General features: G+C 39.6%; 3 protein-coding genes, 2 long non-coding RNA genes, 1 other non-coding gene and 1 pseudogene across 20 annotated transcripts in view; 2 read left to right on the forward strand and 5 right to left on the reverse strand.

Annotated features, from left to right (window-relative positions):
- Positions 1 to 11164: 11164 nt before the first annotated feature.
- Positions 11165 to 13280, reverse strand: LOC139038018 (uncharacterized). The gene is made up of 2 exons (XR_011490916.1): positions 12482 to 13280; positions 11165 to 11639 (listed from the first exon to the last, which is right to left on the reverse strand). It is a non-coding gene; the product is annotated as an uncharacterized lncRNA (long non-coding RNA).
- Positions 13281 to 16949: 3669 nt separating this feature from the next.
- Positions 16950 to 20943, reverse strand: LOC139038020 (uncharacterized). The gene is made up of 2 exons (XR_011490919.1): positions 20859 to 20943; positions 16950 to 20157 (listed from the first exon to the last, which is right to left on the reverse strand). It is a non-coding gene; the product is annotated as an uncharacterized lncRNA (long non-coding RNA).
- Positions 20944 to 21021: 78 nt separating this feature from the next.
- Positions 21022 to 142299, forward strand: HIBCH (3-hydroxyisobutyryl-CoA hydrolase). 9 transcript variants are annotated; one of them, XM_070475865.1, is made up of 15 exons: positions 21022 to 21108; positions 28987 to 29079; positions 30335 to 30377; positions 47526 to 47666; positions 49444 to 49528; positions 53341 to 53421; positions 64590 to 64642; positions 94934 to 95012; positions 104202 to 104347; positions 107722 to 107808; positions 112235 to 112293; positions 112999 to 113080; positions 122890 to 123009; positions 127374 to 127403; positions 127696 to 128157. In XM_070475865.1, exons 4-15 carry the CDS (start codon positions 47529 to 47531, stop codon positions 127882 to 127884), a joined length of 1149 nt encoding a protein of 382 aa, XP_070331966.1. In that variant the 5' UTR covers positions 21022 to 21108; positions 28987 to 29079; positions 30335 to 30377; positions 47526 to 47528; the 3' UTR covers positions 127885 to 128157. The 9 variants fall into 9 exon arrangements, with proteins under 9 accessions (XP_070331966.1, XP_070331970.1, XP_070331969.1 ...); XM_070475869.1 differs by lacking the exons at positions 28987 to 29079; positions 127696 to 128157 and adding an exon at positions 140240 to 142299 and having other exon boundaries at positions 21027 to 21108; positions 127370 to 127403; XM_070475868.1 differs by lacking the exons at positions 28987 to 29079; positions 127696 to 128157 and adding an exon at positions 140240 to 142299 and having other exon boundaries at positions 21027 to 21108.
- On the reverse strand, positions 132951 to 201819 carry C13H2orf88 (chromosome 13 C2orf88 homolog). 7 transcript variants are annotated; one of them, XR_011490918.1, is made up of 3 exons: positions 195635 to 195749; positions 136648 to 136720; positions 132951 to 133707 (listed from the first exon to the last, which is right to left on the reverse strand). XR_011490918.1 is itself a non-coding variant. In XM_070475871.1 (2 exons), the coding sequence occupies exon 2, from the start codon at positions 136548 to 136550 to the stop codon at positions 136263 to 136265; it is 288 nt and encodes a 95-aa protein (XP_070331972.1). In that variant the 5' UTR covers positions 136551 to 136720; positions 201789 to 201819; the 3' UTR covers positions 132951 to 136262. The 7 variants fall into 7 exon arrangements, 6 of the variants coding, with proteins under 6 accessions (XP_070331972.1, XP_020756188.2, XP_070331975.1 ...); XM_070475871.1 differs by lacking the exon at positions 195635 to 195749 and adding an exon at positions 201789 to 201819 and having other exon boundaries at positions 132951 to 136720; XM_020900529.2 differs by having other exon boundaries at positions 132951 to 136720.
- Positions 182581 to 182687, reverse strand: LOC139038134 (U6 spliceosomal RNA). Its single transcript, XR_011491077.1, has one exon. It is a non-coding gene; the product is annotated as a U6 spliceosomal RNA (small nuclear RNA).
- Positions 201820 to 272976: 71157 nt separating the features above from the next.
- LOC110141584 (large ribosomal subunit protein uL24-like) lies at positions 272977 to 273442 on the reverse strand (annotated as a pseudogene).
- Positions 273443 to 283766: 10324 nt separating this feature from the next.
- MSTN (myostatin) overlaps positions 283767 to 288358 on the forward strand; it is a 6529-nt gene continuing 1937 nt past the window's right edge. Inside the window, exons 1-2 of the mRNA XM_020900528.2 lie at positions 283767 to 284289; positions 286131 to 286504. Coding sequence (XP_020756187.1) covers positions 283917 to 284289; positions 286131 to 286504 — 747 coding nt within the window. The 5' untranslated portion in view covers positions 283767 to 283916. The remainder of the gene's footprint in view (positions 284290 to 286130; positions 286505 to 288358) is intronic.

Raw genomic sequence — 288358 nt, forward strand, 5'->3', positions numbered from 1 at the left:
CTGTCTATATACTCATTCCCTGGCATGAAATTACAGTGCTCTGTTTAGTGTTCTAGCAACCAGGTTTTCTGATCTCCATTTCCCCAAACCTCCTGAGTTGTCAAGACCTGGTCCTCAGAGCAGTGGGGAACCACCAAGACAGGGGCCCGGAGTAATGCTGAACTTGTCATAGTCCAGGAAATGATGCTTAAAAGGTTAGTCTCCCAGACAACACATCTTTCTGCTCCCAGCCTGCTTCTGTGATGTCTGACTGAGACAACTTCTCCTCCTTCCCACCCCTTTTCACCCCTACTCCGTCACTGGGCTTTCACTCACTAGCAAGTCCAGCTGATTCATTCTTGTCTCTCCAGATTCATTTTTTAGATCCATCCCCCTAGGGCTCGTTAGGTCCATTTCCTTTGTTATTGTTATTTATCATTATCGTTATCTAGTCCCATTTCTATCTATGATGGAAAAAAGTCAAATAGTTTGAACATGATATTTGGAAGTAAAGAAGCGAATACCAGAATAGTGAGAGCAAAGAATTTGCCCTGAGGGAAGAGGAACTGGGGGAGTGAAGGGTGGAGCAGGATGTTTTTGTGACAAAGCTGTGTTCATCTACAACTGAATCTATTCCACTTGCCACTTTGCTACCACAGAGCTCACAGAGCTTATCCCACGTCCCAGTGGGTTGCTTGCTTAAAAGCCTTCATTGGCTCCTACTTCCTCAGTTGGTTGTATGGAGAGCAAGCTTCTAGGCAAAGCTTCTCTACCCCTCCAATCTGTCAACCCTGCCCCCCTCACACTTGACACCCCGTTTTACCACACCACATCTAGTTTCCTAAATGCATAAATTTGTTTCATTCCTTTGTGCCTTTATACATGTTACTAATTTTGCCTGGAGTATTCTCTGCTGCTGTGATAATAGCTAATGGCTCGAGCTAAGTGCTTTTGTCTTTTATAGCTATTCATTCCTATATCAATCCTATGGTAGGATTACTGTTAATCTCAATTTAATAAACAACGAAACTGTGACTTAGAGAAGTTAAGCAATTTACTCAACTATGTAGCATGCATGTGCGGTAAATTGCTTCAGGCATGTCCAACTCTTTGGGACCCTATGGACTGTCTGTCCATGGGATTCACCAGGCAAGAATACTGGAGGGGGTTGCCATGCCGTCTTCCATGGGATCTTCTCAATCCAGGGACTGAACCCAAGTCTCATGTCTCCTGCCTTGGCAAGCAGGTTCTTTACCACTAGACCTACCTGGGAAGTCCAGAGTGGTGAGACCACATTTGAACTCAGCAGTATGACTCCAGGACTCACATTATTTTACCTGTTCATACTTTTAAAAAATTCTGACACTACGTTTGAGCAGGATTAAAGTTTTTTAAAAAATCTTTAAAGTGAAAAGAAAAAAATCTTAAAAGGTGCGAAGAGAAAGTATAAGTGAATTGCTTTTCACCTCAAAGTAAGTGTGAAAGGATAAAATTACAAAGGAAAGTGACAGATCTGACTATGGAATTTTTAACTTCTTTCATCAAAGAAACCCATAAGTTAAAAGTAAAAATCACTCCAAAATATACAATATAGGGACTTCCCCAGTGGTCCAGTGGTTGAGTCTTCACCTTCCATGCAGAGGCTGTGGGTTCCATCCCTGGTTGAGGAGCTAAGATCCCACATACCTTGTGGCCAAAAACCCAAAACATAAAACAGAAGCAGCAAGCAGGACTTCCCGTAGTCCAGTACTCCACGTACTCCACGCTTCCACTGCAGCAGGCATAGGTTCAATCCCTGGTCAGAGAATTTCACATGCCATGTGGTGTGGCCCCCAAAAAAAAAAAAAATCCAGGAGCAATATTGCAACAAATTCAATAAAAACTTAAAAAATGGTCTACATTAAAAAATATTTTTAAAATGTGCATTATATGTGAAAGATGAAAGTAACATCATTTAATAAGATCTTTAAAAAAATCTTTAAAATATAAATATCTTGTTTTTAAAAATGGGCAAAATATAAATTAGTTAAATCATGAAAGTCAAATGCAAATGGCCAAAGTATTTTTAAGAGAAGTGAAAATGTAGAATTATAACGAACCTTCAAGAGAATAAGGGAATAGAGCTAATGATCCGGGCCACCGACCCTTGAGACAGGATGTGTAGCAAATAAACAAGCTCACTGCTGAGAAAAGCATAACTTACCTCAGTGTTTCTGGAGGGCAGTTTTGCAGAATGCAGTAAAAGCCTCAAAAATGTTCACACCCTTGGACTCAAATATTATATTTCTGGGAATTCATAATGCAGGGATTGACAAATATTTTCTATAAAAATCCAGGCAGTAAATACTTTAGGCTTCGCAGGCCACATACGTTCTCTCCAGCTTTTCTTCTTTGTCTGTGTGCTTTTTTTTTTTTAACGCTGCAAAAATATGAAAGCCATTAGCTTGAATGTTGTAGAAAAACTGGTTGTGGCCTGAAATTGGCCCGAGGTCAGTAATGCGTGCAGAGTTGACTGCAAGAAAGTTCATCATGGTGAATTTGGTAGTAGTCAAAAAGAGAAAGCAACTAAATGCCTGAGGATAGAAATTCATTCCAACCAAGTGTGAAACAAGTTTTTTAAAAGTTTTTAAATGTTTAAAAAATTTTCAGAATGATATTTGTTGCATGATATAGTATTCATGGTTTGTTAAATGGAAAAGTACAGTTTACCAAAGATTATCTATATTATCCAAAATACAACATAATTATATGTATGGTGGTGGTGGTTTAGTTGCTAAATCGTGTCCAACTTTTGCAACCCCATAGAAGCCCACTAGGTTCCTCTGTCCATGGGATTTTCCAGGCAAGAATATGGGAGTGGATTGCTATTTCCTTCTCCAGAGGATCTTCCTGATCCACGGATGGAACCTGGGTCTCCTGCACTGCAGGCAGATTCTTTTCTGACTGAGCTACCAGGGAAGCCCAATTATGTGTATATATGCATAGAAAAAGAACTGGAAAAATATAAGATGTCGATATTATAAGATGTTGATAGTGGTCTTGGGGTGGGGGTGAGATTGTAGATAGCTGGGGCTTTTTGTTGTATGTATATGCTTCCAATAGTGAATATGTAATTGGTTTTGAAATAAGTAAAAATAGAAACTTTGCTTGGGTAGCAATAAGGCCTTTAGTTGTCAGTTTGAGAAAATCTTCCCTAAATTCACTTTCCGTCTCTCTGTGTACTCCCTGAATACACAATGATCTTTTGAGTACCATTATTTATTTGACTGGAGAATGGTCAGTACCTACCTTTATTTAGCTATGCAGTCCACTGTTATTGGACATGTGTGTTCCCAGTAACATACTATTGTAAGTATGCTGGTTATTTCCTACTTGCTGTCTGCCAGATCCGGTTTCCTTCCTTCTCTGCCGGACTCTGTCCTCAAAAGGCAGAACTTTCAGAGATTATTTTCTTTGGGCTCTCTTGCCAGCTGGCTTCCTCTGAGAATTGGCCAGTGGGTGAACCAACAGTAGATTGAAAGCGAAAGTGAAAGTTGTTCAGTCATGTCCAACTCTTTGCGACCCCATGGACTACACAGTCCATGGAATTCTCCAGGCCAGAATACTGGAGTGGGTAGCCTTTCCCTTCTCCAGGGGATCTTCCCAACCCAGGGATAGCAACCAGGTCTCCCTCATACAGGCGGATTCTCTACCAGCTGAGCCACAAGGGAAGCCCAAGAATACTGAAGTGGGTAGCCTATCCCTTCTCCAGTGGATCTTCCCAACCCATGAATCAAACCGGGGTCTCCTATATTGCAGGCAGATTCTTTACCAACTGAGCAATCAGGGAAGCCCAACAGTAGATTGGAGAGTAGCAAAAGGAAAAAGGAGGAAGGTTGGGGGATTTCTTCCCCCACCTTTTTTTGTGTGTGTGATGTTTTGGGCCTCTAAGTTTCCTGCAAAGCAACCCCTCAGTTCAATTCAGTTCAGTCACTCAGTCGTGTCCAACTCTTTTCGACCTCATGAATTGCAGCATGCCAGGCCTCCCTGTCCATCACCAATCCCAGAGTTTACTCAAACTCATGCCCATCGAGTCGGTGATGCCATCCAGCAATCTCATCCTCTGTCGTCCCCTTCTCCTCCTGCCCCCAATCCCTCCCAGCATCAGGGTCTTCTCCAATGAGTCAACTCTTCACATGAGGTGGCCAAAGTACTGGAGTTTCAGCTTCAGCATCAGTCCTTTTAATGAACTCCCAGGACTGATCTTCTTTAGGATGGACTGGTGGATCTCCTTGCAGTCCAAGTGACTCTCAAGAGTCTTCTCCAACACCATAGTTCAAAAACATCAATTTTTCGATGCTCAGCTTTCTTCACAGTCCAACTCTCACATCCATACATGACCACTGGAAAAACCATAGCCTTGACTAGATGGACCTTTGTTGGCAAAGTAATATCTCTGCTTTTTAATATGCTGTCTAGGTTGGTCATAACTTTCCTTCCAAGGAGTAAGCGTCTTTTAATTTCATGGCTGCAGTCACCATTTGCAGTGATTTTGGAGCCCAAAAAAATAAAGTCTGACACTGCTTCCACTGTTTCCCCATCTATTTCCCATGAAGTGATGGGACCAGATGCCATGATCTTAGTTTTCTGAAAGTTGATCAAGAGACTTTTTAGTTCCTCTTCTCTTTCTGCCATAAGGGTGGTGTCATCTGCATATCTGAGGTTATTGATATTTCTCCCGGCAATCTTGATTCCAGCTTGCGCTTCTTCCAGCCCAGCGTTTCTCATGATGTACTCTGCATATAAGTTAAATGAGCAGGGTGACGATATACAGCCTTAATGTATTCCTTTTCCTATTTGGAACCAGTCTGTTGTTCCATGTCCAGTTCTAACTGTTGTTTCCTGACCTGCATACAAATTACTCAAGAGGCAGGTCAGGTGGTCTGGTATTCCCATCTCTTTCAGAATTTTCCACAGTTGATTGTGATCCACACAGTCAAAGGCTTTGGCATAGTCAATAAAGAAGAAATAGATGTTTTTCTGGAACTCTCTTGCTTTTTCGATGATCTGGCGGATGTTGGCAATTTGAACTCTGGTTCCTCTGTCTTTTCTAAAACCAGCTTGAACATCTGGAAGTTCAAGGTTCACGTACTGTTGAAACCTGGCTTGGAGAATTTTGAGCATTACTTTACTAGCGTGTGACATGAGTGCAATTGTGCAGTAGTTTGAGCATTCTTTGGGATTGCCTTTCTTTGGGATTGGGTTGAAAACTGACCTTTTCCAGCCCTGTGGCCACTGCTGAGTTTTCCAGATTTGCTGGCATATTGAGTGCAGCACTTTCATAGCGTCATCTTTCAGGATTTGAAATAGCTCAACTGGAATTCCATCACCTCCACTAGCTTTGTTTGTAGTGATGCTTTCTAACACCCACCTGACTTCACATTCCAGGATGTCTGGCTCTAGGTGAGTGATCACACCATCGTGATTATCTGGGTCATAAAGATCTTTTTTTGTACAGTTCTTCTGTGTATTCTTGCCACCTCTTCTTAATATCTTCTGCTTCTGTTAGGTCCATACCATTTCTGTCCTTTATTGAGCCCATCTTTGTGGGAAATGTTCCCTTGGTATCTCTAATTTTCTTGAAGAGATCTCTAGTCTTTCCCATTCTGTTGTTTTCCTCTATTTCTTTGCACTGATCACTGAGGAAGCCTTTCTTATCTCTCCTTGTTATTCTTTTGAACTCTGCATTCAAATGGGAATATCTTTCCTTTTCTCCTTTGCTTTTCACTTCTCTTCTTTTCACAGCTATTTGTAAGGCCTCCTCAGACAACCATTTTGCCTTTTTGCATTTCTTTTCCTACCACTGTGCTAATTTGATCTCCTCCCCTTATCCCTTGGGGCTTCCCAGATGGCACAGTGGTAAACGAATCTGCTTGCCAGTGCAGGAGATGCAATAGACATGGGTTCAGTCCCTCAGTTGGGAAGATCCCCTTGAGTAGGAAATGGCAACCCACTCCAGTATTCTTGCCTGGAAAATGCCATGGATGGAAGAGCCTGGGTACAGTCCATGGGTTTGCAAAGAGTTGGGCACAACTTAGCGCACACACACACTTATCCCTCATCACACACTTATCCCCACTTAACCTCTTGGGCTTCCCTCATGTCTCAGTGGTAAAGAATCTGCCTGCCAATGCTAGAGATCTGGGCTCAATCCCTGGGTCGAGAAGACCCCCCTGGAGAAGTGGCAACTCACTCCAGTATTCTTGCCTGAGAAATCTCAGGTACAGAGGAGCCTGTCAGCTTACAGTCCATGGAGTCACAAAAGAGTCAGACATGACTTAGCAACTAAAAACAACCTTATCCCTTCAGTCCTAGCAGTGCTAACATCTTCTTACTGTTGCAGGATTTGAGTACCTTCACATTGAGTTGTTTCCCTTCACCCAACCCTGAACCTAACCCTCAGTTTATGTAAGTAGTCAGCTCAATAAAATCTCTTCTGTTGAAGCATCTAAGTGGAAGTTGGTTCCCGTTAAGACAGACTGATGGATTAAAGAACATTGGTGAACACCGTGAAACACAAATCTTTTGTTTTGTATGCATGATATTTTACATCTGAGCTTTCAGGTGTTATCAAGGTAATTGTAGAATGATTTACAAGTTTCCTGAAGCAGGAAGTTGAATTACTGTGAGGCCAGTGTTTGGGAATGTAACACTTTGACTATTGTTCCCCACTTCTCCAGACGTTTTTTTGAAGAAACACTCCGTTGCATTTTATTGAAGACATCATACACTACAGTATGGTGGTGTTAAAATTTGATGTTTTCAGTGGAATCTGTAAGAAAATGTTCTTAAATACCAAGTATACCATTTAAATGAGACAGAAGTCATATATAGATTTGGGGGAAGCTTCTTCCCATCTTTGAACCAGACCATAGGACATCCCTGCAGAATCCCAGGGCTCCTTGGAACACAGTTTAAAAACACAGACTTGGAGAGTCCAAGAGTCTGGAAGATATATCCTTCATAAATATCAAGTGTCTAGTATATTTCTCTAGATTAGATTCCTAGAATCACATGGTCAACCATATGATTTTGCAAATTGCCCTTTAAAACCCTCCTCGCGGTGAATGAGCTTGCTTTTCTCATTACTGCATCTATTATGAAATACAAAATAACCCCCACATTTCCTAGTTTCTCATCATAGTTTTAATTGCATTTTTATTAGTGAATTTTTTTCCCTTGTCTGTTTGCCATTTGTATTTCCTTTTATCCTCTTCCTTCCCACCTGTTTTTAGCTGCATTTTCATGTTTGACCATTTTTAATTTATTCAATACATATTTTTTCTTTAGTTATTATTTATAAGGAGGATAATTGCTTTGCAATGCACTGGTTTCTGTTGTACAACAATGTGAATGAGTCATAAGTGAAAGTGTTAGTTGATGTTTTGCGACCCCATGGACTCTAGCTTGCCAGACATCTATGTTCATGTATTTCTCTAGGCAACAATACTCGAGTGGGTTGCCATTCCCTTCTCCAGGGGATCTTCCTGACCCAGGGATCAAACCTGGGTCTCCTGCATTGCAGGCAGATTCTTTACTGTCTGAGCCAGCAGGGAAGCCCACATATATGTATATATCCCCTCATTTTTGAGACCCCCTCTCCCCTCCCATCCACTGTGTTACATAGCAGCTTCCACATATAATTCCTTGTATCTAGGTATTATGCTAATAAATATAAATGATAAACAATACAATTATGCATCTGCCCTAATGGAGCTTACAAACTAGTAATATTGTAGCCTTACTATTTATCCTGTTTAATTCAATTAACGATATAGTGCATATGGCAACTCTTTGTCACATTTGTTGTGAGTAATTTGTTATGATGGATTTTTATTATTACAAATTTAAAAATTTATTTTGTGTAGTCAAATCTATGGGTCTTCGTGTTTATGCCTAGAAAATCCTTTTACAACCAAAGATCAGATCAATATTCACTTTTATTTCTCCTGCTATTTTTCACTATTTGATATTTTAGATTTAAGTCTTTAATAATCTGTAAGTTTTTTAAGTCTTTATTAAATTTGTTTCAATATTGCTCCTGTTTTGTCTTGTCTTTTTTTGGCCGGGAGACATGTGGCTCTTAGCTCTCTGACCAGGGATCAAACCTGCACACCCTGCATTGGAAGAAGTCTTAACCACTGAACTACCAGGGAAGTCCCTAGAGGTTACTTTGAGAAGCTCTAAATTGACTTCCCCTGGCTCAAAAATCTAGCTAATTTTCCTGACATCAGTATTGAACAGACATCCTTTTCCTACTAATCTTTGATGACAAATAGATCATGTATTAAATTCTCCTGTGCACTAGGCTATATTTCTGGATCCTCTCTTTGTTTTTGTTCATCTTCATCCACCTCTGGATTGCTGTGCCAAAGTCATAGCTTTTTATTTATTGTACTTATTTGGCTGCATCACATCTTAGTTGCAGCACTCAGACTAAGTAATTGCAGTATGTGGGTTTAGTCGTTCCGAGTCATGTGGGGTCTTAGTTCCCAGACCAGAAATTGAACCCATGACCCTTGCATTGCAAGGCAGATTCTTAACCACTGAACCACCAGGGAAGTCCCTGGCATAGATTTTTAATAGCAAACTGGGTAACTCTTCATCAAAATTCACTTCTTCCAAATATTCAAAATATTTGTGTTTTCAGATGAAATTTATTAACTACTTTTCTGGTTATAAAAATAATGCATTATGAAGACAAGTTGTGGAATCTTTGAGAAAATATAGAAAATGTAAAGAATGAAACAAAACCCATCCCAAATTCTGTGACTGTTAACATTTTGGAGTATAACTTTCCATCTTTTTTCTGTGTGTGTGTGTATATATATATATATATATATATATATATATATTATTTCCATAGATATTACCAAACATACTGTTTTGTAAACTGCTCTTTGATCATTTATGAGCATTTCACCATATCATTAAATATTCCTTTGAAATATGATTTTTAATGACATGTTAGCCAAGGCCTCTAGCATAAGGGTCAATAGAGTAGTGTCAGCAGGGAGTGCTCACAACCTCCTAGACTCAGTCATATCCTTCACTCAGTCCTATCAAGCTAGCACTGAGGTCACCAGTTGTCACATGCATCAGTGTTGCATGCCTGCCACTGTCACACTTCAGAGCTTGAAATCAGCTGTTGCAAACTTGAAATCGGTGTTGACTGTAATCTGCTGGATTGTAATGGGTTTTGGAGCATTTGCCACCTATATGGCATCTGTTAGGCATCTGTAAAAATGACTCAACCATAGGATGTTTGGTAGCTAACAAACAGGCAAAAATGTAGATTATTCACACAAGAACTACTTAATTTAGTTAAGAGATTTTTAGCATCATATTACACAATCTTATTTTTGTTTTCCTTTAAAAATCATTAACCGATAGGACTTTCCTGGCGGTGGGGTGGATAAGAATCCACTTGCCGATGCTGAGGACAGGGGTCAATCCCTGCTCTGTGAAGATTCCGCTAGGGTAGAAAACGAAGCCGGTGTGCCTCACCTACTGAACCTGCACTCTGGAGCCCTTGAGCCACAACTCAGGAGCCAGCATGCTGTGATGAAGACTCAGTGCAAAACAAAATCATTAATTAATATAAATCGTTTATACTTGCTTTAGAAAAGACTGAACAACTCTCATGAAAATAAAGCATATCCATGGTTTACAGAAGAATTTAGGGGAAGAAGAATCCTTAACATGTTTGATAGAATATTTAAAACTCCTTGAATTTTTCTTAAATTACAGTGAGATTAACTAAACTATATAAACTAGGGGGCTTTGAGTGTGGTATTGAGGGCTACACGTAGCTGAAATCCCCCAAAAGCAAAGAGTTAATTTCTAGAACAAGTCATGCAGATATATTTATAGGCACTTCCCAGTCTATAGGAACACAGGCTTATCTCTATCAGAGTTTCACCAGGCCTGAGTGTTTATCTTTACTCTCTCACATTCTACACACACAACCCCCCCCTCCACCCCACATATATATGCATTAAATTTCATAAAATGGGAATTATCTTTTTTTCACTTACCTTTCCAGAGAAGGGCTGCTTACTGAATTCCAAGGTGTGAAACATAATAAATGTCAAAGCCTTGAAGTATTATATATGGATACTTAGGATCTGAGCTCTCCTCTGTCTCAAGGAAATTAAAAGCTGGAAACTGAGAGCAAAATGCTCAGAGTAGGGACACTGGATTGCCTGGATTGTTTCATCTGAACACTTTTTAAATTCACTGCCCAGCCCAGTCCCTGCTGATTAGGTGTAGAATTCTCTGTTGTTCAAGGACAAAGGTTAACCTCTGGAGCAAGCATAGCATATTATCAATGAGTCATTTCCTCCAATTGTTAAACATTCCTCAACATTTTCTTGTTTACTTTAGCTATCCATGGAAAGTCCTAAAATCAACTTTTGTTGGAGACCCCTTGACACTCTTTGGCTTATATTTCGAATATTTATATCCTCATTGCTTTTTCCTTTTTTGATTTTTGCTTTGAAATACATTTGCCCAGCATTTTTTTTTAGAACTGTTAATTTTATAATCCATCTTTTGGATATTACATGGCAAGCATGAGTATGATACTAATTTCATACGGAAAGGTGCATTAAAATTCTTTAAACTTATTAGGCATTCAAAAATAGAACTTTAAGAAGCTTGATTAAGATGTCTAATATGCAGAATCCAATTCTTTCCCCAAACCACACACTCCATACCTCATGTTACCTAATTATTCTGGTAAAACCTTAAGCCAAGAGACTGGAAAGGCCTGTGGAGACAAGTGGATCTTTCATATGCAAATTATACGGTGTTTCTCTTTTGTTAAGTAACTTCCTTCTATGACCCATAAAGTTCATCATTACTTAGGTAATATTAGGAAACAAGTATATTTGGCTACATGAGACTGTACTATTAATCCTAACACTTTACAACTTAAAAATAATTTTAGCTTTCATAATGTCTTTACCATTACTGAACTTTTGATCCTAAGTGCTTTTCATGAAAAGAAAAGTGTTTTCTCCTACAGGATATGCTGACACTGAAATGTTTGCTTACTGTAATTAATTTCAGATTTCTACAAATGAAGTGTCATAAATGGAAAGAACACATTGGAATATTAGAAAGAACATATACTTAGCTCCTGTTTTGGCTGTTATTGTTCACGCAGCTTTATTTTTTAATATTTGCTTGTTTCTTTCTTTGACTGCACTTGGTCTTAGTTGAGATACTCTGGATCTTGGGTCTTTGTTGCAACATGCGAACTTAGTTGTGGCATGTGGGATCTAGTTCCCTGACCAGGGATCAAATCCAGGCTCCCTGCATTGGGAGCACAGAATCTTAGTCACTGGACCACCAGGGAAGTCCCCACATAGTTCTTTTCTTCACACACATTTTTCCTCTTTTTTTCCCCCCCTCACAAGTTAAATGTATTACCTGAATATACAGTTAAATTTTATCTTGGAAACAGCAACAAATGTGGTTCAGCAGATGCCTCTGTGAGCACCAATGAGTTAATGAAAGTTGCAGACTATTGCTTGACACCAATATGAGAAAAGGACGCTAATTCCCAGTCACCATCTATGTCTCCACTGCCGTTTCTGGTCTCTTGCTCATCTTCCCTTTAAAAAAAATAAAATAAAATAAATTATTTATTTTTTGCTGTGTTGGGTCTTCACTGCTGTGCAGGCTTTTCTTGAGTTGTTCGTGCCGAGACTACCCTTTAACTGCACTGCACCGGCTTCTCATTGCAGAGGCTTCTCTTGCCGTGGAGCACAGACTCTGGGGCACATGGTTTCAGTAGCTGCGGCCCCCAGGGTCTAGAGTGCAGGTTCAGTAGCTGTGGCACATGAGCTTAGTTGCTCCGTTGCATCTTCCCCCACATAAGTGATTCAACTGTAACGGGAAACACACTGATTGGAACCGCCCACCCTGGCCAGGCACCGCAGTAACCATTTGCATGAGTTGTTTTATGACAGGGGATCCTGATAAGGAATACAGAACTAAGAAGACACCACCAACCGGAAGAGTTCGGGAAAGGTCAAAAGGAGACACCGAGTGTCCGTCCACGTCCCAGAATCCCTCTCGCTAGCATCCATCTTGGCTGAGCGATGCGTGCGCCACCAGGAAAGACTCTTGAATTAGAATGATTGGCCGAAGGCCACCCGGAAACTAATCCCATCACCATAAAACCCGAGACTGAGCCAGGCAGCAGAGCAGCTCTCCTGGGTTCCCTCACCCTCCTGCTCTCCACCCGGGTGCCCTTCCCAATAAAATCTCTTGCTTTGTCAGCACATGTGTCTCCTCGGACAATTCACTTCTGAGTGTTAGACAAGGGCCCAGTCTCGGGCCCTGGAAGGGGTCCCCGTTCCTGCAACAGAACCAGTGGCTCCTGAATTGGCGGGTGAATTCTTTACCACTGAGCAACCCGGGAAGCCCCTGTCTTCGCTTTAGATAGTCCTACCTTCTGGGTGATTATGGAGGTTTTGTCTTCAACATATTCCAGGATCTAGGAGGAGATGGGAGTATAGCTGCAGCTGTCTCTAATTTGTTGTTGTTGAAGTCATAACTTAAAACTTTGGGGAAAAAAAAAGAAATCTTTGATGTTACCATTTATCATAAATTTTTCATCAGCTGCATATTATTTCCTACCTCATCCACTCTGAATCTTTTTTTTTTTAAATTTCATTTACTTATTTAGGCTGTGCTGGGTCTTCATTGCAGGTCGAGGAAAGGACATTGGTTTAATAGTTGTGGCACACAGGTCTTGTTGCCCTGTGGCATGTGGAATCTTCCCAGACAAAGTATCAACCTGTGTCCCCTACCTACATTGGCAGGCAGATTCTTAACCATTGGATCACCAGTGAAGTCCCCACTCTGAATCTTAAAAACACACCAAACAAATACTGTAATCTTGCCTTCCACTATCTTTTAAGTGACTATTTTGCTCCTAAATACAGGCAGAAATTTTACAAATTTTGATTGATCTTACCACTAATAACATGGGATGAATTATCTTGGTTTTTTAATTTAAGATTTGGAGGCAGGGCTCTCAAAGGAGGGTTTCTGAGCATTGAAGCTGCACTGTATACTGATATTCACAAGTTTCTCTTTTGTTACCTCTGTATCTTTGGGAAAGTGAATGTAGCATTAAAAATAGTCGCAAATCTCACCAACGAAACACCAGAACAGTAAAAATGTGACTTTGAAAAGGACTCAAAGTCTTCTCATATAGGTGGAAAAGCATATGATTTTGACAGTCATTTGATTTTATTTCTCCTCCCCCAAAGAAATAACAAATATTAAGAAATCCAAAGTTCATAAGAGCGAAGTATATGCATACTTCAAGATAAATTTTAGTCTTCTTACATATTATTATTACTATGTATGTGTGCGTGTGTAGTTGCTTCAGTTGTGTCTGACTCTTTGCGACCCTATGGACTGCAGCCCACCAGGCTTCATGCCTGAAGAATTCTCTAGGCAAGAGTACTCGGGTGGGTTGCCACGCCCTCCTGCAGGGGATCTTCCTGACCCTGGGATGGAACTACCATCTGCTGTGGCTCCTGCATTGCAGGTGGGTTCTTTACCGCTGAGCCACCAGGGCAGCCCATTACAATGTATAGATGCATACAATTCTAGGGAATTGTAGGGAAACCACGAGGAGTTTAAAGGCTATAATTGATTACATAGTTTCCGGTTGACCTTGCTAACATCACAGTATTTGTAACTCTACTTACCAAACTTGGTAGGACAGGTCAATTTACACATTTACTCATTTGGGGATGTTTTAGTGGTAATATAAAATATTTATTGCTAAACTGAAATCCTCAAGATGGTATATAATATGCATATTTCAAAATAATGAAGCTAATTTGACATTACATATTAGAAATATGCCCATTATTAGAAATATGCAAATAGACATTTGTACTATTATCATGTGCCAAGGCTTATGTTTTTTGAAAATACAGTGCTTCATAATGTCAGTGTTATATCTTGGGTTGTATATATAAGAGTTAGGCATGAATTTTTATTTTAATTATTAAGGACACAATTGTGCATGCAATATATCAAAATCAAGCAATAAATGAAAGCTCTTACGTAAGAAATCTGATTTGGAGTCACTACCTTAAGAAAAAAAAAAAACATGTCTTTCAATCTTTAATGTGATATAATCACCACCTGGTGGTAACTTACTAGAAACCCAGTGCATGTCGAAAGTTCATCTGGAAAGTATTTGGGGAATTACCTACAAAGAAAATGTGGTAGGTTTTGTGTAATGTTTTTTATGTCCTTAAAAATCACTTTTTGTTGCAAAAGAATTATTTACTCTCAAGAGAAACAATAAAAAATATAAGTTGTAACAGAGAAGTAGAGAGTCACACCCATTTCTACTACCACCCAAGGATAACTGCTGCTAACATTTTGGGTATATATTCTTCTAGAGTGTTTCTGTGCATATATACACAGATTTTTTTTTTCTAACAGAAACCATCTTTGTTTTTGAAATTTCCTATTTTATTCATGCTCCTAACTTTATCAGCTGCTGTTTGAATCAATACATTGAGCATGGATACTGGCTGATGATCTGAGAAAATAACCCATCAATGCCTACCAAATTCACATAATCCTGGAACTCATGAACATCCCCAGTATCCAAATAGATTGTTAAATCTCATGATCTCTGGATCTAAAGTGACCAATTTATAGCTCAAAAAAGTTAAATCAGGGACTTCCTTGGTGGTCCAGCGGTTAAGAATCTGCCTTTCAGTGCAGGGGAGGTGGGTTTGATCCCTGATTGGGGAGCTAAGATCCCACATGCCAAGAAGCAATTAAGCCTGTGCCACAACTACTGAGCCTGTGAACCACAATTAGAGAGTCCGTGGGCCACAGTGAAAGACCTCACATGATGTAATGAGGATTCCATGTGATGCAACTGAGATCCAAAGCAGCCAAATGAATAAAAAGCAAAACAACCTGAGTTCTTCTGAGTAGCCTTTTCTGACTCCTAGACTTTGACAAGTGGTCCCACCCTGTGCTCCCACTGCACCATGTACACTCCAAGGCTGCAGGGCCCAACACCTAACTCAGCATCTGGATCATTAGAGGCCCTCAGTGACTAGACAAAGCACCAAGAGACAGGCAGATATACCGCAAGTGTGTGTGAAATTCCATGTGACCACAGAGAGAGGAAGTTGAAAAGAAAGGGCACTCAAAAATGTGCCTCAAAGGTAAGCAATGTTAAAAATTTTTTTAGTTGCTGGTTCAATTGTTAAATTTAAATTAAAAATAATTCATTCCCTCAGTTGCACCAGATACATTTCAAGTGCTCGGTATCACTTGCGTCTGGTGTTGAACAACATGTGTGTGTGTTAAGTCGCTTCAGCCATGTCCAACTCTGTGGGACCCCATGGACTGTAGCCTGCTAGGCTCCTCTGTCCATGGAATTCTCCAGGCAAGAACACTGGAGTGGATTGCCATGCCCTGCACCAGGGGATCTTCCCAACCCAGGGATCGAACCCTCCGGTCTTACGTCTCCTGCATTGGCAGGCAGGTTCTTTACCACCAGCACCACCTGGGAAGCTTGAACAACATAGTAATAGACAACTGTGAGATTTTTTAGCAACTAAATAATAAATCAAAAGGGTATCCTAAGAAGACTTGTTATCAGTAAAATCAGTAAAGGATGTGATGGTTGAGAGAAAAGAGAGAAGTTACATCTGGAATGAACGTACATGAATATGGGTACTAGAATGGTAGCAGTGAGGTGTTAAGAGGAGTGGGCAAATCTGAGATAGGTTGCAAAGAAATCACTGGTATGCCTTGATGACTGATTGGCAACGAGAGAAGAAAAAACTATTCAAGAGTGGTAGCCAGCCTCCAAACAGCCCTCAATGACCCCTGCCTCCCAGTAATCACACCCTGGTGAAGTCCCCTCCCACATTGTACCAGGGGTGGTCTGTGTGACCCATAGAATAAGAAAATAGTGATGATACCTCATTCCCAAGGTTATGTTATAAGAGATATGGTGGCTTCTGTCTGGTGGCTCTCTTTTGGATCACTTGGTCTGGAAGAAGCTAGCTGCTACTTTGCAAGAAACCCTAAAGACAGAACCTTGAGGCTAGAATTGAAGGCTGCCAACAGGCACGTGAGGGAGTTTGGGAGTGGGCTCTTCTGCCCCACGAGAGCTCTCAAATGACCACTACCCCAGCTAACGAACTGGCTGCAATCTCATGGGATTCTGAGCCAGAACAACCCACCTAAGGCTCTCTTGGATTCCTGAACCTCAGAATCAGAGACATAATAAATGTTTGTTGTTTTAAGTTGCTAAACTTTGGGGTAATTTGTATCAGCAACTGATAATTATTACATCAAGCACTAATAAAAAGATAATCTAATTTAAAAATGAGCAAGAGAGTTAAAACTGCTACTTTACAGGAAGATTAAAAAGTATATGAAAAAGTGCTCAATATCATTAGCTACAGGGGAAATGTAACCGAAAACCACAATGAGATAATACTATACACACACCAGGAGACTAAAATTAAAAAGACTGACAGCACAAAATATTGATAAGGATGTGGAGCAAACATAATTCTTTTTTTTTTAGGTTGAGATATAATTCATGTATAATACAGATTTACCAATTTAAATTATGTAATTCAATGGTTTTTAGTATAGTGCAACCATCACAATGGGCTTCCACGGTAACTCAGTGGTAAAAAATCCACCTGCCAACGCAGGAGATGCAGGAGACTCGGGTTTGATCTCTGGGTTGGGAAGATCCCCTGGAGAAGGAAATGGCAGCCCACTCCAGTATTCTTGCCTGGAAAATCCCATGGACAGAGGAGGCTGGCAGGTTACAGTCCATGGGTTCAAACAAAGAGTCAGACATGACTTAGCAACTAAACAACAACAAAAAAATCACAACATATTTTAGAATATTTTTATTACACCAAAAAGAAACCCATATGACTTAGCCATCACCTCCAGTTGTCCCACCACTCCTCCCAAGCCCTGCTGTTAAGTCACTTCAGCTGTGTCCGACTCTGTGCGACCCCACAGACGGCAGCCCACCAGGCTCCTCCGTCCCTGGGATTCTCCAGGCAAGAATACTCCTAAGCCCTACGCAGCCACTAGTCTACTTTCTATCTCTATATATTTGCTTGTTCTAGGCCCTCATGTCAATGGAATCATAAAAAATGTGATCTATTGTGACTGGCTTCTTCACTTTGCAGTGTTTTCAAGGTTCATTCCTGTGGTATAGCATATATCAACAGTACATTTGTTTTTATTGTTAAATAATATTTTATTGTGGGCATATATCACTTACAAAAGCACCAGTTAGGCCAACTTTTTGTTGATTATAAATAATGCTTTCAAAAAGATTTGTGTGCACTATGTTTTCATTTCTCTTGGGTGTATATCCAGAAGTGGAATTGCTAGGTCTCGTAGTAACTCTGTGTTTAACCATTTAAGGGACTGTCAGACTTCTTTTCTGAAATGGCCACGGCATTTTACATTGCCACCAGTATTTAGGATTCCAATTCCAACACCAACACCTGTTATTATCTGTCTTTTTGATTATAGCCATCCTACTAGGTGTGAAGTCACATCTGATCATGGTTTTGATTTCATTTCCCTGATGGCCAATAATATCGAGCACCTTGTCATATGATTATTGATCATTTGTACATCTTCTTTGGTCTTCCCTTGTGGCTTAAACAGTAAAGAATCTATCTGCAATGCAAGAGACCTGGGTTCAATCCCTGAATCAGGAAAATCCCCTGGAGAAGGAAATGGCAATCCACTCCAGTATTCTTGTCTGGGAAATCCCATGGACAGAGGAGCTTGGTGGGCTACAATCCATTGGGTGGCAAAGAATTGGACATGACTTAGTGACTAAGCAGCAACAATATCTTCTTTGGAGAACTGTCTTTTCAATCTGCTGTCCATCTAAAAAATTAGGCTATTTGTCATTTTTTACTATTGAGTTGTTACGGTTCTTTACATATTGTAGATACCACTTCCTTACCATATATATCATTTGCAAATTTGTTTCCCATTCTGTGGATTGTCAGCAACTAGAATTCTTCATCTAAAATTATACAAAAACTGAAAAAGGTTTTAGGTTACATAATTTGCCCAAGGTCATTAAACTCTCAGTGTGCTAGATGCAGGTCAGGACTGAAAACATAATTTGTGGAGCTTAGTGCAAAATGAAAATGCAGATTCCTTTGTTCAAAAATTATTAAAAGAATAGCATTAAAGCAAAGGCACAGTCCTTCTAAGCATGGGGCCCTGTGAGCCACAGATTATAAACACATAATGCTGGGGCATAGGGAAGATTTGAATTTTGGACTTATCATGGGAAACCCCATGCTTTTCAAAGTAAACCATGCTGATGATTGTTCATTTTTTATGCACACTAACTGATGGTGATGTCAGAGTTCAGTTCAGTCACTCAGTTGTGTCTGACTCTTTGCAACTCCATGGACTGCAGCAAGAAAGTCTTCCCTGTCCATCATCAACTCCCGGAGTTTACTCAAACTCATGTCCATTGAGATGGTGATGCCATCCAATCATCTCATCCTCTGTCGTCCCCTTCTCCTCCTGCCCTCAATCTTTCCCAGCATCAGGGTCTTTTCAAATTAGTCAGCTCTGAGCATCAGGTGGTCAAAGTATTGGAGTTTCAGCTTCAGCATCAGTCTTTACAATTAATATTCAGGACTTATTTCCTTTAGGATGGACTGGATGGATCTCCTTGCAGTACAAGGGACTCTCAAGAGTCTTCTCCAACACCACAGTTCATAAGCATCAATTCTTCAGTGCTCAGCTTTTTTTATAGCCCAACTCTCACATCCATACTACTGGAAAAACCATAGCTTTGACTAGTTGGACTTTTGTTGGCAAAGTAATGTCTTTGCTTTTTAATATGCTGTCTAGGTTGGTCATAGCTCTTCTTCCAAGGAGCAAGTGTCTTTCAGTTTCTACAGCCACCATCTGCAGTTGATTTTGGAGCCCAGAAAAATAAAGTCAGCCACTGTGTCCACTGTTTCCCCATCTATTTGCCATGAAGTGATGGGACCAGATGCCATGATCTTAGTTTTCTGAATGTTGAACTTTGTCAACTTTTTCACTCTTTCACTTTCATCAAGAGGCTCTTTAGTTCTTCACTTTCTGCCATAAGGGTGGTGTCATCTGCATATCTGAGGTTATTGATATTTCTCCCGGTAATCTTGATTCCAGCTTGTGCTTCCTCCAGCCCAGCGTTTCTCATGATGTACTCTGCATATAAGTTAAATAAGCAGGGTGACAATACACAGCCCTGACACACTCCCTTTCCTATTTGGAACCCGTCTGTTGTTCCATGTGCAGTTCTAACTTGCTTCCTGACCTGCATACAGATTTCTCAAGAGGCAGGTCAGGTGGAATGGTATTCCCATCTCTTTCAGAATTTTCCACAGTTGATTGTGATCCACACAGTCAAAGGCTTTGGCATAGTCAATAAAGCAGAAATAGATGTTTAGCATAGTCAATACAGCAGAAGTACGTATTTTTCTGGAACTGTCTTGCTTTTTCGATGATCCAGTGGATGTTGGCAATTTGATCTCTGGTTCTTCTGCCTTTTCTAAATCCAGCCTGAACATTTGGAAGTTCGTAGTTCAAGTACTGTCGAAACCTGGCTTTGAGAATTTTGAGCATTATTTTGCCAGCATGTGAGATGAGTGCAACTGTGCCATAGTTCGAGAATTCTTTGGTGTTGCCTTTCTTTGGAATTGGCTCTCTTCAGTCCCAAAGAAGGTGATATCAGAGGGTGACGGCAAATAGCAATTTCCCACAACTGATTAAAAACTGAATTGGAAGTCAGGAGTTCTTTCTGTTGTCCTGTTTGACCTCTGTTCGATGAGTATTTGGTAATTATATTTGAGGTAAGCAGAAAGGTAATTTTGGACCAAAGCCTTGACAGTATATCCACAGATGTCAACTTGCTGAGACTAACTCCTTCAAATTCCCTCTCTCTGAAATTCTTCCTTGAGTATCTCCTTCTTAATAAATGTATCAGTGCTTCAGTGGTGATGAAATGTTTGCTGGGGGACTTCTGGGTGTATCAGGTCGCAGAGGACCAATCTTCTGTATCTATGTAATAGTGGATACCAGTGGATGAGTTAAATTTTTGGTTTCATTCAAGAGTAGGCTACTTTCTAAGTGCAATTATGCTTTCACTGATAACAGTAACTTAGTTCAGTTGAAGACATATCTATCACCTCTTAAGGAGACAATTCTTGTCTGTTAATTAAGAAAGAGTGGGGAATTTATAACTTTTCCAAAAAACTGGAAATATTAATATTTCAATACTAATATGAAAGTTCTGCTGTTAGGCTAGCAAAAAATTACATAAATGTCCTCTTTTTATCACATATATTTCATCCATTTGATTCTCAGAATAGGAAGTAAGTTTATATTTTTTAAAATTAAAAACAAAATTTTTTTGACCCCACCGGCAGGCATGCGCGATCTCAGTTCCCAAACCAGGGATAAAATTTACGTCCTCTGAAGTGGCTCGCTGCGCAGTTTTAACCACTGAACCGCTAACGAAGTCCTAAGCTTACCATTTTTAATTAAAAAAAAAAAACATTAAAGCTCCAGCAAAGTCTCTCCTGTCACTCTTCGATAGTCAAACTAAGCGGCTTTTTCCAACAGAGCCCCTAGCGAGCAATCTCCTCCCACGCTTCGTATCAGCCCGCCTCTGCTCTCTGACCGCGTCTTCAGCCCCCAGTCGACCTCCGCCTCCAACTGGGCCCCGGCCCGGCCCCGCCCCCGGCCCCGCCCCGGCCCACCTGCTGTGTCTCTCGGCCCATTTCCTCAGCAGTTGCTCTCGCCCTGCCCCTCAGTGCGGCGCAGCGGAAAGGGCCTGCTCTGGGCCTCTCTAGCCCTCTGGAGGACTTGCCATCTGTTTCCGGAGGCGTCTGGCGGCAGTAGGTGGGTCTGACGTGAGGAGCCACGCAGAGTGGTGTGCTCAGTCAGTGCTGCTTTAGGCTCCGGTGTTTTGGCAATGGGGCAGCAGGGGTTGTGCAGACTCATGTTGAGGTGAGTATGCGAGCGGCTAAGGACAGCCTCGTCACTTGCGGTTGCCCGGTTGCCCGGATGAAAAAGGTCGGGAGTGGGGACTGTCTGGCCTTGAAGTTTCGCGTCGCCTTTGGAGACGCAGCGCTCAGACCCGACTCCCCCGGATGGGACTGGTTTTTTGATTTAAGGATAGTCACGGCTTTAGAGGGGGCTTCCTAGGTGGCTCTAGTGGTCAGAAAGCCACCTGTCTTTCCAGGAGACATAAGAGACCACGGGTTCGATCCCTGGATGGGGAAGAACTCCTGGAGGAGGAAATGGCAGCCCACTACAATATTCTTGCCTGGAGAATCCCATGGACAGAGGAGCCTGGCTGGCTACAGTCCATAGGGTCCGAAGAGTCGGACACGACTAAAGAGACTTAGCACGCACAGCTTTAGAGCAATGTGTCTTGTTTTGACACGGTATCCATGGGCCTGGGGGGCTTCCTGTGTGCCGCTAGTGGTAAAGAACCCTCCTGCCAGTGCAGGAAGACATAAGAGATGTGGGTTTGATCCCTGGGTCTGGAAGATCCCCTGCAGGTGGGCATGGCAATCTGCTTCAGTATTCTTGCCTGGAGAATCTCATGGGCAGAGGAGCCTGGTGGGCTTATGGGCCACAGGGTGGCAAAAAGTCCGACACGACTGAAAGGACAGCATGAATGCACGAGGCGGACCTGTTGTTCAGTATTTGAAAAAAAAAAATAGAAGAGTTGCTTTCCTTCCCGCCGTGTGTTTTTTTAAAAAAATTATTTACTTGTTTATTTTTGTACCTTGGAATTAGTTGTCCCTGTGACTCTAACTAGCTCACAAAGAGACTTGGCAGATATAAAGAAAATCAGTATATGTAATCAGTGCTGCTGCTTTTTTGAAGCTTTGAACAAATATCAAATTGTTTGAGAAACAAATTGGGAGGGCATATTTGTTAACAAAATTAAATGACTTGGGAAAGACTTTATCATTTCCAGAGTTCAGGTTGGTTTTGTACCTCCCCGAATTGCAAGGTGCACTGATTAGGCAAGTCCCGGACCCATTTGGGGGCTTTTATCAGAGATGCGTTTTCCAGGGCTAGGCCTGGTATGGGTATTACCCTAGCAAAGCAGAGAACAGAGGCGAGTTTCATCCAGTCTATAACAATGTAGTCTACAAATGTATTAAGTTATAGAGTGCCAAAGTTTTCTGAGAGAAAGTAGGGACTCTGTGCTGTGGTTGACACTGTTGTCCAGTCCTTAAAGTCGGGCTTCGCTTGGCTTTTCGGCCAGCATCTTGCTTTCCTACTACCATTCTTCACTACTTATCTTGCCCTGGTGCCAATACAGCCCTTGGAATTTGTTGTCATCGTTGTTCCCCAATAGAGTACCTCACTCTGAAGATAACTCTCAAGTTTGTATGACTAACCCCAATTTATCCTGAGCTCTAGTACTATTCACAACCACCTGAATGTCTTCTTTGCACTGCAGATGTACATTTGTACATAATTGCAACCCTTGTTCCACCTTTGCACTTTCAACTTCTTAGTACTATCCATCCTTTTAGATTCCTGAAGTTATCTAAGTTCTCCCACACTCCTAATCCTTATCTCTTCCTGCTGATTTGAATTTGAACACTCTTCTCATGATCTTATTATGCGTTCATTTTGTGGAAACTTGATTTATCTCTTGTTCAGTCACCAAGTCATGTCTGACTCTTTTCGACCCTCTGGACTGCAGCTCACCAGACTTCCCTGTCCTTCACCATCTTCCCGAGTTTACTCAAACTCATGTCCACTGAGTCAATGCTTCCATCCAGTCAGCTCATGCTCTGTTGTCCCCTTCTCCTTCTGCCTTCAATCTTTCCCAGCATCAGGGTCTTTTCCAGTGAGTCAGCTCTTCAAATCAGGTTGCCAGAGGATTGGAGCTTCAGCTTCAGCATCAGTCTTCCAATGAATATTCAGGGTTGATTTCCTTTAGGATTGACTGGCTTGATCTCCTTGCTGTCCAAGGGTCTCTCAAAAGTCTTCTCCAGCACTACAGATTAAAAGCATCAATTCTTTGGTGCTCAGTCTTCTTTATGATCCAACTCTCCCATCCGTACATGACTGCTGATTTATCTCTCATCTGTTTGCAATTTGAATAGATTCTGCACATGTTCAGTTCAGTTCAGTCGCTCAGTCGTGTCTGACTCTTTGCGACCCCATGAACTGCAGCATGCTAGGCCTCCCTGTCCAACACCAATTCTCGGAGTCCACTCAAACCCATGTCCATCGAATCGGTGATGTCATCCAATCATCTCATCCTCTGTTGTCCCCTTCTCCTCCTGACCTCAATCTTTCCCAGCATCAGGGTCTTTTTAAATGAGTCAGCTCTTCGCATCAGGTGGCCAAATACTGGAGTTTCAGCTTCAGCATCAGTCCTTCCAATGAACACCCAGGACTGATCTCCTTTAGGATGGACTGGTTGGATCTCCTTGCAGTCCAAGGGACTCTCAAGGGTCTTCTCCAACACCACAGTTCAAAAGCATCAATTCTTCGGAGCTCAGCCTTCTTTATAGTCCAACTCTCACGTCCATACATGACCACTGGAAAAACCATAGCCTTGACTAGACAGACCTTTGTTGGCAAAGTAACGTCTCTGCTTTTTAATATGTTGTCTAGGTTGGTCATAACTTTCCTTCCAAGGAGCAAGCGTCTTTTAATTTCATGGCTGCAGTCACCATCTGCAGTGATTTTGGAGCCCAGAAAAGTCAACCACTGTGTCCACTGTTTCCCCATCTATTTGCCATGAAGTGATGGGACTGATGCCATGATCTTAGTTTTCTTAATATTGAGCTTTCAGTCTCCTCTTTCACTTTCATCAGAGGCTCTTTAGTTCTTCCTCACTTTCTGCCATAAGGGTGGTGTCATCTGCATATCTGAGGTTATTGATATTTCTCCTGGCAATCTTGATTCCAGCTTGTGCTTCCTCGAGCCCAGTGTTTCTCATGATGTACTGTGCATATAAGTTAAATAAGCAGGGTGACAATATACAGCCTTGACGTACTCCTTTTCCTGTTGGGAACCAGTCTGTTGTTCCATGTCCAGTTCTAACTCTTGCTTCCTGCATATAGGTTTCTCAAAGGCAGGTCAGATGGTCTGATATTCCCATCTCTTTCAGAATTTTCCACAGTTTGTTGTGATCCACACAGTCAAAGGCTTTGGCATAGTCAATAAAGCAGAAATAGATGGTTTTCTCGAACTCTCTTGCTTTTTCAGTAATCCAGTGGATGTTGGAAATTTGATCTCTGGTTCCTCTGCCTTTTCTAAAACCAGCTTGAACATCTGGAAGTTCATGGTTCACGTATTGCTGAAGTCTGGCTTGGAGAATTTTAAGCATTACTTTACTAGTGTGTGAGATGAGTGCGATTTTTGTGCGGTAGTTTGAGCATTCTTTGGCATTGCCTTTCTTTGGGATTGGGTTGAAAACTGACCTTTTCCAGTCCTGTGGCCACTGCTGAGTTTTCCAGATTTGCTGGCATATTGAGTGCAGCACTTTCACAGCATCATCTTTCAGGAGTTGAAATAGCTCAACTGGAATTCCATCACCTCTACTAGCTTTGTTCGTAGTGATGCTTCCTAAGGCCCACTTGACTTCCCATCCAGGATGTCTGGCTCTAGGTGAGTGATCACACCATCGTGATTATCTGGGTCATGAAGATTTTTTTGTACAGTTCTTCTGTGTATTCTTGCCACCTCTTCTTAATATCTTCTGCTTCTGTTAGGTTCCACCATTTCTGTCCTCTATTGAGCCCATCTTTGCATGAAATGTTCCCTTGGTATCTCTAATTTTCTTGAGGAGATCTCTAGTCTTTCCCATTCTATTGTTTTCCTCTATTTCTTTGTATTGATCACTGAGGAAGGCTTTCTTATCTCTCCTTGCTATTCTTTTGAACTCTACATTCAAATGGGAATATCTTTCCTTTTCTCCTTTGCTTTTCACTTCTCTTCTTTTCACAGCTATATGTAAGGCCTCCTCAGACAACCATTTTGCTTTTTTGCATTTCTTTTTCTTGGGGATGGTCTTAATTTCTGTCTCCTGTACAATGTCACAAACCTCCATCCATAATTCATCAGGTACTCTGTCTGTCAGGTCTAGTCCCTTAAATCTATTTCTTACTTCCCCTGTATAGTCATAAGGGATTTGATTTAGGTCATACCTGAATGGTCTAGTGGTTTTCTCCACTTTCTTCAGTTTCAGTCTGAATTTGGCAATAAGGAGTTCATTATCTGAGCCACGGTCAGCTCCTGGTCTTGTTTTTGCTGACTGTATAGAGCTTCTCCATCTTTGGCTGCAAAGAATATAGTCTGATTTCAGTGTTGACCATCTGGTGATGTTCATGTGTAGAGTCTTCTCTTGTGTTGTTGGAAGAGGGTGTTTGCTATGACCAGTGTGTTCTCTTGGCAGAACTCTATTAGCCTTTGCCCTGCTTCATTCTGTACTCCAAGGCCAAATTTGCCTGAACTTCAGATGTTTCTTGATTTCCTACTTTTGCATTCCAGTCCCCTATAATGAAAAGGACATCTTTTTTTGGGTGTTAGTTCTAGAAGGTCTTGTAGGTCTTCATAAAACTGTTCAGCTTCTTCAGCATTACTGGTCGGGGCATAGACTTGGATTACCGTGTGCCGGGATCAGCTGGCAATGAGAACAAGTCCCGACTGCAGCAGCACGGAAGCCTGAGAAAAAAGAGCTGAAAGTAAAGGATGGGGTCGAGAGGGCTGAATGCTCTTTAGGCAAGTCAGCGATTTTATTGAGTAAAGCAGCTACCTTTATACTAGTACAAGCAGAAAAACATAGTTCATAAAAAATGCCATCTGGTGTTTGTCACATCAATACAATTCTTTGTCTTAAGTGATTGCAGAAGCTTACATCTTGTTTTGGCATTCCAAGATAAACTACTAAGTGAAGGTCACTACTATGTTTTTCTCAAGGAAGAACAAAGGAGACCCAGCAAATGTTTTACTACTTTATCATGGGGTGGCGGGACAGGGAATGGCCTCTTTCAAGGCTTTCCCAGGGCCTTTTTGGGCCTTGAGCAGGCCAGCTCACCACAACCGTGGTATTGAATACTTTGCCTTGGAAACGAACAGAGATCATTCTGTCATTTTTGAAATTGCATCCAAGTACTGCATTTCGGACTCTTTTGTTGACTATGATGGCTCCTCCATTTCTTCTAAGGGTTTCCTGCCTACAGTAGTAGTAGTAGTCATCTGAGTTAAATTCCCCCATTCCAGTCCATCTTAGTTCCCTGATTCCTAGAATTTTGATGTTCACTCTTGTCATCTCCTGTTTGACCACTTCTAATTTGCCTTGATTCATGGACCTAACATTCCAGGTTCCTATGCAATATTGCTCTTTACAGCATCAAACCCTGCTTCCATCACCAGTCCCATTCACAACTGGTTGTTGTTTTTGCTTTGGCTCCATCCCTTCATTCTTTCTGGAGTTATTTCTCCACTGATCTCCAGTAGCATATTGGGCACCTACCGACCTGGGGAGTTCCTCTTTCAGTATCCTATCATTTGCCTTTTCATACTGTTCATGGGGTTCTCAAGGCAAGAATACTGAAGTGGTTTGCCATTCCCTTCTCCAGTGGACCACATTCTGTCAGAGCTCTCCACCGTGACCTGGCCGTCTTGGGTGGTACCACACGGCATGGCTTAGTCTCATTGAGTTAGACAAGACTGTGGTCCATGTGATCAGATTGGCTAGTTGTCTGTGATTGTGGTTTCAGTCTGTCTGCCCTCTGATCCCCTCTCTCCTTGCCTACTGTCTTAGTTGGTACATGGCTGCCATATTAATCTTGCTAATGTTTACTTCAGTGCCATCATTTCTCTGCTCAGAAGCTTTCAGAGGTTGTCCTCTTATCTCTGGAATTAAAGCTTCCCAGCGTGGGTTTCAAAGATTTGGCTACAGTTTACTTCCTGAATTCAGCGGTACTTACTGTTCTGTTAACAGCTCCCGGGAGATAGTATCCTAGGCACTTCTGTTATCCAGTGGCCGAACTAGCCTACTTGTTCTTATTGTTTCTTACTTCAGGTCCTTGAAGCCCAAGGAGATCAGATGAGAAACAGATATTTAAACAAAAGTAATAGTTATCAACTCTGGGGATCAGTGTCTTAGAGGAAAAGACCAGGTTTAGAAGGCAGTGGGTGATCAGGGAGCCTCCTCGAAGAGCCTGACCCCTGAAGTTGTTAGTAATGCTCATTCCCTCCAGCTTCTCCTCTGTGGTTTGCTGAACTGGATTCTTTCGGTTTGCTTCTTGGTCTACCTCTCTTTACTTCTATGTAGTTGTTTCTGAAGACTCAATACTTGATTCAGTTATGTTTTTTTCTATGCTGAAAGTGAAAGTGTTAGTCGCTCAGTTGTGTCCGACTCCCAGAGTGGACTCACACTCATGTCCATCCAGTCGGTGATGTCATCCAACCATCTCATCCTCTGTTGGCCTCGTCTCCTTCTGCCTTCAATCTTTGCTGGCATCAGGGTCTTTTCCAGTGAGTTAACTCTTTAAATCAGGTGGCCAGAGTATTGGAGCTTCAGCTTCTGCATCAGTCCTTCATTGAAGGAAGGACCCCCTCGACTGTAGCCCCTTCCTGTGCTGAGTCACCAGCTCAAATGCAGGTGCTCAGATGGGAGCGGTGAGTGGTGCTGGCTGGGAGCAGCAGTGGGGCTGAGTGGGGAACTAGTGAGCGGTGGGGGGGCCTCCCTGGCAGCTCAGCAGGGAGGAATCTGCCTGCCCCCGTGCAGGAGACGTGGGTTCGATCCTGGGTTGGGAAGATCCCCTGGAGAAGGAAATGGCAATCCACTCCAGTATTCTTGCCTGGGAAATCTCACAGACAGAGGAGCCTGGTGGGCTGCAGTCCATGGGGCCGCAAAGAGTCAGATGTTACTTAGTGGCTAGACAACAAGTGAGCAATAGGAGACAAGCTGTCTCAAGGAGACAGCTTTTCAGCCCAGGGTACTGTTGCCATTGTGAAACCTAGGCCCAGGGTTTCCATAACAGTCAATATTTCTGGAAAGGCTGGAAAACTGCATTTTAAAGTAAAATCTCTTGATTTTAAAAATCTTTGTCATTTTAAAATCCTGGTAACCATACAACACATTTGTAGGCACAGGCAGTCATCAGGCCACAGGTTTCAGCTGCAACTTTCTAATTTATTCCCCATAGAGAACTGAGAGGTTTGTATGCCTCACTAATTGTCTATGCATGTAACTTGTTGATTTGGCTTTAGCTAACCTTTCTTTCAAACTCTGGTCTCTTCTCCACTCACTGTTGAATATTTTTACTTATACCATTATAAACTCAAGAAATTAAAAATGGAATTCATATTTCATCCTACAAACCAGCTAGTTTCCTTTCCAACCTTTTCAGTACCTATTTCTCCTGATTCTCCTGGCTTGAAATCTTGGGGTCATTGTTGGCATAATTCTTTTTCTTTTCCATTGAGTTTTTACTTCATAATAACTCCGTAAATCATGCTTTTGTTTCCACAGTTGCTCTTCATAAGTTTATGTCTGAATTACTTGGCCTTGTACTTCATCTTCTATTCTTTTCACATTTTACTTTGCCTACTTCTGTTGTAATAATCTTCATTAAGCACTATTTTTATTATATGGTCATCTTAAACAGGTTCACTTAAAGTTAATTTTGTAAGCCCATGTGTGCTTTTCTTCTTGATAATCAAAAATCTAAATGATAACCTTCTCATTCTTCTTCGTTGTTTTTAACCTTAGCATGTATCAGGATCACCTGGAGGGTTTGTTAAACATAGATTTCTGAGCCTTTCTGCACAGTGTCTGATTCAGTAGGTGTGGGATGGGGTCAAGTATTTGCATTTCTACCATGTTCTCAGGTAAACTGATGATGTAGGCCCAGGAACCACCTTTGGAACAGTTGCTGCTAGCAGCAGAGTTGATAATCATGTGAAGGAAGCAACCCTTATCAAGTGAGTAAGTAAATTAGCAGTAGCTGGGATGCGCATGCCTCTTCCCTTCCACCAGATGGCACTCTGGTAGCCAATAGGAAGGAATCTGAAGATCATAAATTCAAAATTACTTGGAGACTGAAGATGTAGGTAGACTTTTGAGTTATAAACGTTAATACCAGATTTTAAATAATAGTTGAGTATAAATTGGAACATATAGAAGTAATATGATTATATAGAATCTGGCAGGGAACTTAGTTGTACTTGGGTTCGTTTTCTATTTTGCTTTATAGTAATTGGTCCAGAGATTTTTTTTGACCTGTAAATGTGATATACAGTGCTTTGAACTGACGTTTTATAGGTTTATATTAACTTTCTTCAAATGAAATAAATTTTTTTTGAGCTTCATTGATTTATTCACCTTTTCCCCTTTAGTGTGGACTTGAATTTTCACTACTGGAATGGTGGAACAAATTTGGGTTAGTTTCCTTTAAAAAAGGTTTTTTTTTTTAAATTGAAATGTAGTTGCTTTACAATGTTATGTTAGTTTCTGCTGTACAGCAAAGTGCATCATTTATACGTATACATGTATCTACTCTTTTATAGATTTCCTTCCCATTTAGGTCACCGCAGATCACTTTGGAATCATTGAGGAGGAGCTTCAAACAAAATATGTGTCCTATTTTGTTGTGTTAGGACATACAATGTCTGTATCCTACCGTAGTTTTCAGAATGTCCTGTGCTTGGGATCACAATATATAGCCTTTTCAGATTGACTGCTTTTGCTTAGCAGTGTATATTTAAGGTTCCTCTCTATTTTTTTTTTTTATGGAGTAGTGTTGTTTCTTTTTATTGCTGAATAGTATTTCACTGTGTATATATACCACCGTTTGTTTATCCATTCAGCTATTGAAGGACCTCTTTGTTACATCCACATTTTGGCTAGTATGAATAAAGCCATCATCAACATTCACATGTAGGTGGACGTAAGTTTTCAGCTCATTTGGGTAAATAACAAGGAGTGCAGTAGCTGGGTCATATGATAAGGATATGCTTAGTTTTTTACGAAACCACCAAACTTTCTTTGAAAGTGGCTGTATTGTTTTGCGTTCATACCACAATGACTGAGAATTAAACTTTTTGTTTAAATTTTTTGTTCTTTTTGTTTAAACTTTTGTTCAAAGAAGCTAAAGCAAGCAAAAAGGAATGTAGTATTTATACATTGAAACATGACTACCCACATTACTGTGTTCATTGTATTCTACATTTGTTTCAGGTTTAATTTGTACAAAAGGACTAATATCATACTGCAGCATTTGGTAAGTTTGGACTTTGTTTTGCTGACATTATTAGATTATGATGGGTAATTTAAAATGTCATTGTTAAGGAAGTAGAGAAGTACTGGCAGATGTTGTTGACCATGATACACTGTGGTTTCCAATTTTATAGTGTCAAATTTGACACATATAACTTGTAGGAGGTGGCATAAGGTTATAGGTAAGAGGATGAATCTTCAGGTCAGAATGCTTAGGTTTAAATAATGGGTGTACTACTTAATCTTGGGCAGATTACTTGATCTCTCTCCGCCTCCTTTATCGATATTTTAAAAAGAGGGATATTAGTATTCACCTTAGAGTGCTTATGAATAATAAATAATTCATTAAAAAATTTAACACTGCTTGGCATATGATAATCATTTAATACATGTCACCTACTATTGTACTAATAGTAGCCTTCCAGAGCTTAGATGGTCTTAGTTTATCATGTTGTAAGGAAGAAATGATTTTTATTCATTTTTCTATATCTCCACTATAGACTAAATCTGTCCCCCCCAATTCATATGTTGAAATCTAATTGCCAATGTGTTGATATTTGGAGATGGGGCCTTTAAGAGGTGGTTAGGTCAGGAAGGCCGAGCTCTCATGAGAGAATCAGTACCTTTATAAAGGAAACACCAGAGAGCTCCTTCTGCCCTTCTGCCCTCCGAGGAGGGATGCAGCGAGAACTGGGAGGTGAGACCTCACCAGATGCTGAATCTGCAGGCGTCTGGATCTTGACTTCCCAGCCTCCAGAGTTGTGAGAATCAAATGCAGTATAAGCTATGCAGTCTATGGTATTTTTGTTATAGCAGCCTGAATGGTCTAAGGCACCCTCATACAACCCCACAAGCACCTTGCACATAAAAATGACAGGTCACTCTGATGTAGCACTTATGGTATGCCAGGTGCTATTCAAAGTACTGATACTTATTGTTAATAGTTCAGTTGATTCTCATAGTCTTATGGGATAAATAACTATAGATCTGTCATCTCTAGTTCTGAAACCTTAAAATCAGATGTTTGTGGATATTTGTGGTAAATGCATTTGGTGGCTGTCTTGCTGTTCACGCTGTCCGCAGTGACCGCGGAACCCAGGGTATGCAAGTCACAAGCTAAGAGACTGGAAAGAGACTCAAGGAGCCACAGGAACTGCAGACACATTTATTCTCTCCCGGCTGGCACGGCAGCCATAACACAGCCTCTCTTCTGGCTGATGCAGCAGCCATAGCAGCAGCCGTGATATGACCAGAAGTCACCTGTGACACAGCCATAGCATATGACATAACCGTGACATCGCTCCAGTATAGCCCCGATGCAGCAGCAGCAGCTGGGGCTTTCATGGGGAAGCTCGTGCAGGTGCACTGCACACACTAGCCTGTGGCCGAGCGAGTGCCTCGTGGTGCGCATGCGCAGTACCGTAAGCAACCTCAGCTGTTACACACCGGGCAAAGTCATTGTCCACGGGACATGGGGTGAGAGGGCCTGACTCGTGCCATCTTGTTAATTTCTGCACATTCCACCCCTTCAGGCTATAGTCTATGGGGTCACAAGAGTTGGACATGACTTGGCGACTAAACCACATTCACCCCTTCAGGGTCTCTCACCTCACCATCTATGCACAGTCCATCTTCCGCGATATTCCGTTGGCAAGTAATGCTGATCTTTGAAGTTACATCTCCCAACAGTAGTAGCTATAACAGCAGTTAATCCTCCAAACAGGAAATCTAGTGCCAGGTATCACCTGGAACTCATTGTTGCAGTCCTTGCCCTCATGGGGCTAAAAAAGCCACCCACTGCTTGCGGAGTGCCTTTTTCTTCCATGGCCAAGTCCATTCCACCATCTGTCCTGGTGAGATTTCAGGAAAGCCTCCAGGAGCAACTCCACCCCTGCTGGTTTTTTTTTATTAAGGATCCACAAACCTCCCCCGCAGGCGCCAGGCCCACCTCTTCTAGGAGGGGATTTTTTTGTGTGGTATTCATGGATCACCCACATGATTCCAGATACTTTCACACTGTTCTAAATCTTCAAGAGAATCAGAGGTTAGTAGCACATCACAGACACAGCCTTTGCAGTACACTGTCCTACTAAACCTATATCACAGAACCCAGCCTTTACTGTATACTCATCACAGACATAGCCTTTGCAGCACAATCCACATCACAGACACAGCCTTTGCAGTACACTGTTCTAAATCTACATCACAGACGCAGCCTTTACAGTATACTCATCACAGACGCAGCCTTTACAGTATACTCATCACAGGACACAGCCTTTGCAGCACAATCCGCATCACAGACACAGCCTTTGCAGCACACTGTTCTAAACCTACATCATTTGGCCACCACAGCCATCAGTGTAGGCACTAGGAATGGGAAACTGCTCTGGCTTGCCATAAACAAGGTTGCACTCAGCACCAGTGTCACCCAGGGCCATTACTCTTTGTACACCAGCTAGTGACCAGTGAATTGCAAGTTCTCCATGGGGCCTCCAGTCCCTGTTTGGGCTTGGGAGGGTGCCTTGATCTGAGCCCTATTCAAAGTGATAAAGGGCAACATCTAAAGGAACATCCTGGGTGCCATGTAATCTTCTAACCAAACCACCTATTTCTCTTGCTGTGGGTGCTTCCCAAACTTGGTAAACTTCTCCTTCAGTCTCAGTTGCCTCCATAGCTCCCTAGGAGCAGAACTTTGGGCCGTCTGTCAGTTTTATTTTTGTCAACTCCTGCTGCCAGCAAATCAGCCCACATTTGCATTCTCATCCCCTGGGTGGGGCTGTTACTAGCTTGGGCCCCCTTCAGGGTCTTCACACTTCTGATCCCCCATGCCTGTGGCCATCCCTATTTCTCCCAAGCTAGCCACCATCGAGGTCATCGCATAGATGGGATGGCTCACATAGGGCACAAGAATAGCAGTCCGGGATCCAAAGTGGTAGATGGGGCATTGTTCAAAATGGCATCTCAAATGCTGCCAGTAAAATGCTCATCATCTAGGCCTCGGCATTTGGGTTAGATATCTACTGCTTCATGCCCAGTTCTCTCGCCACTTGGGTCAACTTGGGATCGGTATGCCTCTTAGAGTATCCGGGAGCTCTCCCGTGTTCGACCACGTGGTACAGATGGCAGCATTAATCCCATTCCATCAGGGTGTGTGTTTTGTTAGGTGCACCCTGCATGAGCCACCTAGCATACTGTAACCTTTGTCTCAACGAGGGGTGAGTGGTTATAGATGCCCGTCTTTCTACCTTGTACCCGGAACACAAGATACTGTCTACCCTGGTATCCCAGAGTTGCAAAAGCCATACTGCCAAGGGTTCCCTGTGCATTTGCTGAAACTGCTTACCCAAGTCAACCAACTTCACCTGAGTACATGGTGGACACCTCATTAACTCAGTCATGTTGGGGCCCACTTGAGGATGTCCCCCCGCCCCTAGGTCACAGGCTGCTCATGCTTCAACTTCTGCTGCACAGCGGGCCTCGCTGCCGAGTGGGGACCTGCAGTCTCCTGGCCTTCGTCATCACTGTCCCTTACCACCTCACTGTCAGAGATGCTGGGTTACCCAGGGCCATGGGGTTCTTGCTCCGACACCAATACACGGTACTCCAGTTCGTTCAAGCATCTCTGCACATTGCACAATGCGTGTGGCATCACGGAGAGCACCATCCGTATTTGCCTTCAAGGCAGCCAGGGAGATCCACCGTTCGGTGCCAGTGGCAGTCCGTGCTGCCTTGTCCAGCAGATGGGAGCTCACCGCCTGTTGCACCTTTTCAGTGCTATCCAGTGAACGTCCACCACTTCGCGGTCTTCCATGGGAGCCCACGCCAGGAGGATCGCAGCCACACAGTACCACGTGCTGTGGGGTGGCCACTGGCTTCCTCCATCCAGTGGAGCCTCAGGCTCTTCTCCCTTCTGGGTATCCTGCTGCCTCTTCTGTGGAGCCTCAGGCTCCTCTTCCTGCTGGGTATCCTGCCAGTTACACCAGTTGCGTTGCTGTTCATCCTGTTCCTGACACCAGTTGTCTTGCTGTTCACACTGTCCCCACTGTCCGCTGAACCCAGGGTAGGCAAGGCATGAGCTGAGAGGCTGGAGGGAGACTCGAGGACCTTAGGAACTGTAGACATGTTTATTCTTTCCTGGCCGGCACGGCAGCCGTTACACAGCCTCTCTCCTGGCTGATGCAGCCGCTGTAGCAGCCACAACATAACCATGATGTAACCGTAGCAGACTCATAACATAATCACGACGTTGCTCCAATGTAGCCCCGGTGCAGCAGCGGCCAGGGCTTTGATGGTGAAGCTCATACAGGTGTACCGCACATGCTAGCCTGCAACCAAGCGAGTACCTTGTGAGGTGCATGCAGAGTGCTGGAAGTGATCTCAGCCGTTACACAGCCACGCAGTCATTGTCTGCAGAACACGGGCGAGCGGGTGTGAGAGCAGGGGGTGAGAGAGCTGGGCTGGTGCCATCGTGTTAGTTTCCCCACAGTGGCAAAATACGACTGGAACATACTTCTGAAACTCTTTTTGCCTTTATCCTAACTAGTGTAAATATTCATTTGGTTTGGTGCAGAAGTACTAAAGCATTTGGTTACAGTGTACTGACCCAGACTCTTTAAGTGATATGTACTTTTACTTTTCCAAAGTCTAGAAAATTTTCTGAATTTTGAAATGCATCTGGACCCAAGAGTTTTGATAAACAGACTATGGTCTTATCTCTATTTACTGGATCAGAATCAGGGGGACAGAGAGGCTAAGTAGTGTGCCCAATATCCACATCTCATAAGTAGGAGATGGGATTTGAATCCAGGCTGTCTGGCTCCATGGACTGCCTACTGCACTCTACAGCCTGTGGCAGACTGGGTACAGAGTAACCACTGCAGCGTGTTTCTCCATCCAGCCTAAGTGGAGACGGGCATGTGAAAACTGGAAAGTCTTACCCTTGCTTATTTAAGTCAGCTGACCTACACAGAGGCTGAGGAGTTCCCTGGAAAAACAATTTAGGACAATGTTATTTTTCATATTTAGATTCTTATTTAGATACGCACACAAGTGGAATACCCACTTCCTGTATTCTTGCCTGGAGAATTCCATGGACAGAGGAGCCTGGTGGGCTACGGTCCAGGGGGATGCAAGAGTCAGACACGACTTAGTGACTAAACCACCACCACAAGTGGAATAGAAAGACATGGCAATCCAAATGTCTTGGTGCCGGGACCAGCTGGCAATGTGAACAGGTCCCGACCGCAGCAGCACGGAAGCCTGAGAAAAAGAAGCTGAAAGTAAAGGATGGGGTCGAGAGGGCTGAATGCTCTTTAGGCAAGTCAGCGATTTTATTGAGTAAAGCAGCTACCTTTATACTAGTACAAGCAGAAAAACATAGTTCATAAAAAATGCCATCTGGTGTTTGTCACATCAATACAGTTCTTTGTCTTCAGTGATTGCAGAAGCTTACATCTTGTTTTTGGCATTCCAAGATAAACTACTAAGTGAAGGTCACTACTATGTTTTTCTCAAGGAAGAACAAAGGAGACCCAGCAAATGTTTTACTACTTTATCATGGGGTGGCGGGACAGGAAATGGCCTCTTTCAAGGCTTTCCCAGGGCCTTTTTGGGCCTTGAGCAGGCCGGCTCCCCGCATCTTGGGATTGTGTGACCTAGGGTATAAACCACTCTGAGCAAAGGAATGTAAACTGGACTCTCATCAAGGCCTGAGGGCTGAATGGTTCTAGGTACCAGTGATGGTTTTTACATGTCCTCAGATCTGGGGAGAGAGGAGCTTCCCAGGTGGCACAGTGGTAAAGAATCTGCCTGCCAGAGACATGAGTTTGATCCCTGGGTCGGGAAGATCCCCTGGAGAAGGAAATGGCACCACTCTTGCCTGGAAAATCACGTGGACAGAGGAGTCTCGTAGGCTGTTGCCCATGGAGTCGCACAGTTCACGTGACTGAGCACATACGCACACAGAAATAGGGAAGCTGTATCCCAGGAAGTCCTTCTGTGACCCTTCTCATGACCTCGGCTGAGCACCCTTTTGACTTCATAGTGGAATGATGGAAATATATCATTGATGGCAGAACTTTAGGCAGAGTTATGAGAAATGGATAGAACTGACTCGTGTTAATAGTGTGACATTCCTTTTGACCCTTCAGAAATATTATATGGACCTTACCTGCCTCCTGAGAAATCTGTACGCAGTTCAAGAAGCAACAGTTAGAACTGGACATGGAACAACAGACTGGTTCCAAATTGGGAAAGGAGTACATCAAGGCTGTATATTGTCACCCTGCTTATTTAAATATGCAGAGTACATCATGCGGAATGCTGGGCTGGATGGAGCACAAACGAATCAAGATTGCCAGAAGAAATGTTAATAACTTGAGATGAAGATGACACTACACTTACAGCAGAAAGTGAAGAAGAACTAAAGAGCCTCTTTAGTGAAAGTGAAAGAGGAGAGTGAAAAAGCTGGCTTAAAACTCAACACTCAAAAAACAAAGACCATGGCATCCGGTCCCATCACTTCCTGGCAAATAGATGGGGAAACAATGGAAACAGTCACAGACTTTATTTTCTTAGGCTCCAGAATCACTGCAGATGGTGACTGCAGCCATGAAATTAAAAGACGCTTGCTCCTTGGAAGAAAAGCTATGACCAACCTAGACAGCAAAGCAGAGACATTACTTTGCTGACAGAGGTCCGTCTAGTCAAAGCTATGGTTTTTCCAGTAGCCATGTATGGGTGTGAGAGTTGGACCATAAAGAAAGCTGAGCACTGAAGAATTGATTCTTTTGAACTGTGGTGTTGGAGGAGACTCTTCTGCAAGATCAAACCAGTCAATCCTAAAGGAAATCAGTCCTGAATATACATTGGAAGGACTGATGCTGAAACTCCAATACTTTGGCCACCTGATGCGAAGAATTAACTCATTTGAAAAGACCATGATGCTGGGAAAGATTGAAGGCAGGAGGAGCAGGGGATGACAGAGGATGAGATGATTGGATGGCATCACTGGCTCGATGGACATGAGTTTGAGCAAGCCCCAGGAGTTGCTGATGGACAGGGAAGTCTGACATGCTGCAGTCCATGGGGTCGCAAAGAGTCAGACACGACTGAGCAACTGAACTGAATGGAAAGGAGGTCAAGGTTCTGCATCTCTGCAGATGGAGTTTGTTGAGCTCATGCAAGCTCGTGGGACCTATTAATGAGGTCTTATTTATATTCATAGGCTGAATGAATGTTCATAATGTTATATTTAAAACTCATATACAGGATTTAATTTAAAATGCAGAAGCTCATTTTTTTTCCACATAAGTTTGACCTGGACATGGAAAAAACTTTTTCTTTCAGAAAGTAATTCTTTTTAGTATGAAGTCATGCTGGTTGGACTGCGTGAATTGATACTGCATATATCACTTTCATGACAGCAATCATTTTTGTATTCTGTATGTCCAGATGATCTAGAATCAGTATCAACCAATTTATAATCTATGCCTTTTGAAAAGACATACATTAAATGTTTGCTTTGTAAGCAGTTAAGAACGTTATTATGAAAGAGACAATTCCTGACTTTGGAAATGAATAATCTATTGAAAGAGGTATAAATATGTACTAATAATGTATTGTAAAAAACCATTTATTTTGATCTGAGCCTTGAAGCGTGGTTAGGGTTTCAAGAGGGTAGAGATGGGAAGTGGTGGGAGTTTACATAGTAACACTAAGGGATGATTCTCTTCTCTATCTTAAGGTGATTTCTATTACAAACGCAGAAATTGAGGTTCTGAGATGAACTTGTCTGAGGGTGTATATTTGTGAGTGGCAAAACTAATGTTTGAGGTCATCTGACTCCAAAATCTGTTTTCTTTCTGTTACACAATATATTTATTCCTGTGCAAAGAACTGTGAGATAGGAGAGTGGAGATTACACTCAGGGCTTTCTCTGTATCCTTGGTAAGGAGTGCTGTGGGTCTAGAGAATTTACCCGGAGTCAAATGTGGAAAGACTTGATTACAGAGAACGAGAGTCAGAAACGAAATTCCCCACCCCGAGATCTGGGTTGTATGTGAATTTCATTTCTGACTCTCGTTCTCTGTAATCTTTTCTAGTATGAGAAATTTCTCTTCATAGGAAACCTTTTCTAGGTTTTAACTAAAAGTTAATGATATTTTTGGAAAAGAGCTTTTTTTTCTGCAGAATTAACATATACATAAAAGACACTAATACTGAGGACTTCATCTTTTCCCCTTCCTCCTTTTTGCATGAATGTTTTTGATTAATGCACCAATAGTTGTTTTCAGGTTTTAAGAAGGCCATGAACTTTTCAGATAGTAAAAAGGATCCTTTATTAATTTTAACATTCTAGTGGCTTTTAACAGAAGATTTTGTAATATTCTTTGTTTGAAGTTTGACCCTGTGTAAATGTCCTGCAGAAATACTTCACCTAAGTGCTGGAAAGTCCATGCTTAAAGATATTCCTACATCACTGTAATAGCAACAGTAAAAAATTAGGCACAGTGCTGATCAGTAGGGGACTGACTAAATCAATATCAAGAATGAACAACTGGAAGGAACATACCTCAACATAATAAAAGCTATATATGACAAACCCACAGCAAGCATCACCCTCAATGGTGAAAAATTGAAAGCATTTCCCCTGAAATCAGGAACAAGACAAGGGTGCCCACTCTCACCACTACTATTCAACATAGTTTTGGAAGTGTTGGCCACAGCAATCAGGGCAGAAAAAGAAGTAAAAGGAATACAGATAGGAAAAGAAGAAGTGAAACTCTCTCTGTTTGCAGATGACATGATCCTCTACATAGAAAACCCTAAAGACTCTACCAGAAAATTACTTGAGCTAATCAATGAATACAGTAAAGTTGCAGGATATAAAATTAACACACAGAAATCTCTTGCATTCCTATACACTAACAATGAGAAAACAGAAAGAGAAATTAAGGAAACGATACCATTCACCATTGCAACAAAAAGAATAAAATACTTAGGAGTATATCTACCTAAAGAAACAAAAGACCTATACATAGAAAACTATAAAACACTGATGAAAGAAATCAAAGAGGACACAAACAGATGGAGAAATATACCGTGTTCATGGATTGGAAGAATCAATATAGTCAAAATGGCTATACTACCCAAAGCAATCTATAGATTCAATGCAATCCCTATCAAACTACCAACGGTATTTTTCACAGAACTAGAAGAAATAATTTCACAATTTGTATGGAAATACAAAAAACCTCGAATAGCCAAAGTAACCTTGAGAAAGAAGAATGGAACTGGAGGAATCAACCTGCCTGACTTCAGACTATACTACAAAGCCACAGTCATCAAGACAGTATGGTACTGGCACAAAGACAGAAATATAGATCAATGGAACAGAATAGAAAGCCCAGAGATAAATCCACGAACCTATGGTCACCTTATCTTCAACAAAGGAGGCAAGGATATACAGTGGAAAAAAGACAACCTCTTTAACAAGTGGTGCTGGGAAAACTGGTCAACCACCTGTAAAAGAATGAAACTAGAACACTTTCTAACACCATACACAAAAATAAACTCAAAATGGATTAAAGATCTAAATGTAAGACCAGAAACTATAAAACTCCTAGAGGAGAACATAGGCAAAACACTCTCTGACATAAATCACAGCAGGATCCTCTATGACCCACATCCCAGAATTTTAGAAACAAAAGCAAAAATATACAAATGGGACCTAATGAAACTTAAAAGCTTTTGCACAACAAAGGAAACTATAAGCAAGGTGAAAAGACAGCCCTCAGATTGGGAGAAAATAATAGCAAATGAAGCAACAGACAAAGGATTAATCTCAAAAATATACAAGCAACTCCTGCAGCTCAATTCCAGAAAAACAAATGACCCAATCAAAAAATGGGCCAAAGAACTAAACAGACATTTCTCCAAGGAAGACATACGGATGGCAAAAAAACACATGAAAAGATGCTCAACATCACTCATTATCAGAGAAATGCAAATCAAAACCACAATGAGGTACCATTACACACCAGTCAGGATGGCTGCTATCCAAAAGTCTACAAGCAATAAATGCTGGAGAGGGTGTGGAGAAAAGGAAACCCTCTTACACTGTTGGTGGGAATGCAAATTAGTACAGCCACTATGGAAAACAGTGTGGAGATTCCTTAAAAAGCTGGAAATAGATCTGCCATATGACCCAGCAATACCACTTCTAGGCATACACACTGAGGAAACCAGATCTGAAAGAGACACGTGCACCCCAATGTTCATCCCAGACTGTTTATAATAGCCAGGACATGGAAGCAACCTAGATGCCCATCAGCAGACGAATGGATGAGGAAGCTGTGGTACATATACACCATGGAATATTACTCAGCCATTAAAAAGAATTCATTTGAATCAGTTCTAATGAGATGGGTGAAACTGGAGCCCATTATACAGAGCGAAGTAAGCCAGAAAGATAAAGACCATTACAGTATACTAACACATATATATGGAATTTAGAAAGATGGTAACCATAACCCTATATGCAAAAAAAGAAAAAGAGACTCAGATGTATAGAACAGACTTGTGGACTCTGTGGGAGAAGGTGAGGGTGGGATGTTTCAAGAGAATAGCATCGAAACATGTATATCTAGGGTGAAACAGATCACCAGCCCAGGTTGGATGCATGAGACAAGTGCTCGGGCCTGGTGCACTGGGAAGACCCAGAGGGATGGGGTGGAGAGGGAGGTGGGAGGGGGGACCGGGATGGGGAATACATGTAAACCCATGGCTAATTCATTTCAATGTATGACAAAAACCACTGCAATGTTGTAAAGTAATTAGCCTCCAAGTAATAAAAATAAATGGAAAAAAAAAAAAAGAATGAACAACTGTTAAAAATAAGTGGGTAGCATGAGTGTGCAATTGGCAAAATGCATACTAAGAAATATTATAGGTTAAATGCTCTTCTCCCTCCCCTGCAACAAACTGTAGAGAAAACAAAGGAATGGAGGCTGAACCTGAGATTTTAAGACTCAAAAGATACACCCACTTTTAAAAAATGAACAGATGACGTTTATGGATGTATATTTTGTGTTTATCATAAAAACCAAGGCAGTTACTTTTGAAGGGAAAGAGGAGTCTTTGATCGGGCTGGGGCAAGCAAAGCTGGCTAGATAACAGAGTTTGGGATAGGTTATAGTCTGGTAACTAGTAGTTAGCCTGTTAGCGTTCCATGGATGCTGGGAAAAGATATGAAACTCTTGAGTTAGAGATAGAGAACATCATTATTAGTAACCAAACGAGCAGCATTGAGCATCAGGTTAGTTATGGTTCCCCTTGCTCCCCAAGCCCCACGGGGTGGGAAAAAGCCCAAATGAATGAGTTCATATGCAGTGAGTTGCATTACAAGGTGGTGGTACTGAATTTGGGGGAACCTGCCAGTCTGTAGCATCCTGTAAGCAAGCTACTGTCTGTCCCAGAGGGACACTTTACCTTTTCTTCAAAGTTTCTCACAGCAAATACAAATCTGAAAAATGACCCAGGAGCAGAGCAGTCAGGCCCTTGTATATATGACATACACAGCAGTAACGTGCAGGGAAACCTCAGAACCTGCGGTGGGTGGCTTCTCTAAACAGCCAGTCAGGTCACTGCAGATGCAATTAGTTAACATGAGGTCACACCGGAGGGGAAGTACTGCAGTAAAGCAGGATCACTTGTCCTCACGTTGTCCTCGTTGTTGTTCCATTGCTAAGTCATGTCCGACTCTGCGACCCCATGGACTGCAGCACCCCAGGCTCCTCTGTCCTCCACTTCTCCGTATAGAAAGGGAAAATTTGGAGATACACGGAGGAGAGTGCTGTGTGAATGTTGAGTTATGCTGTGACAAGCCGGGGAATTATCAGAAGCTAGGAGAGAGGCCTAGAACAGGTCCTTCCCTAGTGACTTCAGAGGAGGTTTGGTCCTGCTGACCCCTTGATCTCAGCCTTCCAGTCTCCACACAATACATTTCCCTAGACTTGGTCTGTGGGGTTTTGTTACAACAGCCCTAGCAAAGGAATATAGTTACCGTGTTACCCTTGTCAAAATTAAGAACATTGCAATATGAGTATTAGTATTAATTTTGGACTTTGTTTAGATGTCACAAGTTTTTCCGTTAATTTTCTTTTCCAGAATCCAGTCCAGGATATCACCTGGCTTTTCTTTGTCGTGTTTTCTTAGTCTTCCAGTTTGTGTACTTTATGTCTTTCCTTATTTTTCATGACCACGGCAGCTAGGAGGAGCACTGTCAGGTCGCCTGTAGAATAGTCTCTAATCTCGGCTTGCATCTGTTGTTTCTGTTTGTTTTTTAGTAATTAGACTGCAGTTAAAAGTTTTTGGAAAGAATGTTACAAGGAAAACCCCTTTCTCATCACATATCAGGGACTATGTGAGGGTTTTGACATATGCCTCAGGGAGTACAGGACATCCTCATGACAGCTGGTGATGCTGACCGTTATCATGTAGTTAAGGTGGGGATTTGTCAGTAGCTCAGCTGGTAAAGAATCCGCCTGCAATGTGGAAGACCTGGGTTTGATCCCTGGGTTGGGAAGATCCTCTGGAGAAGGGAAAGGCTACCCCCTCCAGTTCTAGCCTGGAGAATTCCATGGACTGTATAGTCCATGGGATCACAAAGAGTCGGACACAACTGAGCGACTTTCACTGCTCTCTGAAGTTACCATTTTTTTCCCTTTTCTACTCTGTGTTTTGGAAGCATGTCAGTAAGTTCAGGGTGAGGGGAACTACACTTCACCTTCTGGAAGAGGGATTTCCATAAATTATTTAAATTCTTCTGTGGGTGAGATCATCTCATCTCTCCCACTGATTTTTTAAAAAAATATTTATTCCATTTTTATTTGGCTGCATGGGGTCTTAGTTGTGGTACACAGGATCTTTGATGTTCATTGTGGCATGCCAGATTTTTAGTTGCAGCTTGTGAACTCTTAGTTGCAGCATTTAGTATCTAGTTCCCTAACCAGCTTTGCAAGAAATATTCCCTTGGTATCTCTAATTTTCTTGAAGAGATCTCTAGTCTTTCCCAGGAATGGTATGGACCTAATAGAAGCAGAAAATATTACAAAGAGGTGGCAAGAATACACAGAAGAACTATACAAAAAAGATCTTAATGACTCAGACAACCATGATGGTGTGATCACTCACCTAGAGCCAGACATCCTGGAATGCGAAGTCAAGTGGGCCTTAGAAAGCATCACTACAAACAAAGCTCGTGGAGGTATGGAATTCCAGTTAGTGCTTTCAAATCCTAAAAGATGATGCTGTGAAAGTGCTGCACTCAATATGCCAGCAAATTTGGAAAACCCAGCAGGGGCCACAGGACTGGAAAAGGTCAGTTTTCATTCCAGTCCCAAAGAAAGGCAATGCCAAAGAATGTTCAAACTACCACACAGTTGTACTCATTTCACATGCTAGTAAAGTAATGCTCAAAATTCTCCAAGGTAGTCTTCAGCAGTATGTTAACCATGAACTTCCAGATATTCAAGCTAGATTTAGAAAAGGCAGAGGAACCAGCGGTCAAATTGCCAACATCCGCTGGATAATTGAAAATGCAAGAGAATTCCAGAAAAACATCTCCTTTGCTTTATTGACTATGCCAAAGCCTTTGACTGTGTGGATCATAACAAACTGTGGAAAATTCTGAAAGAGATGGGAATACCAGACCACCTGACCTGCCTCCTGAGAAACCTGTATGCAAGTCAAGAAGCAACAGTTAGAACTGGACATGGGGTTCCAGTCCCCATGGAACAGACTGGTTCCAAATTGGGAAAGGAGTACATCAAGACTGTATATTGTCACCCTGCTTATTTAACTTATATACAGGGTAAATCATGGAAAATTCTGGGCTGGATGAAGCACAAGCTGGAATCAAGATTGCTAGGAGAAATATCAACAATCTCAGAGATGCAGATGACACCACCCTTATGGCAGAAAGTGAAGAGGAACTAAAGAGCCTCTTGATGAAAGTGAAGAGGAGAGTGAAAAAGCTGGCTTAAAACTCAACATTCAAAAAACTAAGACCATGGCATCTTGTCCCATCACTTCATGGCAAATAGATGGGGAAAAAGTGGAAACAGTGACAGACTAGTTTTCTGGGCTTCAAAATCAGTGCAGATAATGATTGCATCCATGAAATTAAAAGACACTCGCTCCTTGGAAGAAAAGCTATGACCAACCTAGCAGCATATTAAAGCAGAGACATTACTTTGCCAACAAAGGTCCATCTAGTCAAAGGTATGGTTTTTCCAGAAGTCATGTATGGATGTGAGAGTTGGACTATAAAGAAAGCTGAGCACCGAAGAATTGATGCTTTTGAACTGTGAAGTTGGAGAAGACTCTTTAGAGTCCCTTGGACAGCAAGGAGGTCCAGCCAGTCCATCTTAAAGGAAGTCAGTCCTGAATATTCATTGGAAGGACTGATGCTGAAGCTGAAACTCCAGTACTTTGTGAAGTATCTTTTTATCAGTATATTCTTTTGTGCATCACGCTTTTAATGTTGTAGCCCATTAATCCTTAATGTTTGGAAGGCACTGTGAGTCACAGACCAAGGGTGTGGTCCTTATAAGTGCTCCTGTCCCTTTTCTGGGGATGGGTTGCCTTTCCCCCATTTTTCCTTTGACTCCTGTTCCTTTTCTCCAACTCTGGGTGGTAAACACTAAGATCAGTAGGCTGTGGTTTTGCAACGCTTCTCCCTTGGGATTAAGGTTCTTATATTGTAAACCTCTATCCTATTTCCCCACTGTGGAAGCGCTCCCCTAGAACCTGGTTTTGAAGCCTTCCTCTCTCCCCTGCAGAGTTAGCCTTTTGCTCTGTTTGGAAGATGAGGGGAAAGGATTTCGCTGTGCCTGATGTTTCCCTCCCCTAGCCACCCCCACACGGGGGAGCTTTCTCCAGTCTTCCCTGGGAGAACCTGATTGGTTTCCAGGAGGAAGAGCCAGCAAGAGTAGGAGCTCCCCCATGAATGTGACCACTCCCCCCCGCCAACCCCCCAGGAACTTCATACTATCAATTTGCCCACACTTGACCTCTCAGTTCAGTTCAATTGCTCAGTCGTATCCAACTCTTTGCAACCCCATGGACTGCAGCATTCCAGGGTTCCCTGTCCATCACCAGCTCCTGGAGCTTGCTCAAACTCATGTCCCTTGAGTTGGTGACTTGACCTCTAGCATGTCATTAAATATTCTAGTTAATCTTCCTTAGGGCTTCTGCCTGAGGTAAGCAAATATACTGGTCCTACACCTCCTTGACGGAGAAGGCAGTGGCACCCCACTCCAGTACTCTTGCCTGGAAACTCCCATGGACCTAGGAGCCTGGTGGGCTGCAGTTCATGGGGTTGCGAATAGTCAGACACGACTGAGCGACTTCACTTTCACTTCTCACTTCCATGCATTGGAGAAGGAAATGGCAACCCACTCCAGTGTTCTTGCCTGGAAACTCCCATGAACCGAGGAGCCTGGTGGGCTGCAGTTCATGGGGTTGCGAAGAGTCACACATGACTGAGTGACTTCACTTTCACTTCTCACTTCCATGCATTGGAGAAGGAAATGGCAACCCACTCCAGTGTTCTTGCCTGGAGAATCCCAGGAACGGCGGAGCCTGGTGGGCTGCCGTCTGTGGGGTTGCACAGAGTCGGCCACGACTGGAGCAACTTGGCAGCAGCACACCTCCCTGAAGACACCTCTCTCTCCAGACTTTATTATGGGACTGTTTGCCCTCTGACCTCCTGTATCTGATTGAGTTCATCAAAAGCCATTAATTTGCAGTCTCTTTCCCCCTTTTTTCTTGTTAGAAGGTCAGAAAGTGCATCTTTTCAGTCTCAGCATCTCTGAGCTAAAACCAAATAGTAGTCTTAAGATTGTCTCTGATATTAGGTGGTAATTTATGTTGTTGTTCAGTGAAACTTTTCTTTTTTGGACTGACAAGTCTGACTTGGTTTAAGTAAAAAAGAAATTTAGTGTGGAGAGATGAAAATTTATTAATACTTGTATGTAGCATGTTGTAAAATAGGAAAACTTTTATCTGTATTACTTTAAAATTTAGAATGACGTAGGTATCTGAAAACTGCAACTCTTTTGGTCTGTCATCTGTTTTTTTGTCCAAGTAAGGGTTTAATCAAGGAAGCAGAACCAGTGAGTATTGAAGGGGAGCAAAATGCGCCACCCCAGAATGTACCACTTGCCTCACTCAGCGTGGTGTGTGAGGCCCTTCTTGTTTAGTCGCTCGGTCGTGCCTGACTCTTTATGACCCCATGGACTATATATAGCCCACCAGGCCCCTCTGTCCATGGGATCTCCCAGGCAAGAATACTGGAGTGGGTTGCCATTTCCTCCTCCAGGGGATTGTCCCAATCCAGGGATCGAACCCGAATCTCCTGTGTTGGCAGATGGATTCTTTACCACTGAACTGCCTGGGAAGCCTGGGTGAGGCCCTCCGACCTTCTGTATAGGCATGTTTTTTACTGCTTCTGTATATGATCTTGTAATCTCATTTTATTATCTGGCCTTAAAGCACTTTTTCTGCCTACTTTCCTGTCATTTTTTCAGTCAGCCTTTATTCCACCCCTGTTTAACAACTTAATATTTCCAGATAATCATTGTTCATGTGTTAGCATGTGCTACTCTCCAGGATTTTCACCTCTTTTTTTTCTTAGGGTACATCAAGGTCCAGCTCAAATATCATTGTTTTTTCTTTTTTCCAAGTTGTTGTTAGCTACTATAGTCAGAATTACTTGCCCTCTATATTCATCTTTGATTTCCAAGTACCTAACATATTGCTTGGTATACAGTAAAAAGGGTTAAGAGTATTTCATAGTCTAAGAAATTGTAGGACTGGGTTCTAATCAATTCACTAAGTTTACTCAAATAAAAATTAAGAGATTTAAGAGGTATATGTCGTTTGCTTTGGAACTGCTTATCTACACTGTGTAAATAATTTTAGGACACTTTGTCAGATGTACCAAGTTGTCCGTTTGATTAGCTGCTCTTAACGTTGTGTAAAAGATTTGCATTTAAAAAAAAGATTTGCATTTAATGTGTGTTTTGATGTTGACGTGTGACACAAGCTTAATAAATTTTATCCTAAAGTTCTTCTTTTGTTTACACAGAAAATGTCTCAGCGCACAGATGCAGCAGCAGAAGTCCTGTTGGAAAGAAAAGGCTGTGCAGGAGTGATAACACTAAACAGACCAAGGTTTCTGAATACACTGACTCTTAATATGGTTCAGCAGGTTTACGCACAGCTAAAGGTTTGTCATTTTCTTCAAGCAGTCATATGGATCCTTTTGAAAGTGTGTCTTTATAGAACTTTCCTAGTGTTTTCTTGCACCGAATCACTTGTGTGTCTGGGCGCAGTGCCCAAGCCGCAGTGTTTCTGGAGTCCTCCGTTCTTGCCTTAGTGATTGTTCTGGCACACCCCTAGTGACGAGAGTTCATTGCTGCACAAGACATTCTCTTCCACTTACATGGCTCCAATTCTGGTGGCTCAGACAGTGAAGAATCTGCCTGCAGTGTGGGAGACCTGGGTTTTATCCCTGGGCTGGGAAGATTCCCTGGAGGAGGGCATGGCAACCCACTCCAGTATTCTTGCCTGGAGCATCCCCATGGACAGAGGAGCCTGGTGGGCTACAGTCCATGGGGTCACAAAGAGAGATGACTGAGTGACTAAGCACACACAAGTTTCTTCTTACATTCTGCCGCTCTTCATTTTTCCAACCTTTTGACCAGTAATATTGGTTCTGCCTCTTGGGTCATGAGTATACACATATAGTCTGCTTCTACATGACAGCTTTTTTGGTGGGAAGATGACAGTTTTTGAAGTGCTTGTCCAGCCTTTTCTTGGAGAAGGCCTTAAGCTTTCCTATTCTAAGAAAACTGCATGGTGTAGTGGAAAAACATGACTTAGTCACACTACCTGGGTTTGAAATTTTGAATTTATATTTATTAACTGTATAGATTGGGAATATTATTCTCTCTGTGTTCCATTTTCCTCAGCTGTGAAACAGGGATGGTAAGTCATAGAATTATTGTAAAGATGAAGTGAAATAGTATACCTGATACACTTGGCCACATAGGGATTAAAGATGAGTTCTCCCCTGCTCACCAGTTCGTTAATTCTTCATTTGATGAGTCTCTTCCATTCTTCTTTATCTGTTTGGGCCACCTTATAATATGTACTAAACTGTGATATAGAGGAACAAATCAGGTGTTCCAGGTTAAAGTGGAAGAAAAGTAGAAACTTCCATGTTAGAATATCATATTTCTATTAATGTGATCCAGTATTGCATTAACCTGTTGGACAACCACCTCTTCCCAGGTACGTCTCTTCTTTATCTTGTATATTTTCATTCTCTAATGTAGAATTCATGGAACCCTGGTTAATTCTTCTGACTCTGGTAAACTAATTTTTTATTTAGTCCATTGTTCTAGCCTTTTCAGTATTCATTGGCTCTTGATTCTTTCATCCTGCTTATTTATTAGCTGTCCTTACCAACCCCAAAACACTTCCAGATTTGATCAGGAGAAGTGTTTCCACTCTGTTATTTACAAATTTGTCTGTAGGACAGAGCCTTTATCACCACAGTAGAAAGATTACTGCTGTTTATCTGCAATCTCTGGGCTGATTTGTTTATCAGATTTATAAGCTTATGTAACATATTATTAGGCCCATATTTTTTTTCACCTTGGTATCAAAATTGTCATTATCAAATATGGATCACAAAATGTACTCATTTAGCAACTTTGGAATAGCCTCTAATTTATGTCAGAAAAAAAAAATGAAATTAGAATCCATTATTCTGGATATGCTTTATAAAGCTTATGCTTTGTATATATTCATATATGTCTATATATACACATGTGTTTATGTGTATATGGATATATATCATTCATTTAAAAAATTTTTTTTTATTGAAGGATAATTGCTTTACAGAATTTTTTGTTTTCTGTCAAACCTCAACGTGAATCAGCCACAGGTCATGAGTTTGTGTTTATAATATGCTTATACCATCTTTTACATTTGACTAGAAGTGGGAACAAGATCCAGAAACTTTCCTGATCATCATAAAGGGAGCTGGTGAAAAGGCTTTCTGTGCTGGAGGTGATATCAGAGGTAAAAACATTTCTCCCTTTCACCTAAATACTTTATTTCCCCTGAATCATCTTGAACAAAATGTCTAATTTTTGGTCTCTGAATTCACTGTTTATTTTTGAATGGCTCTGATTAAGCAGCTCAGTTTATCATAGGCATGCATGCATGCGTGCTCCGTTGCTCAGTCGTGTTTGACTCTTTGTGATCCGTGGACTGTAGCTCACCAGGCTCCTCTGTCCATGGGATTCTCCAGGCAAGAACACTGGATTGGATCGCTGTGCCCTCCTCCAGGGGATCTTCCCAACCCAGGGACTGAACCCACATCTCCTGCATTGAAAGGCAGATTCTTTACCACTGAGCCACCTGGGAAGCCCTTTCTTGAGGCAGTTTACCAGAAATGCTTCCTGGTTGTAACTCAGCTTCCTCTCCCTAAACACTCATAGGCCTGACAATCTGGCTATGTTGAGTACTTGCCATTCTCCAGATATAACATACTCTTATATATATCTATGACTCTGTGCTTTCCCACTGTTCATGATCCCAAAGCAAGGATGCGCTTAATTATAATATTTATTCTATTTATATTATCAATGTTTTTATGTTTAAATACACATGTTGAGGTAGACAAAAAGGTTAATTTTCTTTATCTTGCTAATTATTTAGGTCAATCTGTACACATTTAACAATTAAAGACAAGAGAGAAGAAATGTTGATTCTGTAGGCTCCTGGGATTGTTTTTTTTTTTTTTTTAGTGTTTTGTTTTTTATATTTGATTTTTTTTTTTTTTTGTATTGTGTTAAGATGATGTTAGGGTTATTCTGTTTACCAAATTTATTATTTTATGTAAACCATTACATTTGGAATAGAAAGAAACAAGCTCGATTCAGGACATAATTTCAAATATCTATTAAAGGAACTAAATCTTAAAACCTCACTTTAAAATTTTCAGCTGCTTAGTCTGTTTTAAAAAAATTCAGCTTTGGCTGTGCTGGGTCTTTGTTGCTGTGGGCTTTCTCTAGTTGCCGTGAGCAGGGGCTGCTCCAGTTGTGGTGCTGGGGCTGCTTCTGGCGGTGGCTTCTCTTGCTGCAGAGCGTGAGCGCTAGGGCATGCGGGCTTCAGTAGTTGCTGCACATGGGCTCAGAAACTGTGGTTCTTGCGCTCTGGAGCACCGCCTCAGTAGTTACGGCGCACTGGCTTAGTTGTCCCACCGCATATGGGATCATCCCAGACCAGAGATCAAACTGATGTCCTTTGCATAGTGAAAGTGTGAGTTGCTCAGTCATGTCTGACTCTTTGTGATCCTATGGACTGTAGCCCACCAGGCTCCTCTGTCTGTAGAATTCTCCAGGCAAGAATACTGGAGTGGGTAGCCATTTCCTTCTCCAGGGGATCTTCCTGACTCTGGGAGAGAACCCAGGTCTCTCCTACATGGTAAGCAGATTCTTTACTGTCTCAGCTATCAGAGAAGTCCTAGACTGACTTGTTAACTGAATTGGTTTTGAATTTATTGTTTTGCCTACAACTGAAGTATTTTTAAAACACTGTTTTTCAGCCTTGAATTAACTTCTGCTCTAGAGTTGGGCCTTTGATCCTGTCAGTTTACAAATGAGCAGAGTGTTGATTTTAGCATGTTCTATTTTTGCCCCTGAGTTTTAACTTTATATTGCTGTTTGGAATACATTTACAAATTCTAGAATTATTCTCATTTACATGTATTAAGTAACAGATTTCAATGCCAAGAAATGTAGTTTCTTTAAACATTATAGTCCAAGACAGTAAGTGAGCACTCTGAAAAAAAATTTTAAATGATATTACTAAAATGTCATTTAATTTATATGGAACTGTTAATAATTGATTAGGATAAGATTAGAAGGCAGCCTCAGAGGATTTCTGAGATAAAAGAGATTTATTTCACCAGCAATACAATTTGCACTCCTTTTCTTTTAGAATTGGTGAGAAATGAAAAAAGATAATAGGTAAGAGTTTTAGGGATTTTATCAGTGAAAGCGTCAGAATGAGGCTCAATATCAAACCTTTTAAAAAATTTTTATCTTTTTAATTTCACTTTTAATGATTAAGTAAGTAATTAATTTGGCTGCACTGCATGGCCTGTGGGTAGTTCTCTGACCAGGGGTTGTACCTGGGCCATGACAGTGAACTCTGACTCCTAATCACTGAACCACCAGGGAGTTCCCAATCATTTAAAAAAACAAAACAAAACAAAAAAACAGGAAAAGAAGTCACTATTTGGTTGGAACATTTTGAAGGAAGCTGTATCAGTTCTGAAGTTTGTCTAAAAATCTAATAGTCACCAATTTTTATGTAGCTGTTTCCCATAAAGGAAGAAACATGTATATATATTTAGTTTATATTTTAGTAGGTAATTTTCATGGAGAAGAAAATGGCAACCCACTCCAGTATTCTTGCCTAGAGAATCCTGTGGACAGAAGAGCCTGGTGGGCTGCTGTCCATAGGGTCACAGAGAGTCAGACATGACTGAAGCGACTTAGCATGCATGCATGCATTGGAGAAGGAAATGGCAACCCACTCCAGTGTTCTTGCCTGGAGGGTCCCAGGAACAGAGGAGCCTGGTGGGCTGCCATCTATGGGGTCACACAGAGTCAGACATGACTGAAGCAACTTAGCAGCAGCAGCAGGTAATTTTCATAGGACTTAAAGACAGGAAAAGCATATGCACTTGGTAGTATGTGGAAGAGAGTTTTGATGGCAGTTTTGACATTGACTCTAGTGAGAGTGTAGTGGATGTGAACACTGGATAATAGAAAATTGCAACAGAAATGAAACCATTTGATTTTAGCATCCTTATTTATTAATATCCATGAAAATATAATAAGAATATTACTATCTCATTTACCTCTCGAGCCTCACCTTTTACCATTCTCCTTTAGTCTTTTAAAACTACTTCTTTTTCTTTACTTATTTCTTGATTTTATTCTTTCTTGCCTGTGTGCCTTTGTAGGTACTCCTTTGTCTACTCAGAGCCCCCAAGTTCCCACTGCCATCATTTTCTAGGAAACCCTTACCTATTGTTTGCATTTGGCTCAGATGTCTTTCTTCTGGAAACCCTTCTTTTAATCATATCTCTTCTGCTTCCATTCCTATCGCATCCCAACCTTAGAGTGGGCATAGCAAAGGGAGTATATTTCAATTGTCTGTTTTACTAGTCTGAACTCCAGGCAGCTGTCTTATAATAGCACTGAAAATAGCACATGGCACCTAGTAGATGCTCAACAAATGTTCCATGAAATGAATATGGAGGAAGTATTTAACTAGTTAGAATATACAGAACTCTATGTGTGCATTTATTTCTTTGTGTGTACACGTATAATGTACTCTTTTTTTTTGGCCGTGTTTCATAGCTTGTGGGATCTCAGTTCCACCACCAGGCTCTGTGCCCCTTGCAGTGCAAGTGTGGGGTCCTAACCACTGGACTTCCAGGGAATTCCCTGTATAATGTATTTGTGTTGAGATATGTTGCCAAAGAAAACATGTATCCAGCAAATGTTTATTCAGGTGCCATAGAAAATAGTCAAAATTTTATGCATTTGGTACCAATATATAACTTATAATTTATAACACCTTGTAAGTTGTTCTAAATAAGAATTTTTGCCTTGAAGTTCTGACATTGGACTATGGATTTGGAGCTGACTATAATACGTCTGTGGCATGGATGACTTCAGAAGCTTAAGAAACCATTCTAGACTTTCCCCTTGGTATTTTCTATCACAGTATTTTAAATTTATCTGACTGTATTGACTGGAAAACACTTTTTTATATTTGTAATCCTTTTTTTTTCTTTTCTCATATTTTAGCAGTCTCAGAAGCTAGAAATACAAACCAGGAAATGCTTCGTGTTTTTTTCCGAGACGAATATATTCTGAACAACGCCATTGGTATGTGTGCTCTGCTGAGAGCTTTGAAAATGGAATAAAGACAAAAGCTGCATAGAATGAGTTATTAAAATGTGGTCAACACTCTTTATTTAGTCTTTGTATACTTTGTGACAGAAATGAACTCAGTTAGTCTGACTGCTCAGTTCAGCCGCTCAGTCGTGTCCGATTCTTTGTGACCGTGAAGACTGCATCACGCCAGGCTTCCCTGTCCATCACCAACTCCTGGAACTTGCTCAAACTCATGTCCATTGAGTCGGTGATGCCATCTAACCCTGTCATCCTATGTCATCCCATTCTCCTCCTGCTTTCAATCTTTCCCAGCGTCAAGGTCTTTTCCATGGAGCCAGTTCTTTGCATCAGGTGGTCAGAGTATTGGTGGCTCAGCTTCAGTATCAGTCCCTCCAGTGAATATTCAGGGTTGATTTCTTTTAGGATTGACTGGTTGGATCTCCTTGCAGTCCAAGGGACTCTCAAGAGTCTTCTGCAACTTCACAGTTCAAAAGCATCAATTCTTTGGCACTCAGCTTTCTTTATGATCCAACTCTCATATCTGTACATGATAACTGGAAAAACCATAACTTTGACTAGATGGGCCTTTCTTAGCAAAGTAATCATGAACAAAGCTAGTGGAGGTGATGGAATTCCAGATGAGTTATTTCAGATCCTAAAAGATGATGCTGTTAAAGTGCTGCACTCAATATGCCAGCAAATTTGGAAAACTCAGCAGTGGCCACACGACTGGAAAAGGTCAGTTTTCATTCCAGTCTCAAAGACAGGCAATGCCAAAGAATGCTTAAACTGCTGCACAAATGTACTCATCTCACACACTAGTAAAGTAATGCTCAAAATTCTCCAAGGTAGGCTTCAACAGTATGTGAACTGTAAACTTCTAGATGTTCAAGCTGGATTTAGAAAAGGCGGAGGAACCAAAGATCAAATTGCCAACATCTGTTGGATTATTGAAAAAGCAAAAGAATTACATAAAAGCCTCTACTTCTGCTTTAAAGATTACATCAGAGCCTTTGACTGTGTAGATCACAACAAACTGTGGAAAATTCTGAAAGAGATGGGAATACCAGACCACCTGACCTGCCTTCTGAGAAATCTGTATGCAGGTCAGGAAGGAACAGTTAGAACCGGACATGTAACGACAGACTGGTTCCAAATTGGGAAAGGAGTACATCAAGGCTGTATATTGTCACCCTGCTTATTTAACTTATATGCAGAGAAACTCATGCGAAATGCTGGGCTGGATGAAGCACAAGCTAGAATCAAGATTGCCGGGAGAAATATCAATAACCTCAGATATGCAGATGACACCACCCTTATGGTAGAAAGGAAAAAGGAACTAAAGGGCTTCTTGATGAAAGTGAAAGAGCAGAGTGACAAAGCTGGCTTAAAACTCAACATTCAAAAAACTAAGATCTTGGCATCAGGTCCCATCACTTCGTGGCAAATAGATGAGTAAACAATGGAAACAGTGACAGACTTTATTTTTTGGGGTTCCAAAATCACTGTAGATAATGACTCTAGCCATGAAATGTCTTTTAATGCTTGCTCCTTGGAAGCAAGCATTGCTCCTTGGAAGAAAAGCTATGACCAACCTAGACAGCATATTAAAAAGCAGAGACAGCACTTTGCTGACAAAGTCTGACTGCTCATTCCAGACAATTCACACTTTATTATTAAATGGGCTACCCTGACGGCTCAGATGGTGAAGAATCTGCCTGCCGTGAAGGAGACCCAGGTTCTGTCCCTAGTTTGGGAAGATCCCCTGGAGAAGGGACTGTCTACCCACTTCAGTATTCTTGCCTGGAGAATTCCATGGACAGAGCAGCCTGTTTTGGACTACAGTCAGGTTTAACTACTGTTTGCCCTACAATCAACATGGAATCATGGAATCTGATCGCATGGTTGGGTTTCTTGGAAAACAAAAAAGTAGGGTCCCAGTTTTCTCTATAAAATGAAGTATCATTTCCTAATTCCTGAGAAACTCTGGGATGAAATTTCTTTACAGTCATCATTCCAGATTTCATTGTAAGTGAAGTAGTAGTTACTTTTATCTAGCATGTGTTTCAAATGTTAAATTACAGTGGATACAGTGAATACTTGTATACCCACCAGCTCAGAATGAATAGACCTCTATATTTTATTTTTGTTTGATGTTTTGAAACTTATTTAAATAGAAGACTATGAACTTTTAAAATTACTGTCCAATCTGCTTCGTTGCTCGCTTCAGTGCCATTTCTTTCTCCAGAAGCAGCCTGATCCCTCCTCAGAAGGAACCATTGCCATTAATTTTTAGCACATCTGATTAGGCTATACTTTATATTTTTGCTACATATTTATGAACAAAAGTAGTATTACTTTGTGTTTTTGAAATTTTCATAAGTACTTTCTTACTACATATGCCAAAAGTTGTTTTTTTAACAGCATGGAATGTAACTGTTCTATATTATTCAGCTACTCAGTATTACTTACCTATTTACATTAATGGATATTTTAGATTGTTTAAAATTTTTATTAATACAGATTGTTACATCCTTATATGTAAATCCTTGGTGCCCAGGTGCAAAAGTTTCTAGAAATAACAGAAGCCAAATGGATGGATCATAGTTTATACCTCTTCAATATGTTTCCATATTCCTCTCCAAAATACAAGACTTTTTTTCTGCATGTCATTGCTATCATTTGTTTGTTTTTAAACTTTGCATGCTTGATATCTTATTGTGGTTTTAATTTGTGTATCATAGTAAGTGCATGAGGCAGAAGGTGTTTTATGTTAATTGTCTAGATTTTCAGTTTCATCCTTTGTTTTTCTTTCTTATGGATTGTCTTTTTCTTAATTGATTTTATAGGTCTTTATGTATTTTGAATTCTCTGCTTTGGTAGATTTTGTGTGTTATAAACACACTTCTCTCAGTCTGCTACTTCCTCTTTTCATGTATACAAGTTTTTGTTTGAGATGAAGTGTATGCATTCTTTTCCTTTATGATTTGTGTTCTTTTGCACTAAAAAAAAAAAAAAGCAATAATATGGGACTGTTTAAGATGTTCTTTTATATCTTCTTTTAATTGTTTTTTATAGTGTAAGTCCTTAATGTACTTGGAATTTTTTTGCATGTGACATAATCTTTTATTTTCTTTTTAGAAAATTAGATGTGTAATGTCTTTGACTAAATAGGCCTTGTCTTTCTCACTGGTTTTAATGATACTTCTATCATATATCAAGTTCTTCTTTGTGATCAGAACTGTTTCCAGAAAACTTTATTCACTGGTTTGTTTGTACTTATGGTGAAACTATAGTGTCAAAATTATTATAGCTTAAAGATGCGTCTCTGTGTGGTACTACAAGTTACCCTTGTTTTCTTTTAGGGTTGTCTTGGCTACTCTTGGACTTGATTTTCCACATGGATCTTAAAATTATTTTGATGTTTAGTAAATTTATGCAGACATCACCATAAACCAGTTTTAGCACATTTTCCTCAGATTGACTTTCATGTCCTTTCACATTTTGTAATTTTCTCTATAAAGATGTTGCTGATAAAAATATTTTTTAAAGTGTTACTCTTAAATAGTTTATGTTTTGTTACTTGTTACATTTCCTAATGGACTATTTTGAGCATATAGAAATACTTTTGATTTTAGTATTTTGTTTTTATAACCAGCAACCCTGCTGAAATTTATTGTTAGTTCTATAGATGTTTCTGTAGATTATCTTGGCTTTTCTGTATAGGCAATTCTACCCTCTGCACATGACTTTTCCCCATCTCTTTCCAGTCCTTATATTTATGACTTTTCTTGTTATATTTGGTTAGAACCTCTGTTATAATACTGAATGATTGTAGTGTTGTCTTATTTCTGATGTACATGGGAAAGCTTTTAAAATTTTATTCTTTAGTATAATCTTTTTGTAGACACTCTTTCACCAAGTTACAGACATTATTTCTATTCCAAAGTTGTTTGGGGTACTTTCTTTTGTTTGTTCAGTTGCAATGGTCCAGTACTTGAGCATCCACTTTTTCTGACTTTTTTCTCTTCTCTCCTGGGCAGGAACTTACTGACTCCCAGTATCAGCAGATAGAGTTTTCCTAGCTATGTTTTACAAACCACATGGCTCTTATTACTGTAAGGCTTTATGTAGGCAGCTCATTGCATGTTCTGTGTGGCCTAGAATTTGTTCCTGACTCAGAACAGATGCACATACCTTTGCTTATAATCTTTGGCTGAAGCTTCCACATGGCTATTAACTTTGAGTTTCTTGTATGTTTCTGGCACTTGGGGATTTCCCTTGTTTGGCTTTGAACTTGGATGTACATTGAAAAAAAATTTTTTTCTAGAATTTCAATGTCTTTGAAGTAGCAAAGGGGGCTATTTCCCAATTTAACTAAATGAGCCACTTTTAGTGGAGAACTCTCATTTCTTTAATAATCTGTAAAATTGTATAGATCAGACTCGCTTAGAATGTTTTATTCCTTCTAAAAATTCCTGCCAGTGCTGTCCAACAGTATTTCCTGCAATGATGAAAATATTCTGCTTCTGTGCTGTGTAATATGGCCACTGCTAGTCAGTCACACGTGACTAACAAGCACTTGGAATGGGGCTACTTGTGATCAATAAGCCTAATTTTACCTTTGTTTAATTGTAATTAATCTAACTACATTTGGCTGTTGGCTGGTATATTAGTGCAGTTCTATACTAAATAAAAGAGGGGAGAAAACCTCTAGTTTGAAGAGTTTGGTAAAATATTAATATACAAGAGAAAGCCTTCCAGACATAATTTCTGTCCATTATGATGACCTATCTTAATCATTAAGGAATTTGACAAATTTTGGCCTTGTGTCTTGCATCAGTTAGCTTTTAATACTTTATAACTAAAATATATGCATCTGTAGCTGAAATGGTATATTTGTATGTATCTTCACCCCAATCAATAGAGACATTAGTTTCCATTGTTTCTAGGGAATTATAGTTAAAAATTGAGGGCTGTAGACATGCTTGTGTATGTGAAGTCAGAATTGTACTTTGGTGGCTCATTTAGTAGGTTGGGAATATTTACAGAATTGCTAGATGGATCAAAACTGAAGTTTAATATTGGTCTTTGGTAAGGAAGTTAGATTGGCAACAAGCTGCAGTAGAAGTACAGTGATGGATGTGTTTATGTTGTGGGTAACTCCCTTTCTCAAAGGAAGGAAAAACAAAAAAGGGAAAGGAGCGGAGTAACAGTTTGCAGAATTTTTGAGCTGAAAGGGATTTCTGAGGCAAGTCTCATTTAACAGATGAGAAAACATATTTAAGTATCATATACATGATATACACATGTATGATAGGCATATATACATATGGCTTATATGTATATATGTATACAAATGTGTACACATATAGAAATGCCAGTATATAAGTTTAAGTAGAGACATCACGTTGCCAACAAAGGCCAACATAGTCAAAGCTATGGGTTTTCCAGTAGTCATGTATGGATATGAGAGCTGGATCATAAAGAAGGCTGAGAGCTAAAGAATTGATGCTTTCGAACTATGGTGCTGGAAGACTCATGAGAGTCCCTTGGACAGGAGGAGATCAAACCAGTCCATCCTAAAGGAAGTGAACCCTGAATGTTCATTGGAAGGACTGATGCTGAAGCTGAAGCTCCAATACTTAGGCCACCTGATGTGAAGAGCCAACTCACTGGAAAAGACCCTGATTCTGGGAAAGATTGAGAGAAGGAGAAGAGGGTGCAGAGGATGAGATGGTTCAGTTCAGTCACTCAGTCGTGTCTGACTCTTTGTGACCCCATGGACTGAAATTTGCCAGGCTTCCCTGTCCATTACCAACTCCCAGAGTTTGCTCAAACTCATGTCCGTTGAGTAGGTGATGCCATCCAACCATCACATCCTCTGTCGTCCCCTTCTCCTGCCTTCCATTTTACCCAGTGTCAGGGGCTTTTCCAAAGAGTTGGTTCTTTGCATCAGGTGGCCAAAATATTGGAGCTTCAGCATCAGTCCTTCCAATGAATATTCAGGACTGATTTCCTTTAGGATGGACTGGTTGGATCTCTTTGCAGTCCAAGGGACTCTCAGTAGTCTTCTCTAACACCACAGTTCAAAAGCATCAGTTCTTCAGTGCTCAGCTTTCTTTGGGGTCCAACTCTCACATCCATACATGACCACTGGAAAACTGTAGCTTTGACTAGACGGACCTTTGTTGACAAAGTAACTTCTCTGCTTTTTAGTATGCTGTCTAGGTTGGTCATAGCTTTTCTTCCAAGAACCAAGCATCTTTTAATTTCATGGATGTAGTCACCATCTGCAGTGATTTTGGAGCCCCCAAAATAAAGTCTGTCACTGTTTCCATTGTTTCCCCATCTATTTGCCATGAAGTGATAGGACTGGATGCTGTGATTTTCATTTTTTCGGATGTTGAGTTTTAAGCCAGCTTTGTCACTCTCCTCTTTCACTTTCATCAAAAGGCTCTTTAGTTCCTTTTTGCTTTCTGCCATAAGGGTGGTGTCATCTGCATATCTGAGGTTATTGATATTTCTCCTGGCATCTTGATTCCAGCTTGTGCTTCATCCAGCCCAGCATTTCATAGATGTTCTCTGCATATAAGTTAAATAAACAGGGTGACAATATACAGACTTAACATATTCCTTTCCTGATTTGGAACCAGTCTGTTGTTCCATGTCCAGTGCTAACTGTTGCTTCTTGACCTGCATACAGATTTCTCAGGAGGCAGGTCAGGTGGTCTGGTACTCCCATCTTTTGAAGAATTTTCCAGTTTGTTGTGATCCACACAGTCAAAGGCTCTAGCTTAAGTCAATGAGGCAGAAGTAGATGTTTTTCTGGAACTCTCTTGCTTTTTCAATGATCCAGCAGATGTTGGCAATTTGATCTCTGGTTCCTCTGCCTTTTCTATCAAGCTTGAACATCTGGAAGTTCTTGGTTCACATACTGTCCAAGCTTAGCTTGGAGAATTTTGAGCATTATTTTGCTCGCGTATGAGATGAGTGCAACTGAGTGCTAGTTTGAGCATTCTTTGGCGTTGCCTTTCTTAGGGATTGGAATGAAAACTGACCTTTTCCCATCCTGTGGCCACTGCTGAGTTTTCCAAGTTTTCTGGCATATTGAGTGTAGCACTTTAACAGCATTATCTTTCAGGAGTTGAAATAGCTCAACTGGAATTCCATCACCTCCACTAACTTTGTTCATAGTGATGCTTCCTAAGGCCCACTTGACCTCGCACTCCAGGATGTCTGGCTCTAGGTGATACCATCATGGTTATCTGGGTCATGAAGATCTTTTTTGTATAGTTCTTCTGTGTATTCTTGCCATCTCTTCTTAATATCTTCTGCTTCTGTTTGGTCCATACCGTTTCTGTCTTTTACTATGCCCGTCTTTGTGTGAAATGTTCCCTTGGCATCTGTAATTTTCTTGAAGAGATCTCTAGTCTTTACCATTCTATTGTTTTCTTCTATTTCTGTGCATTGATCGAGGAGAGCTTTCTTATCTCTCCTTGCTATTCTTTGAAACTCTGCATTCAAATGGCTATATCTTTCATTTTCTCCTTTGCCTTTTGCTTCTCTTCTTTTCTTAGCTATTTGTAAGGCCTCCTCAGACAACCATTTTGCCTTTTTGCATTTCTTTTTCTTGGGGATGGTTTTGACCACAGCCTCCTGTACAATGTCATGAACCTCTCTCCATAGTTCTTCAGGCATTCTGTCTATCCGATCTAATCCCTTGAGTCTATTTGTCGCTTCCACTGTAAAATCATAAGGGATTTGATTTAGGTCATACCTGAATGGCCTAGTGGTTTTTCCTACTTTCTTCAATTTAAATCTGAATGTTGCAATAAGGAGGTTATGATCTGAGCCACAGTCAGCTCCCAGTCTTGTTTTTGCTGACTGTGTAGAGCTTCTCCATCTTGGCTGCAAAGAATATAATCAATCTGATTTCGGTATTGACCGTCTGGTGATGTCCACATGTAGAGCTGTCTGTTGTGTATGGAAGAGGCTGTTTGCTATGATCAGTGCGTTCTCTTGGCAAAACTCTGTTAACCTTTGCCCTGCTTCATTTTGTACTCCAAGGCCAAACTTGCCTGTTGCTCCAGGTATCTCTTGACTGCCTGCTTTTGCATTCCAGTTCCCTATGATGAATAGGACATCTATTTTTTGGTGTTAGTTCTTGAAAGTCTTGTAGGTCTTCATATAACTGTTCAGCTTCAGCTTCTTCAGCATTAGTGATTGGGGCATAGATTTGGATTACTGTGATATTGAATGGTTTGGCTTGGAAACAAGAGATCATTCTGTCATTTTTGAGATTGCACCCAAGCACTAAATTTTGGTCTCTTTTGTTGACTGTGAGGGCTACTCCATATCTTTTAAGGGATTCTTGTCCATAGTTCATCTTCCAGTGTCATATATTTTTGCCTTTTCATACTGTTTTGGGGGTTCTCAAGGCAAGAAGACTGAAGTGGTTTGCCATTCCCTTCTTCAGTGGACCACATTTTGTCACTGGAGAGATGGTTAGGTAACAGCATGAAATGTACATGAGTTTGAGCAAACTGGGAGAGAGTGAAGGACAGGGAAGTCTGGTATGCTGCAGTTCATGGGGTTGCTAGAGTTGGACACGACTTAGCGACTGAACAACAACAACAACAGTAAGTATTTAATACCAACATATATATTGAATATTGTTGAACTGCCAGTTAATGACAAAGCAGAGGCTAAAATCTGGGTCTTCTCACTCTCAGTCCTGCTTTTTCTCAGTCCATGCTTCTCTTTATATCCAGATGCTTCTTTAGGCGCATAAAAAACAAATTATGTTCTTTAAAATACAGCTGTGTTAGATAACACATGACTTATGACAGTACAGTGGAAGTGAGAAATAGTTTTAAGGGACTAGATCTGATAGACAGAGTGGCTGATGAACTATGGACGGAGGTTCGTGACATTGTACAGGAGACAGGGATCATGACCATCCCTATGGAAAAGAAATGCAAAAAGGCAAAATGGTTGTCTGAGGAGGCCTTACAAATAGCTGTGAAAAGAAGAGAAGTGAAAAGCAAAGGAGAGATATTCCCATCTGAATGCAAAGTTCCAAAGAATAGCAAGGAGAGATAAGAAAGCCTTCCTTAGCGATCAATGCAAAGAAATAGAGGAAAACAACAGAATGGGAAAGACTAGAGATCTCTTCAAGAAAATTAGAGATACCAAGGGAACATTTCATGCAAAAATGTGCTCAATAAAGGACAGAAATTGTATGGACCTAACAGAAGCAGAAGATATTAAGAAGAGGTGGCAAGAATACACAGAAGAACTATAGGAAAAAGACCTTCATGACCCAGATAATTACAGTGGTGTGGTCACTCACCTAGAGCCAGACATCCTGGAATGTGAAGTCAGGTGGACCTTAGAAAGCATCACTATGAACAAAGCTAGTGGAGGTGATGAAATTCCAGTTAAGCTATTTTAAATCCTGAAACATGATGCTGTGAAGGTGCTGCACTCAATATGCCAGCGAATTTAGAAAACTCAGCAGTGGCCACAGGATGGGAAAAGGTCAGTTTTCATTCTAATCCCAAGGAAAGGCAATTCCAAAGATGCTCAAACTACCACACAATTGCACTCATCTCACACGCTAGTAAAGTAATGCTTAAAATTCTCCAAGCCAGGCTTCAGCAATACGTGAACTGTAAACTTCCAGATGTTCAAGCTGGTTTTAGAAAAGGCAGAGGAACCAGAGATCAAATTGCCAACATTCGCTGGATCACTGAAAAAAGCAAGAGAGTTCCAGAAAAACATCTATTTCTACTTTATTGACTATGCCAAAGCCTTTGACTGTGTGAATCACAACAAACTGTGGGAAATTCTGAAAGAGATGGGAATACCAGACCACCTGACCTGCCTCTTGAGAAATCTGTATGCAGGTCAGGAAGCAACAGTTAGAACTGGACACAGAACAACAGACTGGTTCCAAATAGGAAAAGGAGTACATCAAGGCTGTATATTGTCACCCTGCTTATTTAACTTATATGCAGAGTACATCATGAGAAACGCTGGGCTGGAAGAAACAAGCTGGAGTCAAGATTGCTGGGAGAAATATCAATAACCTCAGATATGCAGATGACACCACCCTTATGGCAGAAAGTGAAGAGGAACTAAAAAGCCTCTTGATGAAAGTGAAAGAGGAGAGTGAAAAAGTTGGCGTAAAACTCAACATTCAGAAAACTAAAATCATGGCATCTGGTCCCATCAGTTCATGGGAAATAGATGGGGAAACATTGGAAACAGTGTCAGACTTAATTTATTTGGGCTTCAAAATCAGTGAAAATGGTGATTGCAGCCATGAAATTAAAAGATGCTTACTCCTTGAAAGAAAAGTTATGACCAACCTAGACAGCATATTAAAAAGCAGAGACATTACTTTGCCAACAAAGGTCCATCTAGGCAAGGCTATGGTTTTCCCAGTGGTCATGTATGGATGTGAGAGTTGGACTGTGAGGAAAGCTGAGCGCTGAAAAATTGATGCTTTTGAACTGAGGTGTTGGAGAAGATTCTTGACAGTCCCTTGGACTTGCAAGGAAATCCAACCAGTCCATCCTAAAGGAGATCAGTCCTGGGTGTTCATTGGAAGGACTGATGCTGAAGCTGAAACTCCAATACTTTGGCCACTTCATGCGAAGAGTTGACTCATTGGAAAAGACCCTGATGCTGGGAGGGATTGGGGCCAGGAGGAGAAGGGGACGACAGAGGATGAGATGGCTGGATGGCATCACCGACTCAATGGACATGAGTTTGAGTAAACTCCGGGAGTTAGTGATGGACAGGGAGTCTTGGCGTGCTGCGATTCATGGGTCTCAAAGAGTCAGACAGGACTGAGCAACTGAACTGAACTGTGTTAGATAAACATTCATGACTTATAAGGGAAACATTGTTTTTCTCAATAGCTGAATTATATGGGCTTTCATTTGTTTCAAATTGAGGTATTGAGTTATTTAATAACAATGAATAGCTGACTAGGATCATATATGAATTGATGTTTTAAAAAATATGTTTGTATTATAAGCTTTATATTTAGTATACTTGATATTTCACAGTTCATGTAACATGTGATTTTTGGAAAAAGCAAATGTATTTTAAACATTGTAACTAATTACAACTCCCATTTCTTTTAGATTCTTGCCAGAAACCATATATTGCACTTATTCATGGAATTACAATGGGTGGGGTAAGTAGCCTGCTCACTCTCATCATTTTTATGTGAGTGGTATTCAAAAAAAGTTGATTGTTAAACAAAAGTGAGATGATGAATGTAATACAATAGAACTTGTTGAAACAACATCATATTTGGAGCCTTGCAGGTTTGGGATATAATATTTGCTTCATTCAGAAGACTGTGTTATATGCTATTTCTGCTTCTTAAATTAGTACATTTTTTTAGTTGACAAATGGGCTTCCCTGATAGCTCATTTGGTAAAGAATCTACCTGCAGTTCTGGAGACCCCAGTTTGATTCCTGGGTCAGGAAGATCCAGTGGAGAAGGGATAGGCTACCCTCTCCAGTATTCTTAAGCTTCGCTTGTGACTCAGCTGGTAAAGAATTCATCTGCAACGCGGGAGACCTGGGTTCGATCCCTGGTTTGGGAAGACCCCTTGGGGAAGGGAAAGGCTACCCACTCCAGAATCTGGCCTAGAGAATTCCATGGACTATATAGTCCATGGGGTCGCAAAGAGTGGGACACGACTGAGTAACTTTTACTTCGCTTTAGCTGACTAAAATGATTGAGTCTTTTTTCTTATGTAGAGCCCTTTTTCTGTTTACAAGTGAACTGATTGCTTTCAACAGTTTCATGAAAGAAACTGGAATATTGAGGTTTTTTTAGACTTTATAGGATGTAGTTACCTAAATTATATCTACTGCACAAAATCTCACTGAAAGCGTTTGGATACTTTATAGTGAAATGAAGTAACTCATTCGTGTCCAACTTTTTGCGACCCCATGGACTGTAGCCCACCAGTCTTCTCTGTCCATCTGATTTTCCGGGCAAGAGTACTGGAGTGGGTTGCCATTTCCTTCTCCAGGGGATCTTCCTGACCCAGGGATTGAACCTGGGTCTCCCGCATTGCAGGCAGACGCTTTAAGGTCTGAGCCACCAGAGAAGAAAGTACATTTCTATCAATTGACACACCTTTTAATAACACAGATGCAAAATAAATAAGTCTTAGATGTCACTGGCCTTGAATAACTTTATAAGAAGTTGGAGAAGACATGAAATAATTACAGAAGAACTGTTCAAATGTATGACACTGACAAAGACGAACTTTTAAAGTGAGACATCACACTGGGTCTTTACGGCAGGAAAAGACGGTTTAAGAAGGTAGGAAGCTGGAGGGTGAAATTTCAGTGTTTGAACTTGTTAAGTGTTTCAAAGGTTTTGTCATTGGGAAAAGTCTCCCTTCTTCTAGGAAAACCACACACTAGATGAGGTCTCTTAGGCATTTGGTATTGCTTAGATTTTTAAAAAAATTTATTTTATTGAAGTATAGTTGGTTTATACTGTGTTGATTTCTGCTGTACAACAGAGTGATTTAGTTATACACATATGTACATTCTTTTTCATATTCTTTTCCATTATGGTTTATCACAGGATATTGAGTATAGTTCCTGTACTATACAGTGGAATCTTTTTGTGTATCCATTCTGTATGTAATAGTTTGCATCTGCTATTCACAAACTCCCTGTACTGGAATTGCTTAGATTCTGTACGTGATTTTGGAAAAGGGCTTCCATTAGCGCATGTGGCTAGAAACAGGATTGTCAAGGAATGTTTGACGGGAGGATTCCTACATGCTGTCTCCCATGAGTCCTTTGTCCCTCTTCAAGCAGAACTGCACGCTGCTCCCAGGGACGGAGGTCACTGTGTGGGGCAGACTTGGGTCTCCTTTAGTAAACATTCTCTTTAGGACAAAACTGCTTAGTCTTGTTCCCCTTTCTTGAGATATGGATTGCCTCCTGACCTTGTGACTAACATTACCCCTTGTTCCCTTGGTAACGGGTGCTGTACGTTTGGTTTTCTGATCTCTATCATTCCCGAAAGAAGTTACTTGTACCACAGCCTATATATACTCATAGCAAAATCATTAAAGCACCTTTGCTCCATCAGAGCTTAGGTCCCGGGTCTTTTTTGTCTCCCTCTCTCTTTCTCTCTTTTACTTTCTTATCGTCGACTCCGTACCACCAGGTTCCGGTCCATTAAAGGACCCCAACACAGGATCAAGGGCAATCTGCGTCTTTGTTAGTGGCAGGTAATAAGCCTGAGTTTATTGTGCCTTTTTTTTGCCAATGAAATGTTACCATGGGAAAAATGAGAAGTCTCTGAAAAAATTCTGCAGAACAAGGGGAAGGAGCATAATTGGAAGCACTGAAGAAAGAGCCCCCTGTTAATGTGAAATGAACTAGGAAAAAATGAAAATAAACAAAAAACCATTAGGCATACTTAATAACGTGTAAAATGATGTGGCTCCAATAAAATAGGAAAGATAGTCTGTAAGGAGGCAACAAGCTCAGATGAAAGGGTAGCAGGTTACACAGGGGAACAGGTCAAATAAGGAAGGCTGACTGGAAACTAAAACACAATAGCAGAACCTGCCATTCCACTTTGAAGGCCATAGATTAGGAGTCAGATTTAATATTACAGATATAAGGTTGTGTCTGTGGAGGACAAACTTGACAAGCTCTCACCAAGAAAGGACAAGGATAAGAATGATGAGACCAAATGTTTTGAGGTAATGAATATGAAAGAAAGATACTAGGAACCCAACAAAGAAATAACTATTCAGTGGGAAGTAAATCAAACAAATGGTCATACATAATTAAAGATTACTTTCTTTTATTTAATTAAAAACAACAACAAAACCCTCTCAAACCTAAGATATGTACAATCAAAGGAAAATCAGCTTTTCAGGTAAAAAAAAAAACCTGTGAAAAGAGCTCCACACCTAGATAAAAACTCAGGTAAGGTTTTTTGAATTGTACACTTTAGGAAACAATGCAAGTGTTCAGGCCAAGTGCCGCTGCTAATGTGTGGGTGGTTAGTGGATATAGGTTATGTATTGGGTTGGCCAAAAAGTTTGTTCAGTTTTTCCCATATGATGTTATGGAAAAGCCCAAATGAAAATTTTGGCTGATCCTATACAAAGGAGCATAAATCATTCTGGTTTTAGACTTTCTTGCACCGAGTGCCAGAAGTCAGTAGACAGAAAGTTGTGAAATAAAGTCATTGAGACCCAACCAAATTATCATTTAGTATAAAAGAAAAATTCTCAGAAATGAAAGGAAAATGTATTGCTAACATACCACTGTTGAAAATATTATCAGTAAATATGTGGTCTAGGTGACTGAGAGACTGCTCAAATTGAATAACACAAGGCTAGTTTTGATAAGAAAGGATTGGTGAACTGCCCTTTTTCTGCTATCAGTGGACAGAACTACTTCTTTTCATAGGAACCTGAGAAAAATTATTGTCTTGGCATACCACATGTAAATGAATTTGCCATGCCTTTTGGCCTCTGTGACATGTATAGATTGCTATAGTGTTTGCACACATTCCTAGGTAACAGCTGAGAATACTCCCATTTATTTGCAAAAAGAAGACTGCAGTAAAACAGACCAAAATTATGTTGTCTTGAATAGAGGGAGTAAGTGGGATGGTGCTTCTTCCTACAGGTCTTTGTTTTCTGTATTTACTTTGAGAAGTATGAATGCCTTTCAAAATGAAAATATACTTTATATCGGCTATTCTTAACCAGAAAATCACCATATAATTAAATTTTACTGCCCTGAGGCAAGAGTTTTCAAGGCCTTAACCCTGTACCAACAGTATCAGTAGCATAAAATTTCTTAAAATTCGAATTCTTTTTTTTTTCTTCTGTGTAGCATAAGGGATCTTAACTCCTCAACCAGGATCGAACCTGTACCTCCTGCATTGGAAGCACGGAATGTTAACCACTGGACAACAGGGAAGCCCCAGAATACAAATTCTTGAGGTCTACCCCCCTAGTCAAACTCCAAGGGTGGAGCCCAGCAGTATGTGTCTTGATAAACCATCTAAGTGATTCTGAGTCATGTTAAGTGAGAACTAGTAAGCTATCTATTGTATGTAGTGACTTAACTTCCCTCCTTCTGGCTTCCCAGGTGGTGCTAGTGGTAAAGAATCTGCCTGCCAGTGCAGGAGACACAAGAGATGTGGGTTTGATCCCTGGGTCAGGAAGATTCCCTGCAGTAGGAAATGGCAACCCTCTCCAGTTGCCTGGAAAATTCCATGGACAGAGGAGCCTGGCAGGCTATGGTCCATGGGGCCACAAAGAGTCAGTCATGACTGAGCGACTTAGCACACACAACTGCATTCCTATTTCTGCCTTATAATTCTAGAATGGTACCAGTTTTACACTGTCCTTGGGAAAATTGAGAAAATAGGTCACTTGTAGTGATCTGTGGTTCAGATGAGGAACCCCTCAAAGGGACTGAGAATCCCCAGGGAATCTGACTTTGAAGTACAGTAGGATTTGATGACAGAACTTCCACAGGACTAGGGAAAACAGAGGCTCTTTGAAGCCATAAACAAAATCTTGTTCCCACCAGGACCCAGGGGAAAGGAGCAGTGATTCCACAAGGGACTGAGCCAGACCTGCCTGTCAGTGTTGAGGGCCTACTTCAGAGGCATGGGTTGGAAGTGGCCTGCTGCAGGGACAGGGGCACTGGCAGCCACAGTCCTGGGAGGCATGTGTTGGCCCAAGTCCTTTTTGAGGTCACCAGTAGCCCTACCATAGAGCCTGTAGACTCCAAGACTGGATTGCTCAGGCCAAACAGCTAACTGGGAGGAAGCACAGTCCAATTCCTCAGCAGGCGATTGGATTAAAGATTTACTGAGCACGGCCCTGCCCACCAGAGCAAGACCCAGTTTTCCCCACAGCCAGTTCATCCCAACAGGAAGCTGGCACAAGCCTTTTTTTTTTTTTTCCATTTATTTTTACTAGTTGCAGGCTAATCACTTTACAATATTGTAGTGGTTTTTGTCATACATTGACATGAATCAGCCATGGATTTACAAGTATTCCCCATCCCGATCCCCCCTCCCACCTCTCTCTCTACCCAATCCCTCTGAGTCTTCCCAGTGCACCAGGCCCGAGCACTTGTCTCATGCATCCAGCCTGGGCTGGTGATCTGTTTCACCCTAGATAATATACATGTTTTGATGCTGTTCTCTCGAAACATCCCACCCTCGCCTTCTCCCACAGAGTCCACAAGTCTGTTCTGTACGTCTGTGTCTCTTTTTCTGTTTTGCATATAGGGTTATCGTTACCATCTTTCTAAATTCCATATATATGTGTTAGTATACTGTATTGGTCTTTATCTTTCTGGCTTACTTCACTCTGTATAATGGACTCCAGTTTCATCCATCTCATTAGAACTGATTCAAATGAATTCTTTTTAATGGCTGAGTAATATTCCATGGTGTGTATCCACAGCTTCCTTATCCATTGTCTGCTGTTGGGCATCTAGGTTGCTTCCATGTCCTGGCTATTATAAATAGTGCTGTGATGAGCATTGGGGTGCACATGTCTCTTTCAGATCTGGTTTCCTCGGCGTGTATGCCCAGAAGTGGGATTGCTGGGTCATATGGCAGTTCTAATTCCAGTTTTTTAAGAAATCTCCACACTGTTCTCCATAGCAGCTGTACTAGTTTGCATTCCCATCAACAGTGTAAGAGGGTTCCCTTTTCTCCACACCCTCTCCAGCATTTATTGCTTGTAGACTTTTGGATAGCAGCCATCCTGACTGGCGTGTAATGGTACCTCATTGTGGTTTTGATTTGCATTTCTCTGATTATGAGTGATGTTGAGCATTTTTTCATATGTTTGTTAGCCATCTGTATGTCTTCTTTGGAGAAATATCTGTTTAGTTCTTTGGCCCATTTTTTGATTGGGTCATTTATTTTTCTGGAATTGAGCTGCAGGAGTTGCTTGTATATTTTTGAGATTAATCCTTTGTCTGTTGCTTCATTTGCTATTATTTTCTCCCAGTCTGAGGGCTGTCTTTTCACCTTGCTTATCGTTTCCTTTGTTGTGGCACAAGCCTCTTATTCTCATCCATCAGAGGGCAGGACAGAAGAAGCAAGAGCTGTAATCCCATAGTCTCAAGAATAAAAACCACAATCACAGAAAACTAACCAAAATGATTAGATGCATCACAACCGTGTGTAACTCAGTGAAGCTATGAGCCATGCTATGTACTCAAGACGGATGGGTCATGGTGAAGAGTTCTGACAAAATGTGGTCCACTGAAGAAGTGACTGGCAAACTGCTTTAGTATTCTTGAGAACCCAATGAGCAGTATGAAGAGACAAAAAGATACGACACTGAAAGATGAACCTCCCCAGGTCAGTAGGTGTCAATATGCTGCTGGGGAGGAGCACAGAAATAGCTGCAGAAAGAATGAAGAGGCTGAGCCAAAGCCGGTACAGTGCCCAGTTGTGGATGTGTCTAGTGGTGAAAGTAAAGTCTGACCCTCTAAAGAACAATATTGCATAGGAACCTGGAATGTTAGGTCCATGAATCAAGGTAAATTGGATGTGGTCAAGCAGGAGATGGCAAGAGTGAACATCGACATCCAATCATGGGGGATCAGAGTGCAAAAGTAGAAAGTCAGAAGATATCTGGAGTAACAGGTGAGGTTGGCCTTGGAGTACAAAATGAAGCAGGGCAAAGGCTAACAGAGTTTTGCTAAGAGATTGCACTGGTCATAGCAAACATCCTCTTACAAAAACACAAGAGACAACTCTACACATAGATGTCAGCAGGTTGTCAATACAGAAATCAGATTTATTATATTTTTTGCAGCCAAGATGGAGAAGCTCTATACAGTCAGCGAAAACAAGACTGGAAGCTGATTGTGGCTCAGCTCATGAGCTTTTTATCACAAAATTCAAGCTTAAATTGAAGATGGTAGGGAAAACCACTAGACCATTCAGGTATGACCTAAATAAAATCCATTATAATTATACAGTGGAGGGGACAGATAGATTCAGGGGATTAAATCTGGTAGACAGAGTGCCTGAAGAACTACGGATGGAGGTTTGTAGCATTGTACAAGAAGTGGTGATCAAAACCATCCCCAGGAAAAAAGAAATGCAGGAAGGCAAAGTGGTTGTCTGAGGAGGACTTACAAATAGCTGAGAAGAGAAGTGAGACAAGGGAGAAAGGGAAAGATACACCCAACTGAATGCAGAGTTCCAGAGAATAACAAGAAGAGGTAAGAAAGGAACAATGAGAAGAAATAGAGGAAAACAATAGAATGAAAAAGACTAGAGATCTCTTCAACAAAATTGGAGATACCAAGGGAATGTTTCATGCAAAGATGAGCATGATGAAGGACTGAAATGGCAAGGAAATGGCAAGGACCTAACAGAAGCAGAAGAGACTAAGAAGAGGTGGCAAAAATACACAGAAGAACTGTACGAAAGGGTCTTAATGACCTGGATAACCACAGTGATGTGGTCACTCACTTAAAGCCAGATATCCTGGAGTGTGAAATCAAGTGGGCCTTAGGAAGCGTTACTACAAACAAAGCTAGTGGAGATGATGGAATTCCAACTGAGCTCTTTGAAAGCCTAAACGATGATGCTGTTAAAGTGCTGTACCCAATATTCCAGCAAATTTGGAAAACTGAGCAGGGGCCACAGGACTGGAAAAGGTCAGTTTTCAGTCCAGTCCCAAAGAATGTTCAAACTACTGTACAACTGGACTCACTTCACATGCTAGCAAGGAGATGCTCAAAATCCTTCAAGCTCGGCTTCAGTAGCATATGAACCGAGAACATCCACATGTACAAACTGGATTTAGAAAAGGCAGAGGAACTAGAGATGAAATTGTCAACATCTACTGGATTATGGAAAAAGCAAGGGAATTCAAAAAAAACATCTGCTTCATTGACTAAGCTAAAGCCTTTGACTGTGTGCTGCTAAGTCACTTCAGTCGTGTCTGATGCTGTGCGACCCTGTAGACTGCAGCCCACCAGGCTCCCCCGTCCCTGGGATTCTCCAGGCAAGAACACTGGAGTGGGTTGCCATTTCCTTCTCCAGTGTGTGAACTTGAAAAGTGAAAGTGAAGTCGCTCAGTCATGTCCAACTCTTAGTGACCCCATGGACTGCAGCCTACCAGGCTCCTCCATCCATGGGATTTTCCGGGCAAGAGTACTAGAGTGGGGTGCCATTGCCTTCTCCGTTTTACTGTGTAGATCACAACAAATTGTGGAAAATTCTTCAAGAGATGGGAATACCAGACCACGTTACCTGTCTCTGAGAAATCTGTATGCAGGTCAAGAAGCAACAGAACCAGACGTGGAATAACAGACTGGTTCAAAAGTGGGAAAGGAGAAGGTCAAGGCTGTATATTGTCACCCTGCTTATTTAACTTATATGCAGAGTGCATCATGTGAAATGCTGGGCAGGATGAGTCACAAGCTGGAATCAAGATTGTGGGGAGAAATATCAATAACCTCAGATATGCAGATGACACCACCGTAATGGCAGAAAGTGAAGAGGAGCTAAAGAGCCTCCTGATGAAGGTGAAAAATGAGAGTGAAAAAACTTGCTTAAAACTCAACATTCAAAAAACGAAGATCATGGCAACCAGTCCTATTACTTCATGGCAAATAGATGGGGGAAAAGTGGAAAGAAACAGTGACAGTTTTTATTTTCTTGGGCTCCCAAATCACTGCAGACCGTGACTGCAGCCATAAAATTAAAAAATGCTTGCTCCTTGGAAGAGAAGGTATGACAAGCCTAGACAGCCTATTAAAAAGCAGAGATATCACTTTGTCAACAAAGGTCTATATAGTCAAAGTTATGGTTTTTCCAGTAGTCATATGTAGAGGTGAGAGGTGGACCATAAAGAAGGCCAAGTGTCCAAGAACTGATGCTTTCAAACTGGTGCTGGAGAAGTTTCTTGAAAATTCCTTGGATAGCAAGGAGATCAAACTAGTCAATCTAAAGGAAATCAACTCTGAATATTCATTGGAAGGACTGATGCTGAAGCTCCAATGCTTAGGCTACCTGATGTGAAGAGCCCACTCACAGGAAAAGACCCTGATGCTGGGAAAGACTGAAGACAGGAGGATAAGGGGACGACAGAGGATGAGACGGCTGGATGGCATTACCAACTCAGTGGAGACGAGTTTTGAGCAAACTCTGGGAGATGGTGAAGGACAAGGAAGGAAGCCTGGCATGCTGCTATCCTTGGGTTCACAAAGAGTTCGCAGCTGAACAACAGCAACATATTGTCAGCCCTGCCCCTTTAAAACAAACTTACAAAAACATGTCTTTTCTTCCATTTGGTCTGCCAACTATAGTGCCCCATATGTACTCTACATATAATTCATCCTTGAAGACTGAAGTTCTACCCTATCTTTTTAAAGTCTTAAATACCACTATGGTTTGATGTGATTTCTTTCTTCATTGACTTGATGCATTCAAACTTTACTGCAAATATGGCATTTATTCTTGTTGTCAGTTATTATGAAATGTGCTTAAGTATGTTAGATGGTTTATAAAGGCAACAACTACTTTTTAACATTTCCATAGCAACTAGTGCATACACAGTAAATATTTAACAAATTATTTATTGAAAATTCTACTTTAGATAGTAAACATCTTGTAGCCTTTGAAAGAGTAAAATCTACAGACTGGACACAAAGCAGTTCTTTTTAAAATGGGATTTTGTATGTATCTTGGTTTTGAAAGCTAACTGTTATATTTTTTCACATTTCAAATAATGTCAAATTATTTAATCTTTGACCTTGGTTGAAAATAATAATACACACAGAGCTAAAATCATGCCAAGGAAATAAACTAGATATGAAAAGTTGCATTGAAAGGGCATTACGTTATTCTTAACATGGCAGTGTTCTCAAAATAAAATCACATAAGAAGACCTCCAGCCAGGTCACACTTTGGACCTTACCTGTAACTCTGACTCGTGGGGGTCTTTACTCTGGTACTACATGGCTTACTAACATTAGACATCATGTTTGTATACCCTGAGAAATATGAAACTGAAATCCTTGCTCTGTGGTTCGCTTTTCCATCAGAGTTAGTGATAAAAAGGTCATTGGCACCGTGCTGCCTGACTTGAATTGAGAACAAAACTCGTGTGCAGTGTTCTCAATCTGTTGTCCTAGTCTCTGCATCTTTCTGAGGCTCTTTCTGGCTAGCTAACTCATGAGATGGAATCTGAAACCTTGCTGAGGACTCTTGTTTTTCTGTTGTTCCTTCTGGCTATGCTTTTTCTTGAAAGCTAACTTTTCATGTCTCATTTACAAACATTGCTTAACCTAAGACTCAGTGAACTTTAACTTTTGAAAATGTAACCCCCTAGATCTGTGGCTCTCAACTTTGGCTGCTTTTTAGAATCACCTGAGAGACTTTCAGAAATCCCAGTGTCCTGGCTTTACTTACCTCCCAGAATCATTAATCAGATATTGGAGCAGGTCTGAGGCATTTTTAAAGCTCTCTCGTAATTCCAACGTGAAACATAAGGTAATGAACTGCTGATCTACTAGTGATTTCTAACTAGTAGTTCAGTGTTAGCTGTGGACTTTTTTCAAAATTCCCCGAAGACAGTGGTTCTTACAAGTTTCCGCTGTTGCTGTTTAGTTTCCCAGTGGTGTCTAACTCTTTTGCAACCCCATGGACTGTAGCCCATTGGGCTCCTCTGTCCATAGGAATTTCCGGGCAAGAATACTGGAGTGGATTGCCATTTCCTTCTCTAGGGGATCTTCTCGACCCATGGTTCCAACCCGTGTCTCTTGCATTGGCAGGCAGATTCTTCTTTTTTTTTAATATTTGTTTGTTTTTGACTGGAGGATAATTGCTTTACAATATTCTTTTGGTTTCTGCCATATATCAACATGAATCAGTCCTGGATATATATATATCCTCCTTCTTGAACCTCTCTCACATGTTCTGCCCCATCCGCCCCCCCCCCGCCCCCCCCCCCCCCCCAGGTTATCACAGAGCACTAGATTTGAGCTCCCTGCGTCATATAGCAGTTTCCACTGACTATCTAATTTTACATATGGCAGTGTGTATGTTGCAGTGCTACTCTTTCAGATCATCCCACCCCCTCCTTCCCCTTCCGTGTCCACAGGTTTGTTCTCTATGTCTGTGTCTCTATTTCTGCCCTGCACACAGGTTCATCAATACCATCTTTCTAGATTTGCATTCCCACCAACAATACAAGAGTGTTCCTCTTCCTCCTCACCCTCTCCAGCGTTTATTGTTGGTTTTTTGACGATGGTTATTCTGACTGTGTGAGATGATACCTTATTGTAGTTTGATTTGCATTTCTCTAATGAGCGTCTTTTCATGAGTTTATTAGCCATCTGTATGTCTTCTTTGGAGAAATGTCTGTTTAGGTCTTCGGGCAGGTGGATTCTTTACCACTTGAATCAAAATCCAAGGATCTGTTAAAAGGTAGATTTCCTATTTCGAATTCCAGTTTAGTCAGTTTGAAGGGTGGCCTAAGAATTTGCATTTCTAGAAGTCCTGGCTGCGCTGCTGCTGGCAGCGGTGAACACGCCTCACTTTTGGAACTGCTGCCTTAAAGTGTTGAGAGCACATAGTTTTTATGCAAAAGGCCTTTTTATTTTCAGAATTTTTGGTAGAATTTTAGTATTATATGTAGTTGTTTTATGGATATGTTTTAAATCCTAATACAAAAGTATGAGAAAAAGATAGGGCAAATGTAGCTTAGAAAAAAGGTAGCCAAATAGTTTTGTCTCTGTCTTTATCTTGATTCTGATCAATAAATTGTTTCCTCTTAAGAACGAATTATAAGAAAACTTGAACAGTCCAAGAGATGGCGCCATAGAGCTTGATTTTTATTTTTTTCTTTTTACTATAGAAAAAAAAATTTATTTCAATAAGGAAAATGACAGTTTGTAATTACAGTCTCTTAATGTTTACCATGAAGAGTAGAGGGGATGCATTATGTAGAGTGGATGACTAATTTCTATTACGTTTCAGCTTTCAGAAATACAAATTTTTATTTGATATTTTGATATGCTGTAAAATAAAATGTTTCTGAGTGGTTTTCCATTTGGTTAATCAAAACTATGTAAGATTATCTTTACAATGTTTCTGAAATATACCAAATTATTCTGATAAAAATTCGAAAGAATAATTTATTCTGTTTCCAGGAAGAAAGAATTTTAGGTTCCTTTACCTTTTATTTTAAACATCTAAAGTCATATTTTCTTAAGTTAATATATAACAGGAAGGCAAACTTGCTTTAAAATTAAAATTAATTTTAAGTATATATAGAAGAGAAAAAACCCGTTTTTATTTTGTATATGTAGTACTAGCCCCATTTCCTTCCCAGCTGAGTTGAATTTAAAGAACTTTTGATTCTTTCCTTTCTTTGTCCCTCCCTCTCTCCCTTCCTCCCTTTTCTCTTTCCACCAATGCATTTTACCCTGGAAACAAAATTAGTTCCCCTAACTCAAAATATGTATACAATATGGTATTGCTTTTGTGTTTCTCAAAGTGTCCTGAAGATGCTGCCAGCAAAAGGGTTTATGATCAATATAAATGGAAAATTAAAGTTTCAAGGCATACTTTAGAAGGGGTATATTCTAATGAATAGAGAAGAAGTAGGAACTGGATTGAAAGCGCTGAGCATGTACAATCTCCGAAAGACTTTTTGGGCCACAGATCAGATACACGGAAAACTGACTAGTGCTCAGTTAGATGGGACCTGCTGAATCAGATTAAGTTTAGCCACTGATTAATGTCACTGAGACATGTTCTTGTGAAAAGAATTAATAGTCTCACAGATTGAATTAGCTTGATGTACTGCAAAGGTCTGTAAGACGTAAGACATCTTTGTTCTGTTTTATTTTTCTTGCATTGCTTTTAAAAAAAAATAAATTTATTTATTTTAATTGGAGGTTAATTATTTTACAATATTGTAGTGGTTTTTGCCATACATTGACATGAGTCAACCATGGGTGTACATGCGTTCCCCATCCTGAACCCCCCTCCCACCTCCCTCCCCATCCCATCCCTCAGGGTCATCCCAGTGCACCAGGCCTGAGCACCCTGTCTCATGCATCGAACCTGGACTGGCGGTCCATTTCACATATGATAATGTACATGTTTCAATGCCATTCTCCCAAATCATCCCACCCTCGCCCTCTCCCACAGAGTCCAAAAGACTGGTTTTAAAGGATACTTTGTTTTGCTGCTGTTAGTGACGATTTGTATAGATGACATTTCAAGAAACCATTTTTTATTATAATGAAATGCTAGATTTTTCATACAACGGCATTTTTAGTTACTTAATAGAATCTGAGCAGTTATGAAGGAAGAGATGGAATCGTTTCATTAACTGTGTTTTTTGTTTCTTATCTATTTTTGGTTGCCCTGGGTCTTCGTTGGCTTTGTGAGGCTTCTCTGGTTGTGCTCTTCTTTGCAGCACAGGGCCTCCCGCTGTGGTGGCTTCCCTTGTTGAGCACGGTTCTAGGCGCGCGGGCTTCAGGAGCTGTGGCACACGGGCTCGGTGGCGGTGGTCGCAGAGCTCCTTCTAGAGTGCTGGCTCAGTCGTTGTGGCGCTCAGGCTTAGCTGTCTGTGACGCGTGAAGTCTTCCTAGACCAGGCACTGAACCTGTGTCCCCTGCATTGGTAGGTAGGCAGATTCTTACCCACTGTGCCACCAGGAAAGTCTGTTTTTTTGTTTTTCATGTTTTTTCAGTTGGAGGCTAATTACTTTACAATATTGTGGTGGTTTTTGCCATACATTGACATGAATCAGCCACAGGTGTACATGTGTCCCCGTCCCCAACCCCCCTCCCCCTCCCTCGCCCTCCCTCCCCCTCCCATCCCTCTGGGTTGTCCCAGTGCACCAGTTTTGAGTGCTGTTTCATGCATCAAACCTGGACTGGCGATCTATTTCACATATGATAATATACATGTTTCAGTGCTATTCTGTCAAATCATCCCACCCTCGCCCTCTCCAACAGAATCCAAAAGTCTGTTCTTTTTATCTGTGTCTCTTTTGCTGCCTCATGTATAGGGTCATTGTTATCTTTCTAAATTCCATATATATGCATTAATACACTGTATTGTGTTTTTCCTTCTGACTTACTTCACTCTGTATAATAGGCTCCAGTTTCATCCACCTCATTAGAACTGATTCAAATGCATTCTTTTTAATAGCTGAGTAATATTCCATTGTGTATACGTACCACAGCTTTCTTATCCATTCGTCTGTCAGTGGATATCTAGGTTTCTTCCATGTCCTGGCTATTGTGAACAGTGGTGCGATGAACATTGGGGTGCACGTGTCTCTTTCTTTCTTTCTTTTTTTTTTTTTTTACCTGTCTCTTTCAATTCTGGTTTTCCTCAGTGTGTATGCCCAGCAGTGGGATTGCTGGGTCATACGGCAGTTCTATTTCCAGTTTTTTAAGGAATCTCCGCACTGTTCTCCATAGTGGCTGTACTAGTTTGCATTCCCACCAACAGTGTAAGAGGGTTCCTTTTTCTCTATACTTTCTCCAGCATTTATTGTTTGAGAACTTTTTGATAGCAGCCATTTTGACTGGTGTGAGATATTACCTCACTGTGGTTTTGATTTGCATTTCTCTGATAATAAGTGATGTTGAGCATCTTTTCATGCGTTTGTTAGCCATCTGTATGTCTTCTTTATTAACTATGTTAAAGAAGATTTTTAAAGAAGCTTTTAACTTTGGTACACCTCTCCCCCCATGCCATTTAACTCTCTTAATTAAAAAACATTATTATAATACTCTTTAATGTGTGTACGTTGCAGTATGATGAGAACAGTGAGACTTTCATGGGCCATGCCATTTTTAAATGAGAAACCAGCCAAGAAGCTTTCTTTTTTTTTTTTTTTTGTTGCCAAGAGGCTTTCAAAAGATCAGATATTATTAAGTCATTAATAATGACAGCCTGGAAAACATTCTAAATTTACATTTTAGCCATTTCAGTTGCTCATGTTTGAGACTTTCATTGTGAAGGCTGTCATCCACCAACCAAAGAGTGTTCTTTTTCATGCAATAAAGATAGAAAGGGCTATGCATAGAAAATCGATCATGTATTTGCTCTTGCACACCATTCATTAGTGATGTTTTGTTTGAAGACTAATTGAGAGGCCTAGCCGTATTACAAAAAAAGAGTTTAGAATGACGAGCTTTCCTCCAGTGAAATAAAAATCATAATAATTCTTACAACTAGAATGAGGTGTAATTGATAGGTAAATTACAACTAAAGTATGTAACTTGATGATATATAAATACATTGTGAAAGGAGTATATTATGAAAGGATCCTCTGATCTTATTCATCTTATAACTTTTGTCTTTTTTGGTTGTATCTTTTAAACAATGTCTTCATATGTTCCCCACCGCCGAGTCCTGGCAACCTCAATTCAAGGCTCTGAGTATATGAATCATACTTTTTGTTGTGGTTGTCCCACGAAATAAGTGATATTATCAAGCATTTGTCTTTTTCCTCTGGCTTATTTCACTTATCATAACACCCTCCAGGTTCATCTGTATTATTGCAAATGGCAGGATTTCCTTTTTTAAGATTGAATGATATTCCATATTTTATATATATATGTAATTTATACTACATGTATATTACATAATTACTATATGTAATATGCTATATATTCATATTATATATATATGTGAATACACACACACACACACCATATTTTCTTTATCCATTTATCCATGGACAGGCACATAGGTTGTTTCACGTCTTGACTATAGCAAATAATGCTGCAGTGAACCTGGGAGTACAGATAACTCTTCAAGACAATGACTTCATTTTCTTTAGATATATACCCAGAAGTGGAATTTCTAGATAATATGGTTCAGTTCAGTCCAGTTCAGTCGCTCAGTCGTGTCCAACTCTTTGCGACCCCATGAACCACAGCATGCCAGGCCTCCCTGTCCATCACCAACTTCCGGAGTCCACCCTGCTTTTAATTTCTTTTTTTTTTTCATTGTTTTATGATTTTATTTTTTTTCCATTTATTTTTATTAGTTGGAGGCTAATTACTTTACATCATTACAGTAGTTTTTGTCATACATTGAAATGAATTAGCCATGGATTTACATGTATTCCCCATCCCAGTCCCCCCTCCCACCTCCCTCTCCACCCGATCCCTCTGGGTCTTCCCAGTGCACCAAGCCCCGATCACTTGTCTCATGCACCCAACCTGGGCTGGTGATCTGTTTCACCCTAGATAATATACATGTTTCAATGCTGTTCTCTTGAAACATCCCACCCTCGCCTTCTCCCAGAGTCCACAAGTCTGTTCTATACATCTGAGTCTCTTTTTCTGTTTTGCATATAGGGTTATCGTTACCATCTTTCTAAATTTCATATATATGTGTTAGTATACTATAATGGTCTTTATCTTTCTGGCTTACTTCGCTCTGTATAATGGGCTCCAGCTTCATCCATCTCATTAGAACTGATTCAAATGAATTCTTTTTAATGGCTGAGTAATATTCCATAGTGTATATGTACCACAGCTTCCTCATCCATTCGTCTGCTGATGGGCATCTAAAGAACCTCCATACTAGGAGGCTGTACCATTTTTCATTCCCACCAACATAGGGGCTGTACCATTTTTCATTCCCACCAACAGTACAAGGGTTCCCTTTTCTCCACATACTTGCTAGCATTTATCGTTTGTCTCTTTGATGAGACATCCTAACAAATGTGAGGTGATACCTCATTGTAGTATTGACTTGCATTTCCTTGATATGTATTAACAGATGTTGAATACCTTTTCATGTACCTGTTGGCTATTTTATATACCTTCTTTGGAGTAATGTTCAGGTCTTGTGCCTACTTTTCAATTGAATCATTTTTTTGCTATTGAGTTGTGTGAATTTTTTGTATACAGTTGCCCCTTTGTATCCACAGGGGATTGCTTCCAAGACAATGCCCCCTCCCCTCTGCTATGGATACTAAAATCTATGGATGCTCGCTGATAGGTGGTTCAGTGGTAGAATTCTCGCTTGGCACATGGGAGGCCTGGGTTTGATTCCCAGCCCATGCAGCCTCAGTCCCCTTCAGGTTCCCTGGTGGCTCAGATGGTAATGAATCTGTGTAATGAATCTTCAGTGTAGGAGACCCAGTTTTGATCCCTGGGTTGGGAAGATCCCCTAGAGAAGGGAATGGAAACCCACTTCAGTATTCTTGTCTGGAGAATTCCATGGACAGAGGAGCCTGGTGGGCTACAGTCTGTGGGATCACACAGAGTCACAACTGAGTGGCTAGTCCCTCACATAAATGGCACAGTATTTGCATATAACCATATCTTCTCATAAACTTTAAATTATCTCTAGGTTACTTATACCTAATATGATGTAAACGCTGTGTAAATACAATGTAAATAGTTGCTGTTGCACAGCAAAATTCAAATTTTGCTTTTTGAAATTTTTTCTTCCAAATATTTTCAGTTCAGCTGGTTGGATCTGCAGGTTTGGAGAGTTAAGTGTATTCTGGATATTAACCTCTTATCAGTTATATGATATTTCTCCCATTTCAGATGGTAGATGATTTCAGGTCTCCATTCTAGTCTTTAATCCATTTTGAGCTGATTTTTGTGTATGGTGTGAGGGATTTAATTTCATTTTTTCCCATGTGGATAGTTTCATTTTTTCCCATCCCAGTTTTCACAACACCATGTATTGAAGAAATTGTCCTTTCCCCATTGTAGGTTTTTGACTTTTTTGTTGAAAATTAGTCAACCATATTGTGTGGCTTTATTAATATTTGTAGGCTCCCTTTCCTTTTTTTTTTTTGTTTTGAGTGGGATTCCATTGATACCTGCATCTGTTTTTATGCCAATACCATAGTGTTTGGATGACTGTAGCTTTGTAATATGATTTGAAGTCAGAAAGTGTCATCCTTCCAGCTTTTGTTTTTCTTTCTCAAGATTGCTTTGGCTGTTTGGGGTCTTTTTTGGTTTCATACAATTTTTAAGATTATTCTATTTCTGTGAAAAATGCCAATGGAATTTTAAGAGATTATGTTGAATCTGTAGCTGCTTTGGGTATATGGACATCTAAACAATGTTAATTCTTTCAATTCATGAGCACGGAATATCTTTCCATAATATGTGTCTTCTTCAATTTCCTTCATCAGTGTCTTATATAGCATATAAGCTGTATATATATGTGTATATATATATGCTTATGCATATACAGCTCTTTCACCTCCTTGGTTAAATTTATTCTTAGGTATTTTTTTGTTGATGCAGTTGTAAATGGGATTGTTTTTTAGTTTCTTTTTCTGAAAGTTATTTGTGTACAGAAACACAACTGACTTTTGTGTATTGATTTTGTATTCTGCAACTTTATTGAATCTATTTACTAGTTTAAACAATTTTTTGGTGGCATCTTTAGGATTTCCTATATATAAGATCATGTCATCTTCAGAGATAGTTTTACTTCCTTTCTGCTTTAGATCCTTTTATTTCTTTTTCTTGACTAATTGCTTGGACTAGACTTTCTATGGTGAATAAAAGTGGTGAGAGTGGGCATCCTTATTTTATTCCTGATCATTAGAGGAAAAGCTTTCAGCTTTTCACCATTGAGTATGATATTAGCTGTGGGCTTGTCATATATGGTCTTCATTATGTTGAGGTACGTTTCATCTATATTTTAACTTGTTGAGGGTTTTTATCATAAAAGAGTGTTGAATTTTGTCAAATGCTTTTTCTGCTTCTATTGAGATGATCATGTGATTTTTATCCTTCATTTTGTTAATATTGTGTGTCATGTTGATTGCATATGTTGAACCATTCTTGCATCTCAGGAATAAATCCCACTTGATCATGATATATGGTTCTTTTATTGTTGAATTTGGTTTCCTGATATTTTGTTTTTCACATGTGTGTTCATCAGGAATATTGTTCTGTAATTTTCTTATAGTGTTTTTGTCTAATAAGAATGATAGACATTTTTATTGCTAAGCCTGTTTGTGCAGATCAAGGTTACCTGATTTCAGACACATGAATCTGAGACAAGTATGCATTGAACTCTGATTGTCCTTTATGGGTTTAGGGTGGAAGCAGTCAGTTGCAAGTATGATGGAACTAGACTTGAATGTGCAAGGATAAAGGATGATCAGTCAGAGGCTAAAGGAAGGTATTGCAGTGAAGTTGCCCTGGGAAGTTAAAAGAACTGTATTGATAGGCAAAGTTGTCTTATGGAGAAAACAGTAAAGTATATTAAGAGAGGAAGAATAATCAGATAAGAAAGGATATGGGGAATTCCCTTGTGGTCCATCGGTTAAGACTAGGTGCTTTCACTGCCAGGACCCGAGCTTGATCCCTGCTCAGGGAACTAAGATCCCACAAGCTGCGTGGCATGGCCAAAAAAAGAGAAAAAGAGCCTCTTTAAAGAATGATGATTGGTAACATGGCAGGATCTATGAAAGGAAAAATAGGAAATTTTCCTTGGATTTATAAGTCTTTAGAATAAATTGTACATTCATTTTCATTTGTGTTCACTAATGAAATTTCTTCAAAGAGGTGGAGATCTTTTTCTTGATAGAGATTGTTAGGTTCCTACCCTTCGCCCATAGGATTCTCTCTACTTATATTTTGTTCTGCTTTTTTAGGAAAAAGTAAAGGTTGCTTTTAGTTGCACAATTTCTCATAATAGATTTTTAGGGTTATCTCATTTCTCAGCAAGCCTTTTTCATAGGTAAGCATGGGGTTCTGTTTTTCAAGACATGATGGATTACCCTCTAACAAATATATCTCCATCATTTAACCCAATGTCACCCATTGTCTGTCTTATTAGATAGGGCCTTTTAGTCTGTCCTTTCCTCTACTCTTTTCACCCTGGCTTTTAGCCCAGACATATCTAGTACAGAATTGGGGAGTGCTTCCATTTACTAACCAGGAACTTCTCTTTACTGCTTGCCCTCTGCTCAATCTCTATCCTCATTTTTAGGTATTGATTTCTGGGAAGTAGGACTTGTTAACTTCCCAAGAGTGTGGGTATTTTTGGCAACTTTCATAAACTTGCAGATTCTCAGATATACAGAGAATTCTTTTCCTTTTTCCTTGGCCATTTCCTATGGTGCTAATGGTCATGATTTTGGTTCATTTCCTTTTTAACTGTGAAAGTGTTAGTCGCTCAATTGTGTCCGACTTTTTGCGACACCATGGACTGTAGCCTGCCAGGATCCTCTGTCCGTGGGATTCTCCAGGCAAGAATACTGGAGTGAGTTGCTATTCCCTTTGTCCAGGGGATCTTCCTTACCCAGGGATCGAACCCTGTTCTCCCGCATTGAGGGCAGACTCTTTACCGTCTCAGCCACCAGGGAAGCATGCTAGGTTCTTGGTCAAGTGGCAGGCATCTTTCCTTTGTGCCATTCTCATCCTGCCTCTATTTTACCCCCACTGTGCTGAGTGGGACGATTTGTGGTCTAGAGGGCTTTGTGCCTTATTGATGCATCAGATTATTTCCCAGAGAAGAAAGGGGCAGGGGAGCTCCACTTGCCCGTAAAATGAGCTCATTCTTCTAAGATATATGGACACAGGAGGTTTAAGACTAACTAGAGGTGCATTATGACTTTAGCTATAATATGGGGTTTCTCTCAGTTGTTTTCAACAACTAGAAAAAGTTACTGGATGTACTGGTTAGCCTCTGGGGATAAGATAGTGAGCAGGATAAATCTGTTTTCTTTCCTTATGTAGCTATGTGTCTTGTGAGGTGGGTATAAGGTGGTCTGGAAATATATGAGTACCAGCCTTAACGGTGTATGTATGAGCAGGCACTTTAGTGATGGGGATGGTGTAGGGAGAGAATACTGGAGAAAGCTTTATTTAAGCTGAGACTTAAAAGAAAAATCAACCAGGAACAAACAAGTTGGGATAGTGGAGAAATGTGATATAATTGATGCAGGTGCGTTAAGAGGTTGATGGAGTACAGAAGATAGTGTGTGAGAAGACAACATTAATGGTATATATGAAGCTGAGAAAATTCATGTTTGAGAAAAGTTAAATGTGCCTAGATTTGAGATTGTGAAGGAGAAAGTGGTTCAGTTCTTTGGTTAGAGAGGAAAGCAAGAAGCCAGGTCAGTCTTCTTGTATAAAATGTATTAAGTTGTTTATCCTGATAATAAAAGGGAGAGCCATTTTTAAGTGCTTTTAGCCAGGGAAACGGCTTGAATGGTGAATTTAGACAGAACAGGTGTAGGGGGCATGGGTAGGATCGGATGTGAAGAGATTATTCAGGTAGCTATTGCAGGGATCCAGGTGAGTGATTGTGGTGTTCCGCTAAGGCAGAGATAATGAAGGGGGAGAAAATTAGGTTTAAGGGAGGTACTTAGGAGGAGACTTGTGGGATTCAGTGATGTGTTGGGTGTGAGAGATAACGGGAAGAAAGAGGCAAGAATTAATCCCAGATTTTTAGACTGGGCAGTGAGATGAACAATAGACTGTTTAAGATTTGGAAGAAAGTATGGCTAGGGAGTGGGTTGGAGAGAGAGTGAAGGGAGATGAATTTAATTTGGGCCTTGTTAGGTGTGAAATGCCTGTAAGCTTATCAATGTGGGAGGGTGTTGTCTGAACGAGTGTTTCCTCAGTTCTGCAGGTCTGGAGCTCGGGGTGCTGCCTAGGTAGGAAGTGTAACTTGAGGACTCAGGCACATTATGCTTCATGATGTAGGCTTCTGTAGCGTGAATTAAGTCGTAAGTGATTGGTAATGGGAAAATGATATTAGGATAATGCAAAAATTACATTGGTTCAAGTGCAATTTTCTTTTTTTTTCTATGCAAGGAGAGATAGGATAAGCAGTAGATATATAATCATCTAGTGGAGCTTCTCTGGTGGTTTAGATGGTAAAGAACCTGTCTGCAATGCAGGAGACCTGAGTTCAATCCCTGGGTCAGGGAAGATCCTCTGGAGAAGGAAGTGGCAACCCATTGCAATATTCTTGCCTGGAGAATTCCAGGGACAGAGGAGCCTGGTGGGCTACAGTCCATAGGGTCTCAAAGAGTCAGACACAACTTAGCAACCAACACTTCACTTCAGACAGGAAAAGAGCACTTAAGTAGCTCAGTTGTTGTACTGTGAATAGGAATTTTCTTGTCTGTATTTTAAGGAAAAAAAAAAAAAACCCACAGAAACAAATGCCTGTAGTTGGGGGGGACCTCCTCCATCAGGCGAACCCCCGCCTCCTGGCGCTTGGTGTTTAATGGCAGGCCCCCTGGCTCATAGCTACACTTCTACCACTTTGTCACAGTTATCTGTTAGTTCTGCTCTGATTAAAGTTTTGTCATTCTTTCCACTTTATTTTTGTGCGTTTTAAATATTGCTGTGGCTTTCTGTATTCATATTGAGCAGGCGGTCCTAATCAAGTCCCTGGGACCATTTATACTTTATATTAGCACTCAGATTACAAAGCTGCATAGGCTTTGAGCAGACTGCTGAAACTATTTTTCTTATAAGATCTGTCCAGTTTTGTAGAACCTGAGGATTTTTTCAGTAACTCATGTTAGCAAAGATACTTGGATTGCAAATTTGTCAGTAGAAAAGATTGTGCAAGGAAATGTGACGAAATAGAGTGAGAGCCAAAATAAGTCCAGAATGGGATACACAAGTTTATTGGCCCGAGGCAGAACAAGGAGCCTATAAAAGACATTGAGAAAAGGGAGCCCAGAAGATTGCGGGGAGACTGGAAGAATGGACTTGTCCTGGGAACCTTCCTGTTGGTTTCTGTACCCCCAGAAACCTTTGATGGTTTACTCTGTGGTGAAGAACCATGTTCCAGGTTCATCTGGTAAATTTCATTCACCAGACTTAGAAATCAGCGGTTTTTCCAAGGATGGTTAGCAATAATACTCTTCGCCGTTGGTGTTGAGTCACCAAGTCGTGTCCAACTCTTTTGCAACCCCATGGACTGTAGCCCGCCAGGCTCCTGTGCCCTGGGAGTTTACAGGCAAGAGTATTGGAGTGGGTTGCCATTTCCTTCTCCAGCAAGATGCCCTGCATTGCAGGCAGATTCTTCACCATGGAGCACCAGGGAGGCCCCGGTAATAGCCTGGGCACTAGTTAAGTTTGTAATTGTAGGCTTTTTTGAAGAGAACTTAGAATGTGTTTTGTTTTTAAGAGAAAATAGATCCTAAATTGAATACTTCCTATTCAAATTTAGATTCTTACTCCTTTGATATTTGTATCTTTCTTCCCATATATGTTGAATATCTTGTTTTTTAAAAACTAACATTTATATGGTTGAGTCTCTTTGCTGTGTGCCTGAAACTGTCACAACATTGTTAATCAGCTATACTCCCAGTAGAAAAGAAAAAGTTAAAAAATAACATTGTGACAAATTTGCTTTGTCCTAATGTGTGTAATAGTTTCAGAATAACAATATGAACATTATTATGAAGAATAGTCACTTGAGATAATTGCTATCTTTGCCCTATACCGATTTATTTTAGTAACTTAGCTTTTTCACATTTTCCCAGAGTATTTGATTCTCATGAAACAATTCTTTATTTATGACTGTTATTTGGTAACTCTGAACTCAAAAGATCAGAGAGGTGAAAGTCACTCAGTCGTGTCCAGCTCTTTGCGACCCCATGGATTATACCGTCCATGGAATTCTCCAGGCCAGAATACTGGAGTTACTTTTCCCTTCTTCTCCAAGGAATCTTCCCAACCCAGGGATCGAACACAGGTCTCCCGCATTGTGGGTGGATTCTTTACTAGCTGAGCCACAAGGGAAGCCCAAGAATACTGGAGTGAGTAGCCTATCCCTTCTCTAGGGGATCTTCCCAACCCAGGAATTGAACTGGGGTCTCCTGCATTGCATGCAGATTCTTTACTGACTGAGCTATCAGGGAAGCCCTGTATCAGGCATATCAGAGAGTAGCTTTCAGGATGCTAGCTAATATGGATATTAGTTAATGTTTTATGGAGTTAATAGAAATCTTTGATAAATCTGAGGTCTATTAAGAGTTCCTCTATTATAATAATCCTTTTTGTTTGAATATATGATATGAGGCAGTGCTTTCTTAGAGCCTCTCTTTTTAAGCATCTATTAAATATATAGGGGCTTCTCTGGTGGCTCAGACGATGAAGAATCTCCCTGGAATGCAGGAGACCTGAGGTTGATCCCCGGGTGGAAAAGATCCTCTGGAGGAGGAAATGGCAACCCATTCCAGTATTCTTGCCTGGAGAATCCCATGGACAGAGGAGCCTTGCAGGCTACAGTCCATGCGGTCACAAATACAGACATTTAAATATAATATGTGATAATGTTGTATTGGGAAGATGTGGTTATTGAAGTAAAAACCTTGAGTATGAATTTAGGAGGTGTATAATAAGAGTTATTTCTAATTTATGTTTTAAAGTATGATGTACCAAAATTCATATTTCTACTCACTGGCTTTTTTTGTGTGTCATAATTAATGTATAATTTGTTTTAGGTGTACAACATAATAATGTGATTTATGTATATGTTGTAAAACAGTGTTAATACTCATCACTACACTTACTTGAAAAAAATGTTTTTTCTTATGATGAGGACTTTTAAGATTTATCCTCTTAGCAACTTTCACATCTCTCTTTTCATTTAAAGCCGAACTGTACCTCCAAGGATGTTAGATTGTTGATTCATAAATAAGTTAAATATTTCTACCTCAGTTATTTCTGTTGAATATGTTTTATCTAAAAATAGCATGAATTATGTGCATCCAAAGCAGAATAAAAAATGTGTTTGGTGCTAATCTCTGTAGTCTATCAGTATACATTAATGTTATATAATCAATATGTTACTACTACTAATATGCAGTATTAGCCTGTTAATATTAATGTGAGAAGTGTAATAAAAAGTCTTTGCTTTTACTGTGTAGGCTGCTAATTTAAAGCATGTAGTCTGGAAGATACATTATGAAACTTCACGATATTTACAATATTAACTTTCATACCATAGTGAGATAATGTGGGATGAAAAATCTGTTTGAATTTCTAACAAAAATATCTAATTTCCAAGCACCATTTATAATCATGAATGATGGTGATAGAAGACTCCCTCACATATTGTCTGATACTGTGGTGCAGTGTTCATTCTGGACAGGCGCTTACTGATTCTCTCTGATTATAATTTAAATTCATGACTCTTTGTGTGAGCATTAGTCACATCACCCCATTGTATGCCTTCCTGACTTTGTTGTTTTCTTTACTGCAGTTGTTGGTACTGGTTACTCTGAAACATTTATTTTTATTTTCATTTTGGTTAAAAAGACTGTTTTATTGTGAAATAATTTTCAAACTTACAGAAAAGTTGCAAACATAGTACAGAGAACTCCAATGTATCTTTAATCCACATTCCCTGTTATTTCCACATATGTTTTATCTTCTCTCTTCTCCGACATGTGTCCAATTGTTGGACCATTTGAGTGAATGTTGAAGACATGATAATTCTCTATTTGTAAATTATTCAGTATGTATTGCCTTGGAATAAGGATACCAAAATCAGGAAATTTAACACTGAAATACCTGGAACATTTCTTTTTCAGGCACCAAACTAAATTGTTCTACATGTGGTTTGTTTGTTTGCTTGTGTTGGGGGATTAGTCTTGTCTTTAGTAGAAATCATGGAACAGTTGGCTCTATTAAATTAACTTTAAATATCTGTATAATTATCAGTTTTTAAAAATTAATGTTGCTTTTTTTGTCTAGAATAGCAATATTGAAATACAGAAGTGATGCTTATTTCTAGTTGCCGATAAACAGATTTGCATTTTGAAGGCTTTAATTTGGGGCTTCCTTGGTGGCGCAGTGGTAAAGAATTCACCTGCCAATGTGAGAGATGCGGGTTTGATCCCTGAATTGAGAAGATCGCCTGGAGAAGGAAATGGCAATCCAGTATTCCTGCCTGGGAAATCACAGGACACAGGAGCCTGGCGGGCTGTAGTCCATGGGGTTGCAAAAGAGTTGGACACGACTTAGTGATTAAACAACAACAAAATTGTGCTTTTCTAATTTATGATGAGATCTTTAAAAGTCTTAAAGCTATACCAGCCTTTCCCCTCTATTAAACAGTCTGCAAACTCATCTAGCTATGTCTCTTATTTAAAAAAAAAGTTTTAGATTGCCTAAATTTTGCCTTTAAAAATGCAAAACTTAAAGTAGGTTACAAGTTTGCCTACATTCATATATTTGGTTATTCATGCTTACCCACATTAGTATTCTTTATATGAGATTATAAATATGGATCAGACTCATTTCACTTTATCTGCAGTGTTCCTACAGTACTGCAATTAAGATTATTTAATGATAATCCAACTGAAAAACAAAGAATGTCAGAATGCTTGCAATATCATAAATACAAGACCCAGAAAGATTAAATGTAAAATATTAGAAAAATATACCATACCAATACAAAATAAAGCTGATAGTTATTTTTATATCAAATAAGGTAGCCGTCTGCATGCATGCTAAGTTGCTTCAGTTGTGTCTGACTCTTTGCCATGCCATGGACTGTAGCCCGCCAGGCTCCCCAATTCATGGAATTTTCCAGGCAAGAATACTGAAGTGGGTTGCCCTGCCTTCCTCCCAGGGATCTTCCTGACCCAGGGATCGAACCCACATCTCTTTCGTGTCCTGTATTGGCAAGTGGGTTCTTTACCACTAGTGCCACCTGGGAAGGCCCAGATAAGGTACATTTTATGGCAAAAACTTGTACTTGGTATAGAAGGACATTTCACAGTTATAAAAATAGTTAGGTATAACAAATCTAAATTTGTATGTCCTGTAAGTCTATTGTGTATTTTTTCTCTTAGGCTTTAGTCATGTGGTCGTATGTCAGATTATTTCTAATCAAGTGCTGGTTATTTCTGATTGAGTTATTTCTACTTCAGTATTATTTGAGCCCTAAGATACAATCTTCTGACCTTTGTTTCTAGTAGTATCTAGGCTAAAGGCACTAGCATCCCAGATCATCTCAATTCAGTCAGGAATAAGAGGCTTTTAAGCTGATCTTCACTTCATGTGAAGGATTATTTGAATCCAGGCCACTGTAACTCATAACATGTAACATTTGGGGGCTCAATTCAGCAAGCCCTACATTTCAGTTCTTGTTCTCTCAGCAGGTAGGACTTAGTTCAGTTTATTAAAAATTGTTCAGCCTTTCTTCTTAAGATCAGTGAGATAAGATTCTGAAAGTAATCTTATGGATTATAATCAACTATAGAAAGATATTTTATAAATACTTGTCTAAAACTGTTTATAACAATGAAGCAGAACAGACTTAATGAGTTTCATAACATATGACACTGAGGAACAGCGGGAACAAACCTCTCCCTCTTTGAGATAACTCTGCTGGTGTGATATTTTCAAGCATTTAAAAACGTGTGGTCTTTCAAAAAACTGGAGAGTCCTTAAAGGAGAAATAGACAAAACCACAACCCTAGGAGAAGTTTTGAACATACTAATTTCAATAACAGATGAAACACATATAAACAGTATATAAACATATATACACATTCATTTTACATGCATGCACCTGATTTGAAAATTGTTCAGTAAACTTGATCCAGTTTATATGTATTCAATAACTTTCATGTTCATTTCATGTGTGCATGGAGCATTTACCAAAATTGCCCACAGGATTAGTCTTAACATATTTCAAAGGATTAATCTTACAGGCTGTTCTCTGGTCCCAATGGAATTAAGCTAGTTTTCAATAGCAAGTGAAAGTGTTAGTCTCTCAGTTATGTAAGACTTTGGAACCCCTTGGACTATAGTTCACCAAGCTCCTCTGTCCATGGAGTTCTCCAGGAAAGAACAGGCCCTAAGGGGACCTTAGGAAGCATCACTATGAACAAAGCTAATGGAGGTGGTAAAATTCCAGCTGAGCTACTTCAAATTCTAAAAGATGATGCTGTGAAATGCTGCACTCAATATGCCAGCAAATTTAGAAAACTCAGCAGTGGCCACAGGACTGGAAAAGGTCTGTTTTCATTCTAATCCCAAAGAAAGGCAATGCCAAAAAATGCTCAAACTACCACACAATTGCACTCATCTCACACTAGCCAAGTAATGCTCAAAATTCTCCAAGCTTGGCTTCAACAGTACATGAACTGAGAACTTCCAAGTGTTCAAGCTGGATTTAGAAAAGGCAGATGAACCAGAGGTCAAATTGCCAACATTTGTTGGATCGTAGAAAAAGCAAGAGAATTCCAGAAAAACATCTCCTTTGCTTTATTGACTTTGCTAAAGCCTTTGATTATGTGGATCACAACAAACTGTGGAAAATTCTGAAAGAGATGGGAATACCAGACCACCTGACCTGCCTCCTGAGAAATCTGTGTGCAGGTCAGGAAGCAACAGTTAGAACTGGACATGAAGCAACGAACTGGTTCCAAATAGAAAAAGGAGTACGTCAAGGCTGTGTATTGTCAACCTGCTTATTCAACTTACATGCAGAGTACATCATACGAAAAGCTGGGCTGGATGACTCACAAGCAGGAGTCAGGATTGTGGGGAGAAATATCAATAACCTCAGATATGCAGATGATGCCGCCCTTATGACAGAAAGTGAAGAGGAACTACAGAGCCTCTTGATGAAAGTGAAAGAGGAGTGTGAAAAAGCTGGCTTAAAATTCAGCATTCAAAAAACTAAGATCATGGCATCTGGTCCCATCATTTCATGGCAAATAGATGGGGAAACGGTGGAAATAGTGACAGACTTTACTTTTGAGGGCTCCAAAATCACTGCAGATGGTGACTGCAGCCATGAAATTAAAAGACACTTGCTCCTTAGAGGAAAAGCTATGGCAAACCTAGATAGCGCATTGAAAAGCAGAGACGTCACTTTGTCGACAAAGGTCCATATAGTCAAAGCTGTGTGTTTTCCAGTAGTCATGTATAGATGTGAGAGTTGGACCGTAATGAAAGCTGAGCACCAAAGAATTGATGCTTTTGAACTGAGGTGTTGGAGAAGATTCTTGACAGTCCCTTGGACTGCAAGGAGATCAAACCAGTCAATCCTAAAGGAAATCAACCCTAAATACTCATTGGGAGGACTGATGCTGAGCTGAAGCTTCAACACTTTGGTCACCTGATGCGAAGAGCCGATTCATTCGGAAAGACCTTGTTGCTAGGAAGGATTGAGGGCAGGAGGAGAAGGGGGTGACAAATAGATGAAATGGTTGGATGGCATCATCGACTTAGTGAACATGAGTTTGAGCAAACTCTGGGAGATAGTGAAGGACAGGGAAGCCTGGCGTGCTGCAGTGCATGGGATTACAAAGGGTCGGACACAACTGAGCAACAGCAAAAACATTGTGATGAACAAAAGTGGAGAGTAGAATGCGAGGCAAGGTTTCTTACAATAATACAAAAAATTATTAATAAAACTAGTGCATGCATGTGTGCCAACTCACTTCACTCGTGTCTAACTCTTTGTGACCTTATGAACTGTAGCCTGCCAGGCTCCTCTCTCCGTGGAGTTCTCCCATCCAGCATACTGGAGTGGGTAGCTCTTTTCTAGGGCATCTTCCCAATCCAGGGTTCAAACCCAGGTCTCCCGCAATTCAGGCAGATACTCTACCGTCTGAGACACCAGGGAAGCCAAAGATAGAATACACTGGTTCAAAAGGATTAAGAATGAGTAGATGTTTTGAATATTGTGAAAAGAACATAACATAGGAAATGTATGTCAAAATGTGAGCATTGACACAAACTTGGATTCTTTGTTATCACATGTATACCTCTTATTTTATTCGAATGTCTGTTTATTCAGAGACGTCTCTTAAGTTTGCCCTTTTCAGTGATATTTATCAAATCAGAAATAGACTTTCAGCCAAATCTTTTTATTTTGTAAAATTTTTGCTTACCAATTTTAAGAGTTAAACAGATACTAACTCTGTGTCTGAGAAAAATGTTGCTAATTTTATTTGATGAAATAATGTGAATAAATGTGTGAATATTCTATTTAAGGCCACTGAAATTTGCTAGAATAGTCTGGTTATGCTTTTTTGATGATTGGTTCCACTGCGAACAGTGGTTCTGGGAATAGTCAGTACGCTGCAATGCTCCATCTAGTTTGAAATGAGAAGGAATTGGGGGAGAGGACGTGAAGCATAACACAGGACCCTGATGGAAAGTGACTTAGCTAAAACACATCTGTTCCAGGTATCGGGGACACCCATGTATCTTTTTGCTTAGTAAGTTCTGAAATTGTGTGGTTTAGGTTTTCCCTCTCATCTGTCTCCTGAAATTCCTTTATAGATGTGCTTTATGAGGAGTTGTATATAATACATATTACGTATATCTTTATATATAGTATATAGGGATAATTTACTTGGCTTTTGATGTTTATAAATGTGAGAGTTTTATTTATTTATTTTTTGCCCCCACTTTATTTTAAAATGATTTTCTGCCTTTTTCCTAGGGAGCTGGTGTCTCAGTTCATGGGCATTTCCGAGTGGCTACTGAAAAGTCTGTTTTTGCAATGCCTGAAACAGCAATAGGTAAATTAAAACAAAAAAACACCAAAATTTTCATAATTACTTTTAGAGTTATCATCTTTTGATATATTTCAGATTATATTATTATTGAAGGAATTGATGGAATTTTGTGTGAGCTACAGCAATGAAAGAACTTTTAAAACAAAATTGTAATCGGAAGATACCTTTAAGTTTATATTGGCTCATAGTTTTATCTGAAAATGCAAAAGCAAGCATATTTAACTGGAAAAACTAGCACACTATAGTTGATTTTATTTATTCATTCTTATTGAAGTATAGTTGATTTACAATCAACTGGCTAAGTTGTGCTGTACATATATTTAATTTTAGATAAAAAATTATTAGAGGAGATATTCTTGCATTCAGATCTATTCTCTGTTTTGAATTAACTTTATCAGGTGTGAGGTGTGGGTCAAAGGTATAAATCAAAGTTTAGGTCAAAGGTATAGGTCAAAGTTTATTATTTGCTTAGGGAGATTAAATCATTCCCACATCATTTTTTGGGAAAAGCTACTGTTTCTCCGCTGATTGCCTTTGTGCCTTTCTAAGTGCTGATCGTGGTGCCAGTGCCCTGCTGTTTTGATTACTGTTGCTTTACAGTAAGTCTTGATAATGATAATCCTCTAATTTTGTTCTTTGTGTTTTTTCCTCCCAAATTGTTTTGGCTATACAGATCATTTGTATTTCTATATGAATTTTAGAGTGATTTTGTAAGTTTCAGCAAGAAAGCCTATTAGAATTTTTATTTGGCTTGTCTAGGATCTATCAATTTAGGGAGAATTGACATCTTAACAATATTGAGTCTTCAAACTTGTGAGCAAGGTGTTTCTTTGCATTTATTTAGATCTTCTTTAATTTCTCAAAGCCAAATTTTGTAGTTTTCAATTTCTTATACATCCTTTGTCAGATTTTTCCTTAAGAATTTAATATTGTTCAATGATATTATAAATGATATTTTAAAAATCTAGTTCTAATTGTTAGTTATGAATATATAGAAATTGACTTTTGTACTTTGTATCCTGCAAACTTGATAAATTCACTTATTAGTTCTAATAGATTTTTTGTAGATTGAGTTGGATTTTCCAAATACAGATAGTTATGTTCTTTACAAATAAATTCTGTTTTACTTTTTTCTTTCCCATCTGGATAGTTTTTATTTTTTCTTGTCTAATTCTGCTGGGTAGAACCTCCAATACAGTGTTGAACAGATATGTTGAAAGTGGACCTTCAAACATTCAGTCTTCACCAATTAAGTATAATGTTAGGTATAGGTTTTTCATAGATGCCCTTTATCAGGATGAGGAACTTTCCTTCTGTTGCTTGGGAACTGATTTTAGATTTTGTCTTTTTTTTTCTGCATCTGTTCAGATGACCACTGGTTTTTCTTTTTTAGTTTTTAGTTTTTCTTTTTTAGTTTCTTGTTAATGGTGAGTTACTTGATTGTTTTTTCGACATTAAACTAACTCTTCATTTCTGGGATAAATCTCACTCTAGTATGACATGTTCTGCTTTTTATATGTTGTTGGGTTTGGTTCACTGAGGTTTTGCTTGGAATTTCTGCATCTGTGTTCATGAGGGATACTGTCTGTAGTTTTCTGGAAACATGCTTGCTTCATTTTGATACAGGGTAATGCTGGCTTCATTTCTTGAAAAGTTTGTGTAGAATTGGTTCTTTTTATTTTTCTCCCTCTCTGGTTGGTAGAATTCACCAGTGAAGCTATCTAGGCTTGGAGTTTCCTTTTCTAGGCCTTGGAAGGTTTTTTAGCTACAAATTCAAAATCTTTAATAGATGTAGACTTTGCAAGTTGTCTATTTCTTCTTGCACAAGATTTGGTAATTTGAGTCTTCTAAAGAGTTTGTCCATTTATTAGCATAAAGTTAATTTCCTTATTATCTTTTCAGTATCTGTAGAACCTATAGTAGTATCTGGGTCTCTCATTCTTGATATTATAATTTATGTCTTCTTTTTTTTCTGATCAATCTAATTAGAGGTTTGTTAATTTTATTGATCTCAAAAATTTTGGGGGGTTTTATTTATTCTCTCTTTTATTGATTTCTGCTCTGATATTTATTACTTCCTTCTACTTTAAGTTTTACCTCTTTCTCTAGTCTGCTAAGGTTAAACCTGAGCTCAGGTATAGAATTCTGTTCTGACATTTAATGTGTTCTTCCCCTTATCGTGGTTCCTCTGTCTTTTTTTTTTTTTTTTCTTTTTTACTTTCTCTGGCTGCTCTTAAAATTTTCTATTGATCATTTGATTTTGATGTACTTTTGTGTAGCTTTCTTCTTGTTTCTTATGTTTGTGTGTGTGTTTTTTAGTGCTTGTGTTTATTTGTCTTGTTAGGTTTATAGTTTTTGTCAGATTTGCAAAGTTTGGCATTATTTCTTCAAATATTTTTGTGTCCCACTGTTTCCTTTTCAGGAACTCCATTTAAAAATTTTTTGGAAGACTCAAAAAAAAATTTTTTTTAGGCTCACGCATGCTTTGTTCATTTTTTAAAATTTTCTTTTTTTCACCTTGTTGATGTTCAGTTGCCAAGATACTAGCTATGCCTGTATCTTGAAGTTCACTAATCCTTTCTTTTGCAAAGTTAAAATTGCCCTTAATCCCATTTAGGTAATTTTTTTTAGCTTATACATTCATCTTAGTTTTCATCTGTAGTACCATCATGTGGGTGGTTTTTTAAAATATCTTTTTTGTTTTTGCTGAACTTTTTTAATATATGGTATATGTTTATTATAACTGTTGATCTCCTTGTTTGCTAATTTTCATGTGTATATCAGTTCTGAGTCAATTTTGATTGTTTTATCATGTCATTGTGGGTAACATCTTCCTGGTTTTAGATACCTGGTATTTCTTGATTGGATTCTAGACATTGTAAGCTTTACTTTGTTGGGTGCTGTCTACCTCTTCATAGATGATTCCTAACTTATGATGGTCTGACTTATGACTTTACAATGGTACAAAAGCAATATACATGTAGTAGAAACTGTTCTTTGAATTTTTACCTTTTCCTTGGCTGGCCATATCTGGTACCATACTCTTGTGATGCTGGGCAGTAGCAGTGAGCCATACCTCTTAGGCAGTCATCTAATCACTAAGATATATATCTGGTACTTAGAATCATTTTGTTTTTCACTTTCAGTATAATATTCAATAAATTATATGGGATATTCAATATTTTATTATAAAATAAGCCTTGTGTTAGATGATTTTGCCCAACTGTAGGCTAATGTAAGTGTTCTGAGCACATTTAAGGCAGGCTAGGCTAAGCTATGATTTTTTGATAGATTAAGTGTATTAGATGCATTTTTGACTTACGGTATTTTCAATTTATGATGGATATATCAGAATGTAACCCACACATACAACCCCACTGTAAGTTGAGGAAAATCTGTTTTCTTGTAGATGTTCTTTACCTTGCTTCTGGGATGAGGTTAAGTTACTTGGAAATAGTTTGTTCTCCTTTTAGGTCTTTTGTTTCTTTGTTTGTTTTTAATGTAGGATTGGAGCAGTGCTCAGACTAGGGCTGATTATTTCCTACTACTGAAGAGACCCTTTTTGCATTCTGCTCTGTGCCTCCATGAATCCTGAGCTTTCCTGGTCTGGTTGGTGGGAACAGGTACTATTCTCAGCCCTGTGTGGGTTCCCAGTACTGTTCTCTGTAATCCTTCCCTGTGGTTCTTTCCTTAACCTCACAGTCTCTTCATTGAACACATGTAGTTATCAGTACCAAGCTGGGGACTTAAGGGAAATACTGCAGATCTCCAGTGTTTTCTCTCTGTGCAGTTCTTTCCTCTCTGGTACTCTGTTCTGGGAATTCTTTCTGCCTCTGTCTCCCTGAATTTTTAGCTTAATTCCCCTCAAATCTAGGACTGTTTTGGGCCTGGACATTCTCTCCAGGCATGAAGATGGAGCTTTGTAGGGCTTGTTGTTGTTTAGTCTCTTTGTCATGTCCAACTCTCTGAGACCCCATGGACTATATAGCCCGCCAGGTTGCTCTGTCTGTGGATTTCCCAGGCAGGAATACTGGAGTGGGTTACCATTGCCTTCTTTACGGATCTTCCAGACCCAGGGTCAAACCCATGTCTCCTGCATTAACAGGTGGGTTCTTTACTACTGAGCCACCAAGGAAGCTTTTAAGTAGGGTTTACCTCATTTGTTTTCAGATATTCAGACATCACTTTCCTTTACTGCTTGGTGGTCCAGTATGTTGAAAACTTATTTCATATACTGCAGTTGTTTTTCTATACTTATTTCAGGTAGAAGAGTAAATTTGGTCCCTCTTACAGCACCTTACTCAAAGTGTAATTCTCCTGGATGGCTATTTTGGCGTCATTTCAGTTCAGTTCAGTCACTGAATTCTGTCTGACCCTTTGCAGCGTGCCATAGATGGCAGCACGCCAGTCTTCCCTGTCCATCACCAGCTTCCAGATCTTACTCAAACTCCTGTCCATCGAGTGCGTGATGCCATCCAACCATCTCATCCTCTGTCCTCCCCTTCTCCTCCTGCCCTCAATCTTTCCCAGCATCAGGGTCTTTTTAAATGAGTCAGTTCTTCACATCAGGTGGCCAAAGTATTGGAGTTTCAGCTTCAACTTCAGTCCTCCCAATGAATATTGAGGACTGATCTTTAGGATGGACTGGTTGGATCTCCTTGCAATCCAAGTTACTCTCAAGACCTTCTCCAACACCACAGTTCAAAAGCATCAATTCTTTGGTGTTCAGCTTTCTTCACAGTCCAACTCTCACATCCATACATGACTACTGGAAAAACCATAGCTTTGACTAGATGGACCTTTGTTGGCAAAGTAATATCTCTGCTTTTTAATATGCTGTCTAGGTTGGTCATAACATATCTTCCAAGGAACAAGCGTCTTTTAATTTCATGGCTGCAGTCACCATCTGCAGTGATCTTGGAGCCCAAGAAAATAAAGTCTCTCACTGTTTCCATTGTTTCCCATCTGTTTGCCATGAAGTGATGGGACTGGATGCTATGACCTTAGTTTTCTGAATGTTGAATTTTAAGCCAACTTTTTCCCTCTCCTCTTTCACTTTGATCAAGAGGCTCTTTAGTTCTTCTTCACTTTCTGCCATAAGGGTGGTGTCATCTGCATATCTGAGGTTATTGATATTTCTCCTGGTAATCTTGATTCCAGCTTGTGCTTCATCCAGCCCACCATTTCTCATGATGTACTCTGCATATAAGTTAAATAAGCAGGGTCACAATATACAGACTTGACTCCTTTTCCTATTTGGAACCAGTCTGTTGTTCCATGATCAGTTCTAACTGTTCCTTCCTGACCTGCATACAGATTTCTCAGGCGGCAGATCAGGTGGTGTGGTATTCCCATCGCTTTCAGAATTTTCCAGTTTGTTGTGATCTGTAGTCAAAGGCTTTGGCAAAGTCAATAAATCAGAAGTAGATGTTTTTCTGGAACTCTCTTGCTTTTTCAATCATCCAATGGATGTTGTCAATTTGATCTCTGGTTCCCCTGCTTTTTCTAAATCCAGCTTGAACATCTGAAAGTTTACAGCGCATGTACTGTTGAAGTCTGACTTGGAGATTTTTGAGCATTACTTTGCTAGTGTGTTGTAGAGTGCAGTTATGTGGTAATTTGAGCATTTTTTTTGGCATTGCCTTTCTTTGGGATTGGAATGAAAACAGACCTTTTCCAGTCCTGTGGCCACTGCCGAGTTTTCCAAATTTGCTGGTATATTGAGTGCAGCACTTTCACTGCATCATATTTTAGGATTTGAAATAGCTCATTTGGAATTCCATCACCTCCACTAGCTTTGTTCGTAGTGATGCTTCGTAAGGCCCACTTGACTTCACATCCCAGGATGTCTGGCTCTAGATGAGTGATCCTGGTTATGTGGGTCGTGAAGATCTTTATATAGTTCTTCTGTGTATTCTTGCTACCTCTTCTATTCTGCTTCTGTTAGGTCCATACCATTTCTGTCCTTTATTGTGCCCATCTTTGCATGAAATGTTCCCTTGGTATCTCTAATTTTCTTGAAGAAATCTCTAGTCTTTCCCATTGTATTTTTTCCCTTTATTTCTTTGCATTGATCACTGAGGAAGACTTTCTTATCTCTCCTTGATATTCTTTGAAACTCTGCCTTCAGATGGATATATCTTTCCTTTTCTTCTTTGCCTTTTGCGTCTTTTCTTTTCTCAGCTTTTTGTAAGGCCTCCTCAGACAACCCTTTTGCCTTTTTGCATTTCTTTTTCTTGGAGATGATCTTGATCACTGCCTCCTGTACAAGGTCACAAACCTCCATCCATAGTTCTTTAGACACTCTATCAGATCTAATCCCTTGAATCTATTTGTTACTTCCACTGTATAATCGTAAGGGATTTGTTTTAGGTCTTAACTGAATGGTCTCTTTTAGCTTAGATGATTAAAGAAGTTGTCCACAGAGGTGTCTTTAAACTGAGATTTGAATAAAAGGAAGCAAGCATTTATGTTAATATCTTTTAGGACAGAACACTGTGCATTAAGAAAAGTTAGTCTAAAGCAAGAATGGAGCCTCACTTTATTTGTTCAAAGAACCAAATAGAGTCTACTGTCTGAATCGGGGGCAGAGTGATATACTATGCTCTTCCAGAGATACACAGGGAACTCAGGTAAAGAGTTTGGATTTAAACCTAAATATTATGGGAAACTGTGGGAGAATTTAAAGCAGAGAGTGACGTGGTCTGGTATACATTCTGATACCATTCTGACTGCTTTAAGGAAAATGGATTGTAGGGGTACAAGAGTAATGGCAGAGAGGCTTGTTAGAAGGTTATCACATTAATCTCTGGTATATAATACTGTAGCCGCTGATCACATACGACTATTTAATTTAAATAAATTCAGTTCCTCAGTTGCACCAGCCACATTGCAAGTGTTTAATACCCATATCTGTTTAGTGGCAGCATAGATTAGAGAACATTTTTATCATCAGAGAAAATTCTGTTGAGCAGCACAAGTCTAGAGAGAGATAATTTTAGGCTTGGAGTGATAAGAAGCTGTAAAGTTGGAATAGAGAGGATATATTTGGAAAATGTTTTGGAGTTAACTTGTGATGTAGTGAATCAGGAATAATTCCAAGGTGTTTACTAGTGCTGCTAGATGGCTGTAAGGCCACTAGAGAAGGAGCAGTGTGGCTGGAGGGATGTGACTCAAGGCTTGTGTTTGCCATGTTATATCTGGGATGCTTATTATCTGTGTGGTTAAATGCAGATATGAGAGTTCATATCCAGGGGGAAAAATCATAAATAGATAGATAGATTTGGGTCTGTATTGGGCTGCCATAGCAAAATACTAAGACTGGGTAGCTTAAACAACGTTTATTTCTCCCACTTATTCCTCGCACTAGAGGCAGGAAGTCCAACATCATAGTGTTGGCAGATTTGGTTTCACCCAAGGCCTCTCTCCTAGACTTGCAGAGAGCTGCCTTCTCTCTGTGTCCCTTTCTCTTGGAGTCTTTCCTCTTCTTAAAAGACACCAGTCCTATTAGATAAGGCCCCACCCTTCAAACCTCATTTAATCTTAGTTACTTCTTTAGAATCCCCTTCTCCAAATTGTCACATTGTGGGGCTAGGACATCAGCTTAAGATTTTGGGACACAATTTGGGATACAGTTCAGTCCATCACATCGATGTTATCTAAAGCTGTCAGAGCTAAGGAAACATGTGTAGTGGGGAGCGGATAGTCTATGATGAGGCCAAGGTACAGCAGCGTGTGCAGGCCCAAGGGAAGTGAAGCCAAGAGGGGACTGGAAGGAGGCAGCCACTGACGCAAGGGGCGAGGGAGAACGTGGGGCTCTGGAACAGATGAGAGCGCTTCAGGATAGAGGTGGTTTTGCTTGGGCAGAGTGCTCCTGAGGTTCAGGGGTAAGTGGGGATGAACACTGAGGAACAGAAAGATGACCAAAGTGCTGGGGGTATAGTGAGTGAATGGTAAGAGATGTGATTGAGAAAGTGGTAAGGGGTCTTGAAGACTGATAAAGGTTTTAGTTTTAATCTAAAAGAAATGGGCAGTCATGGAAGACTTTTAAGCAGTGGAATGCAAGACTCATCAAAATTTGTGTTATTAAGATAATTTTAAAAATTCAGTCAGACAAGAACATTAAAAAAAGGTTTATGTTATTAAAAAGATCACTGGCTGTTGTGTAGAGAACTGTCTAGAGGAGGAAGCAACAGATGATAGTTGTTGATGGAGGGTTAAGGGGTGGTACAGGAGGAGGTTTGAGTCTGGATAGTTGTACCCTTTATTGGGCTGGGTGAACGGGATGAGGGTGTTGGGGGGTGGGCAGGGGTTATGAATTCAACTTTAGACCTATGTTGTTTGAGATGTTGAGAGATATTTCTATTTACAGTAACATGCCACTGATGCTTTCAAGTCTAGGAACTTGGCAAGTAGACCTGGAAAGAATTTGAATGCTTATATTTTTATCTCAGCTTACTTAATTGAAGTGATTTTGAAATAGATAGCTTTTAAACCTAGAGGGTCAAGCTTGTTTAAGAAGCTCTTAAACACCAAAAAGTAGTATATTGACAAGTATTTGCATATCTGCTGTTTTTAGTTGTTGCCAGTAGAGAGAATAAGGGAATTTTTTTTAAGGGACTTTTTTTAATCCTCATGATTAAGGAAAGAATAGGTGCAAATTCTGTTGATTAGGTATAAACTTGTTCATGTATTAGAACTAATGGTTATCACATCACTGTAAGTATCTTGAATATTAGATATTTGACTGTATAGAAATGGATTAAATGCTAGTAATAATTCACCACATAATAGCCACAGATTATATTTTTCTCTGTGCTAATCATTTGGACAGAAAATATTTGTTTTCAAATATTTCAAATCCTTGGAGATTCTTTAAAAGTAGTAGTAAAGATAAGAAATTTAGGTAAATATTTATCAAGTAGTTACATGGAAAACATTGTGTCATCAAATCCTTTATTGTCTTCTATAGAAATGAAACATGAAAAATTTGAAAAATATCCCAATTAAGTTAGCACAGTTTATAGCAAGTCTTGTGATATTGTGTTGTGTGTGTTGTGTTAGAGTACCATGGTATAGTAATAATGTTTTAATATAGATTCAGACCCCAGAGAAAAATGGCTCTTTGATATAAAGAGAGCTGCAGTTATCTCTTCCATTTGAGTCATTATCTCTGTTTGTTTTTAATTACAGGGCTATTTCCTGATGTGGGTGGAGGTTATTTCTTGCCACGACTTCAAGGAAAACTTGGGTACTTCCTTGCATTAACAGGATTCAGGCTGAAAGGAAGAGATGTGTACACAGCAGGAATTGCTACACACTTTGTAGATTTTGAAAAGGTAATTACTTGGATGGCTGCACTTTGTGTTGTTGGAATAACTCATATTGCATGGGGAGGTGGTATACGTGTTTGGGATAACAGTTTAACAGTATAACAGTATAAGTGTTTGGCAAACATGGGTCTGAATCCTGCATCTGCCCTTAAAGCTGTGTGACCTTGGGGAAGGTGCTTAAGCTCTTCAATCCTCAGTTTTGTATGCAAAATGGAGATAATTATATCTAGATCCAGGGCTGTTTTGCCTGGTACCTCCAGTGAGTATCTTTTAATGAATAATTATAGTCTGTGTAAAAAAAAAAAGTAATATTTTAAGAAAGTCTAATGTATAAAAATCTGAATTTATAAAAGAAGAAGGCTGAATGCTGAAGAATTGATGCTTTTGAACTGTGGTACTGGAGAAGACTCTTGAGAGTTCCTTGGATAGCAAGGAGATCAAACACGTCAGTCCTAAAGGAAATCAACCCTGAATATTCATTGGAAGGACTGATGCTAAAGCTGAAGCTCCAGTACTTTGGCCACCTGATATGAAGAGCCAACTCACTGGAAAAGATCCTAATTCTGGGAAAGATTGAAGGCAGGGGGAAAGGGGGTGACAGAGGAGGAGATGGTTGGATGGCATCACCAACTCAATGGTCATGAGTTTGAACCAGTTCTGATAGATAGTGAAGAACAGAGAAGTTTGGTGAGCTGCAGTCCATGGGGTTGCAAAGAGTTGGACATGACTTAGTGATTGAACGACAGCAGTGGCTTTTATAAAGATATTTTTGAAAGGTTCTCCTGTTAGTTTCCCCAGTGCATTTAAAAGTTTGTAAAATATGATCTTAAAAACTCTTCTAAAAGGGTATTTGTTGTAAGGAACCCATATTACTTACCTTGGTCTTAAAAAATTTTTTTAAGCCACATGGTCAGTTTTCTTAGCACAGGATAGCGTAGTGGCAAAGGATGTGCAGATGGACAGTCTGGTTTTATATCCTAGCTTGAATTTAGCCTCTTTAGCTTGTTTTCCCATCTCCAAAGTGAGGACAGTAGTCTTATCCTAGCAGTTGAAACTCATTGTGTTAAATGTAACAGAAACCACAGTTCAAGTTGGTTTTGCCTCAGAATTCTCAGCAAGAGATTTGAGATTTATTCTTCAACTAGTTTAGCTCAGTCTGATTCAGCTGGCTTGTATAATGCCTGAATCATGTGGGTGGGTGGAATACACTGACTAATCTCTCCCAGCCCCTGGAACTGTGGGGGTAAAGTCAGCTTCCCAGGAAACTCAGGGATTTCTGATCTTGCAGGAGGAGTGTTAGGAGATAGCAGAGGGAATGTTATTAAAATGTATGAATGTATACAAAGTTGAAGGTTGTCCCTGTAACGCTGACATGAGGGCCTTTCATCACATTTGCCTGAGTTTTCAGATCTTTATGGGCATCTTCGGTCGCATTGAGTAGGTGGCTGTCTTATTCTTCCCCGAGCTATAACAGGGCGCAAACAGGGGCACTCCGTTATCTACTCTGGAGGGACACTCTTGATTATAGTGGAATTTGGTTAAGGCTGGTGGGGAGAACTGAACCACAACCCTTCCTTTTTTTTGTCAGTCTGCCCAGTAGTATCTGCAGTGCATCGGCTGCCATTTACAGGGCCTGCAGCAGATAACAGAAATGAGTAACACACATTGGGAATGAAGCTAGGGGTAAAAAAGATAAAAAACCACCTGGATCACCTGACAGAGTAGAGTATGATAAGTCTGCAAACAGAACACAAAGAAAGGATTCAATGGACTGAAAGGAGGAAGAGCTTACTTATAATAAAGGACTGAAAGTTTTCTCATAGAGGTTGCAGTTCAACTTGAATCTTAACAGGCCAACTGGGCCTTAAGTCAGGAGAGGGTTTTCTGGATAGAGGAAGCTTTAATGAGCAAGCCCATAGCGGTAGGAAAGCATTAGCTTTGTTTTAGAAACAGTAAAAAGTCCATTTGGCTGATCTTAGGAATAGGTATGTGAGGGATATAGATGGAGAGCTGTTGGAAGATGGAGGGAACAAAAAGTACCCACCAAACTGTGATACTGACAGTATCTTGAGACCAAAACACTGAGGCAAGTGTCTCTGTATAATCATTGGGTCAGTTTATCATAGGATAACGTACTCTCAGGGTGGGATCGGGTGGACGGGGATCTTGCAGCATTCACAGCTGAGGGGCCAGTGGGACGGTTTTATAGTTGACCTTTGGATATGGGGGTGTGTGCTTGGAAACAGGACATGGATTCCTAAATCAGGATTTATGAATGGTTAATTCATTTCTGGGCTTCCCTGGTGGCTTAGATGATAAAGAATCTGCCTGCCATGCAGGAGAAACAGGTTCTATCCTTGGGTTAGAAAGATCCCTTGAAGGAAATGGCTACCCACTCTAGTATTCTTGCCTGGGGAATTCCATGGTGGGCTTCCCAGGTGGTGCTAGTGGTAAAGAACCTGCCTGCCATTGAAGGGGATTTAAGACGTGGGTTTGATCGCTGGCTTGGGAAGATCCCTTGGAGGAGGGCATGGCAACCCACTCCAGTATTCTTGCGTGGAGAATTCTATGGACAGAAGAGCCTGGCGGGCTACAGTCCATAGGGTCGCAAAGAGTCAGACACGACTAGAGCAACTTAGCACACACATGAGTTCCATGGCATCTCTTGGGCACTGGGAGTATGTTATCGAGAGTCTTCATCATCGTCTGGGGACTTAACAGACCTTGAAGACCACCTGGCCTTAATGATTATTAAGACATCATTTAATGATGTCTGTTAACTACAGAGCACTTGATAGAGAAGGGGTTACTGACCACCTGGCCTTAATGATTATTAAGACATCATTTAATGATGTCTGTTAACTACAGAGCACTTGATAGAGAAGGGGTTACTGCCCAGCACAGCCCTGGTAGGGTCGGTGGGAGAACAGAAGAAAGTGTATGGGCGCAAGATGGCATCAGTTATGTTAACAGCTGTTCAAGAGTTAAGTGTGGCTGTATTATAGAGCTGTGCCTTGACTCCAGTAACCATTAGTCACATGTGGCAGTTTTTAATTAAAATCGATTAAAGTAAAATTTATAGTGAGATCTTTGGTTGCAGTAGCACATTTCGAGTGCTCAATAGCCAGAGGGAAACAAAGATGAATGTCTCTATTTCTCCTCTTCAGTTTTTTTCATCTTCATCCATTCCTTGCAAGGCAGCATTTGCTTTGTGGGAATGTGTGTGCCTTCAACCTAAGTGAAAATTGCCTTCATTGACTCAGCTGAAAAGAGAGTGTCATAATTTTAAGACAAGGATTTTTATTAAAAAATAAGATTTCTTTTAAAAAAAATTGTGTTTCTATGGGTTTTTAAATGTTTTCCTTTCTTTCCACCTGTAGTTGGGCATGTTAGAAGAAGATTTGTTAGCCCTGAAATCTCCTTCAAAAGAAAATATTGCAGATGTCTTAGAAACTTACCATGCAAAGGTAATCTTGTCAGTATTCTAACCTCAGATTTTAACTCATGGGAAAGGGGGAGTGACTGAAAAATTAGAAGTTGATGAATATTATAGTTTGTGAATATAAATAAACACACTGGGATTCATTTATGTTAAAACCTGATAGGAGTGTCAGTGTTTCACAATTGTTAGGACAGCCGTCTGAGAAGATGACTTTTTACCTGCAGCTACATGGCTTGTTTTCTCATTGCTGGTGAATTTCAGGGCACAGCCTCGTGATTGGCCCTTGCAAGGGCTTTTTACAACACACTGTGACTTTTCTCTAATGTAGGTTCAATGTAGATGCTACTTGTGGAGCTGCTAAAGTGAAACTCTGGTATATGTCTGAATATAATAATGAAGTACATTGCAGTGTTTTCTTTTAATTGCTTATGTAGCCTACCTTATGTTTTCTTTTGAGCACTGAGAATCTATAAAGATGCTACATGACTTCTAGTTAAAAATGATATCAATAGATTGAATATATGCTCCCTCCTGAACCCCACTAAAATTATAATAAAGGAATAGAAAAGGCAGGAATCCACAAAGAGAAGCAGAACAGAAGAGGAGACAGTGGCAGGTATGAGATGTCACTATTTTGGAAGCTTGAAAGTGGAAGGATGAGGGCAGCTACTTATCCTTCAATGGGGGAAGCCAATAAGCAAACCAATTCTTGCTGTGGACTCTTTGTAGGTACCAAGGCTCTGACAGGGCCTCGCTGGCTAAGGGCAGGGCAGATGTTCTACTGAAAAGGTGCAGAACATATTAAATGGGAAGAATGCTGGCCTCTTTTCCTGGTTGGCTCCTAGAATTCTTACATACCATCTATCTAGTTTGGGCACCCATAACAAAAATGCTGTAGACCTGTGGCTTAAACAACAGAAGTTTCTCATGGTTTTGGAGGTTGGCAAGTCCATGATCAAGGTGCCAGCTGATTAGGTTCCTGGTGAAGGCCCTCTTCCTGTTCTGCAGATGAATGCCTTCCTGCTATATCCTCACACAGCAGAGAAAGGAAGCTCTCTCAGGGCTCTGCGTATAAGGGCACTAATCCCATCCTGAGGGCTCCATCCTCTTGACTTAGTTACCTCCCATAGGCCTCACCCCCCACATACCATCACATCGGAGTTAGGGTTTCAATGTGAATTTTGTGGGGACACAAACATTTAGTCCATAGCGCCATTCCACTCCCAAGCAGTTCATTAGAAGGAAAAGAAAATGTGTAGCTATTGACACTCGAGGACCCCGCTAATGAAAGAAACATTCGGGCCTTTGTGTGATCACCTCATAATGTATACATAGTTGACAGTTCTGTAATTGCAATTGACATTACAAAGCTTCTAAATTTTAGTACTTCACACAGAAAAACAAGGACTGTCAGGCATTAAAAACCAGAGATTGGCCAAAAAAGGTACTTGAAGGGAGTAGACAGTGCAAGGAAAAGGAAACTAAACAATTACAGATTTGGCTGTGTTTTTTTTTTTAATCTTCAGATAGGAGGAAAATATTTTATCTGTGAAATAACAGCTGTTACTAAGACAAATAGTTAAAGAATAAAAAAGATATTTAAAATATGACAGTGAAAGGGAGAAGAAAAACCCACAATAGATTAGACTAAAATTGGTGGATGAGGAAAACTCTAAGAGGATAATAAGATGAAAAATGAAGAGAAAGGAAAATTATTCCAGGAGGTCCAATATCTTAACTGTCAGGAATTTGTAATAGAGGATAGGAAATATTTAGAGAAATAGTTCCCCCTCACCCTAACATTACCTAGAACTGAAAAACATGTGTAGAGATTCATGGGCCTTGAATACTTAGTGCTGTGAATATGAATGCAAGCCTGTGAGGGTTTCATCAGAGTTTGTCAAAGCATTTGACAGTCTCTTATGTTGCCAAGTTGGATAAATGTGGGATGGATTATAGTGTGTGGAGGTTGAAGGGCCTTATCAGAGAGTTCTGATAAGTGTGTGGCTGTTGGTCTGTAAGTAAAGTCATTTTGGCCTTATTCAGTGTTTTTTTTTTTTTTCAGTTATTTGGATAAGAATGTTGATGGCATTTTGATCAGATTGATTTGAAACTAAGAAAATAAGTTGGGTAAACATGTGGGCAAAAAAAAAAAACACTTAAAGTTCAGAGTAACATGTTTAATGTAAAAATATGAAATTTGATCGATATATGGGGAAACATTCCATGTGTTTCCTTTATTCTCTCACTACTACCATGTTCACAACATGTCTGACGCCAGACATGTTTGTTTTCCACATATTAGGCAGTTCTCCACAACACCAGCTGGGTGTCTTGTGACTCATTTCAGTGCTAACACTGCCTACCTGAGGTTACCATCAGATCACACAGCTCACGGGTCCGGTCCCACAAGATGGACCGTCCTTTAGACTCCAGGTTGTCACCTGTACTTCTCACTGACTGGCAGTAAACCGGGGTTCTCATGATCCCCTCCTTGGCTTTGCTAATTTGCTAGAATGACTCATAGAACTCAGGGACACACATAGCATTTATTGGTTTATTATAAAGGATACGATGAAGGATATGAATGCACCGCTCAATGAACAGATACACTGGGTGAGGTCCAGAAGGGCCCAAGCCCAGGAGCTCCGTCTCCATGAAGTTGGGGTGAACCACTCTCCCTGCATGTTTATCACCTTGGAAGCTTTCCAGACCCCATCCTTTGGAGTTTTTACAGAGGCTTCATTACATAGAGACAGTTGATTAAATCATTGCCCATTGGTGATCAAACTCAATTTCCAGCCCCTTTCCCTTCACTGGAGGTGGAGGAGGGGGAGGTGTGGGAGAGTGTGGACAGTGAGGGATGAGACTCAAAAGTTCCCTTGGTTGGTTCCCCCGGGACCTGGGGGCTTTCCTCAGGAACATAAACAAAGGTATGATTGAAAAGGGCTTGTTGTGAATAACAGAAGACACCCGTTTCATGAGGACAAAAGACCAAATATTATAACAAAAGATGCTCCACTTATGGATTTCCATGGGTTTTTGGGAACTGTGAGCCTGGAATAAATGGCCAAATATATGGGTGAAGACCAGCTACATATTTTTTATTTTAAATCACAATGTCACAATAGAGTTAATTGAATTTCAGTCCAGGGTACCCAATTCATAAGTACAGGATGGGAGAAATGTAGCCTAAAATGGCACCAGTTTAAAAAAAGTCTTAACTGTTCAGTTGAAACCAGAAGCGTAATAAGACTGCGCCCAAACTAAGCCAGAGCTGTTGCAGGAAGGGGGACCCCTTCCAGGGCCTGACAGTGGGCTTTTGTCTAACACTCAGAAATGCATTACTGAGGAGACACACGGGCTGACAAAGCAAGAGATTTTTCTGGCAAGGGGTGCCCTGATGGAGAGCAGGAGGGTAAAAGAGCCCAGAACTGCCCTGCCCCGTGGCTTGCAGTCTCGGGGTTTATGGTTTGGGACTAGTTTCTGGGTTGTCTTTGGTCAGTCAGTCTGATTCAGAGTCCTTCCTGGTGGTCTACACATTGCTCAGCCAAGGTGGATGCCAGTGAGAAGGGTTCTGGGAGATGGTAGGACACGTGGCATCTCCTTTTGATCTTTTCTGATGCTTCTGGTTGGTAGTAAACTATTAGTTCTGTGTTCCTTACTAGGACCTCCTGTCCTGAAACATCTCACGCAGATGGTGCCTGGCCAGGGTGGGTAGTTTCAGTTAGTGTGCTTCCCCCAACAGTTAGTCCTGTTGTAAAGAGCATTGTTTCCAAAACAAGCCGGGGTCTGCAGATCCTTGTGCTGTGCTATGATTCAGCCACGCCTGCAGCTAAGGTACTGTACCACACTCCTGGAGAATGAACTTCATAAACCCCTTAGTACGTAAGGTGGCTCCGGATTGTAAGGGGACTCAAAACTGCACTGTGCAAGAAGAGATTAACTCAGGGGGATTAACTAGAACTATAAACAGGAGAGGGTGGGTTTTTGGTCCAGAATTTTTTTTTTAATCCTAATTATAGTTTTTCACGCACTCATGAGTTCTTTTCTGAGGTAGTGTTTTTCCCCTGGAGGTCAATGCTGTGGGAACATCAGAGATGTGGTGGGAATTTCTGTATCAGAAATTGGGGCAGGATGACTTCTCAGGTCCCTTGCAATCCTTAAATTCACTGACACACTTTGATGATGACATCATCATGTACAATGCCTACAAATAAAAATACAAAAACAGTTTTTTTTTGCTGTTGATACTTTTATCAAGTGCTAGTCTGGAATAATACATAGTCTGACTTTTGAACATACAGTGGTAGTTATTTATGAGATTGGATGTAATTTTAACTGAAAGTTATAATTTCCCTCAAAATATATCATTAAATATGGTGAAAATTTTAAAGGTTTACAAAAATTTGTATTACTTCAAATTAATTAAAGGTTTTCTTTTCAAACAGTCAAAGATTGGTCAAGACAAGCCTTTTGTACTTGAGGAACACATGGACAAAATAAACAGGTACTTAAAGAGAGATCTCAATTATATCTGTTCCTTTGGAAAGACTATATTAAGTTGAATTTACTGACACTGTAATTGTGCTGTTTGACAGTGCACTGAATTCTGAGATAAGATAACAATAGTGTTTGAAAGTGGCTTCCTGCCCACTCTTTCAGGGGAAAATAAATTAATTATATTTAAGTAATCTATCATGCTGTTTCATTTTATCACAAAACATCTTTCTTTTTCTTTAATGGGGAAGAGAGGCTGGAAAATAACAATTAACTTGTCTTTTATCTTTGTGAAGTCATCTTCTCTGAAGGGCATATCAAGCTGGTCAGCAAAAAGTTTTGTGCAGTGTTTGAGAGACTGACAGATTGACTGAAACATAGGGGGAGGGAAAAAACCACTGGGATGTAAGGCAACCAGCTTTATACTTTAGAAGCATCAGTTTTTTTTTAATAGTTCAGATGTCATTTATGTATATATAGTAGATTCAAGAAAGCAGAAGAGAAAATTTAGGCTTTATTCATATTAGTGAAGGTAGATTGCAAACACATACCCAGAGAGGCAGTATTTTATTTCATCATCCTATAGTATAGGTTGGAAATTTTTTTCATTTTTGAAATAAAGTTTAAGGGAAATCTATGTTTAGATTCATTGCTATCATGGAAAGAAGAAATAGCTTGCATATTATTGAAGTCATATGTTTCCTTTTTTTAATAGTTGGTTCTCAGCTAATACTGTGGAACAGATTGTTGACAATTTACAGCAAGACGGTTCATCTTTTGCCCTGGAGCAACTGAAGGTAATAAATAGATTGTTTCTGCCTGGAGTGTGGTGAATTCTTGTGGTAGAGCAGCCTCTGAGAGGTGTCAGAGCTCTGTGGTGTGGACATAGCCCACTGCGCAGTGTTTTTTCTGGACTCCCTTGAGCATCACAAAGTGGTTCCACAAAACCTTTACCCAAACTCAAGGGCCTTGTCTACCCACTGGATATTGACAGCAAAGCTAAGCTGTTTTTAGGTTCTTTGAATGGAACAGAGAAGGACTTCATAAGCATGCTTCATCTCCAGTAGTCCTTTTTGTCTTGAGGGAGAAATGTTCAGGGACATTTTTATTAGAAGGGTTGGATTGATGGACAGCAGTCACCTTATAATTTATTGCAATTGTGACATTAAAATGTGAGTTATATTAAACTTGCAACATGTCAGGATATGGTCTTTTTAGCAGAAAGTTTAATAAGAAAGTGATCCCTTTTAAACTAGCAAGAGGCTCCATCTTCAGCCACAGCTGAGTGCTTAGTGGTGTTCCCCAGTGTTAGCACCCTTTGGTCTTTCTTCAACATGACTCATCTTGTGACAGCAGAAGAAAGCTGTTTCTGTGTAAATGAGTGCACACTGGACACTGACATTTGTGGAGCCATCATGTGACTGTTAAACTTATTTTAGACTTCTAGACAAAGTGAAGAAAAAGTATGTTTCCTTATCCTGAAAAGACAAGGTGGCTTCTCATTATCTGATAGTATTTTTCAATTTATAGGTATAGCATTTCAGTTGTCAGATAACTTACTGACAGAAGTTTAAGTTAAATCTTACCTGTAAAGATGAAAACGTTTCCTCATTCTTGAGGGAATGTTAATTTGTCTCTTAGGATCTTATTTAGTATGGGGATTTTATTAACTTTTAAAGTGAAAGTGAAGTTGCTCAGTCATGTGAGACTCTTTGTGACCCCATGGACTATAGTCCAGCAGGCTCCTCCATCCATGGGATTCTCCAGGCCAGAATACTGGAGTGGGTTGCCTTTCCCTTCTCCAGGGGATCTTCCCAACCCAGGGGTTGAACCCAGGTCTCCCACATTACAGGTGGATATTTTACCAGCTGAACCACAAGGGAAGCCCCAAATAGCCATAGATTTCCCTAATTCACAAAAGTAATGTTACCATTAACAACTCTCAGGAATGTTTGCATAAATGTTGGTAATCATTTTCTATTTCAAGGATTCTGACCTGGAAGTTGATTCTCTTGATTTCAGAGCAACACTGAAACCAGCATTCCTGGCCCCGCCTCCCCCCCTCCCACCCCCAATAGTGTTAAGTATGCACTCGGCAGTTTCATTTGAAAGTAGTCATGGGGCAGCATATTATCTCATAGGCTATATAGTACCACTTTAAGGCAGTACAGAAAAGCAACTAGCCGTATTGTTTTAAAACCACTGGCCTACCCCAAAACTGAGGGGTGGAACTTTGATCAGTTTTCCTCCCATTCCTCTGGCAGCATGTTTATTCTGCATTCAGAGGAGGCTACTTGGCAAATCACCTATCACAGCTAGGATCAGCACTGAGCACTCTCACAGGAAGGACCGATGTTCATTTTTATTCAGTTGACCTGCTCTGGTGAATGAATGTGGCTCCACATATTAGTATCTGGTGGGTATAACATGATATGGGGATCAAAATTTCCCGCTGAGGCTTCCCTGACAGAGTTTAGATATAGGGCTCCTTTTAATTATGTCAGCCAGAACACACACCAGAAAACAACCCCGAAGGAGGAGATAGTTGTTAGTGCTTCAGTGACAGGGTTGCCGATCATGTGTTTGAACAAATTTTAAAGAAGATTCTAACTCTGTCAGTAAACCTCAAGGATTGCTCCTAACCCTGTGGGCTTTTCAGGGATTCCTGTCTGTCTTCTGCAAGCCCTAGTGATCTAGGCTGTGCTGATGCTGGAAGGTGCAAACATCTGCTCTGTCTTAGGGGTTCTTTTCTCTCCTGGATTGTCCATGAGGAAGGACAGAATTCTTTTCAACATTCTTGTTTATCATTAAGTAACATAAGGTTTTTCTTTAATCCTTTCTTTAGATTTTTAGCTACTAATCACTGTTGGGCTTCCCTGTGGCTCAGCTGGTAAAGAATCCACCTGCAACGCGGGAGACCTGGGTTCACTCCCTGGTTTGGGAAGATCCTCTGGAGAAGGGAAAGGCTACCCACTCCAGTATTCTGGCCTGGAGAATTCCATGGACTGTATAGTCCATGGGGTTGCAAAGAGTCAGACACGACTGAGCAACTTTCACTTTCACTATAGGATAACATATGGGCTTAAAAAATGATTTAGGGAAGTGGTAAATTCTTTACAACTGATGGAATTTTCATTGTACCTTATTTTATGGCTTCTAATGTGCTTTCTTAGATTTTCCTCTTAAGTTCCAGTATACCATTTTTCATTATTTAAATAATGCTTAAGGTTGGAATTCATCAAACCTCCTGTCCTTATGGAGTACGTTATTCATGGTGCCAAGAATTTATTTGGCTGTGTCGGGTCTTAGTTGTGACACGTGGGATCCTTACTGCATCATATGAGGTTTTTGTTGTGGCCTCTCTGGGTGTGCTTCACGGGCTCTAGAGTTCACGGGCTCAGTAGTTGCAGCATAAGGACCTAGTTACTCCACAGTATATGGGATTCTAGTTCCCCCACCAGGGGTTGAACTGGTGACCCCTGCATTGCATGGCAGATTCCCTGGATTGCCAGGGAAGTCCCTTCTGAACCACTTTTAAGTGTACAGTTTAGCATTGTTAAGTATATTCACGTTGTTGTGCTGCCAATCTCCGGAATATTTTCAGCTTGCAAAACTGAAACATTATACCCATTAAACCATAACTCCTCATGTCCCTCTCCTCCCAGTCCCTGGCAACAACTATTCTACTTTCCTTTTCTGTGAATTTGACTACACTGGACACCTTGCATAAGTGGAATCATACAGCATTTTTTCCTATTGTGACTAGTTTACTTCACTTACCATGATGAGATACCAAGGTTCATCCATGTTGTAGCTGGTACCAGAATTTCATTCCTTTTTAAGGCTTAATAATATTCTATTGTATGTTTATGCCACATTTTGTTTATCCATCCATCTGGAAGCATTTGGGTTGCTTCTGCCTTTTAGCTTTTGTGAATAAAGCTGCTGTGAACATGGGTGTACAAATATCTGCTTTTAATTCTTTGAGTACACACCCAGGAGTAGAATTGCTGCATCACATGGTAGTTCTATTTTCAATGTGTTGAGGACCTCTGTACTCCTCCCCATAGCAGGTGCACCACAGACAACAGTACACAGAGGTTTCCATTCTTCTGCATCCTTGCCAACGCTTGTTATTTTGTCTTTCTTTTTTTTTCTCATAACCGTACTAATGACTGGGCGGTGATACATCATTGTGGTTTTTATTTGCATTTCCCTAGTGGTTGGTGATATGGAACATCTTTTCCTATGCATATTGACCATTTGTATTTTCTTTGGAGAAATGTTTAAGTTCTTTGGTCATTTTTAAATTAGCTGTTGGTTTTCTTGGTGTTCAGTTGTAGGTTGTGCTCTCCTGTTTCAGTCTCCCTTTTCTGTTAATGAGACATGCAGGCTTGCCAAAGTAAAGAAGGTTCTTGGGGGCCAATCAGAGAAGTATTTCTTTTCCAGGATTACAAGTGATGTCAGTAATCAAAGGAATCATAAGTAGGAGAGGTTGAGACTACCTGCCTCACCTCAATTCTCAGCAAGAACACTAAGCCTTAGGAGCACTGAGGAATGAGGTTCACGGCTAAGAGAGGCAGAGAAGCAAGAGCAGGGAGCAGTGAGTCAGATTAGAGCCCAGAAAGGTGGTCTGAGCAAATGACCAGGGAATCCAGTGTTGCTTTGGACTTGTCCTCTAGGTGTTTTCTTGTTACTGATGTAGGACAGCCTGCTGTGTTAAAGGCTTAGAGAGAGGGCATGTACGTTCCTTTGCCAGTACTAGAAAATTTATTAGAGTCTTAGGTATTTCTTCTCTCTAATCACCAATGTGAGATTTATGTGTGTTTTTATTTTACAATGCTCATTTCACGAAGAATAAAATGAAACTGTTTTTACTTGAAGAAGTTAACATACACCAGTATGACAAGCCTCTTTAAAGAATTCGTGCCCTGAAAAATTGGAGGAAAAATAGGAAAACTGAGAACATTAACCAGGGCATAGATTTTAAGAAAGAGTAGTAGCACAGTATTAAAAAGAGAAACTTAAAAGATTACTAGTCTTTCTGTAAGCTTTGAGAATTACCTGTATACTGTACTATTTAAGAATAAAGTGACCTGTATTCAGAAAATTTGCTACAGGAATTGTTCTTCTGCTGTAAACAACTAGAGAACTGGACAAAATGTATAAAATAAGTATTTTGGACAAAGCAGGCAGCACGTGTGATTCCTGAGAGAAGGGAAACAAACAAGAGAGCCCTAAGACTGACTCAGCTTTCTTCTTGGAGGAATTTCCAGGATATTGATCTGTAAATGTTATGGGTAAAACTCCACAAGACCAGGGAAAGAGTCACAGGAAAACAATAGTTTGAATAGTTAGCAAGGCTCACACAGGTCTGGGAAGTGTTCACATTGCCATGAGCCAGAAGGTTTACACTTGAGCAGTGGGGATAAATTAATACTAGAGTGAAACTTGCTCTGAACTCCCAGGATAATTTAGTGGGGAGAAGAAAGCCTTTTCAACAGATGGCTCTGAAACAAGTGGCTATCCATATGCAAGACAAAAAATGGTTATTGGCTCTTATTTTGCCCTTGTAGGGAGGAAAAATTTCTCCATCCTCTTAGGTTCTCTGGCTGGTCTAGGAATCTCACTGACATAAGACAGATCAATGGGAAAAGATTTTATTAAATTTTTACATGTACATGGATGTATGTACAAGAGAATGAAGACCTGAGGGATGACCAGAGCAGGAAGCTTTCATACCTTTTAGATAAAAAAGACAATACATTTGTGAAGAATTGACAAGACAAAGAACTTTTTGTTAGGAGTAGTACATGGTGAAGAAGTAAGCAAGGCTTATTTGTTCAGATTTATTGGCCCCAATGGAGAAGGAAATGGCAACCCACTCCAGTATTCATGCCTGGAGAATCCCATGGACAGAAGTGCCTGATGGGCTACAGTCCATGGGGTCTCAGAGTCAGATATGACTGAAGCGAATTAGCACGCACCCATTGGCCCCAAATTCCCTGTTTCTGGTGATCAGGATGTCTTCCTTCCTCCTGGCACAGGGAGGGTACCTTTCACATGGGGGTTGCATCTCCTGCTTTCAGGAAGAAAAGGAGGGTCAAAGTGCCCTTCTTATACCTATTGGTTCCCAAATGCCTTTAACTCAATAATCAGTATGCCACGGTGGCATATCTTGAGGTAACATGCTTTGAGGTCCTTCACACCCAGATGCAGTTCAAAATGGATTACAAACCTAAATGTAAGCACTAAAACTGTACCACTCTAAAGGAAAGCATAGGAGAAAATCTTGGTGACTTTGGGTTAGATAAGATTATCTTTTAATGTGAAAAGCTGGAACTGCAAAAGAAAAAAAAGTTGATAAATCTTTATTTAAAGTCAAACACTTTTCCTCTTTGAAAGACACTATCAGGAAAATGAAGCAACACTTTGGGAGGAAATATTCGTAAGACATGTATCTGATAACAAGACCTAAATCCACCATATGTGAAGAACTCTTATGACATAAGAATGTAAACACAACTAAAAATGGGAAATGTGGACATTTCACCAAAGAAGATATGCAAATGGCTAGGAAGCACATGAAAAAATGCTCGGCATCTTTATTATTATTATTGTTATTAAAAAAATATATCTGTGCCAGGTTTTAGTTTTGGCTTGATGGATTTTTAGTTCCCTGACCAGGGATTGAACCCAGGCCCCCTGCAATGGGAGCATGGAACCTTAGCCACTGAAGACGAGGGTAGTCCCTCAAGATCTTTAATCTTTAGGAATATGCAGATTAAAGCCATGATGAGATGCTGCTGAGCATCTACTAGAATGGCTAAGATTTAAAAGGTTGATAGCACCAACACTTGGTGTTGGTAAAGATGTGGAGCACTTATATCTCATATTTCTGGCAGGAAAGCAGTTTGGCAGTTTCTTATGGAGTTAAATGTACACTTACTGGAAAAATCCAACAATCCTGCTTCTAAGGATTTACCAAAGAAAAATATAAACATATGTCTACACAGGTGCTTGTACTTACATGTTCATAGTAACTTTGTAGTTGCCCCAAACTGGAAACAATCCAATCCCTGGCAGTGTTGAATGAGTAAACAGATTGTGATAAATTCATACAGTGGAATATTATACTCAACTATAAGAAGGGATGAGTTGGTACATTAAAAGCTTGGATGAATTTCAGAAGCATTATGCCAAGTGAAAGAAGGCAAACACAGAGGATTACTTAATGTATGATTGTATTTTTATGAAATTCTAGAAAAGTCAGAACTGTAGGCACAGAAAACTGTTGTTCTGTGATAGAATTGAGGGAAGTAGAACTCTTTGGGGTGATGGAAATGTTCTATATCTTTATTGTGGAGGTAGTTGTACAACTGTATACCTCAAAATTTGTAGACCTAAATTCACTTAAAATGAGTGAATTTTATCATATGTAAATTATACTTCAGTAAAACTAATTATTTAAAAAATAAAATGATATGCCAAATTGTGTTTTAAAGTTTGTGCTATAGAAGTAGGCATTAAATTTGCTGCAGTTTGCTTTTTCTAGGACATTTGAGGTTATTTGTAGTCTTTACTGTTAGAAATAATGCTGCTGTGAACAATTTGGTCTGTGTCTTCTGGTAACAAAGATATGCATTTCTGTATACACCTAGGAGTAGTTCTGCAAAATCACATGTGTTGTTAAAAGATACACTGAGGGATATTAAAAATTTTAAGAGTTTATTTGAGCAAAAATTGATCCAAATGGGCAAAGTCTTTTATGGAAAGGAGGTGGAAGCAAAGCTTATTTGATTGGCTGTAGCTTAAGCAGTAGCTTTATTTGGGAAAGCCTAAATTGGTTGTTTATGATTGGTTGTCCTTAAATTTAGATTTTTTTTTTAAAGTTTAGATTTTTAAACTTGAGGCATTACAGCCTTAGATTTTGGTTTGCTTACAGGCTACTAAAGCATTAAGAGCACTTCAGTTGGATGGCCTCTGTTTAATTTAACAGTATGTACATTTATGTTGGTTACTGTCAAGAAGTTTTCTAATATGGTTGTACCAATTTACCTTGCATAGTAAGTTGCTCCACATTCTCACCAATACTTGAGATTACTTGTCTTTTTCATTTAGTCACTTTGATATATGTAAAATAGCATTGCATAGTGGTTTTAATTTGCATTTCCCATGATGACTAATAAGGTTGAGTATCAATTCATACCTTTATTGATTGTGTGGTATCCTTTCTTGTGAAGTGTCTATTCAATCTTTTATTATTACTGTTAATCTGTAGGAGTTATTTCTATGGATGTGGATGTTTCTATCCATATTAAGTCCTTTATCCAGTACATAAGCTACATATATCTTCCTCCTATCTGTTACTTGCCTTTTTTCTCTCTTAATGGTGGCATTTATTTCTATTCAAAATGTGTGAAGAAGGTATCCTGAAGATTTGGGGCAGACCCATAAATGGGAGATTTCATTAAAGACTCTTTACATTAATTGACCATAATGTAGGACAGGAGTTTGTTATTTGGGGGTTTTGATATCTGTTGTTTTAACTATGTTATTATTCTTACTAACTTCTTAAAAAGTGATTGGATATATTATTTTAGATTTTTCTTTAAAAAATTAAAAATCCAACTGTATACAGTGTCTCTAATTAGTATTCCTTACTTTTTATTTTCTAAGTGTCATTTCCCCTTGTAGAAAACATTACTTCTACTCAAAATGGTTTCTATATTTTTTCAAATAATTTGTTTTGACCTGTTTAGCACTGATTTATTTCTCTTGTGCCTTGCAAGTATTTTAAAATATCTGCTATTCAAATTAAATGATTAACTAATTTCTATTGTATGAACAAATGATATATTCTTCTTCTCTGACCTCTGTAATTTGAAAACTACATTGAATACTTCTTAAGTGAATACTGCCTGTGACTTCGAGAAGGCAATGGCAACCCACTCCAATACTCTTGCCTGGAAAATCCCATGGAAGGAGGAGCCTGGTAGGCTGCAGTCCATGGGATCGCACAGAGTCGGACACGACTGAAGCGACTTAGCAGCAGCAGCAGCAGCAACCTGTGACTTACTGAAGCTTTTCTCCATGGCATTTTTAACAGTTCAAAGAAAGTTTTTATTTTTTTATACTTTTTAAATTAATTAATTTATTTTAAGCTATTTTTTCTTTTGTATAGTTATTGACTCATTGGAAAATACCCTGATGCTGGGAGGGGTTGGGGGCAGGAGGAGAAGGGGACGACAGAGGATGAGATGGCTGGATGGCATCACCGACTCGATGGGCATGAGTTTGAGTGAACTCTGGGAGTTGGTGATGGACAGGGAGGCCTGGCGTGCTGCGATTCATGGGGTCGCAAAGAGTCGGACATGACTGAGCGACTGAACTGAACTGAACTGAAGCAATTTTTTTCTTTTGTATAATTATTTATTTATTATTTATTATTTTTGGCCGTGCTGGGTCTTCGTTGCCATGGGGCTTTGCTCTGGTCGCGGCAAACAGGGACTGCTCTTCGTTGTGGTGCATGGGCTTCTCACTGCGGTGCCTGCTCTTGTTGGAGAACGTGGGCTCCGGGTGCACGGGCTTCCTTAGTTGCTGCTCATGGGCTCAGTAGTTGTGGCTTCCGGCGTCTAGAGCAGATGCTCAGCTTTTGTGGCAAACAGACTTAGTTGCTCCGCCGCCATGGGAGCTTCCCGGATCAGGGATCAACCCTGTGTCTCCTGCATTGGCAGGCAGATTCTTTTCTTTTTTTTCATTTATTTTTATTAGGAGGCTAATTACTTTACAACATTGTAGTGGTTTTTGTCATACATTGACATGAATCAGCCATGGATTTACAAGTATTCCCCATCCCAATCCCCCCTCCCACCTCCCTCTTCACCTGATTCCTCTGGGTCTTCCCAGTGCACCAGGCCCGCGCACTTGGCTCATGCATCCAGCCTGGGCTGGGGCAGGCAGATTCTTTAGCGCTGAGCCGCTAGGGAGGCCCCAAAGACTTTAAAATAGTGACTTTGGTTTTTTAATGGAAGGATTAGAGAGTTCATCTCATAGTATGCTAATAGATTGGGAATATTCTGTAGTCTTTCATCAGAAGAGAGCAGGATTATATGCATTTATATTTTTTCCTATACCTTTATATATTCTTTTGAGTTAGGTGAAGAATAAGCCAATTTGTTGCCTTTAATTAGCTTCTTAAGCTCTCAGTTCCTGTTCATTGTCTTTACCCTCTATTTAATGTCAGTATCAGCTCTACTTTTAATGCATTTTTAAAGAGTAAAATGATCTAAATTTACTTGAATTTCTGTTAGTGTTCCTTCTTTTGAGATTAAATCTGACAGAATTTAGAGAACGTTTTATGTATTTTTTTTTTAATAAAGAAAAAATGATCTTTGTGGTACTGGACTAAAAACTTTTGTTCGGTGCTTTGCCAGGATTAGGCTAAGGCATAATCTTACTTTTGTGAGATTTTGTTGTATGAAGGTATTGTTAAGGAGCAAATTTTAATGTGATTTGTATCAAAACTTGGCTAGTTTATTATTAAAAAGTAAAGGGAGTATTGGGCTAAAGCTAGTAAAAAAAAATTCTTTTTTTTCTTTAATAGGTAATTAATAAAATGTCTCCAACTTCGCTAAAGATCACACTAAGGCAACTCATGGAGGGGTCTTCAAAGACCTTGCCGGAAGTATTAACTATGGAATATCGGCTGAGTCAAGCTTGTATGGTAAGAATTTTTCTTTATTTTCATTTTCTAGTTGTGAAAGTCATATATGTTCATTATAGAACATGATAAATATAGAAAATTTATAAACAAGAAAATTGAAACTGTCTGTAAACCTACTCTGTGAAAATACAGTGGGCCAGTTAGCTTAAGGTGTGTGGAAATACTAGATTGTTAAGCCTTTATGAAATAGCAGTTACATTTGCATGTAATTGTAAGAAGGACTCTGACCTCTTGAAATTCAAATAGAAATTATAACCATTTTCAGAAATTATATGCCATTTTCAGGCACAGGCAAGAAGCATAAATTCTCTAAATCTAAATATATATAAAATGGACAAAGGGAAGTTATTAGTCAGTTACATGTTTCAGTTAATAGACTAGCATTAAAATACCATTATGGATACACTTTAAATAGGCAATAATCACATAGAATATTATTGATTTCATGAAATATTTCAGTCATAGTGATTTCTTCTTCCAGATAAATTCTTTTAAAGCAAAATTATCTCTTTTGTGTTATGTGTAGAGAAGCTTTGCATTAATAAACTCATTGCCTAAAGGAAATATTATGTTTAATATTTAGAAAGCAGATATACCTAATGGACTTCCATGTCCTGGAATATTATTGTGAAGATACTCAAAATAGTTCATACAATCATAAATTAAGCTCTATTAGTCATATCTTGAGGTTACTCCATAGGATGTAAATTGCACTGAGGTCTTTTATTATGAGTCAGTACTATGCTTGGTACTTTATATGCATTCTTTCCATTAAATATTACACTGTCTCTAGAAAGCAGGTATGATTATTGTTTCCACTTTGCAGCTGAGGAAACAGTGGCGTAGAAAAGTACCCTGCTTAAGGTGATGCAGCTGTTCAGTGGCACAGACATGGCAGGTGAAGCCAGGTGGGCAGAGTCTTGACGACCACCCGGGACACCTCGCCCAGTCCCTGTTTTTCACGTTTAGTGCACTGACTGGATGGGTTGACTCCTTCCTTCCTTCATTCTCCCAGCAAATACATTAGCCAAATGCCAGGCACTGTGCTGCGTATTATGCTGTTGTATGTCCTTGTTCTCATGTAATTTATAGCTTCCTGAGACTATAAAGAACAAATAAAATAAGTAAAATAATTACCAATTGTGGTAAGTGCTCTAAAGGAGACATACAAGGTTGGTGATAGAGTGATGTGGGGAAAAGAGGGAATAAGTAGAGATAAGTAGGTCCAGGAAAACATCTTGAGATTGTTAGCTCACCTGTGACCTGAAGGGTGAGACATGAGCATGTTGAAAAGCCTTGTGGGTTTCAGCAGGGAGTGGTTTGGTTTGATTTGTTTCAAGAAGGTAATTATTCCTGCTGAGCGATGATGGGGCTGGAGGGGTTTCAGAGTGGGGGTGAAGATCAGATACGAGTTTACTGCAGTAATCCAGGTGCAGAATAGTAGTGGCTTAGACTCAAGTGGTGGCAGTGGTGAGGAATAAGTGGATTTGAGATAGATGTAGGGGATAGGTTTGGTGATGGACAGGGAGGCCTGGTGTGCTGCGATTCATGGGGTCGCAAAGAGTCGGACATGACTGAGCGACTGAACTGAACTGAAGGAGATAGATAGGCCTTGATGGAAAGGACAGAATGCATTTAGGAGCTGGAGTTTACAGGTGTGGATTAGAAATTTAAGTCTGAAAGACAGCACCAGTTTAAAAACAAACAAGACTTTGGAGATTTACTTATTTACTTAACAAATAAGAGTGCTTATTGCCATGTGCTCGGCATGAATACATAGGTGAACAAAACAGACATATCCCTCCTCTCATGGAACTTACTTTACAGTGGGGCGGATAAACTATAAGTAGATAAATTTGTTAAATATGTAGTATATTATTATAAATACTAAGGAGAAAAAGTAAATTGGGAAGAAGGGTATGGAATAAGGAGGATATAAGTAGAACTTGTAGATAGAATGACCAGAGAAGACCTCACTGAGATGATGTTCTTTGCGTGAAAACCTGAAAGAAGTGTGGTAGTGAGTCATGCACATATCTGGAGGGCACCTAAGCACAGAGCTCTGAGGGGAGTGGGGGTGGCCTTCCTGTTCTAGGAAATGCAGGTAGGCCTTGTGGATTGAGAGGAGCAGGGTGGGCGGTGGGTGCGAGAGGAAGGTCGGAGCTGACAGGGTAGGGAACGGCTGTGCAGAGCATATATGGCCTTGGAGGTCTTTCTAAGACTTTATAAGATTGCTGCAGGGGTGCCCTAATTCTCATGGCCTGCAACCAGAAAGGCAGGAACGTGGAGTACGATTGCTATAATGGCTTTTATGGGATCATGTCCATACAGCACTGAGGGCAGAAGAATGAGTTCCTGCGAAGCTGAAGTTAAATTCATAGAAGACTTAATCGATTCTCCTTTTCACTTCACTTCAACATGTGGCTTAGGTGGGGTAGTAATCTTCCCTGAACATGTCCTGTGCAGTAGTCATCTGTTTTAGCTCTGGCAACTGCTTGCTTTTGTTCTGAGTAAAATGGGAAGGCACCGGATGTGCCTTTGAGCAGTGGAGGGCCAGAATCTTATATTTTAACAGAATTGATTACTTAGGCACTGCTGTGTTGAGTTTAGAGTGGATAAGATCATATCCTGATTCTGGGAAAGACTGAAGGTCAAAGGAGAAGGGAGAAGCAGAGGATGAGATGGTTAAATGGCATCATTGACTCGATGGACATGAATTTGAGCCAACTCCAGGAGAGGGTGGAGGACAGAGGAGCCTGGAGTGCTGCAGTCCATGGGGTCACAGAGTCGGACATGACTTAGCGACTGAATGAGCACAGCAAGATCATATAGACCGAAAGTGAGCAGTGGAAGAGGAGGAGGACAGAGGTGGGAGGACCAGGAGAGTGTGGTGTCGTGAAAGCCGGAGAGGAGCGCTCCAAGGAGGAGGAGTGCTGCGAAGCCTCTAGTAGACAAGAATAAAGACATACTGTGCAATGGGAACACTGAAGTGACAGGTGATTTTGGCAAGCCATTTCAGGGGTGTGTTGAGGCAAAAGTTACGGTGTAGTAAGTTGGAGAGGGGAGGGGAAATGAGTAAATGGGATGTGAAGAAGCTAAGACTGTGTTCATAACCTTTTCTTCTTGAAAGAGAAACAGGGTAGAAGCTGAGACTGTGAAATCAAGTGAGATTCCTTTTTGATTTTGTAAGGTGGAAGTTACTAAAACATGTTTGTTAATGATTGGGAATGATCCAACAGGGGAAAAGGATTATGTTGATGCTACTAATAATAGTAAACATTTACTGAGCACTTACTGTCTGTCAGATGTTGTGTTGGGATATTGATTAAAATAATTTTAGGATGGAGGTATTGATATTATCATTTCATATAAGGAAACTGGGAAGTAGAGAAATTACTGGCCCAGGGTCATGTAGCTACCAGGAGATGAGCCCAGATATTTGAAGTGCATGCATTTAACCACTGAGTTATACTGTGTACACTGACCATGCCAGGAAAAGAGAGAGAAAGACCTCCTCAGGCATAGCCCTCGAGAGGAGGGCAGATGAATGGGAAGGCAGGGAGGACTGGCCTTTGGCAGGGGAGAGTCCCTTCTTGCCTTGGTTGGGAATCGGAAGGCATGGTGCAGATGGCTGTAGTTGGACTGTAGGTGTTTTGATAGTGGGAATAAGAGAATGTTCATGTCTTAGGGCTTCTCTCTCTTTTTAAAAAATAAAGGTTAAGTCATTAGCTGAGAATCTAGTGTAGGAGGTTAAATCATTAGTTGAGAATCTAGTGTAGAGAGTAGAACTTGCCTAGGGGTAGAGGTTGAGAGGATGAAGACAGTGGAAGTCATATCCAGCAGTGGGAAAGAGAGCATGGATTGTGATGCAGTTTTCTGTGCCTTTTGAGATGTGTGATCATGAATTTTATGAAGCCAGTCACAGCTGTATGGTTCTTCTGCAGTGAGATTTAGCTGTGTGAACACAGGCAGAGATAAATGGTAGGGTTTAGCTGGTGCTGAGATTTTGGCAGGATAGAATAAATGGGAGAAAAAGGCTTGAGGGAGATGAGTGCATTTTCAAGAAAATAATGACCGCATTAAATAACTGGGGAAACCGGGCTGGATGAAGAGCAAAGTGAAGCCATAACAAATGGTGAGAAAATCGTAGGTCACGGGAGCTCAGTAAGATTGGCGGTTTGAAGCAGTGGAGATACTTGGCAAATAAGAATAGGAGGAGGTGATCAGAGGTGGTCCAGTCTCTGAAAGTTGTGGCTCAGGGTGTGGCCACGAGACTGGGGACTAAAGGGGGTGGAAGAGCAGGGCTCATCAGGAAGGAGGATGCCCAGAAATTCCTCACTGAATCTTGATTTTCTTTCAGAAAGGCCATGACTTTGGTGAAGGCGTTAGGGCAGGTAAGTGACACTTGTTTCCTTCCTGGCTATTATGAAAATAGGATTTTGGGGCATATATTGTTTTAAAAAGACAGTTGTTTTATTAGTCAAAATCAAACTTTTATACAGATTGAAAAAATTTTTTAATATTACCAATGTGAGGGAAGATCAATCTTTGAAACCAAAATTGTTTTAAAAATTCCAGTAGCCTTATCACTAACTCCCTAATTTCTATGAGAAGTAATCCTGCTCCCAGCAGTCTCACGGACTACCTCTGCTGAGAGCAGTGTGGGTTTATCAACTCTTTCTGCAGCTGCAGCCTCTGAAAGGTGCCTTTGTTCTCTTGCAAAAAGCCCGGAAGCCCCTGTTCTTTTGTACCGCCTGGGGAAACCCCAGCCATGTTGAGCCCTGCCATCTACCACTTTGCCTGTACCTAGCAGCTCAACATTGCCTTGAGAAAAAACTGCATGACGTAATTAGCAGCATCTGCAAATGGCATTAATTCCTATTTTTGCTTGTCATCTTTAGTCAGAATATTAAAAAAAGCAAGCAATTGATTTTTGTTCTAGCAAATTTGAAATCATTTTTTTATGTATGAGCTCATATCCCTATAAATAATAGCTGTCATTATGTTATGTCATTTATGTTGTATAAAATGAGTTCTTTCCCTCTGCATGTATTTTACATATCTACGTTTCTTGTGTTTTTATTTATCACTTTAATATAGTACAGACTCTGGATATACTCTATCTGAATAAAAGGTTATATTCTCTGAGTGGTAAGCTTCAGTAAACACTGGTCACTATGGTAGAATTCTCTTCATTTCTGGCATGATAGAGTATAAGAAATAAAAAGTCCTTTTAGGGAACACATAGAGCTGAGTCTGCAGAGATGGTTGTATGTTTTATAGAAAACATACTTTCCTCCCATTGGTTCCCTGCAGACTCTTGCTGCGTGTGGATCAGAGCTTAGACCTCTGTCGTGAGGAGGACCTGTGTGCTACTTGGTTATGCTGCTATAGTATTCAGTGTGTGTTAATAGAAGCCCTTCTTCACTTAAAAAAGAAAGGTATTTTTAGATATACCATTAGATATTTTAAGGAAAAAGGACTGAAACCAAGGGACATCAAAGTTCTAATTCACAGGGCAGGGGCTTATCAAGCTACTTTTTAATGAAGGCTAAGTATGCAGCCTCATTTTTCAGCATAACCTCTTTATTCAGAAAGCAGTATCTATTCTGAGTAAAACTGTTAAAATGTTCTTGCATAACCAAATGTTTGCTATAATTTGCTAATTATAAAGTATGTTAGCAAATGAATTAAGCTACCAAATTAGAGGAATGGTTGTCAGAAATGCTCTTAACATCTAGAATAAACTTCTTCCTTTAGAACTTACAGAAAAGAATTTTAAAAGGATTAACTCAGATTTGCTGGAGAGTTACCAGCTGGAGTTTTGAGTGGGTACCTCATGAAACCTTCTGAAAAACCTGAGTTTCCTACATGGCACGAATGTTTTACCTGTGCTGGATTAAAAATGTTGTTAGTTTGAAATTAAGTAACCTTGAAGATTTGATTAATATTCTCTTTCCTTTTGTCCTTCAGTAGACTGACTGTTCAGAAGGTATATAGCATTGACTTGAGTGCTTAAAAGAGATTCTTGTAGAATGTTCCAGGATTGTTTTTATTTACTCTGTCCAGGGAATGTAAAATTTTCAAATTGGCTGGGATCATAGCATCAGTGTTCAGTATCACCACTGATCAGATACTGGAATCCTGTAGTCAGGCGGCCAAACCTTGGAACCCTCCAGTATCCACATTTAATTATGCATAAATCCCCCTTCCCTCTATCTCCTGAGGCAACTTGCTGCCTTTGATTCCCAGATTGCTTCTTTAATTATTTAGCCTTTTAGTGATAAACTCATTTTTTAATGCGTTGGCCGGTTGGCCTTGTATGTTTAAATATTTTCATTCCTCACAAAAATTATGCACATTCAAAGTATGGTTGAAATTCCCTACCACAGCCATACTAAGTATAGCCTCATTCTCTTTCTTGAATTTTTTTGAGATAATTGTAGATTTACATGTAGTTGTGAGAAACATGGAGAGGTCCCCCATACCCTCCACCCAGTCTCCCAAATGGTAACATTTGTGTAACTGTAGTATGTGATCACAACCAGGAAACTGACATTTTCCTCCCTTTTAGGAGGAGGTTATGGACTGCTTCATGCCTAAAATCCTGTGGGGATACTGTGTGGCTATGCTAAGTGATGATTACACTTGAAATAAGAGAAGTAGAGCTTCTCGTGATAACCTGAGGTGGTCTGGTGTTTTAATTCAGTGTGAGCTAGATGATTCAGCAAAACAGTAGGGATGCATATTAATTATGTATAAAGTCTCTTTCCCTGTACCTTAAGTAATTTTCCTCAGTTCAGTGTAGAGGTTAGAAGACATATCTGGGCCCTCCACCCTCCCCTGCCTTCCATTCAAACCACACCAACTCTAGCTTTATACAGCAGAGATTTCATTTATGATTTTATTAGAAAAAGTTTGAAGGCTTAAATCACTGGATTAGTTCAGTAGGCTGTGTTCAAGTTAGAAGCATTAGGCTTAGCATGTTAGGTCATCATCCAGATTCTGTGGGGACTTAATTTAAGGGGGGTAGGGGAAGGAACATATACAAAAATTTCAACTTTGCAGAAAAAGATGTGCTATAGAAAAATATGCCTAGTCCAAGGTAGTTTGTGTCAGTTCAGTAATTAATATCTGGTAATACCAGAAAAAAAAAATTAACATTTCTTATGTCTCTACTTGACAGTTTTAATAGATAAAGACCAGAGTCCAAAGTGGAAACCAGCTGACCTAAAAGAAGTTACTGATGAAGATTTGAATGATTACTTCAAATCTCTGGGAAGTAATGATTTGATATTTTGAAATGATTGGATTTTTAAAATATTATTTTGGAGCAGAGGTTGCCAAACCATAGCACATGGGCCAAAGCCAAGCTGCTGCCGGTTTTCTTATGTATTGCTCAGCTAAAAATGGTTTTTGCCGTTTTAAATTTGGGAGAAAAGGAATCAAAGACAAGTATGGCATGTCATGTGAAAATTACATGAAATTCAAATATCATTATGTATAAATAAAACTTCATTGGAACATGGTTTTACTCATCTGTTTGTTTATCTGTGGCTGCTTCGAGTAGTTGCGGTAGAGATTGTAAGGCCTGCAAAGCCTAAAATATTTACTTATCTGGTCCTTTTCACAAGAAGTTTGCCAACCTCTATTTTAAAAGATGGAAAAATTTGAAGGTCTTTAGCGATTCCTGAGTTAGTATATCTAACTGAAATGGGAATTTTATGTTTTGGCTCTGGAAATTGGTTTTTAATGTTCAGTTCAGTCATCCAGTTGTGTCTGACTCTTTGCAAGCCCATGGACTGCAGCACGCTAGGCCTCCCTGTCCATCACCAACTCCTGGAGTTTACCCAAATTCGTGTCCATTGAGTCGGTGATGCCGTCCAACCATCTCATCCTCTATCGTCCCCTTCTCCTCCTGCCCCCAATTCCGCCCAGCATCAGAGTCTTTTCCAATGAGTCAACTCTTCGCATCAGGTGGCCAAAGTATTGGAGTTTCAGCTTCAGCATCAGTCCTTCCAATGAACACCCAGGACTGATCTCCTTTAGGATGGACTGGTTGGATCTCCTTGCTGTCCAAGGGACTCTCAAGAGTCTTCTCCAACACCACAGTTCAAAAGCATGAATTCTCCAGCGCTCAGCTTTCTTTATAGTCCAACTCTCACATCCATACATGACTACTGGAAAAACCATAGCCTTGACTAGACAGACCTTTGTTGGCAAAGTAATGTCTCTGCTTTTTAATATGCTATGTTGGTCATAACTTTCCTTCCAAGGAGTAAGCTTTTAATGTTAAGTTTAATGTTAAGTAAACTTATATGTAGGTTATAAAATGTTTTTTGGATACTTTGTTAACACTTCATAGAATTTCATAGTATAAAAATCTATTTTATTTTTCCATTTATTTTTATTAGTTAAAAATCTATTTTAAAGAATTCTGAGTTTAGCTGAAGTGTTCCTTTTATAACATTAGAAATCTCAAGCAGAGAGGAAAAGGTTATTATGAGATTGTCTCTTCATTATTAACTCAGCCTTGGCCTTCCCTGAAGTTAATCAGAATCCCTTCCTATGGTGATAAAAGCATTATTTCTTGTTCCTTGCAATATTTGCTAATCTGGCAGAATGAGACATTAGAAAATTCTTATCTCTTAAGATAGATACTCTGCAATTTACATCAGACTTTGGTGTGATAACAGTAATCTGTCCTTCCAGTAGTTCAAATCAGGAGAAAAAACTTGAAAACCCTCTGGTTTTCTGGTTTCAAGAAAATACTTGAAACCCGTTTGTTCTATGAAATACCTTCAGTAATTGCTACTGTTGACAAAATAAGTTTAAGGTACACAACTGTCAAAGCTAAGGTTTTTCCAGTAGTCATGTATGGATGTGAGAGTTGGACCATAAAGAAGGCTGAGCACCGAACTGATGCTTTCGATCTGTGGTGCTGGAAAAAGACTCTTGAGAGTCCCTTGGACAGTAAGGAAATCAAAACAGTCAATCTAAAGGAAATCAACCCTGAATATTCATTGGAAGGACTGATGCTGAAGCTAAAGCTGCAGTACTTTGGCCACCTGTTGTGAAGAGCCAGCTTATATGAAAAGACCCTGATGCTCGGAAAGACTGACCACAGGAGGAGAAGGGGCGATGGAGGGTGCGATGGTCAGATGGCATCACTGACTCAGTCGTCTTGAGTTTGAGAAAACTCCCAGTGGTGAAGGACAGGGAAGCCTGGCATGCTGCAGTCCACGGGGTCACAAATAATTGGACATGACTGAGTGAACAACAACACAGTTGTGAATGTCCCAGACTTGGAACATTAATGTCCAGGTAAGAATCATTTTTAAAGATCAGCTTATAATTTATTGTATAATTTGATTCAGTTTTTCCTTCATTCCAAACCCCTCAGAACTAGAGAACTTTACTTTTGAAAACTGAAAAGCAGGCAGAACTGAAAGTGACAAAGATTATATCTAGCACTCTTTTCATAGATGAGGAAATTGCAGTCCAGAAGGATTTGCTTTACATTTTCTGTTCTCAATATATTTAACATGAATCATCCCTCCCCTCCCCCCAAATGAGGAGCATATTTGGAAAAAAGATGCCATAGTAATGAATGAACATGTTTACATTTACATTCTTTGTTTGTTTTGGCTGCCCTCCACTGCATGAGGGCTTCCCTGACCAGGGATCAAACCCATGCCCTCTGCAGATGAAGCATGGATTCTTAGCCACTGGACCGCAAGGGAAGTCCTACGTTTATATTTTTAAAGCTCCTAAATGTGGATGCAAATGATCTAAGAAAATATTTTGTATAAATGGATTTTTATTTTCTTTGTATTTGCTAGAAATGCAGAAAATGTTAAGTCCTTTATGTTAAAAAATTTGAAATCACACAATGGGAAAAAGCAGTTGCTTGCATCAATTAAATAAGAACTCATAACTAGTTAATTGCAACTGGACTTTTATTGTACAGTTAGGGAAAGTGTTTTCACAAAAATACTTGGAAAAAATATACCATTTCATAGGTAAGTCTTACAGCGAAGAGAATTTGCTAACAAATATCATTTCAAGATGTAGGGAGTACGTCTGAGCTTGTGCCCACTGCTCCAGGGAAGACATGTCCAGTTTGGTCACAAAGATACAGGATGAGGGCATTATGATTAATCAAGCCATTTATTTGTTAGAGCTTTGTTTTTAAATTACTGTTCCTTGATATTATAATTTGTCTCTTAACCTCTTGATTTCTAAAACTATATAATTACAAAAGTATAGTTCCCCTATCTCATAAAATGCCAACGATACCGAGTGGGCTATGCGCGTGTCATGTTACTTGATTCACTCAGCATGTCTCTCTTTGATACTAATAAGGCAGTCTGACACAAACGATTCCTTTGGGACTAAGATCACTTTTATCCCCTTCAAACTTGTGCTTTAAGTGCTAATAACCACAGGTAGTTTGCAAAGAACTGATAAGGCAACAGAAAGTGGAGAGGTCTCGGATCAAAGGCCTGTGAAGGAAAGGTGATAACTAGCGCTGAACAGACACTGCCTTGGGAAGGCGGCGGTGGGAGCACATCTGCGGGGGGTGTGGGTTTTAAGTGAGGAGCTGGCACCTCTTCTCGGCTCATCTGCTGCTTCCACAGCTGCCCCTGCAGGTACTCCGTCACCGGCTGGCACTCATCGCCCCCTCCGCTGGATGTTCTTGAGGTAAAAGAATGAATGGTTTCGCACGTGTCATGTGGTAACCAATGGAGTGTGGGGGGGGTCTTGCCCTCACATGGCAACACTGGAAGCTTGTTTTTAGAGCCTGATGGGAATGTTGTTTCTTGGTCCCTCTTTTCCCCACTATCCTTTCCCTTATATTCTGGTCACTATTCTTATTTCCTCGTGTTCGTGATCTAAGTTGGAACAAATGTTTTCAATTCCAGTAGCTAATAATTCTTTCAGTCTTGCTTTATTAATGTATGTCTCCTTCTAAAACAGCCTTTCTAACTTTGCTCATGAAAGACCTTCAAATGGAGGAAATCTGATCTTTAAATATGAAGGCAGGTTAGAAGTTGAATTATCCTGTCAAAGATGTTCTCATTTATGTTGCCATCACACCAAACTATAACTTGATAACAGTCATATGCAGTACATTTGATCCAGCTGTTTCCTGCCTGCCCCCAACATGGTTTATCCACTAACTCACTGATTATACAAGCTTTAAGTCTCTGTGTCACAAGCTACTATAACTCTGTTAAAATGAGTTGGGAGCAAGGGGGTGGTGCTCAGTGACAAAGCCATAGTATCAGAGAGGGTGGCAACAGAGATTAGGCTTTTAGCTAGATTACATCCTGGCAGACATCCTTGTATTACTCCCCTAGGAAGTAAAGGTCTAGGGCAAAGGGGGAACCTGAGGTTTAAATATTTAGGTGTAATCTAAGCCTACTAGTCTATATCCCTATGTATGCTGAAAAATCTAGTGTAATGCACTTTCATATGGCTTTGTGTTCTCACCATAATATGTATTATCTTATATACTTATATCTTTTAAACAGCAGTGACCTTGTAGTGAAAGTATATGATGTGAGATATAAAATGAATGAAAAATGACAACATCTAGGCTTTTGTCTGAGTCATTAGTATAAACACTCATAAAACTAAATTTTTCTTCATGAGCTAGAAATATGTTTTGCACATTTGGGAAACTTTCTATTCTTAGCCTTGTGACTTCAGATCTTTGTATGAACGGGGTGGTGGTTTTTGTAAAGTTGCTAGATTATAAGTACAGCAATACAGTACAAACCCTGGGAGTAGGTGAAGGTTAAATGACCAGCTGTACAAATGCAGCTGAAAGATGACAGACCTGTCACTTCGAAGAATTTTCTTTGCCCATTTACCATGGAGAATTTAGTCTGTTTGACTGTGGGCTTCAGAGTATAATGCTAAAATTAGAGGTCATAACGTCATATACATTTATGTCATTAGAGGTCACAAGCTTTTTTCTGCCTTTCTTCACTTTTGATTATAAGGGTCTACCATATCTTAGTAAAAGTATCTTATAATGTATCAGTTTTCTTGCAAGCTAATGTCTTCTCAGTATCTTCTTTCTGCTTTCCTGAGTTTTCCGTCACTATCTTAAACTAATTATCTTTTCAGAAAACTTCCCCAAAAAGCCAAATTTATGAAAATATTATCACATATGGCTGTAAATGCCCCCATGGGCTTTTTTACCAGTAAAAATATATATGTGAGTATTCCCTTTAGAGGAGTATTTGATCTTTTGTAATAACTGCACATCTCATGCATAATCCAGATAGTAATCTGAAGGGTGCCTATCCATGTACCAGTCCCTTGTGTCTGTGAGACAGTAACACTTAATACACGTGTGGCGCTGAGATCAGGCTCTTCTTCCCACCTTGTCAGCTAGGGCTTCTGTTACTTTATAGTTCTCTGGATTGCTGTTTATAAAAGCTAGGCATGCTGGTTTTCTTGTATAGTAATATCACTGGGCTACCTAATTCAATGTAGTAAACATTGTCATGACTTCTATAAATTGTATCTTGTTAAGATGCTTATATGCAGTCTGAATCATCCAATAACAGCTGTGATTAGTTACGGCCCTGACTAACTATCCAGGTGATAGGTATGCTTTTCATCTACATAAGTAATGATTTAATTAAGGACAAGGTTCATGGTAGACCTCTTCCACATGGGTTGCTTTCTTATGTTTGACCATTTGTGTTAAGGAGGGATCCAAACCTTGACCCAAAAGGTTTTGACAAACAAAACCCATCGTTAACCACTCTGACTTGAGTGCCATTCCCTTACCCAGGCATTTCAAGAAAAATCTTTTCGTACCATGTGGTTTTTGTTTAAACTGACAGTTATTTTAAAGAAATGTCTTTAAAATAACCAGTTGTAAACCCAAGATGCTTTTAAAATTCTTATTTCTTTGGTGATGGCATTACTGCCTCTGGAAGGAAGTGGTGTGACATACAGCTAATTGATTCCTGTGGCTCCAGAGGACTTACATTTAAACCTTTAGTGACTAAAATCCAAGACCACGCAGAGAGAAACTGCTGTTAATGTAGAACTGCTTAAAATACTTCATTTTAGGTATTAGACTCTTGAAGCTATTGTAATATTTTTCTTTACACCCAGATGGAGTTATTTGTATTTATTCACACCAGTTTCTGCTATTGTTTTATGTATTTAAACTAGCACCAACTTGATCCACAGTTCAAGAAAGTGTTGTCATCTTATACATAGAATCAAGGCCCTTCACTCTCAATATATGGGATGTCATAGTACTTGAGGTTGTTGCCTGCCCACTGCTGCAAGGCATCACTCAAGATTTCCTGGGACAGGTGCTGTGCAAATTCGAAGACCACAATTTGAGGCCCTGGGGTTTCCTTCACTTCCTCTTTGACACTAACTAGAGAAGGTCTCCTGGGTAGAAATTTCTCTTCAGGCATAAAGTTTTCTTCACTCACATGCCTCTTCTCACTCTCAAGTGTGGTGGGAAATGGGAAAGTTTGCTTTGATTTCATGCAGCCCATGTTATGAAGAGCTCTGACTGAGTGAAGGAAAGCAGTAGCAAAGACTACTTCAATAGCATCTTTGGAAAACACCAAGCATTGTCCACTTGATACTGACCAGTGTTTTTCCTCTCCAGGACACTTCAGAAATCAATATTCCCTTTCACCAATCTTCACATGTAGTGTTTTATCTGTCAAGAGAAGGTAAAGTTCATTTTGAAGTCATATAATGCAAATACTGCCCAATTCGGTAGCAAGTAGAAACAAATCTTTACCACTTTACTAAGGTATCAACAGCTTTATCTTGCCAATAGAAAAGATAATCATTCAAAACTGGCAATTAAGAAATAGGAAAACATTTTTTCAAGATCATGAAAATTTTATAAAACTGAAAACAGTCAAACTGTTGTTACCTTAGATTTTTTTTATGTACACCAGGGTTCAGCAAATGATATATAGCCTTTGGTTGTAGTACACTGCAGGGACAAAAACACTGGTGGCTATAGTACTGGGGAAAACTCACTGGTATGAGCTCCTTTGGCCAGGTAAGATGCTGAGAAAGATTGAAGGCAGGAGGAGAAGGGGACAACAGAGGATGAGATGTTTGGATGGCATCACCGACTCAATGGCCATGAGTTTCAGCAAACTCCAGAAGATAGTGAAGGACAGGGAAGCCTGGAATGCTGCAGTCCATGGGGTGGCAAAGAGTTGGGACACGACTGAGTGACTGAAGAACAACAGTGAGCTCTTCTGGAGGTGGCCATAGAGAGAAGTGAAGTCACTCAGTCATGCCTGACTCTTTGCAACCCGATGAACTGTAGCCTGCCAGGCTCCTCTGTCCATGGGATTTTCCAGGCAAGAATACTGGAGTGGGTTGCCATCTCCTTCTCCAGGGGATTGTCCCAACCCAGGGATCGAACCTAGGTCTCCTGCAGACAGACTCCTTACTGGCTGAGCCACGAGGGAAGTTTAGAGGTGGCCATTTTCTCCCCCAAACCTGGCCCCACCCATGACCCTATAGGCTCCAGTACTGGGAACCCTCAAGGCAAACAACCAACAGGGTGGGAACACAGACCCACCCATCAGCAGACAGGCTGCCTAAAGTCTTCATGAACCCATAACTGCCAGCTAAACACACCCCTTGAAATAGCCCTGCCCACCAATGGACAGGAACTAGTCCCTCCCACCAGGAAGCCTGCACAAGCTCTTACACCGGCCTCATGCACCAGGAGGCAGACAGCAGGAGCAAGAGGAACTACAGCCCTGCAGCTTGTGAAATGGAAAGGGCAGTCACAGAAAGTCAGACACAGTGAAGATGGCAGAGGAATACGTCCCAGACAATGAACAAGATAAAAGCCCTAAACAACCACCAAGGGAAGTGAAGCTAGGTAGTCTACCCCCAAATAAGGAATTCAGAGTAATGACAGTAAAGATGACCCAAAGGCTCCGGAAAAGAATGGAGGCACAGTACAAAAAGATAAATACATGTTTAGTAAAGAGCTAGAAGATCTAAAGAGATGAACAATGACAATAACTGAAAATACATGAGAATAAATCATCAGAATAAATGGGCAGAAAAATGGATATAAGTGTGAGTTGGAAGACAGAATGGTGGGCATCAAAGACATAAAATACTAAAACAAGGGAAAAGCAACAAATAATATACAAGGCAATTCCCATAAAGTTTTTCAGCAGAAACTCTGCAAGCCAGAAGGGTATGATAGATTTACAGTGATGAAAGGGAAGAACCTTCAACCAAGAATATTCTACCCAGAAAGTCTCTCCATTCAGATTTGACAGAGAAATCAAAAGTTTTACAGATAAACAAAGCAAAAAGAATTCGACACTATCAAACCAGCTTTGTAACACACTAAAGGAACTTCTTTAAGCAGGAAAGTAAAAAAGACCACAAGTAGAAACAAGAAAACTATGAATGGAAAAGCTCACTAGTAAAGGCAAACATACAGTAAAGGTAGGAAATCATCTGACACAAATACAGTATCACAGCCAGCGATTGTGAGCAGGGTACAAATGCAGGATACTGGAAATGTATTAGAAATTAAAAGACCAGTAACTTAAGACAATCTTGTTTATATATAGAATGCTATATCAAAACCTCATGATAACCGCAAACCAAACATCTACAATAAATTCACTCACACACACAAAAAGGAATCCAAATACAGTACTAAAAGTCACAAGAGAAAAGAACAAGAGGAAGGGGAGAAAAAAAAACCTACAAAAAAAAATCCACCACAATTAACAAAATGGCCATAAGAACCATATATATTGATAATTACCTGAAATGTAAATGAATTAAACATTCCAACCAAAAGAAATATATTGGCCGAATGGATTAAAAAAAACAGGACCTTTATATATGCTGTCTACAGGAAACTCATTTCAGATTTAGGGACATATACAGTCTGTAAATGAGGGGATGGGAAAAGATATTCCATGCAAATAGAAATCAAAAGAAAGCTGGAGGAGCAATACTCGTCAGATAAAATAGACTAGAAAGACTGTTACAAGAGACAAAGGACACTACATAATGACAAAGGGATCAATCCAAGGAGATATAACAAGTATAAACGTATATGCACCCAAAATAGTATTTGCCTTATATATTCAGGTGCTCCTAACAGCTATAAAAGTAGAAATTGCCAGTAACAATAATAGTGGGAGATTTTAATAGCCCACTTTCATCAATAGACCAGACAGAAAAAGGGAAACACAGGCCTTAAATGACATATCAGACTAGATGGAGATAATTGATATTTATAGAGCAATCTATTCAAAAGCAGAATACACACTCTTTTTAAGTGCACATGGAGCATTCTCCAGGATTGATCACATTCTGGGGCACAAAGCAAATCTTGTTTAAATTTAGGAAAATGGAAATCATATTAAGCAGCATTTCTGAGCCCAACATTAGAGATTACAAATCTACTACAAGAAAAAGCTTGTAAAAAACACAAACACATGGAGGTTAAACAGTATGCTACTAAAAAAATCAATAGATCACTGAAGAAATCAGAGAAAATGAAAGCCACAATGATCCAAAACCTATGGGATGCAGGAAAAGTAGTTCTAAGAGGAAGTTTATAGCCATACAATTTTACATCAGGAAACAAACCTAACCTTACAGCTAGAGCAACTAGAGAAAGAACAAACAAAACCCAGTTAGTAGAAATCATAAAAACCAGAGATAAGTGAGACAAAGAAAACAATAGAAGTATCAGTGGGAAAAAAAGCTGGCTTTCTTATAAAATTGATAAACTTTCAGCCAGATTCACCAAGAAAAAAAGGGATCATCTTGAAATTCTGCCTGGGGCATCTTCCAGCATTAACACTAGAAGGTTGAGTCCAAGCAGAGTGGCAACTCTGCTGTGTTACAGAGGCAGAGACTGAATTACTGAAGCAGATAAAATTACAGGAGAATTCAAGAGAAAGGGGAGTTGGGAGGGAGGCAGAAATTTTCATGAGGTCTCACTAAAACCAAGCAGGACCCTGCAGGGCCTTCCTCGGGAGAGACTCGTGGGTCCTCTGCCTTTTCCAAGGCCTTCTCTGAGTTCCAAAGAACAAATGCAAAAATAAAGGAAAACAGTCAAGCAAGCCAAAATAATAATAGCCATGAAACAAAGTCAAGGATCTTTAATTCCTCTTCAAGTGCTATAGATAATACCTTGAGCCATATTCTTGCTTTGCAGATACTAAAACCATCAGGTGAAGGAAGTTAACTGTCTGCTGACCACCAGCATGCAGACCCCAGACTGACTGGAACTAGAAGGCTGATGATATTAACTCCAAAGTGCCACCTAGTTACCTCACCACTAAGCAATCAGAAGGATGTCCATGAGGTGATCACACATCCCGAGACCTTCTCCCTCACCCTGCCTTTAAAAAAAAACACTTGAAAAATATATACCTGTGTATGTCTAGCTGAATCACTTTGCTGCACACCTGAAACTAACATATTGTTAATTAACTTTACTACAATGTAAAATAAAAACTTAAAGACAAAATGTCCAATGATAAAAAATAAATTTGACACTTCTATTTAACGACTATGTTTTAAACAGTGTTTCTGTATGTTTGTCGCTACAGTAGCCTTAATTAATCTGAACACGGGCAATAAAGCTTCTTAAAAACCCCTTCACCAAAAGCCATCAAGGAGTTCAGGATTTTGACCACGATCTGTTTATTCTTGCTTGGCCCCACACTAGGCATCTTGCAATAAACACTGCTTTCCCTCACCACGACCTGGTGTCAGTTGCTTAGCTTTTCTGTGCATCAGAAAAGCAGACCTAAATCTGGTTTGGTTGAGGGCTGGGGTGTGTATATACAGAAAACATTTGCAAGACTTAGCAAATGAATACCTGCTCTGGGACTTAGAATTGAACAGTGATGCTATAAGTTCAATAGTGCTAGGGAATTCGTGAAGTTCCACACCAGCCAAAGTAAAGAAACCTCACTGAACACATGAGGCATTTAGCTACTACTCTGTGTGACACTTTAGGAGTGAACCCTAGAGCCGAGTTTAATAAAACTTTTCACTAAAGGGCTAGATAATATAGTTAGTTCCCTACATAGCAACAGATTCCATTCTGAGAGCATGTTTGTAAGTCCAGTTTGTTCCTAAGTCCAACAAAGTTAGCCTAGGTACCCAGTTAACAGTATCAGCTATGTAGTACTTTATGTAATAGGTTTATAATACTTTTCACACAAATAATACATAAAAAATAAAACATTTTTTTTAAATGGCAGAGAAGGACATGTACTCATCTCCTCTTGTGAGAGCACCAAAATTACAAATAACTGTTGAACAACCATTGATAGGAGGACGCTGAAACCCATCACAAAAAGATACCCCACGTCCAAAGACAAGAAGCTGTAGCAAGTTGGTAGGAGGGATGCAATCACAATAAAATTAAATCTCATACCTGCTGGGTGGGTGACCCACAGACTGGAGAACAGTAATACCAAAGAAGGCCTTGCACTGTTGTGAAGGCTCTGAACCCCAAGTCAGGCTCCCCAGCCTGGGCATCCAACAAAGGGACTGAGATTCCTCAGGGAATCTGGCCTTCAGGGCCAGTGGGATTTGATTATAGGCCTTCCAGAGGACTGAGGGAAACAGACACTCCAGTCTTGGAGGCACAAACAAAATTTTGCATGCACCAATACCCACAGGAGAGGAGCAGTGACTACACAGGAGACTGAACCAAAACTACCTGTTAGTGTTGGAGGGCCTCCTGTGGAGGTGTGGGTCGGCAGGGGCTCACCACAGGGATGGGGGCACTGGAAGGTCCCCCTTGGTGTAAACCCTCTTGGAGTTCACCATTAACCCTACCATAGAACCTGTAGACCCCGGGGCTGGGTCTCCTCAGGCCAAACTACTAACAGAGAGGAAGTGCAACACCCGCCACCCACATGAGCAGACAATTGGATTAAAGCTTTACTGAGCAAGGCCCTGCCCTGTGAGCAAGTTTTTCCCATGCAAGTCCTTCCAATCAAGAAGCTTACACAAGCCTCTTAGCCTCATCCATCAGAGGACAGACAGAAAAAGCAAGAAGAACAGTCTCACAGCTGCTGAAACAAAAACCATATTACAGAAAGTTAATCACGATGAAAAAGCAGAAAGCTATGTTCTAGATGAAGGGACAAGATAAAATCCCAGAAAAACAACTAAGTGAAGTGGAGATAGGCAACCTTCCAGAAAAAGAATTCAGAATAATGATAGTAGAGATGATACAGGATCTCAGGAAAAGAATGGAGGGAAAGATTGAGAAGATGCAAGAAATGTTTACCAAAGATCTAGAAGAACTAAAGAACAAGCAAACAGATGAATAATACACTAGAAGGTATCAATAGCAGAATAACTGAGGCAGAAGAACAGATAAATGACTGGGAGGACAGAATGGTGAGAATCACTGCCACAGGACAGAATATAAAAAAAAGAATGAAAAGAAATGAATATAGCCTAGGAGACTTCTGGGACAACATTAAACACATCAACATCCACATTATAAGGGTCCCAAAAGGAGAAGAAAGAAAGGACCTGAGAAAATATTTGAAGAGATAATAGCTGAAGACTTCCCTAACGTGGGAGAGGAAATAGTCAACCAAGTCCAGGATGCACAGAGAGTCCCAGGAAGGATAAAGCCAAGGAGGAACACGTAGTAATCAAACTGACAGACAAAAGACAGAGAGAAAATATTAAAAGCAACAAGGGAGCTCCTATCAAGCTACCAGCTGATTTCTCAACAGAAATGATACAAACCAGAAGGGAATGGCATGCCATATTTAAAGTGATGAATCTAGAACCAAGAATACCCTACCCAGCAAGACTCCTTCAGATTTCATGGAGAAATCAAAAGCTTTCCAGACAAGCAAAAGTTAAGAGAATTCAGCACCACCAAACCAGCTTTACAACAAACGCTAAAGGAACTTCTCTAGGCAAGAAACCCAAGAGAATGAAAAGACCTATGAAAATAAACCCAAAACAATTAAGAAAATGGTAATAGGATCATACATATTGATAATTACCTAAATATAAATGGGTTAAATACACCAACCAAAAGACTTAGACTGACTATTGGATGAAAAAATGTGGATGTATGCACTTCAACTTACCACATCACTCAGCTTGACACCCCCTCCAATTGTATGTGGTTATTTTATATTGTTAACTTAATCATGTTCCCATTATGACTTACAGTTATAATTATCTTCTATTTTTTGTCTGACTATTGATTGTGAAAACTGATAAACATCTTTAACTATTGTGATTATGTAACTATTACTCACTTAATACCACTGTATCATGATTGGTCAACAGAAAAATAATAGAACTTTATATCACCAAAACTAGGATTTAATAGAAAAACCTGTAATCAGTTTTTAAAATCCAGATGCATATCATAATTATCTTGAAATTTTTTGAAAAATACAAATGCTGGGTATTGCTTTTTTCTTCAGAGCTCCAGATATTATGTTTCTAAAGAGCAGTCATGTTTAAAAACAACTGGACTATATGCTGATCTTTTGTTTTCATATAGTTTATTTTACTTTTTCTATTTCATATTCAGCATTCCCATTTCATTTAGTTTATGTTCTCCAATTTCTCCTTCTCTTTTTATTTGATGTTCTTTCTCAAGCCTTTAACAAGTGTAGAAGAAAAGCTTTTGTATACATATATATATACACAAATGTGTATAATATATATATTAGAAAACATGAATTTTGGCCTAGTTATGACATTTTGATTCTGTTTGATTTAGTATGAATATAATTTTGATTTCTAATTAAAAATAGATATACAAGCAACAAAGGTTTACTGTAGAACATAAGGAACTATATCAATATCTTGTAATAACTTATGATGGAAAATAATTTCAAAATAATACATGTGTATTTGTATAACTGAATCTCCTTGCTGTGCACCTGAAACATTGTGAGTCAACTATACTTCAATAAAATATATATATATATTTTTAAGTAAAACATTTTTACTTGAAAAGTACAATAGTACAGTAACAATAGCTGGTGCTTCTTAACCATACCAGCTATATCACTGCTGCTTTTATGCTTGCTTCTGGACATCCTAAACTTGAAATAAAGATACTGTACTACAACTGTATACAGTACTGTGCATTAACATATGCAAAAGAAGAACCACTTGCAGAGGATTACACAGGTAGGCCAGACGTGGGAACTAACAAGTGACAAGACACGTTTGTATCTTTGAAAGTTCGCAACTTGAAGTTTCGCATATAGGGGACTTACTGTGTATAATTTAGTTTTGTGAGCCATATGGCCTATGTTACACTACTCAGTCCTGCTATTGTAGTGCAGAGGAAGCCATAGATCATTTGTAAACAGACGGGCAAGGAGTAAGTTCCAATAAAACTTAATTTTTAAAAAACAGGCAGCCAGTCCAATGGGCCATGTTGGACTAAGTTCACACAAACAGTTCCATCTGAACAAAGGATAAAATTCAATACTATTTAAATGAAGATGGTATAATTCAAATTCCTACAAATTATACACAATGTCTGCCACATAATAAAGTATTACCAATAATGCAAAGAAACAGGAAAATGTGCCTATTCAAGAAATAAAAGTTACTAGAAACAGATCCACAGATGACCGAGCACTTGGTAATTAACAGAACTTAATAGAACTTTAAACAGCAATGTAAATAATTTCAAGGCTTCTGCCTGCAATGCAGAAGACCCAGGTTCAATCCCTGGGGTGGGAAGATACCCTGGAGAAGGGAATGGCAACTCACTCCAGTATCACTGCCTGGAGAATTCCATGGGCAGAGGGGCCTGGTGGGCTACAGGCCATGGGGTCACAAATAGTCAGACACGACTGAGCAACTAACACACACGTACACAAGGACATAAAGGAAAAATGATCACTGAGTGAGCAAATACAGTATCTCAGCAGAGAAATAGAAATTGTAACAAAACACACAGGAAGTAAATTCAAGAACAAATGAAAAACTCATTATATGGGCTATTGGGCATTAGAGAAGAAAGATTAGTGAACTTGAATATAAATCCATAGATACAACCAATCTGAAAAAGAGGGGGAAAGATTTTAAAAAACTGAACAGAGAAACCACTAAAAAGATACTGTTAATATGACTTAAAAACAATGAGACATTAGATATATTTAACCTAGAAGAAGGCAGGAAAGGATGAACATAGGAGGAAAAAAATAATGGGATAATTAGAAAACAGCAGAGTCGCTGACCATAGATATCAAAAATTACTTAATGAACTAAAAATTTCAATTAAAAGGCAGACTAGGTAAATAAGATCCACATGTAGTCAACTAATCTTTGACAAAGGAGCAAAGATAATAGAGCAAAGACAGTCTTTTCAGTATGTACTGAAACAACTGGACATTCATTATAAAAAAAAAAGTTTAGACAGACCTAACACCTTTCACAAAAGTTAACTCAAAGTGAATCTAAATATAAAGCAAACTGTAAAACTTAAAAGACAAAATCCAGGAGTTACATCTAGAGAAATCTAAATGACCTTGGGTTTGGCAATGACCTTTCAGATACAACATCAGAGGTATGATTCATGAAAGAAAGGATTGATAAATTGGATTTTGTCAAAAGTAAAGATTTCTGTGTAACACACTTCCCAGAAATAAGAAGACAAGCCACAATATTGTACTTAGGTGGTGTTTAAAAAAGGTAACCTACTTAAATTTAAACTTTAAATTAGGAGGTTTACATCAAAAACACCATTTCACAAATGCACTTTTTAAGGCACAATAAGGGTCACTATTCTAGGCAGTGAGAATAGTTAGTTTCTTGGCACCTATGATGCAAGTAATTATTAACCCAGAGATGTGGCCCTTACTGCTACATAGAAATCACATTTAAATTTGAGGGCATTTATGTAAAGCAAAACTACCAACCTGTTAATTTTGGCATGTTATCTTTAATATTTTTCTAGAAAACTGGTGATGTTTGTATCCATGATTTTAAAAGTTTTATACAAAATTTACTGCCTCAGTCTAGTCCCATCAAGAAAGTTAGTTTTTACTGTACTAGTAACTCAAAACAAATTAGTGTCACTCAGAAAACTTTTTGATTTAACACTCCATCAGTTTTTACTGAGGACTGTTTTTATAAAACTTGGTTCTAACTTAGAATTTTGCTTAAAAGGAAGAGAATATGCTTACATTAATTGCCCCTACTGTGTGCCAAAAGGAAGTATTAAGAAAGGCAAGTAGGCATCTTCATAATTATAAGGTTGCCGAGGTGTAGTGTTCAGAGATCTACAGGGTTAAAGTGTTGCAGAGAGTTACTAAATGCAGTGTGTAACCTGAATCCATCCAAGATGGCTGTACCCAATTTTGACATCATTTTATGGTTATAGAGGCATTAGAAAATGAACCAAAGAACCACAGTGTATCTTATACTTTGGTAAACCATGTTTTATGAATAACTTTACAGTTTTCCCAAAATACTGATAAATTTCAATATTTTGAATACATCAGTGTTAATTTTGAGTTGCCAGAGGTAACCTAACCAACTCCCATTATGTTTTGGTACTAAGGGATATACCTTTCAATAAAGTTACTGAAATGGAAAAAAAAAAAAAGAAGACAAGCCACAGACTGGGAGAAAGTATTTGCAAAAGCATATCTGATAAAGGATTGTTTATCCAAAATATACAAGAACTCTTTAAAACTTAGTAAGAAGACAGGTTGATTAAAAAATGGACACTAGATCTGAACAAACATACTTACCAGAGAAGACAAATGGGAAATAAGCATGTGAAGGAATATTTAACATTATATATCATTAGGGAGTTGCATTTTAAAACAACATTGTGATATCAGTACAATCTATACGAATGGCAAAAATCCAAAACAGTGACAGCACAAAATGCTGTTGAAGATGTGGAGAAACAGAACTCTCATTCATTGCTAGGGGAAATGCAAAACTGCACAGCCTCTGCAGAAAACAGCTTAGCAGTTTCTTACGAAATTAAATGTACTCTTTCCATATGCTCCATCAGTTACATTCTTTGGAATTTACCCAAATGAGCTGAAAAATTACGTCTACACAAAAACTCATATGTGGATGTTTATTTATAATTGCAAAAACTGGAAGCAACCAAGATGTCCTTCAGTAGTAGGTGAATGGGTGAACAGTGGAATAATCAGACAATGGAATATTATTCAGTGTTAAAAAGAAATATGTTATCAAGTCATGAAAAGAAACTGAAAAACCTTAAATGCATATTACTAAGCTCTAAAGAAGACAATCTTTCCAACTGTATGACAGTCTGAAGAAGTGAAAATTATGGAGAGAGTACAAAGCCCAGGGGTTGCTAGCAAGTAGAGAGGAGGGAAGATTGACTAGGTGGAGCACAGAGAAGTTTTAGGGTAGTGAAATTCTCTGTATGCTACTATAATGATGGATAATGTGCCAGCTGTCAAACCCACAGAATGTATAGCACCAAGAATGAACCCTAACGTCTAGTAAAGACTTAGAGGGGTCATATGTCAATGTAGATTCACTGACTGTAACACTCAGATTGGAATGTTGACAGTGGGTGAGGCTGTGTGTGTTGGAGGGTGTGAGGGGAGTGGGAAGAAGGTTACTGTATTTCCTGCTCAGCTTTGCTGTGAACCTATTTTAGAGCAGTCTTATGCTCTAAAAAAGGAAGTCTATTTAAAAAATCCAACTGTATGCTAATTATAAGAGATATACCTTACATACAAATATACCAGTTGCAATGAGAAGATGAGAAAGGATATACAATGCAAACAAGAAATATAAAAAGCTGCTGTGGCTATATGAATATCAGACAAATCAAACCTCAAAGAACCAGTAGTATTACAGAAATTAACAGGGATATTTTATGTGTCAGTGAGGAGAAGACATGATAATCATAAGTGTATAGGTAACTAATAACAAAGCTTCAAAACACATTAAGAAAAACTGATAAAGGCAGAAACAGTATTCTCTCAGCAACTGATAAGAATACCCAAAGGAAAAAAGTAAGGAATTCAATTTTTTAACAACACTATAATTCCACTGGACTTAACTGACATTTATAGAAGATTATACCCAAAAACTGTAGGATACACTTTTATAAAATGAATATAGAACAGTCACCAAGATAGACTACATGATAGTCTCTACAGATTTCAAAAGCTTGGAATCTTAGAGTATATTTTCCAACCATCACAGAATTAATAAATAATAAAATATCCAGGAAAGTCCCAGATACTTGGAAACTAAATAACAAATTTCTAAATAACCCATAGGGAAAAGAAGAAGTCATAAGGAAATTAACATATTTTCAACCAAGTAATAGAAGCCACAACATATCAAAAATTTTTAAATGCACTGTTGAAAGTTTAAAGGGAAACTGATAAGACTTAAATCCTTGTAACAGAAAAGAAGAAAGCATTAAGTCAGTGATCTAAGCTTTCACCTTTAAAAGGTAGAAAAAGAAAAGTAAATTAAACCCAAAGTAAACAGAAGGAAGGAAGTAGTATAGATGAGAGCAGAAAAAAAAAAAAAAAAAAAAGGAAAAGGCAAATAAGGGAGAAACATCAATGGAACCAATAGTGGTTCTTTAAAAAAAAATCTCATAAAATAGCTAAGTCTGTCTAGTCTAATCAAGAAAATGAGAGGACACCCATAACCAAGAAGTGATGGGGGAAAGGACATTACTATATATTCCTTACGCATTAAAAGACTAAGAAGGGAATATTATAAGCAACTTTGTACACACCAAGTTACCAGAACTGGCACAAGAGAAAACAGAAAGTCTGACATCCCTATATAAATGAAAGAAATTGTATTTATATCTTAAGAAGAAATTTATTGGGAAATTCTTTCCCAAGAAGAAATCTCTGGGCTCAAATGGCAACTCTAAAGTTCTAAATTCTTTCAAATGTTTCAGAAAGAAATAATACCGATCTTGCCTAAACTCCAGAAAATAGAGGGAGAGGGTTCCATATTCATTCTGTAAGAAGTCAGGATCCCCCTGCTACCACAAGCAAAGACAGTTTGAGAAAAGAACACTCTGCAAGTCAATATCCCTCATGAATACAGACTCACATAACAATTTTTAAATGGCAAATTGAATCCAGCATATATATAGTATGGTTACTACATCATGACCCAAGTGGGATTTATACCAGAACATGATGTAAATTTTGATTGTAACATTCAAAAGTCAATGAACATAATTCACTGTGTTAATGTAAAAAACAGCCAGATGATTATCTCAATAGATGCAGTAAAAGCATTTGATAAAACAACCGTTTATGATAAAAATTCTTGGCAAACTAGCAATAGGAGAGACTTCCTCAAACAAATATATAACAGTGAAAGACTGAATTACTTTAGCCATAATGGGAACAAGGCAACAGTGTTTATTATCACAATTTCTATTTATTTTGCAATTTTTACTTAATATTGTACTAGAGGGAAGAAATACAAAGCATAAAATTTGTCAGAAAAAAACCTGCCTTTAATTGCAGATGACATGACTTGTATATGTATGTAAAAAATCCAAAGGATTATATATGAAAAAATTACTAGAATAAATGATTTTAGCAAAGTCTCATGATACAAAGTTAATATACAAAAATTAACTGTATTTTGGTATACTTAGTAATTGAAAGATGAAATTAGTGCCATTTGCAATATATAAAAACTGAACAGCTAGGGATACATTTAACAAAATATATGAAAAACTACATTGTATATTGTATATGCCATATGTAAATAATATAAATTGTAAACTAAATAGTGTTCATGATCTCAAAGATAATACTGTTAAGATATCAGTTCTCCTCCAATTTATATATATATAAATTTACATATAAGCACTATCCCAGGAGGCTTTTTTGTAGACACTGACAAACTGATTTTAAAATTCCATTCAGAATCCCAGCAGGATGTGTTATAAACACACCAAGTCTAAGCTCACTATGGAAATGCAAAGAAATTAGAATAGCCAAAACAATTTTGAGAAATATCAAATTTGGAATACTCACATTACCCACCTTTAAGAATGATTAAAAGGCTACAATAATCAAGACAGTGCGATATTGATGAAAGACCAGACACACAGATTTTTGGAACATAAGAGTCCAGAAATAGACCCACAGAAATATGGTCAATTGAGTTTTGACAACTGTGCAAAAATAATTCCGTGCAAAAAGGCTAATTTTTTCAATGACTGGAACTAGAACAACTGGACAGTCATATCCACTCCCTCAAAGATCTATGCCTTACCCTTTATATAGAAAATTAACTCAAAGGGAGTCATAAATCTAAACATAAAAGACTTTTACAAGACATTACAGAAAATATTCATGATCTTGGGTTTGACAAAGAGCTTCTAGATATGACACCAAAAGCATGAACCATAAAAAAACTGATAAACTTGACTAAATGAAAATTGAAATCTTTTGTTCTGAGTATAACACAGTTAAGGAAATAAAAAGATGAGTCCCAGATGGAGAAAAAAATATTTGCACATCATTTGCCCAACAAATGACTTCAATCTAGAATGGTCAAACACCAAAAGTCATCAGTAATAAAAAGCAAATCAATTTTTAAAGGATGTGTAACAGAATTTTCATTCAAGACATCATCTATGGATGGCAAGTAAGTACATGAAATGAAAGTGAAGTTGATCAGTCATGTCCGACTCTTTGCAACCCCATGGACTGCAGTCTACCAGTACATGCTCAACAATACTGGCCATTTGAAGAATGAAAACCATGATATGATACATCTGTACATCTATTAAAATGGGTAAAATTTAAAATATGCAATATCAAGTGCTGGTACATATGCAGAGCAATTGAAACTTTCATAATTGCTAGTGGGGATGCAAAATGGCACAGCTACTCTGGGAAACAGCTTAGCATTTTCTTATAAAGCTGGGAACATCCACTTATCATATAACCCAACACACCTAGGTATTTAGAGAAATGAAACCTGTGTTCACATAAAAAGCTTTATGTAAATATTTATCACAGTTTTATTATCCATGACTGCCAAAAATTGAAAGTAGCAAAGATACTGATACCAATATGGATGACTCTTAAAGGCATGATGCTGATTGAAAGATCCCAGTCTTAAAAGATTTCATGTTGCATGATTTTAAAAGATACTGATACCGATATGGATGACTCTTAAAGGCATGATGCTGATTGAAAGATCCCAGTCTTAAAAGATTTCATGTTGCATGATTTTACTTATTGCATAGTGCATGATTCTGGAAAAGGCAAAACTATAGGAACAGACAACTGATGTGGTCTTTAGGGGTCAGGGTAAGAGGAGAATGTGATTACAAAGAGGCAGCAAAAGGGAACTTTTTTGGGGTGTTAGAACTGTTAAACTTACTTAACTTATATACAGAGTACATGATGAGAAATGCCAGCTGAATGAAGCACAAGCTGGAATCAAGATGCTAGAAGAAGTATCAATAACCTCAGATATGCAGCTGACACCACCACCTTAGGGCAGAAAGCGAAGATGAAAGTGAAAGAGGAGAGTGAAAAAGCTGGCTTAAAACTCAACATTCAGACAATGAAGATCATGGCATTTGGTCCCGTCACTTTATGGCAAATAGATGGGGAAGCAATGGAAACAGTGACAGACTTTATTTTCCTGGACTCCAAAATCACTGCAGATGGTGACTGCAGGCATGAAATTAAAACACTTGCTCCTTGGAAGAAAAGCTGTGAGAAACCTAGACAGTGTATTAAAGACCTTTGCCAACAAAGGTCCATCTAGTCAAAGTTATGGTTTTTCCAGTAATCATGTATGGATGTGAGTTAGACCATATAGAAAGCTGAGCATTGAAGAATTGATGCTTTTGAACTGTGGTGTTGGAGAAGACTCTTGAGGGTCCCTTGGACAGCAAGGAGATACAACCAGTCCATCTTAAAGGAAATCAGTCCTGAAAATTCATTGGAAGGACTGATGTTGAAGCTGAAACTCCAGTACTTTGGCCACCTGAAGCAAAGAACTGACTCCTCTGAAAAGATCCTGATGCTGGATTGAAGGCGGGAGGAGAAGGGGATGACAGAGGATGAGATGGTTGGATGGCATCACCAACTTGATGGACATGAGTTTGAGCAGGCTCCGGGAGTTGGTGATGGACAGGGAGGCCTAGCATGCTGCAATGCATGCAGTCACAAAGAGTCAGACATGACTGAGTGATAACCTGAACTGAGAACTGTTACATATCCTGATTGTCATAGTGGTATATGAATCTATACATATATCCAAACTCATAGAACTATTCACCAAAATAAAGTCAGCTTTGCTGTATGTAAAGTGAAAATTAAAAAGGTGTTTTCAAAACAATACCACCATTATACACTCATTAGGACTGCTAAAATTAAAAAGCCCAGCCACGATTAGTGTTGGTGAGGATGTGGAATGCACATTTTGTGGTGTGAGTGGAAAACAGTACAACCACTTCAAAGAACTGAACTCACCATTTTACTTCTAGGTATTTATTTATTACAAATGCAAACATGTCTGCAAAAAAAACTTTAGTCCAATGTTCATAGTAGCTTTATTCATAATACTGAAAGCTGAAAACAAATGTCTATCAATAGATGAATGGATGAGTAAACTGGGATATCCATAAAATGGAATACTACTTGTCAATACAATCTATGCAGCAACACGGATGAATCTCAGAAATACGTTGGGCCAGATACAAAAGATTGGTCATATTTATATGAATGAACAGTACTAATCCTATGAATGGAAATCATAAGAGCAGTTCTTTTGAGTGGGAGTTGGTAAGGACTGCTTGGAAGGATGCATGAAAGAAATGTATAGGTTATGGAAATGTTCTATGTCTTGATGGAAATGTCAAGTGCTTTGAGTTGAAATAATGTCAATAAAAGAGAAATCAGTTTACAAATTGGATATGATGGTCCTTTGTCCTTAACAGTATGGTTCCTGAACTTGTAGCTAATGGGAGTGAAGTGGGGAGAGGAATAGACAGCCTTTCTAAAGAAATGAATTAGTGATACTCCATTCCCTACAATACAGTCGTTAGTTTGAGTACATTATCTTGATTATCTACAGGACCACAAAATATCTAAGTGGTAAAATATTTATGCCACCAACTAGGTTTAGCAATAGTGCTTCTATCATGGATAGAATATTCTATAGTTATCACTTCAGTTCATTAATTTATATCATGTTTACCATCTGCTTCTTTCCAACTAATAGAACCAATAAGCAGACAGGCCTGGATATTTCCACTTGCAGAGGAAACTGACCCAGAGAGGTTACACTTCCCAGTGTGAGCTCCCATTCCTAATTACAGGTTCTTCTGGGAATAACAGTTGCTCCAATAATACTTTATCTTATAGTTTTTAAGTGTTTAACACTTATAGGTTTTAAGTGTTAAACATCCTCCCCCTCTTGAATTTATAGAGTCTCCCTCCCCACCTCTAGTTTTGAAGTTAATTCTGACAAAGACCAATACAGCTCCTTTCGAGGCTTTACTGTTTCTCTTTGCTCACTGGCCCAGTGTCTGATCTGGTCTCCATCAGCAGGGACATTACAGTTCAGAGCTTCCCAGGCTCCCAGGGACCACTACCTAGGACCAGCTGTCAGCTCTGGTCTTCAGGGCCTATCTGGGATAAAATGACACTGATACGTTCATGTCATTGGGTACAACTGGTCCAGTAACTGTCTAATGGAATTTCTTATCATCACATGCTTAGAAAAGATGTACTTGCCCTGATAGAACAGGATTGTTAATCCCATATGTTTGTTAATCAGATTGTAATTCTGTGGTTTTCTGGAAGAGTGATCCTGAAAAGAAAATCAGAGCCGAAAACAAAAAGTTTATGCTACTTCTGTTCATGGTAACAGCTGTTCAAACACTTGACAGACATGGTAAAAGGCAGAAATAGAGAGTTTCCTGGTGGTTCTGTTGTTGACTCCTTGTGACTGTGTGTACTATAGCCCTCCTGGCTCTTCTGTCCATGAGATTTCCCAGGCAAGAATACTGGAGTAGGCTGCCATTTCCTTCTCCAGGGGATCTTCCCACCCCAGGGATCGAACCCATGTCTCCTGCATTGCAGGTGGATTCTTTACCACTGGGCCACCAGGGAAGCCCTCCCTGTTGGTCTCGAGTAGTGCTAAGATTTGGTGCTTTCACCACGTGGCCCGGATTCAGTCCCTGGTTGGGGAACTGGGATCCCCCAAGCTGTGTGTCATGGCCAAAAATAAATAAAATTACAGAGGTGAATAAAGAAGTGAATAAAATTACCTTAAAGGCAATGAAATCCCAACCTGTATGTCACTGAAGAATAACCTTTATATAATTTCAGTCTCCTCTAATAAGACAGTTGATTCATAATGAAGCAATACTTTCAATAGTGTTCACTATTAATGCATGCCAATAGTTGAGCAGATATAATTGGCCTTCTAAGGATTGGCCTTAGGATGAGCTCTCCTAAGTTAATTCTTAGACTGTATTATTCATCTGACAGGTTAGAAAGTTAACACAGCTATCAGTTAAAGGTATGATATATTTAATGCTGGATGTTAGCAAAGAAAAGTTTTTTTGGCTCTCTTGTCATTGTAACTGGCTGATACAGAAGTATAAGTATAAAATGTTTTTTAAAATACACTTTTCAAAAATACTGAAAATCAATTTCTTTTATATTATAGTTTAACATCTTAAGATACATAAAGAGCTGTCAGTGAGAACATTTTTTAACCATCTAGCCAGTATTTAGTAAGTTTGTGTTAAGGACCATCAATATAAGTGCTTTCAAAATGTACTTAACAAAATAAAATCAAAGGGAGATAGAGTGAGAATGAGATGACAACTCATTCAGGCTATAATTAGTGCAAATGCCCAGAAAGGATCCTTAGCATTATCTTTGTCCCAGTATGTGAAGTGGCCATTTGTTCATGCCACTGCATGAATATAAAATAAAATATATAATTTTTATAATATAAAAATAAAATACAGAGATGCCTTCCCCCCCACCATTCCTTCCCCAAATCCCAACACTTATACATATATACATACACATACATCAGAGTCATAGATAAAGAAAAGAAAGCCCCTTTTACTTGGTTCCCTCCATTTAATGTAGTGTAATGTTAGTTGCTCAGTCATGTCCTACTGTTTGCAACCCTATAGACTGTAGCCCACCAGGCTCCTCTGTCCATGGGATTCTCCAGGCAAGAACACTGGAATGGGTACCCGTGCCCTTCTCTAGTGGATCTTAGATTCTTTAAATAGAAGATGCAGTCTACAGCAGCTCATTCTGTATATTTTATCTTGAAGCTGTGGCCCTCCATCCTGGATTCAATGTCAGCAGATTGAGCCTGGTGAGTAAGCTCCTTGGGAATACATCAGGGAAGGTTCACCAAACAGCTATAACTTGAATATGAAAGTGAAGTGAAAGTGAAGTCGTTCAGTTATGTCCAACTCTTTGTGACCCCACAGACTGTAGCCTGCCAGGCTCCTCCATTCATGGAATTTTCCCATCTGAAGGTCACCTGAAGGGCACTACTGTACAGTCTTGGAAACCGAGTAGCTGGTTTTGTCCTCAGCCACACACAACACACGCTGTGTGCAGCTGGTCTTGAGCAGACTGCCACAGGGGCTCTTCATGAAGTCACACGTGGGGCCAAATCTTCTCCATGGAGAGGCAGAGAAAACCACATTGAGAAGTGAAAGGATGATATCTGAGAGTCTCATAAACCTGAGTAGAGCCATGTGGTGTCTTTTTCTGTAAACTGGGAATCTACCTCAGATGTTCATCATAAAAATTACATGTGCTTCTACACTTAAAGCATCTAGAACTGCCTTGGAACATGGAAGGTGTTCAGTAAGATTTCTTTTCCTTCTCTTAGATTGCCTCCTAAATCTACTAAAATCAAATTATTAATTATTTTAAGTGCTTTAGACGAATGGATAAGAGAGAAAATATCTGTGTCTCTTTTACGGTCTCACATATAGGGTCATGTTTCAGAATTATAATTAGGAAAGAGAATTATAGCCCAAGAATGTTGACAGTCATTTGGGATGTTAAAGAGTTATCAGGTGACCGACCTATGTCAGGTGTCAATGTTCCATCTCAATGACCAGGTTCTCCAGGTGGCAACAGGAAACAGGCTCTATTCTGGGGGCAACTCTGCTTCACCTGACCATGCCTATTTACGACTATAAATATTGAACTTCAGTCTCCAGCCCCGTAATCTAAACCCCTGTAGAAAATGACAAGTAGCTCCTCATCAACTAGTTGAAGAATACCTGATCTAGATCACCACTAAGATGGTAAAACATTTAAACTTTATATTCTGTACTCATTTCCTAGTCATGTCATGTTCTAATTCAATGACACAACTGTACTAATGACACACGAATTAAGCTCTGTAAAATTCTTAAGCCAGTTCCTTAAGCAACTGTTGCTAAATGGAGGTGGGGAGTGGTGGGTACTGGGTAACAATGTCAGAATATTGTTGTTAGTTTGTTACAACTGGATTATTATTTAGACCTCGTAACTGAAATTAAGAATCTGAGCCCAAATCAGAACATGAAACTAATAAAACACAAAATACATAAATGAATGTTCAGTCCTCAATTCACTGCAATTTGAAGATCATGATCCACTCATTCTTTTATACTAAGCCAATTACTGACTCCACAGACTCCTATATCACATTTGTAAAATGCTTTCTGTTCTAAAAGGGCTTTCTTATTTTTTTCCCTTCTAATTCACACGGATCTTTTATCTTTACAAAGTGACTGATTTAAAAAAAAAATAATTTAATTAATTGGAGGCCAAGGTAGCGGCTATGCTTTCCTGGAGCAGCTGTGAAGAGATAGCCCACGTCCGAGGTAAGAGAAACCCAAGTAAGACGGTAGGTGTTGCGAGATGACATCAGACGGCAGACAGACTAAAACCATAATCACAGAAAACTAGCCAATCTGATCACATGGACCACAGCCTTGTCTAACTCAGTGAAACTAGGCCATGCCGTGTGTGGGGCCACCCAAGACAGTCGGGTCATGGTGGAGAGCTCTGACAGAATGTGGTCCACTGGAGAAGGGAATGGCAAACCACTTCAGTATTCTTGCCTTGAGAACCCCATGAACAATATGAGAAGGCAAAATGATAGGATACTGAAAGAGAAACTCCCCAGGTCGGCAGGTGCCCAATATACTACTGGATATCAGTGCAGAAATAACTCCAAAAAGAATGAAGGAATGGAGCCAAAGCAAAAACAATACCCTGTTATGGATGTGACTGGTGATAGAAGCAAGGTCTGATGCTGTAAAGAGCAATATTGCATAGATACCTGGAATATTAGGTGCATGAATCAAGGCAAATTGGAAGTGGTCAAACAGGAGATGGTAAGAGTGACTGCCGACATTCTAGGAATCAGTGAACTAAAATGGACTGGAATGGGTGAATTTAACCCAGATGATCATTATATCTACTACTGTGGGCAAGAATCCCTTAGAAGAAATGGAGTAGCTATCATGGTCAACAAAAGAGTCCGAAATGCAGTACTTGGATGCAATCTCAAAAACGACAGAATGATCTCTGTTCGTTTCCAAGGCAAACCATTCAATATCACAGTAATCCAAGCCTATGCCCCAACCAGTAATGCCGAAGAAGCTGAAGTTGAATGGTTCTGTGAAGACCTACAAGACCTTTTAGAACTAACACCCAAAAAAGATATCCTTTTCATTATAGGGGACTGGAATGCAAAAGTAGGAAGTCAAGAAACACCTGGAGTAACAGGCAAATTTGGCCTTGGAGTATGGAATGAAGCAGGGCAAAGGCTAATAGAGTTCTGCCAAGAGAATGCACTGGTCATAGCAAATACCCTCTTCCAAGAACACAAGAGAAGACTCTACACATGGACATCACCAGATGGTCAACACCGAAATCAGATTGATTATATTCTTTGCAGCCAAAGATGGAGAAGCTCTATACAGTCAGCAAAAACAAGACCAGGAGCTGACTGTGGCTCAGATCATGAACTCCTTATTGCCAAATTCAGACTTATATTGAAGAAAGTGGGGAAAACCACTAGACCATTCAGGTATGACCTAAATCAAATCCCTTATGACTATACAGTGGAAGTGAGAAATAGATTTAAGGGGCTAGATCTGATAGACAGAGAGCCTGATGAACTATGGATGGAGGTTCGTGACATTACAGGAGACAGGGATCAAGACCATCCCCATGGAAAAGAAATGCAAAAAGGCAAAATAGTTGTCTAAGGAGGCCTTACAAATAGCTGTGAAAAGAAGAGAAGCGAAAAGCAAAGGAGAAAAGGAAAGATATTCCCATTTGAATGCAGAGTTCCAAAGAATAGCCAGGAGAGATATGAAAGCCTTCCTCAGGAATCAATGCAAAGAAATAGAGGAAAACAACAGAATGGGAAAGACTAGAGATCTCTTTAAGAAAATTAGAGATACCAAGGGAACATTTCATGCTAAGATGGGCTTGATAAAGGACACAAATGGTATGGACCTAACAGAAGCAGAAGATATTAGGAAGAGGTGGCAAGAATACACAGAAGAACTGTACAAAAAAGATCTTCATGACCCAGATAATCACAATGGTGTGATCACTCACCTAGAGCCAGACATCCTGGAATGGAAAGTCAAGTGGGCCTTAGGAAGCATCACTATGAACAAAGCTAGTGGATGTGATGGAATTCCAGTTGAGCTATTTCAACTCCTGAAAGATGATGCTGTGAAAGTGCTGCACTCAATATGCCAGCAAATTTGGAAAACTCACCAGTGGCCACAGGACTGGAAAAGGTCACTTTTCATTCCAATCCCTAAGAAAGGTAATCCCAAAGAATGCTCAAACTACCACACAAGTGCACTCATCTCACACGCTAGTAAAGTAGTGCTCAAAATTCTCCAAGCCAGGCTTCAGCAATACGTGAACCGTGAACTTCCAGATGTTCAAGCTGCTTTTAGAAAAGGCAGAGGAACCAGAGATCAAATTGCCAATATCCGCTGGATCATCGAAAAAGCAAGAGAGTTCCAGAAAAACATCTATTTCTGCTTTATTGACTATGCCAAAGCCTTCGACTGTGTGGATCACAATAAACTGTGGAAAATTCTGAAAGAGATGGGAATACCAGAACACCTGACTGCCTCTTGAGAAACCTGTATGCAGGTCAGCAAGCAAGAGTTAGAACTGGACATGGAACAACAGACTCAAATAGGAAAAGGAGTACGTCAAGGCTGTATATTGTCACCCTGCGTATTTAACTTATATGCAGAGTACATCATGAGAAATGCTGGGCTGGAGGAAGCACAAGCTGGAATCAAGATTGTCGGGAGAAATATCAATAACCTCAGATATGCAGATGACACCACCCTTATGGCAGAGAGTGAAGAAGAACTAAAAAGCCTCTTGATGAAAGTGAAAGAAGAAAGTGAAAAAGTTGGCTTAAAGCTCAACATTCAGAAAACTTTAAGATCATGGCATCTGGTCCCATCACCTCATGGGAAATAGATGGGGGGAGACAGTGGAAACAATGTCAGACTTTATTTTTGGGGGCTCCAAAATCACTGTGGATGGTGACTGCAGCCATGAAATTAAAAGACACTTACTCCTTGGAAGGAAAGTTTTGACCAACCTAGACAGCATATTAAAAAGCAGAGACATTACTTTGCCAACAAAGGTCCGTCTGGTCAAGGCTATGGTTTTTACGGTGGTCATGTATGGATGTGAGAGTTGGACTGTGAGGAAAGCTGAGCACTGAAAAATTGATGCTTTTGAACTGTGGTGTTGGAGAAGACTCTTGAGAGTACCTTGGACTGCAAGGAGGTCCAACCAGTCCATCCTAAAGGAGATCAGTCCTGGGTGTTCATTGGAAGAACTGATGCTGAAGCTGAAACTCCAGTACTTTGGCCACCTCATACAAAGAGTTGACTCATTGGAAAAGACCGTGATGCTGGGAGGGATTGGGGGCAGGAGGAGAAGGGGGTGACAGAGGATGAGATGGCTAGATGGCATCACCAACTCGATGGACATGAGTTTGAGTAAGCTCCGGAAGTTGGTGATGGACAGGGAGGCCTGGCGTGCTGCGATTCATGGGGTCGCAGATAGTCGGACACGACTGAGTGACTGAACTGAGCTACAATATTGTAGTGGTTTTTTCCATACACTGACATAAATCAGCCATGAGTGCACATGTGTCCCTCATCTGAACCTTCCTCCCCCTCCCTCCCCATCCCATCCCTCTGGGTTGTCCCAGTGCACCAGCTTTGAGTGCCCTGTTTCATGCACCAAACTTGGACTGGTCATCTATTTCACATATGGTAATATACATATTTCAATGCTATTCTCTCTAATTATCCCACCCTTGCCTTCTCCACAGAGTCCAAAAGTCTGTTCTTTATATCTGTGTCTCTTTTGCTGTCTCACATACAGGGTCATCATTACCATCTTTCTAAATTCCATATATATACATTAATATTCTGTACTGGTGTTTTTTTTTCTGACTTACTTCACTCTGTATAATAGGCTCCAGTTTCATCCATCTCATTAGAACTGATTCAATGCATTCTTTTTAATAGCTGAGTAATAGTCCAGTGTGTATATGTACCACGACTTTCTTATCCATTCATCTGCTGATGGACATCTAGGTTGCTTCCATATCCTGGCTGTTGTATACAGTGCTGCGATGAACACTGGAGTACACGTGTCTCTTTCAATTCTGGTTTCCTCAGTGTGTATGCCCAGCAGTGGGATTGCTGGGTCATATGGCAGTTCTATTTCCAGTTTTTTAAGGAATCTCCACACTGTTCTCCATAGTGGCTGTGATAGTCTGCATTCCCACCAATAGTGTAAGAGGGTTCCCTTTTCTCCACACCCTCTCCAGCATTTATTTATTGTTTGTAGACTTTTTGATAGCAGCTATTCTGACTGGCATGAGATGGTACCTCATTGTGGCTTTGATTTGCATATCTCTGATAGTGAGTGATGTTGAGCATCTTTTCATGTGTTTGTTAGCCATCTGTATGTCTTCTTTGGAGAAATGTCTAGTTAGTTCTTTGGCCCATTTTTTGATTGGGTCATTTATTTTTCTGGTATTTAGCTGCATGAGCTGCTTGTATATTTTTGAGATTAATTCTTTGTCAGTTGCTTCATTTGCAATTATTTTCTCCCATTCTGAAGGCTGTCTTTTCACCTTGCTTATAGTTTACTTTGTTGTGTAAAAGCTTTTGAGTTTAATTAGGTCCCATTTGTTTATTTTTGCTTTTACTGCCATTATTCTGGTAGGTGGGTCATAGAGGATCCTGCTGTGATTTATGTCAGAGAGTGTTTTGCCTATGTTTTCCTCTAGGAGTTTTATACTTTCTGGTCTTACATTTAGATCTTTAATCCATTTTGAGTTTATTTTTGTGTATAGTATTAGAAAGTGTTCTAGTTTCATTCTTTTACAGGTGGCTGACCAATTTTCCCAGCACCACTTGTTAAAGAGATTGTCTTTTCTCCATTGTATATTCTTGCCTCCTTTGTCAAAGATAAGGTGTCCATAGGTGCGTGGATTTATCTCTGGGCTTTCTATTCTGTTCCATTGATCTATATTTCTGTCTTTTTGCCAGTACCATACTGTCTTGATGACTGTAACTTTGTAGTATAGTCTCAAGTCAGGCAGGTTGATTCCTCCAGTTCCATTATTCTTTCTCAAGATTGCTTTGGCTATTTGAGGTTTTTTGTATTTCCATACAAATTGTGAAATCATTTGTTCTAGTTCTGTGAAAAATACTGTTGATAGCTTGACAGGGATTGCACTGAATCTATAGATTGCTTTTGGGAGTATACTCATTTTCACTATATTGATTCTTCCAATCCATGAACATGGTATATTTCCCCATCTATTTGTGTCACCTTTGATTTCTTTCATCAGTGTTTTAGTTTTCTATATATAGGTCTTTTGTGGCTTGTGGGATCTTAGTTCCCCAACCATGGGCCGAACCTGCACCCTTGGCAGTGACAGCACAGAGTCCTAACCACTGGACCACCAGGGAAATCCCCAGATAGACCCATTCTTATGTGTCCATCCCAAGTACACTTCCAGTGTAAAGGCCCTCTCACTACCTGATAGTACTCTAGCCCTCTCTTGGGTTTCCATAACATAGTTATCTTTGTCACTGTACTTTTCTCATTCTGCTTGTTTATAAGTGTGCTAGACTCTTGAAGGCAGACAAAGAGTCTTCTTAAATTCTCTGTGAAAGAAGATGGGTAATAAGTAATTGTTCATCTCTGTATCTCACTCTTATATGCCTAGCACAGTGAGGGGCGTCCATAACTGATGTAAATAATTTAAGTTTAGATATTTTAGATAAAAGTCCAATACTCTTAGCAACAGGATATGTATAGTCCTGAGTTACAAATGATAACCAAGTGTCTGGAGTTTTTCAGAGTAAATTACCCATCTATCTTTATTTCTCTTGAGCATATTTCATTTGCATTTTCTCTTTTCTTCTTTTCCTGGTATCTTGTAAGTGAATTTATACAACTGAAAGGGATTATTTTTCCTCATTGTACAAAACACATTGATGTATAATTCTGTAAGTAAGCAGCTTAACTATCTTACATTGGGAAGCATGTGACCTTGATGATACTGTATGATGATACTCAAATGCACTGCCTGTTCTAACATCCATATCTTTTGATTCTAATTTCAGGGATCTTGCTATATCACAGTGCTTTCCTTTCATATCTCATGACTTGTGCTAATTCAAATAAATTTCCTAATTATGGAACAATTTATTTTATAAACCTATCTTCTAAAGAACTCTCCCCCAGGTAAGTCTTCAGATAAGACTATAGCCCCAACTGACAACTTGATTTTGAGAGATCTTGAAGCAGAGTTACTCATCTAAGCTGTATCCAGTTTCCTGATCCACAGGAACTGTGAAATAAATATATGTTTGTCATTTTAAGCAATTAAGTTATAGGGTAATTCATTATATGAAAATAACTTTAAAAATATTTAGTAACATGAGAAAATGTTCATATGTTCATTTTTTAAATTACTGGTCAAATGGTTATTTATCCATAGCAAAACAATGAAAAAACTCAGGCTGTAAATAATAAAAATATTGCTTAAAGCAGACTGTGCACTCACATATTTGTTACTTGAACTAATAATTTCCTATAATATTTCTATTTATTGAAAATATTTTCAAGACTGTTATAAGCCTGCCTTGTAATATCATATAATCTTACTTGTAATTAGCATTTTGCTAAAGAAATGACACCAAACATTTGAAGATATTACAGTCTGCTGCCTAAAATAAAGAAAAATTTGCAAAGATTAGAAGATTCTTCTAAGTCTCTAGAAATCATAGTTAATTTTTAAAAGCAGAAGACTATAATATACATGTATTATTCTAATTTTTAAAATACATATGGTTTTAAAAGAATAGAAAACAGGGCTTCCCTGGTGGCTCAGTGGTGAAGAATCCATCTGCCAATGCAGGAGATGTGGGTTGGGTCCCTGGTCCAGGAAGATCCCACATGCTGTAGAGCAGCTAAGCCCATGTGCCACAACTACTGCTAAGCCTGTGCCCTAGAGCCTGTGTTCCACAACAAAGAAGCCACAACAGTGAGAAGCCTGAGCACTGCAACCAGAGTGCCCACTTGCCACAACTAAGGAAAAGCCCATGTAGCAACAAAGACCAGCACAGCCAATAAATAAATAAAATTTTAAAAGATGGACTCAATTCCATGAAGGAGTTTTTAAAAAAATATAAAACAACAAGTGTTCCTCTTTGGATGGTGGAATTATAGGTAATTTAAATTTCTTCTTTGCACTTTTATCTGCTCCCCAATTTTTCAAATGCATATATTATTTTTTACCATCAAATACATCTTTTTTAAGAAAGTCAAACTGATAATTTGATGCAACACATTTTAACTGCTTCAAACCAAGATTTAATGTGAATAAAAGACTCAATCAGTTTATGAAGAGAGAGGATAATAGCACTGAATCCATATTAAGATTTAGGGGATAGCACTCAATTAGCAAGTAAAAAATCAATAATATAGTATATCTAAATTTCTTTTTTTAAAAAAGATGAACAAGTAGCCTCGATGCTGAGAGTCAGGTGAGAGTTGAGTTAATGCAGGGTTCAGAAGCAGGAATGAGTTTGTGAGGGGATATGACAGACGAGCTCCACGGTACTGGGTACTAATAAATTAGAACATCAAAGAGCCGAGCAACTCCTCCATCTCCCATAAACTCAATATTTATCACCTATGACTTACCCGGAGAAGGAAATGGCAACTTACTCCAGTATTCTTGCCTAGAGAATCCTATGGACAGAGAAGCCTGGTGGGCTGCTGTCTATGGGATTGCACAGACTCGGGCACAACTGAAGTGACTTAGCATGCATACATGCATTGGAGAAGGAAATAGCAACCCACTCCAGTATTCTTGCCTGGAGAATCCCAGGGACAGAGGAGCCTGGTGGGCTGCCGTCTATGGGGTCGCACAGAGTCGGACACAGCTGAAGCGACTTAGCAGCAGCAGCAGCATGATTTACCCAAATATGCTTGAATCTTACATTCTAGCCCATATCAACTTTGAGGATTTTTTTCTCTGTACAGTATAAAGTGTGTATTCTATTAAAGTTTTATGTATAGGGAGAAGGGGAAAGTTGTTTCAGATTTTAGGACTTGGTAAAATTAACTTTTGTTGAGTTATTTCTCACTTCTCTGAGTGCAGACAGGTCATTCATCCAAGACCCAGATGAAGTTCTTTTGAAAAATGACACCTTGATATTACAAAATATCAAACCTAAAAGGATCCACTAAACAAAATGAGTTTACCCTCAAAATCAATGCATAAAATCCTTTTCTCACAGAGTTTTCTTTGAACATCATGAGCTTAAGGAGAGAAATTTATCATGCACAGCAAACCTGTGTCATTCTGTACTCAGAAAAGTCAGAAAAACCAATAGATTCTAACTAGAGAGCTCTTCACATGACTTCTGTCTAAAAAAAGGTAGAGGAATTTAATTAGCGGTGCAACCACAGGAATTTTTCTTTTCTTCTTTGAGACTCTGCTTCCTCATCTTTATACTAAATGTAATAATGCCTGCCCAAAATCCATCAGGAATAGTGATAAGGAAAAACAGAAAGTACCATAGAAATGCAGCAGTTATTTTGCTATTATTATTACTAAACTGATAAGGAGGTAAAAAGAAGGAAGAAAACACTGAAAAGGAAGGAAAGGATGACTGTTGAGTAGATTATGTTGGGTAACTCACATTTCCTGGTTCTGAACAGTTCTTACAATCTCTTCCACAAAAATCTACCCATAAGAAACACATCAGATTCCTCAACCTCAAAACTTCCCTTAAAGGTAGAAGCCACATACTCCCAAACAATTCTAAAATGCTGGTCCTTGTGGAATTACATTTCACTGTGAATGCATTTCCCATTTTAGTGGGATGGATGGTGGGTCTGTCAGGCTCTTTCACAAACCTATGAATTCATGGAGGGTAGACACTTTGCCTCAGTCAAGCCTGAACCTTAATATGTAGGGTCTAATCAAGGTTGGTCCAAAATATGTAAATCTTAATCATTTTAATTGACCAAATAATCTTAACTGACATTTTTTTCTGAGCCATTACATTTTATTTATCTCAATTATCATTAAGGAATTTGAGAGGGATTAGAATTTGTCACCCCAAAATATGCCACACTGCCCAAGCCTTGTTTTGAGCCAAAGGCAATTAGGCCTCTGCCCTCCAACTTTTTGTCCAAAAGCAGGGCAAAAGCACCTCTGTAAAGGTGTCTCACTCTCCTATACCAAGAAGAGTGCCACTCTGGAGACAATTCTTCTCTGCAGAACAAGCAACCCTATTTATCATATATTTCCTAGCCACCTTCACAGAACTCACTGTCATGCCCTTTTCTTTAGCCTAGCCTCTTTCCACACTTTTAACATCCTTTGTTAAAATGATACGTAAGTCTGCAATTTTAACCTAACCCTTGAAATATGTTTTTTTGTGAACTCCCACGCGTACAGAGGCAATTAATTCCTTTCTCCTGTTAACTATTCTGATTTGCAGGCCCAGCCAATGACCCTAAGAGAGTAGATGATCTTCTTTTTATTCCCTACATAGTCAAAATACATTAGTCCTTATGTTATGTAGTGAAGCCACCTCAAATATTTTAGAACAAGTAGGAAGCATAAATAATGAGTGTTAATTGCATGCACTGAATTAAATTCCAGGCAGCAGTACACATAATTTTGAATAACTAAAAGAACCATTATTCTTATGTAGAGACATGAGAAAACATGGTATCCAAATCCACTTGGACGCTAGATCAAATGACCAAGAATTCTGAAAGCTTTGCTATTTAAAATTTTATAACGTTCTCATGATACATATACCAATCTACTAAGAAGTGATTATAGAGTGATTATACCCTAGTCTCTGTAGCTGATGGTACAGTATTTCAGGATGGGTGGTGGAGGTAATGTACAGCAGAGGTACATTTAAACATTTCTAAAAAATCTTCTTTTTACCTATTGGATTTAATTTCTCACTAATCCAAGGACACTTCCTCCCCCATCAAGCTATTATCCTTACCACAAACACACACACATCCTTATTTTCTCCTTCTGACTTTCTCTTAGGTTGAAAAACACCACCTTCCCTGTATCTCCAGAACCCTTTCCCCTTTCCCTGCGTAAACCAAATCTGTGCCATCTTTAAGGCCAGAGGAAACGCTGTCTCCTTCGTGCAGACCTCCTGGAATTCCTCAGACCATTACCCAGAATTCTTCTCGAACTTGTGTCCAGCCTATTAATTTATAAGCGCTGCCTCCTCAAATGAGATCAAACATTCCTCAAGGGCAGGAGCAATTTCTCCTTTTGTTATTTGGCAGAGAACAGTTCTCTACCTAGAGGCACTTAATGAATGCTAATTAAAGTTTGGCTGTTTATCAAATACCCATGTGCTTCAAGGTGTGTTAGATACTGGTGATAAAACAGTGAAACTCCATGCAGTTCTACCTCTTTCAGGATACTTGCAGCAGGCAGAAGCCACACACTCACAGTGTTAGCAGTGTTTCCTGTGACCCGTGTAATGTTCCAACTGCTCTGAATTAGAATAGCTCTAAGCTGGGCGCTCACTCTCCAGTTTGCAGGACTCTTGTTGCTCTCTTGTGTCTAGAACCCATCTGCTTCACTAGTTTTGTTACCGTCAAAGCCCCTTGTGAAACTTCCTTTATTTCACAACTCTTAATTTATAAGGAATAAATTCTTAAAGTACAGGCTCTTCCTATATCATATATTGACTAGTAATTTATTACTCCCTAAACTTGCAACATGATAATGTAGTATTTCTCCACCACCATTCTGTTCATATCAGTCTTACTATGGAAAATAGGCTCCAGTTTAAAAAAAAAAAAATCCCCAATCCAAGGCAGATGGTATGTTAATTAGTTGGGAAAGGAAACAGAACTGCTTAGCAATTGTTTTGCTTTCTTAAAAGCAAATGATCTTTAAGCTGCAAAGTACAGAAGAAACCTCATTAAGAGAGAACCAACGCACAAGCAGAAGAGGTCACTTTAAAAGAATTCATGTCTTCAAAATCTGGTGAATCACATTCCAGAGAGAATTGGCAAATGTAAGCACAAAAATATTCTGACAACCTCAGGAAAACATGGAAAAGGAAGGAAGTCTCAAGAGACTAGAGACTGAAACACACTTTTTCTCCCCTAATTAAAAAAGAATTCAAAACTGAAGGAAAGAATTAGAATTCCTAGGCAAACCAGTTAATATAATACCAATCTCCAGGAAAATTCAAGATTTAATCAGAAAATGGGGAAAAATACTGAGAGTTTCAAAGAACAGGGACTTCACTGAGAATCAATCATTTTTAAGCTAACATCATTTACTTTTGTGATGAATTAGAGTATATGCAGGATCTTTAATTTTAGCAAAGCATTTGATTAAAATTAGTCTCATAATGTCTGTATGAAGAAGACTGATCTGTGGGCTAGAAGAGTTTAATCTGAAGGACAGTGCTAAGTTCAGCAGATTAAATAGTCTCAGCAATACCTACTGAGGGCCAAATACATCTTCCCAACCAGTACTGTAGTTGGCACTTTCAGTACATTACTTTGAATTCTAATAATTACCTGAAAGGCAGAAATTCCTAACCTCAATTTATTGATATGGAAAAGAGGTTTCTCACTGTCACAAAGCTAGCAGCCAGGCTCCAAAACCAGGATCCAAAAGTCCACATCTTTCTATGTGCCACAGGCTTCTATAGATGCCACATGCCAAAAGGACTTGTCCCATGTATTATCAATGATATAAATATCTAGTGAACAAACTCCCCACATGTGCAGGTAACACAAAACCAGAGGCAGAGTGAACATGATGAAAGCCACAATCAAGATTAAAACATATCATTGGAAAAGACCTGGATGCTGGGAAAGCTTGAGGGCAAGAGGAGAAGGAGGCGACAGAGGATGAGATGGCTGGATGGCATCACCGACTCAATGGACATGAGTTTGAGCAAGCTCTGGGAGATGGTGAAGGACAGAGAAGCCTGGTGTGCTGCAGTCCATGGGGTTCCAAAAAGTCAGACAGGGCTTAATAACTGAACAACAGCAACAAGCTGGAAATTGGAGAGAGACTTAAAGTAATAGACAACAAGAGAAAAAATGTTCATATTCAAGAAATTAATTGCATAATTTAAAAATGAATAATGCCTACCTAGACAGCAAAGTGTGTGTGTGTGGTGGGGTGGGCGAGGGCCGGGGTGGGAGGATGGTGGTGGTGGTGGGTTTTTTAGTCAGCTTTGTTGTATTTACTACAAAAGCCGATTAAAAATCAGACGATTTTGTTTGAAGATAGAAACTCATTGCAGTCTGTACTGTTCAGACTAGACTGCATTTTTGAATTCAATTTGGGACTAAGGATCTTTAGCACAGAGACAGGTCTTAGGTAAGGGGAAACAAAATGAATATTATTTAATGATGATAACAAATGTTTACTAACTTCTAGGCAACTATGATAAGTACTTTATGAATATTATCTAATTTAATTCTCACAAAAACCCTATAGGTAGACAGAGTATATGATCATTCCTATTTTACAGATGAGGAAGCCAAAGCTGTCAAGTAAAGGAGACAAAAGTCTTACTCTAAACCAGTTTAGACTTTCCATTTCTTAACAATTTTTTGGTCACAAACTTTTTCAGATGGATGAAAGTCTTAGATCTTCTCTGCCGAAAAATTCTATATATAATTTCACAAGCTAGAGGGCTACTGGCAAAAGCAGGATTAATGAGAAGCTGGTCCAAGGAAGCAGTTGTCAGCTCAGTGTCAACAAGGCCTTGCTGACAGTGACAGAAAGGAGGGATGCCTCACAATGTTGTAGCTTCCTGTCACTGAAGTGCTCCCTGCAAAGTGTGGCCAGTCTGTCAGGAGAGCAACAGAGGGAGCGCTAAAATGGACCGGAGCTTGGTCAATGATCTTAAAGTATCCTTTTATTGTAAGACCGTGGGCCTAATAAGTAATTTTTGTTTGCTGGCAAAACAAAGAAGTTAAAAACTGGAGTTATGGTTTTAACAGACTATTCTGCTGAATACCTAAACATTAGTTATTTCCCACTTATATATGGTATCTATATCAAGTACTTGAAAACTACCTCATCCAAATATTCAGGGTATATTCAACTGTTGATCCTGATGTGATTTATACACTGTCATAATAATAATAGATCCTTTATTCCTCTGAATTCTTAACTAAAATATTCCCTAAGATAAACACCATGAATCTCCAATCCGAAAACGATGGGGTCTTTGATGAGAATGTTTACTGTTTTCATAAGAGATGGGGAGCGGGCAGACGGGACGCAGGAGAGAGCCTAATTGTTCTGCTCTGCTTCCCAGACCCCTTCGCTAACAGCCAGAGGATCTTACCGTCAGCTCTGCTTCACTTCCCATTTGCAATATAATTCACCTCCAGATTCAGCCTCCCACAGCTCTAACGGGAGCTCACATTTTGCTCCTGACATGCCATTCGGATCACAAGCCTGACAGTTGGCATACAAATTAAACGTTCATAGGCAAATCTTTTACCTGAAAGTCTTCTTCACTCTTCAGGTAAGAAGGAGGGAAGAAGGTGAAACTGCAATTCATTAATGCAAAGCTTTGAATTTGGGGGCTGAGAACAAGGGGGATGGGGCGGGGGCTAAGTTCTTAATTAGGAGCCGGAAACGCGAGGCTCTAGCAGGCAGCTGGCCAAGAAAGGTCCGGTTGAATCAGAGCCTCCTGCAACTCAGATTTCTGTCACTCAAAATCAAAAAGGCAAAACGGAGGAGCAGAGGCCGACGGACAGGTCGCCCACCTCTCAGGAGTTCACTCACACGACAGGACCGCGGGCAGGCGCGCGCCTCTCGGGCGTCTGGCTGGCGCGGGGCGGGAGCAGGCATCCGAGGCGGGTGGGCGTCAGGGCGCGGGCAGCTGAGGCTGGGCCCGGCGCGGAGTGCGGTCCAGCTGTGCGGGCAGTGGCGCCGCCTTCTCGCCAGCGGCCGGCTCAGTCAAGTGGCAGCGTTTGGAGGACGGGGTGTCCTTCGGCCCGGCTCGGGGCTCCTCCTCTCGCCGCCGCCGCGCCCGCCGCGCGCTCCAGAAGGGTTTGCGCCCAGCACCCGGCCGACCGGCACCGCAGGTGGCGGCGGAGGGGCGCGCTCGGCTCCAGGGCACGCCCTCTGCGGGCGGCACTCCAGCTCCCGGCGGGGCGGCCGGGCAGCCGGGATCACGTCCTTAGGCGCTGCTGGGGGCAAGGGCGGAGCTGGGCCGTGAGGCTAGCGCGTCAGGCCAGCGGGTCCGGCCACCGCCCTCGGGCCCATCCCCTGTACACTATCCAGACTGCGGCTATCCCCGATCCATCAGGAATGAGACCCCCCAAATTTCAAAGACAACATAAACGAGCAAGTCACTTCACTGCCCTGGCCCCTGATTTGAGCCACCAGGCCTGCTAACACTCTGGGCTCTGCCCAGGTGAGAAGAGGGGTTGGTCCCTTGTGGGGCTGTGGGGAGAACAGGAGCCCACGTGCACAAACGCAGCAGCCTCATCAAGGTCTTCCCAGCTAAGGGTTCCGGCGCCCCGGTCCAGGCTGAGCAGCCAAACCCACTTTGACCTCAGAACCTCACACCGCGCAAGCCTAGGTTGGAGGCTCTGCCCTTCCTAACTAGCGTGCACGCTGAGTATGCAGAGCAAAAGTGCTTGATGTAATTAAACATTTAAAAGGACACATCCATTTGGTACTTCTCTATCCAGAAATACTCAACATTTCCCAAGCATGTTTCTCCTTAAAACACCACTAACAAAGCATCCTTTACTAGCTCTTTTTGGTGCTTAAGTCTCTATCTCAAAACATGGCCATAATCCAGTGGTATTTCCGTGCACATTCCCCGTGATGCCTGTATCTTTCCAGCGTGATTCCTAGCAACAATAAAAGCCCCAAAAGAACTACAGAAGAACCATTATTTTAGTTGTGTTTTACAACGGATTAGTCATGCAAAACTCACGCTTGAAGAGACTTTGGTGATAACTTCACCTGACTTCTTTACATAACAGGTGAGGACAGAGGCCCAGAGTCCAGTGGCAAAACTAAATGTGAAAAAGAAAGGCTGGCACCTACACAGCTCACAGTCTGTAGATTAACATGAAGGTTAGCTCTCTAGAGGTATAGTAAAGAATATGCCTAGATTGCGGAGTGGTGGAGAAGCATAAATTATACAAAATCTAAATAGTTCAGACTTTTTTAGACTTTAAATGAATGAAACATTCCTACTTATTACAATGCTTAAATTAACTTAAGTAACTTTTATGCACAAAGATGGTAGCTCAGGAATACAATTTTCCTTCAGCATAATATTGATGGAATTGGAGTAGTCACATTCTGACAATTTTAGAATATTAAATACTTATATTAATTGATTTGTCTGATCAGTATTAATTTCTAATGTATACCAGTTGACCACACTAAGATAAAACACGTATTTAGTTCTATATATTTCAGGCACATCATGCTAAATAATTAGGATCAAATGCAAGGTTCTACTATTAGGCCTAATTCTTCACTGAAGGTGTCACTGTTTGCCCTCCCTTTTCTCACTTTAAGCGCTTACCAACTTTGTGCTGCAGTGATCCGTAAGAGACCTCTGGATTCCACACAGAGAGATCAGTGTTAGTTCACTATGTGCTCAAGGTGCACACAATACCTCCATAAAGCCAGCCACAGAGATAATAGTCATGAAATAGCTAAAGAAGAGCTATAAGCAAACCAGCCAGTAAGTACACACCAGTGGATAGAGGACAGAATATACTGTAAAATGTAAATCATAAGAGGTCGGCGAAAAGTGAGTAAGTTTTGATTAGGGTCATGAGACAAGCATAGAATTTTAATTATTGCAAGAAGATGTGTAATTGATGCTATATCCACAGGGGTGTCAATGAGCCTGGAACACATATGAATGGGAAGAGAATGAATCCAAGAGAAACAGTGATTCGTTTTGTTTAGAGAAATAAATCAGCCACTGAAAGTTCTTAAATTGTAAAGTGATGTAATAAAAATTGTCCTCGACTAGAATAGATTTAGGGTTAATTTGGCAACTCTAAGTAATTAGGTAGAGATTTGTGGCACAAGCAAATCATTCTGCAGAAATCCAGATGGAAAAATACCTGGCCTACTATAATGCCTGAGAATGAAAAAATACTCATAGAAGATGCTTTGTTATGTTCCATTCATAAACTTTATCTGTGGTTATTCTTGCCAAGATCTGAACTACCAAGATCTGAAACACTTAAAGCGTACTGGAGTTTAAGTATTACTTAAGTATACACTGGATTTTAAGTATTTCAATAATAAGAAATTTGCTCAGGCAATAAAAAGTATCTACCACGTACATATTTCTAGAGTGGAGTTGAAGAAATCACTCAGTTTGATCAGTAAAAATAAGGCAGTTATTAGCTGAGACTGAAATTACTGAAATTTGAGAAAGGCTTTTGTTTTGAGAACTTAACCTTTTTGTAATGAACACTGATTGCATTTGGAGTCAGAAAAAAACCCAGTAAGACAATTTACAGTTTGAAAAGAAAAGTTGAATAGTTTTAGGCCACCTCTAAGAAACCATGATCATGTTACAGGGTCCTTGTTTAGGAATTAGCTACTAGTTTTAATAAAATTTTAGCTAGTACAGTTTTAGCTTCTCTATCAGGCCTTGCTTGACCTTCAGTAAAATATTTTGGACAGTATTTTCACTGTTTACCTTAAAAAATTTTTTTATTTACATGTTGTAATAGAGAATTAGAATTATTGGTGCAAGAGGCAATTTATGGATAACCTATGACCTAAAACAAAGGAGCCAAATGCTTCAAATAATTTCATTGGCTTCCCAGAGTTCCTCCTATGACCCCTCCTCCACCTAATGTATTACTTGCAATTGAGCTACATTGATCATCTCGAATTAAAGGATTAGCTTCCAATTAAAAGCGGTTACTGGGAGCCCATCAGTTATTTCCCAGGAGAATGCCTAGCTCATTTCCAGAAAGAGGTCAATTTCTGGGACATTACTACTTATTTAGATCTAGGATTACTCAGTCTTTATGGATAAGGAAGTGCAATACACATTATCTACAGTCAACATCACAGATTCCTAATCTGATTCCAGCCTGATCTAACAACTGAGATTGACTCTACAAGTCTAAAGAGACCAGAAAAGAGTGAATCTACCTAGGGTAAAGTACAACAGAACATCTGTACAACAACTGCATTATCTCAGTTTTATGCATGGATCTCAGCTCACATTTCCTCCAGTGCATAAGACCAAGACCAGTCCTGCTATTACTATGAGTGAATTACAGCCTAAGCTACTAAGCTTTAGGGTCTCTTTCTGGCTGAGATGACCCTATCCTTCTTGCTCCACTTATGCCCACACCTTCTTGATGTCAGCTGCTATGCATACAACTCTAGATTTCAGTTGCTTCTCTGGAGGGAGGTACCAGGTAATTTCTGTTCCTTTCTTGTGAGGACACTCTACATTTCAATTTGTTATTTGAATTGAGCATGGCTATGTGTTTAGAGAGTAATGAGTCATGTATCAGTTCAGTCCTCCTTTTGCTAGAATTGGAGGCCCCATTTGCTCTTCAACATACTCCAGCCTGGCTTCTCTTCCAGTCACTCTTAAGATGCCTGTTCCTGCCAGTCACCAATGTTTCCTGCATCATAAAATTCAAGGGACATTTCTTAGGCCTTAATTTTTAGTGATTTATGAGAACTGAAACACTATTATATGATGCTGATTTCCTCCCTGAGTCTCTAACTGCTCCTAGTCTTCTGATTAATCTAAATACTCTTGTCACCCAGGGTCTGGTGTAGGTTCTCTGCTTTCTCTGCAGTATTTCTTCAGAGGAGCTTATCCATTTGCACTGCTTTCATATCATCCTTCTGCCAGTATCCCAAATTTATGTGTCTTGCCTTGGAGGCCTAACAGGCACCTCAAATTTAACATGTCAAAAGCAGCACTCTTGACACCTATCCTCCAAATAAGTTCCTCCTCTGGTCTTCTCCAACTCAGTAAATGGTAACTAGTGGCTATTAATAAAATCAAACTTAGGAGTCATTTTCAGTTTTCCTACTTGTATTATCCCTCCTCTTATTATATACAGTTTGCTAGCTGTTACCTAGATTACCTCCTCTTCAATTTTACCTTGAACAGGTGGTTCCTTTTCTCACTAAGTCCTAGCCACACTTACCTGTGCACTTCAGGGCCCCTCATACTTCCCATTTCCTCTATTTTTCCTACTTTCTCACTTGGCTGTCTCCTTCACATCTTGCATGTCTCATTTAAGTGTCCCCTCTTTGGAGATGACTTTCATGACTGTCTCTTAAAGCAGCCTTCTCTCTATAACCAGCTACTTTTTTATACATTACACTGTTTATTTCCTTCATAGCCTTTATCACTACTTGAAATTACCTTATTTGTTTTTATTTTATCTGCCTTCTCTAGAATTTGAGATCCATGAAAAGAGTAACTTTTAATAGCATTTAAATATTATTGGACTGCCCTGGTGGTACAGTGGAAAAGAATCTGCCTGCCAACTCAAGGGACACATATTTCATCCCTGGCCCAGGAAGATCCACATGACACAGAGCAGCTAAGCCCATGTGCCACAACTACTGAGCCTGCGTCCCTGGACCCTGTGCTCTCAAACAAGAGAAGCCACCACGACGAGAAGCCTGCATACCACCCTACTAGCCATGACTGGAGACAGCCCATGTACAGCAAGAAAGACCCAGCGCGGTCAAAATAAATAATTTAGAAAACAAGAAAACCCCCATTATTTACCAGTGCCTAGGAGAAGGCAATGGCAACCCACTCCAATACTCTTGCCTGGAAAATCCCATGGACAGGGGAGCCCGAAAGGCTGCAGTCCATGGTGTCTCTAAGAGTTGGACATGACTGAGCGACTTTGCTTTCACTTTTCATTTTCATGCATTGGAGAAGGAAATGGCAACCCACTCCAGTGTTCTTGCCTGGAGAATCCCAGGGACGGGGGAGCCTGGTGGGCTGCCGTCTATGGGGTTGCACAGAGTTGGACATGACTGAAGCGACTTAGCAGCAGCAGCAGCAGCAGCAGGATAATAGTACCTGGGATTCAGTAGGTACTAAAAATATTAATACTTCTTGAGCAAATAACAACAAGCTACTTCTACTTCCAATTATAGCAGACTAATTTATATTATAGCAACTTTCCCCATGAAATAAGTATAAAATTTGGACAAAATCTTAAAAAATTGACTAGAAGCATCCAAAAACTATCAGGGCAGTCAAGACTCAAGGAACCAAGACCCTTATTTGAATATAGATGCTAAAAAGTGAACCTGATGTTTTGTGCAGCATGTCCACTTGAGGCCTTTGCCAATTTGTAAACAACAGCCAAGAGGCTGAGAAGCTTTCATTCATTTCACAGAGTTTGAGAGTTGGAACTGCTGAAGTGATACATTACAGGAATAGCAAGAATATATCATAAATAAAGTGAAAGTAAATCAGCTCTCACAAAGACTAAACCTAGTCTTCATTGGCTCAATACATTATGTAGGTCTTTCCTAGTCTAGCAGACTGCAAAACACCACCCAGAGTCTCAAATTACTCCTAAAATTTTCAAATCACAATGTCTGAGATTCAATTAATTACTGCCACACATATTCTGAAGACAAAGGCCAAAGACTAAGAGAAAAATGGGAAAAATAAGTAGATCTACAAGAGTTCCAGACACGGATTATAAAATAACTATGGTTAATAAGGTAAAAAGGAACTAAAAAGCCTCTTGATGAAAGTGAAAGAGGAGAGTGAAAAAGTTGGCTTAAAGTTCAACATTCAGAAAACTAAGATCATGGCATCTGGTCCCATCATTTCATAGGAAATAGATGGGGAGACAGTGGAAACAGTAGCTGACTTTATTTTTCTGGGCTCCAAAATCACTGCAGATGGTGATTGCAGCCATGAAATTAAAAGATGCTTACTCCTTGGAAGGAAATTTATGACCAACATAGACAGCATATTAAAAAGCAGAGACATTACTTTGCCAACAAAGGTCCATCTAGTCAAGGCTATGGTTTTTCCAGTAGTCATGTATGGATGTGAGAGTTGGACTGTGAAGAAAGCTGAGCGCCGAAGAATTGATGCTTTTGAACTGTGGTGTTGGAGAAGACTCTTGAGAGTCCCTTGGACTGCAAGGAGATCCAACCAGTCCATCCTAAAGGAGATCAGTCCTGGGTGTTCATTGGAAGGACTGATGCTGAAGCTGAAACTCCAGTACTTTGGCCACCTCATGCAAAGAGCTGACTGATTGGAAAAGACCCAGATGCTGGGAGGGATTGGGTGCAAGAGGAGGGGACTACAGAGGATGAGATGGTTGGATGGCATCACCAACTCGATGGACATGAGTTTGAGTAACTTCTGGGAGTTGGTGATGGATAGGGAGACCTGGCGTGCTGCAGTTCATGGGGTTGCAAAAAGTTAGACACTACTGAGTGACTGAACTGAACTGAACTGAATAAGGTAAAAAATAGAAACCCACACAAAATCTTTGTTTTAAATCATATAGAAGCTTTAGAACTGAAAAAGGCAATAACTAAAATTAAGAACTCAGATAGACTGAATGCAGATTAGATACAAATAATAAGAGAAATGGCTTCCCTGGGAGCTCAATAATAAAGAGTCTGCCTGCCAATGCAAGAGATGTGGGTTTGATCCCTGGTCCAGGAAGATCCCTTGGAGAAGGGAATGGCAACCTACTCCATGGGAAATCCCATGGACAGAGGAGCCTGGTGGGGTCTAGTCTGTGGGGTTGCAAAAGAGATACAACTTAGCAACTAGACCACGACAATAAGAGGAGTAATGAAGAGAAAGACTGGACCACAAAAAATATCCAGACTAAATCTTCAGATCTTAAAAAGATGAAAAATGTAACAGACTTCTGAGAGGAAAATATGTATTATAGGTGAAATTAAGAGTTCCAGGAGAAGATATAGAGAATAGGGCATAAGTGATATCTGAATAGATAATAGAGGATTTTCCAAAACTGATGAAAAACATCAAGCCACAGATTCAAGATCCTCCATGAATACCGCATAATTGTACTCATCTCACATGCTACTAAAGTAATGCTTAAAATTCTCCAAGGCAGGCTTCAGCAATACATGAACCATGAACTTCCAGATGTTCAAGCTGGTTTTAGAAAAGGCAGAGGAACCAGAGATCAAATTTCCAACATCCGCTGGATCATCCATAAAGCAAGACAGTTCCAGAAAAACACGTATTTCTGCTTTATTGACTATGCCAAAGCCTTTGACTGTGTGGATCACAACAAAATGTGGAAAATTCTGAAAGAGATGGGTATACCAGAACACCTGACCTGCCTCTTGAGAAACCTGTATTCAGGTCAGGAAGTAAGAGTTAGAACTGGACATGGAACAACAGACTGGTTCCCAACAGGAAAAGGAGTACGTCAAGGCTGTATATTGTCACCCTGCTTATTTAACTTATATGCAGAATACATCATGAGAAATGCTGGGCTGGAGGAAGCACAAGCTGGAATCAAGATTGCCAGGAGAAATATCAATAACCTCATATATGCAGATGACACCACCCTTATGGCAGAAAGAGAAGAGGAACTAAAAAGCCTTTGATGGAAGTGAAAGAGGAGGTGAAAAATTTGGCTTAAAGCTCAACATTCAGAAAACTAAGATCATGGCATCTGGTCCCATCACCTCATGGGAAATAGATGGGGAAACAGTGGAAACAGCGTCAGACTTTATTTTTCTGGGCTCCAAAATCACTGCAGATGGTGATTACAGCCATGAAATTAAGACGCTTACTCCTTGGAAGGAAAGTTATGACCAACCTAGACAGCATATTAAAAAGCAGAGACATTACTTTGCCAACAAAGTCTATCTAGTCAAAGCAATGTTTTTTTCACTGGTCATGTATGGGTGTGAGAGTTGGGCTATAAAGAAAGCTGAGTGCAGAAGAAATGATGCTTTTGAACTGTGGTGTTGGAGAAGACTCTTGAGAGTCCCTTGGACTACAAGGAGATCCAACCTGTCCGTCCTAAAGGAGATCAGTCCTGGGTGTTCATTGGAAAGGACTGATGTTGATGCTGAAACTCCAATACTTTGAACACCTGATGCTCAGAGTTGACTCATTGGAAAAGACCGTGATGCTGGGAGGGATTTGGGGCAGGAGGAGAAGAGGATGACAGAGGATGAGACGGTTAGATGGCATCACTGACTCAATGGACATGGGTTTGGGTGAACTCCAAGAATTGGTGATGGATAGAGAGGCCTGGCGTGCTGCGGTTCATGAGGTCGCAAAGAGTCCGACACGACTGAGCGACTGAACTGAACTGAACTGATGAATACCAAGCTAGATAAAGTCCAATAAAATCACATCTAAGCACCTATTAGTAAAACTGCTGAAAAACAAACAGAAGATCTCAGAATAGCAGAGTAAGAGAGATATTATAAATTATTCTCAAAAGATCAATAGTATTTACAACTGCCTTTGAATAGAATTGATGAAAGCTAAAAGACAATAGAAATGACATCAAAGTATTTAATAAAACCTGCCAATATTCCAATTTTTTTCATAACCCTGCATAGGCAAATATTTTTTAAACAGAACACAAAAAGGATATCCATAAATAAGACTAAGTAATAATATTAAATGAAAAGAAAGACCTTCTTTTCATGAAATGATACTAAGAATGAATATATGAAACATATCTTGGAAAAGATAATTGCAATAAAGATATCTTAAAAAGGACTCACATATAAAATAAAAGTAACTTCTGCAAGAAAAAGATAACACAATTTTTAAAATGCTAAAAATTTTAATGGGGAATTTACAGAAGAGGATATCCAAGTGGGCATTTTACAAAAGAGGATTAATAAATATATGCAAATATGCTCATCATTACTAGTCACTATGAAATGCAAATTAAGATCAAAATAAGATACGACTAGACACCCATCAGACTTGGGAGAACCCCAAATGTTGGTTAGGATAATGTACAACTGGAACTCTCATATGCTACAAATGGGAAGAAAATTGGGACAATCATTTTGAAAGATGTTTGGTGCTAAATAGAGCTAAATATTTTCCTGTCATAAGATATGAAAATCACATTCATAATAAAAATTTATGTGCATGTGCACCAAGAGACAAGAATATTTACAGCATCATTATTTATGGTAGCTCCAAAATTAGAAATGCTCATCACTATTAGAACCACATCTGGTAATTAGTGTGCACTCAATGAATATAAGTTTTATTATCTTTTTAGCCTATGAAAATCTTTTCATTCTATTGTACATTATAAAAAATCAACCTAGCTGAGAACCAAAAACATCTGCTCAGAAATATCTAATTAAATATAGTAATTGGAAGTACTTAAATAAAATAATTACTACTTCAAGAATTGTTAAAATTTATAATAAATTTAATCCTTAAGTTCTTTTCTTTCAAGTACCAGAATTCCAACATTAGGCATAAATTAGATTCAATTTTATTTTTAAAAGGCATGCTCTTATGATTCTGGAACAAAGATTCGTCTCCCTGTTGAAATTCAGAACTAAGTTTTTAAAGTAAATATCTTGCAAAGAGAAAAAAAAATTGTTACTTCACTATAAATCATCAGTTAACATCTTGGCTACTAACTGTGGCCAAGTGAATCAGATAACTTCAGGGTTTTTATGCAGGAAAAAATAACCTGAAGTTATCAGGTTCACTAAACTATTACCAGTCTCCTTCAATAGTTGTGAGCCCAACTGAATGGTTCCTCCATAGATGTTAGAGTCTTGTTTTTTCAAGACCTCTCATGCTATGTTTTCTAAATGATGGCTGAAAAAGATTTACAAGATGTAATCCTAATCCTAAGAATCATTGGTTTAAAAAATATATACACACACATACTGGAACTTGGTAAATATGATTTGTTAAAATTCCTATATATTCTTTCTGAAAATGGGAAACCAAGGATCCAGACCTAGTGGCCAAGGAACTAGTCATAATCTACATGACTGATTTAGGAGCACTTTTCCCTATCCTCCCATTACATTTTATATATGTGTCCCTAATAAGATATACTTAGTTGTAATGAACAGTTTGCATTTATGTATTCTCACTTAAATGACAGAAGTAATGTTTTAGTTAGCAAGTTTGAGATGGACATGTACACACTGCTGTATATAAAAGAGATACCAACAAGGACGTGCCATATAGCACAGGTAACTCTGCTCAATATAAAAACCTAATTGGGAAAATAATTTGAAAAATAGAAACATTTATATGTATAACTGACTTAATTTGCTGTACATCTGAAATTAACACTGTATTGTTAATTGACTGTACTCCAATAGAAAAGTTAAAAAAAAAAAGAAGATGTCTTTTCATTAGCATGCCCAATTCCTAGCTGAGTACCTAGTACCTAATGGGAACTTAAGATGTGTCAAATAGAGGAAAACCAAAGTTATAAATACACCAGAGAAAACTGTGAATTCCAAGTTAAGATCTCAGATTTGTAAATCACAGGGCAAGACAAAACTTTGTAGAACTTGATATCCCCTGGGTGACCTAACAGAAACCAAATCCTAAAGTCAAAAAACACAGCAGTTGGATGATGTCTATCTCAACATGATACAGTAATCTGTTTCAACATTGGGACAGTCTTGCTCACATTTATTATAATGCACTCTTCTGCTTACCTTCTAATGGTATTTGCTTGTATAAGAACTTTTATTCATTTATTTCTAGTGAAATAAAAAAATTTACTCTCAAATATCTAGATAAATAGGTAACTACTTAAAATGATAAATCTATCATCAGTGTATTGATAAGAAATTTTCATTAAAATGTTTCCTGAGAAACTGCTCCCATGAGCCCAACATCTTAAGCAAGAAAAATCCATAGGCTTCCTCAGATATGTCTATCAGAGTTTAAGTTTGGTTGTGTTTATTACCAATAAACCTTAAACAAGACTCTTTAATTATTTCCCTGGTATTTTGTTAAGTGAGCATGGGGACATGATCATTCCAATTTTACTGATGGAGGAATCAAAAGGCATAAAGCCCTCCTGCCTTACTTCTGCAGTCCTAAATGGGAGAGAGATTACTGGCCAACATGTTTCTCTCGGGTGTTGCCTCTGTGGCTCTATTAGCAATTGTATTTTCTTTTCCAAGACTTCTTTATGATTCATAAAGTTTAAATTATAATTGTCTCTGCTGTATATATTCCACATTTATGGCTTCTTTTCCTTCCAAACACTTTCACTCCATTTTTTCCCAACTACTTTATTGCCTTGAGTGGTTGAGAAGAATATTCTGCTTAAACAGAAAGCTATCATGGGACGAACATCAGTTCAGTTCAGTTCAGTTCAGTCGCTCAGTCGTGTCTGACTATTTGCAACCCCATGAACCGCAGCACGCTAGGCCTCCCTGTCCATCCAATCATCTCATCCTCTGTCATGCCTACTTCTCCCACCTTCAATCTTTCCCAGCATCAGGGTCTTTTCAAAGGAGTCAGTTCTTTGCAGCAGGTGGTCAAAGTACTGGAGTTTCAGCTTCAGCATCAGTCCTTCCAATGAATATTCAGAACTGATTTCCTTTAGGATGGACTGGTTGGATCTCCTTGCAGTCCAAGGGACTCTCAAGAGTCTTCTCCAACACCACAGTTCAAAAGCATCAATTCTTTGGTGCTAAGCTTTTTTATAGTCCAACTCTCACATCCATACATGACCACTGGAAAAATCATAGCTTTGACTAGATGGACCTTTGTTGGTAAAGTAATGTCTCTGCTTTTTATTATTTTTTTGTTTTACTTATAACTTTATTTTATAAACTATGAAAAATTTAAAATACACTAAAGTCTGGACTGAATCAAGTGTACTTAAAAATATGGAACGCTTCACGAATTTGTGTGTCATCCTTGCGCAGGGGCCATGCTAATCTTCTCTGTATCATTCCAATTTTAGTATATGTGCTGCTGAAGCGAGCATAGTAATGTCTCTGCTTTTAATATGCTGTCTAGGTTGGTCAAAACTTTCCTTCCAAGGAGTAAGCATCTTTTAATTTCATGGCTGCAGTCACCATCTGCAGTGATTTTGGAGCCCAGAAAAATAAAGTCAGCCACTGTTTACACTGTTTCCCTATCTATTTGTCATGAAGTGATGGGACCAGATGCCATGACCTTAGTTTTCTGAACGTTGAGCTTTATGCCAACTTTTTCCATCTCCTTTTTCACTTTCATCAAGAGGCTCTTTAGTTCTTCTTCACTTTCTGCCATAAGGGTGGTGTCATCTGCATATATGAGATTATTGATATTTCTCCCAGCACTCTTGATTCCAGCTTGTGCTTCTTCCAGCCCAGCATTTCTCATGGTGTACTCTGCATATAAGTTAAATAAACAGGGTGATAATATACAGCCTTGATGTACTCCTTTTCCTATTTGGAACCAGTCTGTTGTTCCATGTCTAGTTCTAACTGTTGCTTGCTGACCTGCATACAGGTTTCTCAAGAGGTAGGTCAGGTGGTCCCATCTCTTTCAGAAATTTCCACAGTTGATTGAGATACACACAGTCAAAGGCTTTGGCATAGTCAATAAAGCAGAAATAGATGTTTTTCTGGAATTCTCTTGCTTTTTTGATGATCCAGAAGGTGTTGGCAATTTGATCTCTGGTTCCTCTGCCTTTTCTAAAACCATCTTGAACATCTGGAAGTTCACAGTTCATGTATTGCTGAAGTCTGATTTGGAGAATTTTGAGCACTACTTTACTAGCGTGTGAGATGAGTGCAATTGTGCAGTAGTTTGAGAATTGTTTGGAATTGCCTTTCTTTGGAACTGGAATGAAAACTCACCCTTTCCATTCCTGTGGCCACTGGTGAGTTTTCCAAATTTGCTGACATATTGTGTGCAGCACTTTCACAGCATCATCTTTCAGGATTTGAAATAACTCAACTGGAGTTCCATAACTTCCACTAGCTTTGTTCATAGTGATGCTTCTTAAGGCCACTTGACTTCACATTCCAGGATGTCTGGCTCTAGGTGAGTGATCATACCATCATGATTATCTGGGTCATAAAGATCTTTTTTGTACAGTTCTTCTGTGTATCTTTTCTACCTCTTCTTAATATCTTCTGCTTCTGTTAGATCCCACCATTTCTGTCCTCTACTGAGCCCATTTTTGCATGAAATGTTCCCTTGGTATCTCTAATTTTCTTGAGAAGATCTCTAGTCTTTCCCATTCTGTTGTTTTCCTCTATTCATTTGCATTGATCCCTGAGGAAGGCTTTCTTATCTCTCCTTGCTATTCTGTGGAACTCTGCATTCAAATGGGAATATCTTTCCTTTTCTCCTTTGCTTTTTGCTTCCTTTCTTTTTACAGCTATTGGTAAGGCCTCCTCAGACAGCCATTTTGCTTTTTTGCATTTCTCATTCTTGGGGATGGTCTTGATTCCTATCTCCTGTACAGTGTCATGAACCTCCATCCATAGTTCATCAGGCAGTTTGTCTATCAGATCTAGTCCCTTAAATCTATTTCTCACTTCCACTGTATAGTCATAAGGGATTTGATTTAGGTCATACCTGAATGGTCTAGTGGTTTTCTCCAGTTTGTTCAATTTCAGTCTTAATCTGGCAACAAGGAGTTCATGATCTGAGCCACAGTCAGCTCCTGGTCTTGTTTTTGCTGACTGTATAGAGTGTCTCCATCTTTGGCTGCAAAGGATATAATCAATCTGATTTTGGTGTTGACCATCTGGTGATGTCCATGTGTAGAGTCTTCTCTTGTGTTGTTGGAAGAGGGTGTTTGCTATGACCAGTGTGTTCTCTTGGCAGAATTCTATTAGCCTTTGCCCCACTTCATTCTGTACTCCAAGACCAAATTTGCCCATTTCTCCAGGCGTTCCTTGACTTCCTAATTTTGCATTCCAGTCCCCGGTAATGAAAAGGACATCTTTTTTGGGTGTTAGTTCTAGATGGTCTTGTAGGTCTTCATAGAACTGTACAGCTTCTTCAGCATTACTGGTTGAGACATAGACTTGAATTACCGTGATATTGAATGGTTTGCCTTGGAAACGAATAGAGATCATTCTGTCATTTTTGAGATTGCATCCAGGTACTGCATTTCGGACTTTTCTTGACTATGATGGCTCCTCCATTTCTTCTAAGGGATTCCTGCCCATAGTAGTAGATATAATGGTCATCTGAGTTAAATTCACCCATTCTAGTCCATGTTAGTTCACTCATTCCTAGAAGGTCAGTGTTCACTCTTGTCATCTCCTGTTTGACCACTTCCAATTTGCCTTGATTCATGGACCTAACATTCCAGGTTCCTATGCACTATTGCTCTTTACAGCATCTGGCCTTGTTTCTATCACCAGTCCCATCCACAACTGGGTGGATGCAAGTCAGTAAAGAGAAGAATAAAAGGATGAAGAAATACTAACAAGAAGAAAGCATGGCAGTGATTTTGGTATCAGTGAATGCAGAACTGAAATCAAAAAGCAATTTTAAAAGACTTTTTTTTTTTAATGCTAAGGGTAAGAATTCAAAAAGAATATAAGAAATGAATACCTAGGTACCAAATAAGTGACTTAGCACTAACTAACTTTCATGAAGTAAAAACCCATAGACTATACACAGAGAAACAGAAATACACCACAAACAGGATACTTTAATTTACCTACCAATCCAAAAATATCAAACAGTCAAAAAATAAGATACAAAAAAATGGAAATAATCACAAAAACAAAAGGGATTATAGAACTATTTTGTACAACTGTGTGAAAAATAAATAAAGAAATAGATAAATTCCAAGGAAAAAGTATTCAACCAAAACTTACCCCAGCAGGTTTAGGAATTCCACTGAACTTGATTTCTATTGGAACTTACAAATTAGGCTGTCGTAGCTAAAGTACAGTTAAGAGTATCACGGTAAAGCACTGTCGGATACTAAAGTTGTGTATTGGAATGGAGGGAAATCTGAAAGAAGTGGTTGCAAACTAGCTTAATTGCTGGTTATATGTATTGCATATATCTACTCCACCCTTCCACAAGTACTATTTCCTAGTTTCACAGAGAAATCTTTAGAGAATAGGTAAGTCTAACATTATTTAAACTGTCTCAGATCTCAGAAAAATGTCTCAGTTCTCAGAATAATGAAAACTTCAAAATTATCTCATAAATCACTGATACTAAAACTGATAGAATGAAAAAAGATGAATTATATTTATGAATATCGCTTCAAAAAGACAGTAAAATATTAGTAAACAGCACAGTAAGGGAATATCTGTCATAATCAACTCAGGTTCCTCCCCCCCTCCTGTACAAGAACGTCTGAATTGTTCAATAGTACAACATTTAGTCCTGTATTTTAGCATATTAATAAAATGGAAAATTACATTTGTATATAATCATAGGAGGGAAGATCCCCTGGAGGAGAGCATGGAAGCCCACTCCAGTATTCTTGCTTGGAGAATTCCATGGACAGAGGAGCCTTGCAGGCACCAGTCCATGGGGTGGCGAAGACTTGGACACGACTGAAGCGACTTAGCATGTATGCACATAGGCACAGAAAATAAATTTGCTGAAAATAAATCTACTCTTGATTTCCAAAAAAAGCACTCAGAATAAGAGTTGATGAAAACTTCACTTTTATGATTGGACATATTGTATCTAAGCCCTAAGGCAAACGTATTTCCTAATGGAGAAAGGCCAAAGATATTTCTCTTAAAGTCAGAAATTAGACAAACTCATTATCAAACTATCAAACTTCTACAACAATCACTACTACTTCACACTGTCTAATTAATTGCCTAATACCTCCAAAACTATAGGAAGTTAAAGGTACAGAAATTGGAAAAAAATTAAATTATCTCCATTTTGCAGATGGTATGATCATACACCTGAAAAAGTCCAAGAGACAGCGAATGAAACTGACAACTAAAGAGAAATCAAAGTAGTCTGATATAAAATGATTATTATACAGAAATTAATCTATTAAAATAACAATGACAGAAATAATGTAAATAGACTCCCTTTCAATAACAACAAAAGATGAAATATTCAGGGCTTAGGAAATACCCAGAACCCAGGGGAGAATCTTTCTAATACAAAGGATATGAAACTTAACTTGGGAGGATGTGGAGAAAAAAGAACCCTTGTGCATTGTTGGTATGAATGTAAACTGGTGCAGCTGCTATGGAAAACAGTATGGAGGTTCATAAAAAACTCAAAAGTAGAACTACCATATGGTTCAGTGATTCCACTCCTAGGCCTATACCTGGAGAAAACCATAATTCAAAAACATACATAAACCCCAAAGTTCTCTGCAGCACTATTTACAATAGCCAAGACATGAAAACAATCTAAATGTTCAATGACAGAAGAATGGATAAGAAGATGTGGTACACATACACAATGGAATAATACTCAGTCATAAAAAAGAATGAAATAATGCATTTGAAGCAACATGGATGGACCTAGAGACTATAATACTAAGTGAAATAAGTCAGAGAGAAAGGCAAATATCATATGATATGATATCACTTATATGTGGATGCTAAAAAATGATACAAATGAACTTATTTACAAAACAGAAACAGACTTACAGATCTTAGAAAAAAAATTTATAGGTATCAAAGGGGAAAGGTGTGGGGGAGCAGGATAAATTAGGAGTTTGGGATAACATGTGCAAACTATTATATATTAAATAATCTACAAGGACCTACTGGATAGCACAGAGAACTCTATCCAATATTCTGTAATAACCTAAACAGTAAAAATATCTGAAAAAGAATAGAAAGAATAGATACATGAATATGTAAAATGGAATCGCTTTGCTGAACACCTGAAGCACAACACTGTAAATCAACTATCCTCCAACATAAAATAAACATAAAAATAAAACTTAAAACTAGAACTATCATAGCATCTAGCAAGTCCACTTCTGGGTGTTTTTCTGAAGGAAACAAAAACATTAACTTGAAAAGATAAGCTCATGTTTACTGCAGCATTATTCACAAGAGCCAAGATATGGATATGGAAGCAATTGAGATGTCTACTACTGATGGATGAATGGACAAGACAGATGTTGAGTCAATATTTATGATAATTTAGCCATAAAAAGAAGGAAATCCTGTCATCTGGACCTTGAGAGTGCTATGCCGAGTGAAATAATGAGAGAAAGACTAAATAAAACAATGAGAGAAAGACAAGTATTGTATGATCTTACTTATATGTTCAGGGAGGCCTGGCGTGCTGCAATTCATGGGGTCACAAAGAGTCAGACACGACTGAGTGACTGAACTGACTGACTGACTTATATGTCCAGTTCAGTTTTTTTGCTTAACTTATGTGGAACCCAAACACCAAAGCAATTAACATAACCAAGCTGGTACAAACGATTATCAAGGCTTGGCTATTTTGAGTATGTTGGCTATCTCCTACATGGTATAATGTTGATTGCTCTCAATTAATGTCTCAAGTTGATCGCTATCAACTTCAATTGGTCTACCTGACTGTGGAGCATCATCCAGTGAAAAACTTCAGCATGAAACTTCACAAACCACTTTTGACACATTTGGTCACTCAGAGAACCTTCTCCATACATTGCAAAAATCTTTTTTGTGTGTTTTATTTGTGTTTTTACCTTTCTTGAAATAACAAAGCATAATATGCTAAAAATTTTGCTTTTCTCCCATTTTCAATAATAAAACATCTACAAAAAATTTGCTAATTTTTTAAAAAAATGCATGCCAATATGACAGCTGTCATAATACAATCTAAAAAAATGTTTTGAATGAAGTTGAAGACTAAGCGCTACTAAATCCTGAGCCAACTTTTTGGCCAAGCAACTATATCAAATTATTATGTTGTACACCTGAAGCTATTAACTAAATTTTATTTGTCAATTATATTGCAGTGAAAACAATTTGACTCAGATTAATGTAAAGATGTATTGTGTTCTTTAGTGGGAAGACAATATCATAAAACAATGTGTGATATTTTTAAATTATCAAAGAACAAACAGTAAAAATATGGATTATTTTCTGGAACTAGATAAACCAATCTTAAAGTGCCCAGGAAAAAATAAGTGATCAAAGAAGAATCATCTGGAAAATTCTGCAGTGTAAAAGTACTATAATGCATCAATCATTAAATTATAGGAGTGGCTCATGAAGACAGACTAATCAAATAGGATAGAAAGTCCAGAGAGAGACTTGAATACCTATGGGAATTTAGTGTGCAATGAATACTGCACATCAAGTCAAACAATAAAGATAGACTTTTTAATAAATAGTCTTGGGAAAACTGGGTAGCAAATTGGAAAAAATAAGGCAGATTCCATACTGATGCTATGTATCAAGTTAAACAAATAGATACAAATGGATCAAATGTTTAAATGTAAGAAAATGAAATTTAGAAGTATTAGAAAGCAGCAAAGGTGGTTTTTATTATAACCTGGGGAAAGTATTTTATCGTAACTAACTGTGACTCAAATTTTGGAAAGGCTAACAGTTAGACGTAAATACAAATGAAATCAGCACTTCTGCATGTCAGAAACATGTCATTAGCAGAGTTAAAACAAACGTAACAAAATAGGCAAGATATCTCCAACTCATAGCACAGACCAAACGCTTACATTCTCAATATACATGAAAAACTTTTAGGAATAGAGAAGAAAAAGACTAACTTTATAGAAAAGTAACCAAAAGATAAGAATGGACAAGTCACAGAAAAAAACCAGTAGCATAGCCACTAAATCAATGGCTATAAAATGATGCTAACTTCACTAGTAAAAATGCAAATTAATACTACTCTGAGATATAACTGCTTAACCATGAGATTGGCAAAATCCAAAAATATTATAACATGCTGTTGGAGAGGCGGCTATGGAGAAATGGACACTTTCAAACATTGTTGGTAGGTGCAGAAAATGAAATAACCATTAGGAAAGAATTTCTGGAATTATCAACCAAAATCTCAGATGTGTTTACTCTCGACTTAACTGTCTGAATTTTAAGAATCTCATGCATATGTGTAGGAGATTTATTTTGCTGCTGCATGTGCTCTGTGATGTCTGACTCTCTGCAACCCCATGGACTATTGATTGCCAGGCTCTGTTCATAGGATTCTCCAGGGAAGGATACTGAAGTGGGTAGCCATTTCCTTCTCTAGGGGATCTTCCCGACCCAGGTATCAAACCCACATCCCCTGAGTCTCCAGCATTGGCAGGCAGATTCTTTACCACTGTACCACCTGGGAAGCCTGTGTGTGTGTGTGTGTGTGTGTGTGTGTGTGTGTATAGGTGTACATAACATAGGAAGATACAGATATTGTATGTAACGTGCATACACATACAAATATATACACATGAGTGTCTAACTATATATCTGTGCTAATTTGAAACGACAGTTTGAAATGATGGTTTATTTCTTTGCAGAATTGTCTGTAAAAGCAAAAGACTAGAATGCAGCATCCAGCAGTATGGATTTATATTCAGCAGTATTTATATACTTGAATAAATCATGGTATATAAAAAAATTCTGCATCCACAAGAACGACTAAGGAATATCTGTATCAACTACTGACTTGGAAATATCTCTAGGATAAATTTTCATGTTAAAAAAAGCCAAGAGTAAAAGTGTGTATATATTTTAGGCTATGTAGTGCAGGAAACAGAGGAGAGGCAGGTTCAATCCCTGGGTCAGGAAGATGCCCTGGAGGAGGAAATGGCAACCCACTCTAGTATTCTTGCCTGGAAAATTCCATGGACAGAGGAGCCTGGTGGGCTACAGTCCATGGGGGTCACAAAGAATCAGACACAAATGAGTAAAAGAGCACAAGACAGTCTTTTATATAAAAATACATTCACTTGTTTTTGCATAAAGAAATACTGAAAGGACAGCAAATAAACTAATAAAAAAGGTAATCTAGTGTAGCTAGAGAAAAACATGAGACGGCCCAGGTAGGAATGAGACTTCAATAAACTGGTATTTTAAATTCAGACTTAGACTGGAGAAAGTAGGGAAAACCACTAGACCATTCAGGTATGATCTAAATCAAATCCCTTTTGATTATACAGTGGAAGTGACAAATAAATTCAAAGGATTAGATCTGATAGACACACTGCCTAAGAACTATGGACAGAGGTTTGTAACATTGTACAGGAGGCAGTGATCAAAATCATCCCCAAGAAGAAGAAACGCAAAAAGGCAAAATGGTTGTCTGAGGAGGCCTTACAAGTAGCTGAAAAGAAGAGAAGCAAAAGCCTAAGGAGGAAAGGAAAGATACATCCATCTGAATGCAGAGTTCCAAAGAATAGCAAGGAGAGATAAGAAAGCTGTCCTCAGGGATCAATAAAAAGAAATATAGGAAAATAATAGAATGGGAAAGACTAGAGATCTCTTTAAGAAAATTAGAGATAGCAAGGGAATTTTTCATGCAACGAGGGGCACAATAAAAGACAGAAATGGTAGGGACCTAACAGAAGCAGAAGACATTAAGAAGAGGTGGCAAGAATACACAAAAGAACTATACAAAAAGGATCTTAATGACCCAGATAATCACGATGGTGTGATCACTCACCTAGAGCCAGACATCCTGGAATGGGAAGTCAAGTAGGCCTTAGGAAGCATCACTACAAACAAAGCTAGTAGAGGTGATGGAATTCTAGCTGAGCTACTTCAAATCCTAAAAGATGATGCTGTGAAAGTGCTGCACTTGACACGCCAATAAATTTGGAAAACTCAGCAGTGGCCACAGGACTGGAAAGAATGTTCAAAAACACGATTGTACTCATCTCACACACCAGCAAAGTAATGCTCAAGATTCTCAAAGCTAGGCTTCAACAGTACATGAACTGAGAACTTCCAGATGTTCAAGCTGGATTTAGAAAAGGCAGAGGAACCAGAGATCAAATTGTCAACATCTATTGGATCATCAAAAAAGCAAGAGAATTCCAGGAAAACCTCTACTTCTGCTTCACTGACTACACTAAAGCCTTTGACTGTGTGGGTCACAACAAACTGTGGAAAATTCTTAAAGAGATGGGAATACCAGACCACCTTACCTGCCTCCTGAGAAATCTGTATGCAGGTCACGAAGCAACAGCTAGAACCAGACATGGAACAACGGACTGGTTCCAAATTGGGAAAGGAGTACGTTAAGGCTGTATACTGTCACCATGCTTATTTAACTTATATGCAGAGTACATCATATGAAATGCCAGGATGGATGAAGGACAAAGTGGAATCAAGATTGCCAGGAGAAATATCAATAACCTCAGATATGCAGATGACACCACCCTATGGCAGAAAGCAAAGAGGAACTTAAGAGCCTCTTGATGAAGATGAAAGAGGAGAGTGAAAAAGCTGGCTTAAAGCTCAACATTCAAAAAACTAAGATCATGGTATATTATCCCATCACTTCATGGCAAATAGATAGGGAAATAGTGGAAACAGTGACCGACTTTATTTTCTGGGGCTCCAAAATTGCTGTAGATGGTGACTACAGCCATGAAATTAAAAGACACTTGCTCCTTAGAAGAAAAGCTATGACAGACCTAGAAAGCATATTAAAAGCAGAGATATTACTTTGCTGACAAAGGTCCATCTAGTTAAAGCTATGGCCTGTAGTCATGTATGGATGTGAAAGTTGAGAAAACTTTCACATAAAGAAAACTGAGCACTGAAGAATTGATGCTTTTGAACTGTGGTGTTGGAGAAAACTCTTGAGAGTCTTTTGGACAGCAAGGAGATCCAACCAGTCCATCCTCAAGGAAATCAGTCCTGAATATCCACTGAAAGACTGATGCTGAAGCTGAAGCTCCAATTCCTTGGCCACCTGATGCATAGAGCTGACTCATCGGAAAAGACCCTCATGTTGGGAAAGATTGAGGGCAGGAGGAGAAGAGGGAGACAGTGTGAGATGGTTGCACGGTATCATCAACTCAATGGACATGAGTCTGAGCAGACTCTGGGGGAGAGTAATGAAGGATAGTGGGCTGTGTGCTGCACTCCACTGGGCAGCAGGGAGTTGGACATGACTGAGAGACTGAACAACAGCAAACTAAATAAATTGTAAATAAAATTGACTGCATTTACGTAACTTCTTTTCAATAGAAAAGTGTTATCTTCTGGAGAAGGAAATGGCAACCCACTCCAGTGTTCTTGCCTGGGAAATCCCATGGACAGAGAAGCCTGGTGTGCTGCAGTCCATGGGGTTGCAAATAGTTGGATATGACTGAGAAACTGAACTGACTGAATCAAATTAAAATACATAAAAATATAAAGTTTTCTTAAAACCTCATGCCAATTTTTAGAGCCAAGATATCTGGATACACTTTAGCAAAGTAACGTAGTTTTAGAGACTTATATGAGGAAATTACCAATGTTTACTTTCAATGTGCCAATCTTTTATTAGGGTATTTCCTTTTTAGTGGAAGCTGAAAACTCAAAAAACTTGACAAAATCAAATTTTAATGACATCATTTATGTCAGGTACTGAGGATGCAGTAAGAATACAAGTTCTTGCTCTCAAGGAGTTCAGGCTTGTAGGGAAGATCACAAAAAAAGCATTGATTATGCAGTGTAAGAGCACCAAGAACTACATGCAATATGTAACATGATTAACTACCTTCTTTGCCAAGGCAGTCTTCCTAGAAGAGACAAAAGCCAAGAGTGAAATGAAAGTGTTAGTAGCTCAATCATGTTCTGACTCTGGGCTACAGCCCACATCAGGCTCCTCTGTCATGGTATATCCCAGGCAAGAATACTGGGATGGGGAGCCATTCCCTTCTCCAGAGGATCTTCCCACCCCAGGAATCGAGTCTGGTTCTCCTCCTTTGCAGGCAGACTCTTCACCATCTGAGCCAAAAGCCAGACTCTAAAGCATGACTAGGAACTTGAAGAGGACCCTGGGAGAGAGGGCGTTGCACGCACAGGCAACAGCCAGTGCCAGCATCAGTGCTGCTTTATTATGCTTGGAGGATGAATCTCAAGTTCCTTAGCCTCAAAGCAACCCTTCACAAGCTGGCTCTGGCCTATCTTTCTTTCCTTATCTCCTACCATCCTGGAGGCCTGGACATGGGTAAGTGTGGCAGGAATTAGAAAGTCAGAAATTGTGGTCTGCAGTTTACTGGCATACAAGATGTCTCCTGTGGGGTGGCTCCTGGAGTTGAGGATGTCAGGTGCTCTGAAACAGGAGAAGAAGCTGAGCTTATCAACAGAAGGCAGCAGCAGTCTGGGTTAGAGAGAAAAACTGTGACCCAGGGAGACCACACTCAAAAAACATTACAGATCAAAGCCCACGTGAATGTAACTGCAATTACTGAATAAGTACTGTCCTAAATGCTGCCCTCAGAGACGGTTTTTACCTGTGTAAGTCGTGTTACACCCTTATGTAAAATCATTGCTTCTCATTACATTTAAAGTGAAATTAAAACTCCTTCATCTGGCCCACACTCTGCGTGCCCTGCTCCATCTCTAGCCTCGCTCTGTGACACACACTTCCTCTCACAGAGCCTGTAAGGTCCCCTCTGTCTATGAAACTCTCTCTTTCCTGTGCCCCACTGCCTATATCCTACCCATCTTGCTCCCCTCACTTTAAATGCACCTCCTCAGGCCTGGCCTCCTGGCCACCTCTCCACCTAAGTTACATCTCCAAATAAACCTTTGTTACCACACTCTGTATTTTCTCCCACACTAGGTTTTGTAATTATCTGTGTATATTCAACTTTCTTGCCTCATGAAACTACAAGCTTCATGAGGGAAGGATTTGTTTTGTTGAGTACTTAGAAGAAAATGCCCAGCACATGGTAAGTAGCAAAGATTCATGAAAAGGATGAGTACATTTAATCTCCGTAGCCTTACAAAAACAACTCCCCTTTCTCAGATGTGGAAATCAAGACTCAGAAATGTAGTGTGATCTATTCAACATCTCAAAATATGGGTTCAAAGCCAAATCCCATGATCCTAAATGCTATATGCATTGTCTCCCAAATGAAGAAGGGCTTCTCATGAAAGTAAGAGAAGTCTGGAAGTGGCCTAGGTGGCTGAAGGGCATGACAACCTGCCCCCAGGCTCTGGTTTATGAGGTTAAGGTTATGCACAAAGAGCAGGCTCTGTTTGAGGGGGCTGAAACATGAATAAGGTCTGAGATAAAGATGCAATGGAATACACTCTAAACAGGTTGAGGGAAGGCATTTGCAAAGGCATAGGGCTTTCAGAGGACCCCGTGGAACTGGGAATTTAGAGACTGGACAGTGGTAAGAAAATGGGCAAGGAAAGAGGGTGAGGCTCCCAAGCATCCACAGGGATCAAAGAACAGACGCCGTGAATACTTAGGGAAGCACGTGGGCACTCTGGGAATAAGCAGCGTGGACGTGGTTAGAGGGGCTCAATGACCAGGAGTATCAGGAAGTACTCAGCCACTGTGAGGCTACAGCATTGACTACCATCCTTCTCCCTGGACAGACTTCTCCACAAGATGGCCTGTCTGCCCCTCATCAAGTTCTGGTGTAACCCTTGGTTCCTCTGAAAACGCCTGCTTCACTGCTATTAGCTGAGCTGTATCAAGAAAATAAATCCCAGTCAGTAGCAGGAGTAGAAATGTAGAAATACAATGTGGAAATAAAAGGTGGCCAGGGATGGGTTTTTCAGGAGCAGTTGAAAGTTCCTGGGGTATGTTTAACACCATATCTTATACTCTTGGAAACCTGGGTTATCATCTTAGACCACTCAAGAATGTGTCAAGCCTAAAAGGAACAGATAGGAACATTTTTAAAAACTCACTAAAGCTCCTGACTTCAGACATATAGTGTAGTTTAGAAGATTTATATATTTAGGTTATATTCAGAGATGGATTAAAAGTAATAATTGTACATTTATTGTATCAGTCACTAAAAAACAAAATAATATTAAGAGTGGCTAAGAAAAATTCTACCTTAAAACTGGAATTCAAATCATCCAAAACAGATATCCCAGGAGGTGTGGAGAGACAGGCAGATGGCTCCTGAAAGGCGGCGGCAGCACCCAACTCCCAGCCACCTTTTGCCTAGAGACAGTTGCTAGGCAGTACTAGATTTGCTCATAAATGCACTTTTTACCCAAGGATCAGTATTATGATAACACACATACCCCCTCGCAATCAATTTCTCTGCTCCTGTTTCATTAAAGGCAAGAGACTGATAAACATTATTGGTGATGGTTAATAGTCTCAGGGATACTGAATTGTGCTGGGCTGTTTCCTGGACAAAAACATTATTTTTGCCTCCTAGGAGGATGTAGAAAAGCCTGAAAGCTACCTGCTTCATTTATTTTTAAATTTCTTTGAGTCTGAGTACAAATGCTGTCCAGGGAGCAGAATGACGGCATAATGGATCTGAGACTCATTTTTCTTTCAAGTTCTTTTGTTGATTCATAAACAAACTAATAATTGATTAATTATTAATACAAATTAATAATTAATATAAATGCAGCTCATTTAGATTAGTGGGAAAGACAGACAAGAATTTGAAATATGTAAAGAAAACAAAGATGCTATCATTCTAGAATTTTAAGGTCTTACCTTTGTATTGATGCTAGTGAAGTGCTCAGTAATACAATAAAAGGAGAAAGCATTATTGGCTTTGTTTCTGTCATGTTGGTTTATTGCTCTTCATCAGTTCTTGTCTCATTGCAACAATAATTTGGAGTGACAGACTAAAACGTGCAGACCAACAGACAAGTTAAAGCTCAGTTCAGCTCAAGCAGACAAATCTTTTATTAATCAGACACTCCCAAAGGAGTCTTCCTATCAATCATCCTTCGATAGGTCATCCTTCCTATCGATCCCTCTTTGCTTCCCTCTTTTATACTTCCAGTCTCCTCCTTTTGGTTCTGCTTGGTGCAAAGTAGGGTTTGTACGCACAATCAATCAGTGAAAGGGAATGGAAATGGGCATATGTTTAAGGCCGATTGACAACTGTAAGTTATGTAACAGCAGGCTATGTTGTTTGTCTTCCCATAATTCAGTCTGTTATAATTCCTGCCTGCCAATGCAGGAGATATAAGACACACTAGTTCGATCCCTGGGTCTGGAAGACTCCCTGGAGAAAGGAACTGCAATCCACTCTGGTAGTCTTGCCTGGAGAATCCTATGGACAGAGGAGCCTAGAGGGCTCTGGTTCATAGGGTTGCACAGAGTTGGACACGACTGATCCCCTAAAGGAAGGGAAGATAACCTGGAAGAAGGGAATGGCTACCCACTCCAGTATTCTTGCCTGGAAATCATCTATTTAAAACCATAAAGTAAAAATAAAGGAGCATGCCAATTCTTTTCATGTCATTTGTATATGTCTATTATTTAAATAAAAAACTACCTACTCCACCCCCTTTTTCTTACCACTTTTACTCTCCCCAAATCTATGACTTTGTGGGTCAAAATCTGTTTATTTTGTCTTTCTCTACCTAAAGTCCTAATTCTGTAACTTATTTGAATATGCATGTAAACAATTTCATATCCAGGAGCTTTTCCTATGGATCTAAAGTAACATCAACCATCAAGTGAAGATTTTTGTTGTTGTTACAGAAGGAAATAAAATAGAACAATAATCCTTATATATATTTTAGATATATTTAGAATGCCACATAAAATAGCTCCTTGTAGATTTCTCTTATATGTGAACTAGGGCACTATTCATAGATAAGCATTTTTTTAAAGGATACTATTAAGGTGCTTTCAGATCACTTTAGTTGATACATGTTTAACACAACATGCTTTTTTGTTAATAAAAATTTATATAATGCTACTTTCCAGTTTATAATGTATCTTCATTTTTAATACATATGGAATAATTAATAAACCTCAATAATTAAAGACATTGTTTTCAAAACAGTTTTGAGGGTAAAAATATCTCATGTCACGTATTTTACATAGCTTTATATAAGAAAGAAAGCCTTCCTCAGTGATCAGTGCAAAAATAGAGGAAAACAATAGAATGGGAAAGACTAGAGATCTCTTCAAGAAGATTAGAGATGCCAAGGGAACATTTCATGCAAAGATGGGCTCAATAAAGGACAGAAATTGTAGGGACCTAACAGAAGCAGAAGATATTAAGAAGAGGTGGAAAGAATACACAAAAGAACTGTACAAAAAGATTTTCACACACACAAAAAAAGATTTTCACGACCCAGATAATCATGTTGGTGTGATCACTCACCTAGAGCCAGACATCCTGGAATGTGAAGTCAAGTGGGCCTTAGGAAGTATCACTATGAACAAAGTTAGTGGAGGTGATGGAATTCCAGTTGAACTATTTCAAATCCTAAAAGATGATGCTGTGAAAGTGCTGCACTCAATATGCCAATAAATTTGGAAAACTCAGCAGCGGCCACAGGACTGGAAAAGATCAGTTTTCATTCCAATCCCAAAGCAAGGCAATGTCAAACTACAGCACAGTTGCACTCATCTCACACACTAGTAAAGTAATGCTCTAAATTCTCCAAGCCAGGCTTCAACAGTATGTGAACCATGAACTTCCAGATGTTCAAGCTGGATTTAGAAAAGGCAGAGGAACTGGAGATCAAATTGCCAACATTTACTGAATCATTAAAAAAGAAAGAGAGTTCTAGAAAAGCATGTATCTGCTTTATTGACTACGCCAAAGCCTTTGACTGTGTGGATCACTATAAACAGTGGAAAATTCTGAAAGAGATGGGAATCCCAGACCACCTGACCTGCCTCTTGAGAAATCTGTGTGCAGGTCAGGAAGCAACAGTTAGAACTGGACATGGAACAACAGACTGGTTCCAAATAGGAAAAGGAGTACATCAAGGCTGTATATTGTCACCCTGCTTATTTAACTTACATGCAGAGTACATCTTGAGAAACGCTGGGCTGGATGAAGCACAAGCTGGAATCAAGATTTCTGGGGAAAATATCAAGCAACCTCAGATATGCAGATGACACCACCCTTATGGCAGAAAGTGAAGAAGAACTAAAGAGTCTCTTGAAGAAAGTGAAAGAGGAGAGTGAAAAAGTTGGCTTAAAGCTCAACATTCAGAAAACTAATGTCATGGCATCTGATCCCATCACTTCATGGCAATAGATGGGGAAACAGTGGAAACAGTGGCTGATTTTATTTTCTTGGGCTCCAAAATCACTGTGGATGGTGATTGCAGCCATGAAATTAAAAGACGCTTACTCCTTGGAAGAAAAGTTTTGACCATCTTAGGCAGCATATTAAAAAGCAGAGACATTACTTTGCCAACAAAGGTCCATCTCGTCAAGGCTATGGTTTTTCCAGTGGTCATGTATGGATGTGAGAGTTGGACTACAAAGAAAGCTGAACGCCAAAGAATTGATGCTTTTGAACTATGGTGTTGGAGAAGACACTTGAGAGTCCCTTGGACAGCAAGGAGATCCAACCAGTGCATCCTAAAGGAGATCAGTCCTGGGTGTTCATTGGAAGGACTGCTGTTGAAGCTGAAACTCCAATACTTTGGCCTCCTGATGTGAAGAACTGACTCATTTGAAAAGACCCTGATGCTGGGGAAGATTGAAGGTGGGAGGAGAAGGGGATGACAGAGGATGAGATGGTTGGATGGCATCACTGACTCAATGGACATGGGTTTGGGTGAACTCCGGGAGTTGGTGATGGACAGGGAGGCCTGGCGTGCTGTGATTCATGGGGTCACAAAGAGTCAGACATGACTGAGCGACTGAACTGATAAAAGTAATCACTGAAAATCAGTAGCTTTGAGACCTTTCATGTGGTTTTATTAATTTGTCCCAATCATCTAGGCTCTCTGTCCATGGGATTCTCCATACAAGGATACTGGAGTGGGTTGCCATGCCCTCCTCTGTCACCTTCTTCTTCAATCTTTCCCAGAATTAGGGTCTATTCCAATGAGTCAGCTCTTCACATCAAGGGTCCAAAGCATTGGAGCTTTAGCTTCAGCATCAGTCCTTCCAATGAGTATTCAGGATTGATGTCCTTTCAGATTGATTTGATCTCCTTGCTGTCCAAGGGATTCTCAAGAGCCTTCTCCAGCACCACAGTTTGAAAGCATCAGTTCTTAACTGCTCTGCCTTCTTTATGGTCCAGCTCTCACAACCGTACATGATTACTGGAAAGATCATAGCCTTGATTATACAGACTTTTGTCAACAAAATGATGTCTTTGCTTTTTAACACACATTCCCATCACCTGCACACAACACTTTCAAAGCAAACTTCTCCTGAAAGCGGTTATGCTTCTCATTTTTGCCCAAAGTACCATCACATTGCTGGTCCTTCAGACTTCAAGTCTTGGAGTCATAATTGCCTCCTCCCCTACACATTCTTTGTGTCTAATGATCAAATCTAGCTTCTTATTCCTTTTGTTCTCTTCTACTGAGCCATCTTATTGATGTTTTCCTATCACTTTATTCTACTTTTCAGCACAAATATGTATATATATTCTATTCCTTACAGTTAAAGGTAACATTCTTTTAAGTCTGGAATTAAGGGGATCCAATAGGCTGTATATTGTCACCCTACTTATTTAACTTATATGCAGAATACCTCATGAGAAACGCTGGGCTGGAGGAAGTACAAGCTGGAATCAAGATTGCTGGGGAAAATATCAATAACCTCAGATATGCAGTTGGCACCACTCTTATGGCAAAAAGTGAAGAAGGACTAAAGAGCCTCTTGATGAAAGTGAAAGAGGAGATGGAAAAAGTTGGCATAAAGCTCAACGTTCTGAAAACTAAGATCATGGTATCCGGTCCCATCACTTCATGGCAAATAGATGGGGAAACAGTGTAAACAGTGGCTGACTTTATTTTTCTGGGCTCCAAAATCACTGCAGATGGTGATTGCAGCCATGAAATTAAAAGATGCTTACTCCTTGGAAGGAAAGTTTTGACCAACCTAGACAGTATATTAAAAGGCAGAGATATCACTTGCCAACAAAGGTCCATCTAGTCAAGGCTATGGTTTTTCCAGTGGTCATGTATGGATGTGAGAGTTGAACCATAAAGAAAGCTGAGCGATGAAGAATTGATGCTTTTGAACTGTGGTGTTGGAGAAGACTCTTGAGAGTCCCTTGGACTGCAAGGAGATCCAACCAGTCCATCCTAAAGGAGATCAGTCCTGGGTGTTCATTGGAAGGACTGATGCTGAAGCTGAAACTCCAACACTTTGAACACCTCATGAGAAGAGTTGACTCATTTGAAAAGACCCTGATGCTGGGAAAGATTGGGGGCAGGAGGAGAAGGGGACGACAGAGGATGAGATGGTTGGATGGCATCACTGACTCAATGGACATGGGTTTGGGTGAACTCCAGGAGTTGGTGATGGACAGGCAGGCCTGGCATGCTGTGGTTCATGGGGTTGCAAAGAGTTGGACATGACTGAGTGGCTCAATTGAACTGAACTGAACTGGATCTTAGCCTTTCAACTGTCCAACAAGCCTCTGCTCTAGTCACCCTATGCCCTCCTCAAAGTTCCTGGCACCTAGCAGACATGATCCCTGATTTTCTCTGTCCCTCTCCAAACCTTCATTACTGTCTCTAAGTCTGTTTTACCTGGAAAACGCTTAAGGTTTTTGTCTCTAATCATTTCCTAATTTAGTTATCCCATAAAACTATTTTGAATTCCCATTCCTCCATAAAGCTTCCTCAATTCTTCACACTCACACCAACAGAACACCCTCAATTAGTAACTTAAGTTTTTTTTATTGAAGTATAATTGATTTACAATGTTGTGTTAATTTCTGCTGTACAAATGATTCAGTTATATTAATACATGTATGTTTTTTCCTTCCATTATGGAAGATATAATACATATATGCTCTATATGTATTACATATATAGGATATTATATACATATAATACATATATCCTCTTCCATTATGGTTTATCACAGATATTAAATATAGTTTGCTGTGCTATACAGTAGAATCTTTATCCGTGCTATATACACCAGTTTGCATCTGCTAGTCTCAAACTCCCAATCCATCACTCCCTCTTCCCCCTGTCTCTTGGCAACCACATGTCTGTTCTCTATGTCTGTGAGTCTGTTTTGTAGGTAAGTTCATTTGTGTCATATTTTAGATTCCACATATACTCACTAGTAACTCTCAAGTCAGTTGGCACCTCCATATGTTCTAGAATGTTATCAGTCAAGAATCTTAACTCATAATGAGAGCTGATGCTTACATAGTGCTTATTCTGTATCAAGCGCCAATCTACTTTATCTATAATAAACTCAATTATTCACATCAACTTTATGAAGTAGAAAGTATTAAAATTCCTATTTTCAAGTGAGGAAATTGGGGCACAAAGAGGCTGTGTAATCTGCCCACTTAGTAAGTGGCAGAATTGAGAATCAAATCCAGACACAATGGTTCCAAGTCCATATGCCCTAAACCACTAACCCTTACTATAGGTTCCTTTCAGTTCAAAAATTCCTATACAACATCTAGATCACTCTCATCATCTTGTCAAAGAGAAACAAAGGAGGAGAGATATTCAGTTACAAAAAGTTACATAAAGCAGTGTTTTTAAAAATTGAATATGCTGTGAATCACCTACGGGTCTTTTAAAATGCAGATTCTAATTTAGTTGATATAAGATGAAGACTGAGATTCTACATTTTTAACAAGTCCCCCCATGATGCTGACTTCACTGGTCCATGTATTTCACACCAAGTGACAAGAATGAAGAGAAATGTAAGCTGAGACTGGAACTCAGTTTTGACTTATTCCCTTCACTCTTATCCCAAACATTATGCTAATAGTTAAGGAGGAAGAAAAATGTGACTAAGAGAATTTACTGGGAAAAAATTTACTTCATTTTCAATCATCTTCTTGCTGATCATGAAAGGCAAGTACAGTTTATGATGCTTTCTTCCACATACATTTTAATTTTGTAGTAGTATAAAAAATACGTTTAGGGACTTTGCTTGTGGTCTAGTGGTTAAGAATCCACCTTGCAATGCAAGGGACATGGGTTCAATCCCTGGTCAGGGAACTAATATCCCACATGCCACAGTGCAACTAAGCCTGTGCACCATAATGAAAGATCATGCCACCGCTAAGATCCAACATAATCAAATAAATAAATAATTGTTTTTACAAAGTATGTTTACACAGTGCAAAGCTTACTGGCTCTCTCAGATCTGCCTGAGCACTGACCTTGTCCAAGATTTATCATCTATAAATTTACTATTCATTTCTCTGTATCCCATTGATTTGTTGCTCTGGGTAATGCCTTGGGGATATGGGATTGAAGGAGGAAAGAGTATGTGGTAGAAAGACAGCTTTCCAAGATACTAGAAAGCTGGAATCTGGACACCACTTGTGAATATTTGGACATTCAGTCTAGTTTTTCCTCTGAATGAATTCATCACTGAGTTAGACTAGAAAACCAGAGTCCCAGATGCCATTTTTTTTTTTTAAACAATGGGGTATATATTTCCTAAAAAAAGTGAAAGTCACTCAGTCATGTCTGACTTTTTGTGACCCCATGGACTGTAGAGTCCATGAATTCTCCAAGCCAGAATACTGGAGGGGGTAGCCCTTCCCTTCTCCAGGGGATCTTCCCAACCCACGGATCGAACCCAGGTCTCCTGCATTGTGGGCAGATTCTTTACCAGCTGAGCCACAAGGGAAGCCCAAGAATACTGGAATGGACAGCCTATCCCTTCTCCAATGGATCTTCCTAACCCAGGAATTGAACTGGGGTCTCCTGCATTGCAGGCGAACTCTTTACCAACTGAGCTATCAGGGAAGCCCATATATTTCCTAAGGGCTTTCTAAACAGTGATATATGTCCTTGGTATACAAAGCACAAGACAAAATGAAGTTTTCCAGATCTGGAAAGACTTGCCTCGCGCAGTTAGTGTTAGCAGTTGTAAATCCCTCTTTTCAGGGGCTCTGGTGGCCAAGGGACGCTGCACTGAGGTATGCCAGGAAATGTGGCCAGCTGGCTTCCATTAAGTCTGTGTGACCTCAGCCAAACACACAAATATGTCAGAACCTGAGGAGAGTGTGTGTTCTCCGTCTAGCCGTCTGTTACTGTTTAGGGGCTTCCCTGGTCACTCTGATTTATTTAACTAATATGCAGAGCACATTATGAGAAACGCTAGGCTGGATGAGTTACAAGCTGGAACCAAGATAGGCAGGAGAAACATCAGTAACCTTTGGTGTGCGGATGATACCACTCTAATGGCAGAAAGTGAAGAGGAACTAACAAGCCTCTTGATGAGGGTGACGGAGGAGAGTGAAAGAGCCACCTTTAAACTAAATATTAAAAACTAAGATCATGGCATCCGGTCCCATCTGCGGGGAGCCAGCCTGACCGCTCAGGCTCCTTCTTGGCCCTGAGAGAGATCAAGAGGTCCCTCTCTGTCCCGCCACCCCTGATTTATTAAAGTACAGGTTGACCTTTCTCACCTCCCTCAAGGAAATTGCTGTAGCGACCTTTTACCCATTTTCCTGACGAGATTGTCAGGCTCCTGTGTATGGTTTATGTCTAAGTAATCCTTAGATAATCTTTAATTGATTGTGATCATGATAATCTTTTAACTGATTGTAATCATACTAAGACGCCACTCCCTTGCTCATATATAAGCATGTCACTCCTCAATAAAGTTGGCGGTTGTCGGTTGTCGGTTGTCGGTTACAGTCGAGAGCTGACTCCGTCCCTCTCAACCCCATTCTTTCCTAGTCTTTCTTTCCTAGTCCTTTCTTTTATTTCTCAGGTATTTCGGCGATTGCGCCCGTGACCGGTTCGTTTGCCGGCAGGCTCCGGCACCCATCAATGGTAAATAGAAGGGGAAAAGGTAGAAAGAGAGACAGATTTCTTCTTCTCAGGAGTCTAAAATCACTGCAGATGGTGACTGCAGCCATGAAATCAGAAGATGATTGCTTCTTGGCAGGAAAGCTATGACAAACCTAGACAGTGTGTTAAAAAGGAAAGACATTATTTTGCAACAAAAGTCCATATAAGCAAGGTTATGGTCTTTCCAGTAGTCATGTACAGCTGGGAGAACTGGACAATCAATAAAGAAGGCAGAGCACTGAAAAATTGATGCTTTTGAACTGGTGTTGGAGAAGACCCTTGAGAATTCCCTGGATAGCAAGGAGATCAAACGTGAATACTCACTTGAAGGACTGATGCTGAAGCGATACTTTAGTCACTTGATGTGAACAGCCGACTCATTGGAAAAGATCCTGATGCTGGGCAAGATTGAAGGCGGAAGGAGAAGAGGGTGACAGAGGATGAGATGGCTGGATGGCATCACTGATGTAACGGACATGAACTTGGGCAAACTCTGGGAGATGGCAAAGGACAGGGAGGCCTGGCATGCTGCAGTCCTTGGGGTCGTGAAGAGTTGGGCATGACTCGGCAACTGAACAACTGTTGGCTCAGATGGTGAAGAATCTGCCTGTAATGCAGGTTTGAGCCCTGACTTAGGAAGATCCCCTGGAGGAAGGGAATAGCTACCCACTCCAGTATTCTTGCCTGGAAATCATCTATTTAAACCCATAGAGTAAAAAAAAAAGGAGCATGCCAATTCTTTTCATGTCATTTACATGTCTATTCTTTAAATAAAAACTACCTACTCCACCCCTTTTTCTTACCACTTTTACCCTCCCCACATTTATGATTTTGTGGGTCAAAATTTGTTTGCTTTGTCTTTCTTTATTTAAACTCCTAATTCTGTAACTTATTCTAATACGCATGTAAACAATTCCATATCCAGGAGCTTTCCCTATGGATCTAAAGTAACATTAACTACCAAGTGAAGATTTTGTTGTTGTCAGAGAAGGAAATAAAATAGTACAATACTACTTATATTTATTTTAGATATATTTAGAATGCCACATGAAATAGTTTTTTGAGAGCTGAAAAATAAACCTTGTAGATTTCGCTTATATATGAGAACTACGGCATTATTCAAGGATAAGCATTTTTTTTTTAAAGGATACCGTTAAGGTGCTTTCAGATCACTGCAGTTTATACATATTTAACACAACATGATTTTTTGCTAGTAAAAACTTATATAATGACACTTTCCAGTATACAATGTATCCTCATTTTTAATACATTACTTCTAGAACAATTAATAGACATGAATTATTAAAGACATTGCTTTAAAAAAGATTTTGAGGTTAAAACTCTCTCATGTCATACATTTTACATAGCTTTCTGTAAGTATTCATTGAAAATCAATAACTTTGAGACCTGTCATGCTGTTTTATTAACTTGCCTCCTCCTTCCACAGTATAATTAAGTGTGTTGGGGAGGGGAGACTTATTTTGTTGCCCTCAACCTTTCATTAATTAGTTAACAGAAAGGTGTTTTGCCCATGAACTTTCTAAAATTGAGATACAGTTGATCTGCAATACTATATTAGTGTCAGGTGTACAATGTAACAGATTCAAAATTTTTATAGATTATACTCCATTTATAGCTATTATAAAATATTGGCTATATTCTCTGTGCTGTGCAATATATCCTTGTATCTTATTTAGTTTGTGCCTCTTAATCTCCTACCCCTATCTTGTTCTCCTCCCCTACTCTCTCCCCACTGGGAACCACTAGTTTGTCATCTATATCTTTGAGCCTGTTTCTTTTTGTTATGTTCTCTAGTCTATTTTTTAGATTCTACATTAAGTGATGGCATACAGTATTTATCTTTCTCTGACTTATTTCACTAAGCATAACATCCTCCAGTTCCACTCATGTTGTTGCAAGTCCTATGAACTTTCATTAATAGCAGATTGCCTTTAGAGTGCCATGTCAGGTGCTGTGATCTTTGTGTAACAGACTTCTCAACATATATCCCCAAAAAGGAGTAGGAAAAGAGAAAGCTCTCTCAGATAACTCACTACTCCAGCACTGATTCCTGAATCAAGTACAGAGGCTGATTTCTTGGTTCACCACCCCCTGCCCCCCCTTTAAGTCAAGTCCTTGTCTTTTGTAGACAAAAGCTGTGTTAAAGAGCACAAGAGAATCTAACACCATTTCATTAAGGTGGCATTTGAGACAAAAAAAAAATACTTTGAATTATGTAGAGGACATCATTTCACTGACAGATGGGCTTCGTGTACTCAACGTACTTCAGTAAGTTTTGTAATTGTGAGCTATCTGCTTTTGGCAATGCTACAGAGTCATATATTCCAAATTTAGGAGAATATAAATTTGAAAGAATTAAGGCCTGCTACCCACCCAGTGTTCAAGTACAACCAGCACCCTGCTACCTGCCTCCTGGGATAGTTCTAGAAAAGCCTCACACCAGGTCTTGCCCGTGGCAGGATTAGAGTTTGTGGGACTAAGAGAAGTAGATCCTATTTTTGCCTTCAGTAAAGAAAGCTTATTTGCATATTATAATGAGAAAGACAAGACACATTATACAGTCCTTCAAAATAAAAAAGCTAGTAATGAAAATGTAAAAAAAAAAAGACATTTTCTAAAAATACACTTGAATTAAATGTGGAAGACTTGAGGTGAAGAAAGAAGTTAAGAGCTAATCATATTATCTCTTGATAACCTTTACAAAAGCACAAGACGGATTTATCACATGAGGAATAAGCAGACTTCACACCCAAATACCAAGTTTTTCAGAAAAAGATTTTGGAGGAGCACAAAGAAAAAAGAACCACAGCTACAGTTTTGCAGGTAAAATAAAGCTATATAAAAGAAACGTTAAAGGACTTCCCTGGTGTTCTAGTGATTAAGACTCCAAGCTTCCACTACAGGTGAGCTGGGTTGCATCCCTGGTCAGGGAACTAAGATCCTGAAAGCCACGTGACACAGTCAAAACAACAGCAGCAAAACCCCCACGGCTGCAAAAAGTGGAACATTATAATGAGAATGACATCTAGTGTCATGTTACATGAAAAATTCATTTGGATTACAGAATAGTGTAATCTCTTCAATCACAAAGATAAAAGCAACTAAAAGTCTGCTATAAAGTAGACCTGATTAAACAAGCAAATAAGAGAAATTAGCCCACTGGTCCCATCAAGATCTTACTGCCTCTTTTCTAAAATTATTTTTTCCAGCTTAAAATTTTTTTTTAATTTAAACTTCTCTTTAGATCTATTCTCTCTCTCTCTCTCTCTCTCTCTTTTTAAACTGGAGTATATTTGATTTACAATGCTGTGTTACAGCATCTTGAAAGAGACAAACTGAGAGATGTAATCAGAAGCTTCAGACCCTGTAGAAAACGCTACATCAAGTGAACAGCTTCAGGAATCTGATTAAAGTTATCCTTCCTCCATTTCTAGCCCACTTACAACATAATTTGAAGGTCAGTCTACACAAGAATGGCACACAGGACATTGTCTGTGTGATGTTCCCACTCTGAATTCAGAGGCTGCATTCATCAATGGTCCAGCCACTTTTTTCAATAACAAACTCACCACTAGGTTGCAGTCTTAGCTCAACCCCTCCTTTGAGAACAAATTACTATGCATAAAATAAATAAACTACAAGGATATATTGTACAACACAGGGAATACAATCAATATTTTATAATAACTAGAAATGGAATACAAGCTTTAAACGTTGTGAATCACTATGTTTCACACCTGAAACATATAATGCTGTATGTCAATTATAGCTCAAAAAAAAAAAAAAAATCCATTCATAAGCAGTTAACCATTTAGTGGTTTAACACATATTACTTTCCTCTTGTGACAAAAGCTGACAGAAGCCACCTTCATTTTAACAATCAGTTCACTGGCCCATCCAAATGCCGTGCAGACACACCGTTTTTCAAGAGAATCAAAACTCACATATTGCCTATCAAAATGCTCCCACTTATCAGCAGGCAGCCTCCTTAAGAACTTCCTTCCATTTCAAGCACATAATCATGTAGCCCCCCCATATAATTCCTTGGGTATTTTAAGCCTCTAGTTTCAATGTAGAGAGAATGGTTAAGTAACAGGTACATAATTTTCCTCCTCTTTGTTTCATTGCTTATACGGGGTCCTGAGATCTCCACGTAAGGCCATGGAGGTTGACTCCTTTGAAAAGTCCACCTCTCTGTAATTTCTGTCAGCACTTGCGCTAGTAGTTTCCCCAAAAAACTTCAGATAATAGTCATTCTTTAATCCCTAAAGGTGTATTTTTAAAGGAACTTGACACTTCTTATTTTAAAAGAGAAAATCCAGAAATAAAACAGGGAAACAAAACAATAATTTCTTATTGGTAATGCATTTGAATTCTTTTGAATATTTTCTAATGGAAGTGCCTGTAAATATATTCCACAAATGACTCGGTTCTGTGGGTGTTTTACGGTGGTGGAGATAGCTATCACAAACTTTTCTGGAGAAGATACTGAGGAAAGCCTTTATGTGAACCTGTTTCTGCTTTCCTGACTTTGGCCCCGGAGATGGGAAGAGTGTTCAGTAATGAAGAAGATACGAAAGGCGGGGCAGGGGGAACCGCTTTTGCCTCCCCCCATTTTCTAGAAGCAAGTTCTCTCTGCATGCCACCCCCACATCCCCGCTCCCGTTCCCACCCCTGCCAAGCATGGGCCCACAGACAGAAGCTGAGGTTAGCTTGAGGTTAGCTTTCTGGGCTGAGAAACTTATCAGATGGTGGCCATGGGCAGGGACGATGACCATCCTCAGAAGCTGGCTTTCTCAGGCAGGGCTAAATGGCAGTCACAAATTTCAGAGGGGAGCTTGCTCACTCAAAGTGTGCTCCCATATTGGGCAGCGTTAGCATCACCACTGGCTTAGAGCTTGTTAGAAATTTAAATTCTTAGGCCCTACCGTGGTTTTGGTGGTTTAGTTGCTAAGTGGTGTCCAACTCTTGTAACCTCATGGACTGTAGCCTGACAGGCTCCTCTGTCCATGGGATTCTCCAGGCAAGAATACTGGAGTGGGTTGCCATTCCCTTCTCCAGGGGATCTTCCCAACCCAGGGATCGAACCCGGGTCTCCTGCAGTGCAGGCACATTCTTTACCAACTGAACTACAAGGGAAGCCCTAGGCCCTACCCTAAATCTACTTAATTAGAATCTCTGGGGTCGAAATTTATAGCTTACTATGAACGATGTCGGATTCGTGATCTCCGAAGAAAAAGATTTAACTTCGGGACCAGGGACCAGGGACCAGGCTTGATCACTCAAGAGCTTTTGTGTAGCAGAGTTTTATTAAAGTGAAAAAGGGACAGAGAAAGCTTCTGACACAGACATCAGAAGGGGGATGGAGAGTGCCCCCCTCACTAGTCTAAGCAAGGGAGTTATATACTTTTTAAATTAGTTATTACAATAAATCAAAAGAATGTCTCAAGGTTGTAAAGATCTTACTAGACCTACTCCCACAATTTACATTTTAAGCTAACAGGATTAGCCAGAAGGTTTTCAGGAAGGAGGAACTCTCCTCAAACAGGATACATTATTGTTATATAATCCTTAGTACAGTACAGAGTTTAAACTGAGTTGTTTGTTCTATAATCATCAGTTCCAAGTTTAAAGAAAAAAACGTTTTATGTGACTAAGGCTAAGGAATGTAGAGGAAAAAAAAAAGATGTTTGTTTTTTGCTCCTCCTTGAGAATTCCAGACCCCTATCTCCACTTTGAGAGCCCCTGACCCCTTTCTCCTCCTTGGGGACCCCAGACTTCTTATCAACCTGCCTAGGAATTGATTCTCTCAAAACCAAGGAATTTGCATTTTAATAAGCTCTACAGATGACCGATTCATGTTAAAGCTTGAGAAGCACCGGTCCATAGCCACTGGAAGCCTAAAGGTGAGGCTGAGTCTGTCAGTGAGGTCCACAGGAGGCTTTGCCCAAGTTGAGAAGGAGCAGCAGTCTCCTTCAGCCACCAGGCATCAGGGGCCACTACTCCTCATGGAGAGGAGGCAGCCAAAAGAGTCCTGGGGTCGCAGGAGCCTGTCTTGCCACTGTGTCTTAAGATCATGTAAGCCAGGTACCTCTCACCCCAGGTATCTGGCCTTCCTGGAGGAAGAAAGTAGATAAGAGACTCGGTATCTTATGCAAGAAAACCCAAGCACTACCCAAAAGAATTATTTAAAATATTGGATAGGACTTTTAACTGGATTGTACATTTTTTTTTTTTGTTTTATTGTTTGTTTTTCTAAGCAGAGAATGGTGAGCATGGGAAGAAGACCAGATCAGCTACAAAGTGAAGAAGCTACAAGCTATCTGTACATATAAATTATGTTAACATGCATTGTAAATTTCCAAGAGTGAAAGGCTGTATAGCATTTCCACACTTATATTTCAACACAGATCCCTATTTTCCCCTCCAAAAATAATAAAAGCTAACCCTGATTGCGCACATATTATCTGTCAGGGACTGTATCTGTCAGGGACTGTATTTAAGAACACTTAAATAGAATAGAGAATAGAAAAACAGGAAAGTAGATTCCATGTCATTACCATTGTAGCAGTGGATATGCAATGAAGTGAAGACTTAAGACTTGGGGGTCCTCCATGGAAACAACTAAAAATGGCCATCATTCAGTGAAGGAATGAATAAAGAAGACATGGCACATATATAATTGAATATTACTCAGCCATAAAAAGGCATGAAATTGTGCTGTTTGCAGAGACATGGATGGACTTAGGGACTTTCACACAGAATGAAGTAAGTCAGAAAAACAAATAACGTATATTAATGAGTATATGTGGGATCTAGAAAAATGGTACAGATAAGCAGAAAGAGACACATTGTAGAGAACAAACATATGAAAATCAAGGGGAGAAAGGGAGGTGGGATGAATTGGGCGATTGGGATTGACATATATATATACATATTCTGTGTGTGTGTGTTAGTCACTCAGTTGTATCCGACTCTCTGTGATCCCATGGGCTGTAACCCACAGACTACTCTGTCCATAGAATTCTCGAGGCAACAGTACTGGACCAGGTTGTCATTCTGTTCTTCAGGGGATCTTCCTGACTCAGGGGTCGAACCTGGGCCTCCTCCGCTGCAGACAGATTCTTCACCATCTGAGCCATCAGGGGAGCCCCTGTATATACTATGCATAAAGTAGATCACCAGTGAGAACCTACTGCGCAGCACAGGCAGTTTTCAGTGCTCTATGGTGACCTAAACGGGAAGGAAATCTACAAGGAGGGGACATGTGTGCACACATAGTGGATTCACTTTTCCAAACAGCAGAAAATAATGCAACATTGTAAAGCTACTGCTGCTGCTGTGTTGCTTCAGTCGTGTATGACTCTGTGAACCCCATAGACAGCAGCCCACCAGGCTCCCCCGTCCCTGGGAGTCTCCAGGCAAGAACACTGGAGTGGGTTGCCATTTCCTTCTCCAATGCGTGAAAGTGAAGTCGCTCAGTCGTGTCCGACTCTTACCGACCCCATGGACTGCAGCCCACCAGGCTCCTCCGTCCATGGGATTTTCCAGGCAAGAGTATGGGGTGGGGTTGCCATTGCCTTCTCTGGTAAAGCTACTATACTCAAAAATTAATTAAAAAAAATTTAGGGGTCTTCACTTGCATAGCCCCTTCCAAGGCCCTGTGTCTAATTTCATATTGTTTTCTTCAAAAAGGCTGCTGTATTTCAACTCCACTATCCTTGGCCACCTGGCTGCCACCTACATTAAATGCAAGGTCAGTAATAGAGCTTACCTGGTAAAGAAAAATAAAGGGGAAAAAGGTGTGCCTTAGTCAGCTATACCTTGGAGATTAGGAAACTGAGATACAGTGGGCTGAAGGGACTTATTCAGTTAAAAAGCATCAGTTTACCTCAACAGCTGAGGTTTGAGCCTTGGTCACCTGACCCCATGCTACACCCTCTTAATCACTATGTTATCTTGCCTCTCTCCAGCTTAAGGTGTTATTCCCATAGTAAACTAGTTTTGGAATTTGTTTATAGTAGACTAGGTCAGGCATCTTGGGGGAAAAAGTTAATCTGCCTACATGCACTTATGCAAAGTTAAACAACCACGTGAGAGTTGAAGAATAAAGCAACCCCAACCCATACTCTTGCCTGGAAAATCCCATGGATGGAGGAGCCTGGTGGGCTGCAGTCCATGGGGTCAGGAGGAGTTGGACACGACTGAGCGACTTCACTTTCACTTTTCACTTTCATGCATTGGAGAAGGAAATGGCAACCCACTCCAGTGTTCTTGCCTGGAGAATCCCAGGGACGGGGGAGCCTGGTGGGCTGCCGTCTATGGGGTCGCACAGAGTCGGCCACGACTGAAGCAACTTAGCAGCAGCAGCAGTTCTGCCAGATGAGTCCAGGCTAATAGTTTTCACCTTACACTCAACTTTGGGCAGGCCACAAGAGAGAGGAAGAAATTTATGAACCCAGAGTCAGGCTCAGCAATGGAAACAAGCCCTATTAGTGGTCCTTCAGAATCAGAAAGCAGCTGAAGTCCAAAGGAGAGAGCAAATGGTGATGAGGATGGAGGGAAGGGCCATAGGGCTACAACTGGGGTATGCATAGATGTGGAGCGTGCTCATGCTAGATTCTTTCCCCCTCATCCTCCTGTTCAGTTCAGTTCAGTCGCTCAGTCATGTCTAACTCTTTGGGATCCCATAGACTGCAGCACGCCAGGCCTCCCTGTCCATCAAAAACTCCCAGAGTTTACTCAAACTCATGTTCATTGACTCAGTGAGGCCATCCAACCATCTCATCTTCTGTTGTCCCCTTCTCTTCCCATCTTCAATATTTCCCAGCATCAGTGTCTTTTCAAATGAGTCAGTTCTTTGCATCAGGTGGCCAAAATATTGGAATTTCAGCCTCAGCATCAGTCCTTCCAATGAATATTCAGGATTGATTTCCTTTAGGATGGACTGGTTGAATTTCCTTGCTGTTCCAGGTACTCTCAAGAGTCTTCTCCTGTAGGAACTTATAACTGGAGTTGCAATCATAGTCAGCTGAACTGGGACCAGAACGAGAATACACATCTTCTGATTAACGTTCCAAGTTTGACCAACATTAAAGGCTTGTAGATTTGTGTAGAATTCTGCAAAACAGGGCACTGGGTGTGCATTCACACACACACATACACACACACACACACAGAAGCACGAATGTATTGCATGAGCACAGATTTCCCAGACTCAGAACTGTGATCTATGTTGATCCCACAGAGATGGAAAACAACAGGATCAACTGGAAGCAGCCATATGGATACAGGGCAGAGCCTGGACCTTGCCAAGTGGAAAGCCAGAGGAAGTAGTACCCACTGGCCTCTGAGTATTTCCCCTGTCCCTCACTCCCTGACCAGGAAAGGAAGCAAAAAACAAAGCCATTTGCTTTGAGACACTAACAGTGCCTCTAGTGGAGGGGTTGAGAATACCCCAAGGGAGAAGCGGACTGTTGGAATAGAAAGTAGGAAATAATAGAACTCATTAAGTGAAGTCGCACAGTGGGGTCCAACTGTTTGTGACCCCATGGACTGTAGAACACCAGGCTCCTCCATCCATGGGATTTTCCAGGTAAGATTACTGGAGTGGGTTGCCATTTCCTTCTCCAGGGGATCTTCCTGACACAGGGATCAAACCTGGGTCTCCCACATTGCAGGCAGACTCTTTACCATCTGAGCCACAAGGGAAGCTCAGATTAAGGAGCACAAGCATCTCTCCTCTCCTCTCTTCTCCCCACTCTCCTTCCCTTCCCCCATCCCTTTCTCATGCAAAAGTGTGTGTGCACACACATACACACATTCCCTTTGAGAAACATAAGCCACAGCTTAGGCTTTTGTTCAAAGTAAAAAAAAAAAAAAAAGGCAGTACATTGTGCCAAAAAGTAAAGATGAGTTTAAAGAGGAAAATACTTAATTTCTGAGGAACACAAGCATTTTGAAATAAAGATAACAAACCCAGACAAATTACAACAAAATTTAACAGTATCAAAGACAGCGAGGGACTTCCCTCATTGTGATCTAGTGCGGAAGACTCCACACTCCCATTGCAGGGGGCTAGGGTTCAATCCCTGGTCAGGGAACTAGATCCCATATGTGGCAACTAAGAGTTTGCATGCTGTTAGGGAAAGCACACTGATTGAAACGGCCCACCCTGGCCAGGCGCCATAGCAACGGTTTGCATGAATTGTTTTACAACAGGAGGTCCTGGTAAGGAACACGGAACTAATAAGCCTCCACCAACCAGAAAAACTTGGAAAGGGTCAAAAGGAGACACCACATGTCTGACCACCTCCTAGAATTTTCTCTGGCATCCATCTTGGCTGAACAAGGTGTGCACCACCAGAAAGGACTCTGAGTCAGAATGACTGGCTAAGGACAACCTGGAAACCAATCCCATCACCATAAAACCCGAGACTGCGAGCCAGGCGGCAGAGCAGCTCTCCTGGGTTCCCTCACCCTCCTGCTCTCCACCCGGGTGCCCGTCCCAATAAAATCTCTTGCTTTGTCAGCACATGTGTCTCCTCGGACAACTCATTTCTGAGTGTTAGACAAGAGCCCAGTTCCGGGCCCTGGAAGGGGTCCCCGTTCCTGCAACAAATGGCGACTGTGGCAGGACTCTTCTTTGCGGAGACTGACATCCTGACCACTCGGGGTACTCAGGGGCCAGCTTGCCTGCCAATGGACCAGACCCAGAGGCCACAACTGGGACCCTTTTGTCCCTGGTCTCCTCCTGACGCGGACACCTGGCCAGGGTGCCTCGACCGGGTAAGGAACGAGAGACTTTATTGACCTCTCTCCCCTTCCCTCTCTTTCCTCTTCTTAGCCCTTCCTATCCTTCCCTGTTTGTCTAGCCCTCCGGTCCTGGACGCAGGAATCTGGTCGAAGGGCCTCAGCCTGAGCTGAGGATTGGAGACTGATCACCTCCTCTTGGCAGAGACCTCGAACTCTGGTTCTGTTCTGGTCTGATTGCTGGTAGGGTCGAGTTCCAGTCCTCCCTTCTCTGGAGGCCCAGGGTAAAAGTCCCGTAACGCCTGTGTATCTGCAGGCGCCAGGAGATGTCTGTAAGGCCACCCCTTTTGTCTCCTTTCCTGCCTCCTCCTCCTTCTTCTTTCAACCTGGCTTCCTTTCCTCCCTTTGATATCTTTGCAGACCTGAGACATTTTCCCCTTACTCTGTTAATACTTGGATCTGAGTTCTTTGTCTCTATAGGAGGTTTTCTGAGAGACAATATTCTTGTATTTAAGGGAGTCTCTGATGAGGACTGCCAGGTTTATATGTGTGTTTTAACTCTGTGTTCTGTGTTGTGATTTTTGATGGCCACTTTGCTTTGTCTGGCCACCATTTGGTTTAGACCTGCCACCATTTTGTTGGAACTTGATTTTCTTCCCCTGTGCCTTGAGACCAGGGCTCTCAGGAACACTTATCTAGACCGTCTCTAACTTCTGAGGCTGAGGAAAAATGGGAAAAGGCCTTTAAAATTTTTATTTATTCCAACTGTTTTTTATAAACTAGTAAATTTTATATTATAATATCTAATTCATGTCTAAACTTACAAAATGAAGCTAGATCTTGCATTGTGTCTGTCTAAATATGTCTTGGAATGTCTTTGTTTCTGGGTGATATTTTTGAGGTTAATTTGTAAATGAGCTCTATTTAATTGGCTTAATGAAAGGTAAATGCTTACAAATCAAATAATTCTAAATTAAACGATAAATTCCAGGTTCATGTGAACTAGTAAATATTCAGTATTAACTACCTGATATTGATGTTTATTTGTTGACCTATCTAATATAGACATGTCTTAGAGTAATTAACATTAAATAGAATATTTTCATCGTGCCTAGGTTTAATGTAAGTTAAATATTATCATATCTGTTACAAGTTTGTCAACAAGGACATTACCTTGAGTGAAGAAACTTCTTAAAAAAATGTAAATGAGATATGAGCTTTTAGATAAGCTCTATCATGAATAACTATGCTTTAGGAATATCTATCTAAAATAGTCTCTCCAGATTGGGGTAACTTGAATTTCTAAGGGTGTGCTAAACTAAGTGTTGAAAGTCTATTGAATAGTTAGGTCATTTCCAAATAAAATAAGATTTTGAAACATTTACTATTAAATAGTGATTTGCTTTTACAGAAAAACTAAAGAGATTTGGGACTATAAATGAATAGTGTTTGGTGCCATCCTAAAATGTTTTAAGAAAGCAACGGTTTTAGAAATTATCACTGGTATTTATGCTCACCAATCTATAAATTGCTAATATAAAAGTTAGTTCTTGGTTGCTAAAGGAAAGTAGGAAGTGTGTTTCCAGCAAAAAAAAAGGTATGAAAAAATACTAAAAAGCGTTATACATGATCAGAATTTTTTAAAAATTGGATTACAATTGGTTAGGTAAATGGATTTTGTTAGGAGTAACACAGCCATAGGAAAACTGGTTAGGGCAAAAACTGGTTAGGTTCAAGATAGCAGAGTTGACTTTCACTAGAACTTAAGACTCGGTATATATGCCCATCGTGACATATCAACAAGCTAAATGATACACCCATCACATTGACTAAATCTGACCAAATGTTCTAAACCCCTTTAATTGATCTTTTGGACAAAACTTCTTAAATCGAATTCTTTTGAAGTTCCTTTGACCTCTAGCTAAATTTGGGGTGCTTCAGAGGGCCCCTGAAACATCCCAAAGAGATATATTAAACTGTGTTTATATGTTTGGTTAAATTACATGAAAAATATTATCAAATGAGTAATAACTCCTCTCATGTTATAATGTATGATTCAGTTCAGTCAGCTCAGGCGCTTAATCGTTTCCAGCTCTTTGTGACCCCATGAATCGCAGCACGCCAGGCCTCCCTGTCCATTACCAACTCCGGGAGTCTACCCAAACTCAGGTCCATCGAGTTGGTGATGCCATCCAGCCATCTAATCCTCTGTCGTCCCCTTCTCCTCCTGCCCTCAATCTTTCTCAGCATCAGGGTCTTTTCCAATGAATCAACTCTTTGCATGAGGTGGCCAAGGTGTTAGAGTTTCAGCTTCAGCATCAGTCCTTCTAATGTATGGTAAATATTACTAATATAGATATCCTAGAAATTATATGGAGCTCCTAACATTCTGACATGTCCTGATATTCTAATGAAAAACCTGACAACTTCACAAAAGTTAGCAAAGGACTGAATGAACCAGTGAATATGTTTATAACTTTTAGTTTCTATCTGAAAAATTACGGGTTTGAATCTTGTGTTTTCCAGGAGTATGGGAAACCTTCCTCTCAAACTAATTATGACAATAATTTGGTAAAATTATACGTTATAAACATAACAACTATATTTTCTATCTGACTCCTCCAGAAATTGGAAACTCTTAGGTTTCCAGTGAGTTTATCAAATGAGTTAGGAAGGTTATCTCACTAACAGGTATAAAAATCTCAAGGAATTTTTGAGACCTTAAAAATGGAAGAATTCACCTAGATTTGTTAAGCTAAATCTGTGATAAGCCTTTGGTGTGAGTTTCCCAGCCTTATTTTATTTTAAAAGCTCAGTCTGAAACTCTATAAATGTTTCAACAAAATAAAAAGTCTATGACCAGTTATGGTTATATAAATCATCAGGTCAAAATTAGAGTAGACCTATTTTGCAAACAAACTAGCCTTAATTTGGTTATATTTGATAACAATGAGGGTAATTTTAGGGAGAAAAAGATGTTTCAATAAATGTTGAATCCCAGTTTGTTAATGGAGGCCTGCATCTAGTAAGACTCATTTCTTGCATAGTTCTTTGCTGTTACATGATATTAATGTAAAATTTAATTGAATTCTTAAAGAACACCCTGTTTGTTTCTGAAGCTTATCTCAGTAATCTGTATATAGATGAAGATCAGATGCCTCATGACCTGCAACCAGGACTGGAAAAAAACATAAATTAAGGGACTTTTTTAAAAATCAGGTACTCTTAACTAGCTCATGCACAATGAAACTGAAGGGAAATTAACTCTTAGATTAATCCCCACTTCCAAAGGCCCCTACACTGGACTGGTCTATAGAGAAGACCAGATCTATAGAAGATCTCTATAGGGATCCCAGCTGACCTGATCTCACCTTAAAATGATGCTCAATCAGAGGAGAAACTATGCTACACCAGGATGAGAAGATGATGACATTGGAGATAGACAGCTTGCCCAAGATGCTGGACCTGATTCATATGATCATTTATAATGTTTTCTTGACTTCTTAGACCTTTGTATATAAATCAAATGCTTTTCTATCATAGGCCTGATCCTATGCTAGTTTTAGAAATCAATCCAATTGTTGGGTTTGTGGCCAATTACCTGTGTCTAGTTCTGGGTTACCTTGGTAAATTTCTCTACTACAAGGTTCTAACTGATTGGTCTTGAGAAAATTTATTAAAAAAAATTAAAGTCATATTCAGGCCACTATTGATATTACTAGATGGGATCCCCTCACCGGGCCAATTAATAATGCCTTCTCTGACTCTGGCCATAAAATTGAGCTTTCTTCTATTACTCAAGCTCAATCAGAGCAACAAGCAAAGTTTCAGCCAAGGAGGAAAAATCTCCCACAATTATGGGATGGATTTATATAGATAACACCAGGCTACGGTAATTTAGGTTTAAAGTCTCCTCTATGTTGGAAACAATTAAATCATACTAATAATAATCAGTCTAGTAACACTAGAAACTGGGCTATGTGCCTTACAGACAGTGCCAATATATAATTTCCCTGGAAGATAAAGATTCGTACAGAGTAGACTAAGTCAGATGACCTAGGATATACTGGGCTACATCTAATGGAAGCTCTTAACTTAAGTCTTACTTGTCACTTTACTAATACTGCTAGCTGAGGCGCGGTCCTAAGATGGTGGAGGAATAGGACGGGGAGATCACTTTCTCCCCCACAAATTCATTGAAAGAACATTTGAACACTGAGGAAATTCTACAAAACCACTTCTGAACGCTGGCAGAGGACCTCAGGCACCCAGAAAGGCAGCCCATTGTCTTCGAAAGGAGGTAGAAAAAATTATAAGATAAAAAGAGAGACAAAAGAGTTAGGGATGGAGACCCGTCCTGGGAAGGGAGTCTTAAAAGAGGAGAAGTTTCCAAACACCAGGAAACCCTCTCACCAGCGGGTCTGTGGGGAGTTTTGGAATCTCAGAGGGAGATTCTGGGATTCGTAGCTGGGAGGTAAAACAAACAAATAAATAAATAAATCCCACAGATTACGAGCCTAACTCCCAGCAGAGAAGCAGCCCAGACGCTTGCATCTGCAACCAGCAAGTGGGGGCTGAACAGGGAGGCGCAGGCTGCATTGCATAGGGTAAGAACCGAGCCTGAATGCCCCGAGGGAGCTAACTTAAGATAGCAGCCCAAACTGTAGGATAGCCAGAGAGAGAGAGAACTACTCCTCAAAATGCCCTAACCTAAGGCACTGCCAGGCCCGCTCACAGAACAAAGGACTGAGCGAATACCAGAGGAGAGCTAGCTGGCTGTGGACTGGCCCATCCCCCGCCAGAGGCAGGGAGGCAGGCGGGAGGCAGCCAGAGCAGAAAGGGGCAATCTCGGCCCCAGAGAGGCATCCTCTACCAAACTGCGAGCAGGCTCCCAGTTGCTAACCAAGACTTCCTGGGATTCTGGATGGTTGACATCCGCTGGGAGGGTGGCAGCCAGAGATCAGCTCCCCAGAAGAGACACACGGCACCTGAGATGGTGCACCTGCGCCCGCTGCGCACCCAGGAAACCGAGAGGCTGGGACCAGGGAGGTGATAAGATGCACCGCCCACCTGGGGCGACTGCGCTCACCAAGCACCTGGTCGCCTGAGCTGCTTGGACCTGGGACGGGCACAAAACGCAGGCCCAACCGAGTCTGCACCTGTGTGGAGTACCTGAGAACCTGAACCTGAGCGGCTTAGACCTGAGAAGTGCATGCAACCCAGGGCCCGCTTTAGACAGTTCCCCTGCAGAGCAATCTGGAGCCTGAGCAGTGTAGATGGGAAAAGCGCATGCATCATGAGCAGGGACAAACCCAGTGTGGCCCAGGCACTGTGAGCACTCCCCACACATGCCAGTGATGTTTGTTTGCAGAGTTCCTCCCTCCCCGCAGCACAACTGAACAAGTGAGCCTAAATAAGTGACCACTTTGCCCCCTGTGTCAGGGCAGAAATTAGACACTGAAGAGACTTGCAAACAGAGGAAGCCAAAATAAACAGAGGGAACCGCTTTGGAAGTGACAGGTGCAACAGATTAAAACCTGTAGTTAGCACTGACTACATTGGAAGTGGCCTATATGCCTTGAGAAGTATAAGCTGGATCAAGGAACTATCTGAACCTGAACTGACCCCACACTGCCCACAACAGCTCCAGAGAAATTCCTAGATATATTTTTACTATTATCATTTTTTAAATTAAAAAAAATTTTAAGTCCTCTATTACTCCTTTAATTTTCATTTTTATAACCTACTATTACCTTGCAAAAAAAGACCCTATATTTAAAGAAAACTTCATATATATATATTTTTATAATTTTTGTGATTTTTAAAAAAAATATTGTATTTTTGAGAGTCTAACCTCTACTCTAGATTTTTAATCTTTGCTTTTTGGTATTCATTATCAATTTTGTACCTTTAAGAATCCAATCTTCAGTACCCATTTTTGCTTAGGAGTGTGACTACTGGCTTGATTACTCTCTCCCCCTTTTGACTCTCCTTTTTCTCCCCCAGGTCACTTCTATCTTCTCCCTCCCACTTCTTTTCTTTATCCAACTCTATGAATCTCTTTGGGTGTTCCAGACTGTGGAGAGCACGTAGGGAAGTGATTACTGGCTAGCTTGCTCTCGCCCCTTTTGATTCCCCCTCTTCTCCTCCTGGTCGCCTCTATCTCCCTCCTCCCTCTTCTCTTCTCCATGTAACTCTGTGAACATCTCTGGGTGTCCCTCACTGTGGAGAATCTTTTCACCATTAACCCAGATGTTTTATCATCAGTGCTGTATGGATGGAGAAGTCTTGAGGCTACAGTAAGAATAAGACTGAAAACCAGAGGCAGGAGGGTTAAGCCCAAAACCTGAGAACACCAGAGAACTCCTGACTCCAGGGAACATTAATCGATAAGAGCTCATCCAAAAGCCTCCATACCTACACTGAAACCAAGCACCCCCCCTCCCCCCCGCCGCCAAGAGCCAACAAGTTCCAGAGCAAGACATACCATGCAAATTCTCCAGCAACTCAGGATCATAGCCCTGAGCTTCAATATACAGGCTGCCCAAAGTCACACCACACCCATAGACATTTCAAAACTCACTACTGGACACTTCATTGCACTCCGGAGAGAAGAAATTCAGCTCCACCCACCAGAACACTGACACAAGCTTCCTTGTGTATATTGTGTACATATACACAATGGAATATTACTCAGCCATAAAAAAGAATATATTTGAATCAGTTCTAATGAGGTGGATGAAACTGGAGCCTGTTACACAGAGTGAAATAAGTCAGAAAGAAAAACACCACTACAGTATACTAACGCATATATATGGAATTTAGAAAGATGGTAATGATAACCCTATATGAGACACAGATGTATAGAACAGTCTTTTGGACTCTGTGGGAGAAGGTGAAGGTGGGATGATTTGAGAGAATATTATCGAAACATGTATATTATCATATGTGAAACAGATTGCCAGTCCAGGTTTGATGCATGAGACAGGGTGCTCAGGGCTGGTGCATTGGGATGACCCTGGAGGATGGGAGGTGGGAGGGAGGGTCAGAATGGGGAACACATGTACACCCATGGCTGATTCATGTCAATGTATGGCAAAGCCACTACAATATTGTAAAGTAATTAGCCTCCAACTAAAATAAATAAAGAAAACTTACTGCTATCTATGTTTTTTGTATTTCACCTGTTTTACAAAATTGCTGTTTCTTCCACTGCCAAATATGTGACTGAGGCCTCTGATAAAATAATATATAGTTCCATGTGAGATCAGTGATGGTAACAGTGTAACTAGATATGGGAAGAAGCAACAAGAGGGAATGTTTTCCTGGACCAAGAGCTAGTGAGACAGGTGGTCCAGAGAATTTTGGATACTGTTTTATGGCCTAGTTCAGTAACAGCACATTGAGTGACCTGTCAACAAAATCTTTGCCAAACCTGAGAATGGACATTCTCAGCACCATGGGATAAAATGGTCATGAAATGCCCCCCTCAAAGTCACAGTCAAGTTTATGAACAAAAAGGGGCTCTGCCAACTGAAAACTGACACTTGCCATCTACATCTACAGAGATTAAATCATGGCCTGTGCAACTGCTGACCTTCAACTCCCCTGAAGGGAATTCAGGGTGAAAATCAGGAATGAGGCATTCTGTGCTCTGAGAACAGGTCTTCAGATAATTAGACCTTTTCAGGAGAAGATTTAATGAGTCCCAATTCTTGCATCTTCTCATACCTAGAGAAACACTGACATCATTAATGGTGACATCTGCTTTGACTATTAAGGAAAATTTTACATTAAAAGTCAAAATAAAGTAGCAATGTTTCAGATATCCTGGGAAATAACTAGGTGATACTATGGGTGTAATTTCAGATTAGACATTGTATTGCTAAACACTTGAGTTTTCTGAGTCGTGTCAGGCTTAGATGCCACCATTCTCAAAGCAATGTCTGCTGGAAGCTAGTAACTGCAACCTTACCTTTTATAAAACTAGGCAACTGGCTACCTGGCTACAAGTCTCCCTGAAGTGCCAGGTCCAGACTGGGTCTCAGGCCTATTCTTCTAAAAAGAAATGAAATTTATTTTGCCTATTAAAATTCCAGTTATCCCTCCTCCAGCTACTTCTAATTGGGTCTGTTACAACAAAATGGCAGACCAAGGGATTGAGATTTTAATCATACAAGGCTCAGATCTAGGACTTGGAACTCAGGAATACTTCCAATCCAGTGTCTATTCTCCAAGCGGAGGAAGTCCTATGCCCCATTTTGGCAGGAAGTTATCACAGTCATAGTTGCCCTGTTCCCTAAATTAAAACTGAGCAGGACTCCGTGGGGTGGCGACTCTGGAGTACAGATCTGCTGTGTGTTCTCCATTTCTTATCTGTAGGATCTAGGCTTCATTCAGCCTCCTTGACCTTCCCTGAGTTCCAGAGGGTGGATTCAAACAATTGGGAATCAGGGAAGGGAGGGGATATATAAACAGGAGAAACAATCAGATGGTGGCACAGCCTCCTGACAGGGGCCTGGTTCCTACTCAAAGGAACATGCATAGCAATGTCTGTGAGTTCTTCTACAGAACCGGAGCCCCCGCCCAGGTGGAGGACGGTGACTTCAGACTAAACACAAGATTCCTAGAGCACAGCTCTGTTGCTTCACCACCAACCAATCAAAAAAAAAAAAAAAAAAAGTCACAAACCCTGCAGCCCTCACCCCAAATACTGCCTCCTCTCTTTGGGGACCAGTGATGACCATCCTGTTAGGTCTCCTGTTTGGCCAGTTTCTATTTCATCTCTGAGAGGAGCCAACAGTTTCAAACTCAAGTTCTGTTTCACAAGGGTGAAAGCTGGTTTCAGATGTGGAACAGCCCAACTTAGATCAGGTAGAGAGAGACTTCTTCTCTGCTAGGTAGGCCTACGCCCAGGCACAGCAGGAAGAAGTTACAGAAGAGACCTCTGCCCCAATCCCCAAGAAGTATTTTGAGTATGAAGTCTCTCAGGGGGGAGGTGTTAGGGGAAGCTGATTGAAACCGCCCACCCTGGCCAGGCACCATAGCAACCATTTGCATGAGTTGTTTTACAACAGGGGGTCCTGGTAAGGAACACAGAACTAATAAGCCTCCACCAACCAGAAGAGTTCGGGAAAGGTCAAAAGGAGACACCACGTGTCCGACCACCTCCCAGAATCCTTCTCTCTGGCATCCATCTTGGCTGAACAAGGCGTGCACCACCAGGAAGGACTCTGAGTCAGAATGATTGGCTAAGGACAACCCGGAAACTAATCCCATCACCATAAAACCCGAGACTGTGAGCCATGTGGCAGAGCAGCTCTCCTGGGTTCCCTCACCCTCCTGCTCTCCACCTGGGAGCCCTTTCCCAATAAAATCTCTTGCTTTGTCAGCACATGTGTCTCCTCGGACAACTCACTTCTGAGTGTTAGGCAAGGGCCCAGTTTCAGGCCCTGGAAGGGGTCCCCCTTCCTGCAACAATGCCACGATTGAAGAGCCCATGTTCCACAACAAGAGAAGCCAAGAAATGAAAAGCCCATGCACCACAGTGAGACAGTAGCCCCCGCTTGCCCCAACTAGACAAAGTCTGTGCATAGCAATGAAGACCCAGTGCAGCCAAAAATAGATAAATCAATCAAAATTAGTTTTTAAAAAAGAACAAGTTTAGATTACCGGTTTGCTTGTGGTAACGACTGAGATATTGATAAACTTTAGGTAAATGCCCTTGATTCAGTACCTTAGGGGTAATTACCAGAAAAATACAGGGAGGGAACACAGCCCCACCCATCAAGAGAAAATGGGATTAAAGATTTACTGAGCATGGCCTTACCCACCAGAGCAAGACTCAGTCTTCCCCACAGCCAGTCCCTCCCATTAGGGAGCTTCCATGAGCCTCTTATCCTCATCCATCAGAGGGGAGAAAGAATGAAAACCACAATCACAGAAAACTAACAAAACTGATCACTTGGATCACAGCCTTTTCTACTTCAACGAAACAATGAGCCATGTCGTGTAGGGCCACCCAAGACAAGACAGGTCATGGGAGAGAGTTCTGACAAAACGTGGCCCACTGGAGAAAGGAATGACAAACCACTTAGGTATTCTTGCCTTGAGAGCACCATGAGCAGTATGAAAAGGCAAAAAGATATGACACTGAAAGATGAACTCCCCAGGTCAGTAGGTGCACAATATGCTACTGGAGAAGAGCTGAGAAAAAGCTCCAGAAGGAATGAAGAGGCTGAGCCAAAGCAGAAACAATGCCTAGCTGTGAATGTGTCTAGTGTTAAAAGTAAAGTCTGATGATGTAAAGAACAATATTGCATAGCAACCTGGAATGTCAGTTCCATGAATCAGGGTAAATTGGAAGTGGTCAAACATGAGATGGCAAGAGTGAACATTGACATTTTAGGAATCAGTGAACTAAAATGGACAGAATGGGTGAATTTAATTCAGATGATCTTTATATCTACTACAGTGAGCAAGAATCCCTTAGAAGAAATGGAGTAGCCTGCATAGTCAACAAAATTTGGAAATGCAATCTAAAAAATGATAGAATGATCTCTGTTCCAAAGGCAAACCATTCAGTAAAACAGTAATCCAAGTCTATGCTTACAGTACTAATGCCAAAGAAGCTGAAGTTGAACAGTTCTATGAAGACCTACAAGACCTTCTAGAACTAACACACAAAAAAAGATGTTTTTTTCACCAAAAGGGACTGGAACATAAAAATAGGAAGTTGAAAGATACCAGGAGTAACAGGCAAGTTTGGCCTTGGAGTACACAGTGAAGCAGAGCAAAGGCTAACAGAGTTTTGCACTGGTCATAGCAAACACCCTCCTCCAACAACACAAGAGAAGACTCTACACATGGACATCTCCAGATGATCGATACTGAAATCGGACCGATTAAATTCTTTGCAGCCAAAGATGGAGAAGCTCTACACAGTCAGCAAAAACAAGACCGGGAGCTGACTGTGGCTCAGATCATGAACTCCTTATTGCCAAATTCAGACTTAAATGGAAGAAAGTAGGGAAAACCACTAGACCATTCAGGTATGACCTAAATCAAATCCCTTATGATTATACAGTGGGAGTTAGAAATGGATTCAAGGGATTAGATCTGGTAGACACAGTGCCTCAAGAACTATGGATGGAGGTTTGTAACAGTGTACAGGAGACAGTGATCAAAACTATCCCAGAAAATGCAAAAAGGCAAAATGATTGTCTGAGGTGGCCTTATAAATAGCTAAGAAAAGAAGTGAAAGGCAAAGGAGAAAAGGAAAGATATATCCATCTGAATGCAGAGTTCCAAAGAATAACAAGGAGAGAAAAGAAAGCCTTCCTCAATGGTCAATGCAAAGAAATAGAAGAAAAAAATAGAATGGGAAAGACTAGCGATCTCTTCAAGAGAATTAGAGATACCAAGGAAACATCTCATGCAAAGATGGGCACAAAAAAGAACAAAAACACTATGGACCTAACAGAAGCAGAAGACATTAAGAAGAGGTGGCAAGAATACACAGAAGAATTACACAAAAAAGATCTTAATGACCCAGACAACCACGATGGTGTGTCACCTAGTGCCAGATATCATGGAGTGCAAAGTCAAATAGGCCTTAGGAAGCATCTCTACGAACAAAGCTAGTGGAGGTGATGGAATTCCAGTTGAGCTATTTCAAATCATAAAAGTTGATCCTGTGAAAGTGCTGCACTCAGTATGTCAGCAAATTTGGAAAACTCAGTAGAGGCCACAGGACTGGAAAAGGTCAGTTTTCATTCCAATCCCAAAGAATGGCAATGCCAAAGAACATTGAAACTATCACACAGTTGCATTCATTTCACATGCTAGTAAAGTAATGCTGGAAATTCTTCTAGCTAGGCTTCAATAGTACAGGAACTGAGAACTTCCTAATGTTCAAGCTGGATTTAGAAAAGGCAGAGAAACCAGAGATCAAATTGCCAACATCTGTTTGATCATGGAAAAAGAAAGAGAACTCCAGAAAAAACATCTGCTTCATTGACTATTTTAAAGCCTTTGATGGTGTGGATCACCACAAACTGTGGAAAATTCTTAAAGAAATGGGAATACCGGACCACCTGACTTGCCTCCTGAGAAACCTGTATGCAGGTCAAGAAGCAACAGTTAGAACAGGACATGAAACAACAGACTGGTTCCAAATTGGGAAAGGAGTACATCAAGGCTGTATATTGTCACCTTGTTTATTTAACTTATATTCAGAGTACATCATTGAAAATGCTGGGCTGGATGAAGCACAAGCTGGAATCAAGATTGCCAGGAGAAATATCAATAACCTCAGAAATGAAAATGACACCACCCTTATTCCAGAAAACAAAAAGGAACTAAAGAGTGTCTTGATGAAGGTGAAAGTGGAGATTGAAAAACCTGGCTTAAAATTTAATATTCAAAAAATGAACATCATGGCATTTGGTCCCATCACGTCATGGCAAATAGATGGGGAAACAATGGAAAGAGACTTTATTTTCTTTGGTTCCAAAATCACTCCAGATGGTGACTTTCAGCCATGAATTTAAAGGACACTTGCTCCTTGGAAGAAAAACTATGACCAACTTAGACAGCATATTAAAAAGCAGAGACATCACTTTGCCGACAAAGGTCTGTCTACTCAAAGCTATGGTTTTTCCAGGAGCCATGTATGGATGTGAGGTTGGACTATAAAGAAAGCTGAGTGCCAAAGAATTGATGCTTTTGAACTGTGGAGTTAGAGAAGACTCTTGAGAGTCTGTTGGATTTCAAGAAGATCCAACCTGTCCATCCTAAAGGAGATCAGTCTTGGGTGTTCATTGGAAGGACTGATGCTGAAGCTGAAGCTCCAATACTTTGGCCACCTGATGGGAAGAACCGACTCGTTGGAAAGACCCCAATACTGGGAAAGATTGAAGACAGGAGGAGAAAGGGACGACAGGCACAAGATGGTTGGATGGCATCACCGACTCAATGGACATGAGTTTGAGCAAGCTGGGAGATGCTGAAGGATAGGGAAGCCTGGTGTGCTGCAGTCCTATGGTGTCACAGGGAGTCAGACAGGACTGAGCGACTTGACACAATGTATATTCTGACTCTAATGCAATGAAATTAGAAGGGAAAATCATTCACAATATTCACAAGGTTGTCCTCCTTCTCTGATTTTGGTTATAGCAAACTATATTACTGGATGAATCCTTCTGTTGAAAAAAATCTAAATATACTGAATATATGATTTTTAAAGATTTCTTTAAATTAATGAAGAGTTGACAAGGTTGTAAGAAATTACTAGGCAAAGCCTGAAGGGCATAAAAGAAGGTAAAGAGGCAAGCTCATACAGGTCCTCTTTTGACCTGAAGGTCAGTAGCAGTAAATTTGAACTTTCATTTTGATAACTTCATTTGAATGAGAAGATCAGAAAAAAAGCTCAGTGTCAGACAAGGTGAGGAATCTAATGCTAGACATTTCTCACGATAAGCTGGGATCTCAAAGACTCTGAGACTGGGGTTAACAGGAAACAAATCAGCACATATACATATAATAGCCTACATTTCCATAATTGCAACAGACTGAGGGACCTTAAGTCTTGAACTTGCCTCAGGGTGGCACATTACAGTGATACAATTAATGTTCCTAGGTATCCAGTAGGAGCCAATTTAAATTTTCTCTGGAAAAAAGTAACTTTATTCTAGATCTCAGAATTTTCTGTAATATTTTTTAAGTACAATGGCTACAAGGCAGCCAAAGATAACCAATAAATAGAACACAACAAACAAGAGATGGAAAAAACAGCAGACAAAAGAAACAGATCTATAAACCTTCAGATACCAGAATTATCAATCATAGACTATAAAACAACTATGTTTAAATAAATGAGACAAATCTGGAGGGAAGAGTTTGCAAGGAAGAAGAACCTAAAAACTGATAGATTATACCCAAAAGAAACCAAAACCTCTAGCACTCAAAACTACAATGAACCAAATTAAGAACTCAGTGGATAGGTAAAAGAGCAGATTACAAACAGCTGAAGAGAGAATTGGTATAATGAAGAAAATATACAAAATGCAGCCCTGTGAGATAAAAAGATAGAATATATAAAAGAGAGGGTAATATAGTTAATGGACAGAATAGAAGGTCTAACAATCAACTGGAGTTTCAGATGAAAGAAGAGACTGATCAATATTTTCAAAGATAGCAACCAAGCCATGTATAGAATTTATGAAAGACAGCTTTTTATATATTCAAGAAATCCAAACAACCAACAAGAAAACTTACAGCTGATTTTTACAGCAACAATGGAAGCTAAAAGGAAGTAGGGTGGCACCTCTGTTATGCTGAAAAATAATAGTCAAACTAGATTCGGCAATAATATTTTTAAGAATAAAGACAAAATAGTCATTTTGTGACAAAAATGAAGGCATTTATCAAAATACACTCACAGTAAAGAAAATTCAAAGCATCTATAGATGAATAAAATGATGAATATGTAGGTAAACCTATATAACAATGTGTGATATAAAACAGCAGTATTAATGTCTTGCAAGGTTTAAAAATTACGTATTTTTCCTGTAATGGTGAACCTGGTGATTGCAATCAATGCACCCTCTGAGAACAACTAGAAAAACTGGCATCAGAGAGCCTGGGAAGAATCACAGTGCCAAGGCCCAGGAGAAGAAATACAGATAGGAAGCCTGCTATTAGGAACATCTATTAATTACTGAAGAATCAGCTAATTAGGCCAAAAGCTGAAATGAGCTTTTCACAGACTCATAGGGTTAGCAGCATAAAGACTGAAGTTCAAGACCAAACTGAGTGGTAAATGGGGCTAGTAACACCCCCAGCTTCAGATGGCATCCCCAAATGCTACACTTGAGGAGTAAGTGAACTAAAATACAAAAGCCAGCTTCAAATCACCAAACAACTAGACTGAGTTAAAATAATCTGAGATCACTTGTACCCCTTGACACTTGCCTGCAAGGGTAAATCTTCTTTGGAAGAAAAACAGCAACAGTCTCGCCTCAAAATTTTCTACAATTATTCAGAGTCAATGCAAGCACTCGATCTAAAAAACTAGGCATACTAGAAAACATGCTGAAATAACAGACAATAGAAAAAGATGCACAAAAATACAGATACTATCAGATATGGTACTGTTTTTAAAATAACACAACATTATCAAGGAACTACAAACAAGATTTAGAATTTTGACAGAGAACTAAAAACTATACAAAATAGCTGAATAGAAATTCTAGAACTGAGAAGTACAATGGTAAAGCAAGGGATTGTTTTCAAGGCAAATTACAGACAGCTTAAGAAAGGATTGATGAATATGATGAATAGATATATACCACAAGGAAATGTCCAAACTGAAGGACAGAGAGAAGAATGGTAAGTAGAGAAAACAATGTAAAAGACAGAACTTGAGTGGGACAGTCTGATATCCATGTAATTGGTATTCCAAAAAGGAGAAAGAAAATGGGACAGAAATGTTTGAAGAGATGATGACTGATAATTTTTCAAAAACAGTAACAAGTTACAGGTTCAAAAGAATGATAAACAAAGAAGAATAAACCTAGAGGAAAAATACTAAGGAATACAACTGTAAAACTGCTAAAACAAGTAGAAAGAGGAAAAAATCTTAAAAACAGATTACCTGCCCCACCGACTGTCACACACAGGGGGCTTCCCTGGTGGCTCAGAAGGTGAAAGAGACCATCTGAAATGCAGGCAACCCAGGTTCAATCTCTGGGTCGGGAAGATCCCCTAGAGAAAGGAATTGCAACCAACTACATTCTTACCTGGAGAATCCCATGGAGAGAGGAGCCTGGTGGGTTACAGTCCATGGGGTCGCAAAGAGTCGGACATGACTGAGTGGTTAACCCTTTCACTTTCACTGCCACACACACACAGAAAACAATATAATTCATAGCTGAATTTTAAAAAATTTTAATAATTTTAAAATTTAATAATTTAAAAATTTAATAAAAAAACCCAGAAGACAATGAAATGATAGCTTTGAAGGGCTGGAAAAAAATTCCATAACCAATTAAAAATAAACATTAAACAAGGACATTTTCAGATAAAGCTGAGAGAACCAGTGACCAAAAGACCCATTCTAAATGTAGAAGAAAAATGATGCCATACGGAGGCTTGGGGATGTAGGAGAAAATGGGGAGCATGAAGACTGAAGATCATGGCATCCAGTCCCATCACTTCACGGCAAATAGATTGGAAAAAGGAGAAACAGTGACAGACTTTATTTCCTTGGGCTTCAAAATCACTGCAGATAGTGACCACAGCCATGAAATTAAAAGATGCTTGCTCCTTTAAAGAAAAGCTATGACAAGCCTAGACAACATATTAGAAAGCAGAGACATCACTTTGGTGGAAAAGATCCATATAGTCAAGGTTAAAGTTTTTCCAGTAGTCATGTACAGATGTGATAGTTGGACCATAAAGAAGGCTGAGCACCAAAGAAATGATGCTTTCAACCTGTGGTGTTGGAGAAGACTCTTGAGAGTCCCTTAGGCAGCAAGGAGATCAAACCAGTCAGTCCTAAAGGAAATCAACCCTGAATACACATTGGAAGGACTGATGCTGAAGCTGAAGCTCCGATACTTTGCCCACCCAATCCAAAGAACTGACTCATTGGGAAAGATCCTGATGCTGGGAAAGATTGAGGGCAGGAGGAGAAGAGGGAGACAGTATGAGATGGTTGCACGGTATCATCAACTCAATGGACATGAGTCTGAGCAGACTCTGGGGGAGAGTAATGAAGGATAGCGGGCTGTGTGCTGCACTCCACTGGGCAGCAGGGAGTCGGACATGACTGAGAGACTGAACAACAGCAAACTAAATAAATTGTAAATAAAATTGACTGCATTTACGTAACTTCTTTTCAATAGAAAAGTGATATCTTCTGGAGAAGGAAATGGCAACCTACTCCAGTGTACTTGCCTGGGAAATCCCATGGACAGAGAAGCCTGGTGTGCTGTAGTCCATGGGGTTGCAAAAGAGTCAGACAGGACTTAGTGATTAAACAACAACAAATTCATCATAGCACTATTCACAACAACCAAGACACGGGTACAATCTAAATGGACATTGACAGATGAATGGATTAAAAATGTGGTATATATATATATATATAGTGGAATACTATTTATCTTTACAAAGAAGGAAACTCTGCAATATATAACAACATGGATGAACCTTGAGGGCACCATGTAAAGTGAAATAAGCCAGTCACAGAAAGACAAATACAGCATGATTCCACTTATATGAGATACCTAAAATAGTCAAATTCATAGAATCAAAGAGTGGGACACTGGTTGCCAGGGGTTGGGGGAGGGGGAAATGAGTTAATAATCAACAGGTGTAAAGTTTCAGCTAAGCAAGATAAATAAGCTCTAGAGATCTGCTGAACAACACTACCTACAGACAACAATAATATATTATGCATTTAAAATTTGTTGGGGGGTGTGTAGATCTTGTTAGGTCTTTTTACCATAATAAAAGAAATAAAAAAAAAAACCTGGTGGTAAAAAATGTCACCTAGCCTAAGTTAAATATTTTTAATGGATCACATCTTAATTATGTAAATAGATAAAAAATCTATTCTGTTATTAAACATTTTCAACTAACTTCCATAAAAAGTGCTGTCTTCCTGTATTATATTCACACATATATGTGTATACATATACATACATGCTTATCTATATATGCATATACATGCATATATATACACACATATATGCATGTAACAATGTTGAGTGTCTTTTAGTGAAACTCTTGCTCACTCTATTGAGTTGTCCCTCTCTCAGTAATGGAAATAATTAAAAGAAACATCAGGAGGAAGATCTCAAAATATTTAGAAATGAATAAGGCTTATTAAGAGAAAAGGGAAGGAAGATGTAAATAATAATATATGGGACAAAAAATTAAAATAGTCAAAAGGATAACATATTTTTTTAATTATGAAAGAATACCATAAATGAATTAATGAACTTGAAAAATTAATGAAATGAAAATATTGAAGATAAAATTGGCCAAGTGAAAGAAAACTTGAATAGATCAATAAGTACTAAGAAAATTTAATCAATTATTTTTTTAAAAACTTGAAAAACTGGCTAAAGCCCATAATTTCCAGTTACTGGGAAAGCTATTCAATTAATTTTATAACACTAGTATTCTCTTCATACAAAATATAATAAGGATGGGAGAAGCAAAGGAAATTAGGGGCAATTATATATATAACATTGATGCAAAAATACTAAACAAGGTATCAAATAATAGAACCCAGTGTGCTATAAATAATAATAACAAGGACAAGAAGAGCAACAAAACATTTTGATTAAGTAGAGTTCATGCCAGGAAGGTCAAGTCTAAGGAAGGAAGGCATATGACCAACTCAGTCAGTCCAGTTGCTCAGTCATGTCTAACTCTTTGTGACCCCATGGACTGCAGCATGCCAGGCTTCCCTGTCCATCACCAACTCCTGGAGCCTGCTCAAACTCATGTCCATTGAATTGGTGATGCCATCCAACCATCTCATCCTCTGTCATCTCAATGAGTCCAGTTGCTCATTCGTGTCTGATGCTTTGTGACCCCATGGACTGCAGCATGCCAGGCTTCCCTGTCCATCACCAACTCCCAGAGTTTACTCAAACTCATGTCCACCGAGTCAGTGATGCCATTCAACCATCTCATCCTCTGTCATCTCCTTTTCCTCCTGTCTTCAATCTTGCCCAGCATCAGGGTCTTTTCCAATGAGTCAGTTTTTCACATTAGGTGGCCAAGTTACTGGAGTTTCAGCTTCAGCATCAGTCCTTCCAATGAACATTCAGGACTCATTTCCTTTAGGATGGACTGGTTGGATCTCCTTGCAGTCCAAGGGACTCTCAAAAGTCTTCTCCAACACCACAGTTCAAAAGCATCAATTCTTTAGCGCTCAGCTTTCTTTATGGTCCAGTCTTGCATCCATACATGACTTCTGGAAAAACCATAGATTTTACTAGATGACCTTTGTCAGCAAAATAATGTCTCTGTTTTTTAATATGCTGTCTAGGTTGGTCATAGCTTTTCTTTCAAGGAATAGATGCAAAAAAATAATCTCATTACATTCAAAATCTATATATGTTAAAAAGCTCTTAACAAAATTATAAATGGGAAGAAAGACCCTTACTTTGATAAAATTATCAAAAAACCTTTAGCAAGAATCATATTAATGGAAAAACTTAAAAAGCATTCCCTTTACATTCAGGAACAAGATGAAGATTCTCCTTATCACTGGAACAGAACACTGCAGGTCCTGGCCAATAAAAGTTCAAAAGTGCATAACTAAAAAGAAATAAGAAATAGGGTAGAAAATGAGCATATAAAAATTTGTGGCATTCCACTTTCCAACAAGTAGAAGGCAAGATATCACAGTAGTAACAAAAAAACCAAAAAACTAAGAAGACTACATAAATCAGCAATGAATATATAAAGAAAGTCTAGAAAATTCTCTAAAAGTTAAACATAAGACAACAAAACTTTTTAAAATTTACAAGATCTGAATAATTAGAGGTATATATTAATACTACATTTATTACTGGAATCATGACTCAGGCAGAAATGAGAAGGAAAAAATGTTATTCTAAACTGAAAACATAATGTTGAGTGAAAAAATAAGTGAATTTATGTACAATTTATGTAAAATTTATAAACCAAAGACTAAACTATGTATTTTTAAGGATACATACTGCTCATTTCCACATACATACACATGAACATATATACATTCCTGGTATGAACTCTATTTCTTGATTATGATGTGTTTTTACATACATCCATATATTCTTCTTGAAGGATGACATTAAAGACCCACAGAGGCTTATTTCTCCCTGCACAAGTGCCTTCAGGGGTGACCTAGTCTGGGCCTGAAAAACTTAATCTCTCTAAATACCTAGCTTAGTTTCCCTCGAGTTGAAAGAGATGTTGTTGGCACACTCACAAAGTTAGAATGATAGTAAAAATCCTCCCAATGCATTTTCAGTGTAATATCATACCTCTACTTGGGTTTACTAATGCACTCCACGTGATGGCTAATGGATACTGGGCACGCTGGGGCTCAGTCTCCTATTTGAGATGATGTCCCACTCAGTAATTTGATGACCAGAAATAGGACTCAGCCATGAGAAGGAATCTGATTTCATTTCTGGGATGGAAAGAAGCAAAGTAACAGAAACATTCCAACTCAGGTTGTGTTTTGTTTTCAAAGTGGGCATTTTGACAAGGTATCTGGGTCACCTGGCAACTCTGAGGCATGGCTCAATTTGCAATCTCCCTGCCCTGTCCACACACAGAACAGACCTTTCCCGTACTCTGAGGGGTTCTCTCCTCTCCTGGAGGCCTAAATCATCTGCTCTCCCCACAGAATTAGAATCACTGCTTTCCAGTTCTTGACCACTTGTCTTTGGAAAGATTCAGTTCAGTTCAGTTCGGTCGCTCAGTCGTGTCTGACTCTTTGCGACCCCATGAATCGCTAGGAGTCATGAAGACATGGTTGCGATCTTGCAGCCTGTCTTTGAGCTTTTAAATGCTCTGAGCGTTAGATCCTGGGACACTGCAGAAGCCCCTTGCCTTGATGGGTGTGCTCCACATTCTTAATCTCTTCAGGCAGGCTGATGTGTGTGACAGAGGGTAAGACTGGTTCTCAGTGACGGTAAACATAGCCACACCAAGGGCCAGCATCCATCAACAGCTGTAAGACATGGCCAGAAGCATTTCCTTCCCCAGTTTACCTTCCTGAATATCAGAGATCACAACTTCTAGATCATTTTTAAGAGCAGGTGAATCTATGGTAATAAATAGTGATGCTATTTTTATTACAGAGTCATCCTATACAAGAGAAGGAAATAATCTGCTTTTCTGCTGATTCTACTATATCTGTCTACCTTATGATGTCAACTTTCTTTATTTTTTTATTTTTTTAATGAATTAATTTTTTTTTTGATGTCAACTTTCTTTATCGTCCTTTTGTATTCAGCTTACCTTGAAGCAGAGTCTGGGCTAAATTCAGGATTTAAAAGAAGTAAAGGACCTCTAAAGAAAAAAATACTCAATTCATTCCTTGATATCAAAGGGAAAATAGTGGACAGCAGGATTCGAGGACCACTGTTTTGTTTGAGTCTGGAAAACAATGCACTTTGTTCTCTGTGAGGATTTGAATATAATGGTGCCATGGTGATGCTTGGCAGCTTTCTTAGTGATTTTTTGTCTTACAGTGTGATATTCTGTCTGCATGTTGTCAGTTTAAAATATTTTTATCTTACTGAAAAATAGCTTAACATTTTTTTGCCAAATATACCCTCATTATGTGATATTTATGGCAGCAGCAGGGATGAGTGAGAGCTCCAGGCATTCTGATGTTGGGCCACTGTATTTTGTTGTGATTTTGTCTAGATCTCACCATACACCAGGCCAGTGGTTTTCAAAATGTGATTCCTGGGCCAACAGCAACAGGATCACATGAGAACCTGTGAAAACTCAAATTATTAGGCACTACAAATTATCAGACCAACTGAATTGAAACTCTGGAGTTTGTGTCCAGTAGTCTCTTTTAAGAGAAACTTCAGGTAATCCTGATGCTTGCTTCAGTCTGAAAGCCATCACCATAGGTCAATTATACCCTCAATATGCAGCATCCATGGTAGTACCAGGGAGGGCTAAAGGAATCAAATTTTCTTAAGCCAGGCAATTGCTTTTTTTTTTTTTTAATCAAATGTCCTGGGGCTTAGAGGGCAAGTCCACAGCTTGAGGTAACAGTTTCTTTAGAAGAAAATGAACAGTCCTACTTTGAGAACTCTAGAAAAGAAGCAAATCCTGGGATAGGTAATAGGCATTTAGGAGCATACCCTAGTTCTCAGGTTTGTGGGATTATTTCCCCCTCTCTAGCCTGGTGGTTATGTGGGCCTTGGGAAGAGGGGGGTCTGTTCCTCCTAGGATAGAGTGGCCAAGCAGAGACGAGTGCCTCCCCAGCAGATGGGATGTTGTGGGCTCATGTCCAGCAGAAGATTGACTAGAGTCCTGGAAAAGGCATTGTCCATCCAGCAGCGGGATCTTGTGAGACAGCATCAGCAGAAGGTGGCATGCAGGCCTGTTAAGGAATCTGTGTGACGTTTTGGGGCCACTGTCAGATAAAACCGGAGAGAATAGCGTAGAGGCTAAAGGCAGGATGGATGCTGCAGGCAATGTCATGTTGGTAAAACAAATGAAGGTTACCCGACTGGCTGAAGATACCTGGACATGCATTCATCCCTGGACACACATTCACACCTGCTGCATGGCCTCGATACCACAAACTCCTTCACTTCTTGTCTGCTGACCTCTGATTCTAACACTGCTTGCCTGCTTTTCTTACACTCACAATATGCATAGTTTTTCCCCTTAGCCCTGGCTATAAATCAATGAGATTTGAAAGGTAGGAAATATAATTTCTCAGTTAATTCAAAGGTGTTGTAAAAACATGTCTTTAATACAGATTATTCCTCTATATTTCCTATAATATTATATAACATCACCTGAGAAGTGATCAGAAAGTAAAGAAAACAGAAACCCCAGATAGGCATGTTGAGAGAGCTAGCTATCCTTTGCCTTTTGCCAGTAAGAATTTGAGTAAGTGAGGCAAATTTTGGTTAGAGTCCAGTCAACCTCTTAGGCCTCTGACTTTTGCTTGAGAGTCTGAAATTTATGTTTAAAAATTTTTAGAAGGAAATATTTTCTCCTCTATCTTGAAATGAGGCCTTTGTGAAATTTTATTGAGAATCCTAAGGAGTCAAGAAAAACAAACATGGATGGGCAACATAGCATTTATTACTTGCGCATCACATGCTTTCTATTCTCTCTAAACGTCATAAACTCCCATTTTCTTTCTGATCCCAACAGACTCTTCCTACGCATGTCTTATGGGTTTGAAATCCAGGCTGCCCAGAGAAACATCTTGCCTAATATATTCCCTGATTTGTGCCCCCTGAATCCAGTCATTTCAATAACTTCAGCATTTGTTCAGGGGATGGCCACATTCTACAGGGAGAAGTTGCCATATAAGTTCCAAGAATAATTCCTAGTTAAATCAGAGGGAATTTCCTATAAAGTTCCCAAACGTTATAGGAAAGTTTTTTTATAGTAACAAATTTAGTTTTCTTTATGTAACCAGAAGTGATTACATTGGTTAATAGATCTTTTTGAGTTGTCTCTATGTAAAATTTGGACAACTTCTTTATTTCTACATGAAGCAGAAACTGTAACACCAAAAGAGTTTAGTGGCAAATATACTGGATTGTCAGTAAAGTGGCCATGTTATTTCTCCAGACTACCATTTCTTCATCCATAAAATGAAGGAAGTAGACTCTGATCTTTAGCAATATTTAATAGTAATTAAGGTCAACTCCAAAACAATTTTTCATGCTGTAAAATTCAATTTGATCTGTTCTGTTGCATCACCTCACATTGTCTAGTTGTTTCTATGCACAGAATACTAATAAGTGTTATTGGATGACTATCAGACCATGTTTCCAAAACTGTGTCCTGGCATTGCTTTCCTGAGACACCCACGCCTGACTTTGTATGACTCCACTCTTTCAGCAATGCACTTCTGGAACAAGCAGTACTCAGGCTGGTGAAGGATGAAGCTGGACAACATCCTGAAATCAAATAGACTCATCTAAATAGCCTAGTCCTACTGGCAAACCAGCCCAGCTCCATATTTCTCAAACTGAAATAAAAACCCACTTCATTTCCTTCTCCAACTTGAAGTCCTGAGACCAAGATCATGTAGATGAAAAATAAGACAAAATGAAATTTTAATGAAAATTTGTTTTAAATAATTGCCTCTTTCATGACAGATGTTCAGATACTTTTAAATATCTTTTAAAAAATTACTGTATTAACAATCCAGTGAAGTAGCTATTATTCTTCCCATTTTACAGATGAAGACAAGATCTCAGAGAAATTTGGTGACTTGTCAAAGGTCACACATAAAGAAAGGCAGAATCAACTAGAATCCAGGCCAGTTTGAATGCTCTCCCTACTATATCACCCTGTCTCTCATGTTTTAGGTACTGACTAATAAACATGTGACAGCACAGATATATGAGTAAAAAGTACTATATTCCACATAAATATGGCCCTTCTCTTCAGCACACCTAGATGTGGCTCACAGAGTTGCCAAAGATTACTTAACAGTCTCTAATTTCACCTCTTCTCTCTCCAGCTTATGTTTCTTGCTGGCAGAATAGTAGGATCTAGGAATAGAATCTCCTCAGTTGGGTGAATTTAAGCTGTTCCTCAGTGATGGTCACCACTTAATATTACCACAACAAAAAACATCCCTCTTGAGTTGCTAGACAATTGTTTAACCTAAATCCTAATGAGAGAATATGTTTTAATGAACTATTAGCCCCTCTTTTTGAGACAGGGACAAAGAATACAGTCACTTAAAAAACATTTTTTGAATTGGTCTCATTTCTTGGCAATTTAGGATAAGGCTGATTGCTTTAAGATACTTTATTTGGACTATGATTAGGATTTGCTGAGATAAGAATTAATCTGCATCCAAGAGATAAAGACCTTATGACTGTCAAATTCAGGATCATCCATGAGTATAGAAGATAGGTGATAAGGAGAGAGGCTAGAAAAATGTAAAATTACCAATGTTCAAGAGCTAGACAACAATTAGGAACAGAAGCGTCAGCAGAGATAGAACAGGATGGACAGGTACTGGACAACCAGGATAAGGACTAGGATGAGAACTTCCAGATGATGGCACCGATGGCTGGAAATGTAGGAAGGCACTTTTCTTAGGGTAGGAACTACAACAATTCAGCAAAACTGAAAACATTTTATAAGACTGAGAGTATATTTGGAAATATATGAACTGGCAACCTCCAGTGACAGAATTTTCAGATATCCTTGATCTCAGTGTCTTGGCGCCTCAGAACAGACAACACAGAAGAATATAAAGTCAGTTAGATGCAAGCATAAAAATACAACTAAATCCTAGTATGATGTATCTACAGCTTTAATTATTATGCTATCTCATATTACATAACTTATAAATAAGAAAAATACACTCTTAAATTTTTATGCTGTGTTAGTTTGAGATGCATAGCAAAGTGATTCATATATATATATATAGTCACACACATGTATGTGTAGATATATTCTTTTCTAGATTCTTTCCATTATAGGCTATTATAAGATTTTGAATATAGTTCCTAGTGCTTCAGTAGGTATGTGCCTGCTCAGTCACTCAGTCATATCTGACTCTTTGCGACCCCATGGACTGTAGCTCACCAGGATCCTCTGTCCATGGGACTGTCCCAGCAAGAATACTGGAGTGAATTGCCATTTCCTCCTCCTGGGATTTTCCCAACTCAAGGAAGGTGGATTCTTTACCACTGAACCACCTGGGAAGCCCATACAACAGGTTCAGTTCATTCAGTTCAGTTGCTCAGTCGTGTCCGACTCTTTGTGACCCCATGGACTGCAGCACATCAGGCCTCCCTGTCCATCACCAACTCCCAGAGCTTGCTCAAACTCATGTCCATTGAGCCAGTGATGCCATCCAACCATCTTATCCTCTGTCATCCTCTTGCCACCTGCCCTCAATCTTTCCCAGCATCAGGGTCTTTTCCAAAGAGTCAGTTCTTCACATCAGGTGGTCAAAGTATTGGAGCTTCAGCTTCAGCATCTGTCTTTCCAATGAATATTCAGGACTGATTTCCTTTAGGATGGACTGATTGGATCTCCTTGCAGTCCAAGGGACTCTCAAGAGTCTTCTCCAACACCACAATCCAAAAGCATCAATTCTTCAGTGCTCAGCTTCCTTTATGGTCCAACTCTCACATCCATACAAGACTACTGGAAAAACCATAGCTTTGACTATACACACCTTTGTTGGCAAAGTAATATCTCTGCTTTTTAATATGCTGTCTATGTTTGTCATAGCTCTTCTTCCAAAGAGCAAATGTCTTTTAATTTCATGGCTGCTGTCACCATCTGCAGTGATTTTGGAGCCCAAGAAGATAGTCTGTCACTGTTTCCACTGTTTCCCCATCTATTTGCCACGAAGTGATGGGACTGAATACCATGATCTTTGTTTTTTGAACGTTGAGTTTTAAGCCAGCTTTTTCACTCTCCTCTTTGACTTTCATCAAGAGGCTCTTAAGTTTCTCTTCACTTTCTGCCATAAGGGTGGTGTCATCTGCATATCAGAGGTTATTGATATTTCTCCCAGCAATCTTGATTCCAGCTTGTGCTTCGTCCAGCCCAGCATTTCTCATGATGTATTTACTCTGCATATAAGTTAAATAAGCAGGGTGACAATATACAGCCTTGACGTATTCCTTTTCCTATTTGGAACCAGTCTGTTGTTCCATGTGTGGTTCTAACTGTTGCTTTTTGACCCACAGATTTCTCAGGAGGCAGAGAGAGGAGGTACTTATTGTTATTTATTTTATACATAGCTGTGTGTATATTTTAATCCCAAACTCCTAATTATCCCCCTTTTCCCCCTTTGGTAACCATAAGTTTGTTCTCTATGTCTGTTTTATAAACAAGCTCATTTGTATAATTTTTTTTTAGCTTCCACATGTAAGCAATATTGTATGATATTTGTCTTTCTCTGTCTGACTTCACTTAGTTTGAGAACATCTAGGTCTGTTCATGTTGGGGCAAATGAAGAAAGATAATATACTCTTGTCTCTTTTGCCATGGTTTAAAAAGTTTATAAATTAGGCACAATCTTGTCACATGCTCCATTGTTCCCACTTATGCTTCTTGTATTCATTTCTTGTCATTTCATTCTCATCCTCATTCACTCATTGTTCAAGTACTTATTTCTGGCAATTTCTCTATGCCAGGAAATCTGCTAGATGCTAGAGGAAGAGATGAGTAAGAGAAGGGCCCCACTGCCAAGGAATTCTATTCAGCAGGATAACTGGACTCACAATCACATAACCCCAGTACAGGGTGACAATGCGAGGGCAGAGGTACACCTGCAGTTTGCCAGGATTTCAGAGACAGGAGTAGCATGGAAACATTACTAGGAAGCCTTGAGGGGCCACTAAGAATGGGGACAGTGAATATGCAGTGGAATCAATTTCAGTCTGCTGCTACAGCAAAATCACACACACACACACACACACACACACACACACACAAAGCAAAGAAACCAAGTGGATTTATGGTAGCCCTAAACTGAGCAACTTCACTGAGTGACTTCGCTTTCACTTTTCCCTTTCATGCATTGGAGAAGGAAATGGCAACCCACTCCATTGTTCTTGCCTGGAGAATCCCAGGGATGGTGGAGCCTGGTGGGCTGCCGTCTATGGGGTCACATAGAGTTGGACACGACTGAAGTGACTTAGGAGAAGCAGCAGCAGAGATTTGTAAGGGTTGTTGGATAGGAAAAAAAAAAGGATCAAGAGATATGGGGTATTAATATTTTTCATGAAAGAGCTCCGTCTAAAGGAGCTAGGCAAGAGTAAGCTAAAACAGGTTAGGTGAGTTTGCAGATAAAAAGAAAGGAGGAGGATCGAAGAAACCAGAAGTCTCAATGAGATTTAAAGGGCCAGGAGAGAGGAAGACAGTGAATTAGGCATTTTGGTTTAATAAACCAATCAGCTCACAATCAGGGTATTCATATAAGTTTTATTGCTCAAACAGTGAGAGGAAGTGAAAGAAATTATTAATCATTACTCCAGGCAGCAGATGTAAACTGGAATGTCCCTAGGATATCGTTATCCAATCAATAATCCACATATTAGATAGACACTGTGCTAGTTACTAGGGATAAGGTAGAAAACTAGGCAGAAATCACACCTGTCATCATGGAGTTTATAGTCATCTAGGAATGACAAACATTGAACAAGGCATTATTACAGTGATGGATGTTGCTAAAAAGGGAAACGAAGGAGCCATGAGAATTTATTACAGAGGAAACCAACATCTTCTCACAGGTCAGCAAAGGATCCCTTTTGCTGAGACTGCAAAGATGAGTAGGAGTTTGTAGGTGGAGAGTGAGGCATGCATGCCCAGGCAGAGGGAAACCTTACTAAAGGTTTTCAGATGGAACAGAACATTATATTTGATTTCTAAATTCATTTGGTTTATAAAAATCCTTATCATTTATTCGTGTTGTTTTTTTTTCCCTTATGTTTTATACTCCTTCCTTCATTGCTTTGAACTTTAAAACATATTGGCAACATTTTGTTCTGGTTAATCTTCTCTTTCATGCTCTGGCTCCTCTTGCTTTCATCTGCTGACTCTCACAGATAGTGGCTGTTTTAAGGAATGATTTATCATTTGTGACTGTCATTAGAAGAGAGTTCCCTCTGGGGAAATAGCCTACAGGGTGCTGCTCTTCTCAACTTCAGCAAAACAATCACGTTTCTGTTCAGGTTGATCTCGCAGCTTCAGGTCCCTTCACACAAGGAATGTGATTTTAGACTCTCCATCTGCATGTGGCACAGATCTGGGGCTTTGATTTCTTGTAGGTGAGGTTTTCTCATTTGTGATCCTGGGATATTATAAACCTTCTTGTTGTTTATGTGGGCTGTTGGGAAGTGTTTCCTAAGTTTCATTTCAAAGTCGCCACAATCCTTTGTCAAAGTGGATTAATGATCTAAATGTAAGACCGTAAAACTCTTAGAAGAGAACACAGGTGGAGCATTCATTGATGTAAATCACAGCAATATTGTTTGGATTTCTCTCCCAAGGCAACAGAAATAAAAGCAAAAATAAACATATGGGACCTAATTAAACTTAAAAGCTTTTTCACAACAAAGGAGACCACTGACAAAAGGAAAAGACATGTTATGGAATGGAAAATATTTGTACATGACATAACCAACAAAGGTCTAATACCAAAATGATATAAACAGTTCCTATAACTCAGTATGAAAAAATCCAAACAACCAATCAAAAAATGGGCAGAAAACCTGAATAAACATTTCCCCAAAGATGACTTACAGATGGCCAACAGGCATGTAGAAAGAAGCTCAACATCACTAACAATTAAAGAAATGCAAATCAAAATTAAATGAGATATCACTTCACATCTATCAGAATGGTTATTGTCAAAAGGTGTCCAAATAAAAAATGTTCGCAAAGATGTAGAGAAAAGAGAACATTTTTTTTTTTTTTTTTTTACCTCACCGTACAGCATGTGGGATTCTCCCTGACCATACGTCAAATTCATGCCCCCTGCAATGTAATTACAGAGTCTTAACCACTGGACTGCCAAGGAAGTCTGCGAAAAGGGAACCTTTGTACACTGTTGGTAGGAATGCAAATTGGCACAGCCACTTGGAAAACAGAATGGAGAACTAAAAAACCAAAAACAGAACCACCATCAGTTCAGTTCAGTCACTCAGTCGTATCTGACTCTTTGTAAACCCATGGACTGCAGCATGCCAGGCCTCCCTGTCCATCACCAGCTCCCAGAGTTTAATTAAACTCATGTCCATTGTGTCGGTGATGCCATCCAAAGATCTCATCCTCTGTCATCCCCTTCTCCTCTCACCTTCAATCTTTCCCAGCATCAGGGTCTTTTCCAATGAGTCAGTTGTTCACATCAGGTGGCCAAAGTATTGGACTTTCAGCTTCAACATCAGTGCTTCCAATGAACAATCAGGACTCATTTCCTTTAGGATGGACTGATTGGATCTCCTTGCAGTCCAAGTGACTCTCAAGAGTCTTCTCCAACACCACAGTTCAAAAGCATCAATTCTTCAGCACTCAGCTTTATTTATAATCCAACTCTTACTTCCATACATGACTACTGGAAAAACCATAGCTTTGACAATACAGACCTTTGTTGGCAAAGTAATGTCTCTGCTTTTTAATATGCTGTCTATGTTGGTTATAACTTTTCTTCCAAGGAGCAAGTGTCTTTGAATTTTATGGCTGCAGTCACCATCTGCAGTGATTTTGAAGGCCAAGAAAATAGTCTGTCACTGTTTCCATTGTCTCCCCATCTATTGCCATGAAGTGATGGGACCAGATGTCATGATCTCAGTTTTCTGAATGTTGAGTTTAAAGCTAACTTCTCACTCTCATTGACTTTCATCAAGAGTCTCTTAAGTTTCTCTTTGCTTTCTGCCATAAGGGTGGTATCATCTGCATAGCTGAGGTTATTGATATTTCTCCCAGCAGTCTTGATTCCAGCTTGTGCTTCAACCAGTCCAGGATTTCCCATGATGTACTCTGCATATAAGCTAAATAAGCAGGGTGACAATATACAGCCTCGACATACTCCTTTTCCTATTTGGAAACAGTCTGTTGTTTCATGTCCAGTTCTAATTGTTGCTTCTTGACTTGCATACAGATTTCTCAGGGGGCAGATCAGGTGGTGTGGTATTTCCATCTCTTTCAGAATTTTCCAGTTTATTGTGATCCACACAGTCAAAGGCTTTGGCATAGTCAATAAAGCAGAAATAGATGTTTTTCTGGAATTCTCCTGCTTTTCTGATGATCCAACGGATGTTGGCAACTTGATCTCTGGTTTCTCTGCCTTTTCTAAATCCAGCTTGAACATCTAGAATTTCACAGTTCACATACTGCTGAAGCCTGCCTTGGAGAATTTTGAGCATTACTTTATTAGCATGTGAGATGAGTGCAATTGTGTGGTAGTTTGAGCATTCTTTGGGATTGCCTTTCTTTGGGATTGGAATGAAAACTGACCTATTCCAGTCCTGTGGCCACTGCTGAGTTTTCCAAATTTGCTAGCACACTGAGTCAGCACTTTCACAGCATCATCTTTTATGATTTGAAATAGCTCCACTGGAGTATCATCACTTCCACTAGCTTTGTTCATAGTGATGCTTCTTAAGGCCCACTTGACTTCACATTCCAGGATGTCTGGCTCTAGGTGAGTGATCACATCATCATGGTTATCTGGGTCATTAAGATTTTTTTTGTATAGTTCTCCTGTGTGTTCTTGCCACCTCTTCTTAATGTCTTCTGCTTCTGTTAGTTCCATACTGTTTTTATCCTTTATTGTGCCCATTTTTGCATGAAATGTTCCCTTGCTAGCTCTTATTTTCTTGAAGAGATCTCTAGTCTTTCCCATTCTGCTGTTTTCCTCTGTTTCTTTGCATTGGTCGCTGAGGAAGGCTTCCTTATCTCTCCTTGCTATTCTTTGGAACTGCATTCAAATGGGTATGTCTTTCCTTTTCTCCTTTGCCTTTTACTTCTCTTCTTTTCACAGCTATTTGTAAGGCCTCCTCAGACAGCCATTTTGCCTTGTTGCATTTCTTTTTCTTGGGGATGGTCTTGATCACTGCCTCCTGTACAATGTCACGAACCTCCATCCGTAGTTCTTCAGGCACTCTATTAGATCTAATCCCTTGAATCCAATATCTTATTTCCACTGTATAATTGTAAGGGATTTGATTTAGGTCATACCTGAATGGTCTAGTGGTTTTCCCTACTTTCTTCCATTTAAGTCTAAATTTGGCAATAAGGAGTCCATGATCTAAGCCACACTCAGCTCCTGGTCTTGTTTTTGCTGACTGTATAGAGCTTTTCCGTCTTTGGCTGCAAAGAATATAATCAATCTGATTTCGGTATTGACCATCTAGTGATGTCCATCTGTGGAGTCTTCTCTTGTGTTGTTGGAAGAGGATGTTTGCTATGACCAATGCATTCTCCTGGCAAAATTCTATTAGTCTTTGCCCTGCTTCATTTTGTACTCCAAGGCCAAATTTCAAGAACTATGATAAGATCCAACAATTTCACTCCTTGATACATATCTGAAACAATGAATATGCTAATTCAAAAGATACACCCCAATTTTCATAGCAGCACTATTTACTGTAGATAAGATATGGGAGCAACCTAAATGTCCATCAACAGACAAATGAATACAAAAAGATGTATATATATGTGTGTGTGTGTGTGTGTATACCTAATGAAATGTTACTCACCCATGGAAAAGAATGAAATTCTGTAATTCGCAGTAATATTGAAGGACCTAGATAACATTATTCTTAGTTAAATAAATCAGACAAAGACAAATACTGTATGTTATCACTTATATGTGGAATCAAAAAACACAAATGAATGTACAGCAAAACAGAAAGACTCATAGATACAGGAAACTAGTGCTTACCAGAGAGGAGAGGTAACGGAAGAGAAGCGTATTAATTTAAGGGTGTGGAATTAAGAGATACAAACCACTGTGTATAAAATACATAAGCAACAGGATACATTGTAGCACAGGGAATTATAGCCATTATCTTGTAATAACTTTTAATGGCATATAATTTGTAAAAATACTGAATCACTATGTTGTATACTTGAAACTAATAAGTCAAATATACTTCAATAAAAGACATAAAGACATAAACAAGTAAGCAAGTTTAAAAAGAGTATAGAGTGAAAAGAGAAGAGAGTTTGTGATTCACCTTGAGGAATTCCATCACCTAGTGGTTAGGTAGAGGTAAAGAAAAGCCAAGAAAAGCTGGAAAGGAATGTTATATCAAGGGTGACTTTTTTCTCCTTAAGATGGAATGGATTGAGGATATTTGATGATAGGAAGCACATCAAGGAGAAGGCTGAAGTCACTATACAGAGGAAAGACAACTGCCAACATAAAGTTCCTGAGAATCTGGAAGAGGATAGTGGTTAAGTGCAGAGGTAGAAGGACTGTTCTTTGATGGGGACACAACACTGAAACAGGAGGGAAGGAAGGCAGAATGGGGACAGATGCGGACAGGTTTGTAAAGCTGATTTTTGAGAAGCCATGGTAGTTCTCTGACAGTGTGTTACTTTCTGTGTAAAGTTGATGGTGAGTTCACCTGTTCCATGTAATAGGGTAGGCAGAAGGACAGAGGCTTGAGGAAGTTTAAGACTGAACTGACTGTAAAGACACACGGGGATTTCCAGGGAATGTTGACAGCTCAGAAATTTGCTTTTTTAAATGATTTATTTCTATTATTTCTATTTATTTCTATTCAGCCTGGGTACAAGTATAGAGAAGATGGGTAGCTGGATTCATCCAGCATGGGCTTTGTCAGCTTGGGGCTCTGACAGGTGCTACAAAAAGACAACGAGGCAAGGTAAATTAGAATACTGACAGGAAACTGGTGGAAATGATGGTTTATAATACACTGGATAAGGGAGGAAACTAAATACAGGACGGAGATGATGAGATGAAGATAATAGACTGGTGCTAGGGTCTGAATGTATCCTGTCAAAATTCACATGTTGAAATTCTAATCTCCAAAGATGATGGTATTAGGAAGAAGCATTTTGGGGGTGAGGGGTGTGCTTAAGTCTTAAGGATGGGATCCTCATGGATAGAATTAGTGCCCTTGTATAATACAAGAAACTCTAGAGAGTTCCCTAGCTCCCTTTTTTCCACCTTGTGAGCACACAGAGAGGAGGTGCTGGCTATGAACCCAGGAAAAGGCTCTCCCCCAACTATGCTGGCACCTTAATCTCAGACTTTTAGCCTGCAGAACTGTAGGAAATAAAGTTTCGTTTATAGGCTACCCAGTCTGTGGTATTTTGTTACAGTAACCCTAACAGACCAAGATGAATGGTCAAGAACTGAAAGTTGTTAAGTGAAGTAGTGGTAGATCCAAGTGAGGAAGCCAAAAAGCTCAATGTCTATATACTAAGAATGTGAAGTTTCTAGAAGTGGTTTCAAAGGTGGAACTTTTCAGTGATGAGTTCTAGAGTTTGAATCTGGGAATGGTAGCTGTACTAGTCAGGAAAATATAAGCTATTCTGCATTAAAAGATTGATTCTAATCTCAGATAAAATCTCAAATAAAACAAAGCTTTATTTATCACTCAAGCTGTTTTATTTTGGCATGCTGCCATTTCAACACATAGCCTTCAGGTTTCTATAGCAGGGATGAAAAGACTGTACTGAGGTCTTAGATGCTTTGTTCTAGAAGAAAAACATGTCACTTCGGCTCACAGTCCTTTATCCATAAGTAGTCATATGGCCCCATTTATTTGCCGTGGGGCAGGAATTTAAAAGAGCACATGGATATTTAGTGAGGACTAAATGTCTCTCCACAGCAGCTGAGATGGATGAAGTAGATGATTAAAAATAAAGTGATTACAGAATGTCATCTTTGACGAGCTGCTGGAGTGTGGTAGAAAGGAAAACTGAATGAGGTGCTGTGGCCTTCAGTGAAAGGGTGGGCAGTTGGTAAATGTTGGTAAATGACAGTAATGACAAGAGAGCTGGATGGTGAGTCTTAAGAGTGGAAATTTCTCATGGGTGGAGAAGAAAGTACCCAGGAGAAAATGATAAAGAAATTTATCACCTGGGCAACAGGAATCCAGCCACTCCATTAGATTGCCTGGGAACCTGGACTAATAAAGTCTTGTACAGAGATTAGAACCGCCATTCAGCTGATCTTCAGAAACACAGAATGCTGTTGTGTGGTAGGAAATTATTTCTGAATATGAATTGATGTTTTTCCTTGTATTTCTTTCTCCCTATTGTGTTTGCCCCTATAAAGAGTTGGTTGTGCTCATTGCCTCAAGGTAAGAGTTGTGGCAAGGTGGAAAGCAAAGTGTCTGAAACATGCTCCTAAGTTCTAGTATACCAATAGGCCAGTCTATGATAAGAATGGAAAGGCGTGATAGCCAGAACAACGGCTCCCCTAGAGACGTCCACGTCCTAATCTCTGGAACCCATGAATGTGGTAGGCTAGTCAGCAAGGGGGAAATAAGATTGCAGATGAAGATACTAAACATCTGACATTAAATTAAGGTGACTTAAATGTAACACAAGGATCTCTGAATATGGAAGAGGGAGGCAAAAGAGTCAGTGTCAGGCTTATGCAGCATGAAAGACCTGAGTGACCAGCAATGGCTTTGGAGATGGAAGGGGGGCCATGAACCAAGGAATGTGGGCCAGTTTTAGAAGGAAAAGGAAAAGAAGAGCGTTCTCCCCTAAAGCCCCCAGAGGGCACAAAGCTCTGCCAACACCCTCATTTTAGCCCAGTGAGACCCGCGTCAGACTTCTGAACTCTAAGATAAATTAGTGCCGTGATATGTTACAGCTGCAGTAGGAGACTCATGCAAAGGGCACAGACATAGTTTTGAGAGCTGGAAGTTTAAAGAGGGAGTTACCTGGGAGGAGGAGAGGTCCAGCCGTACCCAAGCAGAAGCAGAAACCCAGCATGGAGATTAGTTAACAGCAGAGAGAAAAGCCCAGGACGCTGCTCCCCACGGAGCACAGAGGCAGGCGGCAGGCTCCCTGATAGGTAGGGTATTGACCCGAGCTTCAAGCCTGGCAACGTGCGGGGAGACAGCGAGACGCCCACAGAAAAGGGCCGTGTGTGTTGGAAGGCACCTTAATTAGCCTTAGGAAGAGTCTGTTTTATTTTGGCCACTAGTATGTCGTCCTCTTTTCCAGTGCTATACCCATAATACTGTTTTTGTTTAGTGTGGTGATTTTGTAATGTGGTAACGTGGCTAGCGTGTACTAGAGTTCTTGGTTTTCCTTTCCTGTAGGTTGGGGTGGGCCCCGAGAGAGGTGTTTCTGTGTGTGTGGAGGGGGTGGGCATGGGGCAGCACATGGAACCTTAGCTCCCCGCCAGGGATAGAACCCCTGCCCCCGCAGTGGAAGCTGGAGTCTTAACCGCTGGCCACCGGGGGAGTGCCCCCAAGAGAGGTTCCCGCGGGGGATGCAGAGGGCAGAAAGGGAAGAGGAGCTCAGCCGTGGGGCCACTTAACTGCCGGCTCGCCTCAATGGCGCCAGCCCACCGATGCTGCCGAACCGCCTCCCCTTCCGCTGGAGCTTCCTCCTCCTTCTCCAAATCCTGCGCCAGGGGTGGGTGTTTAGCTCCCTGAGGAAAGCCCTGCCTTTGTATTAGTTTCCTACTGCAGAATAACCCGCCCCCCCAGGAGCAGCTGCAATTAGAACCGACACAGGTGCGTCTCGTCAGCTCCATCTCAAACCGCGGGTTCTGGCTGGCTCTTGCTTCCTCCTGCGTTCTCTCTTTCTTTCCCATCTGCCTGCTGTGGACTTCAAACTCCCAGTTTAGATGTGAATATAACAGCCTTTCAGAGTCTGCTTACCCAGCTCCCCCATTACACAAAATCAAATTACTGTAATAAATACCTTGAATATGATATGTGTGTGTTTGTGTGTGTTTGTCACTCAGTCGTGTCTGACTCTTTGTGACCCCATGGACTGTAGCCTGCCATGCTCCTCTGTCCGTGGGATTCTCCAGGCAAGAATCCTGGAGGGGGTTGCCATTTCCTTCTCCATGAATATAAGAGAATGTCTATGACAGAAGGCCAACAGGCACACAAAAATATGCTTAACATTGCTAGTTATTAGAGAAATGCAAACCAAAACTCAGTGAGGAATTACCTCACACCAATCACTGATCAGTAATAAACACTGGGGAAGGGATGGAGAAAGAGAAACTCTCCTATACTGTTGGTGGGAATGTAAATTATGCAGCGACTATGGAAAGCACTATAGAGGTTCCCCAAAAAACTAAATATAGAGTTGCCATATGACCCAGCAATCTCACTCTTGGGCATATGTCCAGAAAAGATGAAAACTCTAAGTTGAAAAGATACACTCACCCCAATGTCCGTAGCAACACTATTTACAAAAGCCAAGGCGTGGAAACAACCAAGTGTCCATCTACAGATGAATGCAAAAAAAATGGTACATCTATACAGTGGAATATTATGCAGCCATAAAGTGAATGCATTATTGGCACTTGCAGGAACATGGATGAACCTAGAGATGATCATACTGAATGAAGTAAGTCAGACAAAGACAAATATTATATCACTTATACGTGGAATCTGAAAAATAATGCAAATTAATTTACTCACAAAAGAGAGACAGTCTCACAGACATAGAAAACAAACTTGTGGTTATCAAAGGGGAAAGGAGTAGGGGATAAATTAGGAATATGGGATCAATAGATATACACTACTATATATAAAATAAAACAAGGATTTACTGTGTAGCACGAGGAACTATGTTCAATATTGTATAATAACCTATAACGGAAAACAACCAAAAAAAGAAAAAATATAACTGAATCACTTTGCTGTACATCTGAAATTAACACAATATTGCAACTCAACTATACTTTAAGATAATGTGTTTGTATACAGGAGGCAGGAGGAGAAGGGGATGACAGAGAATGAGATGGCTGGATGGCATCACTGACTCGATGGACATGAGTTTGAGCAGGCTCCGGAAGTTGGTGACAGACAGAAAAGTCTGGCGTGCTGCAGTCCATGGGGTCACAAAGAGCTGGACACTACTGAGCCACTGAACTGAACTGATGTGTATACATATGTCCTGCTCCTCTGAACTCTTGGTCTCCATCATATTTGTTTTAGATATAACCAAAAATTCTTTTCAATTTCTGTGATTTGTAGGAGTTATATTTAGTGCCGCTCATGGATGATTATTCTGGTCATTTACTCTTTTAAATTATCTCTCACTTTTTCTGATTACTATTTTTCTTGGATCAGTAGAACATGAACAACTCATTCAGATAGAGTAATCATTTGTTTCCTACGTAAAGCTATCTTTAAAACGCCTCCCCTCACCTCTCCTCTAACACCCTCCAAAAAGTCTTGAAAGGATCATTCAAAATACACAGCAGATATACTGCTAATAAGGAACCAGTGATCCATGAATAAATTATGAATAGTGACAGAAGGCAAGACAATGTTTGTGATTCAGCTCAATAGACTTTGCTGGCAGGAAAACATCCTGTAATCAATCCTTTGATTGCTGGAAAACAGTTCAAAATAAAAAATGAAGTAATCCTGCACATACTGCCAGAAACATAAGAACAAACATTGCAAACTTGTAATTCCCCTCCCTGGGCCTGCTTTGGAACAAAACTTAAGCAGCCTGGAAAGAGTGGGAGGTCTGATATTCAGATAGTCATGGGTTGAAACCATGGTTCTGGCACTCTGCAGCGCTGTGAGTTTAAGCCAATGACTTAGCTTTCAGAAGCCCAATTTTCTTATCGACAAAATGGCAGTAATAATACCAAACTCATAGGATTGTGGAAAAGATTAAAAATAATATGTAAAACTTCTAGCACATAAAAGACTATTATTAAACAGCCCAAAAGCAGTTGCATCCCCTTTGTTAACACCTTTAAAAATATATGTCTCTGAAAATGATGTCCTAGAAAAGCCCTATCAGTTCAGTTCAGTCACTCAGTCATGTCCGACTCTTTGCGACCCCATGAATCACAGCACTCCAGGCCTCCCTGGCCATCACCAACTCCCGGAGTTTACTCAAACTCATGTCCATCGAGTCGGTGATGCCACCCAGCCATCTCATCCTCTGTCGTCCCCTTCTCCTCCTGCCCCCAGTCCCTCCCAGCATCAGGGTCTTTTCCAATGAGTCAACTCTATGCATGAGGTGGCCAAAGTACTGGAGTTTCAGCTTCAGCATCAGTCCTTCCAGTGAACACCCAGGACTGATCTCCTTTAGGATGGACTGGTTGGATCTCCTTGCAGTCCAGGGGACTCTCAAGAGTCTTCTCTAACACCACAGTTCAAAAGCATCTATTCTTTGGCGCCCAGCTTTCTTCACCGTCCAACTCTCACATTCAGGCATGACTACTGCAAAAACCACAGCTTTGACTAGACAGACCTTTGTTGGCAAAGTAATGTCTCTGCTTTTTAATATGCTGTCTAGGTTGGTCATAACTTTCCTTCCAAGGAGTATGCGTCTTTTAATTGAGGCATGTCTACCAATTGCTTAGGCCCTTTCATCTTACTTTCCAGCTCTAACATCCACTGAGGTCAAACTAAAGTAGTGCAGGAGCTGGCCCTCTTCACGGCCGTGAGAAGATGGAAGTTCGTGACAGGAGTGTGGAACCTTAGAGAAAGCACGGCCCTTGTCCTCATTCAGGGAGCTGCTACGTCAGTAGCTGGAGTAAGTGCCTGGTTACAAGACAGGGGAGGATGGAAAGAGGGCAGGCCGTTCCTGGCCCAACCTGGAGTTGAGTGCGTGAGAAGACTACTTTCCTCTCCCACTGCCTCCAGCTGTGTCCCACCTTCTTCCATCAGTTCCTGTGGTCAGGGTACCAAGCCAAGGAATTCCCAAAGTGAAAACACACCAACAGCTGTGTTTGAAATCTATATATAACATTTTAACAATTACACACAGAGTCAAATTTAACACCAAGACTATGGGCAACTATTCCCCGAAAGACTGAATGAACGTGAAGAGATCATATGACCCTCAAATAGAGTGAAATTATGGATGAAGAAAGGAAGACACAAAAAAACAAAACATTATTGTGTTCCAGACAATAGTTTACAAAACTCTGGGGCCAAGGGTGGTGGTGGTAGTTTAGTCACTAAGTCGTGTCTGACTCTTGCAACCCCATGGAGTGTAGCCTGCCAGGCTCCTCTGTCCATGAGATTCTCCTGGCAAGAATACTGGAGTGGGTTGCCATTTCCTTCTCCACGGGATCTTTCTCACCCAGGAATTGAACCTGGACCTCCTGCATTGCAAGGCTCAAGGGTACTTATTTCCCCCTAACTATGCTGTAAGGCATTAGAGAATGTTTATTTTCTGATTCTTGCCACGTGTATTATAATTACTTTAGGTTAGTAGTTAATGACTTTTTAAAAGCTGTAAACATTCATATTTTGCCCTCATATTCATGTTTGCAGTGGCTTCCCTGGTGGTTCCAGAAGGTAAAGAATTGGCCTGCAATGTAGGAGATGCAGGTTCGACCCCTGGGTCAGGAATATCCCCTGGAGAAAGGAATGGCTACCCACTCCAGTATTCTTGCCTGGAGAATTCCATGGACAGAGGAGCCTTGTGGGCTACAGTCCATGGGGTCGCAGAGTCTGACATGACTGAGCACCTATCTGTAGGTGCACATGCCTATCTGTACTATTGATAAACTTTTCTATGGTTTGAGGTTTCTGTAGATATGGGATCCAGAAGAGCATAAACCTCATGAATAGAGAAATAGTCTTAAAAATGGAAAGTGGCAACATAGCCTTTCTTCTGTGTTTTCTTCTGCTTCTAGCAGTAAGCCCAATACAAGCGAAATTCTATTCACATAGGTTAGAATTAGGCAATAGAACCAAGGTGGTGGCTTGAGACATAAACAAGTGGAGAAAAGAAGGCTGCCCTGCAGAAGCCTAGCGAGGAGGGTGGATTCTGCTCACTTGGGAAGAACTGCTTCCAAGATGGCTCACTAATGTGGTTGGCATACTGGTGCTGGCTGCCGTCATGGGACTTCACTTCCTCTCTACAGCCTCCTTGAGGGATGGCAGCTGGCTTCTCCCACAGGAAGCAACCCAGGAGACCCAGGCAGAAGAATTCTTCCTATGACCTTGTCACAGAGATCACAGACTTTTGCCATATGAGTCACCAGGCCACCCTGATTCACTGTGGGAGGCTTTCCTTACTTCAGTTAGGATCAGTTCAGTCTCAGTCGTGTCCGACTCTTTGTGAACCCATGGACTGCAGCACGCCAGGCCTCCCTGTCCATCACTGACTCCTGGAGTTTACTCAAACTCGTGTCCGTTGAGTCCTTCCTTATTAACAAATAAACCCAATGATCTGCTAGACTAGGACTTTAAAATAATACTATTGGAAATGGCAGCAGCCCCTGAGATGGGCGATATCAATCTTTCTCCAAGGGGAGGCAGGTATGTATAAGAAGGAAAATGGAAAATGAGCTGAAATGTGTCTACCATTCACTTACATTTATAAGAACTATTTTGGGCTAAGCAGTGTCATGATGGGGTGCCATATACATCGTGCCAAAGGACCAGAGATACAGAGCTTCACTGAATAAGAAGTCAGCTCTCTGGTTCCTGGTGCAATGGAGACAATGTCAGGTTTTGCAAAGCACATGGAGTGTGGGGAAAGGTTTTAGGGCAGACAGAGAACCTCTTCAGAGTAGTCCTAAATTGAATCATAGCTCTAAAGAGTCCCAAGATTTGGGATTTAAGACTCAGGACTTAATCCCCAAACTGAGGACTCTAAGGAGTCCCACGACTTTTTGGGAGTAACACTGACATTGCAGGATGTCTTCCTTTCAGCATCACAGGCACAGTGATCTCCAGCTGTCTGCATGATATGTACAGTCACAATATCTTCAGGACAAAAACATATGGTATAATTTGACAATGGACAGGGTTATTGGAAATTAGAGCTGTCTTTGAAATCCTTACCCAACTGTTGGATATATATAAACTTGTCATTTTATATGAAAAGCAAAGTAACTATGGGGAAGTATAAGCAATTAACAGAATTCTAAAGGAAGGATGGGTTCTAGAGGAAGTGAAAGCTTTTTTTTTTTTTAGGTGTTCATAGATTAAGAAAAAAAGATTGAATTTTGTTTTGTGTTTTAATATAATGTTATATTTTTAAGGAAATACACACTATTTTAAATTTACCACAATTTTAAGGGGTGAAAAATATGACATAGCTAATTAAAATAAATTCTCCTGAAAAACCTCCAAGTCAATGGAGGTGAATGATCACCTGTGACTGGAAAAATAAATAAATAAAATAAAGTAAAAGAAACAGAAGAAGAAAATACCTGAAGATGAATTCAGTTAACAGCTGGGTGCAGATAGGTCTGTGTGGTCTCAAACAGGACACCCAGACACACGGTAGAGGTGATGCACAGTCAGTTACAGGAAAGATTCAGACTTAGGGCTTGATGGAACTATAGTGACCCCTGCTGGAGCCTATATTTTTATTTTTAAACGAGAACTCAAGTCAGGGCCTATGTAAAGATAATTACGACTTCTACAGAGTAATTGAGTTTGAAAGTTGGGTAGAGGCTTAGAGAGCATTTAGCATCCCTTTATTATTTCATAACAGATGAAATGGGTCTTTAGGCCAGAGTACACAGAACTGGGATTACCAGGGAAAGAAAGACATCTGCCCAGTTTGTGGGCCTGTTTATACAGGTGGAGTTTTGTGTCACAACAACTAAAAGTATCTGTAACACACAAAATGAAGAGGCCAAGCAACATATCAGGAATTAGACTTATTTTAAAATAAATTATTTAGTTGATTTGGTTAGTGAAGACTCAATTTTGCTGAAAAGGCAAATTTCTAATCCACACTAACATGACATTTATTTTTCTTTCTTTCCTCTTTGGTCTTTATGAGTTTATACAATGTCATATCAGAATTCAGTGTATTTTTGGAATGTTAATTTCTGTGCTTCACTGAGTTACCTATGTTCTCTACCTCTGCTGTTTTGATCCTTTTAAAATATTTCTTTGGGCCTTGGGGTCACCCGTTCCTGAGTGCTCTGCTTCTTCATCTTTCTCCCTTCCATCAACATCTCTCCTTCTCCAATCTGTAAATCAGAGCTCCCAAGACACAGGATGACCCCAGGGTTTGTGCAGTTCTCCTGTCACTGTACCAGGGAGGCAAGATCCCGGTCCCTGTTTATATTCACAGGTAGCCATGAAAATTTTGGCAAAGCCACTTTTCTTCTTCCACATTTTCAGTTCTGTGACATTTAAATAAATACAATATTGGCTATATTTACTTCACAGTGTTTCAGTTCAGTTCAGTCACTCACAGTGTTTAGTGAGGTTCAAATAAGATGAAGTATTTGAAAGAGATTTGAAAAACACAAAGAATTTTGCATAGAATAATTTCTGAGATATTATTTTTATCATTTTCTTTGTAATTTTTTTCCCTCTCCAACTATTATTCAAGCAGGTAGCCAGATTCTCTCTCTCTCTCTCTTTTTTTTTGCTGGTGAAATTTTTTGCACAGGAGGAACTTAAGCTATCTGAGATTTTAAAATTTCCTCTTATCTTTTATAGAAAAGATTATGCTAGGAACCCTTGGAGAAGGAAGGAAGAGGAGGGACGTAGGCAATGAGAACGAGATGGAAGTCTGTCCCACTTAGACTAGAAAGGTTATAGAGGTTTATTGCTTTCACATCGCGCAGCCTGAAGTTGCCCCTGAGGAAGGTGGCAAGACCTCCAGATAGAAGACTTCATGACAGAGATATTAAAACATGACTGTCCACTCTGCTTGCAGAGAGACAGACAGAAGTGGAGACCTACATCAGTTCACAGGCAAGTGCTATTTGACCAAGGAGGCAGGGGCTTGAAGGAAAGGATTAGCAGACTGATTAAAAGGAAGTCTGAAGAAGACTTATGTGGATGGACCTCTCAGAGTGGGCAGACCGAGGATATTTGTGTCCCACACAGAAGTTTACTAAAAGGTACCCATTGAAAAAGATCCTCAGTAATCAAGTAAGTGGTATGATACATCTTGTGAATGTCAGTTAACTATTTTCCCCAGTCACCCTGGTGCCTGACAGTGGGCCCAGCAAGAATGTGGGCTAAGGAATATAGGCTCCCTTCCATTCAGGCTGATCTGGCTACTTGCCCTGATAGTACCTATCTAATCAACATTAGAAATCACACTGAACTCCCAAAATGGCATGAATCCAGGGCTTGTCAGTCACCTAATGGCGGGTGGGTTACAGAGGAAAGACACCGTCTGGATTTGGATTTGCCTTTTTGCCTATAATGTTTCTGCTAGCACCACTATTCACGGACTTAGGGACTGTTCTGTTTACTCTCTGGGAACCCCATAAAAATTTTGACTAAGGAACTCCATCAAAAGAATAAGAATTGAAGACATGGTTTCATGTCCAGAGGAAGAAGCTGCCTTGATAGAATGGTGGGATGATCTATGAATAACGCATGTATATTGCCTCATGTGGGGCTGTGGAGTTGCCCCACAAGCTATACTGAATTCTCTGAGCCAGCAACCAATATATAATGCTCTTTCTCCCAGAGCCAGAATATATAATACAAAATTATAATGAACAGTGGTCCCTTCAATATAATTGCTAATGACTCAGTCACATAACTCTCATCTCATCTCAACGTTACACTCATAGCTTCCAAGGGAGGAATACTTCCTCTTGGAAACACCAGAAGTGTTTCACAGAATAGGAGCTGAGACCACCACATAGCCACTTGAGTTCTTCATGCCACTGAACCAGCAAGCAAAGAAGGGCCCTGACTGCTATACTGACTGGGGGACTTGATCATAATTAGAAGATAAGATCAGGGTTAGTACTACACTGCGCAGGGAGGGAAGACGGTGTCTAGAAGCCCAGGGGTTTTTTGGGCAACTCTTAGTACTCCCAGGTCCATGTAACATCTCTAGAGGATTAGAGCAACCATAGCCAAGCAGGAATCATGAATGGCTCAGCTTTTTTCAGGGGTGGAAGTTTAGGCTACCCTAAGTGGCAATCACAACTAGTGAAAGTATTTTCTGAAGACAAAGAGAGCAGTGGAAAGGTTGTAGAAGAAGGGAGTTGTGAATACCCACGACAACCCATAAACTCTGTAGAAATAAGGACTGTAATCATCATGTATATTTTCTTTTTTTTTTCCTTTTCATTTTCTTCTCTGAGGTCTTCAGTATCTGAATCTAATTATGGATGGGCTTGTGTCTGGAAGCAAAGAGAAACAGTGGGTTTGACTTTGAAGAGATGCCTTATCCTCTGGCAAATCAGCTATCTTGGGTGATACTAGAACAGGTTATCATGGGACTTCCCCAGTGGTCCAGTGGTTAAGACTCAGCGCTTCCACTTCCACCACCTCCTAGCGGAAGACTCAGTGCTTCCACCAGGTACCTGGCAACCTGTCAATAAATGCTGTACCTTCCTTCACCACATACACACACACAAAAGACTCAGCAGTTCCAATGCAAGTGTTGCAGGTTTAATCGCTGGTAGCAGAACTAAGATCCCACATGCCAAAAGGTAGGGCAAATAAATAAATAAATAAATAAATAAAATGGGGTATCAGGCAGAGACACTAGATTATCAGACAGAGGAGAAAGGATTGCTTCTGGTAAGGTTGTGCAAGTGGTAAAGAATCACCTGTCGATGCAGGAGATGCAAGAGACGCAAGAGACGCCGGTTTGATCCCTGGGTCTTGAAGATCCCCTGGAGGATGGCAACCCATTTCAGTATTTCTTGCCTGGAAAATTCCATGTAGCCTGGTGGGCTCTAGTCCATGGAGTTGCAAGGAGTCAGACACGAATGGGCACACATGTACTTAAGACTCAGTGGGATTTGGGGATTCAAGGCAGTTGGATTCATTAGAAGCTACCCAAGCATTTCCAATTTCAGGATCCCACTCTCCTAATTAATGCCTCAAAAGCCTGAATTGCAATGCACAAAGCTGCAGAATAAAACTTTGGTTTGTTTTTTGGATACTTCAACCCCACTGGTTCAAGAAATGACATTTTTTTAGGTAGTCAAGGAAAGTTTCTGATTCTGACAGTGCCCTGAATTAAAATTGTAAATTTCTGACTTTGTCATTTAGGTAAGCTTTCTAGTGTAATCAGAACCACACCCCACAGCTTGCATAATTTCCACCTGGATAATTTTACTGTAACAGCCACTGTGCGTGCATGCTAACTCGCTTCTGTAGTGTGTGACTCCGTGTGATCCCATGGACCAGGGCCCGCGAGGCTCCTCTGTCCATGGGATTCTCCAGGCAAGAACGCTGGAGTGGGTTGCCATGCCCTCCTCCAGAGGATCTCCCTGACCCAGGCGAACCTCCATTTCTTATGTTTCCTGCATTGCAGGCAGGTTTTTTCACTACTAGTGTCTTGTTTTCCACTCCCAGATCACTACTGATTTCAAATGTGACCTATGTACATGTTAATGTCCACTATATGCTCATATTATGTGCTAGGCTGCTTGGGAAGAAGGGAATATGAAGGAAAGAAATGGGCCCTGACCTCAAATATGTTGTGATCTTATAATTGGTAGCTAAAAGAGTTCTCCTACACTCTGGAAAGCAAACAGCATTCTTTGAGCTGCTCCATTCCCTTTGTATTTGTTAAGCTGAGTGAGAGAGGAAAGAAGTTTCTTGAGTCTCCCCATATTTTTCATTGAAACAATGTTATAAATGATGGTTTTTTTTATACACATTCTTCAAAGACTATTGAACCCTAAAAGTTACTGTTTGTATATAAAACAGTCTATTTCTGGCAAAATTATAAATAAGCTTTAAGTGAATAACCAGGAAGCCTAATTACTATCCAATGTTTCTATTATAAAATATACCTCACATCTACTATAAGACATTGAAAATATTCTTACGCTTTCCATCTCACCTAAGCATACAGACCAACTCTGGCATCTGAGGCCAAAGGGGAGTTCCCCCTGTCCTGGTCACTTCTCAGTGATTCCATGTGGTCTGACAGTCCAGGAATCACCCCTGCTGGCTTGAGGAGCATGTGGTGGCGGGCGTGGGGGGCAGAGGGGGCCTTCTCAGGGCACCACATGCAGATTGCACCCTCCCCACCAGGCCGCCAGAAGCGGCATTCACTCCATTTGTTCCAAGATAGAATCCTTTCCTCAAAGACACATTTTACTTCTTTCAGAATCAGTACCTGACAAAATAATTTTGCCAAGGTCGCTCAGCAAGAGTATCAAACTAAGTTTTCAACCCACGCCAGGATTCTTGCCTGGAGAATTTCGTGGACGGAGGACCCTACCTGGCTGCAGTCCATGGGGTCGCAAAGAGTCAGACACAACTAAAGTGACTGAGCACTCTCTTCCTCCGAAGACCACATTCCTTCCTCTATGTACTTTAGTACTTTCTAGAAAATACAGTCACTTTAAAAATAGTCCACATTTTCTGCTGATGTATCCTGATAAGTGAAAGCATGCCTTGTCTAAAGCTTTCTATTCAGTTTTGAGAGCTATGGTCTCAAAGCCGACAGCAATTTAAAATCATCTGGGCTGTATTTCAGACCAACCAACTAAATTAGGCTCTATGCAGGCAGGGCTTTTTTAAATCAAAGTTCCATATATGATTCCAGTATATTCCCAGGGTTGAGAACCACTGGTGTTTGAGTATCAGACCTAGGCTTGAATTTGAGAGCTATAATATGCTGGCTGTTTTAGCAAGGTACCTAGCGTCATATTAAAAAAATTCATGCTGGTTACAGACAATGTATTTGAGCATCTCACACCGTGTCTGGCAAGTAGTAGAAATACAATAAATGTCAGCATTAAAACTGGACAGTGCTATAATGAGAAGAAAGTGGGGTTGTAGTTAGATAGACCTGATTTCAAATTCCAGTGTTAGTATTTTTAGATTTTTGTAAGTTAAATATTCTGTGGCTTTGTTTCTTAGTTTGTGTAACAGTTATAGTAATTCCTATCTCACAGAATTGTGATAATTATATAAACGTTTGTGAAAAACCTGGCATATTCTTCCTATTGTTTGTAATCTATGTTAGTAAAACAGTCATTGAAAACAGTTATAGAATGTTCCTTATATTTAGAAATGTTATGTTTTAGATGTGGAAATGTACAGGTTTTTTTGTTTAGTATAACAAATTCAAAGGACAGTGTGGATTCTATTTATTCTATACTATTCCATACTGTGCTACAGAATAAAAGCATAAAGACTTGATGATTGAGTATGATAAAGGGTATTGAAGAGAGTACAGGTGGAGCCGATTGGGTCGATGAGCTGGGACGAGAAATGCAGGCATCTGGAGTCTTCCATCCATGCTCTGAGAAGAGAGGCGGCTGGTACCTGACCCAAGTGCAGACCAAAGTGGGCCAGAACGCAGCAGGGAGCCAGGCTAGACGTCACGATTGCCATCATGAAAGTGAGTCCAGAATAGTCTTTAGCCGCTTCAGTCTCAGGGCTGTCAGTGCTGCCGTAGGGGGTTGCATCAGGATGGAATGTGTCAGCAGTGTTAAAACAAACATCCCTGCTCCATCTTGAGAGCAAAGTCTATAAATAGGAGACCTGGACGTGGCTCACACCAGACCCTTGTGTAATTATTTGCCTTCACAGGATGTGCCTGGCACAAAGGGCCAAGAAATCTGGAACAGTGCCTGATGTATACAGGGTACTCAATAAGTGTTCCTTGAATTGACTTGACCTGTGTCCTCTGCCTGGGACACTTTTCTGGTGGAACTGGACGTTAACATTTACTGGGTCTTCCCAACTGCCTGGCCCTGTCCTAGGCACTTTATATAGAGATCATCTCATTCATCTGGCAAACCCTTGCCCATCCTTCAAGATCTAGCTCAAATGTCACCTATTCTGTTAAACCTCTTGATTCCCTGAGGCAGAGCCGTCTGGGCTTTTGCACAGACAGCTCTTTGCTCAGTCTTCAGAAGGGCACTTACCACCTTCTACTTTAACATATCTGTTTACAAGTCTGTCTCCCCCACTGGAATGTGAGGTCATCAGGGGCATCATGTCTTTATTACTTTTTTTTGTTACCGGTACTTAGCACAGCATCTGAGGCAATTAATTTTCAAAACTCGTTTGCAATTCTTCTGACTAAATAATGTCATGTTGAATATATTTATTTTAAAAATGATATCTTTCTACACATAAAGCCAGCTAACATCTTTATATAACTGGGGAAGGACAACTTTCATATAACTCAGGAAGAGTGAATCCTGCATCGCAGAGTCTGACCTGGTTAAGAGTGAGATCTGAGGCCTAGCTGCACACATCAGCTGTGAGAATGAATACCTCACAGGAAGTGCCTGACGTACTTCCACTGGCACCTACCTAGGGACCAAACCGGAGTTCTCAGTGTATCTACAATACCTGGTCACTGTAACATGGGTTGCAACAAAGAGAAACATGAGAGGATTTATACAATAAACACGCTAACACATACACACCCCTCATTTCACACTAAAGCCTTATCACCTGAAAACTTAAACTCCAGTCATAAAATGGAGAAATAACACTTGCTTTACAGATTGAGTGAGGATTAAATGAGATAACATATATGAAGTGTCTGATACAGTGACTAATTTATTGCTACTAAAAAAGGAGTGGTAGCCATTTTATTATCCCGCAACCAGAAAATACTCTATTAACCTTCCAGCTTTCTGATTCCTTTATTGCAGTGAACAGCACGGAGCTGGGAACTTATCAAGAAAAATTCCTCGAGTCTCACATGTTTGACATGAGCAAGTGGTTGAATGATGCTGCTATGTATTGAAAATGAGAGGTCTGAGTGGGGAGGAGAGGATGAGTAACTAGCCACGTTAAATTAGAAATTCGTATTAACTATCCAAAAGGGATTAACGTAGTCTGTTGAATATGAGTCTGGAGAAAACATCAGCAAATATTTAATACTAAAGTCATAGAATTGGATGAAATATCTATGGAGAAAACATACATACATATTAAATGTAACTTTTCTTTTTTTCATAGTTATCAAATCTGTTCTAAAATTTGCTTTTTCTACTTAGCATGTGATATTCATCTTTCTATGTCACTGCGTATACCTAGATGTACCTGGACATATTAAAATCAATTTAGTTTAATTTATTTCTAATTATTGGACAAGTAGGGTATTTTCAATGTTTCAATATCATAAACTCCACAAATAGTTTTTAATACTTTGTACATGTTGATCTCAGGGGAAAATTCTAGAAAACAGATTTGCAGGTCAAAGTGCCTGGCATATTTAAAATTTTGAAAGAGAATGCCAAAATGCTCTACAGAGTGGATAAAAAGTAAAATTTACACTCCTACTAAGAGGGAAAGAGGGCTATTTTCCAATGCTTATTCTACCACTCAAATGAGAAATGGCATTTCACTGATATTTTAATGATATTCTTACTTGTGAGTGACATTGAACATTTTTTCAGATTTATTAGAAATCTGTATTTCTCTTTTGTTATTTTCCTACTGGGTTGTTAACTTTTTTTCTTATTCTTAAGGGTAACTGAAGGTAAGAGAAATGTAGTCTTTTCACTCTCATAAGTATTTCACTTCCCCCGTTGTAATGTTTGTCTTCCCAGGAACTTCTATCCCTGGTCACATTTGTCATCTGGTACTGTACTTGCCTTCCTGCTGTAAACAATTAGAAAACAGGATAAAGTACAAAAAAACACAACTCTTTCAGAAACTGGATACAGACAGAATAAATATAAATGGGTGCTGAATTTTGTCAAAAGCTTTTTTAGTATCTGTTGAGATGATCCTATGGGTTTATTCTTTAATTTGTTGATGTGATGTATCACATTGATTGATTTGTGGATACCAAAAAATCGTTGCATCCTTGCGATGAACCCCACTTGACCATAGTGTATAATCTTTTCATGTATTGTTGCATTTGGATTGCTGTTAATAGTATTTTGATGAGGATTTTTGCATCTATGTTTATCAGTGATATTGGCCTGTAGTTCTCTTTTTTTGTGTATCTTTCTATGGTTTTGGTATCAGGGTGATATTGACCTCATGGAATGAGTAGACACAGATGGAATAAGACTGTGGTCTCTAAGAGAAGGGAAACGATTGATCCATAGAATTGCCCTGGACAAACATTTTGGATCACAATGCAGAGAAGTGAAAGCCAAGCGGAGTACAATAATCTTGCTAAGCTGGGGAAACAGAGATCAGAAGTGGGGGAGGTCAAGAGCACTGGATATTATGGGGTGGAATGCTGGAGAGGAGGGAGCTATTCAAAGGAAGACTCCAGAAATCTGCATGGGGTCCCCTTGAAACTGAAACAGGCTGCAAATGAATAGAGTAAAACTTCATGGGCCAGGCAAAGAATAACCAGGGAACTGTAAGTTGAGTACTTCTTCAAGGTCACAAAGGGCTCCAACTTCTGATTAGCCAGAGAGAAAGACTTGCTGAGTTTCAAGGGCATTAAAAGACCTCGGAAAGTTTGTATGTTCCTAGTTAGATTAAACTAGGCCTAAGGCTATGGCACCCCACTCCAGTACTCTTGCCTGGGAAGTCCCATGGATGGAGGAGCCTGGTAGGCTGCAGTCCATGGGGTCGCAAAGAGTCGGACATGACTGAGCAACTTCACTTTCACTTCTTATTTTCATGCATTGGAGAAGGAAATGGCAACCCACTCCAGGGTTCTTGCCTGGGGAATCCCAGGGATGGGGGAGACCGGTGGGCTACTGTCTATGGGGTCGCACAGAGTCGGACACGACTGAAGTTACTTAGCAGCAGCTGAGCATACGCACCCTAGCAAGCCTGAAAATCAGCCTCAAAAACATCAAGTTGATCTACACGTAACTTATCTGCTTGTCTAAACCAACTTCAACACTCATTACAGAAAGACAATTTAGACCCTCTATAACACAGCATTTACAATTCCATACACCTAATAAAAAATAGCAAATATACAAGTGAGCAAGAAAATGTGACTCAAAATAAAGAGAAAAAATAAGTCAATATAATAGACACAGAGAAAAGACACTGATGATGGAATTTGCAGACAAGGATTTTAAAAGTCATTATAAACATGCTCAAAGCCTTGAAAGAAAATAAATGAACATAATAAGGAAAGAAATGGAAGGTATAAAAAGGAACCAAATGGGTTTTGGGGGATGAAATATAATATCTGATATTAAAATCTCATTTGAGGAGACTAACAGATTAGACATTGGAGGAAAAAAACTCAATGAACCAGAAAAATAGCAAAAAGTTGTCAAAACTGAAGCACACAGAGAAAAAGAGAATGAAAAACAATATTAATAGTGCCTCTGTGACCTGTGGGACAACATCAAATTGTCTAATTAATACATGTGCAATTTCAGTCCCAGAAAGGAATGAGGAAGAAAAAACATTTGAATAATAATGGTTAAACTTTTTCAAAACAGATGAAAGCTCCAAAGCCTCAAATTCAGAAAAGCAAATGAACTACAAGCACAAGGAGAATTAACAGAAAGAAAACCACATCAAGGCACATTATATTAAAACTGCTGAGAACTAACAACAGTCTTAAAAGCAGTCAAAGAAACAGGCATACTAATAATACAAGAACAGTGATACGTATTACCACCGATGTCTCTCAGAAGCAATGCAATGTAGAGGACAATGAAATGGCTTCTTTAAAATACAGGAAAATAATGGGGACAGAGAATTTTACACCCAGTGAAAATATCCCTCAGAAACAAAAGTGAAAAATGCCCTTTTTTAGACAGACAAAACCTGAGAGACAGTTTCACCAACATCCTCAAGTAAACTATATGCTCAAGAATCTCTTTTAGGCTGAAGGAAGATGATTTCACATAGAAACTTTGAGCTCTACCAGTGGTTCTTGATTGTTGATTGTTCTGTCCCCTGGGGAAACATCTGGCAGTATCTGGAGACATTTTTGGTTAGCACGACTTGGGGGGAAGGTTGTTACCGGCATCTAATAAATAGAGCCAGGGGTGCTGCTAAACATCCCGCAGTGTACAGGACAGCATCCTACAGCAGTGATCCAGCTTGAAGCGTCAGTTATGCGGAGTGTGAGAAATCCTGATCTATACAAGAGAATGAGAAGCATTGGAATTAATAAATATACACATAGGGACTTAATTGTTTAAGGCAAAAATAACAACAATGTATTAGGAAATTTATAATCCATGGAGAGATAAAATGTGTGACAGCAACTGCACAATGGATGGGACAGAAGAAATGGAAGCGTATTATTAGGAAGTTCTTAGATTATAAATAAAAGCAGTAAAATATTACTGGAAAGTAGACTGTGATAAGTTAGAGATGCATACTAAAACTCTAGAGCAATCATTACGTAAATGAAACAGATGCAGTGAATAAAGCTCTAAAAAAACACTCAGTTTGAAAGAAGATGGAAAAAGAAGAAAAATGGAAAAAAAATAACAAGTGGGACAAATAGAAAACAAGTAAAACGTGCTAGACTAAAACCAGGTCATACTGAGAGCTGCAGTAAATGTAAGGGCTTCCCCAGTGGTGCAGTGGTAAAGAATCTCTCTCCAACGCAGGAGACACAGAAGACTCAGGTTCGATCCTTGGGTTGGAAGATTCCCTGGAGTAGGAAACACAGACTCCAGTATTCTTGCCTGGAAAATTCCATGGAGAGTGGTGCCTGATGGTCACAAAGAGTTGGACATGACTGAGCATGCATGCATTAAATGTAAATATCTAAACATTCCCAACAGAAGGCTGAGGTTGCAAGATTAAAAAAGCAAGACCAAAGTATATCTGGTCTACAAGAAACCCACTTTATTTTATTTTTTAAATGTTTTTCTTCTTATTGTTATTATTTTGGCCACACTGTGTGGCTTATAGGATTTCAATTCCCCGCCCAGTAATTGAACTCTGGCCATGGGAATCAAAGTACCCAATCCTAACCACTAGACAATCAGGGATCTCCCAAGAAGCCCACTTTAAAAATAAAGACACAGACAGGTTGGAAGTAAATGGACGGGAAAAGATATACCATGCAAACACTAATAATCCTAAGGAACCTGGAGTTAGGAATTCCCTGGCAGTCCAATGGCTAAGAAACCTGATGCATTATATTAATACCAGACAAAGATGATTTAAAGAACAGGAAATATTACCAGATATACAGAGGGACATTTCATAACCACAAAAATAATCAATTTAATTCATCATAAAAAGGTAACAATTGTAGGCATGTATACATCCAACTGTGTGTGTGTGCGCTTAGTCACTCAGTTGTGTCTGACTCTTTGCCACCACGTGGACTTGTAGCCTACCAGGTTGCACTGTCTATGGAATTTTAAAGGCAAGAAGACTGGAGTTGCATTCCCTTCTCCCAAGGGAGAAGATTCCTTGGGTATCTTCCCAACCTAGGGATCGAACCTGAATCTCCTGGATAAGGCAGGTGGATTCTTTACTGTTAACCCATCTGGGAAGCCCAGAGCTTCAAAACACTTGAAGCAAAAACTGACAGAACTTCAACATTCCTGTCCTAGTAACTGATAAACCAAATAGATAGAAAATAGGTAAGGCTATATATAACTTAAACAACCCTACCCGACTAATTGACACCTTGAATCATACACTCAACAACAGGATACACCTTCTTTTCAAGTGTTCCTGAAACATTCACACAGATAGACCATCTGCTGGGTCATAAAACTAGCTGCAGTGAATGTAAAAGGACTGGAATTAAAGTAGAAATCAGTAACAAAAATATATCTAGAAAATCTTCAAATATTTGGAAACTAAACAGCGTACTTGTAAATAATTAAAAGGTCAAAGAAATAATCATAAGAAGAATTAGAAAATACTTTGTATTGTGCATGACTTTGTTTTCTTTACCATGCTGAAATTTAAATTTTTTAAACTGGGCACATTTATCAAGCTACAATAGAAAAGATTGATAAATGGGCCAAGTTAATTTTAAATTTCATCATGGCAAAGAAAACCTCAAACTAATTCATGAATGTATACATGGTTCGTCTTTGTGATACCCAATCCAAAATTTACATCATGGTATTTAAAAACCACTCACATTTTACTCTCATACTGTTTCATTTCTGAGATTTAAATTTCTGATGAATATGAAACTATGCCTGTCTTCATGGAGGTTATAGTCTAGTAGCCAGAGGTCTACCTGGCTATATCTGTCCCAGCACCAATATATAACCCAGCTATTTAACGGCCTAACTTCAAATGACACTTTTTATCTCTTATGTAGTTTTCTTGGGGCTTGCCAGGTGGCGCAGTAGTAAAGAATCTGCCTGCAATTCAGGAAACGCGGGAGATATAAGTTCCATCCCTGGGTTGGGAAGATCCTCTGGAGTAGGAAATGGCAACCCATTCCAGTATTCTTGCCTGGAAAATTCCATGGAGAGCGGTGCCTGGTGGGCTACCGTCCATGGGGTCATAAAATGTCAGACATGACTGAACATGCATGCATTAAATGTAATAATGTACATTATTTTTCTTACATGCTTGTGTCTATTTTTCATTCTTTTTTTTCTGTTTCACATCTCTTTTTATTTTCCCATAAACACCATGCTATGTTAAACTACTGGTCCTTAAAATGTTTTCATATCCATTAATGCTAGTCCCCTTTCATTCCTCTTCCTTACCAAAATTTACCTACCTATTCAGAAATATTTGTTACATTTATACAATTGATTTATGTTTTAAATGGAACTACTTTGTATTTATAGACTAAAAAGAATCACATTTATAAATCGCTGAGTCTTCCTATTCAAGAACAGGGTATGTCTTTCCATTTGAGTTTTAATATTTTCTTCATATGAAGCAGTGTCTTTTACCCTGGTTGTACACTGTAATCACTTTGAAAGTGAAAATGAAAGTCATTCAGTCGTGTCCCACTCTTTGCGACCCCATGGACTGTATACTGGAGTGGGTAGCCTTCCCCTTTCCCAGGGGATCTTTCCAACTCAGGGATCGAGCCCAGGTCTCCTGTATTATAGTCGGATTCTTTACCAGTTGAGCCACAAGGGAAGCCCAAGAATACTGGAGTAGGCAGTCTATCCCTTCTCCAGAGGATCTTCCCAACCCAGGAATCTAACTGGGGTCTCCTGCATTGTGGACGGATTCTTTACTAACTGAGTGATAAGGGAAGCCATACTCATTTTCAGTTCAGTTCAGTCGCTCAGTCGTGTCCGACTCTTTGCGACCCCATGGATCACAGCACTCCAGGCCTCCTTGTCCATCACCAACACCCGGAGTTTACTCAAACTCATGTTCATCGAGTAGGTGATGTCATCCAGCCATCTCATCCTCTGTCGTCCCCTTCTCCTCCTGCCCCCAATCCCTCCCAGCATCAGGGTCTTTTCCAATGAGTCAACTCTTCACATCAGGTGGCCAAAGTATTGGAGTTTCAGCTTCAGCATCAGTCCTTCCAATGAACACCCAGGACTGATCTCCTTTAGGATGGACTGGTTGGGTCTCCTTGCAGTCTAAGGGACTTTTAGACAGTTAAAAAAATACAGATGTTTAGGCCCCAACACCAAAGGCTTGACTGGTTTTCGTGTAGAGCACAGGAGTTGTGTGTTAAGAGCCTAACCCTAGTCAGGGTTAAGAACTAGCAAAGCCGGCCTGCATGCTTCTTGACTTCTTCTTAGGTGTTTTTACTTGTTTTGGCTTAGTTTGGGCTGTTATTTTGAATGGTGTCTGTTTTGTTCATTATGTTTTCTAATTGATTACTTTCTGCATAAAGAAAATCCAGGATTTCAGAATGTATTAATTTTGTAACTTGCCACCTTATTGAATTTGCTTAATATACATATTTCAATTATATTTTATAGGCATTAAATTATACTACCTACAAAAATAATGACAGCTCTGCCTTTTCTTGTCCTATACTTAAGTCTTATTCCACTACCTTGTCTATTTGTGTTGGCTAATAATTCCAGAAAAGTAACAAGTAATAGTTATGGTATCTTTGACATATTTCTGATTTTAATGAGACTATGTATAGTGTTTCACCATTAAGCATAATGCTGGTTTATCACTTCAAGAAAATGTCCATCTTAAGGGTTTTTTAAATAAGGAATTGTCCTAACTAAAGGGTTCCTATTTAAATTCTATCAAGTGTTTCCCAGGAATAAGTTAAGATGATCGTATCTTTTCTCCCTCTTTCTACCTAATAATATGTTGAAAACTATGAATAGATTTCAGATGTTGAACCATGTTTGTGCTGCTGGAAAGACTTGGCTTCATTACAGTATATTGTTCTTTTCTGTGTACTGCATAATTCTATTTGCTAATAGTTGATTTAAAAATTTGGGTTAATTTTTTTTTCTTGCTTTCACTGACAGGTGTTAGCAGTATTGTGGTAGCTTAAATTTTTTGTAAGCTTTCTGTATTATTTTTATTCTTTACTTTCCAAAAATTCTAGAACAGTGGCTTTCAGAGTATTTCGATTGTGACCCAGAGTAAGAAATATAACTTTAAAAGGGGACTTGACATAAATACATGCATTGTAACAAAAGTTTCAAATAATAATACTTGTCCCATGAGTTTGAATTTATACTATTCTGTTTCAGCATAAAGAAATGCACATCTAAAAACAATATTTTGAAAAATAGTCTATGTTATTTGAGGATTTGGAAGAACCATCTATAAACTGGTGTTTTTTTTCAGAAAGTAGCTCTCTGGTAATTATTCCATTTTCTTCCTTGCTTGTGTTTTTTTTTCTAGACAATCTATATATTCTTAATGTCACATAGGTCTTAAAATTTATTTGCATAATAATTTTGCAGTATGCTCTAATTCTTTAACTCTCTCACAGTCTGTAAGTCACTTCTCTCTGTCCTTTCTGATTTAGAATAATAGTGCCTTCTTTGGAATTTCTAATATTGACTGACTCAGCCTAGTATATTCATTTATTTTTCTCCTTAAGGAAACAAGCTATAGATTTATATTATCAATTCTACTGCCTTGCTGTTTCTCATTTTACCTTTTTATTTCTTTTCTGCTTTTTAGGGTTTAATTTGTAGTCTATTTTATAGTTCACTTTCTATTTTTTTAACTTATATAGTATGTTATTTTCTTGTGTTTGTGTTTGAAACCATGACTATCTACTGAACACAGAGGTTGTATTCTACAGCTTTGGGTGTATAATGTTTTAATTATTGTTTTGTATGCATTCAGTTTTCTTTCTTTCTTTTTTTTTTTTAACCAAGGTTGCATTAAATAGTTTTCATATTTCCAAGTAGTGGAGATGTTCATTTTTATTTTGGTCATTCATTTTTTGTTCAGTTGCATGGTTTTCAGAGAATGTGGTCTGGATTACTTCTAATTTTTGGAATTAACTGAGAGATCTGTGTGTGTGTACGTGTGTGTGTGTGCAGGCCAACATAGAGTCAATTTTGTAAATGTTTCATGAGCTTTTATTTATTTTTCTTCATTTTAACAGTTTTTGATGAAAGCTGTAGACAAGATGACTTTATTCCTGCATCTTCTCAATTGTTTCTTCCTTGTATTTGCCCTTTTCCTTTCCTACTTGGCGAGATCTGGCTCTACGTTGGAGGGTCTTTTTGCGGTCTCTGTCCAGTTTTGGTCTGGTGATAACCACCGTGCTGGGGTGAACGCCCACCTGGACAGCTGTGCCATCAGCCTTCTCCCGCTGCACGGGTTCAGTGTAGATGCGTATTTCTTCCTGTAAATCTGGACCACTTTGCCATTTGCCGCCCTTTGTAGTGCCCTCGTACAACCTGAACTTCATCATCCTTTCGGATGGCCATGGATCCAACGCTGTACTTCTGTCTTAGCTCTTTAGAAAGAGGACAAGACATAATTTTCCTGCGAATGTGAGAAGGCGCATTGAAATGCCTTTTTCGATTCTTGCTTAGGTCAGAAGTCACAAAGGTATTGAACTTCATTTTGGCCGCTGGCGCTTCAGCGATGGCCACGGAAGGGAAGAGTCATGAGCTTTTAAAAATAAGATTGATTTTCAGTTAACAGGATATCCGTTGCATCTATTATTTTATCAACCAAATCTATTTCATCAACCTCATTGACTTCACTGTTCAAAATTACTAACTACTGATGTCTTGATCCAGGAAGTGAATTAAAGCAGGCTACAGCTATTTTGTTTCTGATTATGTTTCTTTGTAGTTCTGCAGTTTTTCTTTATTTACTTTTACTATTATTTATCCTTTTAAGATTTATGAAAGGTATATCCTTTCTGTAGATCCTTTACCATCATAAAATTTCCCCCTTCATCTTGTATTGTACTTTCTGCCTTAAATGTCATCCTGTCTGACTAATATCATGACCCTAACTTTCTTTTTTGCTAGCATTTGCCTTGCAGATCTTTCCCCATTTTTTCTCTCTAGTTTTCTAGTCATTTTGCTTTAGATCTTCCTCTGTGTATATCATGTATACCCATCCCTCACTTTACAAAAGTTAAATTTATACATTTTCAATTTTAAAAAGATTTCTAGCACAAATTAGTATGAGTAATAGGAATACTGTTAGGTACTATTGGTATTTTTATTAGATAGTGATAGTGACTTTAATATTTATTAAGCACTTACTTGACAACAGGCACTGTTCTTGGTACTTACATTATTATCTCACGTAGTTCTTACAACTTGCCTAACATTTCCATTTTGCAGATGAGGAAATGAAGGTTTCCTAATTTCTCCAGAGTCTGAGGGCTCATCGGTGCTAACTGGCAAATGTGTTCCTTTATTCACAGGTTTTGGAGAGGGGAGGTTTTGTGATCTTATTTCTAGTCATCTGCTGACCCTCCGCTCAGCACTGTAACTGTCCCAGGTACCTACCATTCCACCAAGAAGCTGCTGGTCTGTCCCACGGTCCACACTCTATTCCATAACCTGGCCCTTGCTCAAATACTGTTTCATAACTATGACTCACTTCTCTTTAGGTGTAGGGCAATGGTGTACATAAGTATACTCAATGCCAACCACAACCAGTGAGTGTTAAATAAATTTGTTGAGATGAAATTCTAAGTAGGGTCTTTACCACATTTCATCAAGTATTTAAATTTCACCTGTTCTATCATCTGATTTGTCCTCTGAGTGAAGATGAAAAATGTTATTAGATTTATTCATTTATTAATGATTTATTAATTTTAAATTAAGGTAGAATATTTGATTGTATTACAGTGGATTTAAATTCTTTGTCTCAATAATGGACATGTTAAAATGTCCATTATTTAACACAGATTTTGAGTCTTAATAGTGATGCCTTATTTATGGGTTTTATTCAATACATTTCTGTATGTTACAAAAAGAGAGTAGATACATAAAACTGAGTTCAAAGTTTAACCTGAAGTCCCTATGACCTTAGAAAAATTAACAGTACAGGTGATGTAGTTCTTAGAGTTCCCAGCAGGGGCCAGAATGTTCATATTAATGAACATTCATGTTAAATGACAATGTTTTTACTGTAATTCAAGATTGTATCTATTTTAAAACCAATAAGAAAGTCAAATAGAACTTTTTATAGTTAAAATTACTAGAAACTTCTGACTTATTCATTTAAAAATTTAAGGATGTAAATATAAATTCAAAATATCAAAAAAATGAGCTTGACAGAAGTAGTAACATTCTGTAACAAAAGGCTAACTAACTCCAATATTGAGCAAATGGGAAGCCTAAGTAGTTTAAGTCAGGAGACACTAAAACCCCTACACTAATTGCCAAACTCAGGTCACTGGGTCTTTTGGTTGCCAAGCCAGACCATGGACCGGGTCCAAGAACAAAGGGCACCATTCTGGCATTGACCCAGGAAATGGAGCACTGACCTTATTTGTTAATTTTAGAATATTAAAAAAAATTCTTAACTCAATATAAAAAAGTACTGGTGCTTCAAAAGTATTTCAATTCAAACTGCCTTTGCAAATCAAATGAACTTTTAAAATTTAATTCTAATTTAAGTCATGTAACCTCTCTCAGGGCCTCAGTTTCTCCATCTGTTCATGAGTAGATCAGATATGATAATCTTAAAGTTCTGATGTTCCTAAAATTCAATTTTTTCTCTTAGACAAAAGGCATCATTTTTTTCCTGTCTCTAGCTCTTGGCATGGTCTCTAGCACAAACCAGGTGCTCAGGAAATGTTAAATGAGCAAATAAATTAATAAATAATTTTAGAGAGTTCCTCTCTAGGAATTTACAGAAGAATTTGGAAACAGAATGCCTCTGAAAGCCAATCTTCCGTGAATTATGAAAAACAACGCTTTAGGCAGTTTCAAGGAAATGAGAAAACATTTTCTGAATACTCTTGAAAAAAACTGAATTCTTCTATGGTTATCACCACATCTAAAACACTACCTGAGTAAAGAGGGAGTTATTTTTTTTAAGGGTTTAAAACATTAAATTTAAAATTGAAATCTAAAAAAAATTAATTTTTTTTACATGCAGAAACATACTTTGTATTAAGTCTATGGTTACCAAAGATCCCCCCAAAACAAAACCCCAAGAATTGCAAGATTTTCTCTTGGGAAGTGTTTGTTTACTGGAAGGCTTATTAACTCAATAATAAGGGAGAGTAATGACTTCAAAACTAAAGATCTGTTTTTATCAGTTCAATCCATACTGTCATCTGCTCTGGAAACCCTGAGCTTGTTCTAAAGTAAACTAAACTATCATGAAGAAAATCGGCCATCAAAAATAATAAAAACGAAGCTCTTACACTCATTTTTTTCTTATTTATAAATTAAAAAAATTTAACTTCATTAGGTCTTGGGACCAATGTATAGCTGCAGGCAGGAATTTTATGCCTTCTTAATCCAGAGAGGTGGGTAATGCTGTGGGTTTAGACCAGAAGTAAGGATGTGGGTGCAGGAAATATGACAGCCCAACTAGAGACTGCTATAACATATCAGAGAATCTGAAACTCCCTACAGGCTATCTCACTGTATGTGCATTCAACATAAACAAGAAGAAAATTCAAGTCAAGTTCAGTTCAGTTCAGTTCAGTCGCTCAGTCGTGTCCGACTCATTGCGACCCCATGAACTGCAGCACGCCAGGCCTCCCTGTCCATCACCAACTCCCAGAGTTTACCCAAACCCATGTCCATTGAGTCAGTGATGCCATCCAACCATCTCATCCTCTGTCATCCCCTTCTCCTCCTGCCCTCAATCTTCCCCAGCATCAGGGTCTTCTCAAATGAGTCAGCTCTTCGCATCTGATGGTCAAAGTATTGGAGTTTCAGCTTCAACATCAAGTCCAGTAAAAAGGGCTAAATTAGTGAATCACAGACTTTTGCCAAACAACAGTCAATGATTTGAGCAAATGGACTTAAGTAGCTATGCCTATTTACTATTAGTAGATTAAAGAAATTTTTGAGCCTGGTTCTCAATGCTTGAATAATAGGATTCCTTTCCAAGGAAAAACAATTTTTTTTGAGAACTCATAGATAAAAGTAAAATCTATCACTTTAGATGCCACTTGAAGCCAATTTGTTTTTAGTAAGATAACTCAGCTGTAAACATTTTTTTTATAACACTGTAGATGCTGTATTTTTATACACTGTATAAAATGAAGACACTGAAGATGTAAAGTGGTTACCTGAATGATCCAGAATATGAAATATGCATCAAAAACTAAGTTTTAAAAATGGTACAAATGAACTTACTTACAAAATGGAAATAGAGTCACAGATGTAGAAACATACTTATGGTTACCTAGGGGGATGGGAGGAGATTAAACTGGGAGATATGAATTGACACATACACATTACTATATGTACAATAGGTAACTAATAAGAACCCACTGTATAGCACACAGAACTCTACCCAGTACTCTGTAATGATATACATGGGAATAGAATCCAAAAAGAGTGGATATATGCATATGTATAAACTGATTCACACCCCTTGCCTTGCCTAAACACAGACACACACACACACAGACACACACACAGTCACACACAGACACACACAGTCACACACACATACAGACACACACACACAGTCATATACACACACAGACACACACAGTCACACACACAGTCACACACACAGTCACACACACACACACACACACACACAGTCACACACACAGTCACACACACACAGACACACACACACAGACACACACACCCCTTGCCTTGCCTAAACACACACAGACACACACACAGTCACACACACACACACACAGTCACACACACACAGATACACACACACACACACAGACATATACACACACACACACACACCCCTTTTGAGATTTCTTTCCTCCTCTTTGGCTGCTTTTGACTCAGTGTGACCGAGACAGGACCTGCATCGGGTAAGGGCTTCGGCAGTCTTCAGTAGTATCAGAGCAAGCACGGTCGCTCCCTAGCAAGGCCTTATCACTAGCTACAGAGTCTGTCTGTGCGGTCATAGATCATTGAGTGCAGAACTCCAGTGGAATGTCTGAGACCCATGCACGCTCTCACAGAACTGTGAGAGGAGGCAAAGACGCAGGACCCACCAGTCCTGGGACTGCACCAGGGTGAGCAAGAGGGAACCGGATAGAAACGCTGCGAGCCACAGAGCAAACAAAAACACAACCAGAGCCACTCAGAAAGTCTGTAAATATAAATATAATGACACATTATGAATATGAAAGTAAAAATATACCTGCTGAAAAATCACCAAGTTGAACTTTTTTGTATTCAAGGGGACAGTCATTCACTTATTGGTTCAGTTATCAGTAAACACATTCGGGAACTGTAAAAATCTAACACACACATATAATTTTAACACCAGGTTTTTGAGTCTAGTCTCTTTTCTCAATGGAAAAGAAGAGGAAACCAAATTATAATTTAATTCTTATTCTTTGTATTACAAATGTGTAATTAATAAGCTGGAGTTTCCATTTCAGAAAGGAAGAAGAGAAATCACATTTTGCAGCTTTCCTGAATTAATACTATTTCTAAAGGACAGTGAAATGCAGAAGTTTTGTTAATGGGGATATTAATGACATGTTGCCATAATATGAGTGTTGTCATTTCAAGACTGACCTGAAAACCAAAATAAAGAGAACTCTCAAGACCAGATTTCGGTCTACCCCCTTGAACCGACAAACGTTGGCCAAATGTCCTCTAGAGAAACTGTAAGTTAGCAGTTGGTAAGTATAAAACAATAAAGTGTATATTTCTGCTCTTGGCAATAATTATGTATCAGTTAAAAAGTATACATTGTCTAAAAATCACCATATTTGATGCCTCATTGAAACAAAGTTACAAATATTAAGATGATGGGACTTAAAATTAGATGGGAAAATATTCAATTGAAACTGTATAAAACTCATTACTGTGGGGCAAAGTGTGATCTGCAGATCCCTGAAGTGAAGACCCTTTTAGACGATCTGTGGAGTAAGACCTGTTTTCATAACAAAGCTAAGATTTCCTTGCTACTCTCATTTTCTCTTACATGTACAGTCGAGTTTTCCAGAGGTTCCAAGCTATGTGATATCATCATTACTCTATCAGCAAATAGAATATATGTTTGCATATGTCTATATTCTAACATTTCTCATTTTTAATTTATAATACATTAAATATTGATAGATATGATCCAAACAAACAAAAGCTTTTGAGGATCCTAAATAACTTTTCAGAGTAATCTTGAGACCAAAAGGTTTGAGAATTACTGTTTTAGGGGATACACCTCAAGTGAAAGAGCGCACCTCATCAAATTTCCATTCTATACTGAAGAATCTAGAAGACTGAACCTACAATTGAAGATTGTAGGTTTTATGAAGACAGTGACTGTTTCTGTCTGTTTTCTCCTCAGAATCTAGCACAATGCCAGGCACATAATTTGTTGTTGTTCAGCGGCTAAGTCATCTTTGACTTTTTGCGACCCCATGAACTGCAGCACGCCAGATTTCTCTGTCCTTCACTATCCTGGAGTTTGCTCCTACTCACGTCCATTGAGTCACTGATACCATCCAACTATCTCGTCCTCTATAAGACACATAATAGGCATTATAATATTTCATAAAACAATAAGTGAATTAATACAGTGGACACTCAAACGGCACAGGGGTTAGAAGTGCCAACTCTTGTCCAAGTTGAAAATCCACATATAATTTTACAGTCAGCCTTGGATACATGAATATCCAAGGTTCGGCATCTGAGGATTCAACCAACCTCAGATAGTGCAGTACTGCAGTACATATTTAGTGAAAAATGTGCATATAAGTGGACCCATGCAGGTCAAACCTGTGTGGTCCAAGGGTCCACAGTACACACACACATGCATTCTAAATGAAAGCTTTGCCATCTGACTTATTCAAGGTCACATAAAATGTCAGCAAGAAACCCAGAACTATATTCCAGATCTCTATTCCATACTGTTACTCTCTGAGTCAAGGGTACTTTTGTTTTTGTTCATTTTTGGTCTGTAATCTATTGAGAGCATGGATAATCAGATATTGCCACTGTAGGATGGCACCTTCTCATCCTGTTATGTGAATTGAGCACTATACAGTCTTTTTCTGGCTTTAAGTGTAATCAGAACAGTGTTATACCAAAGGGCTATCATCACAAGGAAATGGCAAGAGTGATCAGATAAAATGCACCTTGCTCTCTTTTCCCACAACAAAGTTGAATTTTTCATGATTCATCCTTATTCTGAGTCTCCTCCTTTCTTTGGCCACATCATTAAACTTCTGGCAAAATTTTACGTTAGTAACAGTTGGGAGCTTCCAGAATGCCAACAGGAAAACCATTAATGTTTCTTGGGAAATATGCTTTATACTCTCAAAGTTGTTTTGAAATGCACACCCCTCCCCTCCGCCGCATGGTGTTTGTAAGAGAGATGAGAGGAGTTTGCTTGCTACCTTGCTCATGGTGACACAGATGTAAGGCCCACGAGTACAAGGAACAGGGGCAGGAAAAGTACAGGTCTTAGGAAGAGGAGCTCTGGACTCCCGTGAGCAGAAACTGCTTTGGCTAAGACAAAGCCAGCAAGGTGGCTGGCACGCCCTCCCAGTCGACTAGAAGGAATTTTCTACGCACTCATTGTAGCAACAAAGTCCTGTCCAAAGTTAGGCCCCCAGCTGCCAGACGGCAGTGAAGCTTCCTACTGCTGGTGAAGCTTGCTGCTCGGAAGTCACAGGAAGGTTGCAATCACCGACACTGGAGAAGGAAAATATGTTCTTGAAACTTCTTGAGTACCTCTTAATTTATTCAATACTGACCTCTGGAGATCCTGATTGGATAGAGCTGACTCTCATTATTCACAGTAGTTATGTTCTACCCAATCACTGCCAGCATAAGTGATCACTGAACCACTGCCCCTAGGGGAACTACAAGGTTAGATTCCCGTCAGCCTCTGGTCATGTTTTTGTTAGCCAATCACTAAATAACCTTGTTTTGTGTGCATTTCTGTTTTAAAATATCTTATTTAATACATACTGCTGATTCTTCAACATTGGATTCACAGCTAGAAGCCCTATAACTGAAACCTGAATGAAGCTTACATAACACACATTGTTTTTTCTCTGAGGAAAAAATTTTCCTTCAGTCCTATCACAGCCTTCTTGTTTAAAAATTGTGGGCAAAACATACATAACATGAAACTGACTAACTATTTTTAACTGTATAGTTCAGTGGCATTAAGTGCACTTACCTTGCTGTGCAACTATGATGAGCATCCATCTCCAGAACTTTTTGATCTTCCCAAATTGAAAACTCTGAATCTGTTGAACAGTAGCTTTCCCCCATCACACCGCACCCTTCCTCCAGCCCCCTGGCAACACCATTCTTCTTTCCATGACGGTCATCCTGTGCCTAGGAGCACAGCGCTTCACCACTATGCTTGGGGGGCACTGTAAGCAACAGGATCACCCCCCACCCCCACTAAATGCACACAAAAATATAAAAAGCATGGTAGTATATCGATTGCAAAAAGGGGACTCACTAAGTATGAGGGCTGAAACAAGGCAGAAAATTGACTTGGTTGACCTCAACTGGGATCCTGTGTGTTACAAGCCTCAAATTTTTCACTGTTCTGTGCATGTGCACAAATGCTTATAAAAGCGCTGTGATTGATTATGGAGTTAAGATAAATCTCAGCAAGAGATAAATGTGAAAACATGGGATCCATGAATAACGAGCACTGACTATATGGAAATGATAATCTTTGTTTCCTTTATTCCAGGCAGTAAGGAGAAGGGGCTCACAGGGCTGCCTTACAACATTTTACTAGAGAGCTAGCCTATGTTGGTAACTGGCAACTAACTACAAACTGAAGCAGTTCTAGTTCATGTGGAGGATAAATTTAACTATAATCTCAAACCTCTCTGTATGAAACAAAGACTAAGTACTCAAGTACCAGTTATCAATCACTTACTATATGACAGGCACTGTACTCAACAATTTACACGTATTATTGAATTACATGCCCCCAACACTCTATGAGGAAACTGAAGGTTAGAGAAGTATCTCATTCATTATTACACAGTGGCAAATTGAGATCTGAACTCAGGTCTATCCAACTCCAGGACCTGAGATCTCAATTGCTACACAATTCTAATCAAGTTAAAAGGGAAAAAAAGATTTGATTTGCTCAGAAGTGCATAGGGGCATATGTTACAATTATAACATTACAAAGATTTATATGTTGAAAAATAAATTTACCGAACAAATAAAACTTTATAAGCCTGATCTAATACTGCTCCACAACAAAGACTATCTGAAATCCTTCAGGGCATCTGGTTTGTGTCTGGTTTTCCTTAATCTTTAATGATGGGCAAATCTAATGCATTATGTAAGGCCATTTTTTCTCAAGAGATGTAGATACCTCTTAAGAATTTGATGAAAATGCATTAACTTTTCAGGCTACTGAGTTGCATTTTAGTGCACTGAGGCAGTAAATTAGTGTACAATGTGCGAAAGTAGTGACCTAAAAAATAAATATTTGATATGAACCACTGCACTCTCTTGGGAAAAAAAGTAATGGATTAACTCTCTTAGGAGTCCTTAGCTTCCCCAAAAGTAGTAGGAAAAATAAATCTCCTGTGGCCTGGAAACAGCTTCTGTTTCTTGCTAGCTATATTTATTTAGCTTTTTAATAGTGCATTTGATTAGACCTTGTGGCTCCCAAAGCTAAGGTTGAGAGTTTGATCCCTACGGGGGCCACTTAAATCTAGAGAACAAAAAGCTCCATTTTCTGCTCCCAAACCTTACCCCAAATCCCTGCCAGGTGTCTGCCCTCTGGTCAAATGAGAAACGGACAAAGGAAGTACTAGGAAGTAGCCCAGTACTAGGAAGTATAAAAATGTGCTAGCACAGTAGTGAGAGTAGAAAAATGGGCACCCTTTATTACGGTGTTCCTTTCCTTTTCTGCGTTCACAATGTTCAGATATAATTTACAGAGAGTAGGTAACTACATTTTTTCTTTTACCACTGGAAAGCGGAGGAAAACTTCGTTACCCATCATAAAATTCACTATCTTCTTATTCTATGTCATTCTAAGTTATTCTAAGTTCAAATAGCTGACAATATCCCTTTTTTAATAAACAATGAAAAAACACATCCTCTGAGCAATATTAATCTGCAACTTTAGGATAGGAAGTACCTTAATAGTAGTCAATTGAAACTGAAATGCAATTTTCATACGAATAAAAGGTATTATTTAAAAATAATTCCACGAGCAATTTAATATTAAAGTAGGATTTTTCATTATGTGCTAAGAATTTATTAGGGAAACAAGTTTCTCAAATTATAGCAGAAAATCTTTTACTAGTATCACAATCTTTTCATTTAAGTCTTCCTAAATAAATCTGTACTTTCTAATTATACAAGACTAAAAATAATTTAATATAACAAATAAAATTCTTTTTACTTCAAATGCTTGCTTAAATAATATAAAATCATTTTATTTTCTGAGGGAAGAACATGTCAACTTTTTAAGCATGAAGTGTAAATTAAGATTTATTCACTTAAATAATAATTTTAAAGTTTCACATATAAAGATGAATAAGATCTAAGTGTATATGTTATTGTTAATATAGTTTTTAATTTTTTGAATGTCACATACAGCCTTTATTATTCATAGATTTATTCCTTTTAAGAAGTAGTCAAATGAATCAGCTCACCCTTGACTGTAACAAAATACTGTTTGGTGACTTGTGACAGACAGGGTTTTAACCTCTGACAGCGAGATCATTGTGGAGCATGAACCAATCACAGATCCCGACGACACTTGTCTCATCAAAGTTGGAATATAAAAAGCCACTTGGAATACAGTATAAAAGATTCACTGGTGTGTCAAGTTGTCTCTCAGCCTGGGCAGGCATTAACGTTTGGCTTGGCGTTACTCAAAAGCAAAAGAAAAGTAAACGGAAGAAGGAAGAACAAGGGAAAAGATTGTCTTGATTTTAAAACCATGCAAAAACTGCAAATCTGTGTTTATATTTACCTATTTATGCTGATTGTTGCTGGCCCCGTGGATCTGAATGAGAACAGCGAGCAGAAGGAAAATGTGGAAAAAGAGGGGCTGTGTAATGCATGTTTGTGGAGACAAAACACTAAATCCTTAAGACTAGAAGCCATAAAAATCCAAATCCTCAGTAAACTTCGCCTGGAAACAGCTCCTAACATCAGCAAAGATGCTGTAAGACAACTTCTGCCCAAAGCTCCTCCACTCCGGGAACTGATTGATCAGTACGATGTCCAGAGAGATGACAGCAGTGACGGCTCCTTGGAAGATGATGACTACCACGCTACGACGGAAACGGTCATCACCATGCCCACGGAGTGTGAGTAGTCCTGCTAGGGCAGAGCCACGATTCTGCTGACTGTTGCTCTAGTGTTTATGAGAAACCGATCTATTTTCAGGCTCTTTTAACAAGCTGCTGGCTTGCATGTAAGCAGGAGGGAAAAGAGCTTCTTTCAAGATTTCCCGAGAAATATACTAATGAGACTGAAAGCTGCTCCACTGTCTCCTTAGAGAGCTAAAAAGCTAAAAATAAAAAATGCAATGCTTGCATAGCATTCATGTTATATAGTTTACACAACTATAACATGTTTATGTGTTCACAGCTTAATGCTACCAAGGTAAAGGATTGGGAGACAGTAACAGCAATGTGAAAAGTTTACATGAAATTTCCTAATTGCATTTGGTTGCCTGAAATATGCATTTATAATAACAGGGTTTTTTTTTTTTTTCACTAATAAAAGAGAAAGGAAGAAATCTGTAGATGGTGAAGCCTATTTGGACATTTGCTGAACACTTAGAATGACTTCTGCTATTCAAAACTATTTCTCATGGGGTTTTTATGTTCTTCACAGAGTATCTAATTTTGAAAGCCATTACAGTGAAAAGGATAAAAAATATTCTTAATAAACAATGTATTAGTAAGAGCAATAAGGAAGTAAACACTGCATAATGATAAATCATGAGCTAATTAGCAGAAAATGCTAAGAAATAAACACTTTAATTGAGTAGGTTATGGCTTACAAAGTTCCACTTATACCCTGACCATGGTACTATTGTTGAGAGTACCTGGTCTGCACATATCTAGGAGGCACATGCTTAATAACCTTCTAAAATATTATTTTATTCCTTATAGGAGGGAGAACTATTACCTGTATGTAGTATCTGTGTTGTTTCTGAAAGATAGTATGTTTCATACCATTTCTGTTGCCGGCAGTTAAAACCTATACTCAAGGAAAGGGAGAAGGGGCACCCTAACAGAGAAGGCATGACAAGAAAGATTTTTGTGCCGTGTGTCTCTCTCTGATCTTGCTTTATACAGTGCTCTACCCACTTTAAACTGGACTCAAAACAGTTTCAAAATACTGATTTTTCTTACTAAGTAACTAGGTTATAAGGCAACAAATAGATTTCCTTTAGGACTGTGCTATCAGATAATCCTGGAATAGATTTGCCTTATTTATAAACAATCTTGAGAAAACAAAAAGGCAAGAAATTGCTAAGTGCTTCTGCTTACAATGACAGCCTGGCCCTAAAGACAATGTTTTCTAAGTTTTGAAATAGTTTGAATACAACATCTAAATTTTGGTGCTAATTACCTGCTAGTTTTTTTTTTTTTTTTCCCCCTTTGAAAGGCTGTCCCAGCGCCCTAGCATAGCAGATGCACTGTATTTTCTACTAATTCCCGAGCTCAGCTCTTGCTCAGCGTGTCTTGCCCCCAGGTAATTCAGGCCTGGGGGAGGGGTTCCTTTCTCCAGACTGATCGGTACAGCTGCTCCGTAAGTGGAACTCTCAGATTCCCAAAGAATTCTAAGTGGATGTTCTTCTGCAGTGTCTCTTGTTCTCTCTAATCATCATCATTTTAAAATTTCATCCACTTTTCATTCCTTAATAGAATTTTCCTTAGTCCACAGTTCTCTGGAAAGGAAGTAGGCTGCTCATAAACAGCTGAAAAAACATATACCTAAAAGATTCTGAAAAGCTATAATAATTGTTATACTTGATATTTTGCTGTCATGAATGAAATGCTACATATTTTTACATTTTAAAAGACTAAATATGCACACATTATTCCACTAAAAAAATGCTCATAGATGGACATGGAGGCATTTGTTCATTTTTCATAAAAATGATCTTTGTAACTTTTTTCTTATTCATTTGTAGCTGATCTTCTAACGCAAGTGGAAGGAAAACCCAAATGTTGCTTCTTTCAGTTTAGCTCTAAGATACAATACAATAAAGTAGTAAAGGCCCAACTGTGGATATATCTGAGACCTGTCAAGACTCCTACGACAGTGTTTGTGCAAATCCTGAGACTCATCAAACCCATGAAAGACGGTACAAGGTATACTGGAATCCGATCTCTGAAACTTGACATGAACCCAGGCACTGGTATTTGGCAGAGCATTGACGTGAAGACAGTGTTGCAAAACTGGCTCAAACAACCTGAATCCAACTTAGGCATTGAGATCAAAGCTTTAGATGAGAATGGCCACGATCTTGCTGTAACCTTCCCAGAACCAGGAGAAGATGGACTGGTAAGTATTACTGAAAATAACATGCTAAAAACCTTGTTATGTATTTATTAATAATGTGAATGAACAGTAGTGAAAAATAACTACCAGTTTCCTGTGCTTATAAGCCAGACAAAGGTGCCTTACCCCAATGGTAGCCCTGTACCCAATAAAAGTAGGTGTCCAGTTTCACATCCTATGAAACACTCTCTTGATACTTTTACTTTGTGTGAGGATTTAAAAAAAAAGGTATACCATGGTCCTTAATTTTTTAGGGAATTCTTTTGAATTGAGCATGAAATATAAAATGCTTTCCATTGATGTGCTACATGATTATATAAATAAAAACATGAAGTCTTCACAGTGGATTCTAGTACACACCTAACAACACATTTTTCCCCCAGAAGAGTGACAAATTTGTTTAAATTCTTTTGCTTAATAAAGCAGAAAAATAAACTCTAAAAGTTGTAATTAAAATAAGATGCTTTTACTTATAGAAATTAACTAGATATGTGTTTAGGCTTATATACTATTAAATATACTATATTTAAGATCTCTCATGATAAATAGGTTTCCTGTTTTATAGACTAGTGATGCACTGATATATATGTGGATTACTTTGTGAATTACCCCTGATAAAATGAAAAATTTCAGGCTAGTTAACTTGTACTACCCAGCTATTTTCTGAACAGTCTTACTGTTCTTTAGTAGGAGTTAACTTAGGTAATATCAACTAATTTAATATAAAATCAAACAGAAAATAATGCCTTATATATCATAAAAATTAATAGAAAAACATTTTAAAACCTAGTATAAGTTTAGAGCTACTCACTCTTCTGGCTTATCTATGCTTGTATTTACTTCTGTTTTCAAAAACTTATTTAATGTGACCATACTTTTAATTTCCATTTATTGATTTAATTTACAGCAGAAGATTATACTTGCAAGCTTTTTAGTTTTTAAATGGTGTTATTTGTAAAGAATATCATATCTAAATGTAAAGTAAATCATATCTGAATGATAACAAATTCTTCAAGAGATTATAAAATTTTCCAAGTGATCAATTTTTCTTTAAATATACTACATAAAATGTTATTGACTCCCAAAATGATGTTATTTTGTATAATCTTAAATACCAATAATTACCAGGTCTATTTTGATTTTAGTATAGGATAAAAAAGAATGTGTTCTTTTTCTAGGTAGCATTTTAATAATCAAAGTTGGTTATGTGACAGATTTTAGTTATTATTAAACAGATGACTAATAAGATGTATTCCTCAAACTTTTCCACATAGAAGGAAAAATGTCTCAAATTCATGAAAAGTACAGGGAAAAGTACAAATTCATGAAAAGTACATTGGTACAGGGGAAGGATTAGCAAACTGTTTAAATAACTGAGTGGGAACATTTTTCAGTGAAAGAATAAAGGGAACATCATTGTATCTTCTTCTGAATCTGTGCCTCTCTCGTGGAGTTGGTCTTTCCAACCCTATGTGCTTACCACTGTCTTCATCACTTTACCTTCCTTCTTCCCATTGCATCTGTGCAGTACTTGGTGGCAACTATTTTGTTTCGGTGTTAATATCCAAGTGTCCCTGAATAAGACCAAGTGAATGGAGGATGAATGAGCATGCCATCCCTCCAGGAGTCATCAGACACGTTCAGCCACCATATTTAATCAACACGCAGGAAGACATAAGCTACCCTGGGCCCTCTTCTCTCCTCCCCGCTCCTTTTTCTTCCTTTCCTCCTTTACTGTCATCCGTCAGTATTTCCAGAGCATCTATTATGTCAGGCATTCAGATACTCAAACTGAGGAAAACAAGGATAAACAAGACAAAGATCTGACCTCAGGGGAATCCCTATGGCTACTGTAGA

Source organism: Odocoileus virginianus, chromosome 13, assembly GCF_023699985.2.
Source record: "Odocoileus virginianus isolate 20LAN1187 ecotype Illinois chromosome 13, Ovbor_1.2, whole genome shotgun sequence".
NCBI classification, from domain to species: Eukaryota; Metazoa; Chordata; class Mammalia; order Artiodactyla; family Cervidae; genus Odocoileus; species Odocoileus virginianus.

Bases quoted from the DNA above. Each gene is read 5' to 3' on its own strand.
- C13H2orf88 (XM_070475871.1), bottom strand. From the start codon at position 136,550: ATGGGCTGCATGAAATCAAAGCAAACTTTCCCATTTCCCACCACACTT.
- HIBCH (XM_070475862.1), top strand. From the start codon at position 21,074: ATGGGGCAGCAGGGGTTGTGCAGACTCATGTTGAG. The intron at 107,809-112,234 runs GTAATCTTGTCA...CTTTTCAAACAG, and splicing joins TAGAAACTTACCATGCAAAG to TCAAAGATTGGTCAAGACAA. The intron at 123,010-127,373 runs GTAAGAATTTTT...TCTTTCAGAAAG, and splicing joins GGCTGAGTCAAGCTTGTATG to GCCATGACTTTGGTGAAGGC.